Consider the following 288,358-nt stretch of genomic DNA (forward strand, 5'->3'; position numbering starts at 1 on the left):
CTTGGTCTATCTTGCTCTCCTCGATCACCCTACAACTTTTTCCTGGCCTGCCCATCCAGCTCTTCTGAACAGAAACCATGGAGACACACACACGTCTCATCTTGCCAAAGGCTGGGAACTTATCCAGACACAGGGGCTGGGAAAGCAATGTAAAATCATTAATAAAGGCATGACATAAATGTTAAACATAAATGGGGCACCACTAACACAAGCAATAGGTTATATGAACTCAAAATCCCATCAGAGAGCTTATCAAGTTTTTGTCAACTGGGAAACAAGTCTTTAATTATTTAAAACAAATGTTTGAAACCATGTGCAGATATGAATTTTTCTGTTGACTGTTCTAAAGGTAATAGGTCTTTAACCACTACAGCTAAATGGATTAAAATTTGTCCAGGAATCCTCTTGGGTATGTATTCATCAGCATTTTGCTTGCTTCTTTGCAAAAGTGTTAACAATGCTATTTTTTTAAATTTACATATCAAGGGGATGATTTTTTAAGATTAATTATGCACTGAAAAAACCCACAAACCTTTCAAAGCTTTTTTTTTCAGTGAAAATTTTGAGGGTGATCACTATTAAGCCTACAGAAGTTGCTATGAATTTTGGTATTAGCTCCAACTGGCTACAGAAATAGTCTTCTCAAGGTCTCCAGATGGATTATAATTTCTTCCAAATGGCTTATAATTTCTGAGAAAAAAACTGGGCTTCTGTATTGTAGAAACAAACATTTCAAGTACATAAGCTAACACTTAACAGAGCTATGAAACCTAATGCAACAGTAGTAGAAAACAACTAGAATTTTTTTTTTTCTTTTTGTAAAAAAGACCCCTTCCACACTATACTCTAGATATAAATACAGGAATTTATACAATGACTAAAGATTTTATATTGATAATTACCAAATGATGCTTTATCAATTCTGCTGATGCTACCATTCATCTCTGAAGAAGAAGCAGAGATATTTTAAGTCCTGTCCAAACTCCTCAGCTTCCTCAAGTCATCAAAAACTTGTTCCTTAAGACAGTGATACAGGCATGTATAGTTCTTGCAAACATTAAATCTTTGCAGTTAGAATAAGCAGCATCAGACCTTGATGATACGAAAATCATACCACAAAACATACAACCCATGAAAACGGAATCAAAAATACAGGACAGCCTGTGTTATAAATGTATACAGGATGCTGCAGTTGAGAGGTATTTAAGTTATTGGGGTGAAAAATAAATTTAAAATTATTTATTTAATTTTATTTTCTGTGGCTCTTTGCTTACTCATACAAGTGACAAGATGATTTCCTGGTTGTAAGCTAAGCAAATTGCTCCATCTCAGTTACCTTCAATGAGATACATTCCTTGTGACTTTGCCTTTCACGGAGACTTTTTACACTGCTAATTATTAATTACCAGAACTGTTGAACTCATATGCAAGAACTCAATATTTAGGGGCACGGAGAGAACACTGCAGAAACACCTGTAAACGCTATTAATGCAATCATTAACAGGAAGCATCAAGCAAAATGGAATCACCATAGGGGGTTTTGTCTTGCATGTACATTATTACAAATGTTTTTAAAGTAGGACTATGAAACATCCGTTCATATTTGCTTTATATATTAATTTTCCCTTACATGTGAAAAAGGTTTCTTGCCAGTCTTCCTGAAATGAAGACCAGATGCATTGAAAAACACATAATTTTACCCTTGAAGTAATGTTCATTATCAAGGCTTTATGAAATTTTCATTAATAGCATGAGCGAGTTCAATTAAAAAGTAAAATTATCTATTTCAGGTTATCTATTTCACTACAAAAAGCATAGGAAAATATAAAATGGACATTTGTGAAGAAAAAAAAATCAGTATCTCTCCTTTGAATTACAGTGATGCAGCATTGCAGTATTAATTACTTTGGGCAGGGATAGAGAGAGAAAGATCATTTCTATTTATTATTTACAGAACCAAGCATGTTAATTCCAGTCCCAAACCAAGAAATACTGGAATGAAATCGTCTGGGAAGGGTTTTGATCATATGCTTTACACTTTACTGTTCTTCCAAGTTCAAAGCATTTTTCTTTGAAAGAAAGAGACATTCAGGAGGAACAAATATTGGTTACAGGGAGAGACAAAAATGTATCAAAGAACATTTTCACTTGCCATCTTATAAAAAAATTGATTTTTGAACCCTTTTTTCTTTGAATTATTGCAAAACATCCCCAACACCTACAACCATGATGAGTTTGCTTGATTTCATTCAGTTTCTAAAAAGAAGGCATGAGGCTTTATAAAGGCAAAACTTGCATGGCCTAAATCAGAGCTTGCTACAGCAATCAAATACAGTGAACTGAGAAAATCCTATTTGAAAATGACAAAACAGCAACACATACTTAGCAACCTGCTGCTATTTTAAAACATGCAGCTCTTGAGTTCCTCTCTCTGAGGATGAGAGCTCTTCATCTATATGAATACCAGCCACTACAAAATAACACGTGCAGATTACTCTGCATTCCTTTTAGGCTTTAATGAATACTGGCCACAGAAATCACAAGTATTTGACTGAGGGAAATTAATCCAGTAAATTTTGTATAGGGATTGTTTTGATAAATCTAGCATCCTGAATCAGGCTCCAGAGGATCTTGTTTTCTAAAAAGCCAACTGCTTTTAGGCATGTGTTTACCTTAGTTTTGTTGAAATACAGAGATGTGTGCTTTGAAGCACTTTTTACAGCAGGATTAAATTAGGGAGAATACAGTTCATTAAAAAATATAACTATTTAGGTACTTAATTCTAGGAGCTGGGACTTTTACAGCAGTAAGGAAAAAGAACCTCAATACATAGAATAATCATGAGAGTGTAATACTGTGTTCAGGTCTTCAGAAACGCCACATCACTTAAACACAGTTACAACCCACAAATTCCACAGAGAACCCCTGTAAAAATATTTTGAGCCTCCTTGTCAGATGCATTTGCACTTCATAAGCCACCACTAGTCTAAGGCATAGAGTTGCATAAAATTTGCTCTCCTGGGCATCTAATACAGCATAAATGATACTTACAGTTTTGTTTTTTCCTACTCACATGCTTAAAAAAACTGCTTAGGACAATCAAAGTTAAATTCTTTGGTGGTCATTTAGAAAAATGATCATTGATCAGTTGCCCTATACTGAGGTAATTTGAGGAGTGCCTTAAGAAAGTTGTGTTAAAAGCAATATTTGCCCATTTTCCCTGCCCAAAAGCAGCTCCCATTTTTAATATACTCAGCACAGACCTCTACAGTGACTTGAAGAGATCTGGTTCCATAGCCCATCTTAATGCATTACATACAACAAGGCTGAAAGTTGTAAAGAGATTGTATCTTACAATCAGGAAAGCAAAGGAAGTTCTGCTATGTATTACGTCCTTGAATAGACGGAAGATTACCTGTGTCGTCTACGGCAACCCAAATATGCTAAAATGCTGCCACATGTTAAAATACAATGCAGGTTATGGAGAACCAAAGAGAAAAGAAAATAAAGCTTACAAAGACTTGTCAGATGTCACCTGAACATCATTAAAGGGGTGAATGTCAAGTACATTAAAATAAAACCAAAACCAACTTCCACTGTTTGCCTAACTTTCCATTTCTGCATATGCTTTTCATACAACAGGCTGTAAATAATATCATTTGGCAAAGGTATTTTTGTTTGTTTTTTACGCAAAACTTAATAGAAAATAGCTTTTTACTTTTGTTTGTTTACCAGAATAATCATTATGCCCACAGAACTCCCAGAGTGGTGCCTGTTAAACCTACAAAACCAAGAACTAAGAACACAAAGAACAATGAGATACAAATTAAGCCTGGTTTGTTTATTTAGATATATTTTTTCCTCCAATAAAACAATGAAGAGAATAGATTTTAATTTCCAAGGGATAAGTCCTATCTACTTGCCATGGAACAATTCCTGTCATATACATGAGAAATGGAGGGCAAAACAAGGATGCAGTACTTGACATTGGCCCCTTTATACAAGGAAATAAGTTTTGGTAAAAACCAAATGAAACCTTACTCTGCTGCCCATGAGGAAAACATAAATAGATGTTAAGATACTCTTTAACATGCAAGAAACATCAAAGCTACTTGATTAAGTGAAAGTCAAGTGTTCCTTGTGCTGCAATGACACATTGCTAGGAACAGCAAGGAGACAGCAATTCTGTGCAAGTTTTCTGGCAGGTGGTACAAAGTCATCTCATCTCAAATATTTAGGTAGGATTTTTTTTTTCCAGATATCTGAAATTTATTTTCTGACTAGATTAATACTTTTGTGAAAAGTTAACCAGGAAATTAAATTATGAACCTGTTTCATTTAAGTAAAGTGTAAATAACCTTAAAAATTATGGTCTTGAGCAATTTCTAAAAAAAGATGGTTTTAACTTTTTTAACCTGTTTACACTCATGGATTACTGTTTTGCACATGATTCATCTTAGCATGCATAGTCTAAAACCTTAGAGTCTGGGTTATTTTTAATTTTTATGGTCTACTAATGGCAGAGTGATGTGAAGAAACAAATTGATACCTTTTTAAAGAAATGGACACAGATGCATTTTAAAATTAATAGTTAATTAGCAACGAGTAAAAGTTTACCCCACAAAAATCAAATCAGCTGCTACATTTTAAATATCTTCTTATGTATGATAAATAAAATTAAATTTTCCTTTAAGTAAATTTCATTAATATTTAAACCTGCTTTTGAATAATAGAATAAATAAAACCCTTAGTGCCTACAAGTTCAAATATGCTACAGATTTTTAGGATAACTGAATAACTGCATTAAAATGCACCATGAGAAGATTCTTTATCATTTTCCATGCAGGAAGCCAATTGATGTTTTTGTGAGGTACCGGTCTTCCAAAAATTCTCATAAGTTAGTTACCTGATAAACCTTCTGTACATGATATATTTAAAAATCTAACTGTACAGTGTTTCAATCATATATAATCTGCTGAATATGGCACAAATGCTAAGTTTCCACATCCACACACCCTTTGCCATAGAACACGTCAGGCATAACACAACACTGAAGAATAGAAAAGTGCCTGAAATTGGAGGAAAAAAAAAAACAAAAACAGACAAAAACAAACCTCAAGTATCAATAAATTAAATCTCATCCAAACCGATAAAAAAGTTGTTCAAGTGTTTAAAGTATCAGATGTGTCATGCAACAGAACAACAGACAATTCAGGCAGGCACACCATGCATTATAGTTTGCATTTATGGTATCAGAAGGTATCTCTCCCCTCTTCTGCATGGCCAGCAAGTGCTGGATACCTGTGGCACTGCCAGGCTCATATGTTGAACCTTCCAAACTTCCTGGTCTTCCCGCACAGGAGGTTTTACAGAGCTACGCCTCGGAAGGATAACCAGATGACCTCATGCTGTACAGTGACATCTTGCTGCAGCATAAAGAGAGGCATACTGAGCTGCGTGTAAGCAAAGCAATCATTTCTTGATTATATTTTCCAGTCAATGTAATTCACCATCAACCAATCAATTTACCAAACTGGGCTTATCCAAACTGGCCAATTTGCACATCAAGAAAACATCTTCGCAGAACATATCAACTTTTCCTTTTTGTTTTGGCACAAATCCTTTCGTACTCTTGATGCAAGTTCTTCACCGCACAAGAATTCAGAGATGCTAGCCTGTACAAACACCAGTGCTTATTCTTCCACAGAGTAAACTACAACGACAGCCAAGTGCCTGCAACAGCTTTGCTTCTCCAGCAACTTTCTCTTCTCTTCTCTTCTCTCTTTAAGAAAAGCACCAGCGTAATTACACTTCAGACAAAGGGGTGTTCTTGCTGAGCTCTTTAATTCCCTGGAGAATTCGCTTCATATGACCCACTTTCGTTATCCCCAGGTCCTAGAGAAAATTTAAAAATAGAAAAAGAAAAGAAGAGAAGAAAAAGAAGGAAGTTTACTTATAAAAAGGGGAAAATAAACCCCATTGATTATGATCTATCCATGCAACAGATGTCGAGATATGTTCTCACTGCAATCAACACTAACCAGGAAGTGTTAGCAAGAGCTGCTTTACAAAAAGGCTGCTTAGAGCATACAGCGAATCCCTCTCTGTCTGGCAGACAAAAAATTCCTTACCTGCAATAGTGACAACTTGGGGCACTTCAATATATGTCAAAAGCATCTTTGGTTTGACTTCTAAATACAAACACCTTTCACGTTTTCTGGCAAAATAAAGAGAACAATCTCCCCCTCCTCTCTAGCACAGCAATCAAATGCTTGGTAGAATGTGATGGATTGGAACTTCTGTCCAGCAATGTCACTTGATCTGAGGCCCTGTGATGTCTGCCTTAATCAACAAACACACATACCCCCAGTTTCTCAAGGGAAAGTGGATGTAATGGCTACAGGAATGTAGGACAACTTCCCTTTAGAGAGCAATAGAAAGAGTAAGCATTTGTTTTTCATTCCAAAAAAGGTTACATCTCCTAGCATGGATGTTCCTGATTAAAGAGCTGGAAGAAAAATTCTCAGAAACATGACAGTCATATCCCAAAGGAAATGTGAAAAACACAAGAGTAAATCTCCTAGTAGCCACTAAATCATTCACATCAGCTGAAATGTTTCTATATTGGTTTCCAGACCAATCTCTGTACGCAACAACAGACAAGAACTTTTTGTAGTAAACTTCTTCCAGTATTAGCAATAGCTTTAGCAGCATCCTTTTTCAATTTTGGCTGGTCCAATGATCAGAGAAGCAGAATGGGATGCCCAGCTGTGCTAATGATCTCCCATGACACTAATGAATTTTCAGCTCAGTTTGATGGAAATCTGATTCCCTTATCTGTAAAACTCAGCTATGAAAAAGTCTTTAAAATCCATGTGTTAGTGGTGTTGAGCAATCAGCAGAGTCAAACACTAGTTATTGTAGAATAAACCTTATATAAATAGATTGTAGTTAAATAACTAAAAAAGTAGAAAAGTTTCAATTTTTTCTGAAATAGAAATAATTTCATTTTAATAGGAAGATTTTTTTCCATTACAAAGACATTAAAGAGAAGGGAGTGCAATTAGGAAGCTTGAAAAATTTTTCTGATGAAAAGTGGAAAATGAAACCATGTATGTTATTCTGTACATACTGTACAAAAGACTATATCTACATTTCTACAGCCACAGAGACCTCAGAAAATCAGTATCCTATATTACTTCAAAATGTGAGCATGCATTTAATTTTGGAAGAAAGGGGTGGTAAAATGGGCATGAATTAATTATTTTATTATAAAGGTAGCATAGCCAAGATTAAACAGATGGTTTAATTTTTAGAAAGTCAAGACTGAATTCTGGTTATGTTAGAGAGAAAAAATACTTGGTTGTTTCATCAGTTGAAAACTATCAGCACTATAAATAGATTGTCATCCTTCACAGGATTTTGGCACAAAGGTGTCAGCATTAAGGAGTTCAACATTTGCTCGTAAAAGTTCCCAAAGCAAGTGCTGTTCATAAACTACCTGAAAAAAACCTCCTGATTTTCTACATCACACAAATTTATATTTTATTTTTGCTAATATTCATCTCACTTATAAACAAATGTACTAATCTTTAAGTTAAGAGAGCTCATACAGGTAGTAGTCAAATTCATCCTAAAATGACAGTAATATTTATAATTCTACATTTCTGTAATATTGTCCTTTCTATGTTAAACTTAATTCTCAAGTACAATAAAAAAACACACATGAATTCCCAAGGAAAAAAACCAAAACACACGTGGCTATGAAGCTAATGAAACAGCCTAGCTGCTATGTGGAGGAAATTCTACATAAGGGAAAACCCATAAGGATACTTTCCAAACCACAACAAACCACACAATTTAAAGGTTAAGAACTTAAAAATTGTTCAGAACAAATATATTTTCATGAGCTGAGCTTCTGTTGGATAAGCAATATAGTGAGATGCTGCCAGAGTTCAAAATCAGAAGAAAGAAACATATTATGAAATTCCAAAAAAACTCAGCCAGTTCTCCCACCAACCTTTGTAAAGCATTTTACAACACCTTTTGGGTTTATTCCCATTTCAGCTGCAGTTGCTGTAATGCATACCAGAACAGCAAATCTCAAGAGCCTCATCAAAAATTTTGGGGACCCCTTTCTGCTACACTTCCAGGGGGGAAAAAACCCCAACCAGCAACTCAGATTTTTGATGCTTTCATAATAGTTTTTGGTTTGGTGGAAACTAGAATTTATACAGTCATGACACTAGATGCTACCTGATATTCTCACTTTACTGCTCATGCAGAAAAGTTTGGTGAAATTCTCTCATCTCATACTAAAAGAATCTGCCACATCGGCATATCATGCATCATTCAAAGAACAAGATCCTCAAACATCTCAGCATATTTGCGCATGTATGGCTACATAATCTGTTCACATCTAATTGATATCTAGTTAACAAAAATTTTATTTTACTAAACTACTAACTAGTTTTGGAGGGGAAACTCCAGCAGGAGTCTGAAGAAAAAAAAATAGCCCTTTTTTTTCCCCAGATATGGCCTTAGAACAACAGAATCACCTCTCCTCCTGCTCTCCCTAACCACTGTGCCATTTCCTGGACATTTTTTGGCCAAACGTACCAGCACTAGCAAGCAATTTATGTAAGAACTCCTTAATAATAACATCTTCCAAATGTGAAATCTACCCTACTTGTATCCCCAGTGTAAAAAGCCATTTAACATGTCTGAAATCTAACAAATCTTAAAAAACTTTTTTCATAAAATAACTTTTTTAAAATATGCTACTGCAAAACACAGGGATGATGTGTCACAGTCCTTGGCACAGATTTTAGTTTGCCTGGCACTGCTTATCAAGTTGATATGTGGTATGGAAAGTCTTTCTCCAAGGAAACCAACACTGCTGTGGAGCTTTAAGGAGACATCATCCCCTCGTTCTACCAAATGTAATGCAGTTCTGATTATGACTCAGTTCCATGCATAGGAACATGGTCATCAATGCTAAGAATGCCAATATTTATTTCAGAAAAATCAGTCAAGTTTTCAGTTAGCTTGCTTTTAAAATAAGGTTGAAAAAAAAAAAGGCCACAATAAGCCTTCTTTCTACAGTTCTCTGCAGAATAATTCACAATTTACTGCCCAGCCATTCATCAAGCAAAAGAAAATCATGTAAGTGCAAATTTCTAAGATCCCCCTAAATGAAATCAGGCATAAGAGGACTGGGTGGGGGTATTCTGGTTCCCCATTTGCCAATTGCCACACAGAGATCCCTGAGAATGGGATTCAAAAGCTATACAGAAATACAATTAGAGGTACCCTATTTTGTCAGCATGTAAATTCTGTTCCAGTGATCTGTGCAAAGGAAAAGTGTTTCATCAAATCCTTCTCCGTATTGCTTTTTATCTCTACTTTTGACCACAGAAAGATAGGTAGGCTCAGAGGATTCAATTAAAACATGCAGCAATTTTTCCTGCTGCAGACATGAAAGGGAATAGAGGTAAATGTATCACAGATGAGGTAGGAGCTCATGAATCAATGGTGATCTCGTTTAGCTTGTCAGGAAGACAAGCCTTGCAGTGGAGGAGAGGCTGTAGACATTATAGCTTGCAAGAGCACTGAAGGCTCATCTGCACATCTTGATAGCCAGAGGGAGGAAATATTCACAGGGCAGCTTGTGAGGTGTTCCTCATTTCCCAAGTACCACATTACACATCTTGACACCAATTCAGGTCACTGGCAGAAAACTGGAGGCTGCCTGAGCCATCCTTAATTGGCTCCCTGCAGAGACCATGCCCTGTAATCAGCAGGATGAACACTAAACTCTGCTATTTAAATTCAGTGCTGCTACACAGAGTGCAAGCCATGCCTGGCCAGAAAGCTTGGCCCAGTTTATGCATGACACTGATTTGGAAGCTCTCAGCACCTGCTAATGAGCACATGGGTCGATTCTGGAGCAAGATTTTGGTTAGCTCAGGACATGCTCTTGGCAACTTGAGTTGAGCAGCTCCTCATCCTGCATGTCTCCAGGCAGCACTGGGTAGAGGAGACAGGAGGCTCGCTATAGGACCTCTAAGACAAGCCTCTAGATATTTAATGACATAGACCTTTGTGAGGGGATTTTATTTATTCTGAACCAGCATGAGCTTAGCAACAGGGATAACAGGTTGATAATTACCCTGCTGCAGACATTTACTTGGTTTAAGTGCCAGCCCACTGGGCATGCAGTCAAATTGGTACCTATGAGAAATACGGCATAGACAGAAGCCATGTCCAGTTTAACAGTGATCTTGCCCACCATCATTTATTCCAAAAAGTTGGACTTTTTAAGTTTTCTTAACATTTTAGCAAACCTACGCATTGTGTGATGCTGAGTTTCTCAGTTGAATTTTAAGTTTGTTCAGTACCCATTCAGAACAGGGACTTGCAACATCCATCACTGGAACACTGTGGATTCCTTGGATAGTCTTCTACTTCTAAATTTTTGCAGGGAGGGACTGTCCTGAAACTGTCCCTCCCTGTCAGAAACTATCCTGAAAGAAAGGAATTTAACTTCCATGGTAAGAAGCTTAGGCAATCAAATACCAAAGAGTAAAATAATATGCAACAGCCAAACAGATTATGTCAAACACAACTATTTTCAGCAGGTGCTTTCTACTGCAACAGTAACACAATGCAAGCACTACCTTATAACACCAGGATTTCACACTATGTAAAAAACTTTACATACAGTAACACATTTGTATGAAAATATTGTCTCTACCTGGAAACTACTGCACTGTGGGTAGAACAATGACTTGCACTCTAAATGTAAATGTTTGCAATTTATACAATATCCTATTTCCTCCTCTCTTACGTGCTAAAAGCAGTTGCAAAACCCATTACCAAGAACTCATCACTACCGAGTTCCTGGAAAAAGTAATTTAATGAATCCCCAAAGATACAGCCGCTATTACATATAATGGTGCACTTAAGTGATTCCTGAAAAGGACCAGCAAGCTCAAATAACAACCTCAAACTGCTGGATAACATTTCTCCTGCCAAACTTATCTATCTGGCCTCAGAGGAAAAAGGTTTTACAATTTTGGAGTCGAAATAAAATACTCTTTTTCAAAATTCTATACAGCCAAAATCAGAGGTCGGTCACCAATGAGAAAACCTATTTTGACACTCAAGCACCAATGCCATGCAAGCCAAATACTGCAATTTATTAGGCTGCTTATCTCTCACAGACCCACTATATCCAATATACACACAATAAATCATGTGGAGCAGATCAGCCCCTGCAGGAGATGGACTTAAAATTATTGTGACTGCCATCAACTGATCCATACTGATCATGTTTAATGGAAACAGTGAACTCTTAAAGAAAACATTATATTACACAGATGCCAGTAAGATATCACATGTGCTTCTCCTATGCCTTTTGACATAAAACTGCAACACTATCATTGTACATCACGTTGGGGGAAAAAAATAAAAAGAAAAAGAGAAGGAAATTTTGGATAACACACGTATTCTCGGTTGTGAGTTCAAGTCAGCACTTCAGAAAGTCAGGCCCAAGGACAGCGCATATTAGTTTATTGCATATTTGCACAGTGTAAGCCAAGCTACAAGCAATGACAAGTGCAGGGAAAGAAGAAAAGTTGGTTGTTGTTTTGTCAAAGAAAATGGTCAATAGCAGAAAAGTAGCACAAAGGAAATACCTTAAGATCTCGCCTTTCCAGATGTAAAAGCTCAGAGCCTCGGATGTCATGGCTGATGAAGATTTCTTTGTACTCTCCCAAACTGAGCAGATCCAGCCAAGCAGCAACTTCATCTGTGCCCCATTTTTGAACTACCAAAGTTAAGAGCAAAACCCCCTTAATTTCTACATGCTCAAATGCATCACAAGCAAAGGTTAGGCCAAAGAGAGTGGAAAACAGAGTAGAATTGCCGTGCTAGCAAAGGGAAAGGTTAGAGGTGTCTTTTCCACAAAAACTGACAATTTCCTTTTTACATGCAGGTTACAGGTTAGCAGTTAACACAAGAAAGTATCTTAACAAAGTTGGGGTTCTTTGCTTTACAGCCATGCTTTCAGCTTTACTCCAGTTCCTTCAGTAAAGCCTTTAAAACCTTATGTCCCAACAAATTCACATTAAACCAGCTTAGGATCAGTGACGCAGTCTAATGGTGTTCTGCTTTATGCTATTAATTTATTAGTATTCATCCAGGGAGAGGAGAAGCCTTCAAAAACTAATTAATATGTAAAATTATAATAGCAACCATACCTCAAATATAGCAATGGCAGCAAGCAAGTCCAGTTTTGATTAACAGATTCTAGTATTCTTAATTAAGACAAAAAGTACTCTTTAAGCTACTGTGTTACACAGGCCATTAAGAAGCTCTCTGTAAAACATTGTTCTCTAAGGTTAGTTGCCCACATTAGTCCCATTAAGACCGCATATATTAGAAAGTTATGCTACTTATTGCTATAATTTTGCAAGTTCGTTCAATGCTGATAGCTTCACTTTATAATGAAGAGAAATCTGATGTCTAATCTGAAATTTAAATCTGATCAGCAACTGCAATATTTTGCAGATTGTGATCAACTCTTCATTTATTAAAAAAAAAAGACATAGAAACAGTTTTAGGACCATCTAATCACTGATTACATCCTGGACATAATCTTGAGGAAGTAAGTTCATGAATAAAAATGGGAAGAGAGGAGGGTGGAGTTTGTTCAACTTCTAATTAAAAAGTCAGTATTGACTATTATGATTTTTTGTGTGATCTGTCTCACTTACTAAACCTATAACCCACCCAAAATTTAAGAATAACTGGTTAATTAAACCAGTGGGATAAAAGTTATTTCACACCTAAAACTAACCTGAAAAACCTGAATTTGAGCTTCACAGGGAAACAATGTGTTTACCCATGGCTTGTATGGCTATGAGTAAATCAAATGTAACCACCAGCGAAGACAGAGATCCTGTTGCATGATAAAACTAAAAAGTATTTTTACAGTAGTTCTTTGGTTCACTTGGGAGTATTGGGGTCCTATTGAATGCTTTCTAAATGCACTGAAAGAAATATTTATCCTAATGAAGATGCCAGATGTCAGGTGCTTTCCACTTTGACTTTAGTCTTAGGTAAGTCATGTCACCTCTTACCAAAAAAAAAAAATATCCCACAAAATCACATTTACTGCAAATGCTACTATTTTTCTTGCAATTTCAAAACACATACCAGGCTGAGGGCTGGTCTTATGCTTCTGAATTTTTTCTTTTTTAAACTTTGGCACTATACGAAACACTGTACTTCTATTGTTTCTTTTAGCATAATCCAGAGGGGGATCCTGCATGAGAAAAGAGGCATAGTTACCTTTAAATAAGAGAAAACAACAATTAAGTTATATGCTTGTGATGGTGATTCATAATTAATCTCAAAAAGTAAGACCCAAATTTATTTCTGTAAACAATAATGTCAGGATTTAACTCCATACATGTTTGAATTTTTAAATATAAATTAAATATATACGTTTCATTTATTTATTTATCAATCAAAACCTTTACATTCACAAAATAGAACACACACAAAAAAAGCACTAATGTTAGAAGATTGTTCACAGCAGACAGAAATGATCCAGCATCACTACTGAAAGTGCCTCACAAGATCATGAGAAATTGTAATTTAATTTTCCCTATTGAAAGAAAATTAAGTTCAGTTAAAATCGGTACATATCAATCAAACTTACCTCATCATCATTTGGTTGAAAAACATAATAAAGCCAAGGAATCTCAGCAAGTTTTCTCAACTCTATTTCCACACTGTGCAAAGCATCAGACAACAGTTCTTCATGAGGAGCTTCTAACTGCTGTTTATAAACAGGCCAGAAAAATAGGACTTTCAGTTTCATAAGATTTAACATTTAAGTCTAGATATCTTGTTGCCACACACAAACAGATTACTATTTCATGGTGAGCGTCAACAAATGGTGAAGACAAATAATCTTCCAAAATCAGACTTTCCATCAGAGATGTGTGAGACCACCCTCACACTACTTGTAGTACGGTCCCAACCACAAAGGGATGACTGAGACAGCTGAGACTTTTGGCGCAGACCCGTTGGGCATAGTTGTCAATCACTTTCATCCTTCACTACACTCCTGAGCCTTTACAAAGCAAGAGTTATCTGGTAACACCTCGACAAGGACACACTAGAAATGGAAACTGCCAACAGAAGGAAGAGAAAACCTGGTGAGAAGAGCAAGTGGCTAAAAAAATCTTTGTACGAAAAGTGGTGTAAAAAAAATTGAGTAGATGGTAATAAGCCTCAGTTATTTTTTGCAAATGTGTTCAAATGGTAGATCACTCTCTCATGTTCAAGTAAGAAGAAATGGATCTTGCTGAAGATTTCCATTCCCAAAGGTCTTCCAGTGGTGATATGATACCTGCACTACCTGTGCTAAATAGGTGAGACAGACAGCAATAGGCACTGCTGCTGGCTGAGGGTGGAAAGAACTCCCTGGCAGGAGACAAAAAGACAAGGACATCAGTAAAGGCCAAAGGGAAAAAGAAAGTGGTGGCTGTGTAAAAACATTGGGACTTGGCAACACATGAGTTTGGCTCAAGGACTGTTTCATTTCAACTGAATAAAATATCTAAACTCACTGAAACAAAATATTTTCATATCAAAAATTTAAATAGAGAAGGAATTGAAAAATCCATTATTTTTATTTCTTCATTCATAGTGTGAATTTTTATCTTAGAAATAAGATTTTCCAAGATGCTGTAGGATGAGAATTTACCCTGAATTGCTGATTCTTTCTTTACCAGAATTATTATTTTGGATTTATTTCAGGAGCACCATCAGATGAACAGTTTTTTGTCCCCAGGCAAAATGTTTTCCTCTGAGAATCAAGCAATTACATAAGTACTTGTTGAGAAAGACAAAATTCTTTGCTTCATTTTTTATAGAAAATAGATTACTTGAGTAATTTCTCAGAAATGAAAACACAAGAAAAGTTGTAACTTCTTCAAAGAAAAGTGCCTCTTTTCTTGTGCTCCATATTAAGTGAACTCTTCAAATGGACAAAAAAAAAATCAGTTTAAAGAAATTCAAGTCAAGAATTCAAAGTCTGCTTATGGACACCGAATTCTCTGAGCTTTAGTGGAGAAAATAACACGATAGCAAAGGGAGCTTATATTTCCCGTATCATTGTACTAGACAGTAAGATCTTAACAAAGATGGTTTCTCCTTTGAAAGATGGGAACATATGCAGACTACTGAAGCAAAGGAAAGACATTTTTGTTAGGTAGGATAAATAAGTGGGGTTTGTAATTTATCACCAAACTCCAACAATGTCAAAATATTTTCCAGCACTAGAGATCCAAGATTTTCTTACAACATCACAACCTGCTGCAGAAAAGGTAATGTTTCAATTACCTTTCCATAAAGGCAAACCTTCCATGGGAAGGTTTCTGTAATAACATTATTTCCAAACTGTATCAATAAATTTCACCAGTCCTAATATGGCATCACCAATTTAAATATTTTCTTCTAATTACCTTTGTAAATTATTTTTTTTAAAAAATCTCTATTTTAATTCCTCACTAAATCTGAAATACATGGGATTAGCAATAGCAATTTAGATATAGAAAAAAAACAACAGATATTTTTTCTCTTTTCTTTGATAAAAACATCTAATGAAATAATTTTCCCTTTGAAAACACTGTAAAACAGAACATGTGAACTTCATATTCGACTATTTCTATAACTTAATTTTTAGCCTTTAGAGTACATTCACTTTTGGTTACTCTAAAGCAGACTCATACAATTTATCACTTGTTTAAAAAGGTATGTGAACCTGCAGTAAGTTTTACATTCTAACTCAGCTAAATTAAAACATTCCAATTAATATCCATTTTAAATTACAACACTTAAATAAATGAGTTAGTAATAGATCTGCTTTTGAATCTAAAGAAAATGTAATTGCTCCAACTGAGTACTTTCCTAATGTAAAACTAGACCAGCATAGAAAACCTGACATCTTTCTTCTCTTCACAGTGTCAATATACATCCAATTATACATCCAACTGAGATGTATACAGTTGTTGAGAAATCTTCATCATTTTAGGCACAAACACTTGCCAAAGAAGATGCAAAGTCTTCAAGTACCATTAGGGGTTTACTGAACACTTACTAGGTAAAGTTTATAAAATAACTCCTGATAGGTATGATAACAAGAGTGATATTAACTTGACCAGATTAGGTCTATAGAAGTTGATTGCATGAGTCGAAACAGCTCTCACCCCAGGCTCTCCTTAAACTCTGAAGACAGTCACATTATAGCTCTCCAGAAATTATCGTAAATGCTACATCTCCAGAAGATAAATCATCTTGTTCCATCATAGGCTTCCAAGACAGGTGGGTGTGAATCAGCCTCACAAGGATACCTACTTCTCTCCACTGACTATCAACAAGAAGAGCCCAAGCAATGATTCAGCTATTTGAAGTGAGGCAAGATGGATGCCAACCTAAGAAAAGATTTCAAAACTCATTCTGATCCCATCACAAACACAGTGTAATCTTCTATCAACCTTGCAAAGCTTCTTGCAGTGTGTCCTCACTGTGGCACCAATTTACAAAAATCAGCAAAGAACAAATCACAGATGATCTGAATGAAGGAATAACACCATGTGCCTTGTGACCTTACCAAAGGAACTCTTCCTACTAGCAGGGATTCTGTTTCGTTGTGTAAAGCCTTCACATTGACAGCTATTTCCATGGCAGTGTTTCTGGTAAGGCTCTGGGGAATAAGAAACATAAACATTCTTTGAAGTGATGCAAGTCAGACTGAGAGTAAGTACTTTGGCCTTACAGGACAGATCTTAAGTGCCTTCTCCTAAGAGAAATACATCAGTTTAGCTCTAAACTAACAATATCTTCAGTACTGGGAATAGAAACAAAAAAATGTATTTACTCTCTTTTCCTCAACTTCATTTAGTATGACATTAATACAATCCTGAAGATCATCAGGTGATCAGCCACTATATCAATCCAAACATGTCAAAGGCCAGCAGAAAAAATATGAATCTCATTTAACAATAACTACTGATTTCAATTTTTCACCTTATCCTCAGCAGAAGCAAGATCCTAACCATACTTCAAGAAGCAAAGGTCAACTAACATATTTGCCATGTGTCAATTTAGGTTAGATATGGACAGCCTCTACCTAATTAATAATTTCTGAGTCCAATCCATGAAAACACCCAGATTATCTAGTGTGAAGAGAGAAACCAGGAAACTCATTTTCCCTCAGCCCCTTTGCCTTCTCTGTATAGCACTTGGATAGCAATTAAGCATGAAAATTTCTGTGAAAGCATCCACAGAAATTGACCTTTATGTAGCAACAGATCTGGTTCAGCCTTTGTCATGCCTCCACCCTCTCTGAGGATATGCCTGCAACAGTCCCAGGTGGGGAGGACACTGGTGAATGCCTAAACTGCATCTTCTGCTTTCTCATCCAACTTGTTTTCAAGTGGAGAAAATACAGCCCCCATGCCACAAGCTTGTGCACCCAGTTGTTAACAGCTTATTTACATAAATCTCTGGTCTTCTTTTTACCTCAGGGAACCTTGGGTTGGCTTTATTTAATGCATGTGAACATGCATTAACAGCATGAGCAAGCTCCTGCTCCAAGAGGCCATGTACTTTTGCTGCTTCACAGATCCTACAAAAACATTTCAAAAGGAGAATATTTCTTAATTTCTTTAAAGAATAACTCTTGAGTACACAATTTAATCAGATGAGAAAATACACAAGAATGTTTTTCACAAAACACTCAGAAAGTTATAGTCCTTTATGACAAAAATTGAAAGGCAAGTATCTCTTCAAGCAATATAGCACCTCCTAGAAATTGTATCCATCACACAGATTATTTATGATGCTACAAAATCCTGAGATACATTTATTTGTCTTAGAAAACTAATGCTATACAAAAAAAAAGGACAAAAATGTTGGTCCTATTATTTCAAGTGAACTACAGAGGAAAACTAGCATATTGCAATAAGTTACTTAAAATTATCTTAAAACCCCTTACACCTATTTCACAAGGCATATCCTTTGGATGTGACATGAAAATTGGCTGCAATCATCTAAGATTATGGAAGGTCTAGCTGTAACTACAACCTCCATACCATCTTTGGAACAGTAAAGTTTTTAAGATGACTTGGCTAAACTTCACTTTGGGTAATTGATAAACTAAACTATTTGTCTATGACTGCAGTATAAGAAGAGTATGTAGACCTTCCTTTCTTATATTATTGGTAATTTTGATGCTGAAGATAATCAGTTGCTATGATAAAATGAATAGCATTTTATAAAATGTTCTGATTTAAAAAAAAGCTTTTCTTTATCTCAGTCTATATGAATGACTGAAGTGTCCATCCTGCTGACTTCTAAAGGGTTTTTTTCCAATGCCTCCCTATTATATTTTTGCTTTGTCATAAAAAGAGAAGCTTCAATTTTTGCAAAGAAGCTTTCCAGTTTTCTATTTCTGTTGCTACTTCAGAAAGTTGGTTTTTACAAGAAAAAAAAACCACAAAAACACATAAATAAAATTTTGAAAAACACATAGGAAAAGCACACAAAAAGAAGTTGAGCCTTAAAATAAAATTTTTAAATTAGAAGAAAAAATATTGATATTATGGCAATAAAACTTTAATCAAAAACCAGGGAAAATGTACACCTCTAAGTCTCTATGAATTTGCATTAATAATTCAGTCTTGGTGTCTATGTTGCCAATCCAACTTATTAATTTGACTGTACCTGGTAATAAGTTCTTCCGCAGCCTGTGAGCACAACTGGATCTGTGCAACTTCTTCCTCTGTAGCCAGCTCAACAGCTTGCTGAGGGTACAAGGGAGATCTAATGACAGGTTTGCAGGAATCATACTTCTGTTTGTCCTCCCAAGACTTCAGGGTGTTTTCAAAGGCCTAATCAAAATTAATTATACATTCAATTCACAACACTTGGGAGTATTCTTACTCATTAAAAAATTACATTTTACATAAATTTGAATGATATATTATTCTAGTTAAAATGAATTTAACAAATAAACAAGTACTTGATTTAATTTTATAGAAATAATACTACCTGATTAAATAATATTTTTACACCTGAAGTTTTTAAAACTTAGTATAGAGAGTAAGTAACTTTTGAAAGCTTCTTCTCTGTCTCCTCCCCATGATCTTCAAAATGTGTATTCCAAACCAAAAAGAACACAAAGATAGTGATAATGGTTGGACTCAATGATCTTAGGGATATTTTCCAATCTAAATAATTCTAGAATTTTGTGATTCTCTAAGCACATTTGGTGTGGATAGCAAGATTGAAATTCAAAACTGATACAGAACTCAAACATTTAAAAAGGTGGGAAAAAAACCCCAAATTTACTAAAATAGAGTTCAAATTTCACCTTAACTCCACCCTAAATTCAGGATCCAGCTAGTGGATGGAGAACTGAGGGGTAGTTGTACCTTTCACACAAGAATCCTAGACAAGCATGAACTCTCCAGTGGCTGTATGACTAGGTTTTACTTGTGTCTCTCCTGTCTAAGAATGGCTCATGGTGGAGAAGGAGGATTGGTAGGACAGAGAGGGAAATCTGCAGAAAGCTGTTCTGGAAGATGGGACAGTATGGAACTTTGCTATTTATGTAACTGTGCTAAAATTTCCAGTATGTGACTGGTATAACATACCTAAAGAAAAAGAAAGAAGCAGTAGAAGGGGAGGGAGGAAGGAATAGATAAAATGTTAACCATTCTTACTATATATTAATCAGAATATAGGAATAGCACTAATACAACAGAAGTTAACAAAGCTTTGCCACTTATACAAAATAATAATTCTCTATCCAGCTCATTAAAGAAATTATATCACTGTAAGTAACTGTATGAATTATATAAATAGTTATAAAACATTTTTATAAGTACTATTTGTTCACGCTATAACAGAAACCAATGTTAGCACTGGTAGCTCCTTCTGCAACATACTCTGTCTCGTGTTAGCATCTGAGCTCTGTTTTTATGTATGATCTTAATAACTCCTGGGGGCTGGATCCATGCCTCTCCATCAACTTGCACTGGAACCCCTTCATCACCAAGTATGGTGATCTTTACTGACCGACACTGGAAAAGAACAAACACATTATTTTACAGGGCAATAAATATTGGTGAGACTGACAGGCCACCTGTAATCTGTTGATTGCAAGGAGCTGTGGCTTCCCTCCAGAACTGTCTCAGGAATTAGGCTCTCCTATACTTCATTCATCATTGAAGACAATTTGTTACCCACTAAAAGCAAAACAATGTCAGTGCTTTATAAATGTATAGAGTAGTGGTCATCAAGAGTCCTGCTACTTGCCAGAACCCCATACTGCTGCCAACCATTCTGCGTGCTTGCAAGTAAGCAACAAACCTGAGCTATCCTGTGGTGCTGCAGTTTGATGACTCTGGACACTGCCATCTGCATGCTGCCAAATACAGCAACAACTTCTAAGATTTTATCATCAAATGATGGAGCTCCAAATATCTGTGAGGAAAAGAAAGTATTCCATTTTTGATGGCAAATCCAGTGCTTAGATTGCAGTGAAACACAGATTCATTTACAAATTTGCTTTCAACATTTAAATGCTCTAACTTCTTTACTGTAGAATAACCACAGTTTCTCCAAAGTCATAGGAGTAAGATACCACAGACAACAGGCAAATAGCATTTAAAACAGCAATGCTGATACCATTTGAAATACCTGAATGACAAGGAAGGATGTCATTTAGATATGACATTATATATAGGAAGGACGGCGTGTTTCAGCATGCAGATTAAAAAATGTTTTTCAAGGCAAGATGAAAGGCCAGTTGAAATCTCTGCTTGATTAATGTTCTTAATATCTAAGCTTTCCTTTTCTTCTCAGAAGTGCTTATCAGTTTGAGATTCCAGAGAATTCTGAATTCTCTGGAAACCAACATCCAAGTCCATGCTCTGCTTTGTTTAACACAGCTTTGATACTGAAGACAATCTTGTTTGTGCTGTGTATAATTATCCACTGTAAACAGGAAAACCACTTCTGTGTGGAACAAATGTCCTTCTGTGCAGCCAAGGTGCTGAATTTCCACATGCACATACAAAGCACAGGAATTCTTGCTACCTGGTGCGCTGCCGGGGAATTCAACCACAGGACAGATCTCAGGCTGGATTTCAGCTGGGTCTGGTGGGTGCTACCACACTAAAGCCACTTGAAGCTTGGCCGTTTCATCTTGATATGCAATAAGGAGCAATGAGGGAGAAAAATCAGCAAGAAATCACTCCAGTAAGAGTTTAATGGGTAGAGAGATCGGCTCTCTGGGCAGTACTTGGACTCCTTCAGTTGGCACCTTAGGCAGAGTAAACTGCATCAGTAACACCTGAGACCAGACTGGAGAAAATCCCAATTTCTTCATCTGACTTTTTTTCCTATTTTCCATGGAATTTTTTTCCATTTTTCAAAGGAATATATGAACATCTTTAAAAGAACCAAGATGGTCACTCTGCTGTTCCACAAGAAAAAGCATGGAGAGTTCTTGATCCAGTAACTGACATTTACAGGGCTAGTTCTGGCATGTGTTAAGAAAAAGTAGTTGTAAAATTTAATTTATTTTGTGTTGCAATTTCAGGAAAAGGAAAGGAAAAACTCAGCCCAGTCTTCTGCTGTAACTCTCCACCAGTAATATCTGTACTGAAAAGCCATCTCTTTTTCTTTTTCATTTTTTTCTTTTAAAGGCAAACCAATCTCTGTGGATCAACATTCAAATTGACTCCTTTGCTGTTGCAGGTCATGGGTCCAGCCTGTCTTCTGGACACCAAAATAACATGCCTTAACAAGGCATGCTCAAGCCAGTCAGGGTGCAAATGCTCTGTTTGGCTCACTGCTAATCTTTCAGCAATAGTCAGAGCTGTCAAGGTAACATCTTTCATCTGTCCAGACAAGCAGAATCAGCAGCACTTCAGACCCACCACCACCACCTCTTGATGAAGAGTCATTCAAGACTGCACTAAAGCAGTGAATTATGCTCCTAACTTTGTCCAGAAAAAGCATGTCACTCTGCTGGCACATCTGCTCATTAGAAGACTAATAATATCAGTAAAACTACTCCAGGACACACACATTTTCTGTATACCAGTATGAAAGCTGGGACAGATCTCTCTCACTGAAGAAGTCCAGGGAGAAACAAAACTCCTGAACAGAGGCTGAGCAGACATTAGAACAGCTTTCAAGTTCTGACTATGAACATGCAATATACAGAAAAGCTTTAGATATCCATTGCCAAATACAAACAGAATTTCCATCCTCTGACTTATACCAAAATTAAGAAAAGGACACTAAAACATGTCTGAATTTTTTTTTCACTTTTATAGATGTATATATATATATATATATACATATATATACACATATATACACATATATACATATGTATTATATAAACACGCAATTATATATAGTAGATATTATATTAAGTTACAGATGTTATATATAGGTATGCTTGTATATACATATTAGAAAATGAAAGGATAATAACTCACAAGAAACCTAAAACTTTTTGGCAAAAAAGTCCTGAATTGTCTACATCAAAATCACAAGCCAGTTTGCAACTACAGCTTTAGGTGATTCAGACATCACACACGAAATCAGGGCAGCAGATTAGGATAATCTGCTAGTAAGCACAGTTGGTACACTGTGAGTGAAGTGGATAGCAGCCATAACACTGTGCCAGGTTGTAAGGCATGTAGGGATTCATGTGGTGAGATGTTTCTTAGGAGTTGAAAGGAAGAAGCGGGAAATGGTACCTTAAAGGATTTTAAAGGTTCATGGAAAGTAATATTCAAAAACCAGTGTACCACCCCCACTAAATTATCAGTCATTAAATGCATCAGTCTTCGTTTTCTGAATTACCATCCCTCACAGCAAAGCTATTTGAAGAACAGGAGGAAAATTAAGGTATAAACTTTGAGTGATTATCCTCTCTACCTTGCTTGCTGTTAGACTATAGCAAACAGAGGAATCTATGCTTTGAGAAACCTTATTTACATCTGTAAAACAATATAGAGAGAAATTACTTGTGCTTCTGTTTATAAAATAAGTTTCTAAAAATACTTAGAGACCCATTTAAAAAAGCAAAATCATTACGCTTTATTATGAACATTTTGCTGGAACGGACATGACAGAAGACAATGGACAGTAAAAAAATAATGGAATATATTTTCAATTAAAAAAAAATCCAGCCAGACAATACAGTTTGAACAGAAACAGCCTCCTTAAATAAGAGCTGTTATCCAAACAATATGCTACTACTATTAAAATCAAGTGAGAAGAGCAGTTCATTACATTTATTGCTGGTTTTGCCCAGAAGGTTAAGTCTATTTAATGCTACTTACATCATCCTCTTTGGTTCCACCCCAGAAATTAGTCCCACCAGCATAGCTGGGAATATTCAGCACAGCTATGCCCTGCAGGCTTGGAAGGGGGATGTACTGTCCATCACACTGCAATGGATAAAAGCTCCTTCAGTACATAAATAATATGATAAAAGTAATCAGTAAAGAGTAATTTTTAGCACATGAAGCTTCAACAGAGCTGGCAGGGGAGGACAGAGTCATTAAGAGGTCTGGCACAAGACTACTCCCTCCATGAAATAAAGTACCTCTGAAACAAACCTCTTCTTTCCAATCTTAGCACTGACTTTTGCAGAGGTGAAAAATATGTAGATCTACATGCTGTAGTATCTACAACAGTGGTGCTCCATAGGTCTTGAAACAAAATTTCCACATCCTTTATTATGAAATTTCTCATGCACTTAGACCATGGTCTGTCCATCAAGAATTAAAAATCTTTTTGCACTAAGAAAACCAATCTCCCTAAGCAAACACAGTAAGATTGCCAAGGACATTATTAAAAGATTAATTTATATATTCACTAACTAGTCTTCCATCCTATATCAGCATTCCCAAAATTGCAACAGACTTGTTATTTAGTGAAATTCATTTAAGCCAGGGGCAGGGGGGAGGTTGTATTAAGAATATCCAAGAATATGTCTGGCATAGCCACAAACAAGTTGTTAGCTGTCAGTGTTTGCATGTATTGTTGGCTTCCTGTAAAAATAACTTCATTCTCCTCCCAAAAGACAGATCCAGGGCTGACCCAATGGGTGTCACCCTGGTTGTAGATGGGAGTTGTTGATGTTGTTGATTCTGCAGGTAATGCAAAACTCTTATGGCCAACCATCCAGTCCTTCTTCGTACTGCTTTACCTCCCAAAACACATAAGCAACTCCATGTCCTGCTCAACACAATCAACAACATCAATCTCACTTTTGGCCAAGGGTAAATTTACAGGCATCAGTGACATCACTCCTGACTTACAGCAGTACAGCTGCCTGCAGGGGAGAACCCAGTGTCCTCAAACCATTCCACTGGGAGTCAAAAGTGCAGTCCTGCAGCAGTGCCGCAGGCATTTGGAATTGAAGCAAGTTAGAAACACAAGGTTGTACGTGCTGGACCTGGGTGTCACTTTATGGACCATGAAGTAGCCAATCAAGGTGCCTTTACTCAGTATTGCTAGATGACTGCACATTACCAGTCCACAGAAGGATCTTAAAATTATACGAATGAAAAAGAATCTAAAGAAATAAGGAGAAAATCTGTAGCATCTTTTTCAGGAGGAGAAAGAGATGCAAATTATTTCCAGAATGTGCCTAGTGCTCTCTTTTTGAGATTTAATTTTAGCAGCAAGACAGAATGTAACATTTTAATCAAGATGTGACAGTATCCAAAATACAGTGTGATATTAATAGATGCTGCACAGCCATTTTTATTACAGTAGAAGTCTGCCTCTAATGCCTGAATGTGCAGGCATAATATATTTAATATTATGCAAGACAACAGTAAATGTGAAATTTTTACTTGCTGATTTACTTACAGGAATATTAAAAAAAAATAATTATGGAAAGGCCAGCCATATTATTGAATCTTATTTGAATCCAATTCAAAAGATCCTTACAATCTAATTCTATCTGCAGTATACATAACGTTCTCTCCTGTCATTATATTTGCTAACTACTGCATAATTCCTTGATAATTACTCAGTCCTTGGCTAACAGCAATCTGCTGCTACCAGAAAAAATCCTCCTAAATCTCAGGATGAGAAAGAGCTCCAGCAACTTAAAATTATTCTTTCAACTTAAAAAGTTACCCACATATAAATATCATAAACTTCTATACAAAATAGTTAGCATGGATTAAGAGGAGAAATTATTTATGTTCTATGTCAAAATCCACCTTAGATATTCTTTGGGTGAAAAGAACAGTAACCATCCTATAGTCTTCTTCTGCATTTGGGAATCGTTTGTATCTCCTTTAAGTTCCCAGTACCACGTGGAAGACTTAGATTTTAAGTTAGAACTTAAAAGCAAAAAAATAGCTATGTTTAAAAATGGAATTTGTTGTTGCTTTGATAATATATATCTTGCTTTTTTGTGTGTGACTACTAGAGAAAGTCTGTACTGGTGTAGCTGGGCTTCTTGTGGTGCATAGTCAGAATCTCCTCTCTTCTGTCAGGAATTTTTTACTATTTACATGCTCTTCCTATATGTGTAGTTTTCAGATACTTTAAATTGAACCTGAAGGATTAAGACTCCTTATCTTCTTTCTTCTCTTTATTTTATGGTCATTTCTGTGGTTGCCTTTAAAACCTGGTCTGTCTTTGATACAGTGAACATTAAGAAATATATCCTACCTACAAAAATTATTATCTTTTTCAATAATTGCAGTAATTGCAAGAAACATAATACTGGGTATTTTGTGATCTTAAAGTACTCAAAAACATGACTTGGAGAACCACCTTTTCTATAGCACATCTTTACACAGTGCCCTTGAGATCAGGTTGGGCTGACATGAGAACAATTAACAGGCTTCAAAATTAAGAACTAATTCTTCACTACACATTGTGCAAGCAACCCTCACCATAAATAAAATTTACCTCAAGTTGAACTTTTTGTTCTAAGTTCTTGTAAGTTCTCTGCAATAGCTCTTTTGTGCCAAGAACTCCATACCACATCATGTTTTTCGTCCGACTTCTGAAACCAGGCAAAATAAGATTCACATATTGACATACACACATTATTGTGTCTTGTATTTGTAAAAAATAAATTTAAAAATTCAAATAAAGGAGTAAAGAAAAGAAAAGAATGGAAACATCTTGGCTCTGTTACTGACAGAGTAAATATATTACCTGCATTTTTCAGGGTGCTCTTCTCGCTTGTTATTAAATTCTAGCGAAATTTTTGCATCTAACCCAATTCCAAAGTAGTTGTTCATGACACATTTTTCTGAATATCCCTCCCTGTTAGAGGAAAAGAGAAAATCAGGTGTACATTTGTACGGAACCTGGACACGCACACATATTTGACCAAGAGTGTGACTGGTCACAGGACAGAATATGAACTAAGATACTTCAAGAGATCCTTCCTCTGAATCTTCCTGAGTAAACTGGTTTGGGCTGAAAAACCCAGCTCTGAAAGACTACTGTCCTCCTTCTCTTCCTCCAGGTGATCAAGGGATAAGTGAGCAGATGTCTCCCATTATTTTCAGTTGCTGCAAAAAAATTTGCACTACTCCTAACTAACCCAGTACAATCCAGCTTGTTTTCAGACATTGATGTCTGCTGCCAAATGATGGCAAACAAGAACTTCATAATGTAAAAAAAATAAGAGACTACAAAAATGTAAGAAGGATGCCCTTAAGGAAAGCAAAACAGTATATTTAGAAACAAAAAATTTCTTACAAGGAATCTGGATCCGGGTCAATAAACGGCGTAGCACCAAATGGATCGATGTTTGCTAGCAACATTTTGCTAATTATTGAACTTCCTGCAATGGAAGCAGCTAGACCAGCCCTTAAACCTGATTAAAAAAGAAAAGAACAAAACAAAACAAAACAAAACAGAAAGAAAATAATAAAAAAAAATTTGTATTTGATAAATAGACAAACATATAAGCCACATACTGGGAAACAAAAATCATTAAATCTGTACAGGGAAAGATGGTGATTCTACCTCAATTTTTACCAAAATTGGTTATCTTGTCAGGTCTCTGACTCCCTTAAGCAGAAAGGCAGCTATGCTGCGTTGTGGTGGCTATCTTCAGATACCAGCATTGAGAAAGAAAAAACAAGGAAAATTTAGGGTTTCTGGCCAACACTCACTGGCTGGTATAGTAACCAAATGGGTGACCTAACATCCAAAATGACTGCTACAGCTTTTCATTCAGTTTAATCTTCTTCTCCTAACTGTCCATGATTTTCCTTTTGTCCTATCCTTCAGAAGCATACATAAGGAATATTCTTACCATTTTTACAACTGGCAGAGCCATAGTTTAATTTGTGGGAAGATCACAGCCTCAACATGCCCACTTTGAGTAATATCAATTTCACTCTACAAAATACTCTGTAATGCATGTAAACAAAGTAAAATACTAACAGTTTTTACTTAAATTTGTCTAAAGAAAAAACGTAAGCTTGGTTTCACTGTATTTTAGCTATACTAATAAAGTTAATTAAAACAGAGTTTTACTTGTGTTCTCTAGTATTAATTGCATTTGGAGCAGAACAGGTATTTTTTCATCTGTCAGTTGCATTTGGGTAAGAACAGATTTCTTTTTCCAACTGTTTAACAGAGCAGGTTTGTGTGGTTTCAGTTATCTACTTCCAGAGAGATATCCACAGACAGCTCTTACTCAGAGGGTTGAACTTTACACAGCTTTGCCCTCGGCCTCTTCATCCCAATCCATAGATTAGGATAAATTATAGAAGGATTTGAGGGTACCTGTGGATGAAAAATTGGATGTGACCCGGCACCATGAGCTTGCGGCCCAGAAAGCCAAACATGTCCTGAGCTGCATCCAAAGCAGCGTGGCCAGCAGGGTGAGGGAGGGGATTCTGTTCCTCTGCTCTGCTCTGCTCTGGTGAGACCCCACCTGCAGGGCTGCATCCAGCTCTGGGCTCCCCAACATGAGAAGGACATGGACCTGCTGGAACAAGTCCACAGAGGGCCCTAAAGACAGTCAGAGCTGGAGCACCTTTCCTGTGAAGACAGGCTGAGAGAGACAGGGTTTTTCAGCCTGGAGAGGAGAAGGCTCCAGGGAGAATTTATTGTGCCCTTTCAAAACATAAAGCAGGTTTATCATAAAGATTGAGAGACTTTTTACCAGGGCCTGCAGTGACAGGAGAAAGGGCAGTGGTTTTAAACTCAAATAGGCTAGGTTTAGATCGGACAAAAGGGGGAAAATATTTGGGATGAGAGTAATGAGACATGGGAAGAAGCTGCCCAGAGAAGCTGAACAAACCCCACCCCTGGAAGTGTCCAAGCTCAGGCTGAATGCTTTTCTGAGCAACCTGACCCAGTAAAATATGTCAATGCCCATGACAGAGGGCTGTACTAATCGTCTTTAGAGATCTATTCCCACCCAAGGCACTCTGCAATTCTATGATCCTGAATTTTACTTTTTACCCACTGGAATAAAATGCAACACTTCTGCTACTTGTGGTGTTGTGCCAAACAATCAGACATATTCTACACTATGATGCATTTCCTCCTATACAATACAACACAAAGATGTGTATGCTCAGTTCAAACAAATTCAGGGCATGAAAAAAAAGTCATTATTTGACAGCAAGCAGGAGACTGGAAGACAATATTAAAGTACAGTAGGAACAGCAGATTTCAAAATCATAATTACCTGGGCAGATAATCCTTGTGTTAAGTACTGGAAGGTTTTCCTTGCTTGCTGCCAAAGCTGGAGCAGAGAAAGAACCTGTCTGAGAATGGATACCTCGGCTTGTACGTCTATCAGGAGATCTTGGTGCAGTTTTACCTATGCATAAAAAACAGAAATAAGAACACTAATTAGACCTATTATGACATTGCCTACACATAGTTTTTACAGCCCTGAAAATACATCAGAAGCATTAAGTTAATCTGTTACCACTCCATGACAAAAGTCCTTCCCCCTTGCATCAGTTTTTCCTCTAAATACAGTAAAAAAACACAGTAAAAAAAAGAAACAGATCAAGTGATGAACACAAATTAAAATGAGCAGGTGTGCATGGCACTCAACATGATGAGTTCCCAACTTATACTTCAAGCTACCAGCAATAGTATTACATGTATTATGTTCATAAAATGTATTATATCCACCTTAAAATGCAACAGTATTTAACACTGCAGTAAGCCTCTGAAAAACATATTACTGAAATAATTAAACTTGAATTTCATCCATGTTTACTTATAAATATACACATACTACACAGTATATTATCATCTACAACAATAGGTAGTTCCATGACCTGTAGGTTAGACTATCTATCTCATCAACAGCTACACTATTCTCTTCAACCAGCTAAAATGGGACCATGCCTCCATCAGATTCTGAAAAGAAAAAAAAAAAAAAAAGAAAAAAAAAATCAGAGAAAACTCTGACATCTTTATTTACAGCCAAACCGAAAACTGCAAGGGGAACAAAAAGCCATGTTCACCTTTGTCTTGGCATTTAAACGGATTGTGGGGGGGGAATCAGTTTTCTATCATCTTTTTTTTTTTCACAGAAAACCTCAGAAAACAAACAAACCAGCAATTTCCCAAATAATTAACTTATTTACTAAAATTCTCTGGAAGATGGATCAGTGAAACCTTGACAGATGCTAATGTTTAGTAGCTGATGTAACTATTATTGAAAAAGGCTCAGGGAAAGGAAAGGGAAGAAAATCAAGGGGAAAGAGAAGATATTCACAAAGAGTAACTAATAGCTCAGTGAGGACAGTTGTCCTTTGGCTGCCTTTGGAGGTGATGAAGAAGGATCAGCTTTGCAGAGGGCTGATCTCGGGTGCTGTAATTTACTTTCCTGGCAGAACTTGTTTCATGCAGCCTGAGAGAATATGCCAGTGCCTGCTTCAGCCTGGTGAAAATCTTTGTGCAATTCAGCCCCATCAGGCATACCCAGAAACCGGTGCCCCAAGGAAAAAAGTTTGGGTATTACCAAACGCTTTGTTATAGCATTTCCATGTGCATGTAGAAAACTCTTGCACAACAGATGGCCACAGACAGACACTTCTTGGCTATCTCTGCTCCAAATTATCTCACATGTTAAAACTACTTCAGCTTAGGACAACTTCAAACTTGACCATCTAAAGAAGCTCAGAACAAAAAAAAAGAAATTATTTCAGGATAATCTGATTTTTCCTCTCAAAACATGAAAACTAGTTGAGCAAAAAAAGAATTAGTAGGACTAGCACCAAAGACAGCAGCAGGGGAACAGCACCAGGAATGTGGTGGGAAGGACAGAATGCACCCTTTTCAGTGGCTGCCAGTGGGTCAAATCAGGTCATGTCAATCATAACTTAGCATGAGAGGGTACTCTATGAAGATACTAATGGAAAGAAAATATTGAGTGGGGAAATCTAGAGACAAAATGAGTAACTAGAACAAGGGTTTAGACATTGTGTTCACTTCAGGCCAGGATTTGCCCAGCCACAGCTCTTTTTATGTGATGATAATCTAACACAGAACTGTAAATGGAATGGCAAAGTGTTCACTGTCTTGTATCCCTGAAGCAAGATTACACACCTTTCTGGATGACTTGCTGAAGTCAAACAAATTATTATACACAGGACAAAGAAAAGTGGGTGAATTTTTCTGGATTGTTTTATTCGAAAGGACCGACCAAAGGAGTAACAGCTTCTCCTGACTTTAACACCTGCATAACAGCCATAGCAGTTATCACAAAATGCTACACCATTGCATGGTAGCAATACAACACTGATTTGTATCCATGCATGACAAAACATTGTAATAATGTCAAAAAATAGAAAAGAATAGAAATGGCAAGTGATATCTAACAAATGTCATTAAACATTAAGATGAAAGTTTTAACGTGTGGTAAAACATTATCTTCATCAAATGACCAGGAAGATCCTCACAGGGTAAAATATAATACCCAGAACAAAACTAACAATTATTTCTCATAATACTACTGAAAAATTCACTACACTGTTTCACAGTCTATTCTCTCTGTTCTTGCAAACAAAGCAGTTGTATTAAATACGAAAATCAGCAGAGCAGCTGCTCTTTATTTGACAGATGAGACTCACGGCAATAACTGCAATAAAGATAAACTTTTGCTGTGAATGCTCTGATAAAAACAACAGAGCCCCAATGAGTAAAACTGATGTTTCAATGCAGATAATTGAATTCATGTTTCATGTTTTGTCTCTAAACATCTGTCATCCAGTGACAGCATTATTATGCACTCTATTCCACACACATAAGAATAATACAGCTCCCCATTAGATGCAGAAATTATAACATCAAGAAACAAGGAGTTCAATCAATTTCTACACCTGTATATCTTTATTATACACTCAGGGCAGTAGGATTCAGTCATCTGTAGGGCCAGCATCCTCTATGAGCTACTATTGAAAAGGGACTACCAACCTGCATTGATTCCTATAACCAAGAGAAAAGAAAAGGGACCAGTGAAGAGACAGTCACTGGAGAAAGCCTGGTGTGTTTCTGGAGTAAACATGAGATCCTGGGTCAACAGAAATCCAAACAGCACTATGTCTTATTTCCAAAGTAGAAGCTAGAAAAACATAGGCACCAGCTTCAGAGCAGAGCCTTGTGAGGACAACTTTTCAGCATTTTAGTGTGGGTTAGGGTAAAAAACAGGAGATGCAAATCCCTAAATATTTTTTTTTCATTTTGCCCCAAGAAGTTGCTCACCAAGTATCTAGTGTTTGGTCTTTGCTGCCTACCAGCTACCACTGCTTCTCTGGGACTCACAGATCATCTAGTGACCTCAACAGGAGTGCATCACTGTCCATTTTGATAATATGGAAAAAACTGAAATTTCCATTGCTAAGAAGCAGCTTTCCTAAAATGTCTATGTAGCTTGAGAATCTCAGTCTACAACTGAGACATAATATTGCCACCATCACCTAGGCTCTAGTCTTTGCTCAGGTTCATATAGAAAGGTGAGTGTAAACACTGGATTAAATTCAGGCACTTCTCTCCCCAACAAGTGTCTTCTCAGCTTTGTAAATACATTCCAAAAGACTGTTCATGTACTATTTTCCTAATTTTTTCCCTTAATTTTTATTTATTCAAATCTGTTAGAATTGTGAATAGTTTCCAGTCAAACAGGATGCTAGTATTTTTAATTATGGAATCAATTATGCTCAAAATACAACTATTAGGAGATGAACTATTTCTATTTGATTCGTAATTTACTCACTTGATGGAGACTCAAGTTCCTTTGTATCTTCCTCTTTCTCCTCTTCTTTGGATTCATGCAATTCTTTGCTGTATTCTACTGAAGACTGGTTCACTTGTTCTTCACTGTGAGCATTTTGCTCATCCACAACTGTTATGAAGAGAAAACACAAAGTTTCAAGGATTCTAAAGAAAAACTGCATACATCAAAATAAGCACTTTTTTGGTAGCTTTTGGTTTTAAAATATCAACAAAAGTGTTCTACTGTCAATTCAGTAAAAGAGTCAGTCAATTCTTTACCAGTCCATAAAGATTTGCTGTCAGAAATGTTCATTTTGTGGAGGTTAATAGTTAAAATAAATGCTCCTCTTTCCTTGCAGCTTGTAGTAAGCACATAATTATATCTATGTAAGAATATAGAAATATAATTTTATAATGAAAACTTATTCCAGTTAGACAAACAAACAAAGAAACAAACATCATTATCCTATCCTGTTCTACCAGTCTGGATCAAAATGTTGCACCTTTTTCTGCTTGTTCAATGATCTGCCTCACAGCCTTCTTCAAACTGTTTGCTCGGAGCATTAACTGTTCCCTTGGTTTGAAGAGCTTCTGGGAAGACTTTGAGACACATTCTGATAATTGCTCTTTACTTTCAGACAAAGATTCTTCACTTGAGAACTCCTCTGGTTCTTCTTCCACAATGGGGGGAGCAATGCCTGGGAGAATGGGAGCAGCCTGGGCTTCTGTGTGGAGAGCCTGGAGCAATAGGTCCAGCTTTTCATTTAACTCTGAGCACTAAGACAAAGTGGGAAAGACACACACACACACATTAAAAAAAAATCAACAGCGAACATATGAATACTTTCAGGAAATACAGTACCAGATCATATTTCAAACTGTAGGTGTCTTTAGTGTCTGTGTAATCCCTTATGTAAAATGCAAACCGGGGTTCGACGTTTTGGAATATCAGATTATGAGTAGGTCTGCACAGGCTTTTTGCAGACCCTGTGACACTCAACCAGATCAGAGCAATTATAATACATATCCCCTACACTTAGATTCAAATACCACTCCATGCTAAACTCAGCCTGTCCCATAACTGTATGGATTACATCCTACCCTTCTCCCAATGACTTGCAGCACAGAAAACCACCAGAGGTTTGTCCGTGGGTGTTCAGTACCGCAATTTTGAGAGGCATCTGTCCGCTGTTAGACTGAGACACGTGGGGTGTTTTTTGAAGCACAGCTGTATATTTAGGCAAGTGAGTTCTCACAGAGCAAGTGGCTCAAGCCAGAATCAGACACTGTCAAATGCTTCTCCCCAACACTAAGTAATTGTTCTTTCTAGGTTCACAGGAAAAGAAAGGATTTTCTGTGCCTAAGAGAAAGAAAATGCTCTCTGGCCTTGGAACAGTTAAAAACTAATTTTCTGAAATGCACACTGGTTAGAAACGCGAACCACAAATCGCCACTTAGAAATTACGTTTTAAGACTCTGGGATTGTCAAGGATTTTGTTTCCTTCTTTTCAACTCATGTAAATTTTGTGCTGCATTTTGTGTTGCACCAAAACCCTCTGTTGTTTTCTTTCCCAATGTCTTTGCAACATGATCTCTATATTTTTCAGTGTCAACCACTATTTTTAACATTGTGGTCTGCCTTCCCTTCATTCTCGAAGCATACTTATCATTATCCCATTTTCCTCTAGCTAACTTAATCCCTAGATGTATAACTAATGCAAAAAGAAAATCCTTTTATCTCTATGTATATTACCATGAACTTTGTCCTTTATGAAGAAAGAAAGTATAAACAGTTAAAAGAGATCTCAGAGTGTAAAGATGGCTTGGAAATAATTAACTCTCTGCAATAAGAAGAGAAGAATTATGAAGTCACTGGTTGAAATGAAAGCCCAGCTGGGCATTCTAGAGCAATGTAAAAATTAAACATCCATGAGCTATAAACTTTAAGAACCCAACAACTTTAAACCTGAACATAGTCATAGTCTTACTTTAATGGCCATGGCATCAGCTTCCTCTGCATTTTCCATTGGTTTTTCGTAAGTCTTCCCTATTTTGGCAACAAAGTCCTTTACAGTTTCACATAATATTCTTCAGATAAAAAAAGGAGAGGGAAGAAATCAAATGAAATAAAATATATATGTTTTGAATGTTAAATTCTTATGGCAATTTATTTATATGTACACTGCTGTAAATCCTTCTTATTGGAAACTGAATCAGTGATCATACTTGCAAATCAGATGACACTTTTTCCATAGCTTCCAAAATTGAATTGATAAGCTTTAAAACAAAAACTCTTTCACTTAAGCCTTGGCATACATTGTATCTCAGCCTCTGATCTGAAATAAACATGACTGATATTATCCACTCCCTTGCTTTTGCACCTTCCCTTATGAGAAGACTTAGCAAACTTGCATTCACTTTGGTAACTTCAAACACAGTCATGCAAATTCCCATGCAAAGCTACAGCTTAAAAACCATGGAGAAAACCTACTGATTTTAGCGGGGGGCACTTCTTAGATGAACCACACATCCCACTGCACAGCTCGTGCTTTTGAACCAACCCTGAATCTTATCTGTGCAAACTACAGTGGTTGCAAAGATCGTTCACTGTGTAAATCAGAAAAACACTTGGTTCTTGTTACCTGCACTGCAGACAGACAGCAAACTTACTAATGATGGGAGGATAATTGCTTAGTCATGTTCACTTGGTTGACATTTTTCTGACAGAAATTAAACAGATTTAACAAGGAACAGAACCAATTTAGAATCTGGAGTTAACAATAGCCTTCAGTTTAACCGTCTACATGTGCTATGTATAGCTTAAAAATGAAAATTTTTAAACTTGCTTTTACAATAAAAAAATGTAATGATATTCAGATATATTTTTTAAAATTCTATGACTGGTCTTTTGCATATTGCAAAACATAAGATTTTTTTTCATAGAGAAGGTATATGCAGATTCCAGATGATGTCCATGATTTGCCAGATTTCTCTAATTTCGAAACGTTTCAGTCTGGGGAAAAGGTTCCATTAATGTTGCAGATCACTATTGATTGAACTGATATAGGCAGGGCTACAATTTAGCTATGTAAGCTAAAGTTCTGCTTCACAGTGGTGAAATTGTTTGTTCTGTAAATATATGCTTTACAAAAAAAAAAAAAAAAAAAAACAGCCAGAAGAAATGCAGTGTGAAGTAGATCAAATCTTTGCATTAGTAACAGTAAGTTTCATATTTAAGCCATGCACTGATTTGGAATGATTTAACATCATTTTATATAGATCTTGTGTGATTATTTTTTAAAATTCAGTATTAAGCCATCCATTACAACTGTATCATCTAAAAATTTTGCAGAAAAGAACATCCACTCTAAAAGATAAATCAAGATATATTAAGCCAAGCCAGTTGGCCATCCCTAAGAAAATCAGGCTTAGACAGAATGCTATTATGGTGATGATGTTACACAGCGAATTTATCCCCCACATTGTGCATAAAACTGATTGACTCACTTGGCAGATGATATGACAACTGCATGCTGATCAGAATTGAGAATTTTTGCAAGATGAGCAGCAACTGAATCTTCATAAGCGGATATCTGAAAGCCAAGAGAAAAGAGACTCCAATTTCCACACATTCAAGCAGTTTAACACCAAGTAGTGAGTTTAAACACCTCAAAAATAGCAGGATTTCCATTTGAGATCTAATACAAGGCCAAGTGTCTGGCAACTAAAATTCTATGTGCATATTGCATTTTATGTACTAGATTTTTAATATTTGAAGTTAGACTGTATCTGAGAACTTGATCCACACTTCTTTTCCTCCTGTAGAGAAAAGGGTAAGTTATTTCTAGGCTAAAATCAGTCTGTGAGGCAGAAAAGACTTCTTAGGTTTATAACAACTTGCAGTATTATACTCTAATATCTTTTACTTCTAAAATAAGCAAAGCTTTCCTCAAAAAAAAAATGCTTAAAAAGAATAAAATGCTTGCAGCTATAATCTGGAATTTTCACTTTACTGTCAGGTGGGCTCTCACTTCCCAAGAACTACAACTGACAAAAGCTGCCAAACTGGTATCATGTTACCAAAACCAATCCTCAAGGAGCAAACCATTTATGGCCTAGTCTTTACAAGAACATTAAAAATTACATGTTACAAACTACTCAGGAAAATATTTGGAGTGTTTCAAAGATGCTTCCTCACACACCATATGCTATCTTAAAATAGCTCTGGATTCAGACCTCAATTTTAAAAGAAAATTCTAACAAAATTTCAAATCCAAAGCTAAAAATAAATGCAGTTCTCACAGCTCCCTTTAAGAATCAACCGAAATCTCTTAGCATGCTTTTGTCTTTGATTTTGATGAGGCAGATATACCACTTCAGATTTTTCTCCTAAAACCCAGCCTTCATTGTAGGACTCTGACATTGAATCAGTTTTCATTTAACAAAACATAAACATCTGACCTGTAAGAATGAACTACAGTTTTTCAAACATCAGTACAAGATTTGTGGAAATAAAGTGGAATTAATCTTCTAAAACTGCAGGAGGTAGGAGGAGGAAAAATAATCAAATATGGACTTACATTTGCTTTTCAAACTGGGGCATAAACCAACACCTACTACAAGGTAATTATTATTTTTTCTGAAATAGCCTCAGTAAACAATGTAAAAAAACCCCATTAAAAAAGAGATTGAATAGGGTACTCAAAAGCAAATGGCTGTCCAATTCAAGTAATGACAGGTAATGTAGTCTAAAGAATACATTTTCTAAAAGAGTTTTATATGAGCAAGCAGTTCCTTCCATTTTCAGAAAAGGCTAAAATAAAAGTTTCAAGACCAGAAATAGCTAGAAGAAAATTATGATGAAGACACACTTGAATATTTTAACTGTCTTGAAAAATTAGAGGTGATAAAGCCTTGATCTTCATTGCTGACAGCAGAAACAGAGCTGTGTGCAAAGCAACCCCCTTAAAATCCCAGCCTTTTTGCATCTCTATATCCAGCAATCCATCAAAGGTTATAACCTCCTTGCCAATTAAAAGAGCCTGAATGATTAAATTGTTCAAGAGATTGCTGATTAATTATGGCTTCTCAAGTACTTTTGAGCTACAGTTGATATGCATTAACTTCCTTGGGAATATATTATTTTCTTATTTTCATGACTTTTCATGCCAATTAATTTGATTAAAGCATCTCCCTCTCTCAAAATTGAAACCTCATCAGCTAGTACAAGCACAAATCTAGCCTGGAAAACAGACTAAGCTTTTCTTTGATGATGCCTAGAATTTTTGAGCTCTCTCAAAGAACAAAGAGAAAGGTTAGTGATATCACCTGATATAACCCCAGCTGCAAAACACTTCTGTCTTTCTTTTGGAATACTACCCTTGCCTCCATAATGCTGAGGACTTTTTTTCAATGTTTAATCCAAACTTGACATAGCATTTGCTTTTATATATTAAATATATATATATATTTTTATATTATCTTAGTGTATATATATTATTATACATTAATATAGCACTAAATTATACAAATATATACAAAATTGTATACAATATATACTCATATATAAGAATTATCTAAAATATATTATATTCTTATATTATATAATAATATGACACTAGATTACATTCTTGTCTAACATGTTATATAAATGTACTTTCTAATACATATTAAAATATGCATATATATTCAGGAAGAAATTTTTCAGACAGCTTTGCTGGAGACTCCTTACCTTCATTCCTTCTAGGTAAATAATATAGAACTGGAAACCTTACTTACTTGGGATTCACAGCAAGAAAAGTCCTTAATTCAGTTCAGTTGGCAGACCATAAAACATCTGTTTTTCACACAAATGCTGCAGTTATGGCTACTGTAATCCCAGAATCTCCAAGTTAAGTACATGAAACAACAAAACAAAAGCAAAAGTAAAAGTGCACCTGGCACTCCTCTGACTCTTCTGCAGTCACAGGAAGAATAGAAGGCTTTGCTGGTAATTTCAGTTCATATGACATTATACTCCACCTGAAAGTAAAATAAGTTTCCAGACTGTTAGTTTTACACTCTCTCTTCTATATTAACAAAAAGAAAATTCATTGTCACACCACAGAATAGCTATGTATGTAAAAAAAAAAAGCAGCTTAATTTGTAGTTGTAAACTATATGGATGAAATAACTGAGATTAAAGGTAATAATTTGTTTTATTGCTCAGATTACTTTTTAGTGTTTTAATTATCAGTCTCATTTGTGAAAAAAATCATGGGACATTCAATACAGACAAAAAAGATTTTCTGGACAAGAACATTCACATTATAAAAGAATTTGTGCAAACACACTGCAGAAGTCAAAGGAAACTAGACACCTTCCTAAAGAAAAATCTTTAAGGTGACATTAGCTTTCCATCTCAACTAGAGGAGGCAGGCATGAAAGCAAAGCAAGTGATGAAGTGTCTTCCTTGACGTATATATTTTTTTTGTCTGGTACAGGACAGCACTTGACAGCATAGAGAGTATGAAACCACTAATAGCAACAACATCCCTCAAAGCCAGCTGAAAAGAACAAGTAATCACTGCAGATGAGCCTTGGGAGCAAGTCTACTGAAATTAGACCAAAAAATGAAACAGAGAATTTTTTCACTACAGAAAAAGGAAAACATGATTTAATCTACAAATTTTGCAGAATCTGAGGACCAGTAATAAGCATTTCTCTACATACTTTGCTGTAAAGCAATCAAATATTCTGCAGAAAACCATAACATAAAAAAGGCTTTTTTCTCTATTTCATAAAAATAACCTAAAGTAAAATCCCTTATGATGACATTAGAGTGTTTTTAATAGAGCAAAAAAAAGAAACACTCATGAGAGAAAGGAAGAGCCTAAGAAAAACTCCTCTCAGAATCTTCCAGTGCTAGATTGGAACAGCATGACCGTTGTCTTTTTTTTTTTTTTTTTAAATGGGGATTGCTGCTTTCCTTTATGGATGAAAATTACAAGAAACAAGGAGTGGGAAGATCTCGGTTGTTTGACAAAGAAAATGCCTCAAACAGAAATATTGGTTATGGATCCAATTAACCCAGCATCTGATTAGATGATGCCTCTAGAAACAGCTGACGCCTCTGGAAAGGATGAAAGCACACAAGGTGAGTTTTCCCCACATCCAAGGACAGAGAGCTCAGGTGTTTTCTAAATAAAGATGCTACCATTAACGGTGTTTAATAAGCATGTATAGAGTCCCTAAAATTGCTCAAATCAGTTTTGAATCTACACAATATCTTAATGCTCACAGCTTCTTGTAACAGGCAGTTATGTGGCTCCTTCAGCCATGCAAGAAGCTGTCAACTTTTCAACATGTTTGAAAAGCACACTTCCCATTTCCATCAACCACTCATCCCTCTGACTCTTTAGTTTAAAAAGCAGGCTAAAGAGCTGTCCCCATTACAACTGCAATTTCCTTCATGATTAAGACCTTAAAAAACAAACCCACTGAACACCAAGACTCCAAGATGGATTTTAGGCCATCAGAAACACAAATAAATATAATTTACATCTCATGGTAAGTGATGTATAGACACATTTAGGTTTACCTGTCTAGCATTTTCGTGCTGGCTCGTTCTAGTTTTTCTAAAATCTGAGGAAGTTGTGTATCATCATCACAGGATCCTCCCCAGCCAAGGACACGAGCAAGGTCATTTCCAGTACCAAGGGGTAACACTCCTAACTGACACTGAAACACAATACAGCAACAAATCTACTACTGAAAACTAGAAAGAAAATACAAGTGGTTACAAATGCTTGTTATTTCAATCAACAAATGTTAATTTCATAGCTGATGTCTAAAGCCTATAAGTTAAATTGTGCTATTCTGCTACAACCAGTACTGTTTATAACAGAGAAAATTTTCATTAAACAGTAACTACTGAGTTTGCCCCGTACAGAGAGATATAACAAAAAAACAAGTCAAGGAAAAGGTAAGCACACAAAATCAAGCCTAGCCACTCTAGGCAAGGACAGGAAATATGCACACTTGCCTGCTTGTGCAAGCTGAGCTTATCAATTTCTGACAAGACCCAACCCACGCTTCCATCTCCACCACACACAAGAATCCTGAAGTTGTCAAACTTCTGAAATAACCGCAAACTGCAGAGAAAATGGAGAGCTAGTTACATCCATTAGCAAGAGAGCAGTGACATACATTATCAATTGTTACAAGAAAATATGGTCCACAGCATTTTTATGGTACTTTTATTGTTGTGGGGTATGGGGATACAACCATTGACTTAATTTACCTATCTGCAGCCCATCTGTTGCTGTATATTCCACTTATACTGGCATTTCTGATAAATAACATGCCAAGTTATTATTTAAAAGAATCCCTTGATATTGTTTTCAGGATTTTATAAGTCTGATTTTATTAATATTTAAAAAAGAATAAATTTAAGTGATAAAACTGCAACTGCTCCATGCTTCTCACTTCAGCCAGAAGCATACTGCAGCACAGGGGATTTTTCACAAGAAGAGGTTAAGACACAATGACAGGATATGCTCCACAACACGAGTGGGCTTTTGTCAGTTACCTTAACTAAATGTAAGGACCTTTGAGAGCAATTCTCAAACACAAGGTGATCACAACGATATGACACAAATAATACAAGTATTTCATATTATATCCTTAAGGCCATATGCTGCTTTCACTTCCAATTGCTCTTCCTCCTGTTCTCTGACTTTTAACACCTCCAGAATACAACACTTGGATAGTATAGAAAAGGAGGACAAGAGAGACAGAAAATGCAGAAAGGTGAGACACAGAAGAAAAGGGGAATGAGATGAGAAGAAACAGCCAAGAGGCCAAGAGGTAAAAACAACAGGGACTTGAACAAAACAAAACAAACAAAACAAAACAAAAAAACCAAACCAAACCAACAAAAGAGGAAAATTTTAAATTCTTAAAATACTAACAACAAATATATTTATTTTTAATGCATGTTATTTTCCAGAATATGTGCATTTTCTGAACCATTTTTAAAAAGCAACATAACGAGATCAAAACTTTTTGAAGCATTTTTATTTTTTTCTAGAGAAAATAATGTCACTTGAATATGAGGGGCACATAGCTACTCAGAACAAAAGAGGAGGATATTTAAGGGGAAAAAATGTTGATACCAGAGCGATTTATCCTATCCTAATAAAAGGAGAAAACCCCTAGAAATTCACTGTCTCATAGAATGTACCTCTGCTTTTTAGATCAACTAGAAAAAAAAGAAGATATCAATGCAACCTGATGGAATAACTGCTAAGGACTTCTCCTTGGAAACTGTTTGGGAGAAGGACTTAAAAGGACCCAACATGAACTGCAATTTCTGTGAAGCATCAAAGTGAGCTGCCTCAGCCACGGTAGAGCTATATGAAGGAAGAGAACTTGCAAACATATTTTCCAGACTGTCTCCTTTCAAAGACTATCCAATCAATTAAGACAAATGTCATATGTCATTATAATTACATGTACAAAATGCTAGCTAAAAATTACTTAGATTCAGCTCCAGTTATCAGGGTTATAATGAAAAGAATATCACAACTCAAAGAGTTAACATGACATGTCCATAACAAAGTACTAAATATTATAATCTACACCTGCAATAAATTATATTTCTACTATTTATGCACTGTTTGAATTGAATTTTGTGGATTTGCTTAATCTACCTTTTATTATTAAGTGTAATTCTGCATCTTTAGGAGTACAAAAATTAGTGCTTCCAGTTGCTATAACTGACACTATTAGGCCATTTAACCACATCACTGTATCTGAGTGGAATTGACTTATGCAACAGAAATATGGGCACAAATTTAATCATCAGAAATGTGCAAACGTGCTTGAGTTGTGGCCACCCCTACGCAAATTTCATCGCTATCTCTCCAACAATCAACCCTTAGATTTTGGGGAGAAGTGCCTGATAGTTTTAATTTTGTTCTTGCTCCAAATTCTGTGGGATGGTCATTTTCTTGACTATTTGCATATGTTGCAAATAAACTGTATTTTGGATATACTTTTCCGATGAAAAATTTTTCATGTACTTTTAAATTACCCACTACAGATCCCCCCTGCTGACATTTGTGTTCAGAACTTTAAAAGATACAGAGCACATTCAGACAACAGTTTTATTCCATAACTACACACAAAAAGGTCAGGAATATCAGAATTATGCATGTGAAATTGAAGCAAAGCACCTGGGCAACTGTGCAGAAAGGCAAAATCAAAGTTCCAGTGATACAGGAAAACATCTGAACATTTTTAACAGTTTTGAGCCTTACCAGTTAACAGAAGTCAAAGCTAGCCAAGAGGTTTCGGTTTGAATTTTCGAGCTTTTCTAGAAGGAAAATGTTATCCTACAATCCCTTCACGTACCACAATTTATCTTGAAATCCTGCTGTCTCTTAGATTTTAATTAGGAAGTCAGAGTAGATATTGGTGATAGAATTATAGCAACATGGGGATATAACACTATAAAACAAGGGGAACACAACACTATGCTTTGCACCTAATTCCCTTGTGCAAAGGCTTGCTCAAGATTTCCAAGGTCATTACCCTAAGTGAGGTCCTCCATTCATTAAATCGAAGACCTGAGCTGGATTTAACGACTGTTTGAATCGACGAAGAAACTTTACTCCCTGATTGTCTCCACTCTTTGAGTTAACAAAAACTAAAAGAGGACTGGCACAGGATGGCGGGCATGTGGCTTTCCAGAAACCTGTAAACATAGTTAGAAAGAATGAAATAAATAAGGTTTCCTAATATGAACAACACAAAAAGAAATCATGGGAGAGAGGAAAATAGGGATGAAGGACAAGAGGAGTACATTTTATCATGTATAATGTAAATAAACTGACTATTAGTCCTACAAGGAAAACATAATTGCACAAGATTTACCAGTTCTTTTGTTTGTTTGTTTCTGGTATTTTCAGTACCTAGATTTAGTAAAATCCTGAAGACAATAGCATTATTGTTTTTCAGCTGCTATTAACCTTTTAGAATACTTCTTAAGTCTCATCTTCACAGATTATTATCACATAATTGAATATATCTTTAAGTTACAAGTGTTTGGTTTTCAATCTTATTTTGCTTTAACTTTACTGGGTTGAACTGGATCATTCATGTCTGTATGAGTTTTTTAAGAGTACTCACAGATTTTAAAAGTTACTTGTACTCGGTTCCTCCCAGGTGAGACTTGGCATAAGAGCCTTGTTTTAAGACTGAGGTTATATATTAAGTATAACAGAATCACTGAACAACAGAAGACCTTCAGCTGTGATTCAAAACTTATTAAAGCCAGTGCAGGTCTTAACTAATTACAGCAGGCTCTCTATAAGGTCCTTAGTCAGAAGCACTAATGGGCACTGTTGTCGCTAACATGACCGGTCCATGGAGGTAATGGTTTCCCAGCAACACTTCAGAATCAGACATCACATGTATAGGTTTTGACATTTGTCTCCGGCAGTATTAAAATGATTATGTTGTTTTCAATTACTAAAAAAATACTAAAGCTACAAATAAAAAATTTCATTAAGGGATGCTAATTTGATTCCACATTATCATAATGTCTAAATTCAAATAAGGGTTGATTAATTAATTTAAATGCCAAGAAACTAATTTCACATATTGAACAATCTTCCTGGCATGAGTAATAAATGACAGCATGATGTCTAACACACCACAAAGCAAATAAATAGAGTGAATCTATACAGCATACACAATCACTTTTACAAACTTCATGCAGCAAAGTTCATTGAATTGCATCCAAGTTGTTGGTCTACTTCACCATCAACACAAACTATAAAATTAAAGCAGTTAAGATTTTGTGATACTTCTTTTTTAAATCCACTCTCTGCCCTGAAGTGCACATCTCACTGTTGATGTGTCTCTATCCTGAACCATGAAAAACCATCTCTGGCTTTTTTGAGTTTTGAGCATTTGCTGGGTTTTTATCTGTGCATTGCAGGACCTTTACACTGCCTATATTTTTAAAAAAATAAATTAGAGAAGCTATGGAAGCAATTCCTCTCTTAAGCCTGATAAAGTAGTTTTTTGATCTGAGCTGTTCAGCTAGCTTATCTCTGCATAACGCAAAATTATCCAAAATTTGAGAACTCTCAGAAGGAGTGGTGTATGCCAGGCAGGCAGCAGCTCAGTTCATCTGAGGACTCTGATAATTCACTTGAAATGTTTCTAAGGGTCATAAGTAAAATGGAAGAAAATTTCTGCTGGGGCAACTTTAGAAGAACATGACAGTTGAATAATTCTCTAAAAACCTACACACAAAATTACACTTCTCTCTAAACTTGCAGACTGCATGCACCTGCTCAGCAGAAGGATTTTAGCCCTGTTTATGAGCATGGACCTCAACAGGCACTGGAAGACCAGAGGTAGCACTGAACACACTACAGGACTACGTACCATCAGAGTCTATACTGTTTAGTGCTGTTGGAGGGATGATCGATACCTTACATTGGCCAAGTGGACATTTACGAGGGTACAGATCTTTACAGGCTGTGTGAACCTACAAAAGAAACAAAAAACTATTTTCTTTCAGTGGAATTTCAAGGTGAAAATACAACTGATACTATGCTATCTATGTAACAAAAATGTACTCGTATATAACATTTAGGTGTAAAGGGAAAATGAATGAGACTAGGAAAAAACCCCGAAAGTTCAACCACAGAGCCTTGTAACTAATTCAACAAAACATTATTTTGGAGAACTTTAGCTACTCCTACAGCAGATAAGAAACATTCTTGCTAGGGAGTCACTTGCTCCCACCAGCACGGAAGGAAGAAGCAAACTTCCAGCATCCGTGCTGATGGCAGCAGGCAAAACAATAGCTCTTGTACTTGCCTGGTCCACTGGGGCCATTTGGAAGACATATCTGCATTAAAGTCAGCACACCTACCAAGCCAGACCCATCTTCCAAAGTTGGCTCCCATAAACTCCATATTGTAAAGGTCCCTTCCACAGATATCAGAAAGAGAGGCACATGCAGAGGTGGCTGCATTTCACCTAAATTTCAAGTCACCTCTGGAGATGCCAATCATTTCCTACTGTTCACACACAGAGCCTTGGACACCTATATGCCAGAAGCTTCAACAATAAATAAACTGCTGACTTGCATAAGAAACACATCTTTTTAGACAAGTTTATAAATTTAAGAGAAAACCATATATTGGGGAAACAGCAGTAGTGAGTTAGAGAGTTTCAATCAGCAACCTATAGATTGCCCTGAAGAAGAAAAAGTCCATATTTTGCAGTAATAAACATGTCAATACATTAATATTAATGAATATTAATATAACATATTACTAAAATATTAATAGAGCAATAGCTACAATAAAAAATACAAGTAACATATTATTATTAGGCATAAGGAACAGGCACCTGAACATTCATTTAACAGCTAGAAGAAAGCAGAGGAAACACAATGGATGATAACATCTGTGAGTAAAATGAAAATTAACTGTGCAAGTAGGACAGTCACCAGAAATTCTGAATGCTGGAGAGACCCAAGTTTGCAGAAGCTGCCTGCTCCTACTTAATCCGAAAGCAGCTTGTGAAATGACAAAACAAAAAATAATGGCAAGCAATGAAGCTGTCAAACCACGAGATGCTTGGCTGTGGTTCAGTGCACCTACCATAGCTTTACACCAAAGGCACTTCCAGTCCTGCAGGCGTAGAACACTGCCACAAGTCTTGTCACAGACTGCGCATTTGGCACTGACGGGCAGGTTTCCCTCTAACCACTGGTGAGGCATAGCTATCTGTGGAGAAGGAGTCATTAGAGTTAAATACCCAGAAAGAGAAATTAAAGGCTTTTGTCTCTCAAATATAGGTGGATTCAAACTATTTCTCACAGCTGCACCCTTTCAGTAAAGAAGCAGGTACGCTGGTCAGCCAGGATAAGGAACACTGATGCTCAGAAGGCAACAGCAATGAATGGTGTTCCACGTGCTAGGCAGAAAACATGACACCTGAAGGAGGGAGACACGTCTCACTCATGGCAGCTAACCATAACACAACGGAGCAGTTAAGTCCAGAGATTCTGTCATAAAAACAAGTTCCCACTCGGTTATCTTGGCTACATGACACAAACCAATTTAAAATACCTAAAATTCATAAAAGACAGGACAGCAGAATTCCTCCGTCACTTCATTTACCCACTCACCATGTCTGATAAGTCACAGCTCTATAAAGCAGTCCCAAATGCAGTGCAAAGCTTTACTCAGTGCACTCTTTGTCCCATTAATACCATGGGCAATTCAAGACACTCAGGTGTTCAACTTAGTACCAGCCTTCTAGGAAGAAGCTTCACACCAGTTGTTCATACACAGTTGTGTTTGTAAAAATAGTCCATTTATCACAATTAACCTCTCAAAAGCTTTTGTTGTTTCTCCTGCTAATTTTGAAATTCCTGCTTTCATCACCTCCCAATTCAGTAAAATCCAAACAGGCCTCCTGGGGAAGAGCTCAAGGTAAAGAGGACAAAAAATAGATTGACAAAATAGCACAGTAACAGAGTAAAATACCACCTTTGCTTAGGAGAAGTAGGAACTTCTGGGAGCAATTCTCCAGCTGCAGAATTTCTCTGCATGTGACCTTCAAAACCTTGTAATATATCTGCAATCTAGTGCCCACAGTTGCTAGACTTGCCTTGTGAGATAGGAATATAACTTCTGTTCTAAATACCATGATAATCTTTGAAGAGTGTTCAGGAAAAGAGCCACCTACCATTAGCTTCAATGGGTCACATAGCAATATTTCTGGGCTTTTTTTTTTCCCCCTAAAGAAGAAACACATTTGGAAAATACTGTAAATATGAACAGTACTTACACCATCTTCATCTTCAATGATGTCTTTTCCAATTGAGGCTAATGTAGTCCATTTGCAGTTATTTGTTGCTCGGACAGCACATCTTTTATGTGCTTTAAACTTACACACTGCAAGACACAAATAAACATATATAACCTGTGTTATGTGCTGTATTTCAATTATACACACCTTTTTAAAAAATTAAACACAGATCTCCCATAAAATAGCCAAGTACATGTCACTTAGTGTTGCACACATGACACAAAACAACTAAAAGAGAATTCAGTTCATAATCACTCCAGCTTTAACTCTCTAAACCAGATTTAACTGCTTAGCTGTAGCTCATGCTAAGTGTGCCCTGAAATTCACATTGGTCCCCATTTTTTCAGGCGCAAGGTACAATATGTCTTTAACTATGGGTTTGCCTTTTCCTTCCTCCAGTAACATGACTCAGATATCTGACTTAAATCTGCAGTAAGTCATGGGAGAGTGTTTTACAAAAGTATTTTGATTCAGGAGGTCTGTTTCTTTGCTCAAAAGATGCCTTTGGGGCACCATGCTGGGCCTATTTTTCTCAGAACATGAGAAAGCGAAGGGTTTATGTGGTGATATTTTTATTAAGGATACTGGGGATTACAAATTTTCCCAAGAGCCTATATCAAATCAGGAAGAATCTTGCTTTTTACTGCATTCTTTATTAAAAGTCTGCTAATTGGAATATCCAGCACAAGTGTGTAGTTAGGCAGACATTCTGACAACCTAATAATTATTTGAATTTTGTTCAGCTCAATTAATATGCCTAGCTAATGATATCATCTTAGACCAAACAGACCGACGCACCCAAACTGTGGCTATTTCTTCTACTGGAAGAGCATGATGCAATTCTATTTAGAGTGCATTAAATAAATTATTTTGGCAAAGACCATTAAAGGTTTATGAGAACTAGCCAGCAGATCAGAAGTAGTAGACTCTTTTCAAACAAATATTTGACAGGAAATTATCAAGGCTTTGGCCCATCGCTTATCTACCATTTAAAAACATTAAGCCATGGTACAAAATGTCTTGTGAATAATAAATTTCCCATTTTAATTCCACTGATCCATTGCCAGATCAATTTAAAAAGTGAATTGAGACTATGTAAGCAACATCTGAGTTTGAGAGCAATCGTCACTGTTCTGGGAGATGTGTGAAAGTAAGCGCTCAGCTCTCACTTTCTTACTTTCTAGAAAGGAAGAGAGGAAAGAAAAAAAAGAAGTTTGCTTTTACAGTAACTCACCCAGTCATTTAAAAAAGCAGCATTCATATAATCATAGAATTATTTGGGTTGAAAGAGACATTTAGAGATCATTTAGTTCCACCCCCCTGCTGTGGACTGGGACATCTTTTACTAGACCAGGTTTCTCAGAGCTCCATCCAGCCTGGCCTTGAACACTTCCAGGATGGAGTGCTCACAGCTTCTCTGGGAAACTAGTCTCTCACTATCATCACAGTAAAGGATTTTTCCCTGCTGTCTAATCTCAACCTACTCTCAGTTTGAAGCCATCTCCCCCTGTCCTGTCCCTACATGTCACTGTAAAAAGTCTCTCTCCATATTTCTTGCAGGCTCCCTCCAGGTACTGGTGGGCTGCAATTACATCACCCCAAAGCCTTCTTTTTTCCAGGCTGAACAGTCCCAACTCTCTCAGCCTTTCCTCACTGGAGAGGTGCTCCAGCCCTCTGATCATCTCCATGGTACTCCCATGGACTCCCTCAAATAGGTCAATGGTCCCCAAGCCAAGAGAGGCACAGGCCTGTTGGAGCAAATCAACACAGACTCAAAGTGTGCAAATATCCCATGACAGGGTAGACTCGCTTTTTCTAAAGAGCTCAGCATCACATTGTGTGTTTGACAGCCTAAGCTGGTTCCAAGCACTAATGAAGCCAGGTCTCACAGAAGCACAGAAGTAAAGGCTGTATTTTCAAGTGATGGACCATGAACAGTTTTCAGCATTTGAATATTTCAGAGAAGATATGCCACTGAATTCAGCTCCCTACTCATAAATTATAAGCACTTGCTCTGCCACACAGATCAAAATACAACAAATCAGGGTTGAGGAGGAATAGAAAATTACAAATTACAAAGTAATAGAATGTTCAAACCCTACTGAGCTATGATTGAACTTGTTCTTAGGAACCCTGTATTTAGCCTCTTTTTCAACAAGGCAAGGACAAAATCAATCCCAGGCTCTGAAGAGTTGCAGCAAGCCACTCTATATATGGCAAGTGACAGGTAATGTTTGCTTTGTAAGTACTATAAATAAGCTACCAACCAAATCTCAGATCAGACTCTTTGGGCCACCACCCTGCAACCTCAGTATCATGAAACAATAACTTATGTTAGTCTGAACATTAAATATTAACAACAACAATAACCTTAAGACAGAGATATAACTTGCAAGCAAAGAAAGGAGAACTTTAAATCAAACCTCAGTATTAGTTACCCCTATGACCTAACTTCTTTTGTCTCAGATTACACTGAATCCCATTCATAAATCAGTCTGATACCTGAAATCTTTTGGACAACATGCAGACATAGGGCTAGACATCAACTGAGGTTACCTCAACAATGAAAGCTAAAATATGAGAAAAGTTACTCAGGCAACTTAACATTGCAATATAGTTTCTGAATGCAGGTGTGCAGTTGTTGATTGTATGACCATACACTTTTAGACAGCAGGACCCTCAGCCACTGCATGTAATGGATGGCTCTCAGTAAGTATGCAGTTGTGCCATACTCTGCTTCATAATAATTTCCAACGGGTATTGCCTTACTGACTGAAAACTAATGTGATACTGGTTTTTAGGCATCAATAATAATTTCTTCCCAGCCTTCTAAAATTAGTATTATTATTGTTGTTGTTGTTGTTGTTGTTATGCCCAGAAATAGTACTCCTACAATCAGGACATTTTTTCAATATTATGTATCTTTAAAGCATCAGGGACTTCAGAACAGCTTCAACTGATTTTTGCAGCTATAGAAAACAGCATATCTGTGATACAGGTTGCAGCTTATAAACAATGAACAACTACTGATTTGATCAAAAATCTTATTTAAACATTTTCCCCAACATCACAGAATGGTACATGTGATATAAAGTCACAGAACAGTTTTCTACTACTCCTTCATTCTTTAACAACAAACATCCCTTCTCTTTCTCGCTGCTTCATTCAATATTCACTCTCCAGACTGTGCAGAAAATGTGGCAGAAGTATCAGAGACAATGACTGTGCAAGTAGTGCCTCTACAATTCCCTGGGCAATGGGTAAGAACAACAGGGTTTTGTGGGCAAAACCCCACAATCATAATGGAAAAAGACAAAGTGCACAGAGTGCATTTGCAGAGGTAATTTAATCACAGTATTTTCTTACTGATTGATCTTGTCATCCTAAAGTGTTGTTACAACATTGTTTGTGTAATTCATGACAGGAGAATGCAGTTTAAGAGAGAGGTTTCTCCCACTTATTAGCTATACTTGATATTCAACAAAGGTTCTGTCATGATAAACAAAATGCTACATGAAAAAAATTTTCTGAGAATAATCATAAAGACAGTGCAAATAATGCACATAACATTGCCATAACTGGCAATGACATAGAAATGCAGTATTGATACTGAGTAACTGAGGTTACAGAGTTCTGAAAGAGTTTCTGTAGATAATATATTTTTCTTCAAGCTTCTTTGCCTAAACATTCCATATTGAAGCTAAACTCCGAGGAGCATAAAAACCAAAACCCTTTCTTGATTCAGCTAGTTTGGAATAATTTCTGAAGCAAGGCACAGAGATCATAATTACTCTGTCCTAGTAAAGACTGGATGAACATTACAGAGATCAATCCTTTAGCAAGAGTAACACAACACACAGATAACACTGGAAAAGTAGATTATCTTTTGAGAAGACACAAAAGAAAGAACCTGTGGGAAGAACAGCATTGCATCTCAAAGGAGAGTCTGATCAATTTTTTTTAGAAGTCAATTGTTGAGCAGTAGCAAGAATGAACCCTGGTTTGTTGTAACTTACATCTTTAGATTGATATACATATCAATTCTTTGACTTCTAAAAAAGGTGCAAGTTCACACAAGTCACTAGGTAATGCCTAGCAAAGGCATTAACCTACCATCTTTTTCTACACTGGTTTCCACAAAACTTAGAGTATCCTCAGGGTGGCCTGCAATTAATTTGGCCAACCTTTGCCAAAGGCTGCTGGGATGGAAGGTGCCCTGAAGAAAAAAGTCACCCATCATCTCCAAAAGAAATGTGGTTTGATTTGTGGCCAGACTTAAAAAAAACAGTTGTGCAGGGCTGCTGGAAAACAGCAATTTTAAGAGAATAAAATATTACAGTACTACTAAACCACCAAAAGCTGCAAGATATCAGCAGTGGGGTTTATTTTTACCTATAGTTAAGAGTCAAGAATCAGACAACAAAGACTATAAGCTACTGTCAAGACAACTTGGTGTGCCAGCAACCCAAACCTTTAACAGGAGGAAGAGCTCAATTACCTCTGGAAAGAGCCTCTCATGCTTTTCAATACAAGGCATAATAGAGTAACCTGGGATCAATGACCACAAAAATAATTGAATTTAGTATAGCTATAAATGGGTTCCCAGTATAAAGCAGTGCTGGAGGTTTCAGAAGCCAGGCATGAATATTTAAACAGGTTTTTTAAATTATGTAATGGGGAAAAACAGCACAGAACAAGTCTGGGGAATTTTAAGACTCCAAATTTCCCAGACTGTCTTCTCAAGCCATATAGACTGCTAATAAAGGTAAGCTAAAGAAAACAAATAGATTATTAAATGCATTGCAGAAGCAAGCGTCAAACAAAGATGCAGTTTTTAGATTAAGAAATTAAGAATGATGGGTTTTTACATATATATATAATTGCAGAGAAAATTGTACAGTAAAAGAGTCAAATTTCAAATTATTTAGATTAGTTATATAACTAAAGATCTTATTTTATTCAAAAAGGAAGAAGAAAATAGAGATAAAATACAAGCTAAGAAATAAGAGGAGGTAAACTTGCTAACAGACAAAAGAATATCACAATATCTACATATAAAACATTCCAGGTCATACATGATTATGAAACTGTGGAACAGTGAAAGGAAATCCTAGTCACTTTCACAAGCTGTTTGTAAAAACTGGCATCAGAAATGTGGATAAATGCATCATTAGCTTGTCATAAGTCATACAGAAAAGTGACAAGCTCCAAATCTGGAAATTATGGGAACTTCCCTGACGTAAAGTTAATGCCATACCCTGCATGTTAAAAACATACTTAGATGCAAAATTAGACACTGAAAAAACATTAAATGGTGAACTACAGACATTGACATTGATAATCTTACAGTAGTAATTCTTGCTAAACAGCCTTTTAAAATAGCTATTATATTAACTTGGGAATGGACAAATTCTTTATGAAAGTTTTTCCTTTCCTTTGCCTGAGCAAATATAACTCTATTTGTACACAGAGGCAATACAACTGCATTTTAGTTAAGCACATGATACTTCCATCTGCCAATATCAGGCATTGAGCATACCTTAATTGCCTTTAAATTATCCAGAGGACTTATGCACAGTGGAAAACATACACCAGAGAAGCTGGAAGTAACCATGATGCTTCTAATTTTTACAAAACGGGTTTTTCCTGTTCCTTGGCAACTGCACCATTAGCTACATTAAAAGCATGGACAATTCAGGACAGTGGGTTAATGTTTCCTTTGTAAGATTTCCTTAATACATATCATTATCCTCAAGTATTATAACATCAATAACAGAAATGCATTTGCAGTTGGGTTACATATATCCAAAGAAATCAAATTATGAATGGTGCAAATGTAACTCTTTTCTGGGCAGTCAGCTCTTTTAGTAATTAAATATCTCTACATTTTATATATCTCTTAAGATCACAGAGATGCTTTATTTTCTTCTGGCTCCTAACACAAGCAGGCTTGTTATCACTTTTCCGCAGAACTTGCAGGAAAAAATAAATAAGCTGTTTCAGGCATATTATAATTATTTGTTCATTAAATAAAATTTCTAGCTAAATGCTGAAGTCTTAGACACACTTTTTTTTCTTCGTGCTGGATTTCCCCTGTCCAAGCATCAAATGCAGTCATCTACGTCTCTACTCCTCACAGCATGAGAGAATTTTTAATGCAGTAAATCAGTGTGTACTGCAAGATCAGGCAGCAACGACAGAGCAAACAAGAATTGGAGGGGAAGGGTCGTAACACTTTGTTCAATGTTAAGAATGTTTTTAGACTTGGGGCAGAAAATACTGTCATGATTTTTTTTTCTGAGAAATGCTGATTCTGCAAACCAGTAAGACTAATTTGTTCCACATTTTTGATGTGCAAATCAAATAAATCCTATCTTTTCATGCAAACCCTCCATCCTGTACACTCCAAACTCGTTGCTGCAGTAGAAAGAAGTATTCCATTGAAAAAGGCACCTGGAGCAACAAGAAGGTGAGGCAGATCATTAGCAGTTCCTCTGCCCAGAGAAGGGTCACTCTCAGGTAGAGGTTTTACCCTTCAGGTTCTTTTGTTACTCATTATTTTCAGGGTTATTACTCATACTGAACTTGAAGCCATCTGTCTACACACATAGCATGATAACCACGGGGAAGCAAGCATTATTTTACCTTCACAAGACAGGCCATGAGAAGTGACTCCAGAGAGGCTCTCTCTGCACACGTTGCAGAAGGTAGGTCGGGCGTGGGAGCAGGCGTACCAGTTATGCATCCCTGAGAAATGTTCCACATTAAACTGTGCGGTCTAGTAAAGGAGAAGTTAAGACAAATTTGCAAGTACAGAACACAGCTATGGTGACTGACATTACGCAGGGTTCCATATTACAGGGGAACGACAGTGAAATGCTCACCAAAAGGATTTTCCAAAGGGTATTTAGCCTGCTCTCCCTCCAAAATTCTAAACCAAAGTGTGATAAGAAGCTCTCATTTTGCTAGCAAAGTTCTTTACGTGAAGCTTCACTCTTACATTAGACACACTTTTCACACTAAGGAGGGTGAATACTCAGTTGAATACTCAGTTCTGTGTCCTGTAACTTGATCTGTTAAGCTAGAACAGGTTGTACCAAAAGGGATGTCAGCTTACCTCATAGTGTTCTCTGGACTGAACGGACTTCAGAGAGCTTATCCAGTCCTCCATTTCTTTTCTGTTCTCAGCACACAATATTAGCCTCCTAAATGGAGTGATTATCTGAAAAAAGTAACACATCCTGATCAATCCAGGTAAAAAAATTATGATAGATTATGATATTTAATGTTATCTTCCCTGTGAGATGCAAAACGCTGACTTGCCCTACTCGCCTACAAGGCAAGACACTAAAAACTTAAAAATATTTTCATTAACGCACTACCAACAACAACAGAGTTTGCTTTTCCTTGCACGGTTCGCAAGATTCAAATCAAGATTCGTTACAGGTCTCTGAAATCTACATTGATCATTACCCCTTCTCAGCTCTTTGTCTATGCACTGAGATTTAAATGCTCAAATGGCAGGCACTGAAATGGTAAAACAACCATTCTGGAAATTACTAATTGACTAAGACTGCAATCCTATTTCATAACAGCATCATAGCAACTGCAAGGTCCATTCCAATTACTAGAGACAAAAACATATCAAAATCAAAAGCCTGTAAGTCTTAAACAACCCCAAAAGCTGTCATCATATTTCACTATCTTGTATACTGACAATATATTTACACAAATTCATACACTGAAAAATTTAAAACAGTACTTTTTATATCCAACTATATCAACTCAGTATAAGAAATTTTTATAAAAAGACACAGAGAACAAAAGCAAACAGTTGAAAACATATCCTACTAGGACAAGTGAATGAATTCCTGGAACAAGTTGATGCTGGCAATTTTTCAGTGGTCTGCAGTTGGATTCTAGAAATCTGAAATTACTGTACCAAGGAGGATCAGAGTACAAGCTGCTCTCCCCTCTCCCTAAACAGTAGAAAAATAATCAAACAGGAAGGCAGCAGAAACTATCAGCTAACTCCCACCGAAATTATTTTGAGCACTGCATTAAAATAGACAAAGCAGTTACTTACATGGCAAAGAATTAAAAATAAGTACAAAAAAAAAGGAAAATTATTAGTTTTGTTGTAGAAAGTCTGAAAAACAAAATTAAATCCTTTATCACTATTATGCATTAATCTATGGCATAGTAACATCAACACTTGCAAATTACTTAAAAAAAACAGAGAAAGGACCACCAGAAATGGTAATTCTGAGTATTCTTTTAAATGCTACAAGCTAGACATTACAACATTTGCACAATATTAGTAAACACTTATCTACAGCTGCAGTTACTTACCCAATCCCTGCCGTAAATTGTCTCTAGCCTTGATTTGTCCTATCCACTCCTTCATTAAACTGAGCTGCACTTTAACATATCTCAGAGGCGACGTAACTGAAGTGCAGCAAGCTGCAAGTCACATGGAGGGGAGGTAAAAACCCTTTGGGCTTGCCTTTTTTTTTTTAAATGCACTCACTTCACACGAAAGGGAATAGTTTCTTTGTTTTCTGTTTCCTCCAATCTTGCTTAAGCTACTTAATATGTTTTATTAGTAGCTCTCCATGGCTTTTCCTAAAGAACAGTTTATGCAAAGAGCAATGCTCCTCTCATTAGTTTAGAGCCAAACAGATGCTTTATTACTTCAAAATGGTTTTTTTAGGCCAGGTCATCCAATGAAGCCAAGAAAAGTCATTAAATCATAATATAACCCTGGCTACAGCATTCTGCTGAAATTTCCAGGTTTCAGTGGACACAGTAATTTTATTTGGGCAAATACAAGCCACATATTATTTCCTATTATATAGCACGAGATTATTATATAGATTCAATAATGATAAATCCACCCAAGACTCGGCACATTACGTCCATCCTTTTACCACAGTTATTACTGACTCTAACTGGTAACCAGACATCATGAAATGCCATTAAGCAACAACAGCTGCATTTATTGCTGAAAACTCCTGACTAATCTTGATCTTTTCAAGTAATATTTATTTATATTACTCCTGTCTTCAACACTACTGGTCACAGAAGTCCACTGTGCATCCTTCCACCTTCCCCCCTGATATTAAGGCCCTGGTTCAGTTGTTCACACCTAGCTGCCTAGTGGCAGTGAAGACACCCTTTGGTGTCCAAAATTTTGGCAGGGGAGGGGTAAGTATGACAAAGGACCAGAATAGTAGCTATAAATAACCAAAGTGGGACACCAAACCTCATCTCAAAATGCACTGCACACCCATTTCTTGGCAAACAAATCTCATCATCAAACACTGCTAACCAATGCACGTAAACATACCAGAAATTCATATATTCCAGCTTCTTACTAAAATCAGAGCACAAAAAACTTAATAAACTACACAGCATTGCAACAGTCTAACAACTCAGTAGGATACTGTCAATCACATGAATATAGGATCAATTATTATTAGTGCTACAAAAAAAGTGAGAGTTGGAAGACATACATATTTGTAAATACAATTAAACTACATATTCTCTTTGATTTACATATTTGCAACAGCAAACTTCAAGAAGGTAACCGGTAACATGAAAAAGACAAAATGCATTATATGCAAGAAGTATCAACAATGCTTGAATTTTTCAAATCAAATCAAACCAGAACTAAAAAGCCTGTTTAGCTTCTCATCTATTTCAGTCAAAATCACAAAGAAAATATCCTCTTATTAATTTTTAGATATTTCATGTAACATAAGAGCTCAGGGAACCAAGGAAACTGTTAGCAAACAACAAGAAATGTTTTTCCCTAAATGCAAAGCATTCTTTAGACTTGAAAAGTATTCCCATAGGATGCTGAGGAGAAGAAAAGTAAAAATGCCCAAAAAGGTGCTTGAAAAATTCATCACAAATAAATGCATTATATACTATAAAAGACAATATCTGAAAACTTCAACTTATCAGGTCCTCAAAAATCCAACAAGGAGTCAATGTTGGGAAGCTGCACAAGGGTAAGAATCACTGTATATGCTCTGCTCTTTCTACTTCATTCTTTAATATCTGCTACTATTATAATTATACTATGATTCAACTTGGGTTTATGAGCTTTAACTAACTCAGTATAGCTTTTCTTGTTTATCCCAAATTGAGATTGACTTCCTAAGCCTTCTTATTTGCATTTATACAGATGGCATGCTTTCTTCTTAATGCTTACACAATGCCATGATTAACTAAGTGGGATGTTTGAAGTTTTTTCACTAAAGACAGCCAAACCTGTATGCAGACATAATCAAAATTAAATGGATGTAATTGACCTCAAAAAAATTTTCCTGTCATGTAAATTTGAATTTAACAAGTAATCTTATCTCATTGCATGTATTCATATTCAGAGTCCTGTATATTCTCTTCTATTGACCCAAGTCAGCATCTTTTTTTCAATTACATATTACCTTTTTGATCTTCACTGCTCCAAATATTACTATTACTGCTCCAAATATTACTATTTGTATATCACTCTGAATATGCTAAGAAAGAAAGAAAGAAAGAAAGAAAGAAAGAAAGAAAGAAAGAAAGAAAGAAAGAAAGAAAAAAAGAAGCCCTATAACAAAATGCAAAGGAAGTATTACAGGAACCACTGGAAGACCACTGTGTCAACATAATAATAAGAAAACTCTTAAGTCTTGAGGGAACTCAGGTGCCAACAGTTCACATGCTGACAAAGCAGGAGACAAATCACAAAAGATGAAGACAGTCAAAAGGTCCTAAAAAATAAATAAGATTACATTCCTTTGAAAATTTTCACCATTGTCAAGTAGCCAAGAAGTCATTGCTGATTTCGGAAAAGAGACTTACCAAGAGCAGATACTGCAGTATATTGGAAAGTAATATTAAAGCAGTAGGCATTTGGAAAGAGTGAGCATATGCAGTCTTAAAAGTTGAAGACTACCAACACAACCCTAAAAAATCCCAGGAAATAAAGAATGTCTGAATGGGAAGTAAAACTACCCATTACTGCAATAACGTTCCTGTTCTGTTCAGAAAAGAAGAGGGATTTTTTGAGTGGGGAATGAGGGAGAAGATGAGAGATCACTGTTCACTTTGCTACCACATAGGGCTTGGCTTAAATTGGGCTTTTCACACAAACACCACAATAATTTGGCTTCTAAGAATATACATATACTTATATATATATGTACAAATATGTCTTGAAATTACTTGGATGACATTTCTACAGTCAAGTTGGGGGCCACTACTGCAACCTTTCTTTCAGACAAACTTATTAGGAACAAGCTTTATATCTTGAAAGGAAATAAAATTGTCATCAAATTCTGAGTAAATCTGAAAGTCCTTTCTTCTTTCAGTGGGAATAACCTAACCACTAACAGCCTTCAGCCCAGTGAGTTTAGACTTACAATCTATAAAATGAAATCACAGAGAGTTTGATTAAAGCCTTTTTAATCAATTTTTTTTTTACTATCAGCAATATATAAGAAAATACAGTTCCCAAAGCTTGATGGCTCCATTTCTGGGTCCTTTTACTAATTCAAAATGCAGACACAGTGTTTGCTAATCAAGAGAATAGTGCTCTATACCTAAGTAGCAACAAAGCAGATATTGTAAAGCACACTGTTTCCTGCAACATGATATTTGCATTAAGGCACCTTCTGCCACTCAGAACTATTATCAGGCATTACACTAATAGCACTTTGTATGGCTGATCTTGAATTAAATTACTAACGTTGAAATATCACTTAGAATCCGAAAGGGGTGGGGAAATGGTTTTCCTGTTCTCTAGACAGATACTTTTAAAATATCTTTCTGGAAATAATGAAGAGAGGATGCTACAGAAAGAGCACCCCAACTCTCTTCCTGGGGACCACATTCAATGCCTGGGGCAGAAGTGTAACATTAAATGCTTCCTAACTTCTCTGTGCTTCTAGATGTTACCAAGTGAGTATGAGCAAATACCGGGATAACATGCTCTGCCTCCCTTGCTTTTTTTTCCGCCCCTCCATTCCTCTGTCCTTGTGCAGGTGGGTCTCTATGAGTGTGGCAGGTGAATGCACCTCCATCAATGGTGGAAGTAGACTGCTGGGGTCACTGATACTCCCACACCTCCCAGAACTTGTCTGCAAAAATCACAGTGCTAACAGTTGGACATCTTTCTAGAGTATTCATAATTTCTTGGTTTCTGGATACCAAATAAATTATAACGGTACTGTCACTGTCAAAGGTGCAGTTAGTTGGTACTTTATGGTGAATCATCACTGTTATTTTTCATGATGAGTCAAGCCAGGCAAAAGTAAAAATTACAAAGCCAGGGAAGGAGTTAAAAGCAAGGTGGGTAATAAATGGTTATTATATTTGCCTGAGTACAATACAGAATTTATAATCAGAACAATTAGCTCTGTCTTCTCCACTAAAATGTTGCCTCCCTCTTTTTCCTGGCCTTCTCCTGTTTCACTGCTCCCCAGCTCACAAATTGATGTAATATGTGGGTTTGGCTCCTACAGTAAAAACGCTTAGAAGGAAAAAGAAAAGGGTTAGTCCAACACAGCACCTCCACCAGTACAACATCAGAATAAGTGAGCTTAGCTAAAAGACAGGCCAAAAAATGGTTACATTGTTGAAAAAGGTAAAGGGACTTCAGTCTGCACTAGAATCCAGCTGGGTAATTTAGGTACCTTATTTTACACCACATTGAGCAAAAATGAAGGAGCATCGCCCAGCATACAATCAGGCATATGGACAAGAAAGCAGCTAGAAAGAGTCAGCATGGATTCATTCACCAAGGGGAAGCCGTGTTTGATCAACCTGTGATGAAACAACTGGCCTGGTAAATGAGGAGACAAAGGTGGATATCATTCACCTTGCCTTCAGTAAAGCTTTCAGCACTATCCCTTAAGATCCTCCTAGCGAAGCTGACGAAGTATAGGCTGGATGAACAGACTGTGAGGTGTGTTGAAAACTGGTTGCGTGGCCAGGCCCAAAGGGTGGCGATCAGCAGCACAGAGCATGGCTGAAGGCCAGTAATTAGCAGTGTACCTCATGGGACAACGCTGTGTCCAGGCCTATTTAACATCTTCATTAGTAATGATCTGGATGATGTGGTAGAGTATATCCTCTGCAGGTTTACTGGGAAGGAGTGGCTGGTAGAGAAAACTGGGAAGGAGTGGCTGGTACACCCAAGGGTCACACTGCCATCCAGAGGGTCTTCAACATGCTAGAGAAATCAGCTGGCTGTAACTCATCGCGTTCAACAAGAAGTCCTAAGTCCTGCACCTGGGACAGAATCAGGTATCAGTGTACCCTGGGTGCCACCCAGGTGGAAAACAACTTGGCAGAAGAGGACCTGGGGTATTGTTGCACAACAGATGGAGCATACGCCAGCTACAAGCCCTTGTAGCAAAACAGGTCAGTGGTATCCTAAGCTGCAGGTTCAGAGAGTGAGCCCTTCTACTCAGCCCTGGAGAGGCCTCACCTGGAGTGCTGTGTCCTGTTCTGGGCTGCTCGGTACAAGAGATACAAGGACATACCGCAGACATTCCAGTAAAGGGACTGGAGTGTGTGGTATGCAAGGAGAGCCTGAGGGACCTAAAACTGTTTAGCCTGGAGAAGGCTCAGGGGCATCTTATATATGTAATTCCTGGAAAGGAGGATGCAAAGATGACAGAGCCAGGTTCTTTCCAGTGGTGCCCAGTGAAAAGTTAGGAGGTAATGGGCACAAGCTGAAACAGGAGAGGCTCTCTGTGAATATCAGGAAACAGTATTTTATAGTGAGGGTGACTGAACACTGGCACTGGTTTGCTCACAGCACTTGTGAAGTCTCCACCCTTGGAGATACTAAAAAGCCACCTAGACATGGTGCTGGGCAGCCTGGACCCAGTGGCCCTGCTTCAGCAAAGGGGGTGGACCAGATGACATTCAGAGGCCACTTCCAACCCCCAAATCATTCCATGATTCTGTGAAAAGAGAATCCGGGTTAATCAAGTCATCCAGTTACGTGTCCAGCCTTGAACTGCAAAAGTATGCAGCAAAGATCACTTTGTCAGAAATCCAGTTCCTCAAATTGACCTCATGTATTCAACGTCAACCAACTGCTAAAAGAGCAAAAACATTTTTCCTACAGAAGTATAACTTGTATAAAGAGACAGTTACAAAAAGCAGGGTAGGAAAGTTCCATGAATTTGGACCAAAGAATTAGAAATTCATTTTATATCAGGATTTAAATGCAGCAAAACCAATAAACCATTCTTGTAAATGTAAACTGGGAACTGCTATATATAGCTAAAAGCCTGCATGTTTCTTTAAAGATACATAAAGATCTGTTAAGCACGTCAACTTTGCACTGCTGTGCCCTTAGCTCTGGTTTCACCAACTCACTATACATCTATCAGATGGGATGGCTTCTCTGCTTTAAGGAAAACATGTAGTTATACATGTAATGGCACTAGATGCAAATTTGGACAAAACAAACCAGCAAAGGACTATTTTTTTTTCTGTCTGTAATAACAGATTCCTGTTTAAACATAATTCAGCTGCCTGAAGCCAGGGATCCTTGTTCTCTAGAAACAGGAAATTTTTTAAAGTTTAAACCATTGACTTTATTTATAAAATTATTTGGTAAACAGGAACTGCAGTGAGGGATACTTTCTGAGGTTTATCCAGGTATTTTAACCACTTTTAAAGCATGAAGAGAAAGAAACGTCAGAGAATAGTTTAAGTGTAGAAGTGCAGGAAGAATGAAATCTGGCAACCCTCAGTGCTTATTTTCCACACATCCCAAATGCTTCAACAATGGAAAAGGGAAATTTTCTGCAAGCTATTTTTGAAAAAAATTCTGCCAAGCATGAAATGTGTGGAAAACAATATCCAGACAAATGGAAAAATCAAAATGTACAATATAGACCAGAAAGGTCACATTTTTAAGTATCCCCTTTTTTTCTCTCTCAAAAGTGTTCAGCTTCCTTGTAACAGACCAATCTCAAGCATCTTATCTATGGATTTTTAGCATTACAGCTGAAATGCTTTATTGCTTTTTCATAACGAAATTTATAGCTTCAACATCTCCAGATGGTCTCAGGAAAGGGACAGTGCATCAAGTCAGAGATAAAGAGCTTAAAAATTTGGAAGTCCTACCCAAAGAGCTCTCAGCTTCAATACATTTTTTTGTCACTGTCAGAGAATGGCAGGGGAGGGGGAGGGGAAATGAGCAAGTGCTAAGTGGAAGAAAAAGCCCTAAATGCATCACAAGTGCACACTAATAGCTTTTGTCTAATTTTTCTTTTCCTAAGCATATTAATTTGCTATTTCAATTTTTGTCTTACTTCTAAACTGCCTGAATATAGGAAAAAAAAATAAAAATCCCAACCCTGAGTCGAAAATTGAACAAAATGGAATCCAAAGCACTTCTCCTGTCTTTCTGTGGTTTGGGTGTCGCTCAGACTGGGAGCATCAAAAAGCCTTCATCACTTAGAGGCCAGTCACCATCTGTATGAAACAGCAGATAGTTCAAACCAGGGGAGAACTAAAACCATTCCAAGAGTTAGCTACTCATGCAAAGCTGAGTCATGCTGGTGAAGCCAGCAGAGGAACTTGAACATTTACAGTCATGTTCTACCTCCTGGAGACAAGAAGAGGCCCCAGCACCTTTGCAGATGTTACTGCAGAACCTGTCAGCCCTGCTCCACACTGCAAACAGGGCATGGGGAACATCTGGATATGCCATTACCCACCTTTAAACAGTGCCATGCACTGACTCTTCTGATAACCCCAAGGGCAAAATTTAGAATACAATTCCTCCGAGACTGGGCTTCAGCTCACCAGAGGACAGTACTTAAAGTAAACTTTCACAATGTATCTGAACTCCCAGCATCATCAGTATATACTGACAACATCAACACGCAACTGGAATGTACAGGAAATTTCAAAACATACCCAAATCCAGGAGATTATTGCAGATCTAAAGGATAAAAAAGAGAAACATGTTTCCAAGCACAAACCAATTCTTTTCAGGTCCCTGTGGTTTATTAAAGGGAGAAGTCAAGCAAGAGTATCTCCCTTCAAGGGAACATCAACAAGCTAGACATAGACATTTACTCAAAATAGATTTTTACAAAGAAAAAAAATCATGGATTGCAGTGCTCCAGATTATTCTCACATAGCAAACCAGAAAGATTAATCAATCTAGTATATAAATAAGACAATGTTTGCTTAGCAATAGCTGAAATCAAGGGAATCTACCTAAAGTTTGGAACTTCGAGGGTAGTTGCTGATCCCATGATCCTAGGAGCCAACACAGGAGTAGCAAGATGACTACACCAAACTAAAGAAGGAAGAAAGACAGTGAAAGAAAAGCAGCAGAAAGACCAGAGAAGGTCTGTGTAACCTTCAGGTGAGCAGGCCTTTGAAAAAAACCAAACCAGATTGAGGTAGAAGAGTATCTGAAAGAGGCTTGAGGCTTATCAGTAAAGAAACCACCTCCTGATGTCCACTGAGATGGAACTGCAATAAATTGGATTTCATAGATATGCAGGACAGCAGCAGAGAAATGCCTCCATTAGAAACCATAAGCTTTCTGCATGTAAATAAAGCTCAAGAGCCTGAACTTTGGGCAAATAAAGAGTCAGTAATAAAACTGATGTTAGCTTATTTAAATGGAAAAAAAAAAAAAAGAAGTTTTAGGGTAATTATTCCCAGCTTTAGGAATATATCTCTTTGTCTCTAATATTTAAAAAGGCAGAATGGAGTGCCCAAACCCAAAGATGAAAGGTTTTAAACTCCTTGGGAAAAGGCTCTTCTTATTTCTTCCTGACGTGGCTTGGGGGAGGTTAAGCAGTTCTCACATTCCCTGAAGTTTTTGTAATCCCTGAAGAAAAGTCTCAAAAACAACTCTGAAAAAATCTCAGTGGCGAGAAAGAAGCAATGTCCAAGTCCAGAGAAATTAACATTCTCTCTGAAATATACTGTAAAATTCTAGCAATGCATTCTGTCTCCCAAGCCTAGAGTGAATATTAAAAGTTAGTTCTCTAAAATCAATTTGAAGCAGCTAATCTCCATGATGTAAACAGATCTGACTGATATCAGAAGCAACAGGACTGAAATAAAGTGCTATAAGTAATATGCCTTTCAGGACTGGTTGCAATATTCAACTTGAATTCCTGACAAATCACAAGAATGGTGCTTCAAGTACAACTGGGCCACCTCCCATTGAAAACAGCAGCTGTACAAGAGGATTCAAAGATGAAAATAATTACTTTATCCTTTAAGCTGGTTCCACATAAGTGATATGCCAATAAACTTTACATCCCCAACCAAGACATAGGATATGCTACCTTCAGAAATATGGATAGGAAATAAGGTAGTCACAAGTCTGTACAAAAACAATAGAAACCAGAAGACAAAAAAAATTTTAATCACACTTGAAGCACATTTGTTCCAATAGAATATTTGGTTTCAAAAACCTATAGAAAACTCCTAATCTTCTAAAAATAATATATCCAAGGAAAATCAGTATATATAAATATTTTGGTTTTCAAAAGCAATCCAAATTTACAGAACACCAAGAAAAACATAGGCAGCTGCATATAGAATTTTTTTTGTTGCTGTTGTTTAAAACATACTATGCCAAATTCCCTACTTTTCAGTCCAAGTGAACTGGTATGTCTGACCAAAAAGAGTAGAAATCAGAGAATAAAAAAAAATTTTTTTTTGTAACAAAGTTACACTCAGGGACTATCTTTATTGAAATGCCATTCATGATTTTTTTTTTTTTGTTCTTTTTTTAAAAAAATATTAAAAAATACATTAAAAATTAACCTGTAAAGGGATTAATGAATTAAAGGGACTAGTTAAACTAAGAACTTCTGTTCAGAGTCTGAAGTTAAAACATCAGGCTGATCCATAATAATGTTTAATTCATACATTGAACTGAAAAGACAAATTATTTTATTCACCATCATGCAATGAGATGAAAAGCTAAGGGATGTAAAAAGTAAGAAGGAATAAGAAGAATTTTTAACATGGAAAAAGATCAATAGATAATAAGCAGCTTATTATTCTCCAACAAAATTTTGTGATATGATTCTTAAACTGGGAAGAGAAGTGCAAAGTAGCAATACTGGAATATTTGCAGACAGCACAAAATTCTGATTACTTAGTTACCCCTCTTGATCTCCAAGGCACTTCAAAGTGAGCCAAGTAATGTATTAAGTAAAAGAGTACAGTGACTTGAAAAATTTCAGCCTTAGTAAAAACAAAGAAATACACAGAAGTACAGATTAAATATTTATGAACTTCAGACAACTCCAAATTAACAGGAGAAGGATCTTAGTATCAATATAGGGGACACAAAAATGCACACTATGCCACTGCAGAAAACAGGCAAAACTTGGGATCCATAAGGAATGTAAATGAGCATTAATTTATAAAATAATCCCCAATGTCTGTGACTTGGGCTTCCCTGAGTGTCAAGCATGTAACTTTACTTACAAGATAATGCTGCAGAACAACAATGAGGAGAACAGCAAGAATATGTAAGAGTATAGAAGAAGGTTGACAAAGATTATTTACCTTGGAAAACAGTCAAATGAAATGGAGGTAATAAAAAAAATTAAAATCTGAGATAGTTTATAAGTTTCTACTGCCTTTGCTTCATAACACTAGGTGAGAAAACTTTATTAAAGCCCAACACTTTAAAGTTCTCCAAGGAAGTATTTTTTTCACAGAATAAATTTTTAGGACTCTAAGGCCTATATGGTCTAAAGTACTGCTAAAATCAATAAATCAAGAAAAATGTACTATGTTAGACATTTCTGCAAGCATTTCCAGAATCCCAGTAATCAGTGTTATTAGCTGGAACATAAAGTCTCCTTTCCAGCCAGTTCCTAATTACTAAAAATCACAGTAGGCTTTCCAGGACAACAGATTTGCCTACTGCAGCTTCCTCCCCCTCAAGATGACAACTTCCAGAAGACACATATTCAACAAAAAGCACTTGATTCAGCACCTGATTCAGAAAGCTGAAAGCAAGGGCCTTCATTTTAGATGCCCTGGATGACAAAGCTGCTATTGTAGCTAAGGAAGAATCAGTTAATAAATCATTAGAGTTTAAACTGAATTGAGCAATTACAGAAATCTGCTTTAAAGACCTATTAATCTTCTTTCAGATACTTAAATTCAGGGGCCTATAAACCCATCATCAAGTCCCACCCAGAAGTTAGGACAAGCTGAAACCCATCCTGAGTATCATATAATGTTAACTCTCATATTCCTGGAGGGTACCTTCCAGAATGACAGAGAAATTTTCCTCTGTTCCTCTTAGATGCAATTATATTATATATTTATATATTTTATAATGCCAGCTATACAAAGTAGTGCCTCAAAATCAGTACTTTACCATAATATTATTATTTTCCATCACATTTACCATCAAAAAACTCATAACTGAATTAAAGGTTTCAAACAAAAGTTTGGATGGATTAAAATACAGGTGCTGCCACATGAAGCCTGTGCATAACACGAGACTCTAGCACAGATTTATAGTAATCCAGAGCATTTTATGCCACCATGTAGCTCAGCTACTGAGGGGCAGTGTGCTTAACATCTACAGATATTTTTCCTCAGCAATGTGCCTCAGTTCTTCAGCATCAAAAGCAAGGCAGAGGTAGAAACTTAAGCCCAAAGTTCATCTATGATAATTTCCTTTTAAATCACAATCCATAATCACATTTGTTGCCTTGAGGAACTTCATTATCTGAATATGCCTGTTCAAGAATCCTTTTAGTATTTAAAAGTCCCATTCCTTACACCTGTTGGAACAAAAGCACACCACCATTGCTCTACAAGCCCATGCTTGCACACCAGAGAGCACTCTCCAGCCTCATTTGGTCTCGAGTCTCATTCTGAGAACAATTAAGAGGGTTTTTCTAAATTCACTTGAGGTATCTACAAGCCAAGTTCCATCCCTACGACCCAAAACACTCAAGGAATTACAACTCTCAGCAGAACTGATCACTAACCCATCTGCTTCTGTGCAATAAGGGTGGGAGACTGATTCATCCCCCAGAAGCCTCCCCAAAGAGGTAACATGCTGAGCAACTCCACTCCTCTGGCTGTGCTGAGACAACACAAATCACCCTCTGAGGCAGAAGCAAAGTTCTGGGGAAATACATGTTCTGCAGAGTACCCAATATCGTTAGGAGGACTTGGAACTCAGCCATGCCACTGAACTGAGCATGGGCTGGGCAAAATCCCTGCTGAGTTCCTGATGTGGCTGATGGAGAGGGTGATGCAAACTCTCACGGGCTGAATTGGCTGCTTGAACCTCTCCTCTCTCTTCCCATAGACTTGGGACACTGGTGCCTAACAAGGCAGTAGGAAGAATCCAGCCTTGAGTGTCTTATGTAAAGGTTCTGAAGTCAAAGGACACCTTTCTTTCTAGCTTACGTATTAACCTCTAAGTAAGGATGCTCAGAACTACGAAACACCTATAAAATCTTAAAAGGCAAGGTTGTGCACTAGAAACTAATTGCTAGAAGTGAGTTGATCATTCACTGAAAGGTAATATCATCAGCAATAAGGAAAAAAATTAAATGAGCTGCTTTATCAGCTCTGCATTTTAATCAGCAGATATGTACCTCAACTTTCCCTTTAACCTCAACTTGTTTGCAGAAAGATAGCAAAAGTAATTCCAGTGAACAAACAGCAGTATTTAGTTACATAAAATATTCTGCAAGCTTGTGCATTACAAATAAACCCAACCTTAAATCTGTGTGTTGTGACTAATTTTAGGACATGAGTTTTAGCCAAAAAAAGAGCATGGAAAAATTTGACACACACACCTCTGCCTTCAAACAGACAAACTAGAAAGGGCAAAAGAAGGCAAAACAGTAACTTCTAGAAGCTGGGGGTGGGAAATTGAAGGGAGAGGGTAGGATTTAAGTGAAATGACAAAAATATTTTTAAACAAAAAAAATAAATAAAAATCATTTTTTTAATACAAATTTTTAAAGGTGTGATTTCCTGCAAAAATTGTCATTTGGTGGATATTCCATCTACATCAGTTGTGTTAAAAATATTATCTACGCTGACAAAGAAACAAGAGGAGTGCATTAAGTAGAGAAGGCTAAAGTTAAGGATTTAATTTTTGCTTTTTTAACACAGAGAATGCTAACAGATCACTTAGAACATAATAAAAATACCTGTCATTTTAAGAAAGGCTGAATTATCTTTTTAAGATGGCAGAAAATAAAAAGGCAAAATGAAAAGTTTCTTTTTATTTATAAGGAGTATTGCTGGAGAGCTAACCACCCACTCCACCCGAAGCCCCCGAGTCCAACGCAGTGCAGGCGAGGTCAGAGATGTCTCACTTCACAGAGCTGTGTTGCTGGGAGACTGGGTTAGGCAAACACAAAGAAGGAAGCCAAAAGATTAAGCAAGATGACGACTATTACCATATTTCACAGTCAAATCAGATGACTCTTCAATCCAGGAGAGCTTTACATACAAATAATTTTTCAAAATGAATTTGAGGACTCCTTAGAGAAAACACTGCTTGCCCTAAAGTACCCAGGACATGAAAATAAACAGTGTCTCTGAAGCTGTTAAAGCTGTAGCCAGAGATTTCTTTTTTCGCTACTGTCTTCCCCAGAAGCCTCGACACTAGAAGCAAAACATGCTTTTGGTGAAGAACAGGATGCTGAATGGGCCTAAAGGATTACAAAGGATACCAAAACACCAACTATTGAACAAGGGAAAAAAAATTAAACGCCCAAGCATCCCACTTTTGTGAAGAAGCAGAACTTCTAGGCAACAGAAAGAACCTTTCCAAAAGACAGGCTAGTACACAGCCTTACACAGCCACCACCTCATCTCATTGAGACCTTCCATCAAAGTAGTCTTTTAAATTGCATTCTTAGTCAGTAAAGCAGCTTAGAGTGACACAACACACTGGGCTGTCAAGGCCAACACAAGCATGTCTTTGAAGTGCTCTGACTGCCTCAGCAGCTGCCTGGGAGGTACCACAGCAAGGAAAAATTGAACCTCCCATGAGGCTGGCATCCGACTGCTTTAGAGAAGAAAAACCAAGGCTAGTAATAGGAACTAATATGGATCACCTGGGGAATTACAAACATCAGGAAAATGAAAAATCAACATTTTAATAGAGAATAAAGGGACATGCAGTTAAGGAAAATGATGCCATTACAGTCAGTGGGACATCTCCAGATGTCCTTCAAAAGGATAATTTCACCAATGATATTCCTCATAACTAGCTCATGTTCAAGATCTTCTTTGTCCAGAGGTTAAGAATCAGCAGAGGAACTATGTCAGATATTATCACTTTGTTCTAACAGACAGTTGAACAACAAATGAAGGATCATTTGTACAAAAAACAGCTGTGAACTTACAGAAATGGGGATTTATGAACTGCTCTATGTTTCTTACAGCAGCATCAGAATCAAGGTGTCACTGTAGGGACAGCTTTTCCATGTGACTTGGAAACATATAAGGGTATGATTGGCAGTGAAAAAAATAAATACATTTCAATATGGGAAGAAATCAAATATGTTATGTCAAGAAAATTTTAACAAAAGCACAACTACATTTGATTTAATTCATCATGTTATCTCAAAGAGAAACTACAGCACAAACCCATAATAAATACTAAGTACTAATACTGAGTGTTGTTGTATTTTTAAGGCCTTCCATTATCATCTTTTGAAACAACTGTCATCTGACATTTCTGCTCACTGAAACATAATGTTCTATAGATGACATGGTATTGTTCTTATACATTAAACCATTTTCAAAAAAAGTAATTTCATTTCCAAACAGAGAAAATAAGCAATTGAGAGGATTCTTGATTTTCTTATTAACAGTCTACCCACAGCCCTCAAAAACAGTGTTAATATTGTTCCATACCGTGAAGCTGTTGTTGACATTTTTTGTGCTTGATTCAGCTACACTGGCATCTGATAGGTCAACTTCATCAAATATTAGAGACTGTGAAGGGAAAGGAACATAGAAGCATTAAATTAAGTCTGAGTCCACTTTCAGGTATGCTTACAAAATGTGCTTAAATTTCATTGTGTCTATTTCAATCAGAAAATAGAAATAGAAAATAAAAGTAGTGAAAAAAATAGAACACACTTATGATGTGATAAAATTTCATAGCTGGCCCCTAAATATAGTCCTACTTGCTACCTAAGTGGTAGATGATAGCATAAAAAAAGGGCTCAATAATTATATTGCTTTAAAATCTCTTTTAGAAGAAGGGGGTGTTCTTACATAGATGAAGCTTTAGAGTATCTACTGTGTAGCATAAATGTGGTATCAGAGGAAAGAGATTCACACACAGTAAAATGTAAATTAATTATTTAGTTTTAGGATGGAACTCTAAAGTAACGTATAGGAAGCTGTGATACAGTATCCATTTGAGAAGATGTACCTCAAAGGGCTGAAGAGATCCCCTCCACTTCTTTGTCTGATGTTCCAACAAAAGAAATATATGTCTACTCTAAACACTCCAGCCTCTGGCAAAGGATCAATTAGATTCTGTTATGCTCATTATGGGGTTGTAGCACAGAAGAACAGTCCAACAAACATGCCTATTTGTTTAGCCCTACCATGTCTTTCCTCTTCCATGCCACAGGGGGGAGAATCGATATTGGTGGAGTTTCAGCATGTCTGGATTCAGCATTAAAATACTGGCATAATTGCTTATTCATAACACCTTCTTTTCTCATCTTTATCACAGAATCACAGAATGGTTTTAGTTGGAAAGGACCTTGAAGATCATGTACCTCCAAACCCCCTGCCATGGTCCAGATTGCTCAAAGCCCCATCCAACCTGGCCTTGAATATTTCCAGGGATGGGGCATCCACAGCTTCCCTGAGCAGGCTCTGCCAGCATCTCACCACCATCACAGTAAAGAGTATCTTCCTACCTAATATCCAAATCTCTCCTCTTTCAGCCTAAACTCATTCCCCCCTGTCCTATGACCATATGCCCTTGTAAAAAGCCCCTCTCCAGCTCCCTTGTTTGCCCTTCTAGCTACTAGAAGGCTGCTATGACATCCCAGGTCTTCATAAGAGGTGCTCCAGCCCTCTGCTCATCTTTGTGTCCCTCCTCTGGACATGCTACAACAGCTCCATGGCTCCCAAGATAGCAAGGGCACAGACCTGTTGGAGTGAGACCAACAGAGACCCAAAAGATCCCATATTCCTCATCTAACAGGGTAGGCTCACATTTTCAAAACGTCTCAGCATGATACTGTGATTTGAGGTTGCCCTTCTCAGAGTTCCTATCTGCCGTGCTTATCCTTTCTATAAACTGCTCATGGTTGTACCAAGTTCTGAGAGGTTTGACTGCAGTACTAGGCTCCCTGGAGAAATGGTGCTTTCCTTGATTCATGATAGCCATGCAACTGCACCATGCAGCTGCAGTCCTATAGTCCCACGAGGAGTGATCTCAGCGCCTCTACTAAGAGTTTGGTGAGAAAACAAGGCTATAGAAGATGATGGAGACCTGAAGTATCTCACCTACTGCTCCTGTGAGATGCTGCAACCCCACAGGGTAAAGGAGAGCAACACCCACAGCTATGAAATAGCACAATCTCAGTCAGCCCAAATGCTCTTGGCCCCAGCCTTGGGAGGGAGGAAAGAAATGCCTTACAAAGAGAAGATAAGTATTCCCCTCTGCCCACCCCCAATTCTCCCACCAAAAAAAAAATAAAATTCAATAGATGGGAAACAGCTTATATATAAGTTCTGGCAGAAAATCAGCATATCTTGATTTCACATGACTATTTCTATGGGTATCAGAGCAGAAGAGTTTTAATAGAACACAACCTTAGTGATAACTTCTAAGCATTATCCAGGTTTTACTTTTTTTTGACTGAGAGCCACAAAAAAACCCACAACTCCTTAAAATGACTTCATTATTTGTCTGAATAGCCGAAAAGGTTAAAACAACTGTGATAAACTTCATTTTTAAACAATCAAGAGAAATTACCAATCTTCCTTAAAGTTAATTTAACACATTACATCCTATATACAGCAGTACTTACATAAAACAACCATTAATAATTAAATTATTATTAAATTTATTAAATGTTAAATTAAATTAAACTTACAAACCTACACAAAACTGAAGTCACAAGTAAATAGCATTAGACACTAATAGCACAGAATTACCTTTGAATCCTTAGCATAGTAAAGGGTACGACCTCGAAGTTTGAAATAACGCTTTTTCCACCTCTGAAAAGAGCTGGTTTGCTTCAGTAGTAATCCTTCTTTTATACTCGTCTGAAAAATATTAAAATACAGAAACCAAGGTAAATAAAAACATGTAGAAACAGCTGCATATATAGATTAAAGTTATGCTTTTTAAAATGTATGTTACACCTCATATGATTGTCGATTTAAACTTTATTTATTCACATTAAATAGAGACTAATTCTTTAGACCAGCAGATTTTGCATTGTTATTTTTAAAATAATGACAATGTTGGCAAATTGCTAATTTTACATGTAAACTGAAAAGGCAGTTAAGAGGCATATAATTATTCTGAAGATACACAGAAAATAATTCAATCGTCTGGATAGCTGCAAAGCCACAAATATTAAAGTGAGCAACAAGTGATGGTGGCACAACTTGGGAAAAAAACACAAAAGCCATCAACAGAAGGTAATTTCTAGTTCCAAAATTGATTATGTTGAGGAGAAAAATAATTTCCACACAGATACTAATTCAACAGGGTACTTAAACGTGTCTGATTCAAGCATGTTAATTACTTTCAAAAAAGAAGGAATTATCCAGTTCCATGCAAATCATGCAAAACTTTGAGTGTGTTGCTGAACTGAAGCCTTCAGCGTGAAATCAGCTAACCATTAGAGATAATTATTATGTGGTAAGTGTGAGAACAGTAACAGATAGGGATATTTTTACCATCCAAATATTTTTAGGCAAAAAATGACTCGTTAATCCAAACTTTTCCATTGCATACTGAATCCTGTCTATATAAAGCCCATTTTTTTAAATGAATAAGGGACAAATTAGTATATTTTAAAGTGTGCATGCTGTTTGCACCAATATGTGTGGGATTCATCCGATTAGAGAAATTCTACACTTAATCAGACAAAACAACATGAACACAGCATACTAATCACAGAAGTCTCAAATTTTCCTCAGTGTTGAAGTAACAAGAGGTATGAGAAAAAGCCAGTATGTTTGGATATTATATAGCAAAATTACTATTTTCAGAACATTTCCAATTTGTAATGCAATAACGTGATAAGAATCTCATAATACAATTTCTAGACAATGTGGTGGGACAAGCATCATTTGAAGTTATTCTACAGCTCCTGGAAACTTAACCAAGACTTGACCTGAAGTTCATATGCATCTTCTATTATCAGATGTGAAATTCCCCTGAAGTTTAATGCAAGTAATAAAAACACAGAAAAAGCAGAAAGCACTTTACTGTTCCTAACATTTCCTTGAAATGAGAAACATTGCTGCTATGTACAGAGATCCTACCCTTCACTTAGATTGTCCTAACGTCACAAGCCAAAAATGCAGTCCAACGATCACAAAGCAATTGAATTAATGCTCTCAAAAAAGCAACTCTCTCCCGTCAAACATTGAAAGTTTAGATTTGTCACAGTTTACTTCACATGCCAACAGCCTGGACCAGTGGATTCAGTCTCAGCCCTCCTGCTCTAGCTAAGGGGTAGCAATTCTCAGTGGAAAGGGTCTGCTCACCACACAACATTTTAAGACACTTCATAATTTTCTGATCAGACCCCAAGGTAAGTTAGTTTTCTATGAAATAAATAGATTTAATCAGTCAGCAAATACAAGCACTTCTTCAAAACTGTCTGTTATAGCCATGCAGCACCTGTGCTTCATATTGCACTCTGAGATTTTGGAAGCTCATCACAAGGACGGGAGTAGATGACTTGTGTATTTATAAAGAGTCAGAAGATGTTAAGACTAGAGAAATTCACTTCCAAGGAAATGGTACTCCACATTCACTGACTTACTGGGAAAATTTCCAAAATAGAAGGAAATCCACACTCCCTGAAGTGCACTTAGGTATACTAGGAGACACTAGGAGAACATGTATTATGCTCAATACTTCTGGGAATTTTAAACTCTGTTAAAAAAAAAAACAAAAACAAAAACATAAAAGCTCCTTAAACTTTGATGTATTACTCACTAAAGAATTAGTTAACTCTTTCTTGTCATTTCTTATGCCTACTAAACCACTGTCTCCTATTTCTACTAACTCCTTAAACAACAATATCTCTAATATCAAACCAATACCTTCAAAATTAAATTTTGCAAGTCAGCCATTTGAAATTAGCTTCCTAAATCTGGCAGTAAATAACCTTGCAGGCTCTACAGAATTTATTTTTGCAACAATATTTTTAAAAAAATCTGGTAAACATTTACCTAAGAAGTAGAAGCACTTAATGAAGTGCACACATGAAATTTATATTTTTCCACAAATAACTATATTGGGCTGAGGTTTGACATCTTAAATAGAAAAATCTATGGCTGCAGGCATCAAAAAACTGAGCACAAAGGTTTAGCCCAATACCCTTAATTAACTTAATTTAGACTCTAAAATGTTTAAAATTCCATCTGCCAATTGAATCACTAAGTAATCTGCTAATAATGCTTTCCTGAGTCTGTACCAAGTTAGAGCATTTCCAGCACGAGAATGGAAGGGACCTCCCAGGTTGTTCAGTTTGGGTCCTTATTATTGCCTACACACAAGTCATGTTAAGTTTTTCAAAAGCAATTATCAGGCTATAACTATACCTTAAGAAAATAGTTCTTTTTCTTCTCCCCATGGCAATTAAGACAGTGCTCTGAGATCTCACTGTTCTCAGAAGCCTTTTTATAATTAATCTCAGCTGGACATTGAATCTAAAGCATAAGCAATAATCACTCCAATTATATTAACTCCTACTGTAATTTAAGAGAAACAAGAAGTACAGATCCCACAGTTCTATACTGCTTCTCACTTTTACAGAACTACCTGTCATCAGCTTCCCAAAAGCTCTAAACTTCCTCATCCTTCATCTCATGTTATCTAGTAATACAATGTCCCTCCGAAAGTATGGGACTATAATTAGAATGGAATAGAATAGAACCCCTAGTAATCTTTACTATTTTAGCCATTAGTAAAGAAAATAACTGACAATATTACAATCACAACACCACAGTGTTCCACTGTGGTCTATTTTCCAGAAGAAATCTAATTATAAAAACCACAGACCTTTTTTCATAAAATTAAGGAGTACGTATATGTTCCGTTATCCAAGAATGTCAAATGCAACTCTGCATCTCCAAAATCTCAATGGCAAAAAAAAAAAAAATGGATTTGTGGGCATTCAGATCACTAAAAATGAGAAACATCCTCTTTTCTATCAGCAGATTTTAAAATGTACAGTATACAATACCTGAAAAATCAAGCTAACAGTTTTTATTTCAAAGGAAACCAACTACACTGCCTTACTTCTGATTCACTCACTTTGTAAAGCCCCACATTTCTGGAAAGGTAAATTTTTTACATCTGCTGCTGCCAGAAAGACAGAAAGAAAGGAATAAATATTCTGAACTTAAAAAATATAAACTTAATGTGGACCCTATTGGCAACCATGAACTAAAACACTAAATGATTAAAGATAAAAGTCAACTGCTACTTCTTTTCATGTAAACAAGTGGACATGCTGCTCAAAATGTGTCAGGAGAGAGAATAACAGAACATGAGAAAATTTCTGAAAGTGAGGAGGATGAAAATGAGAACAGGAAAAGCCATAAAACAGGGCAGTCAAGTGCAAACAGGAAATTAAGAGCATGAAGAAGAATTTTAAGATAACCTTGCAACAGACGCTCATGCTGAGACTAAAACGTTCATAAAACTTTGAAAGATGAAACACAGCTAGCAGGTTGGCAGGATCATTTTCTAACAGAAATATGGAAATGGTACTCAAGGATAAGAAGGTCACAGGAAAGAAGCTCATCAGATTTGCAGCATCTGACTTTAGCAACGAAGATGATGAGATGGTATGTCACACAGCATGTTCTCCACAACATCCGAACAGCTGCATCGACGTGGAGGGCATATATGGAGAAGTACTAGACCAGCCAAATCACTAAGTCATGTGGGCCAGGTGGCATTGACCTGGGAGACTTGAAGGTCCCAAAAGGACCACTGACACTAATATCCACTCCTAGTAGGACAATAGAGTCCATACAAAAGAACATTGCTGAGCCCATACATATCCAACCAGAAAAAGTCAACAGAGCTTTTGTAAAATAAATACTGTCCTGCTACCTACCATGTGCTCAGGAGGTCCAGGAAAGGAAGTAGAAAAATTAAGACGCCACAATAGACCTGGATTTCAGAATGTCTTTGACAAGGTTTCCCACCAAAAAATGCTTAAGAAATGTTATTAGAACTAAATTGGGAAGAGGGGGATGTTATGAACTGAGTTTTTTCAAGGAAAAATCTAAACCTCATTAACATTCTCACATCAACTTTGAGTAAAGAAGAGATTTGTGAGTCACAGCTCACAGTTCTCTAAGCCCAACCACAGCCAGAAATGCCACAGAATTTTGCCCATCACTAAGAAAAGCAGCAAACCCAAGACAGAATATAATTTTGTTGCCCTATAAACACTATTGTCTCATGCAGTTCTGCTCCCTCAGACTCAAGAAATGGGGTTAAGAGAAGGTGCAGAGAAGGGCAACACAAATGATTCACAGAACAGGACCTGCCTCACAACAAGAGATTAAAGAGCAGAAGACAAAAGGGATGATGTGAACAATGTTTGAAAAAGCATTAAGTACGGTGACTGCAGAACTATAGCTCACCACAGCCCACAACATTATAACAAGGAGGAGTGTGGCAAAACTATATTGAGATCAGTTTAACAAAGGTAAAAAGTAGCACATCCTTACATAGCAGGTAGTGATTTTATGAAGCTTGCTGTCACAAGAGATTGGACCGGCAGACAGCATCAGCAAGCACAAAAATAAAGAACAGGTAAATTCAAGAAAAGTGTAGGAATGTGGTCCCTTTAATTTGCATGAGGAAGTACCATGGTAATGGACAACCACCAGACTCACATGCTGCTCCTGAATAGCATTTTCTATTCCACTGATGAAAGTGGATCATTGTGCAACCAAGCAAAAAATTTCACAGGTTGAATTTCTCCTGCTATGTAGACAGCATCTCTTTTACTTTCAAGTCTGATGTTTGTATTTGCAAGTGGGCCTAGACCCTCATTTACCAAACAATTATTTTCTAAGGATTCCTGATGGACCAGGCAATTAAAGAAAAGAAAATAAAGGGGAGAGAGATGGTATGATTATACTCTCTGATATTAATTCTCTCCTGTAATACTTTCTATTTCTGTGACTTTGCCAAGCTGAATATTGAAATAAAACCAACCCTCTTCTTTTCAGCATTGGAAAGTTTTCACCATCTGCACAGGTATGGCTTTAGGCAGACAGTGCCTTCATTACTTTACAAGGTAAAATCTCACAGTTCATATTAACTCAGAACTCCCTAAAATATTCCATGTGTTCAGTGAATTGAAAATTATTTTTATTATTAAAAATGTGACAATCAAACACTTGATTTATATTAAAATTATGACTCGGGAACTCCAAGCCTGTGATTTTCTTGACTATCTCTGTATAGTACCTTCCATTACTGTCACTTAGGCTGACAGATTTTTCATTACTTATGTCAAAATAAAAATAGATTTTATCTATCAAGAATAAAAATTTCAGCAGCAGCTTACTGCAAGGCTACATTTTTATTGAAGATTCCTTTTCACAGTGAAGGGAGCCTAACATTTGAAAATTAAAACCAAACAAAGAATCTATAAATTCATACAGCTAAAAAACATAAAAATAAATTTGAAAATCAGTATGTTGACTAAGCAACATTGTTTTAATATCAAGAATATCTAAACAAAACAAGTACCACCAAGAACTGGTAGCTCAGCAGAGCAAGTGGAGCTGTATCATGGGGTGCCTAAAGCACAACACTTGCCTCATCTGAGATGCCCCAGGCTGCTGCTGCTAACACATCCTCCAGGTTACACCAGTGACAGAAATCACAAAATGCAGCAAGTTGCACATGCTCGGTCTGTCACTGTTGATGACAGTTATCCCTGTCCTACTAAAGAAAAAAAAACTGTGAGAAAACAGCTTTCCAAAATCTCAGAATGAAAGCCAGCCACACACCCCACCAAAACACTTACTTGTGATTAAGCACCCATTTCTGTGTAATAATAAATACAATGTTTCTTCAAAGTTAATCTTATACTCCATATTTTGGGGTAATTTATGTGGATGGACTCTAGCCTAAGTGAAACTGTAATATAAATAAATGTAATTATACAGTTATGCAGTGCCCTTCTTCCTCAACCTCGTTTTCCCTTCATGATCCCTTCCAGCCTATGCTAAGGAAACAGATTTTTGCACTACTACTGTCAAAATAAATAATGATGTTTTTAAGTTTTCCGCTTCCTCTGATTGGAACATAAGGTAATGCAGCAAGACATGAAGTAAATAAGAAATTACAGAGAAATTGCCATAATAAAAATATCTTAGTAGCAATGTGAAATGCAATTAGCAGACTGACTTAAAAATAGAGGTTGTAGCACATAACAAATATGAGTAAGATATTGCCATATTAGGATAAAACATTACACTTGGAATTAAAAAAAAAATAAACAAATACCCTATTTCAGATATAAAGTTGATACTAGATTGAGAATGGAGAAAAAATTTATCTGCAGTTCAAGTATTTAAACTCCTAATTTCTACTCATGTACAGCATGTTCTCTGTTCTCATTAATCAGCACATGAAACAGCTGCAATCCACTGAAAAAGGATAACACACTTCATAGGACTGTGACTTGGTGCCAAAGATGTAAGAGTTTTGGTGCTGTAACACAACTCAGCTAGCTTTGAGCAGTATTTCACAGCTACCATTTAGAGCTTCAGTGGTTGCTCCTTTTAAACTACATGTGCTCTGAGCAGAGAGATTTAAACCAACTAAGTCTAACTGGTTTTGAGACAGAAGAATGTAGGTGGTACGTATTTCAGGAATAAAAAATATAAAAATAAAACTCATAATAGAGTCAAAGCATTCAGTGGAAAAGATTTTTTTCCTTTACCATAATACTCTAGACTCTCTCTCAGTTGCAGTGCCCAACACACTTGCCAATCAGTAAAGTATACGCAATGTAAGTCCAAAAGAAACCATTTTGCCACCTCACACAGCAACATACAGAAAAAAACATCCCAATACACTTCCACAGAAAAGATCAAACTTCCTCCAGTTCTGCCCAGTGATAATATGCAAATATCAGTTGATTAATTACTTGAAGAAAATTACAAAAGCATCATATAATTTAAAAACCTAAACACCACTACAAACTTTTTAATGATGCCTTCTTGAAAACAAACCCCAACTTAAGCTTGTAAGTTAACCTTCTGTATTTTAATTCTTGCAGGTTTCACTTTTGCCATTTTGGTAATATTCAAGCAAATTCCAGTTATGCTGTCAGACTTCCTAGGAGCTACACTCAGTAGAGAGGAGCCTACACAGAGTCACTTAGAGCTTGTGGCTCTTCAGGGAAAGCTGGAGAACAACTCATTTCCTTCTTGACTTTTGCTGCTCAAGCTGGGAAAAATAAAAAGCTTTTAGCAACAGAAATCCCACAAGGCCAAGAGGAGATGTAGAATAGAATAGAGCTGTCCAGTTGGAAGGGACCTGGAGGCTTTATTTATCCCAAAACACACAAATTGTAAAGATACAATTTCAAGAAATTTCAGTTTCACAAAATGTGGTTTTAAGAAGTTCTTAGCATTTTTATCACTTCTTTGAAGAGATGAAAAATGAAACAATGCCATCCTACCCATTCACTCTTTAAACTTTGCTAAAATACCAGTCATTGTTATACAGTGGTTGGTCACTGCTGTTGCTATCTTGCTCAATACTCAAGCCCACAAAGACAAGGCACCAGTTTCACAGATGCTGTAGCCCTGTGATCTACAAAATCCTGTTATGTCTAGAATAAGAAAAAGAAAAGTTTATTAACTGAATAGCCAAGCACTCATGAATTTTTACAGTGTTTCTGATATCCACAGATGCAGAGACTATATACTTTAATTCAGCGGCTGCATTCCATTGGAAGTCTATACTGGCCCTAATTTTGATTTACTATGTGGCAGATACATGGCCAATCTATGGCAGATACATAATCATGTTTTGATTTACATTTTCTAGTATTCTCCCAATCACAAGTCTTAACACTCTATTTCTAGAACAGCTTAGTCAACAAAACCATTAATTCCATAACAACACAAATGTAAGGTTCTCTCACTTACCTGTATACATAGAGACAAATACTAATACACTTCCCACTATCAAAAAATCCATCCTTAAGTAAGAAAGCTGGAAATCTAATTTGAGTGATGAAAGTAAAATGATACTGGTGAAATGTGCCACATGGAAAAGACTGATAATGTCCAGCAACAAGCACTTAAAAGAGCTAATTTATTGCAGATAGTAAAAAATATTTTTGATTGTCATAAAAAAATATTTAGAGAAAGCAGAAGTACAGGATAGCCACTCCAGAGACTGGAAATCTATTCCCAGTTTGACTATAGATTTTATGTGTGACCTAAGGCAAATTAGTTACTGTGAGCTCTATGATCTCCACACTGAAAAAAATACCTTCTTTGTTCTTCTCCACATGAGTCTTGTTGTGATTTCTTACCATTTTATTAAGCATCTCACTAGAGGTGGCATTTCATTTTAATAAAAAATTTTCATAAATGGCTTTCTTAAAGATACAGACTTCACAAGTAATAGAAGTGAAACTATAAAGTCATTAACAATTACTATTCTTATAAATAAGAATTAAAAGAAAGAATGTTGAAAAATACAGACTTGTAAACAAAGCAGCAGGACAAAAAAACTTCGAGACATGATGTAGCACAGAACTTTTAAAATACTTGTACTCTGTAATTCTGGTACTTTATGTTCAGGTTCAATATATTTATAATTAAGAAGCATAACTGTTGTAGAATCACAGAACAGGTGAGGTTGTAAAGGATCTTTGGAGATCCATATAGTCCATCCCACCTCACAAAGCAGCCATCTGGAGCAGTTCACCCAAGGATATCTATCTTCTCATATATATCTGAGTATCTCCAAGAACAGAGATTCCACAACTTTCCTGGGCAAATGTTCAATCTGAGTGCTCAATCACCCTCAAAAGAGGGAGGGTAAAAAGCCAGGCAATTTTTTTTTTTTCTTGTGTTTAAATGTTGTGATTTCTGTATTTCAATCTGTGCCCATTGCCTCTTGTCCTGTCTCTGGGTACCACTGAGTTTGACAGTTTTCCTTACGTTCCTATACAATATTCGTATACATTCATATGATCCCTTTCAGCCTTCTCTTCTTCAGGATAAGAAGTCACAGATCTCTCAGCCTCTTGTCATATCAAAGAAGCTCCAGCCTCTTAAACATTGTTATGGCCTGCCACTGGACTCACTCCAGCATGTCCATGTCTGACTTGTACAGAGCAGCCCAGAACTGGGCACAGCACTCAGTGTGTATCATCACTAGGGATGAGTAGAAGATCACCTCCCTTGATCTGCTGGCAGTTCTGCCAAACACAGCCCAGCATCCTGTCGGTCTTCATTCAGTCCCCAGCCTGTCCACTGCTACAGTGGGATAGGATTCTTCCTCCTCAGCTGCAAGATATTGCCCTTGTTGAACTTCATGAGGTTTCTGTTGGCCCATTCCTGCAGCATGTCCCTCTCTGAATGGAAGCACAGCCATCTGGCACATCAGACATTTCTCCTCACTTTGTATTGTCCATACACTCTGCAGATACACTCTGCATTATCATCCATTAATGGAGATGCCACACAGCATTGACCCCAGTAGCAACCCCAAGGATAAACCAGTAGTGACTGACCTCTAACTGCACTTTGTGCCACTGATCACCACACAGATTGCTCCATCACTTCCACAGAGTAGAGATGAGGCAGCTGGTCTGTGCTTCCACAGATCCTTCTTCTTCCTTTTCTTGAATATGAGTGACATTTGCTTTTTTCCAGTCATCAGGAACTTCCCCTAGTGGCTACAATCTTGGAAATGCAATGGAGAATGGCCCTGCAATGCCATCAAGCAGCTCCCTCAGCACTGGGATATGTAGCCTAGAAGGACCAGTGGACTTGTGTTCATGCAGTTTAAGTGCTCCCAAAACTTGCTGTTCCTTCACCTTCCACCACTTTCCAACTGGTCACGGGCACCTGGGATTGCAGAGGGGTGGTGTGAAGAGTAAAGACCACAGTAAAGAATTTGAGCACTGAGTATCTTGGCTTCTTTCATGTCTTCTATCACCTGCTCCTGTGCCTTGTTCAGCAAAAGCCATGAGTTTGCCCCACTCTTCCTCCTTCTACTGATGTAGACATTCTCATTGGCCCTCACATCCCTTGCTATATCCTACTGCAGGTGGGCTTTGGCATTCCTAATCCCATCCCTACATGACTGTTTCTCTAACTGTCTCCTGGATCACTTGCCATTGATTCCAGGTTTTGTATGCTTCCTTTTTACGTATGTTTTTTCATAAGTGTCCTGTTCACCCATGCAGTTCACTGCTCTTAAGGCTGCAGGACTATGACAAACTCATTCTCTCTGTCTTTAATTTCGGTTCTAAATGTGAAAAACCTTGCAGCAAAACTGACCTTTTTTTCAAAGATTGTTTTTCCTAGAACTCCTTAGAAATATTACTGAGGAACGTACACCTTGCACAATTTTTTTCTTTTTTTTGAACACAGATTTACTTCTATGAAAATCTAGCAGCTCCAGACAATGTCTGGAGGCCAAATTGGCACCAGAAATTCCAGTCCCAATTATTGTATTCTAATTCTTCAGGAGTTATTAAATTTAGTAGGTAAGTATTTTATAGCTTGGTATATTCTGGAGAAAATTAAAGTTTGTGATGTAGTACTAAGCAGCAAACAGATCTGAAGTTTACTTCCAGGCCACTAACAGCCTTCTGTAACCAGAGACATTATGCTGATACATTCACTTGTTTATGCAGCTACTATTAACATTACACATGTACCTACTGAACCATTATGTATTTAGGAAACAGCTTATTACCTGTGCTGATGAGTTTCAGTACTTAAAGGGAGCTTATGAAAGACAGACTTTTTACAAGGGCATGAAATTTCAGGACATGGCAGACAAGAGGGAATGGCTTGAAACTGAAACAGGGTAGATTTAGATTGGATAAAAAGAAGATACTCTTTACTGGGAGGGTCTGAGACACTGGAACACGTTGTCCAAAGAAGTTGTAGATTCCCCATCCCTTGCAGTGTTCAAGGCCAAGTTGCATGGGGCTCTGAGCAACCTGGTCTGGTGAAATGTGTCCCTGCCCATGGCAGGGCAGTGGAACCAGAAGATCTTTAAGGTCCCTTTGAACACACAACATTCTACGATTCCATGCAATAGTAACTGGAGAGCACAGAAGTGACACAGCTGGACACAGCGTCTCATAAGCCGGCATCCATTGCTTCTGTAAAGATAATCTTCACATGTTCAGTTTCCAATTACGGAATCCCTAGATAGAATAATGGGGGCTATAAAATCTGAGTTTTCACGTGATCTGTCATTATAAAAATACACCATCCTTCTTTTCTTTCTATTTGAATGAAGTCGTCATCCGTCTTTACCAGCTATCCTTGAACTATTCCCAGAAGACATTTTCCTAAGATGTTCGTAAAGCCCTCAGTTACAGAGACTCTTTACCACTAAAATGGATTCCCTTTTGTAAACTTTTCTTGTTGCACTTTAAACTCATAAAGTGCTTTGGTAGGACAATGATTCAGATTTAAAACATCAATAAATTAACTCAAAGGCTGTTACTAACTCACAGTACTTTTTAATAACAAAGCACTCAATAGGACAATTGTTATGGTCCTTTACTTGGTACACTTCAACTTCCTTTTGTTAAAATCACACTAACTTTTGAGCATGAGAAAATAATATGAACACACAGCTATTAAATTAGTAAAAACATGCTGCTTTTTGAAGAAAGTAATTCATAATCAATGCCCAAACCAAATTTATATCTAGAAGTATTTTTAAACAGTACAAAGATGGAAAATTGCTTTCCACAGAGGATAGATGTTATGGAAGTTTTCTATCTTGTTATGGACTAAGATTAAGCTTAAAATTCAGCCCTGGAGGTGAACATGATTATGTTCTGAAACTTCTCAATGAAATTTCTCACATCATCTTCAACAGCATTTATGAGTGAGAAGCTCTAGTCTCCTCTGGAATGTGGGTCAAGTGTCCTATTTATTTTACTGGCCTTTCACATAAATGTGAAAAGCATGGAAAGTATTTTTAAAAATAGATATGGTTAATCAGATTTCCTCTAAGATTTCCTGATGATGTTTCTTTGGCATCTCCTCTATTCTGCATAAAATACTTTTATCCTCATAATTGCTTACTTGTGTTTAATACAGGTACAATAAACTTCTGAGATTCATCCCATTTCTAAGCACCAAATACTTAAGGAATATCTGGAGCTGCTGTCTTTTCCCCGTGACAAGAGCTGGAGGACTTTGTGAGATATACCCTAGAAAATCTTGCTGTCTCCTATGCTGTGATAGTCATGGAAGGGAGGGTGCAGCCACTGTGGAGTGTTTCATGTCAAGCAGCCAGCAGTAGCTAAGTCCGAGCTGAGACAATACATTTTGATGCTGCAATGATTGATGCACAACATGCATGCTGTGGGAGCAGTAATTTGGAGCAGAAAGGCAGAGCAAGGTCTCCCGAGCACTAAACCCTCCAAAACTTCTGAGCCAGAGCATCCCATTATCTTTGCACTGCAGGCTGAGATACATTAGAACTTTCTCCAAAGGCATAGAAAACCAGCTAAAAATAATTAAAAATATATTAGTCAGATCTGAGATGTATGAGAAAAATTTTAAAACTACACGATGATCTTCATTCTTCTTTAAATTAGGCTCCAAAGACTAGGCTAGGTAATTGTGATCTTATGACCTCATAATTCCAAGAAAAATAATTCCAGCTACTTTCTATAACACTTTTCTTGTTAGAAAACCCCTTTAAGTGGAATATTTTGAGAAAAAAAGACCAGTTGAAAATGTCCTTTGCACAGAGGTACTGTGAGTTTATTAATTGGTTTCAGACAGTAGACAGAGGTGCTGATCACAATGACATGGAAGAGACATGACAACAAAGTCAAAGCACCCATATCAAGAGTCAATTTCTGAGTCACCTGAACTTATAATTAAATTCTTCCAACCAGATTCCTGATATGGTCTTATACCAGCAAGAAGTCTGGGAATAAATGTGATTAATACTCCTTCCCCGCCCCCCCCTTTACCTTTTTTATTCATCTCACCAAAGAGATGCTTCTCAAACAATTAAGCCATCTGTACACTTCATAACTTGCTAATTAGGCTGGTTATTGTTTCAATTTTTACAGTTACGATACAGACAATTTTAAAAATTGTTATTACTTATAATCCTCTATTAAAGACTCAGCTTTAATTGGGTGATAGGTTAATGAAAAACATAATTAAAAATTAATATTCTGATACATAAAGCACAGTGACTGAGGCAGGGAACTGTTTTCTTTGCGTGTTAGAAACTTTTTAAAAGAATATAGTAGTTTTACTTTCTGCTGCTTTAAACACCAAGTATGAAGGCAAGATGCTTCAGCTGTGACTTGGAGCATCCTTTTGATTCCATTTATATTGGACCAAAAATGGGCTGAATCTGGTCCAGGGCACAAAACAAGGAATGACCGCCCCAAAGATCAGCTTTAAACAATCCAGATATGAAAAGGATTTATTAAAACTCCCTGAGGAAAGAATATGTCAGTTTTAAACTAAGGCTCAGGAAAGTTATATTACTGTTTCAATGCCAAAAGTAGACACAGACAGTTAAATGGAGAAAGAAAGGTGGTGTGATATGAGTGAAATGAGAAAGAGACTCTTAAGGCAGAACTGGCACAGAAGAAGGGCAAGGAATAAAAAGATTATTAAGTTGAGCATCATTGATAATGAAGGGAAAAGTCACACACAGATCGACAAGGGTCTCTTGCAGCGTGAGACTACATCCTCCAATTCACAGCAGCCATTCAGACATGCAATAAATAATCAAGAGCTATTCATATGAACAGTATTCATTATGAATAATCAATGATTGAGGAAAACTGTACTTTGGAGTCTCTGCATGAATTTGTTATTGGATACATTGTGTCCCTGAAACCATACAATTCAGTTGAGCTGCTTAACTCACCTACCTAGAAACATTTTCAATAAGCAAACAGGATCAACACTGAACCACAGAGAGAATGTGCACTATGAAGAGTAGGGACTTCCTTCTGGATAAGCAAGCCCCACTAGTACTGAACAGGAGACTGCTTACCAGTAGTGAGGAGATGTACTTTACATCAAAGTAGAACATTTCTGTTCTAAGGCTACCTTGAAGCTGGTTCTAAGCAGCTGTCTGAAGAAGTTCCACAAAAAAAGTAAAATTACAACCAATTTTAAAATTCCACTAACATTCCTCTAGTATGAAAAATAAGAACCTATGAGCCGAGTCCAATTAGAGCATAAATGGATATATGAACAGTAAAACATGGGGAAAAAATTAAAACATAGAAAGCACAATTTATTTCAGAACAATTGCTGGATAACATTAATACAGATATTTTTCACACCTCTTAAGAATGATTCATGTATTCTTATCTACAAATCAGGATTTGAATAAGAAATTATGACCGCTGACCACCTTTTTGTATTTAATAAAGATCGAGACAGGTTTTTTGAAACTGACAGAAGAAAAAATCCCTCTCCACAAACTGCCCTGGCACAGTACACAGTACTAATTTCTACATGAAAAATTCAGCAGATTCAGTCCAGGTCTCAATGGTTAGCAAAGACTATAATTAATCCTAGAAAGTACTCTCTATAATTGCACTAATAGTGAGGGTGGAGATAGCATGGAAGCAGTATATAGGAAGGAACAAAATATCACCTTTCCATGGGACCCACATATAGGTGAGAACACACACTCCCAATAACCAAATGAGTTTGCTTACAATGCAAGACACAAAGACAGCTCCACTACCAAAATCAGCACTACTTGTAAGGAATTTTGGTAAGACTTAAATTTAGATATGACAGTGATGATTTGGACTTAAAAGGAACATCAATATGCACAAAAATTATTTAATATTTTGCAAGTTCTAAAATACATCATTATGAAGCAACAAATCACTGCAAAGCAAAGGTTTTCTGCAGTATTTCAAAAATACATTGTAATTATTTCAAAATTTATCACACATTGTGACAGCAAGAAATTTCTAGGAAACTATGAACATTTTTGAAGTCTCTTTCTGAGTACTCTTGTTCTTTACTCCACTCTTTTACATAGCAGAATGTCATGGATACTTCCAAAGAATGCACTGTTTCTGCACATAAAAACTACTTTGAGAATAAATACTGTGCCTAGTACTTTAATACAGAATGGCTGATACCAATGAAATTTCATGTCAATGTTGTTTGTATACATTCTGATTTATGTTTAACAGCTTATTAAAATTACTTTAGAATCTATGCCTGAAATTTCCAGATGTTGTCTCTCTAATGAAGTGATAAAAACTGTTGGAAAAGGTAGTTCTAGCAACTTCCTAAGCAATATTTTGTCACACTTATTATGTGAAAAGGAGAACACATGCTGAGTTTTGCAGTTTCCCAATACACTCCATCTAAATATTAAGATAAAACACAAAACACAGTGTCCCACTTAAAATTATCCCTGCATTTTAAGTTAAAGTAATCGACAAGAACTTTCATTTTTCACAAAAACTGTTCTATATCAAATGACCACGCGGGGGTAGTAGTGTGATGCAGTGCTCAAGTGCAGCCCAGCAGCACACAGCAATGCAAGCACTCAGGCTGGGTGAAATAAGTGCATTTCTGCAGTAGGTTCCTAGTCTTTATAGCATAAAGACTTTAACTACAGAACGTACATACACAGCGTGGACAACTGCAGCATCAAAACCTGAAATTTTTTGAGACTCAAGGAAGAAATGTTTTAAGTTACCCTTCCATTCTACACAGGTTTTGTTGTAGAAAACCAGAACAGCCTCAAATTAACGTTTAGTGAGTACATACATAGAAGAGCTTTGGCTGTCATTTACTGAAAGTTGACATTTTCAATTGCTAAATTACAGAAGTGTGAAGATTTTTGCTCAGGTAAGTTGCTAAGTTGTATGTGGTTAAGAGCTTCTGCTCTTATATATTTTGAATTCTGCTCTTTTGATTTTTCTATACATGAAAGAGGACGCTCAGGCTTTACTAATATTAAAAGATATTTCCTAATTTTTTTAGTGTAAAATATGGTCAATCTTTTTTTTCCCTAGTTACATCAGCCAGTATCATAAATAACTCAAAAAAACCTGGCCTTGTGAAAGTCACTTGTCTTTTTTAAGGTAATATAAATATTTATTAGATTTGTACGGTACACAACATAATAGAGGAGAAAAAAAGGTGAACGTGGTTCTTTGCTGTTTAAGTAGCTCCAAGTACATAGAAGATACAGCTCAGCTAAGCATTATAACAAACTGGCTGTGCCACATCTTTTGTTGTTATTCAGCTACATTGATTCACAGACTTTCTATTGTTTTACTCTCATATATTCTATTTTTGATCTATAATCGAATATATTGCAAATATGTAACATTTTTACACATACAGGGGCCCCAAATGCATTTGATAGTACTGTTATACAGTCGGAGCTTGCCAAGAGAATACAGCCAGGAAAAGAAAGGAGTCTTGAAGTTGCCAAGCCAAGAAGAACTATAGCCACTGAACACTGACTTGCTCCTCTCCAACCATTTTTCCCCTCAGTGCTTTCACAAGCAATATGCTACTAAGTCAAACTGCTGCCTTCCTACAATCTCTGAACAGTACTAAAACCAACAGAAGTATTGTTAAGGGCTTGCCCAGACTTGAAAGTTGGTGTGCATAATGGGAGTGTTTGACACAAAAGCGTAACAGCCGAGTAGTAACCCATAATGTGCAGTCACTCTTACCCCCAAGCAAAAGCATCACATTCCTGCTTGCCTTAATCCCCAGCTAACAAACTTCTTTGCTGTCAGGATGATTCATTAAATCAACACTGGAAGGAACAAAAAAAGCTCAGAATGGGGCAAGGTATCTCATGCCAAAAAATGATGGAGCAGATAAATGAGGGTAGCAGCAGCAGTTACCAACAAAATTCAAGAGAACAAAGCTTATTTGCCACATTAACTCTCTCTGAAAAAGGAGGCATTTTAAATCAGGAATTTAAACTACCTGGTTAAATACAATGCTATCTCACTTTATCTGAATTATTTTACCTCTTTTAATAATAAAATACTAATTAATACTAAATAATATATTATCATTTAGGAACTAATTTGTTAGTATGCTCCCCTTATGCCAGAGGAGGCTGAGCAGTTTTTTCTGGCACAAATAACATGGTAACTAAAATGCTGATGTTAAACATTATCAAAGGGGATTAGAAAAGCTATTCATGTTTGTAGTTCGTGTGTTTGCTAATTATTTTTCTAAACAGTTGCTTTAACTTAAAATAAGGCAAAGTGACAATTCTTTCCCTTATAAAACTCCCCACAATGCAGCAGAGAAAGACATTGAAAAACAGTAATAAAACAGGAAAATGCAATTTAGAGAAACTAGAGAGTGTTATAAGAATAAGCTTCAAAATTTTCTTATTTTTTTTTTATTCTTGCCCTTTCATTTGCAACAGTGGACACTTGCAAGCAAAGGTGAGAGGAATAGCATATTTTTAGGCTGAGTTACTGATATGCAGAAAACTTTACTGACTTGCGTAAGGTCACAGTGAGTCAGCTCCAAGAGAACAGTCGATCGAAATCCTAATCCCATTCTCAAACTACTGAATTGACTCACTTCCCATATCCAGTTACTCTGCTTGTATTTTATGCAATAACCCACTCAAATCATGAAGCTGCTTCTGTAAGTGGAATTTTTCATGTTACAGCCCACTTTTGTAAATCAACCAAGGAGACATTTCATTACTTTTTAATGAACCTCTGTGATCTCACTTCCCATGTCATATTGGATATCCTTGCTTAATGCTAGATAAATAAGTCAAGTTGGGCATTCCTGATGACTGATATGAAATAGTTTTAATGAATCTTCATAGGAATATATTTCTACAAAAAAGACCCTGATCACAAAATACATAAGCTGAAACGTCAACATTACATCTGTAAATTTTGTTTAAAAAAATAACTAATCCTTTTTTTTTTTCCATACAAAATGACCATTCCAAATCCCAAAAGATCCCAGTAAATTATACTACAGATCCTGCTCATTCTCCCAGCTTCATGAGAGGGCTCTTGTGGGGGGGAAAAAAAAAAAGGCACTTAAATTCAGAAAAAGAAACTATCTTGGCCTGAATCTCATCACTGAAAGCTCCAGTATTATCTGCTGAAAGTAGGGTAGTGCCTTACTCTGCCTCGAACTGTTATAGACAACTCAGATCAACATAGTACAATGCCAAGGGCTTCCCCTCTCCACTATCTAAATCTGTCAACCTTCATGCTTCAAACCTCACTGAGAGTGGTAAGAGTTGCCTCCCTGGGGTGTCATAAATGCAGCAAAGCCATCTCTGCACAGCAGAAACCATGCAGGTGTTAGGGCTGGGAGAAGGCAACTGTTTGGTTGGTAGGTAACCAAGGACATGGCAGCCAGCTCAAGAAAGAATCCAAAGCTTGACTCTTAAGGGCACTAGGGAGTCACATAGCCTTTTCTGGCATTGCCTTAAGCGCAGGCATTTGCCAACCTTGCTCCAATTGCAAAATTCTCTTTCATGTCTTTATTTACAAATGAACCAAAAGGAAAGGGCTAAATACTCAGTTGTTAATATATTAAACTGCTGCATGTGGGAAACTGTTGAATTTCTTATCTTTCTGTTGCAATTTCCTTGCACCTCCCAAGGCTACAGCAGCACAGACTATCAGTCACATTATGAGAAGTGGGAAAGATGTGAAACTCTGCCTGGAAACAGTCATCACACAAAGGCTTCTTAAGCCATATGTTACATTACTAGAGCAAAAATCAAAGGCATGATACCCCTGGCTGCGCTAAGCACTCTGGAGACTATGAAATGGTTAGTGTACTGTTTAAAGAACATCCTCATGAGTGTGAAGTGCTCCTAAAGTATCTGAAAGACTATAATAATTAATAGATATATTTACATATTTTAAAATATTTTAAACAAACATAGTATGTGAGGAAATTAAGATTTATAAAACCAAGGAAAGGTAAAGATAACAAAACTCAGAACAATAGAGAACATACAGTGGTTATGGGACCACATCACCTCTTCACTCTTCTAAAGACACCAGTGTGAAACTTTCTGTTACCAATTGCACAAGAGCTGAAAATTAGCTGCCAGCTGGGAGCACATGAGGGCTGTGAACTTTTAAGTGCTATAGCAGGAAACATTCAAAACACAGAAGAATAAAAAAGAGACAGAAGAAAAATCTACTGACAACTTCCCACAAGGTTTTTAAAACAGCACTTTTAAAACCACTCAACTTCAGCTGCACTGGAAAGAGGTAGAGGTGTCATGACACGTGTCTGTATGACAATAGACTTTCACAGATGCTGTGAAAGTCACACATATACTAGCAAACTGAATTTTTGCCAGTGTAAACTACATCAGTTGTCTGAAAAATTATAAACTGTACTAGGAAATAATTTTAACAAACTGTACTTGAAAGTTTTTAGTGGTTTTTGATAGTTTGTTTAGGTTCCTGATGAAAACATTAATCACACTCTGATTCCTTCCTCACAATGACAGAAGTTTCTCTTGGGCTTCACAGATCCCAAACCTCTGGGCAGATGTGCAGACACTGTCTGAATAATTCTCTAAGAGCACTTGTCTAACCCTATTCCTTCCCTTGAAGGAATCAAGTCCAAAATAGTTTTTTGAACAAATTTGACAAATTAAAGTCAAATTGATGGTAAAGAGTTATGAGACTGTATACTCCATTCACTTGATAATTATAAATAGCCAGAATGGTTTCAGTTACAAATATCCTGAAATGGATTCAATTAGTTTGAGCCAATATCCAATTTAAAGACCTTAACATTCCATTGCTGGGAGAACAACTCCAATATCAACTGTCTACGAATCTTTAGGAAACGCAATGCATTTAATGTGAGAACACTCAAGCCCATAAAATGCTAGTGCAGACTGTACTCTTCCACAAAAAATACTTCTGAATTAAAGATTACATTATTTAATATAGTGGTAAAAGCCATCTTCTTTGCTCAGAAATAGACCTGTTTTAAAAAATAAACTGCCTCAGAGCACAGTACCCTAGACCAGCAAACTGAGCATTTACATGATTATACTATTCATTGGTTGGGCACTCACAATTTTGAGACAAGTCTGAAAAAGTTCTGCCTTTCCAATTATGTATCTCAGTGTACAGAAATGTTGGGGTTTTTCTTTAGAAAACAACTACTGGGATCAACTTTCCAAAATCAAAAACCCTCTCCACTGATTCATTTAGTAATCCTGGAGTGCCTTTAACATCTTCCAGCACCCATGTTTCCTATGACATGTTTTGTAGACCTTAAGGAGAAGACAAAGCCTCCACCATCAGAGAAGGTAAGGAAGCCATTATTTAGCCTTTGTACACAGCCTTCGATCTCCTTGTGTTTACAGTGTGCCAGGTTATTTTCAATGCATCCTGCAATGGATATAAATCAAATTATCACAACTCATAGAGAAAGCACTACTTTTTGCTTCTTAGAAGACCCAGCTTTATAGTCATGATCTCCAAAATCAGACATATTATTCTTATACCTCCTTCTGTGTTTTTCTAATACAGAACACTACCAGGTATTTAAAAAGGAATGTTAAAAGACCCACAGTTTACCAAAATAAATGATTTTTCATTGCTGGCTTAAAATATTGTACGATCAATTGTTCTAGAAAAGGGACTATTCATGTCACGAGACAATCGTGTTTGACAAAGTCTAATGGAAGATAAATTTTGTAATAAAAAAAATCTGAAAACATTTTGAGAAATGTGTGGGGTTTGTAACAGAAATGTCAATTTCAGAAGGAAGTAGAGGTGTGATACAGTCATCAGTGTGTAATTTTAGTTCTTGTTTGCGCATAGTTTCCATATTCTGGGGCATCTAACAAAACTGGGGTTTGTGCAATTTTTCTGCTCTTGTTTCTCAGTTACCCCAATAACGTAGACTCCTGCAGTAGTCAATAAAAGCCTTCAACATGTAGAGAACAGGGTTTTTTCCATTGATACGTCATGTGTCTAACTGTGGAATAAAAAAAATCAGTATATTCTATTTACTGCCATCAGAAATTTGCATCTCTATCTGCACAGTAAAATTAGGAGTTTGACAGCTGCTTTGCTAAATCACTTCCTCATTTTCTGTTTAGTCCATAAAGGAGCTACCTTTCACAGCTGAAAGAATATATTCCTAGGTTATCCATATTCCCACTCTTCAAAAGGAAAGCTGATTCCAAGGGAAGGGCAGAAGACATCTCCAAGTACATCCCCTCTTGCAGAGGAGATTGCATGAAGTTTGCTGAAAGCATTACAGGAAAAAGAAAAATAGGATTGAACTACATTTAAAGAATTATTGCTTCCTCAAATTGCTACATTACTTGTAACAAAATGTGTGGAACAGCAGGTACCTAAAACTGCTTCTGCAAATTTCATAAAACTATGTGCCTATGGCACTACAGGAACCTAAAGACAGATATTACAGGCACCTATAAACGAAAGTCATGTTGCAGTTCTAAAGACACTAAATAACCTGATTCACTGAGCCTTCTCACCTTGCCTTAGAAGACAGAAATATAGATGCAAGTAGCTCCTCTCTTCATGCAAAAACTAACACAGAGCCACTCCCTGCTTTACAAACATTTTTTTTCTGATTAGTTCAGCCAGAGCACACCCAAACTGCAGCCACGCTCTCCCCGGCAGCATGACCTCTCACAACCTTCCTGGTAGGCTTATGCAACCAGGAAACCAATAGCAATTCTGTGTAACTTGGCTAATTTCAACCCATCAGGCCATTTTAAATTAAAAACAAATAACCAACCCCTAATTTAGAATCAGCATGAAGAAATTACTTGGAAAATGAGTACAAAAACTGAAGGCTCTAACATTTCTTCGTATCTTTGATCCAAAAATGCAAAAGTGTTTCACTTCAGTTAATTGCTCCTTTCCAATTGAGAATTAGAGCATATTAGAATTCAATAATCTTTTAAAATCTGGAAAAATTTAGATGTTATGCGTGCATTTCTGCCACAATTTCAAATGAAACTTTGACCCCATGGTTGCAATAGTCTTTATGACAGATTAGTACTTCAATAGATCTTCAGGTCTTCAGAAATTGTATTTAATTGGTTTTACTTCAACTCAACAATATCCTTCATCAGAAGACCATTTACAAATCAATTTAATAATAGCTTCCTAAGGAAATATAGCCTTTTTGAACATTTACATCCAGACGAAAAGTAAAATTCATACATGGTAAACATGGCAACAGTACTGCTGAATGATGGAAAAATAAGTTTTCCTATGGACACGAGTGTGAGATGGTGAGCACAAGTGATACACTTAATGCTTACAAAAATCCTCAATGCTGCAAGTGTGTGTCTGTACACAGCAAAGCCACATCTCCTCTGTAAGTGACATTGGGAGACTAGATGGGGTTTCTTTTCCAAAACAAAAGAATATCTTCTCCCTGTGGCACCTGTCTTCATCTGGGATCAGTAGGTTCAAACCACTCAACAAAAAATCCTATGTGGTAACTGGGACAAAAATCATCAACTGTAGACAACTTCATGGGAAGTTTGAGGAACTTCCTGGAAATTTGAATAAGTTATGGACAATTTCATGGCAAGTCTAAGGACCTACACACCACACACATCCTACTCCTGCAAAAGGTAGGGAAATTCTGTTTTTGTGAGGGGATGAGAGGATTAGACTGTTGAACAGGAGAGGACAAGGACTTTTCTGTACAGCATAAGAGGGGGAGCATGAAAAGAAAAAGAAAGACCACAATCTCATTTATTTCACCTAAGTGATCTTACACAGGAAGAGGTAGGATCTCTGTCAAACAGCTACATTTGATTATATTTTGCTAAAAACAGCAGCTCATCTGAAGCACTGGACAGCTGAAAATGAAAATACACTGTTCTTTTAAGTGGAGGTGACTGCAGTTTGGTTTACTTTCTGTCTCCATCTGCTGGTAAGTCACACTGAGAAGTTACATAATTCAGTATTTTAAAACTCTGATAAAATGTTTTTAAAATATAATAGGGTGGTATAATTTCCATTAACATCAGCAGAATTAGAGCTGAAGGTTTAGGGGGGAAAAGCCCATTAAAAGTTTTGCCTCTTCAACTTCATTCAACATTGCTTCGAATAGACCAGTCAATGGTGGATGCCTGGAGCTGAAACGAATATAGTCTCCAAATGGTTCATTTTTATCACATTCAAGTAATGATTTACTTTAGAAAGACTAATTAATGTTATTTCTTTTGGCCTTAAATAAAGCTTTCACTGTTGCCATAATTTTTAGTGTACTTTTACTTTCTCACATAGCTAGAAACAATTCAGAGAAAATCCTCAAGTTTATACACTGAATTATCAAATAATAACAAAACTGAAACTTCTATAGACACATACAAAGTAACTGGTTGAAGAATTACTATAAAGCACCACGGCTCACCGCTTTACTGTTACTTTAGTACTCAAGAGAAATAGAAATTACTGGCTGGTCCCCAAATTGCTCTGTATTCCTGCTCAAAATTTATAAGATAAAACCTATGTCATAAACCTGTTCATAAGCAAGCTCCTGATAATGTCAAACTGACCTTAGATTCATTGCATCTGAATTTATCAAGCACCTATTTTTGTCATGACCACATTTATAATAAGCATAGCAGGTTATGGGAGGATAATACAGCGGGGGAAAAAGGAAAAAAAATTAATAGACTAAACAGATACACATTAATGTAAGTAGCCACTGGAAGAGAGGCCAGCCTACTCAGAGCTTACAGTTGAAAAATTGATATTCATTTACAAGTCAGTCATTGAGCTTTGCATCAATCCAATTATTTCTCTTCAAAGTACTGAAAAACAATAATTATTTGGAAATGGATAGGAAGCTAGACAATTTGTGCTTAATATAGTAAAATAAAAATATTTATTGCAAATAAAAATTGTAATTTATCAAAATTTGCATGATCTATATTCAGCTTCTTGTCAGGTTGTATGGTTTGGTTCAAGCCAAAAAGAAGACTTCCAAGTAATTTCCAAAGATTCTCACAGGTAAACCCTGACAAATAAAAATTCATGACTATGCACATGGACTTAGCAAAATTAATTACTTTCCTTTTCAACCCATTAATCATCTGGTTTTCATTCTGGAGAAAGCTCAGAGTTTCATCTTCCTTTGTACTGCAACATTAAACCAAGAAATTTGCCACTGGCAAAATAAACATCATAATGCTTCATGTAAGGTTTCCAAGATTCTGGTGGGAGCTCTGTACAGAAGTATTTCTGTGCTCTGGGTTACGACATTCTGTTATTTAAATATTAATAAAAAAATGATGCAAACCACATTAGAAAAGAAAACAAATCTTTTCAATTAAGTTTATTTTTAGAACAAGTCCTAGGATTCTGAATACAGCAGCATTTTCTGAACACAGTGTTTTTCCCTTAAGATTTCTTGCTGGCAAGATTCCATAACCTACTCAAGTCAGTGGTGGGAGGTGAACTTTTGTAGAGAGAACAGGCACCTCAGAACAATTCTAAATGGCCAGGCAACACATTGAATAGCTGCTATAAATGTTTAACAATTAAAATAGCAACTGAAAGTAGAATTCTTTTTTTTTTTTTTCATGGCATGAAACACCAAGTTATGAAAGTACCAAAGGAGTACTTTGAAGAGCATTTTGTAAGTTAACCTCTGAGGTATACAACAAAAAAATATTAACTCACACTACAAGAAAAATGGGGCTAAGCAGTGCTATACCAAACCAAATTTATTCAGACAACATGCAATCTGGCCTCAACCAGATTGTATTATCACATCTCTGCACGGAAAAAAAAAATAAAAGTCAACAGCTGTTATTTTTAGGAGAAAAAAATATTTCTTTAAGGTTTCTGGATAATAGCCAGCAGCATAGGGCTATGTCAAGATGATGGAATAACTCAACCTTACATCTCTAAGCATCATGGTCACAGGAAACAGAGGCCAAGGCTAAAATGTGACCCACTGTGGGAGGATTTAGTTAAGCTCCAAGTTTATGTGGAGCAATTTCTTCCTCAAAAAAAGACCCCAAAACTAAACATCAGTAGTGAAGTGCATGGGTCATACTACATTTGTTGAGTATCCATAAAATATCCACTCCCAATCTCTGTCACACTTCCACAAGGGCGACAGTGTGCATGTCTCATGTATATGCTCCCTCAAGTGATCAGTCAGAAGTGAGATGAAGCATGGAACTTTGTTATTCAAGAAGAGCAAACGTCACCAAGAAAACATCGCTCTGTCCACAGTTGGGTGGCAAAGACTCTACCGTACATTTCTTAGAAGCAGGACTTTTTCATTCCCATGAAAAAACCCACTGCTGATGGACAGCTGGCATTTTAACAGCTGCATTAGTAATGCTTAAAGCTCAATAGCAAGCTTTTCAACAGAGGACCTGGAAGTGTTCACTTACACACATTTACAAATCCAATTAACACAGGACACAGGGAGCAAGACCCCCCCACACACACAGTTAGGAGTAAGAGCAGAGTTCAAGCCTAGCGTAGGGTTTAAGATGAAGGCAGGCAAGAACCAAAGGCAGCTGCCAAAACCTCCACGTCTCCACTTTACAAAAACCATTCCTCCTCTGCAGCCATGCCATTCCCACTGCCCAGTTAACCGAAGGTGCACGCGCGGATAAGCACGAACAGAACGTGGTTCCATAAAGGGAATCATAAATAATGTGCTCCCAAAGAATGCACAGCATGTGTAAATACTCCAAAACAAAAACTATCTGTCACTAGTGATACAGAGAGGTTCCCTGGTGGGCAAAATTCTGACACCGCTGAGTCAAACAGGCAAAATGCCAAAGGTAAAGTGAAAAAAGGCAAAATTAAAAAAATAATCTCCCCCTCAAATCCCTAAGTATGTGTCAAGTCTATTTAATGCTTATGGTTCACATAGTCATGTTTCTGAATACACTGATTTGCCAAGGTTTCCATTCTCAAGTGATAAACTAGAGAAGTTATTGATCCCTCTTACTCTGTCCTGGAAAATCCAAGCATGAAAAAATGTACAACAGGACCTATTGAAAAAATTCAGTGTTTGATATGGACCTTTTATTTTTACTGTCGTACCAATAAAAGTGAGGGCGGAAAAAAAGGGAGTTGAATTTTTGACATGAGTTACTTTAATAAAGAAATATACGGGGGGGGGAAAAAAAGTCGTATTTTACAAAACAGAGCTTAACAATCAGGTACATGACTGAGGAGGAGGAGACTTCTTCCAGAAATTCTAGCTGCCCCATACAGACATAACTGGAAACATTAGTTCAGTGAATAGCCACAGCATTTGAGAAGAAGCACAGTCCCATTCAGCAAAGATTGAAGATGGGGATAAATGTCAGAAATAAGCATAAGAAAAGCTAGCTTTTCTTCATGAGAAACTATGTATTAGCAGCAGTATACAAGCTACATACCTTACATGCTTATATCTCTCTAAGGGGAGGAAAATAGCAAGAGGCATGATACCGGATTTCATCATAGGTCTGGAAGGTAAGTGATCAACTAGAAAACATGGGGACATCGAAGAAAGAAGGAGAATTAATAACTTCTCAGAAAAAGGCCCTAAGGCAAAACAATGTTCATACAATCACATTACCAACAGTCCAAGCCTAGAACACATGTTAAGACAAACCCCATCTACGTATGCTTCCTAAATATGAAGCATTTGAGTAAAACTACTAACTTCCAGCCATGAACATAACTTCAAGACATCTTTGTAATAGTTCTACATGTAGTAAAACCACAGAAAATATAACCTAGAGAACCTAAATGTTATACAAGATTTCAACCTACATGCGAGTAACAGCCTGAACAAATATGTTATCAAAATTAAAATAGATAACACAGAAGGATGCAAATGTCTGCATTGCCACCCATCCCAATGACATCTGATTGTTCATCACAGCACCACAGCAATTAAAGGGAACAAGCAAAATCACGGGCTTCTTGACAAATTAAGGAACAGTGCTGGAAGTTATGTTCCAAAGTTTTTGTTTACTGCTTTCTTCTACAATGCTTTATGCTTCTACAGAAGCATAACAGTTAAGGGATCATTATCAATCACTGAAAGTATATCTGCTATTTTAACGTATCTCTTAAGTACCATGAATCAGATACTGTTTTTGCACTTTTGAAAGTACAACCACACCAATCAGCACTGAAGATAAATAAGGAGCACATCCTTATAACTTTCAAATCCTCTTATCCTGTGCACCAAACACTTCTAAAATCAATGTTCATTAAAACACATTGTCCAACACAAGTTTTAAGAAGGGTGTCCCCTCTGCTCTCCACATGTCCACCAAGCATTAAGGGGGAAATACAGAAGCAAAACTTTCTCACAGGCACTGTGCCTTTGGGTGAAAAAGTACCCAAGAAGTGAAATATTTTCTCTCAAGAAAACCAAAACCAAACCAGAGCATGATTCTGACAGCTAACAAACACCCTCCACAGACATTTCAGCTGATGGAATAAGAAGCTAATTTTTCTGGCTTGGAACAAAATAAGTTCTATTTAAGGTCCCAAAATATGACTGAATAAAACCCCTCACCATCTGGTTCTTCAGATTCCTCAGCTTCCAAATAGGAAAGTACTGTATAGGAGACTAAAGCTCCGAGTCTACAAGTGCCCACATTGGGCCACATCTGCTTGGTCCAGATGCACACATCGAAACAGGCTTGGGATTCCCATAATATCCCAGAAGTGTCTGATCTGGAAGGTGCTGTCAGCATAAATATGCACATAACCTACAACCATATGCCCAGAAAAGCACAGAAGAGCCATCACAACCACTTATATTGAGGGACATACAGAGGCACTGATGTCCAATAGGTCACAGTTTAATCTGTTGTCTCATGATGCAAGAAACCCATGATAGCACTCCACTCTTCAGCTGCAGGGAGCCCAAAGCTGCATGTCCCTTTTGAAGAAGCAGCTGCCTACAGCAAAGCTGAAGGTGCACCACTTGGCAAAAAAATACTTAGCCATATACAAAGGGCTTCTGAAAAGTCAGCATGACACTTTCCCAGAAAGCAGTCTATCAAAAAAAAAAAAAAAGGACAGTTTTACATCCAGAATTAAATAAAAATATAGTTTAATAGATGTATTTAGACCTCAAAACCTTGTGAATTAGCATACCAGCTTTACATCTGTACATTTTCAGTTTCCTGTCACTATTGTTCTTACACTGTCAACATGCCACTTACCTTAAAATAACCACCAGTACCCAAAAATAACTTCGTTTTGAATGTGTAATGCTATATTTGACATTCATTCATCAATTTTTGACATTCATTCATCAATTAATAATCTGGTTTTAGCAAATGAGTTTATGGCTTCTCAAGTCTCTTTTAATCTCTACAAGTACTTTGAATGCTGAAATTTTTCTTTATTTAAAATGAACTATGGCAAAAAAAACCCACAACCCCCTTTTACCAGTTTAGCACTCTTAATATCTAGGCTGCAGACAATCCCAAACAGATACTTCCCAGAGTAACTGAGCTATTTAATGCCAATGAGAGGATTAAACTGTTTAAGGCACAACAAAAGCACACGACACTCTGTGTTATACATCCGGATGCTACTGTCATGAACAGGGAATAAATTCTAAGTATAGCTGCCAAATTCCTCTTGTTTTTTTCAGCAGGAACTCCTAACTGGAAACACAGCTTCTTCCTTTTCTGCATTGATACAGCGCTCCCAAAGGCAGACACAGCAATCTGTTATGCCTAGATCTCATTCAAGGTCCTCTCCAAGTCAACAGCAAAAATTCCTTCTTTTTGATGGGAGGAGGAGGGCTGGGTTCCCACAGAATTCACAGTTCAGCTTTCCTTTTAAGTATGTTTCCATCCCAGGACACACACAGCTATTCACAGCATCCTATCTCTCCACATTCCTATTCTCAGCTCAAGTGTATGAACAGAAAAATCTCCATTTCTGCATACCCCCCTTAGATGCAAAACAGGGAGCACTCCAGAATTTCATGTTAACTCAGACACACATGAAGAATTAACCATCTGTGTTACTCAATCTGTTGCCTACTGTACTTTAGATTAGTACAGAACAAATTATCACATCTCACTTTCATGTGACCTCAACTCAGAATGATGGACCTTTTTGCTATAAAAAACAATGCAACAGACTAAAATCATATGGTTTTCTGGGTTAGTAACAGATGTTTCAGACAATGTTGCAAACAGATTTTCTTTGGCAAGTTACTGGTTGGCAAATCATGTTTGTTAAATTGTTTGTAGTCTGCAAGAACCAAAGAAAAAGGAAGTTTCACACAACAGACAAAAAAAAGAAACATAAAAGTAATTGAATTTCAAATAAACTCTTCTGTTTTAAATATTTCTTTAAATAGAGATGGAGATAATAAACTTACTACACTGCATATTTTATAGCAGCTTACTCTTAAGAATTAAAATAGTATCTATCTTCTGAAACATATTTCTCAAGCTTTCTTCTAAACGACAAGCAATCCAACCCAAAATGTCAACCATAAATCATTAGAAAACAAAATTACTGTTACATTTTTATTTCATTAACATTTCCATGAGTGATACCATTTAGGACTATGGCATCTTGGCTTCCACTTGTGTTGTGGATAATAAAATGCTCATGTATTTATGTAAAAGTTATTCTCAGTAGAATCAAATCTGATCCAAGAACATAAGAATGTCAAAAATTGTTGTTCTATGGCATTTGGTCTTAAGGAACAAAAATTTTAAAAGAGACTGTGCAAATAATTTCTATATTCTGCACCTGTTTTTCTTAGCTTGTCTTTATCACAATATTTCTAAAAATAACACCTCACATCTCTTCCAAATGCTCACATGTACATCTTTGATAACGTCATCTCACAAAAGAGGAACCTGAAACAAAGAGTGGATGGAAACTATTTATCCTTTGCCCAATCTTATGTCAAAACTGAAAGTAAATTAATAACTACAGACTTCTTATGGAGTATAAAAAGTACTGGAAAATTATGAAACTGTGTAAGAAGCCTGTAAAGATCAGTGTGGCAAAGGCATGACTTCAGATTTGGGAACAGGAACTCAGGTCCCATCTGCTATAGGCTTCTTGATGATTGCATTAAGTAACTTTTCACTTCTCTTTTATACCTTCATTTCAGAGTTAAAAATAGAAAAAACACTTTTCTATTCATAAAACAGGGAAAAGACAAATTCATTTATTTTGATGATTCATTCAGATACAATAGCCATGGGAGATAGTCTAATATCCAGAATGTAAGACAGGCAGATGTCATTGGCAGAAGCTTCACATAATTTCTATGCAACATAAATATATATTGCACTCTGTCAAATATTTAGAAGGGAACCACCTATATTTTTTAAAGAGCACTCACATCAGATGAGAAGTGAAAAGACTGCATGGCATGATAACTTTAACACAGCATTAAATAGTATCTTGAGCTATTAAATGTTTTTCATATATCTTCCTAAATAATTTAAGAAAGTTGTTTTATACTTCTGTGTTCTGGAAATCAGTTCAGTGCCTGCACATATTAAAACAGCTTCTTAATTTTCTACATGGCCTACCCATGTGGGAGTATTGCTTTACTTTAGACAAGAGAGAAAGTATAACTGTAATCAGAGACTTTCAAGAGTACTATACACAGTTTATTTCTAAATATACAACCTTTCTGTTCGTGTTTAAAAAAATTTACACAAAGCAGACAATTTTCACCTGAACTGTTTAGATGAAGAGCACAATTTTAGCTGCAGGACCCCCAGAAAGAATGTTTGAGACTGTTTTGATTAATACCTGCAAAGTTGTTCAAATCTCAACAGAAATTAAAAATTATAGCAAGGACAGAAAATCCAACATAGGTAGTATATGAAGCTAAGCTCAGATAGACAGAATCTCAGAGCAAAAAGAATTCAAGCAAAGCATCAAATCAAGTACCTGATTTAGGGTTGTTCCCCGTAGTACTTACATCTTAAATTAAAGGGTTATCAACACTTCAGAAGTGTAATCACTCAAGCTAACTTGCAATACAGTCATCTGAATTTACAGGGGTTTTACTATAAAATATTTGTATTTTTATACATTGCTATAATGATTTTGAAAATGCATTTTGGCACAGAAGTACCTTCACCAACAACTTCAGTAAAGCAAGTATTTATGTCTAACTGTTCTAAAGAAATGATTGGTTGTTTGTCAAGTCCTCCAACTATTAGTCTTGATGTTTTTCCGACTAGATGGACGGCCCAGCTTTTCACCTGAGTATTATAAAAGCTAGAGAATTTATGCACTGTATTAGGTCACCATGGACCAAATATTATCTCGAACTCTTCAGAAGAGAGGACTGAGAATGTGGGGGAAACAGCCCTGCAAACACACCCAGGTCAGTGAAGAATGAGGAGAAGGAGCTGCTCCAGGCACTGGAGCTGAGATTCCCTGGCATCCCCTGGTGCAGACCATGATGAGGCAGCTGTGCCCCTGCAGCCCATAGGGGTCCCGGGGCGGGGGGGGGGGGGGGGGGGGGAGATCCACCTGCAGCCCATGCAGGACCCCACACCTGAGCAGGTGGATGCCCTGCAATCCAGTGAGAAGCCCACACTGGTGCAGGCTCCAGGCAGGACCTGTGGCCTCAAGGACAGAGAAGCCCATGCTGGAGCAGGTTTGCTGGAAAACTCTGTGAGCCCATGGGAGACCTGTGCTGCAGCAGTTTCTTCCTAGAGGATTGTCTCCTGTGCAAGCCACCCAAGCTGGAGCAGGTCTGAAGAACTCTGTAAATTTCACATCAAGCTTTCTACCACTGCACAATGCACACACCAGCATAGGCAGTGTTGCCAATAAGGCTTCACACACAAGCAAAGCAAGATGTTTCTTGGCAAGCGATCCTAAGAAAGAGTCCCTCTCCTTGCTCTCAGAAAAATCTTAACAAAACAGAACAAAAATCCCAGAAGGCATAAAGGAAAAGGCTGATTAGAGCATGGCCATCAAATACCTTAGTTCACTTTTCAGTTTTGCAAATGCAAATTACATTCTAATTCCTCAGCTAAGCTGCAGCACCTTTCTCCCACCCATGTGACCTCACCAAAAGGCTACAGAGGCATAATTTTGTCACTACAAAGGAAATACTTTTGAAACCATTCAAAAATTTCACTTTGAGATTCCTTCCAGGAAAAGACATGCCAATGGTGTTGATAGAACTGGAAAGCTCAGCTTTAATATACTAACAGTTAAACTTTCCGTATGACACTCCAGCTTGTGACCAGGAAAGAAAAGTATGCTTTGATAACAATGCAGACTTCCTCAATACAGCAGCCCTGAATTTCCAACTATCAGCATTAACCAGGTCAGCTATTCATCAGAAGCACATGGAAAGTAAATTGGACATGTCAAGGTGAAAAGTTTCATGCTCCTTGTCTGCCTTAAAGCACTAATGGGTAGCCTGTTTCTGTATTTCTAAGGCACGACAAGGTTTCTGGGAAAGTGTTTCCTGTATCTGTGAAAGCCATCTCACATTTTCAGGACTAGCTACTTACTAGGAGTAGAAGAATTCCAAAGCAGCTGATGAACTGCAAGTTTTCTGCCAGTCCACTGCTGCTCTGGTTCTGAGTGCACAAGTCTCACAGCAGCCCAGTTAAAATTAGCACTGAGGAGAATAATTTCTGGCAACTTTTCAGCTCTGTTGGCTTTTTACCCACTCTAGATTCTTCCTCTATCAGCCCAACATATGCTACATTAATGTTTTGAGCATAGATTGAAACGTTTAAAAGGTAGTTTCATTTAAAGTGCAAAGTCAACCCTAATTTGGATCTTGACAAGGACACGTACTAGTTTAAAACACATACGTTCTGCTCAGACCAATGTTTTTACTAAGACAAAATATACTTAAAATAACCAAATTTAAACTTACTTGAGCACGGGATTGCTCAAGTTCAACCATACTGTTTTGAAATGCTGTTTTGTATTAATGTGTACAAGTTGTCTACAAGTCCAGACATCGGGACTTTAGACTTCTGTAATTTCATTTTCTTTTTTATTTGTTTGGTTTTTTTGTTTTATTTGAGCCCAAAACAAAAAAAAAAAAATAATGGGGGCCAGATTTAACTTTACTGAAGTTATACTGAAAAAAATATGGGACATGGAATAATGATTTTAAATTACAAAAGAGTAATTTAGATGAGAAATAAAGAAGGCATTTTTTACAATGAGGGGGATGAGACATTGCCACAGGTTTCCCAGGGGATCTGTGGATGTCCCATCCCTGTAAGTACTCAAGGTCAAGTTGGATGGGACCCTGAGCAACCTGCTCTAGTGAGAGGTGTCCCTGCTTTTGGCATGCAGTTGGAACCAGGTGATCTTTAGAAGGGCCCTTCCAATTGAAACCAAATCACTCTGTGGCTCTACAATTCTCCTGGTTCAAAACCTAACTAACTTGACACATAACCATGGAAGGTACAGACTACATACACAGAGATGAAGAGATCAATCAGAGTGAGAAAGGAAAGGTAAAATGATTGCATTTGAAAACCCATTCCAAAGGTCCCCAAGAAATATTTTGTAAAATGTTTCTGGATTCACTGGTTGTTTCAAAGACTGACGAAAAGCCCAAAATTGATATTTTCCTTTTAAAAGCATTGACAAATTTTCTTCAAAATCAATTAGAAAATTAAGCTATTTTTCAAGATTCCAAAGAATAAAACATTAATGCAAAAAACATAAGAATGTTTACCATTAGCTGTCAAATCTGTAAAATATCATATAAAAATCAATCAACTCAAGAAAGAGTGACTAAACTTTTCATACTACATTTTTATCAAAACACAAGGCTTATTTGCATTTGGACCATGGAGCATGCACTGGACATCACCACCCTTCTTACATACTCCAGATTGTCACATGAAATGTTTCAAGCATTATAAATCCACCAATATTAATGCAGAAGGAAGGAAGGAAGGATTCCAGGAAGGAAGGAAGGAAGGATTCCAGGAAGGAAGGAAGGAAGGAAGGATTCCAGGAAGGAAGGAAGGAAGGAAGGATTCCAGGAAGGAAGGATTCCAGGAAGGATTCCAGGAAGGAAGGATTCCAGGAAGGAAGGATTCCAGGAAGGAAGGATTCCAGGAAGGAAGGAAGGAAGGATTCAAGGAAGGATGGATTCCAGGAAGGAAGGATTCCAGGAAGGAAGGAAGGAAGGAAGGATTCCAGGAAGGATGGATTCCAGGAAGGAAGGAAGGAAGGATTCCAGGAAGGAAGGAAGGAAGGATTCCAGGAAGGATGGATTCCAGGAAGGATGGATTCCAGGAAGGATGGATTCCAGGAAGGATGGATTCCAGGAAGGAAGGAAGGAAGGATTCCAGGAAGGAAGGAAGGAAGGATTCCAGGAAGGAAGGAAGGAAGGATTCCAGGAAGGAAGGAAGGAAGGAAGGATTCCAGGAAGGAAGGAAGGATTCCAGGAAGGAAGGATTCCAGGAAGGAAGGAAGGAAGGAAGGATTCCAGGAAGGAAGGAAGGATTCCAGGAAGGATTCCAGGAAGGATTCCAGGAAGGAAGGAAGGAAGGATTCAAGGAAGGATGGATTCCAGGAAGGATTCCAGGATTCCAGGAAGGAAGGATTCCAGGAAGGAAGGATTCCAGGAAGGAAGGAAGGAAGGATTCAAGGAAGGATGGATTCCAGGAAGGATTCCAGGATTTCAGGAAGGATTCCAGGATTCCAGGAAGGAAGGATTCCAGGAAGGAAGGAAGGAAGGATTCAAGGAAGGATGGATTCCAGGAAGGAAGGAAGGAAGCATTCCAGGAAGGAAGGAAGGAAGGATTCCAGGAAGGAAGGAAGGAAGGAAGGATTCCAGGAAGGAAGGATTCCAGGAAGGAAGGAAGGAAGGATTCCAGGAAGGAAGGAAGGAAGGAAGGATTCCAGGAAGGAAGGAAGGATTCCAGGAAGGAAGGATTCCAGGAAGGAAGGAAGGAAGGAAGGATTCCAGGAAGGAAGGAAGGATTCCAGGAAGGATTCCAGGAAGGATTCCAGGAAGGATTCCAGGATTCCAGGAAGGAAGGATTCCAGGAAGGAAGGAAGGAAGGATTCAAGGAAGGATGGATTCCAGGAAGGAAGGATTCCAGGAAGGAAGGATTCCAGGAAGGAAGGATTCCAGGAAGGAAGGAAGGAAGGAAGGAAGGAAGGAAGGATTCCAGGATTCCAGGATTCCAGGATTCCAGGAAGGATTCCAGGATTCCAGGAAGGATTCCAGGATTCCAGGAAGGAAGGATTCCAGGAAGGAAGGAAGGAAGGATTCAAGGAAGGATGGATTCCAGGAAGGAAGGATTCCAGGAAGGAAGGATTCCAGGAAGGATGGATTCCAGGAAGAAAGGATTCCAGGAAGGAAGGAAGGAAGGAAGGAAGGAAGGAAGAAAGGATTCCAGGAAGGAAGGACTCCAGGAAGGAAGGATTCCAGGGAGGATGGATTCCAGGAAGGAAGGATTCCAGGAAGGATTCCAGGAAGGAAGGATTCCAGGAAGGAAGGATTCCAGGAAGGATGGATTCCAGGAAGGAAGGAAGGAAGGATTCCAGGAAGGAAGGAAGGAAGGATTCCAGGATTCCAGGAAGGATTCCAGGATTCCAGGATTCCAGGAAGGATTCCAGGAAGGAAGGAAGGAAGGATGTGGCTATGTGGTGAAGTTTTCACGTTGTAGACCAGGCATAGTCACCCCAGGTATATAAAAAAGGCATAAAAACCTTCCGGAACAATTCACATAGATCCCAGCTAGACAGGGATCAATTCTGTGTTGTGAGCCATTTCTTGACATGGGAAGGGCTTTCACATTCTTTCAGGGGTTCTTTCCCATTTCATGAGTTTTGATACAAAGACACTAGCAGAAGATGGACACAAAACCTTCACAGATTCTGGATGCCTAGAGAGAGCCATCACAGTGACTGATGTCTCAGAAGAAATCAAGCCCTTAAGAAGCGCAGCAAAATAAGTACTGATCCACAAAAGGGGAAAACAAAGAAGAAACAGGCATGACTAGTTAATCATAAAATCTGGTCTAGAACAATACTGGAAATTAACTGGGGCCTCTTTGTGTATGTTATTTTTCAAAACGTGAAAATTGCAGAACGTTGTTAGCATACACTAGCAGCCCTGATATACCAAACTTTCATTCCCAAACCTGCACCTAGTAAGGCAGCTATGACAAAGTGAGGCTTAAACTTTACTACCATGCAAGAGCAGACAAATGAAAAGGTCTATTGAAACTCCACACACTGATGCAATCAAGATCATTTTTGTGGTCGGCACTATCAAGGTAAAATCAATTAAGACATTCTATATATACACACACTAAGAGCTTGAAGTCCTTTGTTTCAAACTCAATTACACTACCAGTATCTCTCTTTTCAAATATTTGTCTTACATTGCCCTTTATTCATATTATTCTGAGGAAAAATCTCTTTTAGTTAATATTTATCCTGGCTAAAAATAAATGAGCACTTAATTCTCAGCTGTTTCAAGCTCTAATTAAAACCAGTTCCACAGCCAGACACAGACACTATGCTAAGAAGAAACAGCCTCAAGTAACACAATGTTCATTGTTAAATAAAGTGGTTCATAAGCAATTATATCTTGTCAGCTCTAACAGTTAATCTAACCTCTTCAATGACACCCAGTTATTTTCACACTCAACCTCCTGCCATGAACCAGTAATTACAGCCTGTACTTGCTACCTCTGCTGACACTGACTTGCAGACTACAGAGACATAGGCAAATGAGCTTATAACCTTAACATAACCAAAGGACACTAAAGAGGTTATTCTTTGCAACATGACATTTATTTCTGAAATTGTTTGGCCATTAAACAACGATCGTTTCATCATTTAATGTAATTCTAACCAAGACTCTGCTTCAAATGGAAAGCTTTTCCACTGGATTTTTTTTTCCTATTTGCAGCAAGTCATTTAAACAAAATTAATACATGATAAAAAAAACTGCAGTGAAGAAAAAAAATAACAAAAAAACAACCCTGTAGATCTTACTTTGTTCCAGGGAGAATAAGCTTTCTCATGCTGGAGAAGGGGGAGAAGGGAAAATTAAAGCTGGTAATTCAGTGGTGGCAGAAGACTCCAAATCCCTTCACTCACCTTCCCAAAAATAAGTGGGAAAAACATCAGTTCTTAACATTTGTTTGCACTGTGACACAATTCATGACAGAGCATCAGCAATAACCTTGAGAAGGGAGGGAAATACCCCTCAGGAAGACCAAGGAGAAAAACATCCTCCTTGTTGTTAAAAAGAGGGGTAAAGAAAGGGCCAAAGAATAATGGTCAAATTATTTTTCTTAGTAAAATACAGAAAAATACAATACCCATGGGTTCATAAAAGCAACATGTTCTAAAATATTTTGACAGTCCCTCATGACATGCTCATCACAAGACAAGAAGTTAGTCTTGCATGGTTGTAAAAGTGGCTGGGAAACTTTCCTTGGGAAAAATATAAACGGAAACATGACTTTTAAAAAGCAATATGGGCTACTTAGAGACTCTAAGAATTTGAAGGTCATGACTGAAAAATGGGCTCTCACAATAGCCACCATCAGCAGTTATCTGAACAGATTTTTCAATTAAATATTGAAATGCCAACAGTACATATAAGCAAAATACACTGTAGGAAGTATCGTTCTACAGATTTGCCTGAGAACACAACGTATAAACTGTGCCTGCAAAGACTGCAAAAGATTTTAAAGATTTTAAGCACTAAAAGAAGGAACTGAAGAGCTAGCATGATCCTCTTCAGCTGCTATGTAGTTGATTGTTAAGAGGCAGAGGCTTATTGTGTTACATTAACAAAATTTGGTACCTCATCTGTGATTAAAATTATTTTCCTTAGTCTTCTCCTATTGGTAGATGACAAGCAAAGCCACAATACAGCAGATTTTTGAATGAATGGTATTTCAAGTAGTAATTCAATTTAGAGTTAGAAGTAGTGTGACTTCGCACTTAATGCCTGGTCCTGCAATTTTTCCAGAGTAGGGTACATCTTTGGAAAGTTGTGCTTTAGTTTATTGACTAAAGTTTCCCATATGTATGTCATGTATAACCAATTTAACACATGTGACTGAGATATAAAGAAGTCCAAAGCCTGTACCCTGCACCACGTTAAGCACCAAAAGAATTTTCTGTTCTCATGAAGCTGACCTCTTTGGTCAGAAAAGCAAATAATTTTCTTCTAAAAGACCTGAGAAATTTGAATAAAGGCTACCCAATAGATTACAGCTACTTAAATGTTGCTGATTAAGCCATCTGTACAAAAGGGTCAAGAGTTTAAGGAAAGGAAAAAAATGCATAATATTGCTAAACAAAATTGAGCTTTAAGACATTGCCCTAATCCCAAACATATTTCATTAATATACTTTTCTTTCTTTTCTGTGGCTCAGTGATGCTATCAAAGGTTAGTTCCAAAGGACCAGTTCTCTTGTTCTCTACAAAATTTAAAACTTTTCTATTCCATCTTTCATTTTCCTTTCTCATGCCCACACTCTGTAGTTTGTCAATTACCCTTCAGTGCCCAAATTTCTACTGAAAGGAAGTTCTAACTTAGCCAAGAGAACTGAAAGAATTTGAATGCTTCACAAGTCATTATATGAAAACCATTACAGGGAGACATTAAATGCTCTCTCACTTTCTTTTATAACGAACAAGTCTTCCAATGTTCAGTTAGGGTGCCATAGACAAGGGCATATCTAAAGAATCAAATTCTATTTATTTATCCTCCCCATAAAATGGAGGGGGGAAAAAAGAGAAAGAGAAGAAAATTCACCAGGGAAGCAAAGAGACAAGAAGATAATGTTTTCCCCCCTTCTGCATCTTCAGGCAATGGAGTAATTAATGGAGTAATTCTTACTATATAGTAAGTAACCAAATTGTAACAAGAGGTTTATAAACAAATTTAGTCTAGTCAAACAATAAATGGTGGTTCAGCAGCTAAACAGGTTTGGATATCCATGTGCAGCTTGGACAACTGCCTCACAAAAAAATTCTTCAGAGTGTAATGTCCCAAGCACAGACATTTCACTGGAAGAAACTGATTAAATCAAAACATTACTCCAAGCATTTTTTATCTTTTCTCTTCCACAGAATTCTTCTTTTGCTAAGCAAGACTTCTTTTCTAAGAATTAACTAAATACAGAAAAGAGGTAGATCATACAGAGTACACTCTGGAAAATCCTGATTACCAGCCCCATTCTCCATGAAACAGAGTGAGAAGGTCATGAGTCTGTAACAGGAAGCTGCTCATCCCTATTAGGAGAAGACTGCCTTAGAACAGGTAATGTCTTCTCTGTAGAATAAGCAGAAGATAAAAAGTCTGTTTAAGGAAGACTTTGTTAGATGTATTTTCCCTTCACTCCTAGAGCTCTCTAGGAACTTAGCAACAACAAAAAAACCACCAAAACATCTGAGCAAAGAGAGCTAAGCTATAAATATATTTTTTTCCTACTAAAATGATTACTAGAATTTCTTGGTAAAGAGCTTTAGCTGAAAGAAGCCTGAGAGAAAGTTTGATACAATTCCCCTGCAGCCTGCAAAATATCCACTTCTAGCCAGACTTAATACAACACCAAAACCAAATAGAGAAGCTATCACCTGAAATAAGACAGGCCAGCAGAGACATTTAATTATACTTTGTAGCACTTTACTATTTGCACAAAACAATTAAAAAAAATCCACTCCCGCTTTTCTTACAGGAAATTAAAAGTGCTGATTATACAATCAGTAGTAGCAACATCAATGTTACTATTTGGACCATGAGAAGCATTGTACAATTATAAGGGAGAGAGAAGCAAAGTGTTTATACTGGCTCCATCTTTATTTCAAAATATTGTCACATTACATTCACTGAACAATTTTAAGTGACAAAGTCAAGCACTAAGAAACTAACTAAACCAGAATAGTTTGACTAAGCAGTTGTTATTTAGCTCTCTAAATGACAAAATATTTTTACAGATCTGCAATTACAAAATGATACACTCTTTCTTTCCACTGAAGCCTCAAGTCCAGGCAGGTGAGACAGTGAGAAGGATATAAGCTGCTAAGAGAGCAAGAAAATAATGTATTTCTTTTCATCCTGATCATTTGGGGATGCTACACTACCCAGTCTTCCTGTTGGCTTCAGAGCTGTTAATTTCCTTTTAAGAAGACACTTTTCATCATCACATCATTCAAGCATCAGTGCATGTTATCTTCTTATCTGCCCCGTGGAATAAAAACATAATTTCCCCCTTGTATAAATAAGGGCAGTGAATCATTGATGGAACTAGGGACAGAACTTCAGAACTTGTCTCCAGTCACAATTTTACAGACTGCTCATTCCTCTAATTCACAGATGGACTTATCATGTAATGTTCCCAGATACCTCAGGAGAAATTGTGAGTCCAATTTTGCCATAAATAACATCCAAAAGGCAGAGAACTTGCAATTTTAGTGGCCATCCATGCTAAAGTTGTTTTAGTTATTCTTTTAAAGAGGAAGCAAGGCTCATATACAGCCTCTTTTGTACATCCCTCATCTAATTCATACTATTAGCTTTCCTATTCTTGTAATCTCTGGCTTCCCTACACACATGGTGAGACATGGCATTTTCAAAATGCAGCCCCAGCATCTTGCCTTCACTCTTTTTGAGTCCTGTCCATCTGTTAACCATGTATTGTAAAATAAAATAAATTTTTAAAAGGCCCTGCCCTTCTTGGAGAAGTGATAGAACTTTCTTCTTCCAAGTGATACCATTTCCTTTGTGCTCCCCAGTAAAGCACGGTATGTTGCTGACAGAAGGTGTGGGACCAGATTTTGATAGGAATATTTGTGCTCAGGCAGTACTTTCACAAGCTGCCAAAATTCTGCAGACAACAAAAGCAACAAGAGAAAAAGAGTATCTGTTTTCTATCTTTTGTAACTTAGCTAAAAAAACACTCTAGGATTTCAAGCAACAAAGAAAAAGGACTTTTTTGGCTTTATCTCTGCTGATTTCCAAAGGCCTGCAGTAAATAATAGATTTAATGGAGCTACAATTTTTTTTTTTAATTAAAAGTGGTAGAAAACCTAGACAAGAATAAAAGGACATCAACGGCAGACTCTTGATGCACTTAAAAAAATAATTAAGTGTAGTTCATCAGACAGCAGCAGTCTGAATTCAAGCAGTAGCCATGGGACAGATAATGTACAAATCCCAAATTCAGCTCAGTGAAATGATACTTCCACATCTGTGCAATGTTGACCTCATTTCTTCCTTTCCCACCTCATACTGCTCTTGGTCTACCAACTACATGCAATTAAAATAAAATCGTCTGAGGCTGTATCATTTCTTGCATATAGTTCATTTTTCCCCCCTGCCCAAAGATAAGGCAGGAAAAGCAGAGGGAACCAGCTACAAGAGACAGACAATGTCTGAATTGGTAGCTACTAAAAGTGTACCCGCTGCCACTGAGAACCAGCAAAATTTTGATCCCAAGTGTTGAACTACAAAGAAAACTGCACAAAGACATCTCCATGGAGGTTTCTATGGAAAATATTTTACAATGCAGCTTCAAACAGCTTGGCAGGGGGAGCAGAGGGAGGGAGAAGGGGAAGGCAGGGAGGTGTCATGCAGTCAAAGTCTCCAAACTTTATGTAAAATGTGACACTGAAATCTCCTTGTTCTTGTGCCCAAAATATTAAATACAGTGAGAAAGCAACACCCCTTCTTCACCAGAAAATGTGGACTATGGAAGACGGTAATTGTTTCAAAAATGCATACAACTGTCTTTTCAGTAATCCTGTCAAATCATCCTCATAGCATTACAAAACACCACACAGAGCCATCTTTCTTCAAAACTTTCATTACTTAAATGTTTCCAACAGGTTTGATTTGGCTCTGAATTGTAGGAAATTCATTGCTCTGAAATGTCAATATACCATTAGACTGTCCTAAAAGAGACAGTATTGCTGCTAATGACTCAAGAGGGATTTGTGTTCCTCTACACATCTAGTCATATCGTGAGACAGGGACAAAATGCACATCTTTAGCCCAGAAACTCCTCTCGAAATTCAAGCTCTTTCCACCCGATGTCTGATTAGCTACTAGAATTAAACTTATTTTGCTAAGCATAGATAGAAGGCAGTCTCTGATACAGCTATGATTTTGTTTATTAAAGTCTTTGAGAACTGTGATCAAGGTCTCAGCTGTCCCCCCCAAAAAAAAAAAAATGGGGATGTTGAATCTCCAATTGAATAGGACAAGGGAGAATGGCTTTAAACAGAAAGCAAGTAAGTTGAGATTAGATATGAGGAAGATATTCTTTACTGGGAGGGTGGTGAGGCACTGGAACAGGTTGCCCAGAAATTCCCCATCCCTGGCAGTGTTCAAGGCCAGGTTGGATGGGGCTTCGAGCAACCTGGTCTAGTGAAATGTGTCCTTGCCCATGGCAGGGGGGTTGGAACAAGATCTATGAGGTCCCTTTGAACACACAACATTCCATGATTCCATGCAACAGGAAATGGAGAGCACAGAAGTGACACAGCTGGACACAGGCACAATGTAGATATGGAGAAATGCTATATAGCTGTTCCCCCTATGGCAATCAGTGGCTCACATGTAATGATGGGGACAATAAAAGGGGACTAGTATATCCATTATCCCTCTCATAAATATACCCCATATGGGGAATATTCCCATTATTATTCCCAATACGGGAAAGAAAATCTATCAAACGTTATGCAAGAGGAAATCACCTCCCATTCTTCACATCAAGCACAGAAATAATTTAGTCAATAGAATATACAGTCACAAAAAAGACACAGGCTCTTTATCTAGGCTAATACACCCAAGAAAAAAAAGTAGCTGATGTTTAACTGTGCTTTCAACATGTACTGAAGAGTACAGCTAAATCCTCTTTTGCAAGGATGGGATGAACTCTACTAACACGACAAAGATGGAAAATGTTATTTCACACACAGTCCTCAATTCATTAGACTTCTCCTTATTGCTGAAAGCCATATAACTTTTTCCTCTAATGAGTTTTATTTTGTGAGTCATTAGGCTGCTTCCTTTGCAATTCAGAATCCTACCCGTGATTGTACACAGGCCTGACTTGAAGCAGTATGATAAAGATCATAGACTGGAGTGGGTTGGAAGGGACCTTAAAGACCATTTAGTTCCAATCCCATTGCTATGGGCAGGGACACCTTCCACTAGATCAGGTTGCTCCAAGTCCCATCCTATCCGGCCTTGAATACTTATATGGATGGGGCATCCACAACTTTTCTGGGCAACCTGAACTAGTGCTTCACCACCCACATTTCTTTGTAACAACTAATCCAAACCTGGCCCCTTACCATTTAAAATCATCGCTTCTTGTCCTGTCACTCTTTGCCTCTATAAAAAGCCCATCTCTCTCCATTTTATAAGCCCCTTTAAGGTACTGTAAGGCTGTAATAAAGTCTCCCTGGAGCCTTCTCCATGCTGAACAACCCCAGCTCTCACAGCCTGCTCTGCTGTAGGGAAGGTTTTCCATCTTTGTGGCCCTCCTCTGGACCCACTATACAAGGTGCACAACTTTGTGCTGAGCACCCCAGAGTGGGATGCAGCTCTCCAGCTAGGGTCTCACCAGGGCAGAGGAGAAGGAGAATCACCACTCTTGACCTGCTGGCCATACTACTTTTGATGCAGTCCAGGATGTTGTTGGCCTTCTGGGCTGCAAGTGCACACTACTGGCTCATGTCCAGCTTGTCATCCACAAGAATCTCCAAGTCCTTCTCTGAAGAGCCACATCCAGTGACTTTCCCCAGTCTGTACTCATATCTGGGATTGGCCCCAGCACAGGTGCAGGACCTTGCACTTGGACTGTGTGGACAAAGCATCTCTCTTTTGTTCTCCTTGCAAAAACTGATGCAAGTAGGAGGCAGCACTGGGGAATCTGACTGAACCAACTCCCCCTAGCCTGACTGGGTAGACAGTGGAGAGAAGGTTAGAAAACCCTTTTTTTTGGACATATATATTCTTTGATATATTTATATAATAGAAATATTTGATGTGTATTATCCTGAAGTGTCTAAACCAGACCAGACATCACCTTAATGGTGCCCATTTCTCTCTGCTTACTATAAAGTAGAAGTGACTGGCTCAATATTGGGAAAGATGAATATTAGCTGTGACTGTCATTTTTGCTGGTCTAGACTCATTTCTGCTTAGCCTTTTTATTCTGTTTGCTTTTCTTTGCTAATTCTCTCTCTGAGTTACAAACTCCAATATCTGATACTCATGCTTACCAAATGTCAGTTGGATAGTCTGCATGAAAAATACCATATCTTAGTTAAATAAAATAAAGTAAGCAATCAATAAACAACCAAACACAAGCCACCCTCATCACCACCCCCAACCCAACTCACAAACACAAAAGCTAATTATAAATGTAACATTTAGATCGAGAGGTTAGGTTACAGTAAACGTCACGATTTATTTTGATCAAGGCACATGAAAGTCAGTCCTGACAGTGAAAATCCAAGCAGATGACTTGTTTTTGCAGCATTCTGTCTGCATACAAATTGCCAGAGAGATTGATGATGCACCCAATGCAGGGATTAGTGACTGCAAAACAGTGATAAATAAATAAAAATATCTAGGCTTTATTTATTACTACCCACTGTAGGTATTCATAATTATATTTCCAATTCATGGGATTTTTGCATGTACATTATACGTGTTAATTTCTCCTTTGCTCCTACATTGCCTGGCTACTTCCTCCCTTTGAAGATGAATAAGGAAAATGGTCCACAGGAAAGATCAGACTCAAACCATTTATTTCTTACATTCTTCCTCTTTAGCAAAGTGTATTAAGGCTGGGATTGAAGCAGCTGAAAAAAATTATTTGCAGGTATCTTAGTGGTCAGGCCTCAGCCGATTGCTAACAACAACTGTAAGTTGTTTTTATCTGAGGTCTCTACACTTTCAGAAGTGACTCTATCAATTCCCACATTTCATGGTTAAAGACAGTAAAAACTGGAAGGGGATAACATAATGGTCATCCACAAAAATAAATACAAAGAATTAACAGAACTACATTAGACCCCCCTGAAGAAAAAATATTTTATGTTGTTTTATATACGCTTCAGTGATTAACTCCAATTGTCTTGGTTTGAAAGATAGATGTCTGCTAAGGAAGTCAGGAGCCTCCCTTGGAATGGAAAATGTAAAGCCCTTCCCTCCAAATTATTATAATTTTGATGTTAAGGCGCTCTCAGGCAAAGATAGGAGAATAGGAATAAAAGTTCTTTTCTTAAATAAATTTAAAAAGAAAAATAACCCCCCCCCCAAAAAAAAAACCCCTCATAAAATCCCAACAGAAAAAGATCTGAAATATTTTTCAAGACAAAAAAACTGCTCTAAAAATCTCAATAACAATAATTCTGACGAGCTGGAAATCTAAGATTAACGTGGTTAAAAATACATTCTCTGATTTCTTGCACTTTCTCATCATCAGAAATATTACATGGCCCATCAGCAAATCAGCTGATGGATTGACTATTTAAAGCAATGTGATTTTAAACTCTTTTCAAAATGTAACATCATATGTCTAATAAAGCCAAGAATGTAAAGTACTCCTTCTGTTGGGGACAGACAACCTTTAATCTCATGCTTCAGATCTCTGCAGGCAAGCTTAAGAAATCTGCCAGCCTTCACACACCCTCACACACTGGAAATACAGCTGTATGCTCAAAAGGGAAGGTACATCCAGCATATGAGAGCAATAAAGAGACACACAGAGAAAAATCCCGGTCCCACTAACTTGGTAAAAGTTGCATCTAGCAGGATGTTTAAAAATGAAATGTTTGTTCCTTAAAGTAAACCACTGGAACATTAAAGCAGAGTTTTTAAAATAGCTTTTTCTAACATTCAAGAATTTACATTTTTATGTCATTCTGTATTTACAAGCAGCTTTTCTACCAAAACATCAATTTGACATTAAAAAAACATTCAGATCAAAGGAATGATGTGCAGAATGATCACTGAGCATCAGTGAGCAGAAATTAATTTTAAAAAGAAGTCTGTTTGAATATCCTAGCTATTTAAACATGTGTTTTTCTTAGAAAAAAGGTAACATTAATATTACATGGATGACTCCTCCAGATGCTACCAGTTGTTAGGTGAACGTATCTGCTGCTGTACACATATAACTGTAACACAGAAGACAAAATTAATACAGCAGGTAACAGAGAAACAGATCACTTACTAAATTTTTGTTTAATATCTCTGACTAATGCTAGAAGTGTACATACTGCCTTACAGTTCTTAATTCAGCAAACCAAAACAGGCAAAGATAAAACCAAGTTTTTAAAGGCTTGGGTTTTTTTCCCCCCTCATAGTTATCAAAGTAGATTAGAAGCAAAATAAATGAGCAAAATCAAGGTAGAATACAAGTAGTATTATTCAGTAAACTTTGAGCACAATAAAATTGTGATGATCAAAAATATACAAAACCAATTTTCTTCTCACACCACCCAGAATACACTGCAAAATGAGTTTAAAATTAAATCTGAACCAGAAATCAGACCACGGTCTATGTATCTTTTAACTCAGCATACAACTGGTTTTGAAAAGGATTGTGGGCTGGAGGCAAAGGTGTTTTAGATGGGAAGCAGGCACAATGCTAAACTATGAAGATTAGTACGGACTGTGAGGAACATTGCACTAATGACCTCACAAAAATACTGCACTAAAAACTTGTCTCAAAAACATATGTCTTAAAACTATTTGAGATAACCAGTCAAGTTGATACATGAAAAGGAAATTTCCATTTATCGGTCTGATAATCCTACTTAGCTGACTCCATCACTGGATCTCATATGGGTAGTCATCAGCAGTTTGTTTAAGAAAAGGCATTTGCCCTCAGACCCACCTTAATGGTTTTAATATATTCTTACAACAAACTGACAGGATCCCAGTTAATGCAGTAAGACCATTTAAAGCCATGATTGTGTTTACTCTCTCCCTTCCAGACTCAAAGGAAAAGTTAGCCTCAGTTCTCATTTGTAACTAGCTGTTCAGCCCCCAAAACAAATGGAAAATTGGTTGTTACTGAATAGTACCTAAGCAGATTCTTATTTATAAGATATATATACACATCTACAATGAAAAATTCAGTAACTAAGGGGTCAGTTATACCTCTAATAACTCAGTCTTAACCACACACACACACATACAAAAGGCTAATTAAATTAAAGGCAAGATACTGAAAATAGATAATTAGAAAACAACCATGATCCAGAAGATGCTGTCAACTTTCAGCTGTAGTGACTCACAGAATACTGACAGAAAGCAGTCAACCCCATCCACCAATTACACATCTGTTTAAAAACTGTAATGAAGACATGGCCTTTCTAACCAACATTAATGTCCAAACAATTTTCTCCTCTTTGAGATAAAGCAGGGATGACACTACATGTTGATTCATCTCAATTACCTTTTTTGGGGTGAAAAAGAAGAGTGGGGAAAATGGAGAAAAAAGAAATCCTCACACGCTCATCTGCCGGCAAAATAAGTCAAAAACCCCTAACACCCTAAATTCCCTAAAAATCTCTGTAATGCACACATTTAGCATGCACAGATATATACACACACAGACACACGTATGTACTCCTGTGCATAGTGTATATGTGTATAGAAGGCTCCATGTATGTGTATAAAGTTAAAAAAAAATATAAATACATTAAAAAAAATAATGTGCTGGTTTGGGCTGAGATAAAGTCAATGTTCTTCACAGTAGCTTGGAAGTTTTTTTTGCTGAAAACGGGTATGTTTTTATTAAAGTTGAGCAGTGCTGACACAGCATAAAGGCCTTTTCTGCTTCTCATGCCACCCCAAGAGAGAGTGAGCTGAGGGTGCACAAGGAGCTGGGAGGGGACACAACCTGGACAGATGACCCCAACTTGGCCAAAGGAACATCCCATAATATGAAACAAAATCACAGAAATATGCTGAGCTGGAAGAGACCCTCAAGGACCATTGAGTCCAGCTCCCAGCCCTGCACAGAACATCCCCAAGAGTCACAGCATGTGCCTGAGAGCATTGTTCAAACACTTCTTGAGGTGTGTCAGCCTTGGGGCTATGACCACTTCCCTGGGGAGCTGTACCACTGCCTGCTTCTCCCTCCTCTTCCCCTCACAAGGAAGTTTTAACTGCAATGAGGGCTCCCCTCAGTCTTGTCCAGGCTGAACAGGCCAAGTGACCTCAGCCATCTTTGTTGCCATTCTTTGGATGCTCTCTATAGTGTCACACTCAGCACAGAAACCTGGGGGGAAGAAGGAGGAAGGGAAGAAATTCAGAATTATGGTATTGAGTGACCATTACATGTAATGGAACCCTGCTTTCCTAGAGATGGCTGAAAACCTAAACTGTCCATGGAAAGTGGTGAATGAATTCCTTGTTCTGTTTCGTTCATGTGCATCTTTTGCTTTACGTACTAAAGTTTTTGTCTCAACCCATGAGTTTTCTCACATCTAGCCTTCTCCTTCTCTTCCCAGTTCCACTGGAGAGGAGTGAGCAAGAGGCTGCATGGTACTCAGCTGTTGCCTGGTGGTAAACCATGACAGTCACTGCAAAAAGCTGCCACTAATGAGCACTACACTCTAACAGGCCAGCAAGCCCCATGGCAAACATAGAAGCCTGCCAATTAACAGCTATAAATTCAATCTAGCACTCTGATCAAATGTGCTGTCATCTCAAACCCTTCAAGGCCCACAATGGGCATCAAAAAAACACTATCCCAGCCAAAAGCAGCACAGCTATGCTTATTTTATATATATTTCTGTATATGTGAATATGTATAAAAATGTATTTACATATATGCACACACAGACAAAATCTCAGTCACATCTCTTCCTCAAAATCTGCATCCCAAGAATAAGGTAAATTTTGGACGAAGAGAACCAGATAGTAAATAAATAAATAGGTACATAGTTAGATAAAATGCAATTAATTTAGTTTGGACAGTGGCCTGCTTCCACAGCAGAGCACATTAACCATTCTTATTTCTAGTCCTCTTCTTCACACTGCTGCTCAATACTGACAAGCATGGAAATGAGGAGAGCTACTACACTGTATTCCTGTCTCCAAAGTCCCCAAAAGCACTAATTAATTCATAAGCCATAGCTTAGCAATTTATGAAAGTGAATATCTGAAAGTTGATTGGAGCAAAGAAAAGAAAACTATACCTTTTTTACTTGTAGGGATTACTCCTGGCCTCTTTACATCTCTAACTCAATTGCTTTATTATTTTATTCAACTCTTAAATTTTTTAAAGCTTTCAAAACATATGAGAAAAAAGTAAAAAATGAAAATGTTTTCAAAACAAGGAACACCAGCTTTAACTGTTAGTTACATCTCAAAAAATTAATGTCACTGCTTGTCCCATACTTTTAAATTTAATTTTTCTTGACAGCATGTTGCTTTTTACTCCAAGTCAGGTGCTGACATCCTACTTTTCATCATGAAGTACCTCATCCACTGCAGAGAGTAGGTGAAGTATATGAGTCAAAGAACAGTATAAATAAACTATTTTTCAAATAAATGAAACCAAGCAGATTTGTGTGCAGTACTAATTTATCTCCAATTCACTGGACCATCCCATCTGATGTACTTGAGCTGTGCTCCCATTCTGTGGATAGATGGAAGGGTTATCATCATCATTTCACTGATGCAGAGTTTCATACAGCTGTCTAATGCACTAAGGGAAGTTGAGCAGAGTCTGGGGGCTTCATCTGACTCTTATCCAGGGTTTCCACTAACTGCACTGGGACTTTATTTACATAAGTTGAACCAAAATTTCACAACAGAACTGGAAAAACATAACAATGGATTTGTTCTCATCAACTCAACATCTGTTTTCTGAATTAACATGAGTTATAATTATTAAACCAGAGCATTCAGAACAAATAGCAAGAGCTGCCTGTCTCCAGAGTGATCGACTTTATTTCCTACAAGTTACTGTTTTTTGCTTGCATTCATCACTCTTTTTTCTACAAATTGTAAGCACTCAATTCTTTCTCAAGCAATTCATGTTTCATGCTTTTATTGATCAGCACAGTCAACTGTCTCAGTTCTGTGCATCAGAATTTCATTCACTGTAAAATGCCTCAGTGCGATATGAAGGTGCAGTTACTTTATGTATATTCCCATGCATGTAATTGTTGTCCTTTGGATGAATAAGGAAACATTCTTTGGTAAACTGGTTAGGATGGGCTTTTAATTTTTTTTAAAAATCATAGGAAATAAAACATCCCAGTCCTCAAACATCATCTACTTCATGCATAACAGTCATCTAATCTGCTTTTCTTTTCTCAATTAGAAAATATTTTTTTTTCTGCTTTATGTCCCATACAAGCAGAAATTGTTCCTCTGAATAAGTCAATATCCTATAAAAATGTACAAATGAAAACTTCCTCAAAAGCAGTTTTCTGGGAGGAAAAATAAAACACCAACAAACAAACAAAAAGAAAAAGCAAAGATACAAAGATACTAAAACTGTTGGCAAAAATTCTTCCCTTTGTTCATACTTCATCCAGGTCTGGGCTCCCCAGTACAGGACAGATATCAACCTGTTGGCCCTCCTCTGAACTCAGAGCAGCTGCTCAGTACTGCTGCACAGAGCAGCCATGGATGCCCCAACCCTGGAAGTGTTCAAGGCCAGGCTGGATGGAGCTCAGACCAACCTGGTCTAGCAGATCTAGTGGGAGGATCGGAACTGGATGATCTTTAATGCACCTTTCAATCCAAACCATTCTGTGGTTCTATGCTTCTTGCACCACAGAAACTGCTTGTATTTCTAAAAGCAGAACTGAACCTTGTGATGAAGACACATTACACTACCCAGAGGCCCAAAATAAGAAAGCGTGCTTATTAAACTGTGATTTAAATTAACAACACAATCCAAGTTAATGGAATCTACACTATTGCCAAGATACTACCTTATTTTGATTGAAATTATAACCTCATTCTTGCTCTAGTGATAGATCAGAATGGCAGTTAAACCAGGCCTTTGTACAAATTTCAACACTGGGGTTAAATGAAGCAGAAAGATTGGACTTTATTCGCCTTCCCACACAATTCATGCTCTACAAATAATTGGTCTTCACTTCCCTGTACACTGCAGGTCTGTTCCAACTTGCTTGGTTATAGCAACCAACACTGGTAGCACAGATCACGCCTTTCCCTTTTACTCATTCCTTCTAATCTTCCGCCTTTTCAACAAAATGTATTTACCTTTTTGCTAATATCTCTTTCCCCCATCTTATTTCAAAACAGATTGTTTCTCCTGTATGTGACTTTTTAAATTAGACTTAATAATCCAATAAAACATTTAACACCAGTGGGCAGAAAACGCTCCACCTAGATGAAAACATTTCCTTTGACAGAAAAAAGGATTAAAAAAACATGTGCCAAAAACATAAAAACCAGAATTAAAGTATTTGTTCTGATGGTGCAGTTGAAAGGCACCACAAAATCTCTAATTTATTTCCCAAATTCCAATCACTCAACTGGAGATACTCTGTTTAAGTTCACCACTGGGTTGACACGTCATGAAAACAATAGATATACAGACACACCCTAAGAGAACAACCCAATTTTCTTCTCACTTGGTTCTGCTTCCCAATTTTTTCCCCCAATTATTTTTGAGCCAGACCAAGTTCACCACACAGGCTGCACAAACCTCCCTTTTTCTTTCTCCATTTCCTTGCTAGTTTTAAACTAAGAGACTGGCGTAGCTCCCCTCCTCTGCTAAAAGGCTGTGTTTATCCCCAGTTTAACATATTTTTTTTTTGTAAAATAAATCTCTAGCATGCTCAACGGAAGTTTTCCACATGTTCTACTTGGATGAGAGTGCATTAGTTAGTGGGTCCTATTTTTAGCTGTTTTGCCTTACTTTACAGTTTATTTCCTTAAATAGCAATCTGTATATCAACATAGAGCACAGATGAAAAATAAAACATATTCCCTGTTTCACATATATTTAGGGACATGGAGTTATATATTTATAAATAGGAATATCTGAACTCAGGAGTGAAATTCAGCATCATAAGGTTAAAATAAAAATTATTATAATAACTTGGAAATTTAAATAGATTTTTTTTCACAGGAAATGAATCCACTTAATTTTAGACATTTTTAATGATGGAGCTGCAGCAGCCACTATGGAATTTACTGGTAATCTTAATTACACTAGAAGTTTTACTCTGAATCCCCTATAAACTTGAGGCACTTCAACTGATGTGGACAGGATCTCCCTCTGGAGGCCTTCAGAGGCAACTTCCTCTCTCTTTTGACAAGGTAGGAAACTTAACTTGGTTGCACAACAGGTTGGTTCCTGCATGCAAACTCAGCCTGAAGATGCTCACCCTCTCCTTCCCATTCAGCGTCACCCCTATACTGATCTGTATTCCACCCCTCTGTCAGCTATGGCGACTCAGCCTGGATCAGTGAAATAACAAAGTTTAAAAAAAAAAAGAATTCTTAAGTCATCTTCATCCCAGATCATGTCAACGGTCTCATTTAAAGAGAAAACCATAAAACTGCACCAGCATAATTAAGAGAAGCAAATGGCAGCATCAACATAAAATGAAATTTAAAGAAAACAAACCAAAAAAACATCAAAGCAAAGCACCATGGGAGGCATTAATTTGTGAGTCCCTTCCCACTCAGAATATTGTATGATTCTATGATTCATCTCTGAATGCAGATACCAATAATTAATAGAATCAGTATGGCTTAGCCATCCTGGTAGTTTGAGTGAAAAACGTTGCAAAGAAGACCCAAAAGAAAAAACTTGCAAAACCTCACTTGAAATCAGAGGAAAGTGCAATTCCTAATGATTTTGCAAAACTCTGCCCAAGACCAGGGGAAATGGTAAGATTTCTGATAAAATATGCTCTCCAGTGAAGCTGGGACAGGAAATGAACTGATGGAATTTTCAAAAATGTTAGCAAGTCATGCAACCTCATTAGTTAACTACACTGGAGTAACTTCTTTAGCAAGGCAGATATATCAAATGCACCAGGAAAAAAGCTCCATGGTATAATGGAACTTGATAGCTTTCATGGCTTTGATACAAGTTTGAATTAACCAAAATCTCCTGCAAACAATGCAATGCATTTACATGTGTACTTTTTTTATGGATTAGTTTAAGGTATTCCCTTTCATTCCTTTATCAAGCATTTTCACTCTACATCCTGGCAAATGGATCTTCCATAACCACAGAAGCATCACAGAGACAACCTATACGCTTAATCTGCCTTAATCTTTGGAAAATCTGTTCATCTCTATAGTACAAGATCTTATCATATCTTAATATGGTAATCTTTCCATTCTCCTGGAGGAATACTTCATTGATTCCAAATGGGCTTCCCTTTTTACAGTACTTCTTGCAGAATTTACATGGGAAACTTAGTCAAGACTGAGATGGGAAATTTTTTTCTTTGATTTAATTTTATGTTTAGTATTTTACAGCTTTTTACTAGAACTCTTTAATGAAATGAACAATTTAAAGAAGATATTTTTAATGATAACAATACTCAGAGGACATGCCTGCTTCATAGCAATGCAGACAGAACATGCATAATAACAGAAACGTCAATAAACCAAACTTATTTGATTGTTTAATTCTATACAATGCTAAGAATTGACATTTAATAGTAATTTAGGTAAAAGAAGAATGCAGCTGTGTGTTCAACAGGAAACTTATCTTGCTTCGTCTTGCTTTGAAAATAAAATATTCTAAACTACCAATTTATCTACTAGTACACATCAGTAAGTATTCAGCGACACAGTACAATACTCTCCTTGACAGGTTCTAAATACCTGTTCCAACAACATCAAGTACATAGTTATTTCAGTAAAGATTTAAAGTATCTGACTTTTGTGCAAAAAGACTCAAAAAAAAGCTGATGATCTAGCTGTTGCCAAAATGTATTTTTTTAAGTGACATAATAATTAAGAAAATTAGTATGAAGGCAGCCACAAACCATGGAGCATTTCTCTTGTAATAATTCATTATGCAATGTTTTACATTAAACATTCATTACTAATAATTTTCATCTTCATAAAATTTGGGATCAAAATAAAACTAGGATAATATTTTTGTACCTCCAGCAGCAACACAAAGACTTAGGTTTGATTCCTGTACAGCAATATTCTGGATCTTTGCTATTGTTGGTGAGTATGAAAAGTTTGAATAGAAAACACTGTTAGGAATAGGTAAAATAGTTTCAGGTAAGTGACATTTATATACCTCCAATTAAAGAAAACGCAAGAAGACAGGCGCTACACAAATAACAAAATATCCACTGCTTATTGCTAACATAAATCAGTTACAGATAATGACATGTATTACACAGAGAAAGACAGACAGCAGTAGATTAATACAAAAATATAATTAAAAATTACAATGAAACAAAAGATAAAGCATTAATACACATAAAACCAGAAGAGCTGAGAAATACTGAAATCAGTGTGATATCCTCCAACATACTGATGATTATAAAACACATCTGGTTTAGAAGAAATTATGCTCATTGCACAAGTTTACTGAACTTATATGTTACCGCTTATATTAGCTCAGTTAAAATCCATCACTGTACAACACATTTGCCTTTATAGAGAAATCTGGTTTTACAGATACACACCTAAGAGTTAACAACCTTAGTATTCTTACAATACTTACTGCTTCACTGATTCTCTAGAACTATGTCTTCAACAAAACCAAAAGTCTAGTCTAACTCTTATTTCCCAGGAGTTTTCCCACAAATCTGCAAAATAGAAGATTTCAAGTACGTACTGTGGTTATTCTGCCTCTCAAGGTTTTTATATGCCACTGCCCTCAGTCAGATTTATCACTCCCCACATAATCTAATATAGAAAGAATTCACCCGATTGGTTAAACTGCAGAGTGAAATGCTGCTATATAAAGCAATATTTTGAGCTTCCAGTTTGGGATGTTCCATGAGCACAACACTTTGAAGGAAAAGAGAATTTCCATCTACGAGTAAACAAAAAGCTACACTCCAAGTATTTTCAGCTATTTGAGATATTTTTAAACATCTTCATTTCTTATCAGTATTGGCATGATTCAAACTGGAGGGAAACACAAGACTGAACCATCCAGGAGTTTGAAGCAGGGAGCAGACACTCCTGCTCCTCCTCGCTGCCTGCCCAGGGGGTCAGGTAAGAGGTGGGGGTTATAAATAAAATAAATGAAACACAGAAAAGAAAGCATTTCTGCTCATCTCTCAGCACCTTTCATGTTCCCACAAAAGCCTCCTTGCAATGTATGACCTTTATCCCATGGGTAATTTAAGGACTGAAATATGAAAGGCACAAGTGACACAAGTGGGAACCCAAAATACAGAAAAGGGAGGATAATGACACACAAGAAAAAAGGAGGGTGGATGCAATGACACAAGTAACTGAAGTCCAAGTGCACTGGAGTGAAGGATGGTATGAAAACGCATGGAAGCAACACAAAGAAGTGAAAATACTGTAATATTTACTGAACAGAAGCCCTCTGCCTTCCCAGGTCACCTCAACCATTTAACATGACACCTTGACTTGTCTACACACCCTAAAGTTTCTATGAATATCTTTAACTATTGCTTGTATCTTTTTAAAAAATGTATATTTTCTTGTCTAAACCAGGAGTTGATTAAAGCAACCTTCTAATAAAGAAAAATCAGTTATTTATATTCCCACATCAAGGAATGGCACTTGCCTTTGTTCTCATTAAATGTCCTTCTTCTATGCATGTTATCTATTTACTTATACATAAGGAAAGTAAAATGGCTCAGATACATTTTCCCTGTTTTGAAAACAATTTTACTGCCTAATATACAGTGCTTGCCTCTGCAGAAGTCAGCTGAGCTCCTAAGTCTTATGTAAAATTCCATTCAGTGATATACTTAGTAAACGAAAATGCAATTCCCTTTCCCATGCTATTTTGATATATACCCTCCATGAAGATATTAACAAAATAAATTACAAAACACTTGACAGCGTACCTCCACACAGTAGTCTTAAACTGGTAGAACTACCCTATTAAAAGTCATTTTCATGTAGTGGGAAAGGGCATGAGAAAGATTAGATCTGTGAGATTTGCCTTGAACAGGGAGTGAAAACCTGACTGTGAGCATTCAGAAAGTTATTTGTGATTGAATTGCTCGTGCTATCCAAATACACAGCTACCTTGTTCAGGCTCTTATTTAACCAGCTCTTCTAAGGTAATTAATACATCAGTTTAGGAGGTGACCTAAATGCTAGGTAGGACTTGGTAACTCCCTTCCTAATGAGCACCAAACCTGTCACCTTTTTGGAAGCAGAATAGATCATCTCCAACTACTTGGAGCAGTTATGTACATTACAGCAGAAGAGAATGAATGGCTTGTACAAACCCAAACTAAATTACTGTGAAGAGGGATAAGGGAAGGAACAATATCCTACAGAAATCCCTGACATCCATCAGGCTCCATGTCAGCAAGTCCCATTACTGACTGAGAAAAAGTAAAATCTGCACAACTTTTATGTATAACAATTTGGTTAAGCAAAATAGCTTTTTAATTAATTTTTCATATAGCTTTACTGACAATTTATTTTCACCTCAAAAAGCACTACGGTTTTATATTCAGGCTGATAGTTAAAAGCATTTCAGATTACAGATATTAACTATATTTATTTGCATCATAAAGCAATTTCTTGAAGGCAAAGCTTTATAAAAAGTATGAATTCTCCAACAAAAGATGTATTAATATTTGCATTTATAAAGCAATTATTAAAAAAATCTTCTCTTAATAAATGTTGCATAGACATGATATGTGGACAGTGTGAATCTAAGTGGCAGAAGGCTTACCTGGAAAATTGTATTATTACCAAAAAATAGACTCCCTTTTTCTCAAAGAACACACACCCCCCCCCCCCCCCCCCCCAGAAAAACCCATAGTTTAGACTCTTTTCCACTGTTACACTGTTTGTTATCTGCAACAAAACAGATGATGATCTGTTTTGTTTATTATCACCATTATTACCAGACACCTTTCCAGATACATCTGTTGTACCTCAACTCTGAAGGTTATTAGTTCATTACTTTATTAGAGAAGCCTAGGAGTAACCAGGTAAAGAGAATGTAGTTCATTAGCAGCTCTGAACAGAATATATACTAATTCAGTGTTACAACATGTAAAGTGAATGGAATTAAGGAAAGCAATTTTAGATAATTAAATTTTAAATACTTTATATTCTATTAAGTTGCTTCCAGACTCCATTGGACAAAAGACAGACAGACAGAACCAGCTACAGAGTTAATTATCCCTCTTTCAGATCTTTCTAGTGAAATAGCCTGTTCTCTTGATAAACTGATCCACTGAAGTAATATTGAGGTTTGAAACTAAGAAGTTCATTGAACTGCTGAATTATGGCTCCATACAGTTTTTTCTCAGAAAACTTATGTTTCTGGCTTTGATAAATTTGTTATACAAAAAAGCTACTAAGTGGGGGATAAAAAATAAAAAACAATCAACAAAGTGGAGCGATCATTGAAAATACACCTATTTCAAGGTCATCCGAGTTTTTACTGCCATCCAGTCCCTGAAACCATTGACACGTTCACTGGGAAAAAATGCTGGGTGCTGCCAAGGTATATTGTTTATTGGCATAGAGACCAAGAACTCAAATGAGTAGTTCCATCAGGTATGCATTCAGCATAAACCAAACATCATTCGCAATGAAATGATGTAACAAATGTAGAAGCTAAAAGAAAGAGCAGCTGTGGAACAGAAGCAAGCACTGCGCTCCCAAGAGCAGGGATGGGAGGAGATTCCTAGGGCACTAATTCAGGGCACAGCAGTAAAATACTGACTGCAGAGTGTGCCACTATTCTTGAGTTGTTATTTCCTTTGACACTGTCAAAGGTTGGCTCCCGCTCCTGACAGGTGCAGGAATGCCAAGGCCAATGTCAATCCAACCCTGCTGACTCACTGTGGCAGGTGCTGCATGTCAGTTCCCCCCAGAAAAGGGAAGCTGACCCTTCCAACCATGCCACTCATAGCTGAGAAACAGAGAGGAACCTTAAATGCCTGGCAGATGCCCAGCCAACATGCTGTATCCAAAGGTCATTCTCAGGGGTCATCTCATTCAAAACTCATGGACACTTACTGGACATACATTTCTTCAGGTTAAACACTTCCAATAGAAGGTGTCTGTGGACACATAACCAGGGACATTTCACAAGTCCCACAGTAAGAAACTATTCGAGCAACTGCGACTTCAAAAAGAACAGCCCGTTCTTACCCTGCCACTTTTATTTGCAAAATCAATATTGAAGTTCTCTTAAAGGTATCTATGCTCATGCAACAGAAGTGATCTCTTTTTAATTGCTTTTCTGATTAACTGGTTTCCAAGGCTTTTTTCATTTCCTGCAAGAATAAGGTCATATTGTCCATCATACCCATGGATTTGCCAAGATTAGGAACTTCCATTTACTTCATTCACTAAAATTCACAAGAAGCTCTTCACTAGAAAAGATTAAATGTTTGGGGTTTGAATCACTGGGGCAGATCTACAGCAGTCTTTTGCTGGTAGTCTGTGAGCCCAAAACAAAACAGACAACATCCCAACATCTTTTCCAGCTAGAAGTCTTTCGATCTTCCTCTCATGGAACAGCTCAGAAGCTTCATAATGAGGTAGAAAAGACCTCTCTTTAATCCACTCCAAAACCCATGTAAATCTGGCTCTCTCTCCCCTTCCCAAGGGCTTCTATCTTGCCTCCAACTTCTCTCACAAATCATCAGATAAGCCAGGCTTTTGTATGCCCTGACAGGAAAACAGAAAGATTTTCCATATAATGGCTTTGTAACAGCTTCTCCAGACATACTGTTCTCTCTTTTGGGGAATGATTTCTCTCTAGAGGAGGAGCCAAGTTGTCCTTTGGGATTCCTGAGTTTGTCATAGCTGCCTCTTCTTCTTCTTCTTCTTCTTCTTCTTGCCTGGGAATGGAAAAGCTTTTGATGTTAACCTGAACAGTCATGAATTGAGGCTTGGTGGCATAACAGAACCATTAGCCAGACAGCCTCCACCTCCTTTTCCTCCAGGTAAGCATAGCAAAAGGCACAAAACAACTCTGAACCCTGGAAATAATACCTCATTATAATGCATAATACACCTATAAATAGTGAAAATTCAGAACTACCAAGCGTAATATTTAAAAGTTTGGCATGCAAGCCTCTCCCTAGCTACCTAAAAAGTGGTAAGGGTAAATCTTCTTGCACATTGTGAATTCACAGGCTTTCCTCAATTGAACATGTTCTTCAGAAGCCCTTCCATCTCCTTCCATCTTTTCCACTGCTTCCCTGTTCTCCTGAAGTTTACCAAAAAACTAAAGGTACCAATTCCCCTTCCCCTCCCCACTCCTCACCAGGAAGTAAGAGGCAGAAAACAGTAAGCAAGATGTCTTCTATCCTACTTCCCACACTCCCATTCATCTGAGGAAAAAAATAGTATTTGTACAGGTAACTATGAATAAATCAATTTAAATACTTCTACCATCTGTCATAGTGTTTCTTGTTTCCTAAAGCAATAAGTGATCTGAAAATCTGGTGTAAGTTGGCTCTTCTTGGAGGACCAGAAACTACTTGTGAGAACAGCTCACAAAGTACGCTGTTCTTTGACACTATGAAGAGGTGTTAAAATGGATGTTAAATCTCCCAAAGCAATAAGTCTTATACCTTCATTTTCACAGCAATCAAAATCTCATCTCCTAGGAAATTACTGCTTTTTTGGCAGCCCATATATTATTAGGGTAAAAATATTAGCCTTGTCCTTGAACTCAGGTTTCTGTTTAAGGTAAAATAAAGTTACTTGGTTTATTCTCCATCTTCTCCTCTGTTCATAATAACAGACTGCTTTAAACACTCCCAAATTTTCAAGAGCATTTAGCACCAACAAGTCCCATTTAGGCATGCAAATAAGTCACTTTGGATTTGCTGGATGCTGAGTGTTCTTGAAGAGTAGACCCCAACTACTACTTCTGTACGACTTTACATACTGCTCACTGGATTTAAAGATTACATTGACAGACGGAATACTACTCAGGAGCAACTTTGATTGTTAGGCACACAGGGAGAACAGTTCTGTTTTGGTACAAAAATGCCTTTTGAAATGATACACTCTTCTGCCTATCTCTGAACAGAAGTGTTTAAAGTACATACCTTGTGCAGTTTTCCATACTGAAAATAAAACAAACTTCCTGAGTACCCTCATTTTTCAAATACTTCCACGATTCCTCCTAGGTTATAGCAGGTCATGAAACAGACACTTGCTTTTCTCTCTGTACTTCTTGATACTAAAACACTCGGGAGTGGTCATTATCAAATGACTGAAGAGACAACGCCATTATTAAAATCGCACAGCTTGTGCTTCTGGGCCTTTCACTAGGAAGGTAAGAATTCACATTCTTCTGAAAACTAAAGGGGAGGCATGGGCCTTCCCAGTTGTTGTCATGGATACAGCTGCTGAGAAAAATGTCATTGTACCCCTGCAGATAAATGTATGTGACAACTACTTGGAATATGTGGTGGCAAAGCACCACATATGTTAAACATTCTCACATGGTCACCAGGTTAGTCTTGAAATGTACACCAAATCTTAAAATAAATTAAAGAAAAAGAAGAAAAAAAGCTATTTTTAAACATAAAGATTATAGCATGAAGGAAGGAAAGGCTAAGCAGTTAAAAAAATGTTGGCACTTTCATAGTTCATGATGTCATGGAGGAAAAAATATTATGGAACAATAGTGTGAGTAAAGGATCAAGTGTCAGCCCAACTTCGAGTTATCTGGATTTTGTCACTGTGTGTTATAACAGTATTGTTAGCTACAATAACTGTATTTCTTAGGTCAGTGGACAATTAAAAACAAAACAAACAAATATAAAAGGCAACAAACACACACTGGAAAATTCTGTACCAGGGAAGTTCTGATCCTGATTAGACCATCTCCAAGTACCAGTATTTCTCCTTGGACTAGGGCACTTTGAATCAACTTCTGCTTGAATTTTACACTAACTCTTTACTGGGGACACAGGTTACAAAGAAAATTACGAAGTTGAAAACAGAAGACAGTTCTTCATTGAATCACAGAGTCCTAGAACAACTTGGGATTATCTAGGTCCAACCCCCCTGCCCTGTTCCACTTCCACTGATCTCAGATCCTGAATGAAGTAAGATGATTACCAGGATGCTTCTGGAGTGTTGCTGCACATTGTTTAGGGGTACTTCACTGTACCATGCAGGCAGGAAAAGGCAGATACAGAATATGTTAAGATTTGGATTCTCCTCTCCTGGTCAAGTGAAAGTACACAATACCCTCTTGCCTCCTCATGTAATCTTTCAGTTACCACTCTCCAAAATAAGCACAGGGAGAAGGGAAGGCAGGCTACTCCTAGGGCAAACATTACTTTGAGTGAGGGAACAAAACACCATGGACTGGTTAGAATGCAGAAAGGTGAGTTTGGTTGTGACACAAATAAAGACAAACAGGAAAAAACAAGGAATAAAAAACAGGCCTGCAAGCAGTGTAGAAGAAATCCCCCCAAACTGAGGAGCTAATTCACCACTGTACAAAGACCAAAGAAATAAGGAAGCAGAACTGACCACCCTGTTATAAATCTCTCCTCCTAAGTATTTTGGGACTGGCCTAAACAATACATTGCCCTATTTTGCAGAGATATGTGAGCTATCGCTAAATGAAGCGCATTGGAACTGGAAGCAAGATAACTGCTGTAGCATGATGTAATACCCCAACTAATTAGTTCTGTTAGGAACAGAGCCCAAGAGGGATTCAGAAGGCAGTTCATTTAGGGCTAGTGAGGACACCTCACTGTAGCACTGCTCTCCTCCAGAAAGACACCTCCTTGACATTATCAGCTGAACTGGTAAAGCATGATACAATAAAAATAATCATCATTATCATCATCACCAGCACATGCACAGTTTTACTGTGGCAAAGTAGTTGTGAAGTACATGCTGCAAAAATTAAGTAGATGAAAGCACCCACTTACACCCCCAAAAGGCTGTTTGTTTCAAAGCTGGAAGAGAGCTCCTCCTTTTGATGAGCAGGCAGAGCACAGATCCTGCCCGAGCCCAGATTCATACACTGCTGCTTTCACCACAGGTCACGACATTCACCCCAGCCAAGAAAATAGCTGTTGGTCAGTGTTCTGCCATACCTGATCATCACTGTGGCCCAGCACCCTACCCTGGTGATCACTGCAACACAAGTCCTTCAAAGCTATCCAGTTGTTTTAGAAAAGAAAAGCCACAAGAACAGAAAACAGCTTCAAACAGTTTACTCATGGCAGATCCCACCAGCCTACTACACCCTTCCCTGTTTGTGTCACAAATTATTAGGGTAATAAATGTTTTAAAATCAAAATCTGATCTTATCCTCAAAACACATATAAAGCTTTGAACACCATTATGTCACTCCTGAAAGATGGAAAGAGGTAGCTGGATTTTTAAGATTATCGGTCACATTTCACTATTTGGCCTCCAACAGCAGCAATTAGAAATATACTAAATTCACGGAAGAGACCCACTTGAAGAAAACAAGGAAAACAAACAAGGAATGCCTCAGAAGCTACAGACTGCAGAAAAAGAATGAAAAAATTTCAGAGACCAAACAGTGTCCTCAAGGCAGTATTGTCCCTTTCAAGATCCACCCACAGAATAAAGCCTGTCCTGCAAGCACCTCTCTTCCAGGAGAAAAGCTGTCACAAAGCCATTACAATAGGCAATAGGTGATATGGAGCCGGACATGGAACTCCCACAGGTCATTTTCCTGAGCAAGCTGCCCCATGGTATTTCTAGGTACACATGTGCAGTGGCCAGAAAATCTACAGGCACTTAAATCCTGCTTCTTATTTGCTATAAAATTTTGCAGCGTGATCTGTTTACTATGAGTGCAGGCTAGGTGCATACTAAGAGCTCTGCACAAAGCACTAAAATCGCACTTCTCACTCTTACTTCTACTCCACACATACTCCTTATTTCTGTGTCTGGTTCTCTGTCTGAAGCAGGAGCTTACATACGAGTGGTTTAAGTACAACATCCTTCCTTGCTGACGCACTGAACACCCTCTCCCTTGCTAAGCTGCTGTTGGCTGTGATGACACGTGAACACACCCTTAGGAGCTGTAAGAACAGTCCTGCTCATTGGCAATATTATGCCCATGTAAGACTTGGAAGACTTAGAGGTCACTGAGACACAGTCAAGTTAAGCATTCACTGGGAGGTGTATGCCCCGGACTCCAAGACAGTGCCCCAAAAAATCTGAAATTACTTTCTTGTTTGCAAACAATCCTCTGCCTCTGCTTTGATCTACCTTCAAAAGGAAGCTGTTCCAGACATTAAATTCCATTTAAACTGCACTGATGAAATGTGCAGAGTGCCCTTTGCATCCTGCACTCTTTTACACTGAAGCTTTTAGAAACGTTAAGCATATCTACCCCCATTGTTCAAATCCCAGGATGCTGACATTTCAAATCAAACTCTCCTCTATGCAGCGTGTGAAAATAACAAAGATAACCTCCCACCAATGCTCAGGCAGCTGCTTGCCTATATGCAATGAACCCAGCACAGGTTGCCAAGAGACTGCAATGATGAGCAGCATTTATTCCTGAATACTCTCAAATGAGCTTTCACTATATGTTAACTCTGAGCAATAAAACATGCACAACCACGTTCTTGTTTCAGTTTGGAATTCATTTTATTGCTGATACATAAAAGGACATAATATTTTTATTGATTAAGAACATCAAGCATGTCCGTTAAAACTCAGAATAAGCAATTTTCAGATAGCACATATAGAAATCACCCCTGTAACCTCCATTCCCTAGAGTAAAAATAAAGTGCAGATTCAATGAAATTTGGAAGGCTCTAAAGAACAGAAAAATGAAGTATCTATTATAAGATACTGCTAGTGATTGTCAACCTTTCCATTTAAGAATCAGGCAATTTAGCAATTAAAACAAAAGCCACCATTAAACCTTAGGTGTCAGAACCTTTTTCCATATTTGTAACTATCAAGATGAATAACTTTATGCACTGCATACTACCTAAAGAACAAAAGATCTTTTAGATGTGTTTCTAATACAACATTGCATACATTCTTAGGCCCTAATCATTGATCAATTTTTTTCAAACAAAATTCAGTGCTATGAACTATCTTTTTTTTTCCTGTGGATACTGCATATTTTTGTCATATAGCTTACTATTAAATTTAGTTTTGTTTAAATTACACTACATATCTCTAATGAAAGGCAAACACAGAAGTGCTTTTCTGTAAATTACAAAATTCTGCATAAACCAAGAATCAGAGGTTTAGTATTGCTTAACTCCTTGGGGAGAAGAGCTGGGATCAGCATTTCTTCATCATCATATGCTGTGGTAAAACTGATGAGTGGTGTTAACAACAACTGACAAAGTTCATGTGGTCAAAGGTCAAATAAAATGAAAGATGAAGCTTGGGCTCAAACAAAAGCCATAGTCTAACAACTAAACTGCACAGCTTGAAAACTTGATAATCAATTCTGTGATAAACAATTTACCAGAGGGAAAGCATTAAAAGTATAACCAAAACATGAATGGCCAAGAAGTCAAGAAATCCACACTTTATCAAGTCCCAGTGCCACACATTTTGTTGCTGTATTTATTTGGGTCTTTTCCTGTACCACACTCATGACTTGTCATGACATGTTATGATTCAGGAAATGAAGATGACCAAATCCTAAGTCATCAACTGTGATACAAAATGACACCAGAAGCAAAAAAAAAAAAAAAAAAAAAAAAAAAAAAAAAAGGGGGGAATTATTTAAATTCTTGCAATTTCCTTTTTACAGTATATCCTACCTTCCCTGAGCCCCTCTTCAAAATCTAGCTTTCAAGTATTAACTAAATCAGCTCACACACAGTCTCACAGCAAATAAATCACAGTCATAGAAGGGAGACTTTTCAAAAAAAAGCAATCAGGACAGGGAGATTTAATTCAGAGAGAGGAGAAAGACTTTAGACCTTGATAAGGCATGACACAATTCCACACCACCATTGATCTGCAATCATATAGCTGTATCTGTAATGCAAACAACAAGTTATTTAGAATACTCCTAATTAGGTACAATAAGTGTACACTGGCACATTACTGAATCTATAAATAGACTGCAACCACATCATTTCACTCCTGCCCCATGTTATGATGTGTGGGAGGTGAGAAGAAAGGCACATTCTTTTTTTAATACCTTTCTTAAATTTTTTCGTTTTTTGTGGGGGAGAGGGGTGTTTATTGGATTTATTTTTTTTTTGCTCCTGAAAGTATTTAATCAGACCTCTAAATATTGACAAATCTTCCTCAGCAGACACAGGTTATCCTCAACAGCTGTGTAAAAGATAGAATACCTAATTTGTAATAAATCAGGAACCACATTCTATCAATCTGTAAGACATTCAGAGATACATGGCTCTGGGCAACCAAATGTCACCTTGAAAATGTCCCTGCCCTGAGCATGGGGGTTAGACAGATGACCTCCCAAAGTGTATTCCACCCCAGATTACTATTACAATCCCGTAATAACATTCATAAATATTTTTTCTATAAAAAGTCCCTCTCTATAACCTCTTACACCTACACACAGTAATTTACACGGTAGATCAGCTACAAATAACCTTGGGGTATATTTCAAAGAAAAGGTATAATCATCGGTAAGAAAATTCAACAGAAGCTCATATGCCTCTTGCCCTAGCTATGACTTATTTTTACTTATTTTTACTCAAAGAGAAAAATATAAGATTTCCCTGTCATTTCCAACACCTCACTGTGAGACAACTTCTCAGGGACACAGATTTATCAAAATCTCAAAGGGTAATATGAAATACGAGCTATTTGTAAAACTGTTGGCAGCAGATCCCTGGTTGATGAAAGAGTAGAATTTATGTTGTTAAGTCCTTTTATCTCCTCCTTAATGGTGCACAAGCAACCGGATGAAAATAAAAAAAATTCCTTTTTCACTGTAAACAGTGTAAGCCAAAGACATATAAAGTATTGGTTTACATGCACACACACACATGCATAGAACTATGGGGCTCTAAATACTGTTCTCTGTGCAAGAAGTAAGATCATCTGAAGCACACATATGACCACAACTGGAAATGTGGAAAAATGCAGTATCTTACAGAAGCTGGAATGAAAATTATGCATTCAACAACAACAAAAAAAAAAAAAAATAAAACCACCTATTCACTGCAGTTGCATTTACCTGGCAACAGCAGGTAACATGAGATAATATACAAAAGCACTGATAGGTCTTTAAACATACAGCTTGACATTGCCAGCACATTTAATAGCTTGTTTTTGACAGGAGCTCGTCAGAAGTTCTGTACTTACAAGTATCTTCAGTTCCTTTGAAACGCTGAAGAAGAAGCAGAACAGAGTCTTGCAATGCAGCATCAGCATCAGAGATATAAACCTAACAACCCTCTGAAGCCTGAAGAATTTTTTTTATGCCTTTTATAGAATTACAAAGTTGGGAGGTGGGCAAGGAAAAGACTTGTCATCTAGTAGAGAGGATAGTCATCTAGTAGAGAGGATACACACACAGACCCTAACTTGTGCAACGTCCCTTTAAATTTCTGAAAAATTATTTGCCAGTGGATCAGGGAGGGTTGGGGACCACCAGCCTAAGCAGCAAACCATCTCAGGCATAAATTTTATCTTACCTGCACATAGTTTTGAGGCATATTTTGGTCAGTGTTCTCTCTACAAAATGTTAACCGGTGGACTCTGTATAGGTGAAAGTCCTTTCTTTGCTTCCAGAAGCACCACAGAATCATGTTTATTAGCCCGACATCCATTCATAACCAAATTTTTAAAAACCAAACAACCAATAAACAAGCAAACAAACAAAAAAAAAATCCAAGATGCAGTCAACTGAGCTACACGAAGAGGTTTTCCAAAATCCTGGTTCTGAAAGTTATTCCTGGTTTTGTCTGTAATAAGAAGCTGTGCAAATGTGGAAAATATTTTTTATTCCCTTGAAAGTTCAGATTTAATCCAAAACATTGGTTCTTCATCTCACACCCATATCACTAGCTCCGCATTACAGATCTGCGTTCATCCCAGGCAGAATTCACATATAAATGTATAATTGTATACAATTAAAAAAAATACTTTTTACACCATAAACACCACCATATTCTTTCAAATCTTTGACTCACAAACCCCCTTTTACCCTTTGAGCTCTCTTTTATTCAATTTAATAGATCCCTGAGACTGAGGCCAATCAATGTTTGTCTAGAGAGTAACTCATGTGAAGCACCCTGACGCTTCAGGCAAAAATGACAATAGCTGAAAAAACAGTAAAGAGGGTGCATTAATTTTCAAGTCAATAGCTCCACAGTGAACCATCTGCTCCCAGGATTGATCAGTACCACTGAAGGAAGGGGCAGTGAAGGGTGAAACTATTAAAAAAAGCAAACTCATATCTGCATCCTCTCCAAGACTCCACACCCAACAAACTTCATAGTCTTTGGCAGTTACTCTCTTTGTGGGAACTACTGGGAGAAATCTTGCAGCGGCATATACTAAAAGGAAAAGGGATGTCATTCCTTTGCTGTTCAAATTCTTGAAGAAACTGTGACAGCAGCAGGCAGGAAAGGAGGGAGAGAACACAAAGCAAGATGTCTCTATGGGAGCTTTAAAACAAACACAGAAGTATGTGCCCATCCTCGGGGGCAACAGGGAGTGTGCACAGGGAGAGAAGAAGTCTCTGCCTGATGGGCACCCGGGCCTGCTGGATAGCCATGCTGATCCTTTCCAACATCAGCAGCTGAACCAGAGCAAGCCACCCTTCTTACAAGCAGAGAACCTTCCTCTCACTCCAGAGGATCACAGCAGCAGTAAGGCCTACCAGCAGTCAAGCTGAAGCCGTTCAAACTCAGTTACTAAATTTAAGCAACCACACAACAGGACATAACTGACCAGAGCAGCATGACAATCCTTTAGAACCACTTAAATCTCTGCAGGCATGAAAAACCTCAGCAGATCTTCCCAGCACGGAGCTATGCCAGAAGTGCAAAATGACACTGAGGGCACAGCCTTTTCTCCTTGGCGAGCACATCTAGGAAGACCCTGGTGAGCCTTGGGCACACATCCTCCCAGTGGCTGCACACAGAGGGGTTCCTCTTGCTTCCCACCCAGAAAATACATAGGGAGACTTGCCACCCACAAGCTACTACTCAGTTTCAAAACCCTATTCAGGTTGCTAAGTGACAATAAAGTAGTGCAATCTCACACAATTTGCAAACCCCAAGCGCTTAAAGGCAAGGAAATGAATTGTCCAGATCATAATAAATCTCATGCTGCCCATCTAATAAACAAATAAATTCTCATCAAATGTAAAAGCTTAGTGAATTCATTACAATAATGCTACCTCTCCCAAGAGTACAAGCTCAGGTTTTGTTAATGTGCTTTCAGTATCTAAGTGGTGAAATATTCCTAAACAGGGATATTATTCAAATAAAAAAACTTAGCTAGAAAAATTTTTTTTCTTCCCTTTCTTCATAATTATGCAATATATCATGGTAATTCCTACACGGTAACAGTTTTTTACGTCAACTATGATCTGACTTTATTTACAGAATTTTTATGACCCACATCTGATGAGCACTTAAGCATCAGCTTAACTTTAAGACGTAATTAGTCACATAAAAGTGTATAGGGTGACTGAAGTGTTTCAGTACATGCACAAATGGTGCACTAGACTAAATCTCTTAATTCATTTTAAATAGCATCTAATGTAGTGGACTTATTTTTAGCATACCAATGAAATAATGTTTATTTTGGATTAGCATTAAGCTTGTTTGCTGTGATAAATGCAATGTTTACATTAAGAAAGAATGAGGCTTCTTTTCAGTATGATATGGAGAACATAATTTACTGATGCCTCCAAGCCAGGCTTTTTTTTTCCTGACATTGCTAGTAAATTGAGTGTCATGGCTCGAACTTAGCATTATACAGCTATGGTTACTGCACGTATTTAGTAGCCTGCTCTTAGGTTTTTAAAAGACGATTTTGGAAAATGCAGCTGATTTTTTCAAGGCCAGAGGAGAAAGGATAAAACAGCAATGTAGAAAGGTGGCAAATACAAAGGTGAAAGAAAGAGATCTCTCTCTTAATAAAGTTCAGATACCAAAGTATCAGACTGAAAAAACACTGAACAAAACTAGCCATGCTGTCAATAACTTTAAGAAGTTGTTGACATCATTTTTCCCTACTTTACAAATAATAATAAAAAAATAATAATAAAAAAAATCTCAAAAATTTAATGCCCAACGAGAACAAAATGCTGGTCTTGTGGCTCCTTTAAAAGTAAGCTACTGAAGTATTCTCACAAGACATCAAACTATGTCTTAATTATCCCTGTCAGAGGAAAACAACCAAAACAGCATGACTACAGAGCATTTTTTATACCCAAGGCTCCATATTCTGAGCATCAATGAATCCACACATTACCTTCTTGCTTCGCTAAGATTTTGAGGTCTACAAACTATGTATGCTCTTCTGTAGAGCCCTCACCAGAAGCATGGCTGGTCAGAATTCACAGAAAATGAGAGTAACATAAAAAAAAAAAAAAATAGAAAAAAAATATAGCCTTTTGGAGTGTTCCAGAGCAACAACACTGGTCTAAGCTGCCTTTTATTGTCTTCAGCTAGTCAAGAGAATTTCAAGACCTCCCTTCAGAAAAAGGCTTTGTGAAAGCCAGACAGACTGTTCTTTTAAACACTACTTCAAATACAAACCCACTGTAATTCTAGGTATTTTGCTTTAGATATCCAAACTAATTTGGCTAGTCCAGCTAGTCATCCAGTAGTCATAAAGCAGTCATACAAGAGTCTTGCATCCTGCATTCTGACATAATTGCTGGAAACAATTCAAAATGATTGCAAATGATCTATATAGCCTTACATGGATAAAGACCCAGCTATAAAATAGTCCTTTCTTGAGCTCTGGCATGGCTGTTACGTGTCTCCAGGACTCTGCACATGAAGTTCACAAGATAAGGCATCTCAGAAAGGGATTCCCAGTCATCATTTATTCTTGAATGAGTCTCTTCTTTTGCTTCTTAAAAAACAGAAATTCTCCTTAAGTACAAAATAAACTCAAAGTGTTCCACCCGATCTTTTTCACAGAAAAGCATTCTCCAGCTCCTTGGAACAATACACAAAATAATCAAAATCCTGTATTGAAGACAAAAGTGTTATTATCTTTTTTCTACCTTCACAGCTCACCCAGCTGGCCAGGGGGTGGGGTGGAAGGGATAATTCATGACCTCACAGTACAAAATAGCATTAATACTTTAAAGATTCCAGGAAAGGAGAAAAAAACAAAAAAATACCCCCCCCCCAAAAAAAATACAGAAACAAGCACCAAAGAAAACCACCTCAAAAGCAACATTCTTTGACGACCTGCTTGCAAATACCTACTGAAAAATGTTACAAGCTCCTCCTTTCTGGTACTTAGCTAGCAATTTAAGCTTTGCCAATACATGCATCACTAAAATGCCTTAGCAGATTTCATTTCAGTTTTATACAAACATGTGTCAGAATTTGGAGTGGTAATGACCAATGTGCCCTAAATAGTGTAACTCTTTCCATTCTAACCCTGCTTACTTCTGCATAGTGTGTTCAGTCATTTTTAACTTCCCCAAACTATCATGACTTTGCCCGAAATTTTCCTTTAATAGACTCTATTTTGAAAGCTTATGTAGACACATGGCAATTATGAAAAGCAATAAATACTGCACACCATTTAATGCTAAAAACTGGTTTGCTTTGTCCAGGCATACTTTAGAACAGAATAATACATATATCCATATCAAAACTTAAACACAGTGCCCTTTACATTCATATGCACAATGCATGTGTCAGAAATACACATTAATGAATATTTCACTTTAAAAATAGGTTAATGTCCCCGGGATGTGGTAAAATTAAAAAAAATTGCCTGATTTTACAACCATTGTGGGGAAAAAAAAGTTATTGAGATATTTTTGAGGTATTTTACTAAGGATGGCTATACAGTACATCAATTTAATTGCAGAATGAAAATTATGGAAAATACGAATACTGAAGACAGATATCCTGCAGCACCCTTCAGTCTGCTCTGTGAACATTACTAGGTGTCAAGAACTTGAGGACAACTGCTGTGCACTTCCTCACTAGTGACACTATTCATGTTACTGCAGTTGCAAAATACATTACAAATTATAATGCATTTTGAGGCTGTGCAAGAAGTTACACAAACCTAATGCATATAAAGGATCTCCACTGGGGTAGACTTTGCTAACATGGCATTTTCCTGAGAACTTCTGGTGCATAAAAAAAATCATGTTTCATTAACCAGAAAGGCATGAACCACTACTTAGTTGAGTAAATTGGGAAGCATTAAAACAAGGAAAAGCAGATTACATTGCAAAGAATGATGCTCATGCATTTGTACACTGGTATCATTCACATCACTTTACATTTAGGTGAATTAACAAGCTATGGTAAACTGACAGAAATGTATACCAGAAACAAACAGGAAGTGACTGCTGGGACTTGGCACTGTCAAATATCACCATATGGAAAAGGTTAGAAACTTTTTGAAGGCTCAGTTCCTAAATGGCTGATGTTAAAGCAAATAAAACCACAGTGGAGAATTTAATTAATTTACTTTTATTACTCCATAATGATTTAAGATCTCAAAAAATATATATTAATAACTCAGATAAGAAAATTCAAGTAACAACTCTTGCCATTTAACTAAACAACACTATATTATCTCCACTAATTATAACACAGTCATGCTTCTGAATATCTCCCATGTTATAGCAATTTCATTACTAACAAAAACCACTGGGGATGAAGGAGAGGAAGAAAGCTTTGTCCCTCATACCTTACAAGTGTATTTATCTTACTCAGTACACCACATTTTCTTGCATTTCCTAAATTATACTTTCTGCTTTGGAATGTCTGCTTCATGCAAAAATAAACACAGGCAAGATATTCAATGCAGATTTGAGAGCAAAGCACATATCCAACAGAGCTTTTGCATTAACTGGACATGGACCCATTAAAATAGGAAGCCAGGTCAGTGATAAAAGTTCTACTCTTCATATCCAGTTTTTTCCAGAGTACTCAAGACAAGAGTGAGAACTGTAACTGCAGTCATCTGACAACTATACTTCCAAGTATCCAGGGATTGTTTCATTTATTAATCTTGTGCTGATCCTAAAGGTGAGAAGAATTCAAAGAGAAAAAGTGTGAGCTCTAATTTGAATGTTCCCTTCTCGACATGTTCCTGCTATAAAGAACTGAAGTAAGGCCATCTTTCTAAGGAATGTGCTTTGCACTACAGCAATTAACTTTAAAGTAACTAGAAGCCAGCTGATGACAGGCAGTTTTCGGGCTGTAGCCCCAAGAACTGAAGTCATCTGTTTAAGGAAGGCACTAACTCTGCCTGTCTTAACCAGCATCTTTACAAATGAAGAAGCCAAATTTAACACACACATGGAGAACTTTCCATTACTTCAATCTCCAATATAACCCTGTTTGTAACCCAGTATCATCATATATACTACTTCAAAACTGTCTGACTGCAGTTTTCCAAAGTTCTCATAAAACCAAAATGCATACTTTTTTTTTTCCCTACTGAGACACATTTTATGTACTAAAATGTGGGTCTCCCAAAATGAGGGGGAAAGATAAGTAGACATTACAAAACCAAGAGTTGTTTCCATTAAGGATTTTGGCTCAAAAGTGCTCAAACTTCACAGGGTGCCTGCCACCTATTTATTCACTAGTATTTCCTCCATGGAACACATACAAACTCCACAGATACAACAGCTTCCAGGATGATGTTTAAACATGTTGGCTTTAATCTCACAGTAGCCCTAATCAGTTTCGGTCCCGATTTTCCTAAAGGTACCTACTGCTACAGTGTCACTCCACAGCCAAGCATGGGGCTTTAGGAAATGGCTCCTAGTGACAAACAACATGTTGGCCTAAAGAATAGTCCTTTAGTCCTTTGCACAACTACTTGTTCCCTCCTCCTCAAGTTGGCAGACACCAGCACATGTTGATCTTCAAGTTTTCTGTTTGGGATAATTAACATATGTTGACACAGATATGCCTTTAAAGTATTCTAAAAATGTAAGAGATAGATATGCATAAACTGAAACTACACCCATAAGAGAAGTCACAATGATGTCCAGCCATATCACCAATCTGTTTCTCTTAGCAACTGACTGTAAAAGTAGTTCCACTGAAATCAAGTGAATAGTTTGCCAAGGAAGTTGATATCCAATGTGGGTAAGCTATGGCAAAACTGGACAAGTTTTCCAAATAGAACTGTGAGCCAATCATTAGCATATCACAAACAAGCAATAAGCTTGGGTGTAATTAGATCTGCCAATACAGTACTCTTGCCTTCCCTCTTCTCATTCTCCCCCTGTCCTCAGCTAAACAATTAATTGCTTTTATTTAGGAAGAAAAGAGCAAAAACTCCCTTTGAGAACTACAGATGTTAGAAGTTTTTAGGCCTCGGTTAGTGCTAGAGAAAGGGGTTTGTTCTTGCACATATATTTCCTATATCTTGTTATACACACATTAAAAAAATCCACTCCTGAGTGATTCTGTCTGCAAAGTATCACCATATGGTAGCTTTCACAAATGATCAACTGTACCAAAACATCTAAAAATAACATCTTCCTTAAGTAAAATAAAAACAATTACCAGCAGAGACTTTTGGGTATAGCTCTGAGCTGAGAAATCAATACCATGTCACTGAAATGCTTCAAGTAAGTAAATAAGCAACCTCTGGAGAAAAACAGCAGAGTTCTAAATGACCCACAAGCATCAATGATAAATGTAATATACATGCTTTCAGTTGTTTCAAGAGTCTATTCTTAGATGTAAGACAAACCCAATCCATTTAATTAAAACCTTAGCTTACAAACACATCCACCAAGTAAGTGAAGCTTAACAAATCTAATTTGAATGAAAGGGACTAGCTGGGTAAAAGAGCAGCTCCCTGATGTTCCTTGCTCTAGTGGTTTCATGTAACCACTGATCACCAACTACTACAACGGCAAACATACAACACCCTTAAACTAAATGGGAGTTGTCTGTCTAAATATAGCTACTTTTAAATAATGCATTGTGAGTTATAAAATGAAGTGCTACTGAATTATTTAACAGGGGTCTCATCTTTAACAATGATATATCACTTTTAATTAAATTGAAAGAAAGATGTTTATATTTGGAGTTGCATATTATTGTAAATTGCAACCAATAAAGCAATATTTTAACTCCAATTATGTCAGCAGTTTTTCCTATATATATCTGATTCACAGAAATAGAACTGGGACTCAAGCTAAGATAAGCAAAAGCAAGACTTGCAAAGCTGTCCTAGCTCTTCAGGCGATCCCATTTTAGCATTCATTCACAGCCTTCAGATACAGAATATCCCACCCGTCTGTAACAGTTGGCAAGAATTGGCTGGGATCTCAATCTCACAAACCTGTGTCAGTAACATTCATAATAGGCATGTCTTCCTTATGCAAGTATCAACCTCTGTGAAAGCAAACACTCAAATGCACTTAATACTACTATAGCTAATAAAGGCATCATGTTCTGTAACTTTTAAAACGTTCTGAAGACTGCCACACAGAAGGGTGTTGAAGCTGAAAGTTTGTGCAGGATTACATTTCCAACACAATGCAACAGTTGTGTATTATTTACGATAGTAACCTTTCAGCCAGACCTAACAACTGCAAATGCAGAATTAACGTTTAGCAATAAAATGGAATGACACATCTTGTTTAGGAGGTTTCAGGGAAAAACTGGTTTCCACCTCACACAACGAAGTAACATTACTGTTTAACAATCACGCTTTCTGTTTAAAGGTGGCTGCCTTTTGAACATAGCACACAGAGCAAAAGCCCAAGGGAAGAACAACCAGACAAAAACTTCACAAACTACTAACTTTAATGGGTGCTCTGTAGAGGAAACAACACCACATGACCTATTGTGTAGAAATCAAATCCTAAGTGTGATCAGTCCAGGCCTGCATGGAGTCACTTTGCCCCTCAAAACAGACACTTCCCAGAAAAACCCTGATCTTCATGTCATCGCATCAATAAGCTCTCCCCAAAGCGATTTTGTTCAGACCTCATCACCGACTGTGGACCATGCTTTGTAGAAAGTCATGGGATCCTTCTACACAGCAAGTGAGTCTGTTTCATTATTTTTATGCTTTCAAATGCCTGCTTGTTGATTTCACAGGGGAAAGAAGATAAATAAATACATCATCCATGAAAAGAAGTAATTCCACTGAGACAACTTCGGCAGTCCGAGACAGCCAAAAAACTGCATTAACCTAAAATTTTGACAGCTGCTTTACACATCCAGTGCCATGAGAGAAGATGTACAGAAGTTTACTTCTCTTTCCGCGAAGTGCCTTTCAAAGTGGAAGCCGCCTTTCCCTCCTTGGCAGTACTCTCGCTCCCGAAGGGGAGCCCGACGTGCCACCGCGGACTCGGTGCACGGCAGCGGCCCCCGGGACCGGGGCTGAACTAAAAAGGGTGGGTGGCGGGTATGGAAAACGGTGAGGAAGGGCTCGCTGAGCCAGCCCACCCGCGCCGCAGGATGGCAGGGCGGGATCCCCGCGGCAGCGGTGCCCGCCGCCGAGGAAGAGCCGGAGGGAAGGAGGGAAGGAGGGAGGCAGCCCGCCGCTTCCCCCACACCCAGGACGCCCGGCAGGGCAGGGCGGCTGCCGGGGTAGGCAGCTTCCCCTCCGGCCAAGCGGAGCCCCGCCGCCCCGGGGGGCTCTTCCTGCCAGCCGGGGACAGATGTGGACGCAACAGCTGGACGGGGAGGAGGGGAGAGGAAGGAAGAGGCACGGCAGTCTCACCCCCCCATATACAGCCCCCCCCGCCGCCGCTCCCGGGGATGCGGGCGGGATGCAGCGGCCGTCCCCGGCTCCGGGCTAGCCCCGCTTCGGGATGGGGATGGAGAAACCGGCCGTGAAAGCGGCGGGGCTGGCTGGCTCCTGCCCCCCTTACCTTGCTGCGGATCTGGCCCGAGGTGGACACTTTCCGGATGAGTTTCTGGGGGCCCTCGTGCTCCCCTTCGCTATCCGACGATTCGTCCGCCGGCCCCGTCGCCGCCGCCGGGGGTTGGGGCTGGGGCTGCAGCGGGATCCCGGCGCCGCTCATCCCCGACTCGGCCCCGGCCATCTTCCCGGACTCCTACCGAGAGAAAGCACACGAGCCCGGCTCAGCCAGGGCAGCCGCTGCCGCTCCCCTCCCCGGGGAGGAGGAGGCGGCGCGGGAGGGTGGGGAAAGAGGCGGAGCGGGGGGGCGGGGACGGGGGCGGTGGCGGCCGGGGCTCTGGCGGAGCGCAGCGGAGCGGAGCGGGGCCGTCCGCCCGCCCGCCCGGCCGCCATCTTCCGCCGCCCCTTCCCACGGGCAGGGGCCGCGGCCCGCGGGCAGCGCCGGCCGCCTCCGCCCGCTCCCAGGGCCCGGGGCACGGCCACCCGCCGGCGGGCGGAGCTCGGCGGACGGGCCCGGCCCCCTGCGCCCCTACCGACGGGGAGTGGCCCGGGGCGGCCGTCGGCTGCAGAGGGCGCCGGTGGCGGAGCCGGCCGGGCCGCCCGCGGCAGGAGGGTGCCCGCCCCACAGGTGAGCCCCGGGGCGAGTCCTAGGGCGGCGAAACGAGCGATGGAAAGCGGGGAGAGCGCCCGGCTCCCCCACACCTGCCAGGGCTTCCTCGGACGTCCCGGCCTGGCGGGGAGGGGGGACCCGGCACCGGAGCGAGCACCGCCCGGCCCCGCCGGGCACCCCCCGTGCGCGATGTGCCGCCCGGTGACCCGGAGGGCGGCGAAACCGGGCGGGTGCCGTGCCCAGTCCTTGCCCCGTCCGGGCCGAGGGCTGTGCCGCTCTCCCCTGGGAGCGCAGGATGTCTCTTCGGGACTTGGACGCACCTCAACTGATGAGACGGGCTCCTATCTGTCAACCCCGTGGTAACTATCCGTCAGCTCCAAAAGCCTCGGACAGTTTTAGTAAATGCATCTAATCTATCCAGTGATTTTTCTCCTAATGGCCTAATTTTTTTGTTCTATTAATTTTTGTCTTTGTGAAAGAGCGGCCCTTACTTCTGGGTAAGAAAGGGTCAGTTTTCCTTTTTCATCTCATATCTGGCAGCTTGCACGATCTCGAAATGTCACCACATGTTCTGAATTGTGGGACTCCGAAATTATTGTGGCTTGTATGTAGTCAGTGTTCAAAATAAGTGTTTAAATCACAGCAATACTAAATAAAACACACAACTTCTAGCTGCATGGACCGGATTAAACATAAGAAAGCAATCAACACTTGTGGCTTCTATATTCCCACAATTCTATTTATATTTCCAGAAAGGGAACTGACATCTCTTAACATACTAATGTAATGCCGCAGTACCTAAATACAAAGCATTTAATGAGGAAAAGTAAACACCTGTACAACCTATCCTACACTGCAGACTCCTTGTCACAGTCTGAATTTCAAATAGTCCAGAGTTTTTATAGTCCATCCCATTTCTTTCATTGGGTTTTTTATTTCTAGTAGTGTAGGGGAAAGCAAATATTTCCGTGAAGCCCTGGAGTTCTTGTGGCTTAGTTCTGTGCTACTGCACCAGATACTTCAAATGCAATTCTATACCCACTTCCACATAGGACCAGTTATGGAAGTTTTGGGTTTGTTTTTTTTAAATAGTAAAAGTAACATTTAAAAATCAAAATATCTATTAAGTTATATTTTAAATTAATTTACCCACCTGCTCTATTAAAATATTAATAAGGCCTAAATCCTGTCATTGATACCATATCTCAAAATGATTGTTGAAACTAAGGACTAATTTTGTATTATCTCACTCTTCACCTGAGAGGGAGTTCTCCATTTTTCAGAGGACTGGATCGGACTTGAGCAGGTGCAAGGATGCATTGCTCTCAGTAGTGTAATTTAGGGTACAGCTAGGAAGAAAGATAGTTAAAAGCAATGTTCATGGACACTGTGTCTTTCCACCCTCCTTTCTTCCCCCTCACCATCTTAATTTCAGGAATAGCAAGTTATGCCAGAACATTTCTCACTGTAATTCTTTAATTCTTTTGCATGTAAATGTCACTTGAATATTGCAAAGGGACAACAAGACATAGTTTCCTAATTAATGCTAATGTATTGCACATAATAGTAACTTTGATTTGAGAAACACTTGGTGCTAACAGAACACAAGCAAGACTGACTACATTTAATTCAACTGAATTAAATACTTCTGTCTGAACAATAGTGGTTACTGCTAGAATACATACAACTCTTCAACTTCTGTTCATTTTTAGATCTTAACAATGAGTACTAGTTGCTGCACACTTTCTGCACAATGCAGAGGGCACCATGCATCTCCACCTAGGCTACCCCAGTGTGCTCCCCCTCACTCCTGACTGTCCAAACACAAAATTGTGGTTACTAGGAAAGAAGGTGCTTGCTTTTCATTCCCAAGCAAGTCTCTTTCATCATATCTTGATAAACTTCAGAGTGCTATGAACAAAACAAAATGTTTTGAGAGAACATAGGAATGTTCTCTCAGGTTACTTAATATGAAGATTTTAGTAGCAATAACCTAAATCTGCAAATGTCCCACAAGAACAGTTCAATGAGAATATGAGAACATGGTTTCTGTGAAGTATGTAGTGCATTCTGTGAAATTACGGGTTCTTAAGTCTGCAGCTGTTTAATGTTTACGGAGTTTTCCAAAATGGAGAAACCAAGTGTTAAGCATTGTTGAAAATACACAAGTTACTCACTCATGTTCACATAGGAAGTTATTTCTACAAACATATACATTGCCCAGGCACAAAGACAGTTTTAAAGATACCACTATTGCCACTTGTTCTTCTTTTCAAAGTTATTAATAGATAATCAGGGTCCAGTTCCAGCTTTTACCCAGATTAAGCTGCCTAAGCTAGCCATGAAGATTGCCTCAGTAAGAACTTGCAACTTGACTTCCATCCCTTCCTCTCACAGCTGGATTTCTCCCAGGTGATCAGTATTAGACTCAATATGAGAAATATTGAATAGCACGTTTCAGCACAGTGACCACAGCTACAAATACTCCGGCACAAATGGTACCACTTGACTTGTGCAAGTTGGGCTCTTGAACAATGTGGGACTATATGCAGTCATTAAAAACACATACAATACTTGCACGTGCTGTGTATTTCACTTAACAGTTTCACACCTCTTAGTAATGACCTTAAATTTGCAAACTGAAGCAAGGGAGTAAAAAGCATAAAGAAAGATTGGCATTTAAAGGAAGATACTCAACTAATAAAAAACAGCTCTGCTATTTTTGTGCTACGGCAATTAGTATCAGCTGATTAATTGCCCTTTGTATACAATATATACTTATTTTCACTGTGATATTGTATACATTTAATATACATATATACACTGTGAGAACATTTTAAATCAACCACATTGAGTCCAAATAATAGGATATATGTCACTAAAATGAATATGAAGCGTAGAAGAAAAATCTAAACACACATGCACTCTAGCATTCAGTGCTGAAGGTTTTAGTTTATAATACTGATTACTACACTATTTTATTCCAACCCTAAAATTAATTTCCTTTGTAACAAGCGTTTTTACATCTCTTTTTTCCAAGTCACTTTGGCATCTATAAACTAAAGGGCAATACTTTTCCATCCTTCACCTCAGAAAGTTATTCCAAGGGAATTTGAATCAATAGTGTGTCAGATTAACAATGCATTATTCATCATATTTAAAAGATTTTGTTGAATCTTTCCTAACTTGGGTGATTAGTGATAGCTTTGGTTTTTTTACTGGGCTCCCTACTCTCAACAAGTTCATTTCAGATCTATCTGAACTCCCTCTGCAGATCAGATTACTGATATTATTCTTTCTTAACTTCCTTACTTAGCAAAGAGGAAGCCAAAATATAACAACATGTATCCATACCACTGTTCAAGAAAGTAACTACATCACTTGTGGCTGGTCTGGGATTAGCCAAGGGAATCCTGTGACCTGAAGGTTTCATTATTAAGGAAACTATTAAACTATGTTGTATGTTTCACAGTGAAAAGGTCCAAACCAGGGCAGGTAATAAAAGTACACAGATGCTTTGTGAATGTGTTAGGACTTCTGTATGCATTTCAAGAGTAAGGAAAGCCAAGACTCATGTCTCATATGAAATATGAAAATTGTGTATAGAGCTTTGTAAGTCATGTGTTATGCACATTTTTCCTGCAAAGCCACCAAACCTCCCTTGCAAGAGTGCAGGGTGAGCCTTACATTTTAAGTTACTTTTACTTAGCTTGGTCATGGGGTTTTACACAACTCCTACTGGATTAAGGAAGAGCTTTTCCATTTAAGAGTGTGCTGTGATTTAAGGAAAGGTCTGTGTAGAAATTTGAAGTAGTACACCACCAAGTCCAACCCTGAGTGGCAAAGAACTTGTGGCTGCATTTAATGTCCATCACTTATTTCTCAGAATAGCTGTAGGAGGAGCACTTCCCAATAATCTGACAATTTGCATGGATTATTAAATTGCACAGGTTCAAAACCTGCAAAAAAATAATTTTCCCTATCTTATTGCTCTTTGTTTTGTGTTTTAAGAGCAGGGGAAGAGAAGTTTGCGTACTATGTTTTCCCTTTCATCATTCACGTCTTCACCTAAATCACATCTTCATCCTTTGCCCCCATTATCATAAAAAGCCTGATTATGAGCAGATGGAAAGAACAATATGGGTCTTGCTACTAAGACCATGTATTTTACCAGCAGGTTACCAGGTAAAGGACTGGGTGGATCAGCTGAAATTAGTCTTGTAAAGGAAATCGGTACGGTGGTTAACTTTAAAACTGCATTCATGGATGTACTCTTTAACAAATGCAGCAATGAAATGATAAACATGACCCAAATCCTGGCCCTTATTGGGGGAGGGGGAAATGGAGGGGGGGGAAGTTCTCCTTGTTTATCTAAGCCGTGCACACAGAAGGAAACAGGCTTGGATGCTTCAGCCAGGACTCTGCATTTCCAAGCGGAGAGGGGCTGCAATCCATCTGCCTCCCGAGTTTCAGCTGAGTTTTGGATGACGGCAGCAATTTAAATGTCACTGTTTAATAGGAGAATGCATTCGCAGGAATTGACTTCGCTGCCTTCCTCCCACGATGTCTTCATCTCTACAGGCAAAAATCTCGGGTTTCCCTTGCCTGATCCTTTCAATGTCAGCTCCATGTTACCGGAACACACACACAGCTGTTTTCCCTATCACAGCTGCATCTCCGGCAACAGTTTCGGGGCTTGAGGACTGCAGAGGGCAGCGAAGGGGGATGTTCAACTTAACAACAAAAATTAGGACAATAAAAATATATTTGTGAGGGCTACAAATCCTAACAAGGAATGGAGTGAACTTAGTTCGTTGTCGTTATCTCCAGGGCTCGGCTGCTGCTTTCCTGAGGGTGCGCACACCAAGCCACGCAAAGAATGGGTCTCCCCCGTTTGCTCTTTAAAACTGGGTTTACAAGTAAAACCTGGACCAACCAAACGAGTTAGCAAAACATGGTACAGCCATCTAAAGGGGAGCTTGGCAATGGCACGGATCCATGTTTCATGCTGCCTCGCCAAGTTCAGGGCCAGAGGCAGCCCAGCCTTGACCTCTTAGATAGCCTGAAATCTCCCAAGCAGCTACCCAAAGCCTATTTTTAGCCATCCCCGCCTGATGTGTGTGTGTGTTTGCACAATGGAGAAAAGCCCAGGAGCGGGACCAGACTGCCCTGAAAAGGGAAATCTGATTTTATCGCCTGCTGAGGATGCCGGTGACATGATTTCCTTTGGTTGGAAGGAGGGTCTTCGAGTTGCTTAAACAAACCGCAAAGGCACCTCACCGCAGCTTTCCTCCGGGCCAGTTTGAGCACTCCCCTCCCTTCGTAGCGGTCCAAAGGCAGGCGCTTTCCCCACATCCCACAAGGCAGGATGACAGCAGAGTACCCCCAGCCCCATCCCGCTTTGCCGCTGCGATGGGAGCAATTCCCAGCCTAGAGCCAGAAGGGGGGGGGGGGGGGGGGGGAATGAAGTGTGTATCTCTGGAAACTGCCTCCCAAAGCTGCTTAGACACGTTGCTTTTGCTGTGCTAAGAGAAGGAGTTTAACGGTATCAACATCCAGCCCAGCCCACCCCCCTCGGCAAAGTTGAAGGCAAGGCTCTCGGTGCTAATCCCAGGCTTTCCACCCGGGCAGTGAAACTCAGAAAGGGCAATGAACTCCAAGTCTCCCAGAGGGACGAACTCATCAGCAAATGGCCAGATACGGCGGGGGCGAGAGGCTCCCACCCCCCTGCTCCCCGCGGGGAAGGGACGAGCGCCGGCGGCCGGGCTCTGGCGTGGAGCGGGGTCGGAAGAAGGGAAGGGGGGGCTGGAGGGTACAGATAAGGGCGATAGCCGAACTCCCCGGCTGAGCAATACAAGCAGGAAAAGGGGTAGGAAACGTCTGTGCAACGGCAAGGCACGCATGTACCTACCAGCTCCTCCCAGACGGGGCTGCGGGCGCTATAGGAAGGGTACCCATGCTCCTCCATCACCCCGCAGCAGGTCCCCAACCTTCGCGGGGAGAGCGCCGACGGGCAGCGGAGCTGGGTCCGCCGGGCTACGCTTCCCTCCCTCCGCCGCTCCGGCTGGCAGCGCTTCCCCGGCGCCGCTCGTCCTCCCCCCACCCCGGCTCCGCTCCTCCCTTTTCTCCCCCGGCTCTGTCCAGGCCCCCTCCTCCCTCCCCGCCCGGCTCCTTTCCCTCCCACGGCCACCGGGCTCAGCCCGGTTCCCGGGGGAGCCGGCCTGCAGCTGCCGCGCCGCTCACATCATCGCCTCCTCCCGCCCCCCGCACGCCCGCCCGCCGCGCTGTCCCGGGCGCCCCGCACGCCCGGCCCCCTCCCGCCCGGGCAGCCCAGCGGATCCCGGGCAAATCGCCTTGGGCATAAGCCGGTTTATGGCCGCTCCTGCTGTTGGCGGGGCCGGCGGGCGAGGATGCGCCCCGCGGCGAGGGGAGAAAGCCCCTCGGTGCGCCGGGAGCCGCTGCTGTCCCGCCGGGACACGCCGCCTCCCTTGGTCCCCAGGCTGGCCCCGCTGGCCTCGGTGCGCGGCCGGAGTGCGGGGTCTGAGGTCCCCAAGGGCCCGGCTGGGTTTTGCGACGGGCTCCGGAGGGAGCATCGCTGCTTCCCCATCACCCTGCCCCGAGCCGAGCCAGGAGGGGGCCAGGATCAAGGCCCTGGTGCTGGGACAGCCCTCTGGCCCCACTCCTCCCCGAAGGCCCCGAGAGCTGAGTACTGGGCTCTTGGCACCCTTTGGATGTTAAATTAAGTGTGAAACGGCACCTCGTTCCCCCACGGCCGCGCCGGCTGGTCCCACGGGCACGTTAAGACAAACTCCCGGGAGCTGGGATACGGCAAAGCCACTGTGGAACAGACGGCACGGATGCGTAGGCCATGTCTTGCAGAGGGGGGTTCTAATTTCCACAGCTACCACGCCACCCTTAGGGAGCAGCAGGATTTCTCTGCCCTCCGTTACACGTTTTAGTAATACAGCGTGTGTATACTTCAGCCTTCTCGGTTTACTAGATACCAGCATCCCCTTGAACACCAGCCAAAGCATTACAACTCTTCAAGTGGATATTGTTATCTCCTTTGAACTCAACACTTATTTGTTTCTCCCAGTGGTTGTAGAATAGCGGGATATGTGAAAAAGTAGGACTGGAGGAGATTTAAAAAAAAAATAAGCTTAGTGACCGTCCAAAATAGTGGTGTTCTTTGCTCCACTTTCAACCTGCCCATTTGAATTTGCAGCTGTAATCAACCATGTTTAATTACAACAAGTTATCCTCATATCATCTACTTGGTAAGTGGAAAAGAGGACAAGAAATTGTATTTCACAAGAAAAAAAATAAGGAATTTGTATTTGCAATAGTTTTTTAATATATATTTTCATTTTCTTTGGGTTTTAGAGCTTTTTCATACCACAAAAAAGCACACTGACATCTGAGCTTTAGCTTTCGCAAAATACGTCCATTTGCAAAGATGTGGGAGTACTATTGGTGCAAAAAGATTAATCTTATCTACTTATATAACTAAGGCTATAAAATACTCCTGTGAAGTTAAGATGGTGTGCTGCTAAGCCAGGCCCAAAGCATTGCCACAGCAGCTCAGCTCATTTGAGGAACTGAAATTGCTGCAGTTCTTCCAGATGTAGAAAAAGGAACTATTTATGTTGATAATAAGTTTATCAGCAGTGAGTTGATGAACTGCCTTGATGGTAAGAGTGTGACCTCAAAAGGAAGATAACAAGATTACTTAACAGCATTTTGGTTTTTGGAAGGTAGCTTTCTAAAACTAATGGCAAGCAACAGTTATTTGCCCAAAGATGTCTGGTCTCCTTCCCTTTGTTCCCTGAGTATGAGAGGCTGCTGAGGAATGTCATGTTATAAAGGGCTTTACACTAAGAAGGAGTGTCAGAGTAAGATTAGTCAGCATCCCTCCTTTCCTCATGATGCACAGGAGGATCTCACATGATGATTGTTTATACCTCTCGACATCTGGCCTCTTTAGCCTTGGTCATGCTGGAGCTTTGTGGCAAAAGTCACCTGCCATGAAATATGTGTCCTTTATAGTCTCTCACATTCCCTTGCTTGCTGAGCCACAAACACTGAGTCTCTTAAAACTCTAATAGTCTTGAAGTTCCTTCTTCTGTTCACACACTATACGTCCCCTTTTGCCCTGAAATACAGATTCTTGCTGTGCCTCTGGCCCCATTTTCTGTTTTGTCTGCCCTGAATCTTATACCTGTGACAAGATATGCAATTGTGTTCACCTCATTTCATCCCCTGGAGTTCAAACCTTTCCACTTTTCCATAAGTGGAACGCTAGTATAGGCCCCAGAAGATTATAACAACCTACTTAAACTGGAGGTGTATTTCAAGATCTTGTTGAATAAGGACAGTCATCAGTTGCTGCACAGATCCTGCTGGGTCTAATTGCAACCTATGCAATGCATTTCAGCTCAGCCCTGCCCTTTTGGGCTCCTGAATACCAAATCTGATTTTTCAGTTCTTTCTGTCAGTGTGACAGACTTTTGTTTTTGCTAAGGAGCCTTGCCCTGTGTGATTTCCCTCTGCTCACCCAGTCAAAGAGCACAGTTCCTGATGAGACTAGGATCTCCCTGCAGCTTGACTGAACTGGTTGAAAATCACAGGCCAAGGATTTTGCTGGAAAATGTAATTCTGTCAAAGCCAACAAAGAATTTAAAGACAGATGCCAGAATCACAGGATTATTGGGGTATTTTTGTTCATGGACACACTGCTGCATTTACAGAGGGCTCAGGGAACTGAAGTCAGGCCCAAGGCAAGGATGTGACAGCCCATCCTTATGCAGAAGAAAACACCTGAGGTATGTTAGTGAGGGGTAGAGAGGTATGTTTAGTGCCTGCTAAAGCAAGGACTGGCCAACAGTTTCCTTGGGAAGATGGGAAGTAGGACAGGGAGAACCCACTGGAGGCAGTTGGAGCAGGAGCACAAAGTGGTTCTCCTGTCAAGTCAACCAAACTGCATCAAAACATCTCCAACACAGCCTGGGGTTCGATTTAATTTTGTTCTGATTTTTTTTATTTTGTTACAAGTCATGTTGTTTGTTTGAATTATTTTGGGGTTTTTTTTGCCTTTTCCAATCTTTTCAACTCGGTCTAGTCTTTAGAGGTTAAATTTCTTGGTAGTAGTCTACCCTATCTACTGTGTTCGAAGATGCCTCATCTACCTCTGTCTCTTCTGTTCCCTGCCCTCAGTGACTCAGTGAAAACTTGAAAGACAAATCAAATGTTAATGTTCACATTATTGACATGTTTTTTTACATGAAGTGAATTGAAAATAGCCTACATTTTCTAAGCAAAATATTTTGGATATATTGGACATGCTTAAACATATGAACTTTTATTCCAATGCTGTGTTTGGACATTCACAAGAAGGTCCCCACCACTTTATGCATTTCCATTCTCTGGAGGGGGAAAAGGAGCTTTCAATTTTTTTTTCCTAAGCTGAGGTAGAAAGGCACTAAAAGAATGAGGGTTTTTTATATTTTTCTGCATATTTCCACCAGAATTGCATTTAGTGTATACAACATAGCAAGTATACACTAATTCTCATCAATTTATGCTAACATGAAACTTCCATCTTTACTTTGCATATAGTATCAAACCTAACTTGAATAAATTCTTCAACGAAATGTTGTTCTTCATTCTCTTCACTGTAAACATGCCAGTTGGCCTTTTATAAAAATAATTTTGCATAACATTTGAAGGTATGATTTTATCAACCTGGTAGTTGGGTAATTCCTGCCAGCCAGACAGGACAACATCCTTCAGTGGGACACTAAAATGAAGAAAATATATTAAAAGCAGAGCAAAATGTACATACCTCCCCGGTGATCCTTCAGGTAGAACTGAAGTAACAAATTGGGTCATTTAAAAAACAAAGATATATTTTTTCAGCAGCATCCTGATAATTGCCTTGAAATCCACTACTTTCTGCTTGTAAAAGCATCTAAACTATTGAACAAATTCTGCATTTGTCCCAGTTTACAGGGCCTTCTGCCTGGAGCTCACATTGGCACCTGAGAAATGTTTTTAGCCTACAGTTTTCTTTCATGGACTTCCTCCAACATGTTCATTCTTCTTCATTATTATTATTCCTCTCATTAACCTAACAACTGCTTTGGCAGTTGCTTACCTACCTGCAAGCAACAGGATGGTTTTAAACAATTCCCTTGATTTTTTGGGTTTTACAAGTGGGAAATTATTTGTGCAGCTGGAAGAATTATTTTCAAAATGAAGTGCTTTAGAAAGAAAGAAGTCACTGAGAGAAAAGTCTTGGGAAAATGTGTTTTACTGGAGCAGCAGCAGAGCCATGGAAGGACAATCCACCATCCACTTCATTCCCCTCCCAGCATTATTATTACCCCTTCTAAATTCCCCAACCCTGCTTGTTCTGCTGGCATGGAGAAACACCTCAACACCTCCTTCTGAGTGCCAACATCAGGGACTAATGTTGTTAAATAGTATTTTCCTTATAGACTTTATTCAGAGACATCTGGGGGGGGGGGGGGGGGGTGTGTTTTTGTCATCCCACCCCTTTGGCTGCTTTGACTTTGTGCTGCAGTAAACAGATACCCTGAAAGTCAGAAGAAAAATAACATGAAAGCACAGATGGCTGTACATGGTGCTTACTCAAACCACTACTAACCTTTGCTAACCACCTCTGCCAGTGCTCCTGGCTGAGGCCACATACTAATACATTTATTTAAGGATATTGGTGAACCAGGCTTAAGACATTCTAGCTTCCTTTCATAAAATCACCTTTGGCAAGAATAATTCACTCCAATCTGTTAGACCCCTGATGACCAGGACTTTAGATCCTTCCTGGAGGATGTAGTTAGTAAATGCCTTAAACCTGCAATCTGTATCTCACTCCCCATAATTATGTGGAAACCACTCCAGGCATCTTCACTAATAACTTTTGGTGGGTTTAGAAGTTGTTGCCACACACTTCTACTCTCAACCAACCGAATTTCATTCTCATCATTGACCTCTCAGCTCACACTTCAGAGATGTTGCTTGTGGCTTTTTTGAAATCCAGGGCCCCACTGGACATCATGCTCCAACACAGGCCTCACCTTGAATAACATCAGCCTGGGTTTGCCCAGGTGTGATGGACATACTCCTGGATTGATCATTCTGACCATCAATGAGGATATTCCGACATCCTTTCTGTTTGTGTGTAAAGCAGGACTTCCTCCTGGTAGGATCTCTTTAGATCTGTGAGCACCAAGGAATATTTCAGGTGAAACAGGGTTTTCTAGGAAAATATCACATCAGTGTTAAAAGCTTCCCATCCAAAGGCCTGGTTTGTTTGAAATTACTTGTCCTTGTAAAGCCTGTATTAGTTACATCCCTCCCTGTTATCATCTAAATAATTAGAAACATTTTATTTTTATTTTGTGAGGAATATAAGTTTATGTTATGGATCAGTAATTCCCAAGTTCCTTCTTTTGATCTTTTTTTAAAGTTTCACTTCATAATACAAGATCTGAAATGATTAAACACAGGATGTGTTCTAACCGCATTTTTACATATGAGCCAAACACCTCTGATGGAGCTTTGCATTTGTGGCTGCCCACTTTGGGATACCTGGCACAAACTTTTGTATCCTTTACTTTGAACTCATTCAGACTTTGCAGGTACAACTTTTTGACAATCATTTATTCTAAAAGAGAAAGATGAATGACTAGTAAAGTATGAAGGTTACCAATGTGATACTTTAAAATCACAGAAAAATTAAGAAATATATTACTTCTGAAATGCTCAGAACTTAAGTAGAGGTTTTAGTTAAACATTCTATAAAATAATAAAGAGAAACAGGAATGGGAGAAGGGAGTTTAACTCCTGACACTGAAAAAGGAAAAAACAGGTGGTAAAATTATTTGATTGGAAAAAGGAAAGAATTTAGCCCACCAAACAACTTAGCACTTACATGGAGCCATTTCTTTTATTGTGTTCTCTAATAAGAACACTACTGCTATCCAATTACAGCAAATCAGTATGTAAAGCTTCTACTTCGGTAATTTTTCTTTTCTAAGTCTATCAAGGTACATATTCTAATAAAAATTACAACAGATCTTTTTTTAGTCCAACTCACCTGCCTAATAGAGGAAGGAGACAGAATTTTCCCAATGGAGTTTTACTGCTTGCACAAGTGAAAGGAAGAGGCTACTGGATGAGTGGAAGTGGTGGGTAAGTACAAATGTATTAGTGTGGCCAATCTGAATAAGTAACATGATGGACTCACATCCATGGTCCTGGTCTTCTTTGGAGATGAGCTAGGGGATACTGAGACAAATATTGTTGTCCTAGCAGAAAAGAAAAAAAACCCCAGAAAACTAGTTTCTCCCCAGAGCTGGTGGATGTAGTGCTGTAAATCACAGTATTTCTTTGGCCAAGCCAGCAAGGTGTATGTTTACTTTTAAGGATGTGGTTTGTCCCATTTATTTCACTTCTAGCACATGCTGAAAGAACACAGTCTCAGTGGGGAACCTTGCAAATTGACAGATTTCAGAAGAGAAATATCTGCTGTATAAAGAAGGTATGGAAGGAAGGAAGGAAGGAAAGAAGGAAGGAAGGAAGGAAAGGAAGGAAAGGAAGGAAAGGAAGGACCTGTTTACTTTTGTAAGATGATACATTTTTCTGTATCATCAGAACAGTAACAGATAAAAGAAGTTAGTTACTCCACAAAGACCAATATGAAGTAAAAGGGATGCTTTTAGCAATTAAGTCAAGAATACCAAGATTAAAGTAATTCTTACTATAAATCCTGTAATTTAAATTCAATTATCTCAGAGACAAATTGATCCAGAAAGTTTTTCACAGATTCTATTAACTTAATGTGGAGTTGAAATTCTGACATTGCTCTAATAGTCTTCCCACATTACTTTCAAGGGATCCCATCAGATGGTTTGCATAGCTATTTTTACTTTCCAATAAAGAGAGGGTGTAACATGACTTACCAGAAAATAAAATAATTTTTTGTGTCTTTAGCCTTATTAAAGTTATAATTCTAATTTAAAGAAGTAATCTTAATCCATGAAACAGCCGTGGGGAACAGGAAAACTCCAAATTAACATTGGTTAAATGTAACCAAGCCTAGTTTAGATAAATGAAATACTAAACAAAAAGAACATTTCTCTATGTTTTAGATTAGAAAAGCTGAAATGTGCAGGGGTGAAGATTGATGTTAATAGGTCCTGAACACGGTCATAATTGTGTCATTTACCACAGAAGCTGCACATGAGTAATGTTTGTTTTAGGGAAAAATATTTTATTGTCTTACTGAAGATTTTCACAGTTAAAATTTTTATATTATTAATATTATTATGAGGTGCAATGAGCAAGTATGTATTACTCTTAGGGACTTGCGGCTTTAAGGAATTTATTAGTAGAATTTACCAATCTACATTATTGCTGCCATATAAAACCATACCCAGGTATGTATACTTCTACCCCCTCCTTGATATTTTAGGACCAACCATGTTCCCTAGAACCTAGTTGGTCCTAAAATCTTGCTTCACAGTGTGGTGAAATGAGACTAGTGAGATTTTTCCAACAGTTATGCAAATCTCTTGTCACTGGATGGAAGAACTGTGACTGCTGGTGGGTTCTGCCAGCCTAGTCCACAGAGGATATGGAGTGGTGGGAAAGGCAGGTTTGTCCATCCTTCTGGGATGCTATGCAGCATGAGAGACAGATCTGTTTGCTCAGGTCACTGTGAACAGATCTGCCAGGCTATGAAATACCTGAGGAGCTAAATCTTCCCTTGTGAGGAATGGTGGAGTGGGGCAATGGGGACTAGCAAATACACTTTTGACCAGGTGAATAGCAAAAGCGTAAATTAAGGATAAACTTTGACGATGCTTTATGCTTTATGTTTTTCTGTACTACTACAATGTCAGAACAGTGATACAATTTACAAGTAGCTTTTTTCCCGTGTGTTGTTTGTGAAACTTAGAGGGGGTGTCATGTCTGTGATGTGGTGGGTGAAATTATGCCAGGTGGAAATGTTTGTGATTTGGATAGAAAAGTACCAATCTGATGAACCTAGAAAAGACTGAGCAGCTCCTGGTCAGCCAGATATATTAGGCAACAGTTTCTAAGATTAAAGCATCTGAATCCCATGGAAACAAGCAGAGAAGGAGTTAGAGACAGGCAGGCTTCAAGTGGTAATATTTGTAGATGTCAGAAAACCAAGGGGATGACGAACCATGAAAATGGCAAATCATTGAAATAAGTTATTTGGACTGGTTGGTGAGATGAACATAAGCAAATATATTTCTAAAGAGAAAAGTGCAAAACTTTGCGCTGAAATAAAAATTTTGTAGGAAATCTATATAAGGGATTCCTTATGGCATCTATTTTGATAAGGTCGTAGGGCTCATGGTCATTAATCAGCTGTCTAAGTTCTAAAGCCAGAATAAAATGATAAATTTGATTTATGAGTAGAATTTCTGGTACTTTTGAGGAATATTGCCTGTGTACTTGGCACTGAGGTACACACAGCTGCAGCGTGGCCTCTGGTTCTGTGGTACACAGTCCAAGACAAATGATTACTGTTTAGGAAGTGTGCAGGGAAGAGTCTGCAAAGCACCTGAAAGACCACAAAACATTATTTGTAGTTAAAGACTCAGGAACTTTGTCCTGATTAATATGAGAAGTTGAGAGACTTAAGTGAAAGCTTGAAGGTCACAACACAGCAAAAAGAGCAAAGGGTTTGTTCACTCTATGTGTGAGCTATCAGAAACTCCACCTACTTTAAATTTAAAAGTAGCACCAGAAACAAGGAACAGATTTCAAACCAATAATAAAGCAGTCATTGGAATAACACACCAAGGTTTGAGTTAAAAATTTTTAATCAGAAGACTGTGCGTTGTTTAAAAAGAAGTTCTCATTCAAGTTCAGATGTATCTCAATGAGTTTGCCTATAGAGAATTAAATAATCAACTGCCACTTTTCTATGTATGTGTGTTGGGTTTGCATGGCCAGATTTTGGTAGTGAGGGGACTACACAGGTAGCTTGTGTGAGAAGGTGCCAGAAGCTTCTCCCATGTCCCACAGAGCCAAAGCCAGATGGCTCCAGGATGGACATGCTGCTGACCAAGCTGGGTCAATCTGAAATAGCGGTAATACCTCATTGATAACAGATTAAAGAAGGGAAAAAACTGTTATTGTGCAGAGTTAATTGAGGCCAGAGAAGAGCAAGGGGAGGATGTAGAAGAGGAACAGCCCTGCAGACACCAAGGTCAGTGGAGAAGGAGGGGCAGGAGGTGCTCCATGTGCCAGAGATGAGATTCCTCTGCAGTCCATGGTGAAGGCTGTGGTGAAGCTTCTGTCCCTCTGCAGTCCACAGAGGTCCACAGCGATGCAGAGATCCACCCACAGCCATTAGAGAAGCCCATGCTGGAGCAGGTTTGCTGGTAAGACTTGTGACCCTGAGGGGGATCCACACTGGAGCAGGCTGTGTCTGAAGAACTGCACCCTGTGGAAGAGTGACCCACATTTCAGCAGTTTGTGGAGAACTGTCGTTCATGGGATGGATTCACACTGGAGAAGTTTGTGGAGAGCTGTCTCCCATGGGAGGCACCCTGCACTGGAGCAGGGGAAGGACTCCTCTCCCGGAGCAGTAGCAGGAACAACATGATAAACTGCCCATAATCCCCACTCCCTGTCTCTTTGAGCCACTGGGAGAGGAGGTAGAGATGGAAAGGAGGGAGGGGTGGGGGTGTTTTTAAGGTTTATTTTACTTATTATCTAGCTCTGATTTTGCTAGTAATGAATTCAATTATTCAATATTCTCAATTCAAGTCTGTTTTGTCCCTGATGGTATTTGGTGAGCGATCTCTCCGTATTCTTATATCAAACCATGAAACTATTATGTTTTCTCTCCCTTGCCAAGCTGCAGAGGAGAGTGATAGAGTGGCTTTGGTGAGTGTCTGGCATCTAGCCAGACATGTGGGGGTCAACCCACCACAGCAAGTAAAATCTCCTGTAGCATATATGGTGTATAATCTTCTCTGACCAGATAATCAGCAGGGAGTCTTTTGAGTTTATAATCACAGAAATATATTTGCTCTAGGTCAGGAAAAAAATTCTGTTTTATTAGAGCAAATAAGGGCATACAAATATCCTTATCCTATCACAAAAGCAATATATTTTGTCATTAAAAGAGGTGTGGATCACAATAAAACCAGAGTACTAAGAATTCTACAGCTGAAGCACGTTTCCTGCATCTTCCATCTTATTCTCCCCATGATCTCCTAGATAGCAATGATTGAAGCTGTCTTTTTATTAGATATGACAGCTTCCACTGATGAGGGTGTTTGTAATTCTCAGTGAAGAGTAGATGTTAAGGTGAAATGTCTTCAGTTCTCTAACCACAGAGTTGTTTTTTTGGTAGACTACTCAGACAGTGGTTCTGTAATCATTAAATACTTGCTGCACACAGTTGCACATTATTTAGAAATACAAATTTGATAAAAATCAGGGAAGAGCATATGATTACTTTTCAGTTGGTTTAGCCAGAGCACACAGCAGTGTTTACATTCACTTTACAATTTTGTGTTGATTTTATGCTGACTTCAGGAAGACAGCATGAAGTTAAAGTTGCCTAGACAGAGAATTACTTGCTCCACATTAAATCTCCATTAATCTGCTAGGACAAAATTCTCTCTTCAATTTATTGTTAGCAAATCAGTGGAATGACTCTGCACCCATACAATGCATTCTTATGATTACAGTGGCTTTAAGATTTGACATTAAATTTTAAAAAAAGCTGATTCACTGTGTTGTTAAACCACAACTTGAGAGTCAAGTTGGACTGAGAGTATAAACAGAGATACCAATGAGTAATCTCATTGTGCCTTCTCTTCAACAACAAATGCCAAGCCCTGGGATACCTTTGAATTTGCCAGAAATTCCTGAAAAGACAAAAAAAAAAAAAAAAAAGGAAGGAAATTCTTCAGCCATAACAGGAACGCTTTCAGGAAAAGAGCTGGAGGTAAGGATGGTTTGCTTTGAACTTGTTCTTTCAAAGTCAAGTTGTGCGTCTTTAAATGTAGAGCATTATTTGGAATAGGTTAAATTCCCTCCAGTTCGACCTACATTGAGTTCTGCGGTTTGGGAGGGTGCCGTGTGAGCTGGGCACACCAATTAATTTTAAGGATGGTAGTAGTCTTAGTAAATGAATGATGTAAAAGAATGAATAATTTCTTTGTCAACTGGCTGAATAATTTTAGAAACCATAAAGGTGAGTTGATTGGAGGTGAGGTCACAGTGATTATACTATTATTAAAAACTTAAAGGAGCCGTGGTGACGAAGACCTGCTTTGAAATTAGCTTGGAAGGGTGTGTTTCTTAAAACCCAGGCAATACAAACATCAGTGTGGTCAGTGTAGGAATGGATTTTGGTAGACTGATTTTTAAGGAAGAATGCCTTGGCCAGTCTGAAATTACAGTATCAAAATTTATGATGTAGGAAACATAAGAAACAAGGACTTAAGACTGGACAGATAATGAGCACAATCTTTGTGGTGTAAATCTGGAATGAGATCACTTACCTTCATGGAGGCAGATGAATATATCTTTCACAGCCAGATCCGGTTCTATGTCATTGCTCTACATTCTGCAAATTCATTTTAAAAACCTGTTTCAGGGCATGGAATAGTCCAGAAAGGGGAGCTTCACCCCTGATCTGCTGAATTTCACACATCTTTTATTATGTGAATCCACAAATATTGATGTCTTTATGAAGAGTTATTAACCTCCAGGTAGATAGAACAGTAGCATGCCAACTCCTCAAAGCACAAAATGCAGTGCTACTAGGTAATCTTTGAAGACCCTTGAAAGCACCACTTAACAAAAATAAGCAGGAAGTCTGGTGGTCTTTTTCTTCTTTTACTTGGAGATTAAAGAACTCCATTCTCTTGTTTTGAATGCAGTGTCTCTCATAACCTCATACAGTACATAGGATAAATCTTGCCTGGTTTTCTTGGCTATTTTCATCCCACATTGAGAAAACACATAGCTAAAAATACTTTGAGATGCTTTCCAGGGAATACCATCCATGTGTCCCTCAAGAGACTCTTCTTTAATTTCCTTAACCCACATGGTATTCAACATTTCCTGTGACAGACTGTGACTCCACAAATAAGCTTCATAAGTTCCTAGTATGAGCTGTGTACTGCATATGGTAGAATAATTGCCTTAAAAGAATGTTGAGGCTACAGAACGTAACAGTCATAGAGGTAGGCAATGCCAAAATTAAGGCAGTCTGTGCTAACTCAATATGGTCCTGTTGTGCAAAAGCCTAGTCTGAGCCAGTGTCTTATCACGTTTTTATCTCCTGATTTCATTCCAGCTACAGGTACATCCAGCTATTCAGTGGATGAGAAGCCACTTGATATTTCTTTATATTCATCATTTGTGGTAACTCTTCTTAGTGGTTTGCTACCTTATATTTGCCATCCAAAAAAAAAGTCAGTCAGCATGAACCTAGCTCACTTGACAAAAAAAATTGACTCTGATCCTCTCTGCATTCCTTCATTCTGCTGCAGCAAAGCTGTGTTCAGATCATTTACACTTTCAGGAATTCCCCTGCTATGTTTTTAAACACCTCCCTTCAAACAACAACGTCCTGGTATCCCTTACAGTGGAAGGCATTTTGCAACCCAAGCTACAGATGCTGCCATCTATTTTTCTGCCTTACATAGTATGCCCTTCACAACTGCCATAGGAAGAACACTTGATCCTTACATCAGCAATATCTGTTCTAGAGCTATATACCTTAAACTACCGTGTGGACTTATTTCCTTGGGTGAAGCACAAAATCCTGCTTCTCAGTGCACCAAGGCTCTTCAGTGAATATCCCTCTTTCCATCATCCTTCTTGGCTTCAGACAGCCAAATCCTATAGCACGGGTCCCAGGGAGAAACAGACTTTCATCTAAATTCCAGGTCTGTGTTTTTTCTATGAGCCAGCAATTATCAGTACCAGGCTGCAGAAAAACATCCCAACATCCAAACCCTTTGAACAGGGCATAAAAGACATTCTGTTTGAGAAATCAATGGAAAAACAGATGCCTAAATGGGTGCAAAGTGGTGCTGCTGCTATTAGCAATGCAATGATTAATGAATTCAAGTATTTGGGATACAGTTAACCCTTTTCACAGACTCATCTAGGCATTTAAATAGAACTTGTATGATTTGACTTCTTCCTAAGCCACACAAATAGCCTATTATGCATTGGGTTACAACAGATTCAGGGACAAACACGGCACTGACATGCAGAACTTTGAAGAAACTCCCCTAGCATTAAAATAGGCAGAACATCCCTCCCCCCTCTCCCAAACCCATTAGGCTAATGGCAAAAAAAAAAAAAAATAGCACCACAGCTTGAGCAGCCGCAGACACTCTGCTCTGGTTGTTGCATTCTTTCTGTTTGGCCTCTGAAGGGGTGAAGTAGCCCTTTCCCATGTCTCCTGTGCAGGTGTGAAGAAGACAAGCCCTACCAGCCTATTTTAAGTCCAGTGTCTTTGAGAGAGAGGAGGCTTTCTGGAGTTGGGAAGGAGAGCTTCTGGCTTTGCCCTGAGCTGCTGTTTTCTACCTAATGTTATTGAATGGGTCTTCAAACAGGGCTGTACAGAAGCTGTAAGGTGGTTTCCCTCCCCACCACTATTTTCATAAGGTAGTTGTTTACTATGAGATCAAACATGTTGCTTATTTGTGTCATACTATCTCAGATATAACTCTTTTAAAGTGAAGTGGTTTACAAAGGTTATCCACAGTTGTCTGTAGCCTCCCGTTTCTTCAGGATCCTGAGTAATCTGCAGTTACCGGGATAAGACACCTGATAATTCTCCCTCCAAAAGGACAGGGTAAAAGCATGCAGAGCCTGCCTAGTGCTGATAGCAATTCTACTCATTGAATCGTTGAAGCTGAGGAAGCTACAGCTGCCAAAAAAAAACCAGAACATTTTTAAATTAAGACACCACACAGACCCAGGAAAATTCTCACTTAGCAAATGAAATGAGGACAAACAGCAAAAGAGAGCTGATTTTAGCAGCTAACTTTCCTTCAAGGGTGCATCAAGCTTCTTTTTTATTTTCTAATCGGCTCTCCTGGCGGGTGTAGAAGGGGGAGAAGTGCAAGACCTCAGTCATCCATTCAAATCTGGTTCACGCCGTAGGTGTGCATGGGAAGATCAGTACCATCACTCTGACCCTTGTTTTGCCATAAAAAGGCAAGACTTCAACACTCTTCACCTTCTGTACTCAGGCAGAGTGGCGTCTCCTTTCACATTTCCTCCTGCTTCCATGTAGCTGGTGCTTTTGAATTCTCCAGAGCACAGTGTATAACTGAGCTGCTGAGAGTTATCACAGGGGACTGGGACTACAGTGTAGAAGTGGCCGAGGCATGCAGTTATTCGTCTATATTTATCCTGACGGGAAGGGAAGTGGAAGTAAGAGGAGAGGTATGTTGGTGGAATTGAGCAGCAGGAAGGACATGACATTTCAAAGGAGGGAAAATGCAAATGAGAATTTACTGAAGGCTAGTTAAAGGGAAGGGAAGATGGAGCTGAACAGAGGAGCCTATGTATCCGGCAGAGAGAGTGCTGTGGTGTTGTGCTCTGTGCCTCTGCATAGCTTTCCCGTCAACAAAGAATTGAAAAGAGTATATAGGTTTCCTTTTCACATACAGCTTTCTAATTCACTCAACCATACCATTCCTTTCCCCACCTCAAGTAAGCAAGAGAGTACAAGAAGACTGAAATAAATGAGAAAGTAAGAAAGGCACACTCTTTCACACTCTTAGGAATGTCAGACTAAATGTATAATTTCTGCAGCTCCATAGAAGGCAGTGAAGCTGAAATTACTTCTTCATGTATGGATTACAGTATTGCATAGTGATTTTTAGGCATCCATAAAATGCAGTGTAAATAGTTTATGCTCAGTCCTGCGGGTGAGGTGCTTTGTTGGATTACTTCTATTAGATCATGGTTATTCTGCAAGCTTAAGGAAATATCTTATTGGAAGATTTAGTACAAATGAGGGAATTATTTTGACAAAAAATGTGGAAAATATTTGCAGATTGCTAAGATGAAAATTTGAAAGTACCTCCATTTGAAGAAAGCTAGAAAAATAGTTTAAAAATATACAGCAGAATTGTGCAAGCACAGGCAGCACAGGAAGAACAAATAAAGTTATTATACCCATTTTTTTTTTAAGACAGGAGAAAATCAGAGACACAAGAAAGGCAAAAGAGACACCATGCCAGACAACTTTCTGATAGATAATGGGCAATCCAAACCTGTTGTCTTGTGTCCTTTCTTAGCTTATGTCTGACAGCCATCTGCTAGGTTTTGGTGTAAATCACACCTACATGGACTCAGTTCTTGTATTTTCTTCCTGAAGGAATAAAAAAGTTCACTGGGGTGGAGGACAAATGGAAGTCAGTATTCTTTAATATGGAACAGATTCATATTCAGGTTGTTTCATACAAAGTAATCAAAGCAAAAAAAAATTTTGCAAGAAATCGGATTAGCAGGATAGAAACATAAACATTGAACACAATAATAATAGATTTAAATTAAACAGAAGTGCATAAGGAGGCTAAACTTTTCAGTCACAATCTGTTGTGTTAGTGTAGATCCACAGACTGGTAAATTCTGTGGTGTCTGGTTCTTAAGGAATAAATGTCACTTTGTGTCCTCTGATTGCATCTGAAGTCAATAAATCCATCTGCTGCCTTTCACGCATGTAGAATGCATTTTCATCCCCTCCGAGCCATGTTTGTTGGCCAGCTTGCTATAAATAAATGACCTGCACGACACATTCATATCCTTGAATTTCAGCCATTAATTTGAGTATGCATATTTCAGTCTCTCTCAGGTACAGGAAAAAAGGGGAGCATCAACAGCAATAGTTCTAAAGTGCTTTGCTTGCCATTATAGGCTGTCAAATGTGATTTTAAAATATTTGACAAATTATAAATAAAGACAACAGGTAATTTCAAAAAGAGCAGTCTATTTTAATTTCTTTTTTGTGATACATTCTCTCAGAGTCCCTGGTAGTGCCTCTGTAGACTGAGGGAAATATGGAGAATAACAAACATCTCCTTTCATTAAATGAATGCAACACCTTTATTTCATCATAATATGTTAACTTGTCAAAACTCATCATCTTCATGCTACACAATAAAACACTCTTTGATGCAATGCAGTACTGTTTTGATGCCCAGCTCACCTAGAAGAAAAATTCCACATAAACTATTTTGTATCCTTTGTTGCTTTGCCTTGCCAAATTTTCCCTTTAAAGATAATGACTGAGATGTTAATTGACATATTGTTTGGAAAAATTCTGAAGAAACCTCTTCCATTGAATCAGTCTTTACATACTATTTTTCATTCTTACATGTTTGTATTTTTCTTTTGATACAAATAATATTTTCTCCCTTTTCTTCTCTCAGAGAAACTTGAATTTTATTCCAATTTTGAAGAAATTCAAGCCAGTTGTCAATAAAGAGTGTCCTATCTTATTAAAGACCAAAACTAAACAGAATTAATGGTCTTTAATATTGCTCCCACATGTAGTAGGGCTGCTTTTCATCACTTGATGTGGGCATGATTTCTTTTTTAGAATAACACTATTGCTAAGACACCCACACAGCTGCCCTCTTGACTTGCTGAATTTCTAACTTATGTTTTATATCAGGTTGTTTGGCATAGAAGCAGACTGAAGAAAGAATATTTTTAAGGAAAAAAGTGCTCTTCTCAATCAGAAGTATAAGGACAGTCTGGTTCACTTGTGCCGCATGACTGAAGTTTCGTCTCTTTGCTCGCATTTTTGGTGAGAACTGAAATATCCTCCAAAAGAAATTGTGGATCTCGAGGGAGAATAGAAGGGTAGAGCCTGCAAGCTATTATTCACCAGGATGTTACGAAAATATCTTTCATGTGTCAAGTGGTACGATGTAGGTGGTGCAATTTAGCATTATCTTGCATCACTACTCGTCTATCACCATGCTTTTAAAAATTATCCCTGTCCTTGGCATGGTGTTCACACACAAAATGATTTCACTTTTAACTTTCCTGCAAAACAAATCCAGATTTCAAAACAATAGAAGCAGCCCAGGATAGGACTAACCAATCTTTACTAAAATTTGTATACTTATATATACATATAAAATAGGATTTTATTTTTTTTTAATTTCATAGGCACTGATAGAGAGAGAATATTCTATTTTAATAACCTAAAGAATGAGTTTGTAAATCTTTGCAGCAAGGATTTAAAGAAAACCCATGCAGTAATATGGAACTGAATTTGAAGTTTCAAATTAGATTATTTGCAGAATTGGCTATTTTACACCCTACTCCAGAAAGTAGTAGGCAAAAAGCTCTCATGGAACTTTGTCCTTCCGTGACTGATGTAGCAATATGGGCTGTGGTAACCCAGGCATCTGATCAACAACTTCACCTTGGCTGTAAATGAAATGTTGGGAAGAGATTTAAAAAAGGAAACAGGAAAGAGGAAGATAATTTCAATAGAAAAAGAATAATGCCTAGGATCATGAGCAGGCAAGTAGTTTTAGATTTTCATCAGTACAAGAAAAAAGATTCAATTCGTACAACATGACAGTATAAAGTGGCATATAAAGAGGTGCCAAGAGAGTTTCAAAGCCTTTACCTATTGAGTCCTACTGAAAATGCCAGATTCGAATTATATAGAGGATAAAGGGAATATTTTGTACAAAACAAAACATGCAGACATTATCCTCTCTGGCAGTAGGGAGGCTTTTAACCTGAGAATGTCTAGATTGGTTATCTGGGGCACAGCACACTGTTCTGAAAATACATAATATATATTTTAAAACTACTGGATAGCACTGGAGTAAAACCTAGGGGTTTTCAACCTTATTATAGTGACCCTCTGATTCAAAGAGACTGGATATATATTATACATTTACTTGAATATAATCAAATTTACAAAGATTAGGGATACAATTCTATTCTTGTTTTTGTTCTATATTGTCTCCTGTCCACAAAGTCTGGTTTGGCTTTTTTTAACCCTTTTACAGCAGTAAAGTCCATGGGAAACTGTTTTTTTATCTTGGACTGTAGAGATCCTTTCACCACTTGGGCAGAGAGATGTGATCCTCAGAAGATCTAGGTCAGTATGAATCCAAGTCTCCAACATTCTACACTTCTAAGTGTAAAATAAGAAATAAGACAGTAACTAAAACAGTGTGGGATGAAGCCTTTAACTAAAAGCTCACAAAGCAAGTGTGGAAACGTGTGCATATTCTATAAGGCATCTGATCCGGTACCTCTTGGCAAGGTAACTGAGAGTTTAGAACAATAAAAAATTAAGATAATAGTCAGTGGTTTAAAACTCCACTGATTGAAAGGTGCCTTGTCTTTAAAGGGTTGCTTCAGGTTCTAAAGGGATTTGCTGTTATTCTCCACTATCATCAGTAATTCCAAAGCAAGCAAGCATACTGTGTTACAACTGTTTCCAGATGATATAAATTTTGCAGGAATAGCAAGTACTGCAGAATACAGGTGACTGAGCCCTCTCAACTATTTGATAAGCTAACTGTGAAAGTTTTAGGGCAGTCATGTGCAAAACCATACTTTGAAGAAAAACAGAAAGCATCTGAGGTCATGGAAGCTAGAGACTGAGCATATGCTCTCAGCCTGATCCTCTTAGTAAGGGTGGGCACAATCTTTGCTGTATAATAGGAAACCGTATAATTTCTGACATTGGTGCAGCAGCCACTGTAATAGCAGCCAGCATTGATGCTGGCCTCAACACTGCGAATGTCCACTAGACTCATAAATAAAGAATCAAAAGGTTACAAAACAATCAGAATTATTTGTTCCACCATTGAAGTTAGCCTTAATTTCTGATCATTGGAATTCCTGGCATATTTCTCTGTAGAAAGAAAGACTCCTATCCAACTAAATCACTATTCCATGTACTGAGAATTAGAAATTGTGATCAAGAAATCAAACTTTTTGTTAGGCAACACTTTAAGGAGATTGAGCACACTGTATTGTTATCATTTTACAGCAATGCCTGTTTTTTACTCTCTTCACCAATACAGGCTCCTACTATATGCTCTTTTTTTCTTTCTTTCTTTCTTTTTCTTGTGGGAGGTAGAAGGGCAAAGGGGATCCTTTCTGATATTTGTGTTTTGGCTACAGTTAATGCAAAAGGACCTCCTTGTGTCCCCAGTGAGGAGGAAAGCTGTGACAAAAAGGTTGGGCCTGTTCCTGAAAATAGTGCTTATATGTTTCTTTCCATTTTTATTAATCCAATTATTTTAGTGTGTATGCTCACAGACACATAACCTCAGACTAAGGATTATCCTGCAAAGGTTTATGCACGAATTTGACTTGATGCACTGCAAGCTCAGAAACAAGGTGGTCCTACTGAGTATCACCAAGCAATTGTCAGTTCTTTGATCCCAAACTTCCCACTGTTTCTCTGTAGAACCTAGAATGCTGTTGCAAATACTGATATTAACATTAAAAAGCTTGCAATACTTCAAAGTTAGCCTTGTCCCTTCTGTTGAGATTAGTTCAGAAGTTTTCTTGTGGTTTTGGGGGTTTTATTTTCAAACTAAGCACTGAGGGCAAAATTCTCCTCCTTTGAGGAACCCAAAGCATGGAGCTGACTTCTGCAGATTGTCTGCTCTGAAAGTGAGGAAAACTCTGTGCACGGACACAAAGCATTGTCAGCTGAGAGCTCATTTGCTGGATCGTCTCTCCTTTTTAATTCTGCTTAATTCTATCACTGAAATAAGGACAACAAGGTCTATTTTGGGGTTTAAATGTAATTTATTATGTAATTGTTGCTCAGTTAATGAGTTTACGTGGGATACAATAATACAGAATTTCAATGGTACTTTAAGTCTGTCTTGCAAATCACTGCCATGTTTCTACTTGTTTAGGATCAGTGCTGTCAAATATTAACAATATACAGGAAATATGTCCTTCTTTTTCAGGAAATGCTTGTATCATTGAGTCAGTAAAACTGTTTCAGCTTAAGAGAATCAGATTTAAATACCACTTAGAGACATGCCTAACATTTATAAAAATAATAAATATTAGTGGTATATTAAGTATTTGCTTAAATTCAGAAGCTAACAGACTAACTACCTTTGTGTTACTCTTTTTCTTTCCATATACAACATTATATAACAGCTTGATGAAAGATTTGCTATTAAACATTTCTGAAAATATTTTCAGGACATGTATGTTCTGTACAATACAGCAATTTTGGGTCTTGTGCAATACTGCAAATAATATATCTCTATGTTCCATGTATATTATGAGTGTGTATTCCTTGATAGTTGGAGGGAGAAACAAACAAAAAAGGCTTCTGAGGACAGACAATATTATTTAATTTCACCATCAGAGATCATATTATTTGCTTTTAAATCATAAATAATTTTATTTAAAATTTACATTTATTTAAATTGAAAATATATGTGGTATCACCAAACTGGTGAAACTTCTGATAGTAACCCTGTAACTCAAATTTCCCCCTTTTCCTGCCTTGTAACTGGAGGCAAGTTATAAGGTTCAGGCTGGATTCTCTATTATAATTCAATTTTGCTGGAAGGAAGAGGCTGATGGGAATGCCACACTTTTAATTCCCATCACTAGGTCCACACCCTATTTACTCTAACTCCTTCTTTACTTTGTCCTTCTTACCATGGGCTAATGGATGATTCTGGTCCCACTTTCCACTGACAGTATTTAGTCCATTTATGCCTAGGAAACTATATGAACAAGAAATAAAGAATAACAATATCAGATCTATGGCAGCCAGTGAGCTTTATTCATTCTCCAGCCACAGATTGGTCATTGATGCAATTTATAGCTTCAGCAGATCTTTTCCAGATATAAAACAGAATATTTTGTGTCCTTGTCTTGCTTTTTAGAACCCCAACAATAATTTTCCAGACATTATTTCCCTCTTGTATTTTTCTGTCATTTTGCTTCTCTCTCCTCCAGATTATTTTGTGTCACATATTCTGACATAATCCAAGAAAACAACAGATGGCAACTTCATCCAAGTGGGTGTTATCCACTGCAAAACAGGAGCTTGTTTTCCAGTAATTTCCTGCCTTTCAGGTTAAAAGTTGCAGAACCTACTGCAGTGCTCTAATGTGAGTCTCAAATGGGGGTTAGGGTTGGGTTGTCTTAGGCAAAGTCTGCTGCTTTCAGTAAGATGAGATGGACCCCTCCTCTCAATCAAAATTTTGAATCCAACCTCACTGAGTAGATTTGGATGTGCGATTTCTAATGTGCAATGTGTGAGTAGCAGTGATAATGTAGTCCAGCAGAAGAAACAGAGATAGTATATTGAAAAGTAAAATGTTGAGAAGTTGTGTGGTTATGTGGGAAACAAACAGCTGGCAGATTAAAAGGCTTGGAAGAGAAGCAGTAAGAGGGAAAGGAATAAAGATCATACAAAGGAGAAAAGTGGTAAAGAGTGAAGGAAGGAAGGAGAGAAGGATGGATATAAAATATAGGAGGGCATATTTAACCATGCAATGGTGTCACTGAACTCCTCCTGAGCAGTTCCATTTCTTCAAAACTTTAGGGTTTCCAGTTGTGCCAAAAAACCCCAATGAAAATAAATGCTCTAAAATTTACTATGAGACATATTTTTATTTGATTTCTTTGGATAGAAGTGGGGCAGTATCTGTATTTTGCCCTGACAAACAGCAAAGGAAAATTTTCCTTCTGATCCTCAACGAAAAATATCCTTTTCATCAGCAAAGAGAGAGGAGTGCAGATACTTTGAGCTACACATGGTGATTAGCTATGAAATGGGGAAGTAAGCATAAAAACGTGAGAAAATCTAGCTTAGGTCACAGATAAATTTTCAGCTTTTTTCTTTTGCTGGGCCTTCTCAGACTACAGCTTAACCAGTACAGCAGGCTACAGCTAACATACATAATAACTGCTACTGAAGAAAGTGGTATGCATTATTAAAAATAGTGTCAGAACACAGGAAAAAATACTGAGAATATAAAAGCAAAAGTAGGGGATAACCTTTAATTCTAGGATAAAAGGGAACTAGAATATAGGGCATGTCTATTGTCACAACTGAAGAGATTTCAAAAGGCATACAAAAAAGAGCAATTCAAATCAGACAAAGATGTAAGTAGTTAATTGGCTTCACCTCACCTGCCTTTGGGTGTCTAAAGTAACCCATTTGACCTGAGCTGGTGAGGCCAAGCTCCCACTGGAAGGAAACAGGTGTTTCAAAATAACAATTCATCTGAACTGTACCTTCCTTAGGTTAAGAGGAAGTGTCCTTCCAGGCTGTCTCCTTTTTTCTCTCGAGTATAAGGTGGACCTTCTGCTGGTTGCTCAAACTTTGGTGACGTTTCTATTTGCTCAGGCTAGAGCAATACTAGGCAACCCAGGATATGCAGTGTCACCACAGAAAGCATCAATACCTTGTTGAGATGAGGGAGACTTTTGTACTGGGTCTGGGAGGACTGTGGTGAGTGAACCCCAGCCAACACCTGAACACCCACACAGCCACTCACTCATCCCTCTCTCCCATGAGACAGAGAATAAACAAGCATCTGTGTTGTATTGGCACTTGGCCAAGGTCAATCCACCACATAAAGTGGGACCAACCAACTTGATGTGTTGGTCAGTCTCATACTAAAATCCTTTATTTCACCTACTTGTCAGGAGGATTTTGTATGTTGATCAACCTGTTGAATTAAAAGATTCCTAAATAATTGTTTACAAACCCTGAGAGCTATAAAAGCAATCTGAAATACTGCTATCATTAAATATATTTTGCATACACATTTCTTCCATCAAGAAACATAAAGAATCTAAAGGATGGCTCTTTCCCATGGACTTGTTAATAATGAGACATCCTTACAGAACCAAGAAATAGGGTTTGTGAAATACATATGTCTTACTTGTAGTGGTAACTTTTTGCCCGAGTTAACACACTTGGCAAGAAATTAAAATCAAATTCCACATTTCCTGATATGGACAAGGATGTAAGAGAAGAAAAAAATTCTGATTTACTTACACACACATGCACAAAAAGAAGTTCACTACATTTAGTTGTCTAAACACTTTTCCTGTTTGTTCCACTTAAATTTTTGGTGATTTCAACTGCAATAGATTCTTCAGTTTGTCTCCCTCTAGTGGATCACCCCTTTTATACGTCAGCAGATATTTTATTTTCAGTTTCTTCCTTTTTCCATCACTGGCATTGTGTGGTCATAATGTTATTATAATAATTGAATAATCTATACACAGCAATTACTCTATTTCATTCCTGATGACTGCATCATTTAAATTTATATGTGTTCCTATTGCCCCAGGTATCAGCTGTCTGCGCTACAATTCATGGAAAGTATTATCAATCCTCTTGTCATTTGAAAATATTACAATTAAACTGCATTGCTTTTTGGTCATTCTTCTGTCTTCTACATGAGTTCATAGAGGCCTATGTAAGCAGCTTTTTAACTGGTCTTAATTAGGGCCTGGTAAAACAAAATAAAGCTAGGCACTGTTAAATCATGTCACAAATATGGAATGCCTTGTCTAAGCCTACAGCAAGTACAGTCTTTCAGCAACATAAATATATTCTGTTGCTTGATGAATATAAGACAATATAAGCCTGGTCTTATTTTTCAAAGGATCCGTATGTAATTTGGGGAAGGATATATTTAATTATAACCAATGTAGAATCTGTCTTAGGTTTATTTGTATCCTCTGCATTATGATCTTAGTGTTTCTGTGGTGAATAAGAGCTCTTCTGTGTTTAACATCTACAAACCACAGTAAAAAGGTCTATTTCTGCCTCAAAGATCTTGCTCTACAAAAGATAGGGCAGCTGAAAAAGTGGACTTGGCAAAGAGAAGGTGGGAATGGAAGAAGCAAATAAGAACTGATAGTTGAACTGTTGCTGAATATTATTAGTATTAGCACAGGCTGCCAAACATCTTTGTGACTGCTGTATTTTATAGGCAAAGAAAAGATTTCAGGCTTACAAACACAGATCTGAAGAAGGAAAATTTCATGACCACTGGTACTGTTATGTCTGAAGGGGCACAACTCTTCCAGAGCAGAAGTTTCTTCCTGTGAATACATCCAAACTATACTGTTGATTTTCTTCCCTTTTGTGCCCATCCCAGATAGCACTGCTATTCAAGTAGGACATAAAATAAATTCTGTTGTAATTAAGCAATTAGCTGCACTATTTAATCTGAGGTTAGATAAGTGGTGTGAGCTGCACTTCACAACTACTTGTGAAGTTACACCCAGGTTTATTTGTTCCCTGTCCACTGGACTTCCACCTTCCCTTCTTCAAATTCCTTCTAATACTTACGGGAATAATAATGAAGAACAATAGCAAAAAATTCTCACTGTCAAGCTCCTGTATACTGAGATACTAAGCCACCACACTTTTACTTGGGCCTATTCCCTCACATGGCAGAGTTGATTCATTTTGCATCAGCTTAGAGGGTGGAGAGAGAGGAGCTCATACCCATCCCCACTCCCCTTTTTCTGTCTACTTGGGAAGGGATTTCAGGGGTTGATCTGAATGGAAAAATTGTCTAAGAGGGCATTAGAACCTTCCCTTCCTTACCTACTGTACTCCCTGCTTCCATAGCAGGCAACATAGTGGTAATTAGATTGCCAGATGCTGTTTGTGCAGTAGAAAACACAGCCAAAGCACTCTCAAGTTTCAACAACAAAAAAATCCCCTCTTCTGTGAACTTGTGTAATTGTTCTCCTTGGATCGATTCTGCTAACGCCTACCCACTTGAATAACTGTATTCATTCTTTGAAATCAAAGTATGACTGACTAGCTGCATGCAAACTGGCTTAAGCCCTCAAATTCTAGGCTTTTGAAGACAAGACTGCATCTGACGTGCTTTGTGCTGCTCTTGAACTACTTCAGCACACTATAAAGCAAGGAAATAAAAGTAGAAATGGAGGCAAGGCTTTTAAGATGTCCTTAATCTGACCTTCAGAAAGAACCAACAATGAACACTGAGAGAAAATTTGTCAATGAAGAGGAATATTGTCCCAAGTGTAAACAAAAGCTCCACATTCCCATTTAAGCATTCTTAGAACATTAATCCATTTAAGATATTAGGACAGAAAAAGACCACTGCTGAGGACAGCAAGTGAAAGTTGAGATGGGTTGGGTTACTCTGTCCAACTCCATATTCAATTCTGAAAACACATTCAGAGGAATTGGAGGTATTTTCTTATTTAAGAGGCTCCATTGTGGACTTTAAAGGTGTCTATTTTACCAAAACAAAGGAAAAAAACCCACTTCCTAATGTATGAGCTAACCAGGTACTGGTAGTTTAATTCCTCCAAATTACCATTTTCACATTTCTTTCACTTGTCATAAAATTGAATCTTCCCAGACAGACTGTCTGATAAAATTACATAGCTAGCTACAGTGCATCAAAGAGAACAAGTGAAAGTAAGTTTCATACTCTCACACACTGGTTGACCTAAAAAGAGAGATATTGTATCTCCTGCCTCTTCTTTTAGAATCTATCCTTGGCTCATGCAACTAATGTCTCTAATTTTCAGTTTGAACTGTTTAATCTGAACATAATAGAAAAGTAAAACAAAGAGCTGAAACAACAATCAGTTTGTTAAAAGTTTGTCTTTGCCTATTGTGTAAAAGATAATGCTGCTGTATTAAAAACATTAAGAGAATTGTAGGGAAGTTGGAGTTCCCCTGGAGGACCTGTGTCAAATAGCCTTGTCCTGATAAAGTAAAGATCGTACTTCACTTCAGATATAGACTTTGAATGACAAACATTTTCAAGGTCTTTTCTTTTAGAAAAAAATGCTATCATGGCCTCATGACAGCTGGCTTGACTTTTTTTTTAATTCCTTACAATTTTTAGGCCATTCTTTAAAAACAGATTTAATCAATTTTCAGTTTAAAATTCCCAGGAAAAAAAAAGTAATCTCATTCATTCTAATTTATATTAAACACAAGAGACTATACTAATACAACTCTGTGGGATTTCAAATCTCAGCCCAGGTCAATTAGAGCTCTTTTAAATCTGCATTTCCGTACATGTATAGGTTGTGAAGGTTTTCATTCTGTGTTCATGTAATGCTCATGCAGCCATGACATGCAGGCCACACTGACTCTTCCCACAGATGACAGCACAGAAGGCACAATTTCATGTATTTTATTTACATTGACAAGGTCCAGGGGTCAGGCTGCTGACTGTGAACTCTTCTGTTAGATGGGCCCAGAACATATGCCAGCAGGGAATTCTCTGGCAGTTCCCTTAAAGCAAGGACTTAGGATATTAATGTCTAAACGGAGCAGCTGGGCGCTCACCTCAGCTTTCATTCTGGAGTAAATACTTCACTGTGTGCCACTCACAGCTCTGCCCTGTGGCCAGCCAGATGTGTTGACAATTTTACATAAAAGTGATGTCTACAGAGAGGTCAAAGGTTCAGGAATGAGGCAATAGGTGTTTTCAGTAAGTAATAAGTACTTTTGAGAATATGTAAGCCCCATAAAAGGCCTCAGGCTCTACTGCAGTAATGTTCTAAATTCTGCAGCTAGAGTATGGTGAAGATACATTCATTAACAGCAAACATGAGCTTGTGAGATTGCCTCACAGTTTATTGAAACTTAACCGTTGTGATACATGGAATTAGCCTGTGCTTCACAGGGATGACACTGAATTATAGGGGGGCAACATTATTCCTGTCTTCAGGAAATCTGCCATTTTACTGATGATGTTGGGTCAATGGCACATGCCACCAATGATACTTTGGAGGTTACTCTGTGCAATCTTCTGTAGACAGCAAAAGGCAGTCCATTGAGACATAATCATTAGGAAAAGCCAAGTTGTTTATAACTTAAGGAAAAAGTTAACCTACCATTTCAACATGGAAAGGGATTAAGATTTCAGGTAATCATTGATCAGATTTTGCTTAGCTCTTAATGTATTAACAGCTCTACTAACATTTTGTGACTGCCTTTGAGCTGTGGGCTGCATCTGGAAAAGCTTTAGAATGTAGGCACATAAAACTGGGATGGAACTAATGTATTTTACCCAGATACTACCTGTCAATTCTATTATCCACCTTTGTGCACAGTTGCATAATACTCCAGTTATAGAGTCAAACACTAAACACAAACCAGTGAAGTTTATTTAGGAGATATTTTATACCAGTGTTGAGGTAGGTGAAAAGGATACCAGATTTGTTTTAGAGGATCATGACAGCCATGAAGAACACAGGAAAGACACCAGTGCCAGTGAGCATATGTCTGATGCAAGTGCAGACAAATCAAGTAAAACACAAGTGAGCTGATACCCTACATTGATGACTAATGTGTATCAAAAAGAGTGTGGCCAGCAGGAACGGGGCAGTGATTGTCCCTTGTACTTTGCACTGGTGAGGTTGCACTTTGAATCCTGTGTTCAACTTTGGGTATCTCACTACAAGAAGGACATTGAGGTGCTGGAGCCTGTCCAGAGAAGGGCAACAAAGCTCATGAAAGGTCTGGAGCACATGTCTTACAAGGAGCAGCTGAGGAATATGGGGTTGTCCAGCCCAGAGCAAAGGAAGCTTAGGAGAGACCTTATTGCTGTCTAGAACTACCTGAGAGGAGGCTGCAGCCAAGTGGGAGTTGTACTCTTCTCCCAAGTAACCAGTGATAGGACAAGAGGAAATAGCCTCAGGTTGTGCCAGAGGAGGTTTAGTTTGAATATTAGAAAAAAAATTCTTCCAGAAAGAGCTGGCAAGCATTGGAACAAGCTGTCCAAGGAGGTAGAGATATTCAAAAGAGATGTAGGCGTGGTGCTTAAGGACATGGTTTAATGTTGGACTTGGCAGTGTTGGGTTAACAGATAGACTCAATCTAAAGATCTTTTCCAACCTAAAATAGTCTATAATTCTAAACATCCTTGAATTATTTAGATGGTTGTAGTCACTATCCAGCTACTGTCCTCTTCAGGAGGTCAGACAGCAGCAGGATCTCAATTTGTGGATTTTCTGTCTCTCTCTTCTTGAAGAGGTCATTGTCTTTGCTGAAGTGCTAACACCTGAAGTGTTAACACTATGCTAGGTAGTCCCAAAATCCATTAGCTCATACATGAGCATTGTCAATGCATGCTAGGTTTTATCAATCTGGGAATACCTGTAAAGCCAAAGAAATCCCAGTGTCTGGTCATCTTATTAATTCTGTAAGAAAATCTTCTATCAATAGTGATGGACAACAATATAGTTACATTTCACATATATTGTTACATATCGCCAATATTGTTGTAGTTCATGTAGCAATATCATTTTGATATTTAACTCCTGAACATTTGACTTCATGCAGTTCTGAAATCACTAAACTGCTATATTGGTTTATTGTAGCATTTTTAGTTTTTCTTGAGTTAAAAGCAATAATAATTACAGAAATCAAATAAAAACCACCCTTCTGCATCAAAGTCCAAGTAAGGAAGAGCAGAGATGCCCCATCAGACAAACAACATGAGTGAACCAGTTCAGTATATTTTTCAGTGGATTTCACAACTATTTTTGTCAACAGAAGAATACTGGGGGTTCCAGTGGTGCTCAGAAGATGTAAAACATAGTGGTCGTGGTCCTTTCAGCCTCTGTCTTAACCTCATCCCTTGTTACTATTGAAAAAACACCTGAAAAACAATGCAGTCATTGGTTACAGCCAGCACAGCTTCATGAGAGGAAAGTCCCATTTATCAGACCTAATTTCCTTTTATGACAAGGTAACTCACCTGATTGATCAAGGGAAGTCAGTAGATGTAATCTTTTTGGATTTCAGTAAAGCTTTTAATACAGTCTCTCATTGGATCCTTTTGGTTAAAATGTCCAGCTCTCATCTGGATAAACACATCATGCAATAGGTGAGCAACTGGCTCACAGGCTGGGCACAAAGGTTTGTAGTGAATGGGGTGACATCAGACTGGGGACATGTCACTATTGGGGTTCCACAGGGCTCCATCCTCGACCCTGTGCTCTTCAACATCTCCATAAATGACTTGGACACAGGACTGGAAGGGATATAGAGCACGTTCTCAAATGATACAAAATTGGAAGGAGCTGGGGGCTCCCTTGAGGACAGGGAGGCCTTGCAGGAAGACCTGGACAAATCAGAGGGCTGGGCAATCACCAACCCTATGACATTCAACAAGGGCAAGTGCTGGATTCTGCACCCGGGATGGGGCAGCCCTGGATATACAGACAGACTGGGGAATGAGAGGCTGGAGAGCAGTGCCATGGAAAGGGACCTGGCAGTCCTGGTCAATGGCAAGTTGAACATGGGCATGAAGTGCCCTGGCAGCCAGGAGGGACAGCCCTGTCCTGGGGTGCATCAGGCACAGCATCACAGCCGGGCAAGGGAGGGGATTGTCCTGCTCTGCTCTGAGCTGGGGCAACCTCACCTCCAGTGCTGGGGGCAGTTTGGGGTGCCACAATGTAAGAGAGACATTAAAGTGTTAGAGAGTGTCCAAAGGAGGGCAATGAGGATGGTGAAGGGCCTTGAGAGGAAGCTGTGTGAGGAGCAGCTGAGGTCCCTTGGTCTATCCAGCCTGAAGGAGACTGAGAGGAGACCCCATTGCAGTTACAACTTCCTTGTGAGGGGAAGAGGAAGGGCAGGCACTGATCTCTTCCCTCTCATGACCAGTGACAGGACCCAAAGGAATTGCCTGAAGCTGTACCAGGGGAAGTTTAGGTTGGATATCAGGAAAAGATTCTTCAGCCAGAAGGTGGTTGGGCACTGGAACAGGTTCCCCAGGGAAGTGATCATAGCCTGAGTTCAGTAAGTGTTTGGACAACACTCTCAGGCACATGGTGTGACACCTGGGGATGTCCTGTGCAGGGCAGGCAGTTGGACTTGATGGTCTTTGAGGGTCCTTTCCAACTCAGCTTATTTTCTGATTCTGTGATAACTTTTTACTCTCACCCAACATCCATGTAGCGTTTTCATACTACCCTACTCCCCTCCCCTTCGGGTTCCTTGTGCTTAATTCACAATTTTCTTAGGCTTGGCTCCTAATCCCTCTGCTCTGAAGAAGCACAGAAAATACATCAGAGAGTGTCTTAGCAGTGTTCTCTGGCCATGGAGGAGAAATAAGAGGGGGAAGTCTGCCTCAACCAGTGCAGTCTTCTTGTAGATCATCTTTCATACAAACAGAATATGTTGACCTAAGAGTTAAACTATTTTTATTTATTTACCAGTTAAACCCAGTTTTCAGCAGCTCATGATTCACACACACACACACACACACAAAAAAAGGGTGTCATCAAAAAGCACCTTTCTGAAACAAAAATGACTCTCTTAGTGCAACTCTACTTCTTGATCTAAAGCTCATGTATGGTGAAGTACCTAATTTTAGAACTATTTTCATGTGGGTAAAACCAGATGCAGATTTATCAGGCAGGACAAAGGTTTTAATCTTTATTCTACCCTCCATGCTCCAGGGAAAGCAGTAAGCATTTCCTTCATGAGATGTGGCTGCTCAGCCATGCAGCCTTCCCAGTCACACAGGGGTTATAGCTGCTCCTGAGTAAAACATTCTCTTCTCTTTTTTGAAAAGTGGCTAAGCTATTTTTGTTCAAGATTTCAAAAGTGTTCCGCCTGCGGCATAAATCCAGCATGAGAAATTTCTGCCCAAATTATTAAAGAATGGTGGAGTAACAAACAGATGGAGTTTGGCATAAGAAATTACAGATGCCATCACTCATGGCCTTTATACTCTCTAAGCATTTATATCGTAAGACGTATTCAAATGCACACTACCACTCAGCAGAGTTCTCATTTCACTTACCTTCTGTGTTCCTTAAAAAAAAACAAAACCAAAAACTGAATACAGGCTTTCTGGCTGTAATACTGATCTTCAAGAAATGTACTTCTAAGTAGCTAGAGGCTATTAGGTCAGTCTTCCACTTCACAATCAGGTGGCAAGAACCTCCTTACCTCAGTGTTATTATTTCTTACAAAAACCAGTAATTACTTTATCCTTACTCACTGGTTTAGTTCCATGTAACAGTGTAAACAGAAAAACTCTGAGACAGAGGGTCTGAGCAGATACCAAGAAAGCTAATAGAGTGGATTTTAATAGAGTGGGTTTTAATTTCTTGAAGGAAGTTTCCATACGAACAGGTAGCAAAAATCTTTCAATCCTTAACTAAAAAGGTAGTGATTATACATTCTGAGGTGGGATATCTATCATAAACACCATTTGTAGAATAAATTATAGCACTGACTCTTGCTTATATTATAAGAGTGCAGATGAAAGAGGTGGATATTGAAATAACCATTAGATACAGAGAAAGAGATAATGAGTGTCAGTCACTTTAGCAAGAACTAGGACATTACACACTTTACATTAGGACCTTCATATCTTACTGGTGGATCCATTTCTTTTTTATATCAACTTGGATTAAACTAGGGGACAAATTTAGGATTCAAGTCAGCAAAGAAACAGCTGTGCATTTCCATTTTTATTTAATTTATATTGTTACAAATCAATTTCATACAAGAGAAGCACCTTCTGGTATATCAAATACTCACTATAGTGAATTAGAGTGACTCCACAGAAATAATAGTTATATTTGTTCAAAATTGATACACAACAGAAGAAAACAAGTCTGGCTCCCTACATCTACTATCTAAAGCAAGACATCAGTGGTTACAGCTAATTTGGGAGAACAACTCTGTTTTAATCCAACGAAACTAATTTTGCCTAACTGAAAAGAAATGATACAGAAGTATCCCCTTGATCTCAGGAAAATTAAAGGTAAACCAGGCTTGACTTTCTCTGTTAGTATCACCAGATGGAACCCACACCACTAGGGAATTGTATGAATTCTAAGAGACTTCCCTTTTTTTGTTTCTTCACATTCTCTGCACATAGTTTCAAAGGAGTTTAGTTTTAGACCTACCCCCTAGACAAAGCTTTAACAGTAAATGAAGACTGACTTCCATTACTGCAGTCCAGCCAGACCATTTCAGTAAAAATTCAGGCCTCAGTGCATTCAGTGTGAGATTTCATTTGAAGTTCAGATGAAGCCAGAATTTCACCTCAGCTTCTCTTTTCTTGTGTAGGAGAACTGACTACAACTAGGCAGAGATGATGCATTGTTCTCTACAGTCTGCACCTGTGCCTAATTTAGTCTTGCAGCAAGAGCTACACAGCAAAGTACTTGACAGCTACCAGAGAGAATAGTCTGGAAACTGTCAACTCAGAGGGATGCTTTTAGAGCTCTCACTCTTTGGAGTAAGTTCTTTTCTGTTTAATCAAAGGAAAAGTATTTTTGTTAAGAAACTTGACATTCCAAATAAGAGTGCTGTTAAGTCAGGGAATGAAAATATGAAATTGCTGTTTGTTACCAGTGCTGTAAATCTTGCAGAAAACCCTCACATACACACCAGATGCAGACTGCTAAATCCTTCCGTTTCATGACAGCACTGAACCACTGACAGAATCACGCTTTCCACAGAGAGGACTGAGCAAGAATCAGATATGTAAGGCCTGTATGCATCAATTATGATTAGCAAGTGAGGCAGATGCCATACTCAAGTAACAATTTAATATTGTACAGCCAGGTAAAATTTCACATGTATACAAGAAAAAGCTTGATTCTATAAATTCACACTAGTACATTAAATCTTGAATGCTATCAGGACTGAGTGTATAGCCTAAGAACAGTGCAATATTCAAGTTGTGCATCTAAGGGTTTGTGTATATGTGTATACATGCAACAAAATTACCATATCCATAATTATGCACAGAGATAACAACGTTTCCATTATATCTTTCACAGCAACAGTTTGAAAACCAGTAAGTATAGTTTTCTTTTGCTGCAGATGGAAAGCTGGAGGCTGACTTTGAAGTTTCGGAAAAGTGGATTAATTCAGAATTTTAAGACAATGCTTTAAAAAGCAGAGCATTTTATAGATGCGTGACTCAAAGGGCTGAAATTTAAAGCATTTAACTTGACAGGTGCATATATATATACACACACACAGAGGTAAAAGGAGGTTTTGTACATTCACAGTGTGAAATTACTGTGAAAACACCATGAATAAGAACAAAACTAAAATTGTTTCCTTATTTCCAGCATAGCATAAACCTATTCAACATTCAGGTGATGCATTTAATCCCTTGCATATTGCTTGCTATTTATTTATATAGCTATGACAAAGAGGAAAAATGTAGTCTTCTAATTTAATATCTAAGATTGCTAAGATATATTCATAAACCATTCCACTGTTATTTTGCCTCACTGGCCTTCTAGTCTGTTCCAGCAGACCTTGTTACTTAGCTAGCCTATCTTTAGCCTCCAGCATTTGTGATCTTCAGCTTACAACAAATTAGGGCAATATCCATAAAAGGATGTTTCAATTTAGTTTATCCTGCCTTAGACCCAGAACACAGGTTCACAGACCTATATTAGGTACTAAGAATAGAAACTATACCTAACCAATACCCTAGCCAACAGGAAACGCTGAAGATCATGAAATCTCACCTCCCCTAAGTGTCTAACGCACCTAGCCGCACTGAGCTGCAGAAACGTCTGGGACGAGACCAGCATTCCTAGTTAGTAATATATTATGGGGGCTTAGAACTCTAGGTTGTCTATGTTTAAACTGCTGCTTAGCTTCCACTTTAATGACTTTCCTTTGGGATAATTGTTCAGTGCTGGAAACGTGCAGGAAATGGGAGGTTTATGGGAGCAAAATCCTCCTGGCTGAGTCAGTCAAAACCTGAAGTACAGCTGATAAAGGTGATGGCTTCACTCCGGCTTCTACTTCTACAAAGGTCCCTCACCGTCTTTCTACTGGTGCTGAGATCCAGGTCTCAACTGGATTTTCCTTGGAATTAGGCTTAGTTATCGTGAAAGCTTCAGCCTTCCACAAATTATTCTAAAAATTTACTCCTGAGCTTTTGCATAAATCCGAGAGCACTACCTTTAGCCGGAATAAGCCAGTTTTGAAGTCTATTTCTGCAACGTGACCTTTTACAAAAATCTCACATCTAAGCCAAACGTCACTCCGGAGTAACTCAAATTCCTGCTGAAGTACGAAATGCCGAATCCCGAGAAGGCAGGCGAGGGGCGGGGAGACCGGAGGTAGGAAATATCTTCGGCGCACGAACGCACCGCGGCCGCCGCTGCCCGCCTGGCCCTCCGGGATGCTTCAAACGTTTCCCGCTGCGGAGTTGAGCCCCCTCAGATAGAAAGAAAACACTCTGTCCTCGCAGCCGAGCCTCCACCCTCCCGAGGGGCGGCCCCGGGCTGTGTGGGGCCGCGGCCCCGCTCTGGCAGGTCCGCGCGCCCGCCCGGCCCTGGTTTCCGGCGGGACTTTGTGCGGCTGCGCTTCCCTTCCCTTGCCTTGCCTTCCCTTGCCGGGCCGCGGCGGCCCCGCTCTCCGTGTCCTGGCTGTGCCTGTCACCCCGCGGTCCCCATGCCGTCGCGGGTGCTGTGCCTGGGCGGCGGGGCCGGGGGTCCCGCTGCGCGCAGGGTCCGCCTGCTCCTGCGGCAGGTGGTGGGCGGCGGCGCGGCCGCGGCGCGGTACGGCCGCTCCGAGCTCAGGGCGCTGCACAGCTCAGGTAACCCACCCCGGCCCCCGCAGCCTCCCCCGGCTGCTCCCGCTCCGGGCACAGCCCCGGCGCTGCCGCCGGGCCGTGGGGATGCCGGCAGGCGGGTACCGCCTTTGTGGGCTGCGGGCTGGTCCAGGCTGTCCTGCCGCCCCTGTGTCTCATGCTCGTCAGTGCTGGGGGTCCGGAGAGGGGCAGCGGAGCTGGCGAAAGGTCTGGAGTGCAGGTCCCATAAGGAGCCGGGGTTGTTTAGCCTGCGGAAAAGGAGGCTCGGGGGTGACCTGAGCGCTCTCTACAACTCCCTGAAAGGAGGGTGTAGCCAGGTGGGGGTCGGTCTCTTCTCCCAGCTAACACCTGACAGGATAAGAGGGCATAGCCTCAAGCTGCGCCAGGGGTGGTTTAGGTTGGAGTTGACGAAGGGTTTCTTCACGGGGAGTGGGGGTGAGTACGTATTGTCATGGACTTCCCAGGAACGTGGTGGAGTCACCCTCCCTGGAGGTGTTTAAGGAACGACTTCACGTGGTACTTGGTGCCGTGTCTGGTTGGCATGGTGGTGTTCGGTCATAGGTTGGACTCGATGATCTCAGAGGTCTTTTTCAACGTGATTGATTCCAACCTGGCATGAAGGGAGAGGACAGAGTTCAGTCACAGGTTTGCAGGGACGCCTTACTTTGGCTCGTGATAGCTCCGGGTCCAAGTGCTTCGGCCAGGGTGAAGCAAGGGGCAGCCCCGCAGCTCCTGCCTGAGAGATCCACCCTGCCCTGCAGAGCGTCTGTCACATCTTGCCATGCTTTCTGTTCCTGCATCACATGGCTTCCTCTTTCAGCTGGGTACAGCCTCAGTGTTTGTCACTGGAGGCTGCCAAGGCTGGTGCGTGTCTGTGTGCTGGCAGCATATGGTAATGGGATGCAGGGTTGACCTTGAGCCTGCAGATGCCATGAAGGATGACCTGAACTGCCCTGGAATATCCTCTGGTGACCTTTGAAACAGATGATGGGCCTGTGCAGAATAGAAGTGGTGTCTGGAAAGGGTGACATATGCCTGTGGTAACTGACACTTCTCAGGATGAATGCCAAAAGCAACAAAGCTCCTAAGTACAGAGTGAGTGATGAGTAGTGATCTGCGAGTGATTCTGATGGAGGAGCTCAAGGTCTTAATTACACCCCTTTAATCCCATTTCTCTCAGTTTTAATATTTTTTTAAATCTGTTTATTAGTTGATCAGTTCATTTCTCTGTCTAGTTTCGGATAAATTATTCAAGAAGGAAGTCTTTGAGGAATTGATAGCCATAACATCCCTTCAAGAATTTGTGAGTAGTTAATATTTTATTTGTGAAAAGTACTAAAAAGACAATCGTTATTTATCATCAAACAAATTAGGGTGAAAGAAAACAAGTTAGCAATTTAGTGAGTCAAGTAAAACAAACACCTGAAGAAGGTAGCTCAGCAGTTTCCAGCCCTTGGTTGGGATGAGTAACCTTAAGAACAAAAATAAATTTAACAGTGTAAAATGGTAGCAAATGCAGCATTGCTTAGAATTTCATCACTTCAAGTATGCTGTGGAATGCAACTGTGTTTAACTCACTGATATTTGTGAATATACTCTGTATTTATGTGAACAGTAGGAATATTTCCAGTTACAGTCAATTATGGTAGGGGTTCTGGTATAAAGATTTAAATCTCAAAGCTCTAGAGTATCTTGTAGATAATAGTAGGGATATTTGCCCTCCTGACACCTGAGACATCTCATTCTTCATAGTGCTTCCCGCTTTTCTGTGAATTTGGGACCTTGATATTAAGAATACTGTTTTTTCCTGTTTTGTTTTGTGGGTGTTTTTGAAATCAATTTTTAAAGTGTTTGCATGTCCTCTTGCAGACCCTAGCATTTCTTTGGGGATACTGAAGTTACAAAGGATGATCTGAAATTATTTGTGCCCTGTGTTTTTTTGCTATTTCTCTGCAGGTGCTGTAGTTACCATTCTGGTTGTGAGCGGTGTTCGGGTTGCATGTCTCTTGCATAAATAAACAAAATGTGTCTTAAAAGGCTGGAAACTGTTAAGAGTAAGCTAAACAGCCAGTTGTTGTGTACCCAGTAATTTGGATGTGACATCCCTGCCAGGTTGGCTTTACTGTCTGTCTTGATGCCTTTTGAGGGTAAGGGAGGAATTGTTGCCTGATGTTGTGCTGTCACACGTGAAGAAACCATCCTTCTTAACTTTTCAGCCTAGTCTTTGTGAAGTAAATGTGGGTTGATGGCTTGATGCAGAGGAATCCTAAAACTATCAAGTGGTAAAGCTCAAGGGAAGTCTCAAAGTGAAAGAGACTGCCTGACAAAAGGGTAATGGGAATATCTAGGAAGGGTTTGGGGTTGCACAACTTAATTAATGAGGGAAACAATTTATAGTAGCAAATGTTGTAGAAGACTGACTGTCAGAATAATTTTTAATGCAGGTGTCATGCTTCCTTCTAGAAGACTAAAAAGTAACAAATTTTTGTAGACTGTAGAGTTACTTGTGTTGAACTAGTTCAAATGCACTACCTGCTGAATAAAGTGGAGCTTTACATAACTCAGTTCACTGTTATTTAATTATTTTAATCCGTATGTAATGGGAATATTTTTAAAAAGCTGACAGAATGCACAATATTGGAGTTGCTTTAAGGGGTTAGACAGAACAAATGTGGAATTTGATGTAAACTGAAGAGCTGGAAAAATAAAAACCATTGCCAGTCAATACAAGTAAAGGAAGGTCTCTCATGTGCTTTGCTGCTCAGTGTGCATAAAATACCTTATGCTTTGTCACTTGTGTTGACTGGAATATAACGGCTGCATTTGCTGTTCTCTGCAGCGCTGCCTTTCCAGGTTGACTTCCTCTACTTTCCTTATTTGAAATTTTTGGTCAATTCCAGTTTCTAATCAAACTTGCGTTTAAAGCCTGAAAGAGATCTCGGTAGTACATACAAGTGTGTCTTCTGAGTAAAACAGTCACTTGTGAAAATTACATCACGCTCTAGAATGCTGTAATGTTCATCATCCTGTACAAGTTCTAAATTATTGTGGTAAAAATCCATAATCTGAAAGAAGATGATGAGTTTGACTGTGTGTTTATATAAATGTTTTTTTTTCCGGGTTTATCATTGTCCTAAGACTAGAGAACTGGTTGATGATGGGTGTAAATGCTTTCTAGCACATTGCCTTTTCCAGTTTTACCTGTGTCATTATCTTTGAAGTTCACATGTTGACAGCCGAGTGTGTGTTTCTGACAAAATTTCTTTTTGCTGGCAAAACGTATTTATAAAGAGACTTAATTCTTCTTTCTTAAGACATTCCTATAGTTGTTCATGGCCTCCGTAGTTGTACTTAGGGGGCTGCATTGTGGTGACTGAAATGATTCCAAGGACTTGATTTATGGTGAGCCTTGTGTACAGTTGTTGCATCAGCACAACTCGGAAGGCAGCAAATGGAGATGGGAATTTTCTAAGCCAGTTGTCTGAAAGTTTGCAGAGTTATGCCTGGGTTATTTCAAATTATTCTAACATTTAGAAAAGGTTCATGGTAAAAAAAAATATAGTGTATTTTATTAGACATGCTGATGTAACTGGAACACAGGGGTGAAATGTCAGGTCATCTTCTGAAGGACTTCACTTTTGGTATATAATTGGATGTCAGAAAATAGTTTCTGAGTGTTAATATTTGCCAGTTGTTTGAAAATTATTTTTTTTCTGTTAAAGGCCTGGTATGTGTTGATGTGTTCTACAAGTTGTACCTAGTTTAATGCATAAGATTGAAGTTGTAGCTGCCTGGCATACTCAGGGACTCAGGACAGTTGTAGACAATGTCACAGCTAATTTTAGAGTTGTTTTGTCAGCTTTGGATAGCATTTCAGTAAATGTGAAATTTCAAAAACATTTCTGTTGATTTTCAGTTGTAGATTCATTTTGGTTGAAATGCATTTTTGAAATGATAATAATGTACTTGTTATCTAAGCTCAGTTTAAAATAGATAGTCTGTTTTTTCTTCTCTGAGCAAACAGAATGTACTTCAGAAATCTTTGTACAGTTTTAACACACTCTGAGCTAATTTTTCACAGAAGTAGCACTGGCTGCAAAAGATCTGAAGGGTGATGCCATGGGTGTCTGTTACCGTGTGACTAAGAGGAGCTGGTGGATATGGCTTTCTACAGACAGCTATCAGTAACCTCCCACTCATGAGCTTTTGTGCTCATGGGGGATTTCAGCCATGCAGACATCAGCCAGGAGGGCAATCTGGCGTTGTGTGTGCACTCTTGGCACTTCCTGTTCTTAAAAATTTTGTAACTCAGATGCCAGAGTCAGAGTTAACTCTTCACTTTGTCTGCTCCTTTAAAGTAGGGAAGAGCTGTGACCAGTTTGGCCATAGATGGATCTCAGTGACTGGAGCATGACTTGAGTTGCACATCTGAAGGAAGCCTGGGAAGGTGAGCAGCAGAATTAGGATCCTGGACTTGAGGACTGCAAGCTTTCACTTATTCAGGAGATTGGTAGGTAGAATCCTTTGGATAACAACTGTGAAGATGGAAGTTGCCCAGGAGAGCTCGAAAGTTTTCAGAGAAAATTTAATGGCAGCTCAAGAATGAACCATTCAGCAGTAGCAGAAGGCCTGTTTGGCCAAGCAGGGAACTTCTCAATGATCTAAAACACAAAAGGGGAATATACAAAAGTGCAAGTAAGGACAGACAGCAGGAGTGTAAAAGTGCAATTTAATATGCGGGGAAAAAATCCCTACCATCTTGTGAGAGTGCAGACATTTAGTCCAGAAGGACCCTGATGAACATGAGAACTGGGACAACAGAAACCTCGGAAAGTTTAAGAAGTATGAAGATCTGCTAGTGGACTAAAGTGTTCCCGGGAAGGGACTGGCTGAGTAACAGCTTTGGTGAAAAGGTTGTGGGATTGCAGTGATGTCTGGTTGAATAAAGCAGGGGAAGAGATTGGCTAGACTGGCTGTGGAACATCCATCCTGGAAGGTTTTTGAGATTCAATCAGACAGAGCCACAGCTCATCAGATCTCATCTTGGTGGTAAACTGATGCTGAGGTTGAAGATGACCAATGTTTTGATATTTGATGAAATGGGCAGCTTAACACCTCTCACATGGTAAATGTATTACAGGGAGATATTCTGGAATTTATCAAATCTGTGGAAGATCATCGTGGTAGTAAACATTTTCACCTCATAAGACTTTTTAAATTGAGCATTATCAGACTCCCTACTTTCAGGGTATTGGCCCAAACATATAATAGCTCTTGCTAAGTAAACATTGTATGCATCCTGCATGGCTGGATCATAGAATCACGGAACATGCTGAGTTGGAAGGGACCCCTAAGGTTCATTGAATCTAACTCCTGGTCCTCTGCAGGTCACCCCAAAGCACCCACCATGTGCCTGAAAGCATTGTCCAAATGCTTCTTGAGCTCTTTCACTCTTGGTGCTATGACCACTTCCCTGTCAAGCCTGTTCCAGGATTCAACCACCCTCTGGGTGAAAAGCCTTTTCCTAATATCTAGCCTAAATCTCCCCTGACACAGCTTCAGGCTATTTCCCCAAGTCTTATCACTGGTCACCAGGGAGCAGAGATCAATGTCAGATAAGATTCTGAGTTCATGTTGTTGGTCTTCTACTAATGCAGAAAAATGAATGAAAATGGTACCTTTCTGTAAATACCAAGATTTTGGGCTCATGATGCCTTGGACTGTAACCCAGTAAAGACAACCATTAGCCAGCCCAAAATAGACAATTGGAAAGTCTAGTGTTAGCTTCAAACTTGAAAACAAAAAAAATAGGTCTAAAAAGAATGTTGAATAGAGATTAAGTAATACTCAAATTTTATGTTTGAAGCAATTGTTTTGTTTTTTTAGAGGGAAACACTTCCTTTTGCCCATAAAACCCCAGAACTTTAGTGGTTTTTTTTGCTTAGCTTGGAGGTAAGTTTTGTCATGTAAACATTCATCTATTTCAGTCAGTAGGAGCTGTCAGACTGCAGCATCCTGTTGACAGGAGCTGAGCTCCACTTCATCTATAGGTGTGAAGGCACTGGTGGTCAAGGAAAAAAACCTAAACCTTGTGAGTGCAGGGAATAGGTTTCTGTCCCTCTTATTCATGTATTTGGGAGGTTTCCAATACTGATATGAGGTGCAGAATAGGTAACAGTGTTGCTCAATGAATGTAATATTTGCAGCCATAAAGATGGCCAATAAGAGCTGCTGTGAAATGTAAAAAGAAGTAAGTTGCAGGGCTGCTTTTTTTCCCCCTCCCCTGAACAGTGTATTTCGTAAAGTTGAGGAACCTGGAAGGTATAATTTCTGTTTCTTCCAAATAAGTCAGCTCTTCAAGGATTAATGAGAGCTGACACTCTTGCCTGTTTCTTTATGGAAGTGTGCTGGATAAATACCAGTTCAAAGCATAATTTTTTCCTACTCCTTCACATTAGAATGAAATTAAGACCTGGAAATATACATTTGAATATAATACAGATTTCAGACTTTCCTTTAACAGGTGTGATTTTATCCAATAGAAATTATTATTAGTGGAGCTTAGCACCTTTATAGTTTTAATATTCTCTTGCTGTTGCAGGCTCTTGAAACAAGATGGGTGGTCTGTGTATAAGTGAACGTATAATATACTAAGGAGAGTGTGTTAATCTCACCTATTTTCAGGACTAAAGAGGCCAGGAGACAGTAAATTCAGCAACCTAAAAACATTATGTTCCTGAAACTTCATTGTAGTGTCTTACAAAAACACAGATAATACAATTATGATTTACACATGAGATTGGAAATATATGTGTTGTGTGTTCAAAAACCTAAATACATGTATGGATCCCTTCAGGTTTTTTTTCTTTTACAATAGGATTTATTTATTTTAAAATAGCATTTTCAAATGTATTTATTTTATTATTTTTATTGTGTTACTTTACCAGAAAAATGTCAAGTAGAATAAAATTTCTTTCTACTTTTTAAGTTCTTAATCTGTAGTTGATATACAGTCTGTTTATCTTTATATGTGACCAGTGTTGCTGTAAATAATTTAAACAGTAGTGCCTTTTTCTTTTCAGCATACAGGAATAAAGAGGAGGATTAGGGAATAGTCTCTTCTCGGGAGGAGGAGACATGAAGAGGGGATAGTTGATGTCAAACCTTTAAGATTAAATGTGTCAAGTGCACAGTGAGACTGCATGTTCAGGAAGCTTTCTCACTGAGATTGTAACATCACATCATCCACAGTGGGTCAGAACAAAGGTCCATCAAACCTACTGTTCCATATTGGTCAACACTGAGTAGGAGATGCTGGGGGAGAATAAAAGCACAGGGTGTTAATGCAGGGGTGCCCTGCCAAAGTGCCTTCCCAGCCTCCAGCTGCTTCCTCTGCAGCTCAGGGGCTTGGAGCTGGAGGTGCTGCCTTTCTGTTCAGACTGAGTAGAAGAATTAGGCCTGCTTATCCAAAGAGCTCTTCTCAGTTACTGTAAAAGCAGATACAGACAATAATACTCTTTTGGTCTGAAATATAGGTCTAAAGAAGAGAGTGTATCATTCAGTGCTCTGCAATTACTGGGTAGCTATTTGTCCATGTGTAAATTTCCATACTGCCTGAGATGCAATTCACACCATTTTCAGGTGCAGTAGAAAGAGCCCATTGCATGTATTGAGGCTATATATATATTTATTTTTTTTTTCCCCAGAAAGTATCTTTAGGATCCTGTTACTGGTTTCAGTCTTTAAGTGCTGCCAGTTTTGACCCCTGTTGCATACACTCTCAAAAGACCTCCTGTGTCTGTATCCTGGCTGCCCTGTGAATGCGATGTCCCCTTTACCTATTGGGATCTGACCAGTGTGGCTCTTGTTTTGTTTCAGCATCCATGTTGCTTTGTGTACATTGTGCCCTGCTTGTATCCCACCAAGGTTACTGTTTTCTCTGTAGGAGACAAAAAGCAGAAGCACATCTTCACTGCTTGCCCAAGCAAACCTGATACAGCCTACAAATTCTCCATCACAAAATCCTGTGGATATAGCTCTTGTCTACCATAGTGTGCTAGTAGCTTGTGGAATGGCTTGGAATATACGTGGGCTGTTCCATAGTTTGCCACGTAGCTGAACAGTTTGGGATACATGTGCTCAAATTACGGGTGTTGTTGATTTTACACCACCATTTTACCAAGCAGTCTGTTATCAGTTCCTTGCCAGCTGGTGAAACACTAGAAAGAGCCTGTCCAGAATGACATTTCTGTTCAAAGGGCTTGGAAATGGAGTAACCAAACATGAGTTTTTAAACAAGTACAGAAGAAACAAATTGAGACAAGAAAATACTGCCCAGGTGAAAGTGTGTGATAAGATTAGTGGGCTAATCCTCCCTATGCTCATTTAACTAGGAAAAGGGACTCTGCTGTCTTGGTTTATTATTGCTTAAGGTTCTATTAAACACTGCTAATATTTTTGATTTTTAGACAGGTGAAGCTGAAGGCAACATTTGTCTCCAGGCAGCAACAAACAATTAAAAGCTGAATACCCTGACTGTGCTCAGCTCTCACCACATCTTACATATAGTTGTCTTCCAATCCATTTTTCATGAAAGCTTGTAGGGTCCATTGATGTCTGAAATACTTGTGGGATTTTTGAACATGACATGATTGGATGTGTTGGATCAAGAGTTAGTGTGATTATGGACTGACATAAATGCTACCAGAAGTAATGCATTTTTAATTTTTCACCTAGGCGGAACTCAGTTTTGGGAATTTCTTTTTAAAGGAGTATAGGAAATCAACTAAGGCTTTTCAGTGCCATGCTAATAAACTAGGTAACTGGAATTCTATTCTGTAGATGATATCTATGATATTTGAAAGACTGTGTATGCATAAAATAGTATTTTTAGTATTTATAGCTGAAATAGGTGATTTCAGATGGGAGCCAATTAACCATGTCTCATTGCATGTTGGGTGGGAAATTCTGAGAAAGTAAACTGTCACTACCATTCTAAAAAGAGCAGGTTGCCTTACATGTCCTGAAGAAAGTAAAGTTCAAGGATGAGCTAGCGAGAGAGATGTCAACTTTTGCAGAAAGCAGTGAGCTCCTAGGGTGTTTTCCTCAACTTGGAGCTATTTTCATAGAAGCATAGATTAATAGAATATCCTGAGCTGAAAGGAACCCACAAGGATCATCAACTCCTGGCCCTGCACAGGAATTTGCCCCAAGAACCCCCCCATGTGCTTGAGACCCATCCAAACACTTCCTGAGTCCTGTCAGGCTGTGGGAGCCTGTTCCAATGCCCAGCCATACTCTGGGTTGAAGAGCCTTTTCCTAAATCTCTCCTGACAACTTCACGCCTCCCTGGCCACCAGAGGTAAGAGATCAGTTCTTGCCCCTGCCCTTCCCCTCATGAGGAAGCTGCAGACTGCAATGAGGTATCTTCTCAATCTCCTTCAGGCTGAACGAGCCATGTGACCTCAGCCACTCTTCATATGGCTTCCCCTCATCCCATCACCATGGGTAGCCCAGATTAAAAAGGTGTGGTGGCAGAAATGTTTGTGCCCTGCCACGATCCTTATTAGCTGTTCCCTAGTGAGAAAGAGTGAGCCTGGAACTGCAGTAGAACAAAGGGAAAGGGAGATGATGCTTAGTCAGTAAAAGTTTTTCATACTATGAAGCTTTTTAAAAACTTAAGTTTTTAAAACTCAAAGAAACGGGCAAAACACTGGGATAGCCAAAGACTAGATTTTAGTCCCCGCAGTGCTTTTGTCTGTTGTTCAGTGACTTTAATTTATGTAAGAGTTCCCAGAGTCAGGACTAGGGCTCTAAGTTATTGCAGGACTTCCTTTTGGACTGTGTTTCAAGGCTTCAGGCTGGAGAGGGCACAGTATCCTTTGCTGCATTTGAAATGAAAATTCAGCAAGGGCCAGAAAAGGGAGCTAAAGCTCTAGACAGCTGCCTAATTCTTAGCTTAGCCCAGCTCTGTTTAGAACCATTCTAGGATCGTGCACAATCAAAGAAGGGTGCTTAGTTCTAGCATGGTGAGTGGGAACTGCTTGGCTCTGCTTTCTCTGAGAGCCAGGGATAAATCATTTTCTGCCTTTTATATGGCAGTACTGCTGTTTCCTGTGTCCCACTTTCTGGCAAGCTATTGGAGCTCAGTATTGCTCCAACTGTATTGTTGCATAAAATGTATTATACTGTGTTGCATAAAATGTGGGAACAATCACCAGCTTACTACTTTTTGCCATTATTTTAGGGAAAAATGGAAGGCTAATTATTTATATTTCAGATGCAATGTAAAGAACCATGTGCAGGCATGTATGTCAGGCTGTGAATCCCAGTCTCTGCATTCTAGTTAAGCCCTTTAATTTAGCAGGAAATCAGCTATAATCCTTTCTTCACTGCTTCCTCTTTGTTACTGTAGATGATTCTACTCTGGCTATTATAAATCTAGCTCTTCCATGAATTGTATGAGCCATGTCTGAACCTGGGGATTCTCAGTCCTGTGAGATGAGCAGTAACATCTGGATATGCTGGAATAGTACTGCATTTAAGTGCAAAAATAAGAGTCATGGCTGACTGAAAGGGGAACTACTGCATGGGAAGAGTTTTAATTGCCTCTTAATTTGGTCAAGCTGCTTTTCCAGCATCTCTCTTTCTGGTTCCACCACTGGTCTTCCAAACTGTTTGGCTTCTTTGGTGCTGGAGCTAGGCAACTGTAGATTGGGTCCTCTTGGATGGAAGGGCAGATCTATAAGAGGATTGGACCTTGTTTGATCTTGTCTATGGGCTCTGTACTTTCTACATCTCACTTCTGAGAAAAGCATCAATATATGAGACCGTTCCAAAACTTGGCCTCAGTTCATGGAAAGGAGGTGTAATCAGTGCTGTGGCAAAACTATACCCCTTGTGCAGCAGTCTTACTCCAGCAATCCTCTCCAACCTCACACATGGACTACAATGCAGTGGAGGTGGTATTATCTTTAGCAACAGTAATGGGAAAAATGTCATTTTGCTAGAGTCATCTTAGTTTCACGGTCTTAATACTTGTTAATTCATTTGTAGGGCCCAAACCCTTGAAAGAAAATAAACTTTGGTGTTCTTACTAGTCCAAACCTAATTTTCTTGGATTTTGGGTGTTGTGCTGTTTTTCAGTGTGATTACTGCTGTGTTGGTGCTTGCCCATTTCTGTACTGCAAACTAGATTTCACTTTTAATTTCCGTGAGAAAGTGCACAGGGCATGCCCTGCAATTTAATTCCAGCCTCTGTTGCAGAAAGGTAGATAAGACAGGCAGGTCCTAGTGAAGAGACCATTAAATAAAATGGCCAGATGCTTTAGGTTTGTTGAAACCCAGAGCAAGAAGTGCTTGAGACCACTCAAACTTTGGAAAGGTTCCAGGTTCTGCAGCCATTTAGTCAGGGAGTGCAGGAAGGGCCTACTGGCATGAGTATGTAATTTTGTACCTCTAACAGATACTGTTCCAGACTGCTTGAAAACTCAGGAAGATCACCTCTACAAGTGTCTGTTGCTGATAACTCTACAGGCAAACATGCTAAAGTTTTAATTTCAGTAAGTCAACAATTGTAGCTGGAATTGTGTTCTACAGTGGGCTTGATGTCCATAGTTCCCAACAGCTTAAGGGTCTAAGAACAGTAATAAAAGAAAAACAGGAGGAAGTAATATTAATTAAATGTAAATTGTCCTGATCTTCTGAAAAGCAGCAGAGCCTGTTTAGTAAGCACAAACACATTAGAGGCTGCTTTGTGAAAGCATAGTCAGCCTCACCACAGCAGGCATATGATTTAAATTTTAAGGACTTTAAATAGTTAAAAGTATCTAAGTATGAAAGAACTAAAAGACTTATTTTCTTTGTTTTAGGTGATACTGTCACTATTGGAGATGTGTCTTTTAAACTCAAAACACCGAAGAACCCAGAACTTGTTCCACAGAACTACAGTAAGGACCTGCTTTCTCTTTGAAGGAGTTTCAAAGCTTTATTAAAAAAAATTCTCCTTACTCAATCACCTCACTGACTTTACTGAAATGATCTAAGAAATCTATTTTGAATAAGCATGCAATTTTGGGGAGGCTGTCTTTGTGTAGATCATTACTATATCATTACTCTGGTTCAGCTGGTTGTTTAGGAATCTTAACATTGAATATAACTCGTCCCATTGGTCAGTGGGACAGTAAGAGAATAGTATGTGTATGTTCAGAAGGGTTCTTATCCAGGCATTACTTCTAGAAATCATCTCAAGTTGTTTGGTCATAAAACTGTGGCCATTTAGAATTATCATTCAATTGCAATATGATTATATGTTATAGGAGTTTGCAGATGTATGGCGTTTTTCTACTGTGATATTTAGTATTCCCAAATTATCACATAATTGTTGTCAGCAAACATACAGATCTTTGTGATCCATCAAGTTAATGAAAGTCAGTTGCATAGTCATGAAAGATGCTGTTGAATGGAAAATAAACAGCCAATTATGCATGTTAACAATGCACACAAATGTACCTAAAATTGATTCACATTTATTACAGACATCACTGGTTTGCAGCCATCCTTATTTCCTGACTGTTCATGGAGAACACATGCTTCTTGAGCTTTTCCTTTTGCACCATGGATCACAAGTGAATAATGTTTGTGTTGTGGCTTTTCACAGTACATGGGTTGGATGTTTCCTGAGGGTCCAAAATGATCAGCTACCGTTTGTTCAGTACTTTCACATGCAGGTTGCTGGATATTCTGAATGCAAGTTAAAGAACATCCCCTAACACCTGATTTTTCCACTCAGATAAATTTGCAGACCAAAACCAAGCACGTGTGGCGTTCTAAAAAGGTTTGCAAGCCTTATGCTATTGTGTACACAGGGACAAGCACTGAGAATTCCCAGTGCCTGTCATTGTGCAGTTCTACAGGTGGAAAGTGGGTGTAATCATTGACTTCAAGTGGATTTACTTTCTTCATTCCATGGCATTTTGAATCAAGAAAACTCCTGGGGTACTGGTCTTTTTGTTTCTTTTATTTTTTTAGAAGCACGGCATTGATAATATCAATGATAGACTTGCCACTGCACAGCTGACAATATAAAAAGTTTACACTGTTTTCTTAGGCAATAGTGCTGTAGTTCATGAGGCAGGTTTACGTGGTTCTACTTGAGCAGGAAGGTTGGACAAGGTGGCATCAAGAGATCCTTCCAACCTCAACCATTCTGTGTTTCTATGATTCCTGGTTTTACAATAACTGGGATAGTAGACTGTTAATATTGGCATGTTTAGATAATTATTTCTTACCTCTGTTTTGTCACACAACATTTAGTCTGAAATATTTTCCCTTGGAGAGGTGTAGCAGAAATGCAGAATTGTAGAATAGTTTTGGTTGGAAGGGGACCTTTAAAGGTCATTTAGTCCAACCTCCTCCGCAAACAGCAGTGACATCTTCAGCTGGATCAAGTTGTTGAAGGGATAATATTAAAAGGAAGACTTTGTTTGCTTTGACTATTTGACTGTGTGAAATCTGCCAGTAGTCTGGTTGCCCAGATCACTGATTTGCATCTGGACTTTGTGGGCTGCTGAAGTCTCATAACTCAGTAAGCATCATACTTTCTCTTTCATACCAGGTGATCTGATCTAAGGTACCAAAAAGTTCCAGTGCCCTGTGCCAACCTTTGTTGCAGGGTAGCCCATGAGGAAAAGGTTTCTGTTTTAGACAGCAATGACACTTCCCATTCCTCATGAGTTCCCTGGGAATGCAGCCAAACAGTTGAGAAATGTTGCACATCGTTATTACTTTTTACAGCTCCTTAAATAATACATTTTTGCTTTTCACCCTGTATTTTGTATGCTTATTTTCTTATTTTGATCATCAAGGACATCAGTTGTCTATGCTAATTAATTTCACTTATTTGGAATTCTGTTAGATTGATTTGCTTTCTCATTTTCTGTGCTGTATCCAATGTGTTAATTATAACAATGCTTTACCATTAAGTATGACATATTTTGTTCAACTTGCACTCTTCACCAAGTTAAATGTTAGCTCTAAGTTACTCTAACATAATCTCTTTTCAGTTCTTTGGACTGAGAATGTAAGAGAATTATGAAAGCTTTTGGTAGAATCAAAGGAGAGATTTTTCTATTTAATGACTATAAGAAGGAAAAAGTGGTTGAAAACTGATAATGAAAATTATTAAACATGGAACTGTATGGAATGACATCTTAGTGAAAATCTGATACCACATAATAATATTATTGTTACTAACGTTAAGTCTGATACCAAGTAACAGTAACATTTATTAGAACACATGTAATAGTAGTTTCTCTCTTTTTAAATTTTTAATAATCATGACTGAAGGAAGCCTGTGTCATGCTTGGGTTACTGTTGTTCATCAGTAGTCATACTGAAAGTGGGCTTACTTAAGGTACAAAATTTTGCTTGTAAACCTAAGTATCAAATGAGTTAAAATTAAGTAAGATAGGATATTAATGTATTTCATAGCAGAAAATCTATTTCAAATACTTGAGTGCAGTTTCTTTGTATATTTAGACTTAGGAATTTTTTTTAACCCAAGTTCTTTGATTATCTTACTATGGAGAACAAAGATATATTCCTGTAGTGGAGTTAAGTAGATTTTATTGACTTCATGTTGATTATCATCTTGTGAGATATTTGGAGATGTGCATTACTTAACAAATTTTTTTTCTTCTTTTAAGAGTACTTGTCTTTTTGCTGGGTGAATGGCCGCTGTAGATACAAGCTGTTTTGGTGTAAATCAAATGGAAGTAATAACATGTTGATACTAATTTATAGACTAAAAAATCATATATTTTGAAAAATTATTTTAGTAAAGAATACTAAATTCAAGTGAAAAATGTGCTTTCCTGATTTCTTTTAAACAAAGACTAGAAATAATTAGATTATTTGCTTAAGTGGGAAGTATCTCTGAGAAGGTCTCTGACATGGTAATGTTTGTAGTAGAGTAAGAACTAGCAGGAGGGAATTGAAGCAATTGCAGCTAATTTACTAGTATTGCATATGATATTGTTTTCCAGCTCTTTGTGTAAAGTAGAATGTTTTTGCTCTTGTTCTTCTGCCAGATAAAAGCCATGTTAAAATGTGTTGTTGAAAGTTTATATCTGTAATTTGCAGCAAATTTTAGGCATATTATAACACAGTCTAAACTCAGCATTGTTATAGGCTTAAAAATAGCCTTAAAAATCTGAAAAAATCGTAACACAGTAAAGAATGTAAATGTATTACGTACCTACAAAACTTTACATTTGTCATTTTGTCACATAATTGATACCAAAATATTTCTTTGTGGTACCAATCTAGATTGATTTTAACTCCTTTATTGCACCTTACTACAGTGGATAGGATAGATATTGCTGCTTGCCCTATGTTTCCATGTCTTTGCTTTTCAGGTTTTTTGCTAGGTCCCTGGCAAGTTCTCTATTAAATGCTCCATTCTGTGTGTTAATGTGAAATATTAAATTTGTTTTGCTGTTGTTGGCAAACGGCTTTTTCTTGGAAGACGATAATTGAAAGTACATCAAATCTGAGTTCTTTTTGTAAGTGACAAGTGAAAATGAGTCATACACAAGGGAATTTTATTAATGGAATTTCTGTCACAACTGTGTCTGACACGTTCTAGAAAGAGGGCACTTATTTTTGCATAGTTTGTTCTCTTATCAGTAAAAATTAGCATTACATTTTAGTCTCACCATGTCTGAAAGCACGATTGTTTCTGTTATTATACTTTGGAGAAACTTTATGTGATGGCAATTTCTCATTAGGGCAAGAAAAGAGATGTTGTTTTGCAACAGGGCTTTGCTGCTTTGTGAAGGTGCAAGTGCATTTGAGAGAGTTTAGATGCAACTGCATTGAATCGTGGAAGATTAATTTGAAAGAGTGTCATTTTTGCCAGATGTCCTTGATCTAAGCACCCCCCCCCAGTGTGCCATCAGAAGTGCTGTGTGTAACAAGGGCTTAAGTGATAAATTTTGTTAGTTTTTTTCAGTTGAATGATATGAAACAGTAATTATTGTGAGGAATTCAAACAATGTTTATGCATGTAATAATCTGTATGTCCTCACATGTGGTATGTGCCACATAGTGAAGCTGGGACTGGTGTGTGTTCAGTTTTTGCTCTAAGTAGGCTCAGATTTTCACTGGAATATGTGCTTGTTCTTTTTTGTATTAATTTTATATCTGAGTGTAAGGAGTCCAATACTTTCTAGACAGGTTGTGTTGCAGGATGACTGTAATTTCATGCTAACAAACACTTCAGTCATTACATTTCTTCATTCCTAGCCTCAGGGAAGGTGTCTGCTGTCAGAGATGATGATTATTTCAACAGTTTGAGTTTTCACTTAGGCTTCCAACTGTTCTGTTATTTGGGTGTTACCTCCTCATCCAGAATCTGAAATAGTGGGCTTTTTGTCAGTTGAGCTCTGGACATTTTATGTCATTATCCCTGTTTTTTCTGTACTGAGAGTGAGGCACAGGTATACATGGGGTTATGGAAACCTTCAGAGAAGGTCTGGATGGAGCTCAAGTTGTCTGCACTGTTCCTTGTGCTTCAAAGCAAGATCAGCTGGATCCAAACTACTCCTGAGAGATGTTTGTTCTCCTTGTCCTTAAAATGTGCCTGTGAGATAGATATCAGAGCTTCTCCACACACTTTGCACAAGTAATTTAGGATTCGTTTGTGACAAAAGCTTGTTGTAATGCTTCATTTAAGTTTTTTGGGCATATGTTTAGTTGCCAGGGGTTTATTCTATCTAGCATAACCTTGAAGCAGAGAACTTTTTCCCTCCTGGTGGTTCTGTGTCGCGTATTTGACGCGGGCCACCAGAGCCCGGGCTAGCTCTCTATAGACACACCAGCACTGTGCCAGCTGTGGGGAACTGCCCCAGAGTAGGGATTTCTGGAGGCAGAACCTCTACAGCTAGTTGCTCTTCAGTGTGGTTGGTGTCTAGGGTTGGGCAAAGGAATTGAGGGAGGCTCTCAGCTTCTGAGGTTCCAAAGTATTTATCAGGGTGGGAGGGTTCAAAGGCAAAGAGCCCCAAACAGTACTGTTCTTGGGATTAAATATGGGGGCAGATCAGGAGGTGTGTACAAACAATTGACCAGTGAGGGATCCTTAGGGAGGGAGTGGAGGGGAGGGTTTTACAGAGCTGGAACCCATGAGGGGAGCAGGGGGACCAGAAAGGGACAGATGGGCCAATGGGACATCCAGTAACAGGGGATTTCCAAAGGGGTGGGACAACCTGGGATTAGCCCAGGGTAGGACTGACAAGGAACTGGAACAAGGAGCAGGGTTACAATGAAGGACAGGGAAGGTACTGGAACAAGGGACAGGGTTAAAAATGATTGACAAGGAAGGGACTGGAACAAGGGTCAGGGTTACAGTGATGGACAGGGAAGGGACTGGAACAAGGGACAGGGTTACAATGATGGACAGGGAAGGGACTGGAACAAGGGACAGGGTTACAATGATGGACAGGGAAGGGACTGGAACAAGGGACAGGGTTACAGTGATGGACAGGGAAGGGACTGGAACAAGGGACAGGGTTACAGTGATGGACAGGGAAGGGACTGGAACAAAGGGCAGGGTTACAGTGATGGACAGGGAAGGGACTGGAACAAGGGGCAGGGTTACAGTGATGGACAGGGAAGGGGCTGGAACAAGGGACAGGGTTACAGTGATGGACAGGGAAGGGACTGGAACAAGGGACAGGGTTACAATGATGGACAGGGAAGGGACTGGAACAAGGGACAGGGTTACAATGATGGACAGGGAAGGGACTGGAACAAGGGACAGGGTTACAATGATGGACAGGGAAGGGACTGGAACAAGGGACAGGGTTACAATGATGGACAGGGAAGGGACTGGAACAAGGGACAGGGTTACAATGATGGACAGGGAAGGGACTGGAACAAGGGACAGGGTTACAATGATGGACAGGGAAGGGACTGGAACAAGGGACAGGGTTACAGTGATGGACAGGGAAGGGACTGGAACAAGGGTCAGGGTTACAATGATGGACTGGAACAAAGGGCGGGGTTACAGTGATGGACAAAGGGCAGGGAATGCCAAACAAGCTAGTTTAAGGGGTGGATGCAACTTGGGGACCAACCAGCTGTGGAAAACATAGGGGTACATAGGAACAACCCATTATAACAATAAACTGGATAAAATAAACATGCCCTGCAACACATATTGGAAAACAGTTATTTCTTTTCTAGACTCAATTCAGATATCTTAGGATAATTTTTCTTGTTTTTATCATAGGTTCTCTCATACTTTCTGGCGCTGGCCTAAGCTGTTGTGCTCAAGAGCAGACACACTGTGTCCCTCCAGTTGGAGTCTGAGCTATGGATAACTGTTCTGATTGTGTGTTTTTCTGTGTAGTACATTCAGCTAGGAATGGTTTCACTTATCCCATGTTTGTGTCACAGGGAGAAACTTAGTCTTCAGAATCCTATTCAGGGTTTCTTCCAGAAAGCAATTTGGTTTTACATGTTTCCTTTGTATTGTATTTTAATTTTTACTCATATTGAGAGATATGATTTATCTATGTAGAATTAACACCTTCCTGTGAAGTAATCAACTCAGAGGAATTGGTAAATGAGTTTATGGTCTCATCCAAGAAGTAACTTCCCCCTTTCTAAGCCCTTGCAAAAACTTGCAGCTTGTTTCTTTAACACCAAAAGCAAAACCAAAAATTTTTTGAATGAAGAGTGTTCCCATGAAAAAATTATGAGGAAAAATAGAATTCCAGTGAAAACTGTCTGTGATGTAACCACGTTATGAGACTGAAAACTCTTTGGGTTCTGTGCATCAGCATAAAATGGGAAGAACAGCAATTTTTTTATTTGCTAAATGGCAGCAGCTGAATGCAGACCACCATAGGAGCACCTTGGCTATGCTGCCTCCTTCACCCTGTCCTGGCCACCTCACTCTCTTTCCTCATTGTCCCCCAGCTTGAACAAACTGTGAAGTAAGTCTCAGTGACCTCATTTAAAAAGTAAAATAAAAATTCCCTTTTTGAAATATATTTATGTTTTTAGTCAAAGACCTCCTTCCTTGTCCCTCCTCCCTTAGCTGTGTTTTACAGCTGCTGCTCCCAGTGTTGGATGTACTGCACACAGCCATGGACAGCTACAGGATCCCTCAGTATTCAAATGTATCTTGTTCCTGTCATTAACTTTTAGCCCTCCTGAAACAAGGAGTCGTTTTCAGACTCTGAGCATGCTGTCTAGTGAAGGTCCAGGGTATGCAGACGTTTTGTTTTTTTCTGCTGAAATTATGTATATTGATGTCTTCTGAGTGCCTGTTGGTTATTATGTGATTGACCACAGTCATACAGGCACAGATGTTCTGCTGTATTTTGTACTGCATGTGGAATAGGTATTCTTGGGAATCAATCTACCTAACTGTCTGAACAGTGGTAAGAGTTACACGTCTCCTTCATTTATGGGATTTCTTATGTAGGTGGAACACAAGGACTTGCCAGGAGATACTGTCTGGTATCTCCAATGAATCTTACGGCTTCAGTGAGTGTGCCAAGAATTCAAGTATGAATGAACTTGAATATTTCTGAGGCTAGCATAGCCATTTCAGTCTTGGCTTTATCAAAAGCTGATTTGTGGATCAAACGAGCAGCTGCTGCATTTGCTTCAAAATCTGTCTAAAACATTTTCTACTTTTCTTATTTGGGGATTTCTTTGTTCAGCTTCAGCTGCTCACTTTACAGAACGTTTGTGCGGATTCTGCTAGGTGCTGTTGTACTTACCACTTATTACGAATCAATAGAATGCAATTTCTTTTGCTGTTAGTCCTTGGTACACAGGAATAGCAAATTATAGCACCAACTACTCTCCTGCATGTGCCAGATGGTGTCTTAGAGAATACACTGCAGAGGCTTGCTATGCACCATCCTGCAGATTAGGAATATAGGGCCTTCTATTTAACTGCTGCAAATCAGCAGAGTGCCACTAAACAGATTGTGCAATCCCAGTTTGTATTAGATGCTATCTGACTCATCAGGTAATTAATAAAAATTGCTGTAATATACTTGCTGATGCTTTCCTCAGTGAATTTGCTCTGTCTTCTAAATGTCATAGAACATTATTAAAAGCCTTGCAATGCAAAGAACACAGTACAAGTAGTCTAAAATTATATAAATGATATGCAACATACTGAGTATGTGCATCTGAGATTGCCTTTGAAAAGCATACTGTGCTTTGAAAACTCTGCTGCACAGATTGTGTGTACAAGAAAATGTTACATTCTAATTTTAAAAAGACAACTGGGCAGGTCAAGTGGGTTTAGTATCTGAACAATGTACAGATTTTACATGTTAGTACTGAAGGAACTGACAAGTGGAAGCTGTTCTCTTGGCAGTTCACCTGAGGGAATGTTAGCTTGGAATTGCTGGCATCATTTGTAACAGGCTTCCTTTGAGTGAATTTTCAGATATCAATCTGTTACTTTGTGATTGAAAGCATGTATTATAATTGATCTACCTGTCATCTGTTTGTGAGGAGAAAGATGTGAATGAGGAAGCAAGGACACCTTTTTCTACAAAATTTATCAATAAGGAATTGTCTTTTGTGACCTTTTCTCAAAAAAAGCAGGAAATTCTCAGACAGTAAGTTTCATTTTTTTGCAATATTGCTATTGCAGAGTACATTTGGACTGTTTAAACACAATGATGATAAGGGTCCTTAAATTCCTTAAGGTTTTCATGGGGATCACATTCTAAGATTTTACTTTTTTTGAATGCTGTACACTAGTGTTCCTTTACATGATAGTTTTTCTTGCAGATTCTGCTGAACATTCTAAAGTCCTGTTGCTATTTGTGGTACTGCTTTGAAGTGTGAGACACGTTTTTTTCTTGAGACCATCCTAAAAATTAAAAAGATAGCTACACATATTAATGAGAATTGTTCCAGAGGCATCTGTAGTCAGGCTATGTCAAAGCTGGTTTTGCTGTGCTTCTAGTGCATGAATTTTGACATGAAAGAGTTCCAAGCTTATTTTTCCACTGCAAGCTAAGTACTTTTCTTCTTTTGGGAACAGCTGTTGTAGAAATACGCTAGAGGTAGGCATATTAGCTTAATCCAGGTAGTAGTAATAATGAATGTGAGATCTGCCCTAAATTTTTTGTTGTACCTTTAAGATAATACTTCTTCTTTATGTGGTGCTTTTCAAATTTCCATAGCTCTCTGGTAGCAAAGTTTGGACACAGCAGTTGGTGTGATGTTTTACCCTTTATTTCCCAAAGAATATATCTAATAGGAATGTCCCTAATTTCCTTGAAAATCTTGTAGTAAGGAGCATGTTATTCCCTGTGAGGAATTGATTTGCACTTGGCCAGCTCTGTGTGGTACAATATGCATTGCTTTTGAACTACAGTACTTCAGCAAGGAAGAAGAAAATGTTTTAAATTCATATGATCTCACTGCACTATATATGATAGCTAATCCTGGAAGCACTAATGACAGTTGTTCAGAAAACAAAGCTAGACAATAAGGCATACTTGAAATGCTTGTTTACAATAAATCTGACAATCCTAATGTATAGATTGCTCACCTGCATGTCTATGCTGTTTCTGTTCACATTGGTAGTAAGGGTATTGTAAATTTCTCTCAAAGTTGGTGATTTCAAATGGATTTCCTGATTGTCAGACCAAAGACCAAAACCTTCACTTAGTTTTTGTTAAAATTTTCCTTAATGTCCGTTATGCTTGAAAAATCTTCCTTGATTCTCACACAGGCATTTAATGCTGTTTCTATGGTTTTACAAAAATGGATTTTAATTCTTGTTTGCAAAGAAGATTCAGCAGTGAACTGAACCCCTTCAGAACTGAGTGGCACTATTGCCTGCTGTCCTTAACTGTGCCCTGCACACACTGGTTCCTCTGTATCAGATGTAACACCAGGGCTTGTTTTTGTAAATGTTGGCTTCTAATTGCACCCAGTAACCCCACTGTAAAAAAGGTAAATAACCAAGTATTAGTTTGGAGATTTCATGGCCTCTTGCTCCTTTCTTGCTTGCACTTCAGCATCCCAGTCACAGCCCTTGAGCCTCCAGCTTCAAACCTCATCGTTGGTCTTGTCAGACTCTTCTGATAGCAACCATACACATACATGCATCCATAAATTTCCCTTCTGATTTGCTTATGTTTGCCTTCTCCTGCACAAGTGCTTTTTGTTTGTGGCTGAGAAAGAGCCAGGTTTTGCAGGGGGATGATGTGGAGGACTTTTCTGGGGTTTGGGCAATGTGTGGCAATGAGTGTGATGTATGGCTCCAACAGTGCTATTTCTGCATGATGCTTTCCAGCGCTGCCAGCATTTGTATACGAATGGTAAAAGTTCTAGTTTAATTATCATCAGGTTATTGCATTTTAAATTAATGCGTATGTTATTGCTTAATAGAATAGATCTGCTTTGGTTTGTTTTTTATTGTGATTTGAGAAGCTGTATAGTATAAATGTAGTGATAGGCCAAAGTTTCTATTTCCTTGATAATTTAATTCTGTGGTTTATTGTGTCAAAACAGGAACAAGAGTTGTCTTTTAAAAAAGTAATAAATTAAGTTTGTCCCGGAACACTAGTCTTAGTCTGGTGCAATCAGAGTTTTCTGGGGTTTATTTGAGCTTCACAGTTCGCAGAAGCATTGGGATACAGGCTGGATAAATATTATACAAATTACATTTTGTAAATATATTACGTAAATGTATAATATATTTATATTATATTAACTGATGCTGGGGAGTCCACTCAACATTGAGTAGTAAAATCCAGTCTTCATGTTGATCAGTTTAATGTGAAATACAAATCTGCAACTTTTTTTTCTGGTTTATATTGGTTGGTTTTTTTTTTTTTGAAGGATGAAGTTGTGCAGAGAAAAAAGCAATGGGTAAGACAAATGTATAAACTTTTATATGTAAGTTAAGTGGTCTAATATAAACTCTGTGTGGAATTCTCTGATTTTCAGCTGCCCAGATTACAGCAATACATCTTTGTGTATTTTAATTTTGGAGATAAGCTCAAAGAAAGTGTTGAATGGCCAGGTATTGTAACAGTTTTCAATATTTAATAACTTATCTTTGTGTTTCAAAGTGACAGAGACTCTGGCCCAGTCTGTAGTCCACCATTTAAGATGGATAATGCAGAAAGATCTTCTTGGCCAAGATGTCTTTCTTATTGGGCCTCCTGGGCCTCTCCGGCGATCTATTGCCATGCAGTATCTGGTGAGTATATTGGTTTAAGTGTGTTGGAGACATGGTTACTAATGTCAGTCGTTCTAGACAAATGACATACTAGACAAATGGGAAAAGGTAGCCCTAGAAAGTCTTACAGCAAACTACTTAGGAAGTAAATACGTTTTTTCATAAATGTGCTATCCAAAGGTCAGTTTTTGTTATTGACAAATAGGAAGTACAGACATTTTAATAGGTGTTTTTCTGCTTAAACTCCAGGGGGAAAAAAAGAGTTGGAAAACTGTTACCATATGCTATCACAAATGGAGAAACAGTTTGTTCTCGGCATTATGTATGTTAGAAGATTAAGATATCTGCCTAGTGCTACAGACAACAAATCGTTTTTGCTTCATTACATAAAAAAAAGAGATGAAGGAAAGGATTTGGGAGAGAAGTGTTCTGACTAACATTTGGGAACAGTTATTCTGAGTGTTTAGGAAGAGTAGATGCGTGTATGATCCTCTCTTGTAATGTGGGAAGGACGTGCCCACAGCCATCTGCATGAACCATGGCAGCACCATGTACAAAATTTCACATTTAGAAAGTCAATGCCCTTAAATGATCAGGAGGGGGGGGGATGTCTGCCCCAAAAAATGATGTGAATAGGACTTGGTCTGCCATGAGCTCTATCTGGAATCTGATTGAACAGAGGGATCACAAATGGAAGCGTATAAACAGTTGTCATAAAGGTCAGACATTCCTTTGAAAATCAAAAGATACTAATTCAAAGGATAGCTCTCTGAGGTAAAGCATAGAGGAGAAAGCTGCAAGAACTTTGTAAAGCAGAGAAAGGGTTTTTTATTTCAGCAAACCAGATGTGTTACTTGGCAGTTTGATGCATTCCTTAACATAAATGATAAGAGTTTGGTGTAACCTAAAAAGAGGACCTGGGAAAACACCTGATATCTAGGCATAGGCTATAGAAAGTGCCTTGTTATTTATGCCACAGACTGTATGCAGTTGAGACCTATTAGAAAGTTTGCATCTTACTGATTCAGTGCCATGCCAAGAAATTATGTGAAGGCTGGTCTTTCCACGTGAGCTGATATATACATGCTGTGGTGCCTTTAGTGAAAAAATACATAAGCCTGGAAAACTTTTATTTGCTGTTGCTGAAAGCTACTATGCATTCCTACACAGAGCTAATTGTTGAAAAACACTCTTCTTCCCCCTTTAATGAAAAGAAAGTGCAACTATATCTGCCTGCAACATAAAGGAATTGGTGGCTTTGTAACCCAATAGATACTGCAAAAGTGGAAAGGAAATAGTTTTAAATGGGCTTTATATATTTGCTTTATTTTTTTCATGCAACTGTAGTTGAAAGCTGCCTGTTGAGAGGTCTGTTAAATGAATGAAATCTTTAATTGAGGAGTAAGGCTAAGAGTATTTATTTATGAATGTGTTTCCTAAGCAGAATGCATAATAAACCAGGTATGGAAGTATCAGAAATATCTCCTATAAATACATGGGGGGATTGTTTTTGTTCCTTTAAGTTAGCAAATTCTAAGTATATCTCATATTGAAACGAAATAAGGAAAACAATAACCTGAGGGTTCTTCTTTTTTAAATAGTCTATGGTTATACAGATGCAGAGTGCATCTCATGACAGCCAAGGAAGAGAAGACAAGTATAATATAGTTCATCAGTGGCAGAGCATGTGCAGGTGATAATCACAGCTGCATCACAGTATAAGTGTTACTGAACTGTGAGAGTTGAACGTTTCAATCTTTTACAGAAAAATTCTGTTTTTTATTTGTGATTTGTAGATGCCAGCTGTTTTCGAGAGTCTGGAACCAGAAGATTAACCTACAGGATGTTATGGATGTTCAGTGGAAAGAGTATAGCTGGTTATTAAGTTTTTAGAATAGGTTTGGGGAAAATAAATTCAAGCCATTTTGTTTGAGACTGAACACACTGTTAACATTTTAAAAATGAGAGATATTAAATTTTGTTCAGAGTTATTTCAGATCACTGTGCTGCTTCCTAGAGCTTTCTTTGTACAATTATACCATTAGGTGTATTGTTAAAGTTCAGCCACTCGGGTTATAGTGTTATTTTTGTAATAACTTTAGACTGTTGTCCACAGGAGCTGACAAAGCGGGAGGTTGAATATATTGCACTGTCGAGGGACACCACAGAAACTGACCTCAAACAGCGACGAGAAATCAGAGATGGCAGTGCTTTTTATCTTGACCAGGCAAGTTGCAGTCACACACCACCTAGTCATTGCTCGCAAGTAGTTTGAAGGAAGTCATGGCTTATATTATGAAAAATCAAGAAATGGACTGACATGTTTCTAATCCAAGCAGAAAGTCTCTTGCACAATGATCTCATTATTATCATAAATGTTGTCTTTACCCAAATCTAAGATTACTCTGTCTCTTTAAGAGTACTACACAGTAAGTGTTGATTTAGACAGACCTTTTTTGATGAGTCAAATCCATTCTGTGCAAGTTAGATAAGCTGCCCTTGCTATGTCTCTTCCTCAGCACTTGCAGTACATTAGATGTATTCCTAAAATGAATCTTCTGATCTACTTTAATTGTAAAAGCATCTAGTTCATGTGTTTTATGACTGCTCTGTGTTGTGAAACCCAAGCACAGTAAAGGGAGACAATTGGGAGATTTAATTTGAAACCTCACTGCTGATCTGGAATGAAATACTGATTTACATGCTTCTGCCATCCATATTGCCCCAGACCAGTAGCTTATTTAGCACAGCCATAGAGTGACTTGGGTTAGGTAAGATTTCTCTTCACAAGTTGTCAGTGTCATGTTTCCTTTCTGGTTAAGCAGATAAAATACACACTTCATGTGAAATATCTATTTTCCTAGATACCTACAAGTTTTACATAAGTTAGGTTTCTAGTTAGATAGGATGGGTGAATTCCTGTGATGTAGTATGAACTTAAAGGAGTTATCTAAAAGAGATATCAGCTGGTGATGCTATAGATGTTAATTGTATCACCGTCACACAGGTGTTTAGTGAGAGAAAACCAGAAACCTTTGGTTTTTTAAATAAACATTTTTCATTTCTTTTTTCCCCTTAAATTCCCAATGATCTCTTTTTCAGCTTCCAAACCTTTAAATAGATTTTCTTGAAACCACAGTAAATGGCTTTGAGCAGTGGAAAATCCTCAGAATGAAGAATTAACAGTTAATCTAAAGATATATTATTTTAGTTACTTCTAGGACTTCAAATTATTTCATGCTTACCTGGAAATGCAAGGATTGCACCAATTCTGAGGTAATTTGAAGCACTGTACTGTGTATTAGGGCTGTAAATGGCTTTTACCATTTACCAGAGGATAAGAGCATTTGTGTAGGTTGTGGGATTAACTCATGGACTAATGTCAGCTCTGCACCTGTCTGCTGTTATGGACAATCTTATCTTCACGCTAGCTACAGGATAGTCAAGGTAACTGACCCATGGTGTAAGAGCATTAGTTAACTAACATTTGTATCAAGGACTGTAAGAAGCTCACCAAGATGTGAGATGGTCTGTTAGCTCTGTATTTGTCTGTAGGCTTTGATCCCAGTGTAACATGAGAAAGCTTCACTTTGTGCAATCTATTTCGAGTCATCTCCCTCCAGCATGAACACTCTGGGAAGATTTGCTTCTTAAGATCAAGGTCTAAGATGACCAACTTCCTCAGTGAGTTAGAAATTTTCAGTTGAAAGGTTTTTGCCAAACTCCAGCACAGCAGTACTTCAGACCAAGTCTTTCCTTTAGCAAGATACCCAAGTACTAAAATCGGTCAGAGGCATTGCATATTTCCTGAGCTCATGTTTTACTTGTTGTATTTATAACCAATGTATGTTTAAGCTCTGAATGGAACTTAGGAAAATAAATACTTGGTATTTTGATGAACACTTTTAAAATACTGGAAACATAAATCATGAAACATGAGTAGATAGTGATGTTCCAGCTGAAGTTTTCTCATCCTGCATTTTAAAGATGCATAAAATATGGTACATAGTTATATTTAGAACCATCATAGATCTAATTATTCCATTCTGTTATAGAGTTATAAAGTTTTATGGATTACACTGGTGCCTGAATTTCAGTGAGTTCATTTAATGATTTTTAGATTTGCAGATGCTGTACTAATTCAGAGCACTACAGAAGCCAGACACTACTCTTCTTTAAACTACAAACCATTGACTGAGAAAGGTGTCAGTATGAAGCTTTAGCGAAATAGTCCCTAAAGAGCTTGGATTGCTACAGCAGGTATAGCTGTAGAGAAGGTGAATTCACATGATGGACTGAAGACAGTAGACTTCTTTTTAGATTTTTGTGCCATTTCCTTTCGTGTAGAATCTCATGCTTGCTCTTTGTGTCACCCAAGAGAAGACAGCAGAGCTTGAAAGTCTGGTTTCCAGAACATCCTGCATCTGAATTGTTCGAGTTCAATAAACTTACCTGTTGTTTAAGATATAGGAGGCTCTTTGTAAGCAAGTCATAATATAATAATGTAGGTATTTTACACTTTGAATGATAATATGCTGTAACAAAACCTGGCATCTTGTGACCAGAAAGAACTTTAATTTAGTGGATCATTGGGTTTGCAGAATGATTTGCACACAGAAAGATTTGCTAAGTTGTCTCTGAGTGACTGTTAAGATGTTGTAGTTGTTTATAGTTCCACATTTAATTGTGACAGATTAAATGCTATAAATTATTATCTCAGATGTTTCAAAACAGCTGCTATATTTTAGTATGAAGTTATGGAATATGATTGCAGTTAATTAAAATATATTTGAGAGGTGATGATTTGGAAGCAATTGTTGAAATTCCATATTGAAATATATATTGAAGTGCCAGCATATCAAATATTCTTGTATATCAGCATTTCTTAGTACTAGAGTGAATCAAGTGGCAGAGTTGGAATTAGGTAGTTAGAAGAGAGATCTGATGAAGGCTGAAAAAAGGGGTTTATTTACCTCAGAAATAGGATCATTAAAATAAAGGTAAACATTGAATTGTCAAAATTCATTGCCAATTAAAAAGATGTAAAATAAAGAACTTATGAGGTAATGGTGAATTATTTGTTTTTATTTATGTACTGCCAACAGAAAATTTTTTTTTCTTGTCTTTACTTCAGGCCATTAATTTTGCTTTTCAGCTGTTAATTCACTGTTAAAATCCACAAAAATGTCATTATTGCTGTTACTGAGCTAATTAGGTAACCTCTTGGTTTCATTCTCTAATTTATTGCATGGGTTAATTATATTGTATATCAAGTAATCAGTTAGAATTACTTTATATTGCATAAGTATTAAAATGGCACCTTCAGATTTTACTTTTAACTGACAGTTAAGCTGTCAACTTCATTGAACCAGTAAGAAGATTCTAATAGCGTATTGTGTTTCCTAAAATTAGGGAATTAGATTTGATTTTTTCTTTTTTTGTCTTTTTCCTCCCATTTCTGATGTCGTTTTACTTTATTTTGTGTGTACAACTTTGTAAGTCACACCCCTGATTTAAACTCATTACTACAGCCTCTTACATTAATAATTATTACATCTAAGGAAATCCTACATAATTTAATGTAGCAGGTGAATTTGGGAGAGCAGCTAAGCCAGTTTGTTGGTGCTTGAGATGTATTGCTCCAGGATTGTATTGCATTGTCCAGAATGCCCATTTTTGTTTACGCTTTATCTCCTAGCATGTACATTAAATGAAGGAAGCTCCCCAAACACAAACCATGTAATAAAGTGTATGGTCTTTTCTGCTCAAGACAAATTAACTGAGGCTGGAATAAGTAGAAAGATGTCATATGCTTATGTGCTGAAAAATTGAAAATATGATGTCATGTTTTTGAAGATTTGCTGATTAAGCTGCATCCAGTGAGTGTCCATATATGTATATCCCTGTCATTTCTGTCTGTACAAAATTAGACTCCGTTTTGCAGTGTCTTTGAACTATGTGAACATACTCATTTTAATACAATACTTTTACATCCCTAACTGCATCAGCATCATCAGTTATACAGTAGTAGAATATGAAATTTATTGTCAAGATACCAGAAGAATAATCTTCTGACGTGGCTTGAAACACTTCATGTAGTAAACAATCAAACACCCAGAGTGACAGAAATGACAGCTTAAACTATCCTGTCTGTAAAATGAACATAACGTGAAATCCCCTGCAGTAGCACTACCCAGGCTTGAGTTTGGCTTCTTTTAATCAAAGCAGATTAGAAAGGGGATTATAAAATAAAACATGAGGTTTATTGAATGAAATTATATTGGAGAGTGAGATTATAGTATTTGAGAGAGTGTGTGTATACACGTATGTATATATGCTTGCGCATAAAAATACAAAGCTTTCTGTATCTTCCTAAAGAGAGGTGTAATAATGATTCAGCTTTTAACAGAAATTAACCACTGAGTGGAAATGTGTGATTCATTGATTTTTTGTTTGTTTGATTGATTCTTTGATCTCCTACTGCCTTAGAGGTGACAGTGGGTTTTTGATGTTAGTAAGTTAGCCACAGCCACATTCTCACAAACTATAACTTCATGGACTGACTAACACTGCAGTGTCTTTGTACCTAGAACAAGAAATATGATAGTGTAGTCTGTAGAAAGAAGATACAAACAATTCACTCCAAAAGTGTGGATGTTCCTATTAATTTTCTTATTTTCTCCAACATTGGAGACGAAGAAGGAAATATTAGGTAGAAATGAACAGTATTTGGATGAAATTCATCTTTGATGTTGACATAATATATCTTTTATCTAAGCAAAAATATGCATGTTGAGGACCCCTATATGGTAGCTTCTTACCCTGTAGAAGTGATTTTGGTATAATCATTTGCAATACTTAATTCCTGCTTCTTAAAGTGTCAGCATTTAAATGCATTTGTTAGGCTAGCAGCTCAGACTCTGATGTCTTGTTTTGATATACAAGGCATATAGATGAGTGTCTGTGATGTAATGTGAAGAATATTAGGATCATGTATTTATAATTCCTCATAAAAAGTGTGAGATTCTTTTTTCTGTTACATGTATTTTTCACCTCTTTTTCAGCTGTTATTACCTACTCTGGGGAAAGGAGCAATACTTTGTAATGTGTGGGATCATAATATCCATAGGCAATATGGATTTGATGGATGGTACTCTGAGTCAAAGTGATTTAAGAGTGATAACTAACTTAATAATTTTTAGATATGTCAAGTATTTAATTTTATTTTGCTACTTACTGGGAAGAAAAAATTTAAATTGCCCTTCTCCCTTATTCCTGTATGGAAGATAAACCTTGCCTGGGTTTATTTCTTTGTAGGTGTTTTTACTAATAAATCTGTTAAGACCCTCAGTTTGCTTTCTGCTGGGCCTGTTTTCTGGCTATGAGGCAAAATGTTTCATGCATCTGATATAACTGTGCTCTCATACTAAGATACTTGTTGTAAAGCAGCTAAAATGGCTGGACCCTGCCAAGGTTGGGACATAATTTCTTGTAAATACAGTTTGCAGGCACTGTTGCAAAGACACCTGACTGTCATGTTAGGGTAAGGGGTAATGGAAAGAAAAACAGATCACTTGATGTGTGGTACTTCAAAAATGGAAAATAAAGTTGTGTGGAGGACAGTGAAATCAGTGACTGGGAAAGCAAAAATCAGTGACTGAAATGAAGGACTGTTCCAGTTCTTGTCACATTTACATATTTATGCTCTCATCATATCTTGATTCACTTCCTAGGGTAAATTTTTCTAGCCAAGTTTTCTGATTTGAAACTCAAATAAATTCAGGACTTTGTTTCTTTTGCTGCTTTTCATTCTGTGCCATGATAAAACATCATGAAATACATGCTCACCAGTTCAGACCATTCATGCTCACTGAAATGCTAACTACTGCAGACAGCTGGATTCCCTCTTTGGATACTATCTAGCCTGGCTGACAGTACTCTGGTGTACTGCAATTTTTCTGTCTTTTGTGGGATTTTAAATTAAAAAAGGAGTGGATAACAGTATCTGCTCTGTAATTTTGCTGAATGCACAGGAGAAAAATAGCTATAAAAGCTACCCAGAAAACACTTGATTAACTCAGTGGGGAGGTAGGCTAAATAGCAAAGATGTAGCCCCCTGCTCCGTTACAGAGGGAGAATAAGGTTGAATTAGTTCTTAAGTTACCTTTGTGATTTGACTAATCATATTAGTTACTATTACATTGATTTTTCATTAAATATGAACATCACATTTGGAATATGTGTAACTTAGTATATTTGTGGCCTAAGTTGAAAAATGCAGAGCAGTAGCTTTTTTACGAAGTGAAAAATTTAGTAACAAGATAGAATATGCATTTTTGGTGAATGGGAGGCCCTGTTTGTCATCTCGTCTTAGAATGGCATTATGCATTCATAACTTTTTATTAAATGCATTTTATTTTAAATGACTAGCATAAGATTTAAAAATATTTAAGGAAAAAAATAACATTAAGCTTTCATTAAACTGTGACATTTTAGCTTTTAAAGTGGCTGAATGTGGCATTAGTAGGACTTTTTCTTACCACGCAGTTTTTGCTGATACTTTTTATTTTGGAGAAAGCCTGTTCTCATATTCAGTCCTTTACTGGCAATTGTGGAAGTCCCAGATGACTGGAAATTGGCAGATGTGACACCTATCTCTAAGAACAGTTAGAGCAGATTTGTGATTGTAGGATTCTATTACTTCAGTCCAGTAAGTAGTTGTCTATCTTAGTGTGGCTTAACTGGTTTCTAGTTTGCTCAACTCATAAGGGAAAACAATAGCTAGGGAATTAAGAGGCCTTTAAGCTGAATAAATACCTTGAAATATAGTCTTTGGTAGAGACATACCATTAGTCATGACTTTTACACGTATCTTGAAAATCTAGAAATAGTTTGCCCAGTAGGAGACAGTAAATGCTCCTAATATTCCATTCTGCTTCTCTGTCATTTCTTTTCCTGTTATCTTTTACTTGTTGGGTATCTTTAACAATTTAAATTTTAAAGGTTTGATTAATTGTATTGGACTCATGGAAACGAATTTAGAAGATATCAATTTCCTCTGAGTTATGTGGTGTTTGCTAGCATGGTAGGTTACAGGGACTCAGGTCTCTCTGTCGAAGATAGACTGTACAGTGTATTTAATAGTTCAAGTTTTGTCAGCCTGCTACAGCCAGTCAGCATTGTGTTAACTCAAAACCAGCACAAGTTTTGTGTTGTCTTTACCAGATGGTTGTTCAGGATCTCTTTTCATCATAAGTGACATCTGGACATTACATTGTTAACGATGTTTATGAGATACTGAAATGAGTGGAAAGAACTGGGTGGATGAGTTTGTGGGGATATTGTGCGAGGGGTGGGAACAAGATATTGCATTGGAAGGGACATCTGGAATGTGGGCTGCAGATGAAGAGAATCCTTACCTCGTTAGTTCTCATGCTCACTGAGTTGCTTGTACTGTTGTTTTTCTGTGTTCTTGTGGCTGCTGTGCTTGAGCTGTCATGGTAAGGATCCAGTTTTCAGAGCAGTGTCAAGTCATCATCCAAAAACCACAAAAATGTACCTTGAGGTAACTCCTATAAAAGACACAGTTATTGATTACTGTTGAGCAATTTCTAGCCTTTTAATTATAAAACAGTTGTGAAATGTAGCCTGTCCATCGTATTCTGAATGATTCCCAGATTAGAAAAAAGTCCATTGGAATTCCCCAAGAACCTTCCTCATGGATTTCAGGACAACCAGAATTTTCTGGTATGCAATAAGCATTTTCCTGAGAGAAAAGAACTACTACTTCAGTTCTGGTATATGAAAACTATACTGTTAACATTTTTGTGGTTTTACAAAGTATTTTGGTAAGCTGTATAAAAATGTCTTCTTTCTCCAATGTTTTTGCACTTCAGTGTGTGCATTGTGGTGAGCTTCTTTTTGTCCTTCTTCCTGTTCTGACACTATATAACTTCATCCATATGCTTATACACTGTGATTTATGTCAAAATTGGGGTTTAGAGCTACCTGCTTTGTCATAGTTTGCACTGCTCACCATGGTTCAGCTACAGGGAAGTCAATGAAAGGCTGCCTAGGGTTGTCTTGTTCCTAAGGTGTTTTTGCCTTTAAAGATAAAATTTATATTTTTTTTTAGGTGCAGTGTGAAACCGTTGTAATTATTCTGTGTAATGTATGTTTGTTGCATAAAGCCACTACAATGAAAGCAGAGCTGTGGGAAGTGTTTCTGCTCCCAGCCTCTAGTAGCTGCAGGTATTCCCTGGAGCAGGTATCCAGGTTACCATCCTTCCAGAGCTCTGGGAGCACAGGTGGGAGGCAGCAGCATCTGTCCTCTGATGAGCAAAATAGTCCCCTTGCTTTAGGGACAATAAATCTGAAAGTAAACATTTAACAAATCCTTCTTGGCCTTTTAACAAGAATTAGTATGTTTCATCTCAGATTTAGTGACAAGGTTACATGATATAAACCCCCCTGTCAAATTTGTGGTTTATGTTAGACATTTAGAGTGAACAAAACTAATGAGAGAGGAGACTGATGCAACTCTCTCTAGGTTCTCATTATAGAATTATGAAGATTTGTTTCTTTGAAGCAGTTTTAAAAATTATTTTCAGTGACAGATTGCAAACTTTCTTTCCTTTGTCTGATTTTTAAAATGCATTTTAGCTTCCATACCAATCCATCAATATACAGATGAAACTGATGTTTTCAGAGGATGCCCCGCAGTATGCCTAGCTTATTGGAAAAACTCAATACTCATTACCAAGCAGAATGCAGAAATAGCATAATTGAGCATGAGATACATCAGCTGTTCTGGTCTTAAGAGCAGACTTTATGCTACTTAATACAAGAACTTTAGAGGCAGACGAAGTGTGCACTTACTTCATTGTGTTCTAGAGAACAATTTCCAGTATTCAGGTATGCTTTGAAGACAGAAGAAAGCACATCAGAGTAAGTTAGTGCCCAGGGGGTGGTGGTGGTATCATTGTTATATGTGGTGTCTTTGATTAGGACATAAAAAACATGGTTGTATATTCAACGTTTCTGGAATCTGATTGTAAAAGGTCCATATAGGTAGGCAAAGAGCATTTGAAATTTTATTTTCTTGAGAAATAGAGAAACTTCAAACAGTTTCCAAGTTCTGTGCTTTTAAAATTTTGGTCCTGTAAGCTGACAACCAGCAGTCAGCACAATGTATGTAGTAAGCAGCTTCTCAGGTTTGCATTGCTAATGGAGAGCATTCTCTTTCTCAAAATTAATGATTGTTATACACTTCCTAATATTTGCTGTCTACCCCTACAGCAGATTTTCTTCATATACCAGCTCAAGAGAGAGGTTTTTGTTAGTACTGGAAGCCTGTTACTTCAGCACATCCATAGTGTGTGTGTGTCTCAACGTGAGTCAACAAGATTCTATGGATACTCAAAATATTTTGAAACCATATGAACAGAATGTGTATTTTCCTCTGGCTAGTAAAAATCAGTCATAAAGTCTTCATAGACTTATAATATGCAGAATCCAACCAGCTTGGCAAATAAATTGTTTGTTAAAGCAAATTCTGGCTGTGTCTCCAAGCTGCATTTAGACAAAATAGCATTTTGTTCATGCCAGGTATTGGACTGTCTGCTGGAGACTCAGGTTTTCTATTCAAGCAGGTTGGAGCAGATTTTTGACATGACCAATGACCTTCCTATGGAAGAATGTTAGTAGAAAATTTGTTCTTTGTACACATTTTATGGGAAGAGGAGGGAGGTGTTTCATGTTGCGTGTTAGGTAGTGTATGTTGTCCTGAATGAAGAAAAAAGTTCATTGCTTTTTTAAAAGAATTAGTGGTTTAGTGGAAGAGAAATAATTTGAGGTTTATTCCTTGTTTAATGGGCTTATTCCAGATTCCTCTGGTACTGATTATATTACCTATTTTTATTAGGTATAAAAGTGTCTTTTTAAGAAGGGAACTTGATCTAGCAATCTGTACCAGGATTTACAAGTGCTTTTTCCAGTAATGTTTGCCTGAGTTCATATTAGATGCATTAGTAATTAGGAATTGTTTCCATCTTAATAGTGATGTGAAAAGTTTACTCTGTGGCTAATTTGCCAGTTGTTAGTTATGCTTCTAAATTGCACAGAAGCATCTTAATTAGTCTTATTGTTTAATGTTGTGGTGGTATAACACCAGCCATTAAACTGCGAAAAAGCCTCTCCCATTCCCTCCTTCCCCCTCGGGTGAGAGACGAACGAAGTCCAAGATATGGATTGAGATAGCAATTTACTGAAAGCAAACAACAGTGGCGTAAGAAATGCACAGTAAAAGCAGCAATATTAACAACAGAAGTACACACACACAAAAAAGTGCTTTACACACAAAAGGTGTTCACCATCTCAGCTTAGTTCTGCCTTCCCCAGACAAAGACAAGATGGGAGGTGCTCCCACAGTCAGTGCTTCCCATCACTAGCTCCGAGAAAATGAAAAGCAAAGATGGACAACCCCCTGAAAACCAGGTCACATTGTGCCATGCCACCTGCTTCTGGACAGCTCTGCTGGGACTCTGTTCCATGTGGCACTGCTGCTTTTGACCAGTCCATGCCTCTGGGGCTTGGTTTGGCCTGAGCTCCTCTCATCCTGGTTTTGCTGCCACTTCATTCCCTGCAGCCACTTCCCATGCTGGCACCGTGCTGCGCTGGCTCTGCTGAGGTTGGGCTCTGGGCTGGCTCCACTTCCAGACTACTTTGCCACGCTCCACTGGGCTCAGTTGTTTTCTTCACCAAGAGCTGCACTCTTCTGAGGGATGGGAAGGGATGGGCAGGTGGCAGGGAGGGCAGGGTGCACATGGCAACCTGTCAACCTCTCCCAGAGAGACAGAGTGGAGACAGTGTCCCACCTGTGGTGTGTGCTCTCCCTTTGCTTCCCCTGAAGCCATGCCCTGCGATGACCCGTGTGGTGTAGAACAGCAGCCTGGCCATGCCCATGTGGCTCTGAGCTCTGACCCCTCTCCGTGTCTTCTGTGTCTCCTCAGATGGGTGTCTGAGTCAGTTGTGTGCTTTAAACCCTTCCAGCAATTAATTTGTTGTGCTGAATTCACCTTTGTTTTGACTTTATCTGTATGCATTTGTCTTTCATATGTCTGCTTTCATATGTAATTTCTGGTGGGTTATTTTTGTATTCTGGTGCTTCTTCACTATTATTTTTCATATCTTCTTTCTTTCTGACCTATTTTTTGGCATCTATTGTATTAATCAGAGATTTCCATCTAGCATTATATGACAGGTTCTTCTGTAGGGGTTTATAGGAGACATGGTGGGAAAATATTTGATTTGTTCTCCCTTTGCAACTGTGCTTGTGTCTAAAATTGTGTTTAAATGTGATAGTAATACAAAGAAAGACTCTGGTACCTCTAAATGTTGCCTGTGCCCAAACCTTCCACATTATTATCAGCTTAAACTTCTGCAAATCAGAAGAAGACAAGAATGCATTGTATTTTAAAGTTGTTTACTGGGCAGCAATTATGAATATTAGCTATCCAATGTACTTAATGTATTTGAGTTAATGTCATTGTAACAAAGTTGCACAGAACTGTCAGCACCAGAGGTTAGTTTTAGGTTTTGGTTCCATGTTAAGGAGCAGCCATATGCAACCAACCAGAAAAGTAGAAAAGAAAACATTTTCTAACCCTGATTTTCAAAGGATTATCAAATTAATGGCTGCATTTTTATTCTGGTTTTGTAGAAGACCATATTTAGTCAGTGAGCATAATTTTAAATTAAATTAATGCTTTTAATTTTATCTCTCTTTTAACAATCTGATTGTTTGTGGCACTATTTTGCTTTCATCATCCATGTTTGGTTTCAACAGACTTACATTCTAATCAAACTAAAGTGATGTACTAAGGATGAATTATGCTGGTGCATATTCAGAAAAATATAAAGGAATACTGGACTTTTTTCTAAACATCTTAATATAATTCTAAATAGGTAAATCCCCCTTGATTGTATGTTTTCTATTAAAAATGCTATCCCAGAATTGTTTGGTGGTGTTAAAATACTCAAGAATGCAGAATGTTATGTCACATGAAAAAGAAAGGATGCCACATATAAAAAAAAAGATGTCAGTCTAAAATTCTGTAAGGTTTTATATCTTATTCTGTTTGTACAAAATAGTGGAACTTATTTCTGTCAGTGCCCGTAATAGTTAGGTAGTAAAACTGCAGCTCATGAATGTGCAGCACTGTTAAAGGTGGTCAGGTATCACCCTTCCTGATCACTACTGACATGAGTCATGTTGATTCTTACAGAAATAAATGTTGCTTTGGGAGAGTTCTTGGAAGAAGTAGGAGGTTCTTTTTCAACAGGACTGAATTAATTATGCAAAGTTTATTTCTATTAAAATGTTGTGGGGCTTTATTTATTTTTTTTTTTAAGTGTGCAGTTCGTGCAGCTACTGAAGGCAGAATCCTTGTTCTGGAAGGCTTGGAGAAGGCTGAGCGGAATGTCCTGCCAGTGTTAAATAATTTGCTGGAGAATAGGGAAATGCAGCTTGAAGATGGTCGTTTTCTCATGTCTGCAGATCGTTATGACAAACTTTTGCAGGTATGGAAGAGCTATTTGAATTTTCTTTTCTTTCTTTTTTTTTTTTTCCCCTTCTCGGTAGTGCTGGAATATTACTGTGAAGGAGAGAGTACTTAGGAGTCAAATGGGGGAATTCTCACCTAGGCTTCAGTGGTTTTTGTTTTTTGATGTTGTCTACTTATGAAAAAGGGCAGTCCATGTCAACCTTGCATGAAGCCTGTATGTTTCTAAAATGTGAAAGCCACAGTGTGAGAATAACTAAAATGTCCTTGTGAAAAGATATTTAAGTTGAAATTGTTTCCATGAAGTTCAGATAATGCTTCATGGTGGTAGCCTTGTTGCTAAGCTTTTTAAATATTAGGATACCTAAGGAATGAGGTCAAGATGAGTATCATTGTATTCGGTCACTATATTAGTGCTGTTTTGCCTTTAATTTAGAAAAGTATATGTAAACAGCAGTCTGAGCTATAGAAAATGGTTAGAGGCTTTTCCTTTGATAGGAAATGGGATTTCAGTGTCTGCTGTCATTACTGCTTTAAACCATTTTCATTTCTTTGGGTTTTGAGTCTCACTGCTTGGGTGGATACTCTTCAGGCTTCCTTTTTCTGCAGTACTTTTTGGTAGTACTTTACATCTTAGTTCCATGTTTTCCATCCATGTTCCGTGTAGTTTCCGGTCACGTACCTGTCAGTCTGACACCTGCTCCCTCAACTGCTTGCTCATGTTTCTGTCACATCTGTGCTTAGGTGTATGTTTCAAACCCATGTGGCAAAGCAAGGACATTTGCAATAAGTCTTCAGTCACTGATCTTGATTGTATGAAGTTGCCAGCCCTGCTGAAATAGCATAATTAATGTCTGAAAATATATGATTATTTCTTATACCTTTCACCTGTGGTTAAAATGCCTCTGATCCATGCCTATTTTTAAAAAATAATGTAATATTTAATTAGTAGGTGCAGTTACTGGATGCATTATTGTTATTATTATTGTTATTATTATTATTATTATTATTTTCAAAATCAAGCTTTTAAAATGTAATTGTATTTATAGAATGAAAATGAGAATTCAAACTTAGATTTGGTTGTAAAACCACTCTCTTCCTTTTAAACCCTTTTCTAATGATTAAATGTTTCAAAACGTGTGCCTCAGGTGCACTGGTAATAGTATATGAATTAAATAAACCTCTTGCTACAATACTAAATCTAATATTGTTGTTTTGTTGTTTGGGGACTATTGTATTATATAAACTAATGTTCGCTTCTCCTGTGTGAATAATTGCTGAGCATTTTGGACTGAAGGAAATGTATTTATGTACAGTTTCAGGGAGGACTTAACTGTGATGTGGATAGATAAAGAGAATTTTTGTATGCAAAGAATCCTTTGCTTGACATAATAGAACATATACTATCCTCATGAAGGAGATTAGTTCTGTATTATTTCATACAATAAAGTACAATTTGTGAATATAGCTTCTAAAATGGAGATTTTTATTTGCCTTTACACTTGCAAGAGAGGGCAAGAAAGAAAAACAACTTGTTCATTTTAACACACTTCTAGTGTTTTAGAATAAAATATATTTTGTGGTCAGTTTATTTTCTGTTCTTTGTAAAAAGAATGGTGTATTTGTACATTTTCACAAGATGTAATGTAAGGTAACATCACAACAGATGCCATCATCTCTAGGGTTTTTAATCAGAATGCTACAAATCTGAAAGCTATACCTAATTAATAATTTTTTCTCTGTTCATTTTGGAGAAACTTGTTTTTATCATCCATAGATTTGACCAGTCCAAGTCTTTCTAGTCACTCTGTGTGAAAGACGAGAACATTTGAGAACATTACCCCATTTAAGCTGGAGGACTGGGGCTTTTAGTTCAGCTGAAGCTTAGTCATCATAAGTTTTTAATGGCACAATGTGGGTTTTTTTCTTCTTGTTGCTTTAATTTACTTAGGAGCATACAAAATCAGAGTTAGATGCATGGAAGATTGTTCGGGTTAGTGAAGATTTTCGAGTGATAGCCTTGGGCCTGCCAGTACCTAAATACTCTGGTAACCCTTTGGATCCACCCCTTCGCTCTCGATTTCAAGCTAGAGATGTTTATCATCTGCCCTTTAAGGTGAGTGTGGTAGCAGAAGTCTTTATCATTTGCATTGAGTAGAGATGTTATGTTTTACTTACCTCACTTCTGAAAAGAATTCTTGATAACAATTTGTCTTAAAGTGCATTTTTCATATTTTCCTATTGAACAATAGATTCCTGACATGCAGTCTTAGAGTTCCCATGGAGCACTGCAGCAGGAAAGTAACTTCCATAACCCAGCCCTAAAAGAAAGAATTAGATCTTTTTTTTGTTCTTAAATAAAATTAATTCTCTGTCAAGGAGTTAGTAGAATCCTCATGTCTAAATTAGAGGAAGAGGTAGAAAATGCTTCATATCATGACCTGTGACCCACAGTATGATGCCAAAATTAAATTGCTCTGTGATTTTATATTCTATTTCCAGGACCATCTTCAGCTATTATATTCAATTGGATCAAACATTTCCACAGACAGGTAATTTTTCATAATTTAAAAAAAAATTGAATTAAGAAGCTATGTCCTTTCAGGATTCCATGCTAATTTTGTGTCTCTGTCATTGCATAGGGACCAGAAGTGAAGAAATTTTTAATACGTGTGGGCATATGCTCACACAGCTTTTTGCATGCAGCCTTCATATAGTGAATCCTTAGTGCTTTAGAACTTTGGCCACATCTTACTTGTGTGCACTCAGAAGTAGTTTCAGCATCTTTTACTATATTTAGCTTTTTTTGCTTTAGTATTTTAAATACAGATAGCTTGTATAAAACTCTGTAATTACTTTTTCATATGCAGAATTTCTCAGCTTCTGTCTTTTGCTACAACTCTCTGCTCTCAAGAATCTTCTACACTGGGACTTCCAGATTTTCCTTTAGACAGCTTATCGGCTGCAGTTCAGATTTTGGTATGTACATACACACGCTGCAAAACTGTATGGGTTTAAAATTTCACAGAATTAGATCTGGTTTATTCATTTTGTTAGAAGAAGATTTACATGAATATTTAAAAAGAACATGAGAAAACTAAGAATAGTCTGAGGGAGGAAAGTCTCAGTTAGATATCTCTGGATAATACTTTAATCAAACATATAGCACAATACTGAAGAACAAAGTATGGTATGACATAAGATTTGTATTTTTATTAAATGTATCTTAGTGCTCAAGTTATTTCTCACGCCTCTGGTAAATCACCTTACCTGACTTCAGGGCATCTACAGTGTATCTGATGGCAATGAGATAGCAAAGGAGAAATAAAAACCACGACCTAAAAGTGTTTTGGATTTAATGTTACACATGAAAATCAGATTGATTGCATTACAAAAACACCTGTTGCTCTCCACTGACACCTTAAAGGACTCAAAACAAATGTGGGCATAGGAAACAGTTACATTGTATGAGATCAAGGCTACATTTAGGTCTTTGGGCTGACAGGTGGGTTTAGAATTAACAGAAATGGAGGATTATGTGAATATACAGGCTGTGCACACTCAAAGGTGCAGTGCTTCCTGACAACTAATTCCAGAGGGAAATAGGAATTGTAAGTTTGCAGAGTTCACAGTGGCTGGTCAGGCAGATCAGGACTAAAGCTGTATCAGTTTTTCTGCTTTCCTGATAGCCTTTGTCCCTTGGACTTTATAATTATGTGGCAAAAAGTCAAAGACAACATGAAAGGTGCCTCCTGATGGAAGTCAGGCACATGAAATCTGTGTAAAGAAAGAGGGGTTGGTGCCCTTTTGCATGCAGGAAGGTATGGTCAGCCCAGGAGGGAAAAGTGCCAGGAGAATTTCTCAGACCCACTCTCCAAGGCACAGGTGTCTGTAGAAGGAACTCTGGATAGTTCTCTGTTGTCTCATGTGCAGCTATTTTACCTATGGTACTGCTCAGCAGCACATCACTTCCTACGTATTTTATTGGATTGTATACATTAAAGCATATCAATTACTTGCATTACTCTGGTGCTCAATCCCCTCAGTTGTGCTGGATACTTACAGACAGAATTTGTTTTCTGAATTAGGGATCCTACATTAGGATTCAGAAGTGATGAAAATTCAAGTTCTTTGAAATGAAGTAGGATTTGAGGTCTTTGGGAAAAAATTACTGTTGGATTTTGGAATAAATTTCAACTTTTTATACTTTGAGCCGCAACATGAAAAATTATTGTTAAATTAATGCCAGATGGCTTTCAGAGTAACAGAAAGAAAATGAGCTCTAAGCTATTATCTAAACTATGGAGTGAAGGAAGTATTTTATTTTACATTAGGGAATATGAAGTGTTATCATTGTATGACGGTGTCTTTTTAGGTAAATGGAAACTGTTTATTTTAGAGTTAGTTTTAATCACTTGGATTTCTAAGCTGTGCTCAGTGATTTCAAGCTACATCATTTTTCCGCTGTGTGCTGGGTCAGTGCCATACTCTGCTTCTAGTTTAGTCTAAGTGTTTAAGAGTGTGAAGAGAGTGCATTGTGATGACTAGTTTCTTATCTTCTGTCATAGAGTCACACAGGTCCAAAACATAATTTCTTAGTTTGAGAACTCCTTCATGACAAAAGGGAATTTTTTTGGTAGGGTCTTGTTCTGAAGAGGCTTATTTTATATATTCCATTGTAATTATTACTAATTTGAGATAATGTGAAAAATTACATGGTATGTCTTTATATATAGACGGAGGGCTTTTAAAATACAATAAAGGGCTCTCTGATCCTTGAAGTTGTATATTTATTATAGTGCAATAAATGGTTTATTTCTACTGGTTTTCTTTTTTAATGTGGAACATTAGAAATAGTGTTACTGCTTATAAATTGAATTACACATTTCATAAAATATGTGTCTCCTGGGTTCATTCCCAAGCAACTCTTCTTTCAGTTGTGTGCTTATGTAAGTCCAAGTATGTAACTGAAAATCAGTTAATTTCATTTGAATTGTGGTATTTGCTTTGATAAAGTCTTAAAAAAATAGTGCTAGTCAAATAACTATTTTCCGCTAGTGTTACACACAAGTAGTCCTTAAAAATTTGCAAGTAATTTTTTAAGCAAGCAATCAATACTTAATGAAGTTAGAGGGTTTGAAATGCTTTTTTTTGTTGTTTTTTACCAGGAAAGGCTTTATGCATAGTGTTTTCAGTAGTCATAAATACATTTCACTTTCTTTATTGCTGCTGCAAGATAGTCAAATACTTTTCTAGTTCTGACAGCCATTGACAAAAGAGTTAGTGCTTAAATCTAACAAGGAGATAGTAAAGAAAATGTTTGGGTTTTTTTTTTCTGTAGGAAGTGCAAACATACTTAGCGCTTCTTTTCAAAACAAAACAGTTATAATCAAACTGTTCAGAAATTTCTGTGAACTGATTTGTTAAGTAGAATTGGTACAATATAATAGAATCAAAATTAAATACTCTAAATTGCTGTGGGTGTTTAGATCATTGTTGGAATATAGATGTCTCATCATATGGTTTCTTTTGTACTAGTACTGTGAAACTCATTTACCTGTGGTGGGATTTGTCTCTCTTTGTCATATTTGTCTTTAGGTATCTGAGCCAGTCACTATAGTTTTCATTTATGCACAAGAATGAAAATAATTTTTAGGACATAGTTCTTCTAATCTACTTTGGATATTTAAATCATAATGAATTACACCTGAGAAGTGCCTGTTTCAACATCTAGTCAAATACTGCTTGTAGTGGTCCTTTGTGTATTGCCCTTACAGTCTTAAGTCCAAAACTCTGCAGAATTTTGGATTAATGCCTAATGACAGAATGAGCCAATAATTTTTTCTATTTTTTTTTTTAAATTTTAATTAGGATTCCTTTCCTATGATGTCAGTCCAGCATGTTATTGACCGGCTTTACCCCTATAATCTTTTCCTTGGAAAGGAAGGTAGGACTGCAGTCAAAGACATGCTAAAAGTAAGTATTGAACAATATATTTGTATAATAATTCTAGGGAGTGATGGATTATGACAGTAGTTCTCCTGACTAATGGTATGACCTGGCTTAGGGCAAATTCTGGGAGGAAACTTTGGAAGTGGTCTTTTCTAGAAAGCAAATTCAAGTGGCCCCTCCTCCAACTGGTTTGGGAGGTAAATCTCCTTTGAGAAAAGTGGAAAAAACTGTTTATTTAACAAGAAAAGTACTCAAAAACATGGGAAAATGAATAATATTAAACAATAAAACCTCTCGCTGTCCTGAAGAGACAACAAATTCAGAAAGTCCTTTTTGTGGGGTGCAGCTTGACTCACTCAGTCTCTTATCAATCCCTCCTTTGCTGGGAAATGCCACGTCCCAGCCCCAGTGGGACAAGGTGTGAGCTCCTGGTGTTCTTCTGGGTTTTCAGACCAGAGCAGGGCTGATCAGTTCCAAGAGAAAGAAAATAAAAAAGCCACAGTCCGAGGAACTTCTCTGCCAGAGCTAGCTAAAAACTAAAAGCAGAGGGGAGCTCTCTCCGCTGTCTGTGCTGCAGACAGCACGCACTGAGAGTGAGGAGTGCAGGAGAGTGAAAATGAAGTTTCTGCACACACAAACTGCATGCCACTGCTTCCCCCTCCACTCTTGGATCTGGTTTTAAAGGAGCAGAACTTATTTCTGGGCTAAACAGACGAGTGGGGATACAATTCAGCATCATAAAGTCACCCCAGGACATGCTTCATTACTTCTGTGTAAAAGCAGAAATCTTAGGTAAATTAAATGGCTACATTTTTGCTGATGCTTAAAACTTTCATGACAGTATTTTAAAAAACCATCATAAACTAGTTGATTTCATTATAGTGAAAGTGAAACCTCTAGGATCTTTGGAATATTTAGACTTTTCTGTTAAAGACTGAGGAATAGTCCTCATTATATAATAAGTGGTTAATTAATTTGAAAGTAATTACTTCTATGGTTAAGTTAGTCAAATGCTTAAAAAGTACCTCTGGCATTTGACATTTAATAGGACATTTTAAAAAGACTGTAGATATCACATGCACAAAGTACATTCACTATTGCATGATTATAGATTGTATTGGTCTCTGGATTTGGTTTGTTATTTTTTGTTGCTTGTTGGTCAGATCTGTTTTGTCAGTTTGTCCATGTTTAATACTATTTTACAAAGCCTGTAATTCTGATGGGTTATTTAATTTATCTTTTAAAACTAAAGTGCAGTCTCAGCTTTCTTTAACTTTTTAATATGTTGTAGGAGTTACATATGTTGCTGGAAATTAGCATAAAAGCATTTTAACCAGCTCTTTTGGTCCTGAAAATTAGATTTCTATTTCTATGTTCATATTTGGAAATAACCAACTTTGTAGCTGAATGGTAGTGAATATTTGGTTTCCCTAAAAATAAGTTTGTGTCAGGGAAATGTTTGCAGCCTATGCCTGCTGACACATTCTTTCCCCCTTTCACCCCTCTCCTGTTTGCATTGGATTTCAGTTCTGTATTCCGTATGTAACTGGGCTGCTCTTCTACTTGTCTTCCTCAGTTTTGGGATGGACAGTCCTTGCATTTGGTTAGAAGGCTGTCCTGAATGACTTGCTAGCTTTTCTGAACCATCAAAGCTGACTCCTGTGGGGTCCTACCTACCACTTCTCTGAATAAGCCAATGTAGCCTGAAGTGCAGGACCTGAAGTCACTTGTCACTTGCTTTCAACTGTTGCATAGGAACTTCCACTGAATATGAGGAAGAACTTATTTACTGTGTGGGATACCCATCATGGGAACAGATTGCCCCAGAGAGATTGTGGAGTATCCCTCACTGGAGATATTCAAGAACCATATGGACACAGTCCTTTGCCACATGCTCTAGGATGACCCTGCTTGAGCAGAAGAGGTTGGACCAGATGACCCTCTGTGGTCCCTTCCAGCCTGACCCATTTGGTGGTTCTGTGTCATGCTTTCCTTCCACCACAGTTTGAGAAGTTGCCTATAAGAACAATCATCCATGTGGAAATAGACTTTTATCTGTTAACAGAGCAGTAACAGTCACTTCTATTTTAATATGCCTTTATTTTAAATACTTTGTCATTTTGTTTATTCCTTCAATTACAATGGTGAATGTCCTTGTATTCAATACCATCAGCTTCATTTTCTTTGCTTTAACTTTGTATTGTACATACTTTTACTTCTTGTATAAGACAGATTGATTCGGCTTGTAAAATTTTCCTTCTCAATAATAATCTACTTTTAAATACCTCATTAATAGATTTTTCTGTGTTAATTTTCCTCTTTTTGAAAAAAATCTTTCTCATCACTACCTTCACAAACTTACTGTGTGAACAAGTACACATAGTCATATTTGGAATTTTATTCTATTTGCACACCACCAATCTTGTTAAGCAGTGAATCTTAAGAAATAGAGAAAATAACTGGTTGTATTGAGGAACATCTGTTTATAATGATGTTATAATAATAGCAGCTCCAGAACTGTCTAAATTTTAATAATATTTTTTACATTCTTTAAGAAGGGTGGGGTAGAAGAATCTAGCAGCAGCAAGACTTTTCTATGGGTTTCCTAAGAGTGTCCAGGTAATAACTGCCACTGAATACTTCTTTCCATGTAAAAGGAAATGCTAATCTTAAGTGGGTGGTAACAAGAGATTAAAAAAAACAAAATACTGGAAGTATGTTGGCATTGATGGATTAATTTGTGTATTCAGTCATTTCTTGACATCAGCTAACATTTAAAGAAAAAAACTCCCAAATTTCAGGTAATGGCATGTAAAGTTTAGGTGTCAGACTCAAGAGGCAGATATGGAGATGTATGTAGTAATAGAGCTGATAACATACCCTAATTTCAGGATATCTTCCCTTCCAGTCAGCTGTTGGAGCTGAGAAGTGAGATAGCCAGTGGTTATTCCAAACAGGTAGTTTGGGCAGCTATTAGACACTGCATGTTTCCTGAAGTGATCATATTCATAAAACACTGTCTTCCAAATGTTATTTTCAACTTGGAGAAATCCTTTCCTTATACACCTTGCTTACTGAAGCTGCACCAAGATCTAGGCATTACTTGTAATTCTCAGTAATGAAATAGTGTCATGTTGTCTTATTCCTTCCCTGGGACTTAAGGTAGTTTCTTGGGGATGTCTGTGGATGAGAAACTTGGCATGACCCAGCAACGTAAGCTTTGAGCCCAGAAAGCCAGCTGTACCCTGGGCTGCATCAAAAGCAGATTGGCCAGCAGGTTGAGAGAGGGGATTCTACCCCTCCATTTCTCTGGTGAGAGCCCACCTGGAATAACGTTGAAGAAAAAAAGATGTCTATCAACCAACTTTTTAATTTGATACGAATGTAACTCCTTGTTTCAAACTAGTTAGCATAATAGAGGGTATTTAAGGATTGCGCATTAATCCAGCATCAGCAGTGGTCTTTAGAGGTGCTTAGCATGCAAAAACATTTGTACAAGCGCTACAGTTTGCAGCATTCGTTAGTTCACTAGCTCGCAGGAGATAGACAGGACAAAAGTACCAAAATAAACTTTTCTATGAAAGTGAACGCTCTGATGTGCCTTTGTATACCCTTCTTCAGAGTTTCTGCACTTTGGCAACTGTATCAATTTGTATTCTGATTCTTAAAGATGATCCTTAACTCAAAAGGTCTGACAAAGGAAAATAGGAGTTGGTTGGAATTTTGCCCTTCAAAATTATTCTGTACTTTCACGAAATACTGGCATGACAAATTATTTTGACTGACAGATGAACATTTGAAATATAATTGTAAAATTTAAGTAAAAAAGTATTTGTTTTTCTCTGCAAGACTGAGATATGGAGAAATCACTGATTTCAAGAAAAACAGCTTCCAGTTAAACATTGTCAAACAATAAGCTTGAAGCACGTATGATGTGTTTCCTATAGCACTGGAGTTTTCTCCAGTATGCAACTGAGAGGCTTTTATAAAACTGATTGGCTTCATTTTGGCTGTGCATTGTGGTGAGTAAGAGGCTCCACATTTTCTATACTTATTTCTTCATTGTCCCTTAAACTTTTAGCATTTTACTCCAGATTCACTGGATGCTTGGAGTTTGCTCATTTAATTTTCACGTACCTTTTGTGTGCCTTTTTTCACAGTATTGAAAACACCCACTGTTTGGATTTTTTTACCTTCTAATCAGGAGAATCATTCAATGAGATTTTAGAAAAATACATACAGAACAGATTTGTCTTAATAAATGAGTGACTTTTAACCTGTATCCCTTTTTAGCTTCACTCTGAAGCCCTAGATTTTTTTTCTTCTTTTTTTTTTATGCTTTGATGAATTCTGTGTTTACTGTCTTGATCTAATATCAAATAAACGGGGTTTCCTTTACTCATTTTGTATTACTTGCATATCCACTTTAATTTTACCTGACCTCCTCATTGAAAACTGTTTCCCTGCCTCACAGTACATAGGAACGTTTGTAATTGTGTTTCATGTCTAGACAAGAAAGAATTCTTCAGGATTCTTTTCTCTCTGAGATATTTCTGTTGCAAATTTTGTTCTAAGGAAGAATTTGTCTCTCTCTTACTCCTTCCAAAGTATTTTATAATCTTTGGGGTTTTGCATTGATAGATGTTCTCAGTGCCAATACATACCATTGTAGTGGAATCTGTCAGACTTCATGTATCAATCCATCCCATCTTGCATTTGTAGTTCCTGTTTTGCTCCTTGTGAAGCACTTCAGTCCTCTGGTACTGTGGAAAATTCTTTCTTTCCCATGCAGAATCTTCCAGCCTTTGGATGCCTCTTTAGAATAGCCTAGCTGCCTTGTGGGTTCAGCTGAGTGGTCATCTGCAGCTATGGCTCATTTAAGCTCTCTGTTCCTTTGACCAGCTGAATTACTGGTGTGTTCTTTGCATTTTCCATTTTGAGATATTGCCAATCATTAGATGCTTCCAAGTGGTCCGAATTCCTCTTCCTTTCCCCCCTAACTTTTACAGTTCGCCTTTTCTCACATGTTCATAGGCATGCAGAATGTGGCCTGATGATTATGACCTGCCAAACCACTTCTCTGGTGACTGGTCTATTATTTTTGCTTTCCTCTGAGTCAATGAGGCTGCCTGCTTCTGGCTCTCCAAGTGTCTCTTAAACTTTCTGATACTGAATGCGCTTGGTAGGTGTTCTCTCAAACCACAAGTATTTTTTCCTTTCCAGCTATCAGCTTGTACATTTTATTGAGGAAGTTGTTTCTGGCTCAGCAGAAGTGTTTAATGTATTATACATACATTTTTATGTCACTCTGAATCCATTTCTGCCTATCATAATTCTAAATGAATAACTGCATCAAAGAGACCTGTCTTGGTCTGAAAACCATGGGCAGTTTTGTTTGCTGCTTCTGTTCAGGTGTCAGTGTGCTATTTACTGGAGGTGTTAGGTTGTTTAATTACTAGAGTATTCAGTTCAGCAATATCATCTGTGTAAGTACATGTGATAAATTCGAATTCCGTTAGATTAATTTAAGTTGTGTAAATTCAGTAACAATTTGCACATAGACATTCCTCTTTCACTGTCCTGGCTTAATGTCTGAGATGCTACAGAACCCTCAACAACAACAAAGAACAGCAAAGAAAACCCCACCAAAACAACAGCAACAACAATAAAAAACCCAAAAAACAAAACAAACAAAAACCAAAGCAAAACAAAACAAAAACCAAAACAAAATAACCATCAACCTATAAAAAAAAAAATACCTTAGAAATTTTAAACTCCCAAGACCTTAGTGTGCAAGTTCTGCTTTTCCTGTCTCTAAATCCTTGTTACCCAGTATCCGGTGTCTGCTGGTGCAGGTAATATTGCTCACTCACAGTTTTTTTCTCTTGTTGATAAGGGATTTTGTGAACAAGCAGTTGGCAGTTTTGTATATAAGCACCCTTGACTCTATACAAAATGCCAATAACTTTGTAAGAATATTGCAATTTATTAATGAAGGTAAGACTGAGAACATTTGGGAGTTGCTTTCACAGAATTCTAGTTAGAGTTTCTTAGAATCATACTTGGAGATAGTACTCGGTAGGCATTCCTGTCCTCTCTTGTTTAAGAATTTAATGGAACTGAAGTAGACTTGGCTGTTACAATAAGAATATAATTTGGTGCAGCCCTTTACTAAAGCACATTTATCTTAAATACATGTTTAAACATAGTATTTTTGTTGGCTTTTGCTCCAGAATGGGAATTTACAAAGTGATGAAGAGAAAAAGCTTTTATAAAAGTCCATCCCAGTTTTCTTTGGAAACTTAAATAGGCAATGCTATGAATCGTAGTAGTAATAATACTATATGCCTTTTAAGAGTGATTTTACTTTAATGACTTTGGTTTAAAAAACTGTTTTCTGAGAATTCTAAGGAGTTGGACAGTACTACTTTTTCTCTTGTTTACTCAACTTTCACTGTCTTGAATAAAATGGCTCTATGAATTCAGTAGTTCCAGTTATTAGCTTTTTGTGCATAAAGTTCTCAGTATGACTCTCCTTACAGAACATTTTAAAAATGGTTTTTGTGCCTTTTATGTACAGCAAAAATTAAGAGTATAATGCTCAAAAGAGGATTGAGAAAAGATATGTCCTGTTTTCTGTCCTTGATATATCCAGAATATGCTGAACGTTTAATTTGCACAGGTTGTCCTCAATTTTCATTGTATAATGCAGCTAGGAAACTAAGTAAATGCAATGTTTGCTGGTTATTTTTATTAGTAAATCAGATGTTTAAATCTACAATTGGGTATAATGAGCTGCAGAGATAGGTGATCAATTATTACACGTGCTAAAGGCTATGGTTCATTTCTAGTGTTATTTTAGAATGTCAGGCTAAGAATTTGACTAAGTCACCATGTGACATTTTCACTTTACATCTGTCCCTACAGCCTCAATAAGTATACAATCTCTCTGCTTTGGTTTTAAATGTAAAATATATTTGCCATTAAGAATGTGAACACAGGTATCTGCAGTAAAAGTTGAAGTAAATGGATTTAGGACTTCACAAGCTATTAATCATTAATTGCTTCTGGCATTATTTTAGAGGGAACAGTTTTAAAAATCAAAAAGTTGTATTTAATAAATAATTTCCTTACCCCTGAATTTTACAGCGCTTTGAGCTTCAAGATTCAGAAAAACTCTTGTTTCCCAGGAAGATTACTAGAGTAGAAAGTGTACATGGAAACAAACCCTTTAAAGCTGATGTAACTGTCCAAATTGGTGAAAAGGAAGTGACATTCCAGGTAGGAATTTGTGTATTCATCAAACTATTATACACTTTTTAAAATCACTAACTTGTTTTTGTCTTTTCAAGAATTTGACACTCTTGATACTAAGAGTCATTTGCACTGAACATTTTTTTTTTTTTGGTAGAATAACACATGGTATTTATCAGAGACTGATAAATAGAATATAGATACTGGAATATTAGTTTATGGATATGCATTATTTTATCTCTAGGTAAACTCGTAGTTTCATCCATGTGAATCATTGCAGTTTGGATGAAAAATAGCCTTTAATATTTTTTGTGGGGTTTTTTGTTTGTTTTGTTTTAGTTTTTTGTTTGTTTGTTTGTTTGGTTTTTGTTTTACTGTATTAGAACAGTGGAGAGCACTAATGGTGCTCTTAATGCTGCTCTCCCTTTTTCTTTTTGTAAAAACAATAGTCTGTCTTTGTTTACACTTGAAATAAAATCTAATGAGTGCTTTGTAATGTTCTGACACAGGATGTTGAGAAAATGGAACAAAGTAATCACATCCAATATGATTAGTTTGAGTTTCTTCCAGTTAAGTTTATGACCTGCTAGGTGGTGAAATAAGTTCTTACTCAGGAAACAGATGCTGATCTGAGAATTTGAAGTTAATGTTGAATTTGGAGAGTCTAGAGAGTCTGTAAAGAAGGTGAATTAGTGGGAGTCAGAGATTATAATAACATTAGTGAGGAATATCCTAAGAGAATTTGTACAGTGACAAAATGAAGAAGGAAATAACAGCAAATGGGAATTTTTCAGGAAGAGTTGAGTCTGTAGGAACGTGATTCAATTCTTTTCTGAAGCAAAGATTTTTGTTTTCATTTGACATGTAGGTGATATGGTCTAAAGGTACTTCTGCAGAATGTCTCTCTTATGCTCTCTGAACAGGAGGACATAAGAAGTTTGCACATGAAACTGTTTCCACACTAGAGCAGTAAGTGGAAATGTAGAGCAAGTACCTTAATGTGGTGAACAATTGAAACTCTCCAAAGTTTGGGTCAAAGTTCCTTCTTCAGATTTTCACCATAATAATTGCTCTATCTCTTACATGTTTCTCTGATGAGCAGTGAATACTGGTGACTTTTTATTTCTCTCTTTCATGAACAGCCTGAAGTTCTTTGCATACCCCAATGCTGTAATTGTATTGATACACATTTTAATTTTTTTTTTTTCAGGAAGAGTGGGTGAAGGAGTTTGTCTGTTAGAAAGTAGGTGGTTTAATTTTGTGGCAGTGACAGTTTCAAGTCTGATGGATGACAATTATCAGCAAAGTATTAGAGTAGTTTTGGACAAGCATAACCTAGTTCATACAAAGCTTAGAGTTATTACAGTATAGCTTATTTAGCATTTTGATTTACTTTTTTTTTTCTTATAGGTTCCAGCTGGAACTGGAATGTTAAAAAACCATTCTCGATCAGATACTTTCATAAGGACTTCCAGCCATAATCAACTGTTGGCAGAAATGATGCAGTCCCATATGGTTAAAGATATGTGTTTAATCGGAGGAAAAGTAAGAATTTAAATTTCTGTTCTCCTTTCTTTCCCCTGATCTTTAAAGTGTAATCTAATTAATATTTTTTAACTTTTTAGGGCTGTGGCAAAACAGTTATTGCGAAAGAGTTTGCTGATATACTGGGATACAGCATAGAACCTATCATGCTATACCAGGTAAGGAAATTATCTGGTGATGATCATGCTTTAGGTATGATCTCAAGTAGAGACTTTCTCGCAGCACTAAAGGTGATAGGTGTTTTTGCAAGCCCGAAGCTCTGTCAAGCTTAAAAGCAATGTCATAGCCAGTGGTCACTCAGTACCAGTCACTCTTTGTTTGGAAAGAATTGTCTGTCTTAGGTTGTAGTACACTCTAACCTCATGGCATAAGATGAAAATTTACAAAATTTAAAAGTAGAACTAATTAATTTGCTAGCTTTTCACACAGATATCACATGTGTAAGGTTTTCTCCATAATCCTGAGGGATGAAAGTGCTTAAATAAAATATGAAGTCAGGGGTCTCCTGTGACCTTATGAGTCAAAATACACCAAATATAACAGGATTTACAGTTCTAAGTGAAACAGGATTTACAGTTCTAAGTGATAATTGGCAATGCTGCAGGAAAATATTAGCATCTGATTTAATGCAATATACTGCTCTCTTTCTTCGATCGCTTTTCTGCTTTAATTTTTTCCCAGATAGAATGGAGACCTCCAAAGGAAGAAATGGCAGTGGCATCTGATTTGAATGTATACTGGCATGTGGGGAGAAACACTGACAGAGATGGGTGGTGAGGTTGAAGGGTTGAAAAAGTGAAAGAGAAAGAAAGAGGGAAAAAAAAAAGAGAGAAAAGAGAAATACTGAGGATGATGAAAATAGACAGTCCATTTTGTGTTTCCCTGCACTGTTGAGAACCTCCCCAGACAGGATCCCACTGCTTTTCCTTCTCCCTCTGTGTGGCTTCAGCTGATCAGGGTGAAGGTTTTGAAACGCTATCTGCATAACTGGAGTCAGACAGATGACTTCTGCCCCTTTGTTATACTTTAACGTGGCCGAGTGTGAGCACGTCTGGGTTCCAGGGCTACGTATCTTCATCAGTGTTATGTCATGTTCATAGTAATATACCAGTATATTATCCAGATATTAATATCCAGTAATATACCTGGATTCCCAGTCGTGCCTACTGTCATTTGTATGGTGGTCTATTAAAATAGGTGTATAGTTTCTGAGCCAGAGCGGTGTGTCCAGCTACTCTGCGTACTTCTCTCTGTACTTGTCACTGTAAACATAGTTTTAAATCATCCCAGAAAAATAAGTTCTGCAACTTGACAAACCTGCTGAATGGCGAGCACACTCTAACCCTTGTATTGTTGCACACAATACAATATTTGGTATTCACCAGCAAAATTAATTAATTATTTGCTTAAAAACACGGCCACTTTTTCTCAACTTCCTACATTTAATTAGTATGGCTTCAATTAATATGAGCAGAAGGCTTCATTTTTGGAGTGACATGAGCAGAGCTGACAATAGAACTATTTATTTAGTAAACATCTTTTCTTGAAAGGGATCTGTAATTCCTATAAAAATCTAGGTAAGGATTTGAGGTATTTCCCAGTGAAGTGAACCTATCCTTTGGTTTCACCAGCTGATCAAGCTCAGAGGGCAAAGGGGTTTTATAGAAAGGCTTTTGGTGATCTCAAAATGGTATCAATAAAGCAAATGAATGACTGAGAGCTGCTTGTTCACTGTAAATTCCTGTGTAGTCAAGCCAAGGTAAGATCCTATACATATGTATGTATAGGTATAAATGTTTCCTAATGTATGATGTGTTATGTAAATGCAGAAATTTTTACAAAAAGCAGTGTATAAAAATAGTATTGAATATAGCTGAGGAATTTCAGAATGCATATGTTTTTCTTAAAATGTATAGCCTATCAGGGGCTTTGTATAGCAAAGTAATAGAATAATTTATTGATGGAACAAATGTTAAATTCATACACTAATTCAGCAGTGAAGATAATGAAAAGTTTGATAATGCTGTAAATTTAGCACTTTTTTTCTACTTTTGTTCAAAAAAGCATCTGGGATTTTTTCAGAGAGACATACTATCCTGAATCCATGTCTAAACTTAAGGAGGCTTTTCTTTTTCTGTATTTCTTATTTACTTTCTGATAATTTTTGCAGGCACAAAAATGAGCAGAGGGACATTTACCTTTGGTCTGTAGCAATAGCACTGTTTCTCCTCAGGCTGACTGAAGTAATTAATTTTGGAAATTTTTAAATATGTGTATGTGCATATATATGTGTGTGTGTGTGTGTGTATGTATGTAGTCCTTTTAATATTTACTTCATTGTTCTTTGCAACTGAAGTTGATTTAAGGACTTCATTGTTCTTTGCAACTGAAGTTGATTTAAGGACTTCAATAGTGTGAAAAGATGTAGCTCTATTGATTTCACAGCAAAAACAACTCTAAAAGCTTTTATGCTGTGAAGTGAGAATCAAATTTACCTGAAGCAAACCTTTTCAAACATAGATCATCTCTTGTACTAACAGTTGGCTGAGAGAGCAGTTCCTGTCTCATTTGTGATAACTGACATCATTATATGGATTTCTCATTATATGCAGCTCTATGTAAGTGAATTGCTGAGAAAGGAAACTCATCCTGATTAGAAAAGGTTTGTTTTTAAGTTGTCTTTTAATGCAGTTAAGCAACAGAAAATGAGAAGTAGTAGCCAACTAGTGCTTTGTGGACTGTAGCTAGGGAACTTTTAGTCCAAATTGCTTAAAATAAAATATTTTCTCCCCCCAGAATTTCAGAGGGGAAAAAAAGTAACAGTCAAAGTGAAGTTATAACTGTTTTTCCAGCAACTTGCTCCTTTTCTTCCCTAGAAAAAACAGTATTGTAAGCACATCACTAGTGTTTGTGTACTGTGATGTTTTTGTTTCTAGGACTTTTTTTTTTTTTGCCTGACCTCATAATTTTGCTTTACCAAATCCTTCCAGTTTTTTGTTTGAGAAATACTAACGAATGATGAGTCCAAATTGGCATGAAAAGCAGGAAACAGATTCTTAACACATAATTGCCAAGAACACGATTAGTACTACAGGCCATGAAAAATGGCTAGGTTGGAGCTTGTGCTGGTATAGCTGCTAGAGGGAGTGCAACAGAAGTTATCCTACTTGGTTTTTGTCCTAAACGTATTTTTTTTCCTGTATGCAAACTGCTCTAGAAAATAAACAATGAAATGTAAAACGCGTAAGTTATAATGACTGTTACAAATTAAAATAAACTTTTTGTTTCACAAGGCAATGTATTGTTGCCATTGCTTTGTCCAGAATAAGTGGAATAATTTATTATTATGCTTCAGTTATCTCCCTTCCAAAGGGAGGCCTTTTTAGTGTTAGAGAATTGTAAGATTAGTTTTAATATCATATATAAAGTAATTTGAATAAAATTTAATAAAGATTGGGTTAGCATAAATAAATAAATAAAAACAATAAATCTCTGGGTAGGTACTTAAAAAAAATAAGTTCCTTACAAAAGATGTGCAGGTGTTAGTAATGGTATTCCTTTTTAATAATTCCTTAACTAAATCTCAGTCAGCCGTTTAAATCACAATGTTATATTCACATTATAGTTCAGAAAATATTTTGCACAAAATACTCTTCTGAGTTTATCTGCAGAAAATTAATGCATGGTTCTCATTGTTGGAATTAGAGTTGAGCATGCTGTATAGCATACCAGGCTCCCAGTCAATTCATACTGTATATTGTTTCATTTCTCTAGAGGTGAATTATCCAAAGGTGTGCTAGTTAAATATTCGTTACAGCATTTACTAGATGCTGAATGCACAGTTCTTAAGCAAGTCCTAAACACACATTTTTCTCTTTTTTTTTTATAAAAATGTTTCATGTCTAATTCATTAATAAAATAGGATAGAGTGACCACAGCAGTAAAACAATAGAAATAAAACAAAAAAACATACGGTATGGTTTTGTGGATTTGTATGTGAGATTTTAAATTAGATAAATGTGGAAGCACTGAAGGAACCAGTCCTGTTATTTTAGGGCTTTTAAGGAAATGTAGAAAAAGTAAATGATTCAGACCATATGACATAATGTATTCTATTTTTATTCTTTAAAGTTCAAAGGGTTTATAGTTGTGAAAAAGACATATGCAAAAGCTACAATTACATTAGAAAATATATTTTTATCTGATTTTGGATTGTGTTCACAGCACAGCCTGAGGAAGGAATTTAGTCTTCCAGGTCACAAAATTACTATTGTCTTTGTTTCTCTAGTGCTGTAATGGAACTGTTTCTCTACCTGTTGTAATGGAACACCTAAAGTATGTGTGCTGGAGGACCTCCTAGATTTTGTCTTTAGTTTTATTGCTTGAGCATTATTTTGTGATAGGCTATGTACTTTTGATAAGTTCTGTGTTACGAGTTCCTTTCTTGCCCTGTTCATTATTGTCTGATGCTTCCAGTGCATTTTCCTGCTGAGAGGTGGAATCTCATGCTGGTTCTTTCGGGTGGCTTCCATATGAAAGAAATTATTCTTGTTGCTCCAGGTGTAAATTGCTGCCCCCTTCTGTACACAGGGCCGTGTACAAGTTGACATATACTCGTGTTTTGTCAAAGGGGCAGGGGGGAGAAAGGCTTTTGTTCTTGTTTCAAACAGGTGATATTGGCAAGTCTGGAACTTCCAAAGACTATTTAGCATTTTGAGTAGATTTGTGTGTAGATTTGTGTGTGTATTTCTAATACTCTTTGGAAAAGTAATTGAAGATTTCCTGCTAATCTTCTTATATTCTTGGGAAGAACAGAATGCAGTTTCTTAAGAAGAAAGCGTGTGCTCATAAATGAAGAGTATAGATCATAAATATATTCTTCTGATGGACTGATACTTGCAGGATATGACAGCTAGAGATTTGCTACAGCAAAGGTACACTCTTCCGAATGGAGACACTGCTTGGAGACCGTCACCACTTGTCACTGCAGCTCTGGAAGGAAAGCTTGTTCTTCTTGACGGCATTCATCGAATTAACCCTGGCACTCTAGCTGTGCTCCAAAGGTCAGGATGTGAGCTTGGATAAGTTGGGTGCACGTGATGTGTGTATTGAGTGCATGCATACTGAGATCTTAAGTTCCTGCTGGTGGATATGGCTTTGGAACTTCAGGAATAATGTAAAGATCAAGCTGAGCACTGAAGTTTCATAGAATATGTCGTGCTTGTTGTTTTACTTAAGATCAGAAGCAATTCTTTAATTTTTTTGTAAGCCTAAAATAACACAGGAAATTTCAGCCTGTTGTAAATATAGAGTGTAAGTCTGAATTTTGGGACGAGCTAGGTTTTATTCTAGGATAATGAAATCTAAAAATTAATGATATTTGTGCAACAATTTTAAAATGCAAGATGCTAGAAAACATTTGAAACATTTTGAGTGCATTCTGCTTCTAAACAAGCATGTTATAGTATGTGTTACACAGAATACTTTATATTGTTTGCAAAGATCTATTTCTAAACATTATTTCATAACCCAATAAAAAAATTAAACTTAGCAGAACACAGTAATAACAAATACTATGTTAACAATTATTTATACTGTCAGGGCAAATTTTATGCCATTTCATATGCATGCATCATATGCTGCCTTTTGCAAATCAAAGGACATTGTGAGCTTTAAAAAGCAGGTTGTAGCAAAAGCATTTACTTCTTTCACTATATATATATTTATATATGTATATGCAGAAGGACAGAATAGAGATTTATAGTTGCCTGTGTTTTTACTTTTTCATCTGTTTAGTGTTCCTTTCTGTTTTTTAGTTCTGACATGCGTGCATTACAGCTAATCAACTTCTGCATATCACAAAATAAAAGCTGGGTCTGTGTGTATGTTGATCAAGAAATAAAATTATATTACTTTGTACAAGCATAACAAAAAAGCAGTTTCATGCCATTTATGCATGCTCCACTGGTAAAAAAGGTTATTTTATTTTTCATATTCTTACCTTATGGATTTAAACCAAGTTGACTGACTATGCTCTAAAATTTATATATGTTATTTTACTTCCATGCCTGGATGCATCCTGAGTTGGTATCATTTTTTCTTTTTACTGAGGTGTATGTTAACCAAGATAGCTTTTTAAAAATGCCCTTAGTTGTTATATGCATTATAAAAATTAATCAAAGGCAAGATAGAGCTTATTCTTTATTTTCAGACTAATACATGACAGAGAACTGACACTCTATGATGGCACCAGGTTGTTAAGGGAAGACAGATACCAAAACTTAAAAGAAGAATTGCAGCTCTCTGATGAGAAACTACAGGAAAGGTAAAGTATCAGCTATGACTATAGAATGCAAACAAAATTTCAATTTTATATTTTTTTGTCCAATTAAAAAAAACCTGGAAAATGCTTTTCTCTTAAAATTATTCCATCTAATTGCTAAGGGAGAAATCTTTTAAATATCAGGCTCCTCCTGAGTTCGTTTCTTTTTGTGGTATGGCAAAATTATATCCTGTTGAGAGTGCTTAAACTAAAAGGAAAACATTCAATGTCCTTTAAGAGAAGGAGTTAGAAATTGAAGAGAAATTCTGAGTAGGTACAAAAATAGCTATAAAGCTATATAGTACTTAATTTTGGAACATTTTAATAAAAAGTCTTGGGAAAATAAAGCTAAATTGAGGTTAAAAACTACTTTTGCCTCATAAGCTGGAAAGCTGGTGTTTAATTTACAGCTAATATGGGCCAGGAAATCCTAAGGATGGGCTGGGACCCATTATGCTTATTCTTTCTGTTCCTTTACTTCCACTTGTCTGCTAGAAACATTCCTCAGATACAAATGTTTTGTAGTCGTCTGAGGCCATACTTGATACATGATCAAACACTGCTGACTGATTTCAGCTGAAGGGAGGGATATTGCTGGTTGTGTGTCAGAACAAATGCAATCTAACATTCAGTAATATATAAGGAGCTACACATACTGTGATTCTGAAATGGATCTATCCTCTGAAATGACAGTTGAAATTTTATGTTAGACATCCATGCTCATATTAATGCTGCAGGGTGTCCAAACTTTGAAGAGACCTGATGGTTTTATAGCAGGGGTACATTAATGATGTGCCACATGTTTTCTCTCAATTGTCTTGCTGAATCTGATTTTTTTTGTTTGACCTCCATTGTCCACGTTTTAGAAAAGCTGCTTTTTCTTTTACTTCCTAGTTGTTTCTGAATTTTTGGCTCCCTTTTTGATAAAACAAAACAAAACAAACTATATTAAAAAAAAGAACTATATATGAGGGAAGTGTTCTGTTTATCAGGATTTTAAGCACAGACTTTGAAAAGAGCAGCCCATCCAAGGCCCATCTGAGATGGTGTCCCTACTTTGCAACGGACTTTGTACTCCAAAATGTATCTGTTGTGCCAGCTTCTCCCTGCTCTGTGTTCATGGTCTTGTCCAAGGTGCTTTCAGGTAGAATGGAAGTGGCTGTACTGTTTTACCTAGTACCCTTCAGTTTATTGCCAATATTCTCCAAAAACCTGAACAGTTCATCACACATTCACCTTCAGAGCTGCCGCTCCTAGCAGATCAAATCTCTCTCACAAGAATAGAGATTTACATCTGGAGTCTGTGTGTCCTTTTTTGTTCTAGGAATGGCTGTTTTGACAGTGGGCTCCCTTTAATATTCATTATTTGTTAGGCCATGAGCACTGTCCAAGCTGTCTTCTTTAATGATTGTTCTGGAGACCCTTCTCCTTTGTGTTACCTCTGTATCTACTTTCCTTCTTTTCAGCCTCATTGAGTAACCTTTTGGTTCAGCTGTTCAGTGGTAATTGTGCATTGTTTTGGCTACTTTGGAGGCTCCAAAAGTTGGGGGGTTTTTTTGCTTTCCTTGAAATGCTGTCTCTATTTCCTTCAGATTCAATGTACTGTTTTTATCTAACCACCTCAGTATTTTGTAATATAGTATTTCTGAGTTGCTAAGCTCTTACTTATCTGTTTGACTGATGGTAAGCTTTCACTCTCTAATCCATAAGTGAAGAGTGTCTGTTGTACTAGACAAGAATGCATTTCTGACTCGTACTTAGCTTTAGAAACAAATAGATACCCCATTGTGTAGACATTCTTATATCTGGACGCTCAGTGTGACCGTTTAGCACCATGTTGGATGCAGATGAAAATTCTTGCTCCTGAATTATCTGAAGTCCATTTTGCTGAGAATCCTCCCCTCCTAGATGAAGTGTTCAATTTGCCCTTTTTTTCTGTAATGACTTAGTTTTAAAAGCTAGGTTAAAGTAATGCAAACATGTAACTGCTTCTTTAGTTTTGGCTTTGGGCTTCTTTGGCATCACTGGACAACTCTTCTATAGAGAGGGTACTGTTCTCATCACCCCTTGATGACTGAAGGTGTTCCAGGACCTCATCCTGGCTTTGGTGCCTTCCATATTCTGCAAATATCACTGCCTTTTAACTGACTCCATGATGCAATGTCAATAACTGCTGTTTGATTACAGGACTGCATTTGTCCTTGCTGCTCATCCTTTTCAGCAGTAGTTACCAGTCACTGCAAATTTCAGTACCTTCCAGTGTTGCAGAATCCATCAGAATTAATCCATCAAATGATATCTGAGGTACTGACAGCTGATTTAATCACAAATTTTAATCACAAGAGTGCTCACCATCCCTCCTTTGCCTGCAATATGTTGTCTTTGGAGAAGCTACATAGGGTATGTTGTAATACGTATTTATTAGCAGATTGGTTGGGCAAATTCATACCTAAATCACAGCTGGGAGATGTTTTCCATATCAGTGAGAAAAATCTCTCTTGCTGCATACCAATAACCATGACTAGTGACCTTAGCTGGATTTTTGAAGATAAAAGACAGCTTTACTGATCCTGATTTGCTGGATTTGACTAAATTTCAGTGAGCCTGCTTTTTGCCAGGCCTGTAGAATAAATGGTGTCATTCTCAGTTTTGTTGGGACTGAATCTGCAATGTTTGAGTGACACATTGTTTACCTAATTTTCCTATAAGGGAATATTAATATGTTCCTGCAGTTTTAGTGCCTTTAATCTTTAGTGCTTCAATAGTCAGAATACTCATATGTGTAGTAGAAGAGAAAGAAGAAGCGGATCAAGAGGCTTGCTTGGGTTTTTTTACTAAAGGGATGGTATTTCGGAGTCACGCTGTGATCTAGAGAAATCACCTGCCTCTATGTACAAATGCAAACAGTATTACAGTAGAGAGCGTGAATGTGCTTAAACCATGATGAGGTACTGGGCAAAGAGGAAAGTATGGTTTGGTTTTGAGACGGTTTTCAGTTTTTGCAGATTAGAGCACTATTATTCAAAAGCTATATTTTTGACAACATTTCAAAGTTTTATTACTTTTGTAAGAGCTAATAAAGTATATTCTGATTTTAAATGAGGTTAATTACTGTCGTTGAGTAATTTGTTGACTATTATTTCATTACATTTCTAAATATGTAGAACAATTTGCATTTTTCTAAGAAGAGCCTCAGGTTGGTGGGTACAATAGCTCTCTGAGGAGTGACAAGTGCAAACAGTGCATTGCCCTTGGGACATTTTGGGATACTCCTTGGCCGGCTGAAAGCCTCTAAGCTACAAAGTAACTAGTGGGCCACAGAGTCCTTTTTCCTATATTCTTTACTATGCCAGTTTGTCTGTGAAGTTAAGTTAGCAAATGGTCATAGAACACATTTGGTCATAGAACACATTTACTCCTCTGAGGAAACTAAGTATTCATGTTTATGAGTTTAAGGAGAAGAAAGCTACCCTTGAGAAAGTGACAGATGGTCCTTAAAGATATTTTACATAGAATTAAATTATAGCTGCTGATACCTTATTAATTTAATGATTTCGTGATTAATTTCCCCTGAAAAAGCTCAGAGAGTAAGAGAAAGTTTGTCCAAGTAGTGTGCATATCCAAGATTTCTACAGAGAATTTATTGCATAATCATGAATTACTTCTTGGAGATGGATACTGTAGAGGTAGCACGCAGCCTTACAAATCAAGGAGCAAAGTGTTTGTCTCAGGATGCAGTATTTAACCTGTTTGTGTGAGTATACCCCCTCAACACACACAGATGCTAAGTTCTTGCTGTGGTGAGCAGAAAGGCAGCTATTACAGGAAAATCTAGGAGTAGGTACATAATAGGATAGTTAAAAAACTAAAAGAGGTGTCTCATAATGCATGGGTGGTTTTAATGCCTTGCAGACAGTGGACTATTCTCTGTGTGGTTAGGTTGAAAGGGAATGAACAGTAGATAAGACAAATACGTGAATTTAACAAGCAATATAATTTTTAATTGCTTACATTTTTTAGCTCTTACTTAATTTGTTGTTTAGGGGTTTGGCCTTTTTCCAGTTTAGTGAAATTTAAGATTAAGTAATCTGTTAATGTTAGACTGTGGTGAAATTTAAAAGCAACAGCAAGAAAATGACAATAGGTAATTTTGGTCCTAGTGTTACAGTAATTCTCAACTTACAAAATTTGATAGAAAATGAGACATTTTTTAAAATCATGTTACAGGAAGAGATTACCAAAAATAGTTGATCTTACAAAAAGTGGCATTAGAAGTGCTGTTCTTCACTTTATTTTATTTTATTCTGTTTTTTTTTTATTAGAAGCTTCAGTTGTTTAAAACCGTGGTCAAGAAGATCTTTTCCTAAAATCACCCTGATCAATGTGTGTGATTTTTATTGTAAGAGAAATGGTGGTAATCCTTGGTTGAAATTAAACGGTGATGTCAAAAGAGGTACTCTCATTTTATTTGGAGAGTGCCTTGCTGCCTGTACTGTCAGTAAATGTTTATTAGAGAGAAGGATAGAGACTCTTTGCATGAATCAGTTAACATCAAATCTTCCTACTGTGTTTGAGGCTCATTAATTTAAAATGTGACAAGTTTTTAACAAGACACACTTACTTCATCTTCATCTGTAAAACCCACAAGATTTCTTATCGTGCCAAAGATTTATTTTCTATGAAGTACAGCTCCATGGAGGAGCTCCTCCATATTGTATTCTTTTTGAGACTTGATCTGGAATGTGATGGAACAACTTTGAAGCTCTTCAGTTGTGCTGTGGAAGATAGGAACTTATAGAGCACTGAAGAACTGAGTCATTAATAATACACTTAGCCTGATATTTTCAGCATTGCAAACATCACGCCAAACAATAGGCTTTTGAAGTAGCCAAATAGTTCTATTCATGTTTGCAGCCTGGAAATCTACAGCAGTGATTTTGTCCAAGTCTAGAGAGTATGCCAGTGAATTGGACTGGTATCACCAAGTTAGCTTGCCCTGACTTTGTGTCTCCTCCCACTTCTTTCCATGCCCTCCTCAGCTGTCCCCGCCAAGCCCTTTGAGGGCAGTGACTAGGAGGTGATATAAAAGAAATGTGATTCCTTCACCTGAAAAGTTGTCTCCTTGTGTTCTCTCATGGTATTGCAGAAGGGCCAGAATTTGGTTGATGTCTAGAGGAGGGTTAACTTTTTCCTTAGTAATGTTAGGGAAGGAAAGTCTGAAAGTGTATTTATCCTATGTAAGAAATGTTTTCTTCTATAATAAAGTTGGCTAATGTTCCCAAACCTTATTTTATGCTTAGTGACGGTAACATTCCCATTGGTTCCTCTTTCATGTGATGTTTTCAGACATGTATTTCTATTTTTATCAAGCAGGGAGCAGCTTCCAGGCTTATGACTTTCAGCTGAGAATAACTCATACCACTGCCTTTGTCTGCTTTGATACAAGAGACTGCTTTAATTGCCCTGTTGTATCACAGGTTTATTGTTGTGATGTACAGATGAGCCAGCTATGCTCAGTAGGTTTGTCAATTTGTGTCTTCAGTAATTTGTATGAAAAATGACATGGTAACAGCAATATAAACTGCCTAATCAAATTTCACTTGTTTTTTCCAAATGAACATCCCCTATTTTAATAAGAGCACTGTAAAATTAATTTATGAAAACAGGCCCTTCTTGCACAAAATTGCACTGGCTTTTGTATCTGATGTGTTACTCCATTGTTTCTGCTGCTTCTGGAAAACATCTCAGTTGGTCAAAGCATGGTGCTAATAACACCAGTGTCACAGGTCTGATCTCTGTATGGGTCGTTCACTTAAGAGCTGGACTTGATGATCCTTCTGGGTTGCTTTCAGCTCAGACCACTCACTGATTCTGTGTGATGCTGTGATCTTGCAGGTGTGCTGATTAATGAGTACCAATGAGTGCCCAGTCAGAGGAGGTGAAAATACTACAGAGATTAGGGATACAAAAGATGTAAAGAAGGCAAAGATACCAAAATCCAGGGCAGTAGTCTTTTAGTGCCCTAACATACATTTAAAAGTTGTACATTTAAGTTTGTGTTGCAAGTTCCCATTATCTTCAGTGGAGTCAAGACTTTTAGTTACCAAATCCTCAAGTGAGAACTGGGAAACACTGACTTAAGCTAGGAGGTCAGTTCCATAAATATTTGAAAAACAATAATAGTACCTTTTACAGCCAGGAACAGTGTGTGTTTTTTCACAGGAAGCTGTGGAGGCAGATAGGATGAAGAAGGGAAGTTCAGAACAGTGTTAGAAAAAAATTTTGGATTTTTTCCAAAAAGAAAAATTAAAGCAAATAAAGATCTATCCTGTGATGGTTTTGAAGATATCATTGGGGGTGCTGAAAGAATATGAGAGGGACAGAGTACTGGTTGTGGCTAGACTCTTGTGCTTGGTTTATTTAAGGAGCCAGGATGGTAATTCTGAAGTTCTTGTAAATCTTAATCTTCCACTGGAGATACCTGTCTCCTCATGCTGACTCTAAAATGAGCCAGAGGTGAAGAGATTAATTTGGTCTTTAAAGCATAATTTTCAGGAGTGTTATGAAATTAGACATATTAATCAAAGGACCACAAAGAGCATCTGTAAGGGAATGTTCCTAAACTGTTACTAAATTCACCTCTTCACAGTGTCTAGGCAAATCTCTACAGTGTCATCCTTTCTCTCAGTCTAATTCAGTAAAAGAAGTTACTCAATACTGCAGCTCTGGTAGGTCTTATTTTTTTTCTCTGCATTGCCCATGAGACACCCTGTTCTAGGTAAAGCACATGTAAAAGTCCATGAAATGAGAGAGATGTACCCATTTCAGACATAGTAGTAGACTATGTCTACTATGTACCCCTTTCAGAGATAGACAGCACAGTAGACTGTAGCTTAGTTGGTGATATTTGTCCATCTTGAGGTGTGCAGGTCCTATTGTAGATGAAGAGACTTGGGTGGACTTCTGAGCATTAAAAAATATGTGCAAATTAAAAAAAAATTCAAGTTGCTTTATGCAACCTGTGTCTTTTTTAAAAAAATAAAGTTTCATTGCAAATGATCTGAATATACTATATGTTTCAGTACAATAATTTCTCTTGTTTTCATGTATTGCAAAAATTGAATCTGATATTCATTCCTTCAGCCAGGTAATGCATTTTTAAACTCTTTTTTGCAGGTCAATCTTTCCTATCCATCCTTCTTTCAGATTAGTGGTCATGGCAGAACCTCCTGTCATTGGAAGTAGTACCCAACAATGGCTGGGTCCGGAGTTTTTGACACTCTTTCTTTTTCATAATGTTCAACCTTTAAGCAAGAGTGAAGAAATTGAAGTTATTAAACAAATGGTAAGTACAATCAATACTTTTATATATATATAATACATAATATAAAATATTATATATATTATATATATATAATATAAAATATATTGCTATTTCAGTGTAGCATAAAGGGGCTGATTTTTGAATCTTAGCAATATTCCTGCTTATCTTTTAATGGCATAATTATTATTTTAATATTAAATGCTGCTGTTATAAAAATTACTCATTTGTCATAAAGCAACTGTGGCAACTCTATGCTTATTGCATATGTGGAACTTGGGTATGTTGCAGTAAGAGTAATACTGTTTTTCTTTCAATCAGATTCCAAATGTACCCAATGTTGCTGTGGAAAAGTTGTTGTCAGTAACACACAAGCTTCGGGAGACAAATGATGCCACCGTGAGCCCCCACTTTTTTTTTTTTTTTACTCTTTGAATTTACTATGTCTTGCTATGACTGTCTTAACAAAGGCTAGGTGAAACGTGCTAAGATATACTGTTAAGCTATTGTGTTATTTCAAAGGCTGCCTGATTGGAAAACCGGCCCCAGAAAACCGGCCCCAGAAAGCAGTTGTTGGCAATTGCTGCGCTGTGTACTATAAACTTCTTTGATTTATGATGTATGTATTTGGAATCTCCATAAGTTTTAGGAATTTGCACAAATCCTGGAGAATCAAGAATAGAACACATGTTGTCAGAGATTTTAGGTGCGTGGCTCACAGTGGAACATGCTTTTGAATGTGTATGGGTATAATCACGTATGTTCAGGTATTTTTTTATTACTTTGCTTTAGTAATCGGAAAATTGATGGCTGAAGTTATTGGGGCTTTTTGGGCAATGGGAGCTATGTAGTCATAAAATAACGATGGGCAGCAGCAGGGATTCAGAAAATAGAAAGCTCCAGAACTCCTGGCTGTATTGCTGCTATAGGCTATTCTATTAAAGAAATAATGTCAAGAAAAATAAGTTCTGCTGACAGAGTGACCACAGAATTCTTTAAAAAAACATAGTTAAATCATGGTGAAAAGAAAAATAAATTATTGCTATGGAGGCTAAAACCAGCATTCCTTTGATCTAAGTAAAATGTAAAACATTTTTAGTGGAATCAAGCAGCACCAGCTTAACTGGTAAACAAATTTAATCCTTGTCCTTATTATCCTTATTTTTCATTATTTTAATATGGATAATAGTTTTTATAGTTTTACTATTTAAGAAGCTGAGAGAGACTGTTATGTTCTTTTGATCTTAAAAACGTAAGTAAAAAATTGACTTCTAGGTACATTGTTGGGACAGTTGTTACAATTATCAAGTGAGCTTCCTGTATCTAATGTATAAATATATTGGTTTTGACGTACTTGGAGACATACCATGCTTGAATAGAGCATCACAAAAATCTTTTCCAAATATGTGGATATCTTCAGAATTGTGAAATATCTAAATGAATTAGGTGATACTGAATGTGAAGTGAGACACAGTATGGTTTGAGAGAGGATTCTTGTAGATCAGTGTTGACATGAGACATGTTGGGAATAGCACACCTGTGCAGAGAGATTAAATGTGTGCCTCATGTACATTAGGCTATTTATAGAGTTGTCGAAGTAAATAAGTCTCTGCCAGAGATTGCCCTGAAATACTAACTGTTGTTTAAAGTGAATTTGTTAACAATAGAATACCTGTAGACTGCTCACTCTGTGGGCGTTGTCTGCGTCATTGTAATTGTTTGCTTGATTTACAATAGAATCTGGAGACCAAAATCAAGATCCTGTTGAATTAGATGCCTTACAGATAGATATTTTTTAAAAATTGTCACTAACACGGTTTTGAGTTTATGGTTATTAAATATAAAAAAACCCAAACAAATCGAGAGAAGGAAATTTTATTTACAATACTTTCAACCTCCAGTTGGAAATACTCAGAGGATGTGATATAACTTTTCCTCAATGGTCCTATCCTCTATGGATAGTAAAGATAGAACATTTACCCTTGTCCCTTGCCCTTGCTTCAGGCATGGCTTAGTAGGTCTTGAAGTAACACATGAAATGCCACCATTTACACTGTAGTATCCACAGCACTGGGTTGTAAACTATGGTTGTTCAGAAGGTGCATCACAATCTTCTGTCAGTGAAAGCAGGAGGAGCAGGGGTAGTAATCTTTGCATTTAACCCAATCTAAATAATTCTTGTTCATTGCTCAGAGGTATGCTAAAAAATATTATTCTTTCCTCTCTCATAATTTGAGAGAAATTTTGTGTGATTTCATAGAATTGATTTTTTTTTAATTTAAATGCCTTTTTGTTGAAACTGCTGTTTTTTGGGGGAAGGAATTGGTGTGAAGTAATTTCTCATGCTTAAAAATTAATAAAGGGGAAAAACGGCTTGGAAATTCATTGTGTTGCTTTTCTCTATTTTGTCCCCTGGATTTCAAATGTAAAGATTTTTTCTTCCAACTGAAACAGCATCATATATTAAGACAATTTTAATGCAGTTATAAATCTTAAATAAACTTTTATAAACCCAAACAAAACATTTTGAAATTACCTCATTAAAATATTTCACTTGACCCAGGCAAAACATGGTGTGACTTATCAGATCACTGTCATTGTTGTGTGTTTCCTGCTAAAATAAGGAACCTATTTGTATTAGATACCTTCATCCGGTAGATATAATTATAGAATGATTTCTTTCTCAGTCTTTGGGTCTTTCTTTAAATACATGGTTGTTTGCTTTGTGGTTCTGTTTGTTTGCTTTTTTAAAAATTTTGCTGTGTTTGTTTGAGGTCTGCCTTCCATAGCATTGAATAATTTCTGTAAATCTTTTGCTGAATCATGTCCAGTTTTTAACATTTGTTTTAACATGTAGACAACAGCAAAGGACACAATGTTCCAGTAATGGCCTGCCCAGAAGGCGTGCACAGAGGTGATACAATCTCCCTACTGCTGCCCAGTGTTGTCTTGTTTTTGTGTCTAAAATCCTGCCAGACCTTTTTGCCAGTGTTACATGTGGAGCTTATGTTCAGTCTGTGAAGAGCAGATGAGTTTTTAGCACACTGATCCTTTCACAGTAGCTAACCTGCTTTTTATTGCTGGTATTAATGTTAGAGTTTATATTGCACATGAAATTCAGTTCACAGCACATTTTTCTTCCTGATGCTTGTCATGATATTTTAAGGCTAATCTTTTGATGACATAATGATTTCCATGATAGTGACTTACTGCAAAAAATACAGAATTGCAGGCCTGCCTATTAAATTGCACGAATTGCTGTGGAAGGTGCAAAGAATCTATGAATCAGGAGAAAAGTTGAAATTATTCCTTTTGGATTACGTTTTTCCCCTGACTTGTTCACTCTGAATCCCTCACACAGATTAAATAATTAAACTACCCTGTATTTTTTGACAGGCACAGTCGCTGGCCTCGTTTTTATCTACTCGACAGCTGTTGCGAATTTGTCGCCGACTGTCACAGCATCCAGATGAAAGCCTTTATGATGCTGTTAATAAAGCCTGCCTTTCCAGGTAGAACTGCTAGTTTTGGTGGAAGTTCAAGAGCTTCTTGGTCAGTTGCCAACATGCAAGATAGCTTTTAATGTGTTTTAGTAAATTCTTGCTCCTTGAAGTTGGTAATTTATTATGAAATATTTCTGTGGTATTCTCAAACCTAGAAAGTAAGTAGAAGGGGCTTGTTATGCTTTTCCCATCTTTATGAAGATAAGTCATTCATCATTACATTATATAAACTAGGTCACCATTATCAGCATTGCTGCACTGTCTAAAAACACTCAAAGCAGAGCCATATTAATGTCTAATTTGACCTATGTTTCATTGAAACTTAGTTTCACTTGTAAAAGCTGTATCTAGAAAAGTTGTAAGGGCTTTGTTTGCTTTGGGATTTTGTTTGCGTGTTTTGGTTTGTTTGGGCTTTTGTAGTTTGTGGATTTATTGGGGTTTTATCCTCTTTTCAAAAGAAAGCAAGTTATTAACAAAAGGTTTGGAAATCTGAAAGGGACTAGTTCTAGACACCTCAGAGCTTACTCTTTCTCTCCGGAATCTGAGATCCAAGTGAATTGAGTAATGAGAAAAGGTATTTCCAAAAAGCAATGGTTTCTGTTTTGGCTTTTATTTGCAATAGAATGACATTACATGCCACCCTACATTACAACCCTATTGCAATAGTTGATTACACTGAAGACTTTTAAAAAGAGTGCACCACCACAAGTGTAGTTCATTGCCTAAGGAAGAAACTCAATTCCTCTCCTTGGGGAGAGGTGAAATGTGGAAGGCTTTTTGTGAAAGGAATAGACATTCAGGGTTTGGAGGTGCAAGTGAATCTTCATTTTAGATTTTAGATTACAGATACATTAGATTTAGATTTTAGATTACAGAAAATACTGAAAACTTCAAAAAGAAAAACCCTTAAAATACAACCTCTCTATTATTCTCCTTCTTTTAGATTTTTACCAAACCTCGCCAGATCAGCTTTACATAAAAATCTGCAGGATTCTGGTATTGAAACAATTCCAGAGGACACAGAGAAACTAGAGGGAAAAGATTACACATGTAAGCTTCTGCTACTTTTTTTTTCCTGCTCTGCATGAATGTCATGCAGTTTGCTGGACATATAAAGGTGTATTAGTTATCCTCAAAATTAAATGTAATTTGCTTCAGTTATGTCTCTGACTTTGTTCTATCAGAATGTGTTGCTGCTCTCAGTATGTTTTATTGTCTGCTGTTCCCTGCTCATGGAATTTTATTTTCCATCATGTTTAAGCGTTTCTCAGTCTATAAGATCAATGGTCTCAGGCTTTTAGTGCTGCTTTTTCATTTCTTTTCATCACTGATCGCTAGTCCTCTGTACAGTTACAGCCTTGGTTTGATCTTAACATTTCTCTGTTCTGTTTTTTTACCATTTCTTCTTTCTCTCCCATGTTAAAATCACTTTTTTTTTTTTTTAGATTCTTGTAGAAGTTTTGTGCTATCATTTGCTTTCATTCTGGCATACATTCTTTGTTATTCTCTTTATTCTCTTTAAATTGCTGTAGTAGTTGCATGTCACCTTTATCGAACAGGTCTTTTTTCTTTGTCTTATCCAGCTTATACTCATTTGTAGTGGCCTTCAGGGTTGTGCATATATTTCTGCTTCTGCCATTTTTTTCACTTCTTTCTCATTCCTGTATGACCCCCTTCATGCTACCTATATATCTTTCCATATCATCTTTCAGGCAGCATACTGTGAGCAATTTGCCATTTTCCATTCACTACGTTTTTCCTTTTCTCCGACTCACCAGTGATATCTCTGCGCTTGTTCTTCTGTACCTTTGTTACCAGTTTTGAGATGTATTAGATTTCTGAATTTTTACTGTTAGATCTTTGCAGTGGTAAACGCATCTTTGGTTTTAATTCATGTGGATTCTATTCTTATGGATTTATTTATTTGTGTGTATATAGAAGTACATATGTAGATACCAATATATTAATGGGTATATAGTTTCTATTATATGCAGATTAATATGTGTATATAACTATATACAAATATCTGTGCAGTCATACATATATACATATATATCTATGTATTATCATATCTCTTATTCACATTTTATATATATATGAAAAACTATGTATGCAAAATAATTTGAACTCTTGCCAGTTATGTGATGCTACCTGCTTATTTTTTTTTTTTGGTCTGGATACATCCCTTGAATTTTGTTTCATGCCATAAAGGCAAACAGCTAAAAACATCTGTCTAGAATATTTTCAGTTTTAGACTATGCCACATTCAGAAATTAGTAGCAAAAAAAAGATTATTTTTATTGCATATGTTATTATTTACACTTATTTTTTATTTTCCTAAGTACTGAATTTATGTTATTTTTATCTAAGAAATATTTTAATGTACTTTTTCTCTCAGAGCTGTAGTTGAGGGATATTTCAACTATGCAGTGCTGAAAGGGAGAATCAGCAATGGCTCTGTACTGTTGGGGTGGGTATGCTCCCCCTCTCAGCTGAGCACCCACACAGCTGCGTGTCACCTCACCTTTGCGCCTCACTCCACAGTGGGGCAGTGACAGGACAACAGAAGAATGGAAGTGTGAAATCTTGTGGGTTGAGAAAATGTAGCCTTAAAAGTACTGGTGATGTTCCAGTAATACATGAGAGTGTGAAATTAGACCAAGGCAGTGGTGGCAATTTCTGATGTTTCTTATGGTCCTTTTCCTGTAAGATCACCTTTTGATCACTTATTGTAATACACTTCTTTACAGTTTTAAAGAGAATTCAAATTCATGATAATTCAACCTTTTGTAAATTGATACTCTTCCAAGTGTTCTCTTTCTTTAGAAATAAGTTACTACAAACCACAGTCTTGTTAAAATTGATAAATCATTACTGGCAAATGTTGGGTATTGATTGCATGCCTGCTTAGAACATGTTGTAAGAAATACATTTGCTTGTTTCCTGAAAAATGACTAGGTGAAATAAAAAACGGGATTCTGAAGATAGGGTCTGTGACCATGCCAATTTATAACCCATCAGAGAAAATGAAAGTGCCAGATGTTTTGTTTTATGAAAATGCACAAGTAAGTACAAATATCTTGACTTCTGAGTTACAAAAGTTTGTTGAATGTGTACTAATGGGTATGCTCATGTGTAGTAAATAATGTACTAACTAAATTTTAAGGATATATTTCTGAACTAGTTTCTTCAGTCTTAAATTTTTCTCATAGCTTTTGGTGGTCAATTCAGACGTGTTCATCCCCATTTGAAGAGATTATAACAATTCTGTTGAACATTTTATTTATGTTTATTGCTGCTGGACTGGTCCTTAGGGCTGGATTGTAGATTGCTTCCTGAGACTGTGTTTTACAGGCCTGTTGCATAAAGTTGTACCTCCCTGGGGTGGGTTGACCTTGGCTAAACTCCAGGTGCTCACCAAGCCCCTCTATCATTCCCCCTTCCCAGCTGGACAGGGGGAGAAAAAGTAAACTGGAAAGCAACTCATAGGTTGAGATAAGGCAGTTTATTAAGTAAAAGCAAAAGTTTGTGTGTGCACAATCAAAAAGAAAAACGTACAATTTAATTCTCTACTTCCCAGCAGCAAGTGATGTTCAGCTACTTCCCAGGAAGCAGAGCTTCAGCACATGTGGTGATTGCTTAGGAAGGAAAACACTGTAAATAACAAATGCCCCCACTCCTACTCCTCTTCTTAGCTTTTGTATCTGAGTTGATGTCATATGGTATGGAATATACCTGTGGGCCAGCTTGCCTAGCTCTTTCCCCTCTCAGGATCTTGCCCACCCCAGACTACTGATGGGGTGGAAATGCTGGGGAGACAGTGCTGATGCCGTGCCAGCCCTGCTCAGCAGGAGCCAAAGGTGTGTTATCAGCACCTCTCCAGCTACAGTGCAAGGCACAGCACTGAGGGCTGCTAGGGGAAAATGAACTCATAGTATCATAGAATACGCTGAATTAAAGGGGCTCAGAAAGATCATTGAGCCCAACTCCTGGCCCGGCATAGGACCATTCCCAAGAATAACATATATCAGAGAGCATTGCCCAAACACTTCTTGAACTCTGTCAGGCTGGTGCTGTGACCACTTCTTTGGGAAGTCTGTTTCAGTGCCCAGCCATCTTCCAGAACCTTTTCCTGATATCCAACCTAAACCTCCCCTGACAACTTCAGGCCATTCCCTTGGGTCCTGTCACTGGTCATGAGAGGGAAGAGATCAGTGCCTGCCCTTCCTCTTCCCCTCACAGGGAAGTTGTAACTGCAATGGGGTCTCCTCTCAGTCTCCTCCCAGGCTGAACAGACCAAGGGACCTCAGCTGCTCCTCACACAGCTTCCCCTCAAGGCCTTTCACCATCCTCTTTGCCCTCCTCTGGGCACTCTCTAACACTTTAATGTCTCTCTTACATTGTGGCACCCCAAACTGCCCCCAGCACTGGAGGTGAGGTTGCCCCAGCTCAGAGCAGAGCAGGACAATCCCCTCCCTTGCCCGGCTGTGATGCTGTGCCTGATGCACCCCAGGACAGGGCTGGCCCTCCTGGCTGCCAGGGCACTTCATGCCCATGTTCAACTTGCCATTGACCAGGACTGCCAGGTCCCTTTCCATGGCACTGCTCTCCAGACTCTCATTCCCCAGTCTGTCTGTATATCCAGGGCTGCCCCATCCCGGGTGCAGAATCCAGCACTTGCCCTTGTTGAATGTCATAGGGTTGGTGATTGCCCAGCCCTCTGATTTGTCCAGGTCTCTCTACAGGGCATCCCTGACCTCAAGGGAGTCAACAACTCCTCCCGGTTTTGTATCATCTGCAAACTTGCTTATTATGCCTTCCTGCACTTTAGTGTCTCTTCCAGGTCATTTATGAAGATGCTGAAGAGCACAAGGCTGAAGTTGGAGCCCTGTGGACCCCCACTACTGACTAATGTCCCCCCATTGAATATAACCCTTCATGCCCAACCCCTGAAACAGCTCTTTCTCAGCCAGGCACAATACTCATTAGAATTAATAATGCATGTTTGAATAGCAAGGAGAAAAAGAACTTAATAAATTAAATATTATAGTTATTATTTCTTTTAAGCAGTTTCACTTATTAATTAGACCTTAGCATCAATTAGTTCATAGTAGTAGTAAAGAGTTAGTGAATACAAGGGGAAAGAAGAGCTTTGTGACTGTGGGATTTTTGATTTCTGTTTCTCCGGCACCCCTTTTGTAGAGCAGCTTTCATCTCTATCTAACGTGGAAGCCTCAAAACTGTCAGCCAAAGGTGACATCTCTTAGGAAGAGATTTACTCTCTTGGTAACTTTTAGAATATTCTTCTACTGAAAGGCAACTAATACCGTGATCTTGTGAAATACTTTGCTTTTAGGGGCCTGGAATGGGTTTCCATACTTTCCTAGTTTTTTTTCATACCTCACAATTTTGCCCCAGAAAGACTACGGTACATGGGTATCACTTAATTAAAGGTAATGACAAGTGATGCAAGGGGAACAGATGATGGAGTTCTTAATCTTCCCTACTAATATTTCATGTTAGATTTTGTTCTGTGCTGCCATTTTCATAAAGCACATAATTTGTGTCTGTTGGAAATGAAATCCTGAGTTCTCCTAGCACTTAACACCTGCATTTATTTTTCTACCTTCTTGCTTATATATTCAGAAAACTGTAGACAAGTGTTCAGATTTTATTAAGGGAACCTCTGTTAAATCTGTTGCAGAGAATGATCTGCTCTGTATCTCTCCTTGAATAGTTATGCTTGCTAAATGCTGAAGGAAACAGCAACCAAATACCAGTCAGGATAGGTGTTCGACTTTGTAAATGAGTTCTACTCTTATCTTTTGTATTGCTACTTTTTAGTTTGTGCTGTAATGATCATTTAACAAAACCTGCTGGATAACAAATTCGATTTGAGTTTAGTGCAGAGCTTCATTACCTAAAAGCTACAGAAATAAACTGAAAACAGAGAAAAAGATATGTTCTCAGCCCTTTTCAGTGCTGCACAGTGTAATGAAACATAGATTTTTGTCATTGTATGTTCGGTCTTGAAACAATTCACATTAGAATGAAATTTAATATTGCCATGGAACATTGCTGTTGGTCCACAACAGGCGGCATAGGGATGAGAATAATTTTTTTTAGGTAACATGCCAAATGCCATTTTTAAACAAGGCACTGGGGAACATGGTTTAATAAAAGTGACAAATGTGTCTACTTACAAGTCCTTTGCATCAATAGCTAATATTAAATGTCTGCATGCATCAACATACAATGCTAATTTAAGTCCTGGTGCAAAAAAAGAACCAGCAAAAGAAGTATCAATACATAGTATTTCTTATGGGTAATCTGCTTTGCAGGGGAGACAAAATGTATGCATATTTGTTCAATTTCAGATAAAAAAAGTCATCAAAAGGATGTATTTCTGCCTTTGCAGTAAAATTTTAAAATGTAATCTGTGTGTGTGGTAAACTGACTTCCTAGAATTTCTTCTGTATCTGGTCACATTTATTCTCAGTTATAAATTTCTAGTGTATACGCATGCAAAAAATAGAATATTTTGCCTTGAAGTGCTCTCCTTAAATTGTGTGTTGAGTATCCAATAGTCTTTTGAAATGCCTGGTTAGGATTTCAGGGTATTATGCTGTCTTTACATGAATTTCTTTCCCCACCCCCAGCCTGTTCTTGAGAGATTTGGAAATTTAAACTATCCTTCACATAAAAACTGAAGGTTTCTGTGCTCAGAAATTAGAAACAAGCTCCTAATTTTTAATTTTTATTTTAATCAAGTACTAGAGATGAGATGTTAAAATGTTTATTTAAAGGCAATCATTCATTTCTCTAAGTAGGTTGGCTGACCTACTTACGGATGACCTATTTTTACTAGATACAGTGGAGAAATATACACGACTTTATTGCGAGTAAAGTAGTCTGCATTGCCACATTATCCTGAAATCCTTTCTATCCTTTTAAACAAATCATTTGTGAGAAGTGAGATAAGGTTAAATTATATACAGTCTGTGTTAGCTTTTATGATATTGGATACATGTAAAAATATACCTCCAGCATTTTGGCTTCAATTAGGCACATATGAACTAATAATTAATAAAAATTGTACAGTTATGCACATATTGTAAGACACATGTAAACACTTTTAGATTTGAGCATGCATTTTCCTATATTTGTTTTTCTTGAAAATAAACTTTAAATAGAACAGGAAAAATATATTTGTTATTAAGTTAGACCCAGTGTTTACTGTTTAATAAAATATACGTGTATAATTAACGTATGTCTTTTATTCACTCTTTGGTTTATGTAATGTTCTGCTATTGTAATCTTTCTGTAATGTTCTGCTACTAATATTGCTGGAAAATTGGCACAAACTGAAAGAAAGTTCTTACACTCTGGGTGACAAGCATTCAACTAGGCTAAAAGGAAGTATACAAGGAATGATTACAGAGAATTAAAAATATTTAGGGAAATCAGGTGCCCACAATGAGTTTGAGCAGAGGATGTAAATGCTTCTTTGTTCTAGTCACTGAATATATTGGCTGAGAGGCTATTGCTATGAAATAAGTAGCTGTAAATATAAAGTTCAAAAATATTTGGCCACAAATCCTTGAAGTTACATTCCTGTTGTACCACTGTCATTAGTGAATGCATATACTTGAGAGCATAAAATCAAGTGAAAATTGTGGTTCTGTTTCTGTAGCATATGATGGTAATGGAAGATATGCTCAAGGACTTCCTGCTGGGAGAACATCTTCTTTTAGTTGGCAACCAGGTGAGTTAAATATTTCTTGCAATGCATGGAACAAACTCATTATTCAATAATGAAATTAAATCTGTTTTGCTGCTTTGTAATTGCATTCATTTCTGCTACTGAGATATTTGGCCTGTTTTTCAATTCCTTATTTAACAGTGTCCAGGGCTTTTATGGGCACACATTTGTGGAAAATGTAAACGCCGTAAATGTGTTTTATGTCTGTCAGAGTAAAAAGCCAAGGCATTAATCATAGAATAATCTGAGTTGCAATGGACCCACAAGGATTATCAAAGTACAACTCCTGGTCCTGCAAAGGACCATCCTCAGGAATCACATGCTGTGCCTCAGAGTGTTGACCAAATGCTTCTGGAACTCTGTCAGGCCTTACCACTTCCTTGGAAAGCGTGTTCCAGTGCCCAAACACCCTCTGGGTGAAAAACCTTCTTCTGATATCCAATCTAAACCTCTCCTGACACAGTAATAGCTATATGTAACATCATTATCATTAAAATCTTCAATTAATGGCTTTGGTTATCCTTCTTGACTATGTATGAAACCTTTCCTTTAAAATCACCAGGGGTAGGTAAGAGGTGTAGACTTCAGTTTTACTTAAATCTTATTGATAGCTAAATATTTTTTTTCTCTAAAAGAGTAACAGACTTGTATAGTTCTTTGGCTAGTATCTTTGCTGATCAATATTTTATTGGTGAGGTTGTTTTTTTCCCCAAAAAAGTAATCTCCCCTTTAGTTTAGCTGTCCCTTAGCAAGGATACAATAATTTTTTAGTAGATGTTTCTCTTTTTGTTTTGTGTTAGTCTTTAGCAATGTCTTTAGCAATCTAACCAACATGGCAATGAGCATAGAGTGCTAATTATTATTAATGTGCGTATATTGAGGTATAGTCTCATCTGTTGAGCATCCTTGTTGTCAACTAGAATTTATAAAGATGGTGTATTTGAAACCTCTGTAGACTTTTGATGTATAATGCCATTTTCTCCAAAAGGTTAAATCTTTTCATAAATGGAAATTGATCTATTTCATAAATGGAACAAGATCTATTTATTCAATTTCATAAACAATGCTGTCTCTGCCTGCTTCCAAGCTGATGTTGAAAATGTTACGTAGTACGGATTGCCTGCAGTACCTGCTGTCAAGGAATAGCAGGGCTGGGCTGAACCACAGGAAACTGGAGGCAGGGACAGAGTCCTTAATGAAAACTTTTGCAGTCCCTCAGTGCCAAAGCAAGAGCAGCAGGTCTGGGAACAGCAGCCATGGTTACCCAAGTGCTCAGTGCCTGCCAGACTGGTCCATGGTGAATGAGGCAAGTCTGAGATCGAGCTGGAAAGTCAAGTCAGCAGGTCCAGGCTGGGATCAGCAAGGTACAGGGCCAAGCACAGCATTGCCTCAGTGTGGGTTGGGAAGGAACCAAGGAAAGGGCTTGAGTGTAAATGCAGCTCCCAGGGCATGGGGGATAGATGGAACCCTGGCAAGGCAGGAAAAACAAGTCAGAGCTGACCTTCAATACCAGCAAGTAAAACCCTAGGTGTGGGGAAAGAGCTTATGTAGACCAGTGGTGCAATCAGAGCTCTGACACATGCCTCATTTGGCAGAAAAGTTTTGAAGACTATGCAAGTACAGTTACTAGAATATAGGGTGTTTTTCCAGCAGTTACATTCTCATCTCTAATAATTTCATGTATGTCACATTTTCTCCCATCTTTTGAGTCTGTAATGGAAGACAGCATTAAAAGATTTGACTGGATTGAAATATTGGAACATATTGCTTTGATTCCAGACATCAGCTCAGCTGTACCATTAAGCTGGAAAACTATTTGGTTTGCTGAGCTTTCCCTTTGGCAAATCAGCAGTACAGTTGTTTTTTTAATTGCAAACATATTTTTGAGTACTTCCAGGTTTACTGTTTACGAACTTGTTCCACAGTTTTTATGTGTGACTAAGAGAAAGCCAACAGACCTTTTCCTTTCCAAATACTGTTTTTTTTTAAGTTTGGAGCACTGTATTTTCCATTCTGCAGTCTTACAGAGCCATAGCAATAATTCTTCATTTCTTGGGAATGTTCACTAACCATTTAGAAATTCCTTGGCTAATTCCTAAAATATTTTACTGTAAATTTTTGTAGCTTCTGATGAATCATGTTCAAGTACTTTAAAAGCAACTATATTACATCAATTGTACTTTCTTGTAGTATATGCAGCTACCTCATTGAAGATACTAGACTTTCCATCTATTTTTTGTAAAGAAAATTATTTTTAAAAATAATTCTGTTTTTTTCTTTTCAGTTACTTTTAACAGTTCAGTCTGCATAAGAAGCTAGGGTTTTGTGATTTCTTGATATATCCATCAGTGTGTACCTGTGTTTCCCATTTGGAAGAAATAGATAATGATTGTGAGAAGATAGAAAGTACTATTTTGATTTCCTTTCTATTAAACTTCTTGTTAGTGAATGAGTGAATCATGGAAATTCAATGTAATAACTGAAAATTCAAATTCTCTGAATGTGGGTATTTCAAAACATAGGAGTAACATCCCTTTGAATGCTTGTGCTATTTCCTAAATTTTTAATGGAGTTGGCAGTTACCTTAAGACATAATTTGGTCTTTCAAAATGATGACTGTGTGAGTATCTCCATTCAGCTGTGATTTAATGTGTAAGGCTTGACCTGCAGTTTGTCTTTTAGAGTCTGGATTTGGTTTTGGTTGATTGACTAAATGTAATTATCCACCTTTGCCTCTTTTGTTTGTGCAACACATGTACATGCACAAAATTCTTGTTAGCTTAAGGCCCCTGTCTTTTCAAAGTCTGTAAATGTGATTTCTTCTATAAATCTAAGAGCTGACTGATGAGAGCCCTTTCACCAAGATTATTTTCAAGATAAAAACTCTGATGATTAGTATCAGTAAATTATAATTAAATTGTGTTGGTGGATGTTAGGAACTGGCTTTCTTAATGAAACTGAGGAGAGTTTGAGGACAAATGTTAGATGCCAACAGACATTTTTAGAAGTACTCGGCTTCTGGAGTAAACTACTTTACAACGCTTTGTTCATGTTTGTTCCCTGGGGCTTATATGGCCCAGGATTTCACAGCATAAATGTATTACATTAAATATAAATGTTTGCAGTAGTTGATGGTTTCCTTTGGATGTTAACTGGAATGTCTTTCAATTCCATATACAAACAAACAGGTTTCTTTTAGTTCTGTGGATAGATACGAATTTTCAGCTATGAAATAGCTTCCAAGTAAAGGACATGCCAGTGCCTTACATATGGGTCCCGATATTGCTTCCTGAATGACCCTGTAGTCTGAGTGTGAGTGAGACTGTCTATGACCATCTACAGTTTTTCAAATCACCTGCACAGCATCTTCTTCTTTGTCTGGGAGTAAGAAGCTGCATATTGCTCTCACACCAGCAGGCAAAGAACAGCAAGAGCCCCCAGTTATTTCAAATGTTGCAGTGACTGTTTGCACACTCAGTAAATACAGGTCCTGCAGTGGCTTTTAAGCTTCATGAGACAGATTGAAGTAGTGATTCTTACTGCCTTGGAAAATTTTTAAGCTGTGTTTTTGTGATATTTTTCCTGATGGACAATGTGCAATTCATGGATTGGCTATCTTTTGGCTTGGCTACTGTGGATCACCTCCCGCTAGTTGCTATCTTTTACTGTCTCCTTGGATTTTTCTTTGGCAAATGCGAGAGAAACTGTGTTAATAAATAGAATTTGTTTATGTGGAAAGCCTTGGAAAATAGCATTGGTTAAAATGATTTTGTCTCACAATTTTAAATGTTAAATATAACATTTCCCAAATTGTTGCATTTAGAGGTTATGTAAAGAAATGTGTTGAATGCTTTCACCTTTATTAGTCAAAGGTGAGGTCTTGGCAACCATCAGCTGTCTTTGAAAATACCAAACATAATATTTATAGTTACATAGGATCTGTGGCTTTCTGGATAGACAAGGCTTGCAACCCTTGCACTTCTGAATTGCTTTATTGCCATGAAATTCTAAAACACCCAACAGCACATTAAGCAAAATTGAAGTTATTTTATTTGGCATCACTCTGTTGCCATGATTTATTGAGTGAGCTGTTCAGAAGTAGAATGAAGAATTCTTTGAAGGTCCTAAATGTTGTAAATAATCTGAAAGAAACTCTGGCAGCGCTTGTTAAAAGTGTTGATGTGAACCCACAGTGAGTAGACTACCAGAAATACATGAATTATGAGTAGTATTGTGTCCAGCCTAAGAAGGTGATGAGTGGATTGGGCATTTCTCTTATGAGGAAGGGCTGGGGGAGTAGGGCCTGTTTAGCTTGGAGAAGGGGGTCTTGTCAATGTGTACCAGTACTTTAAGGGTGGATGTCAAGACAATGGGGCCCAATTCTTTTCAGTGGTGCTCAGCAATAAGACAAGGGCAATGGCCAGAAATTAAAACACAGGAAATTCCATCTGAATATGAAGAAAAACTTCTTTAGTGTGAAATTTAAAGAGCATTGGAGCATGCTGCCCAGAGAGGCCATGAAGTCTCCTTCCCTGGAGGTTCTCAAAACCCTTCTGAATGCAATCCTGTGCAACCTGATGTAGGTGAACCTGCTTTAGTAGGGCAGTTGGACTAGATGATCTGCAGAGGTCTCTTCCAACCCCAACCAACCTGTGATTAAATGAACTTAGAAATGTAATGGCATTCTGGTGCATTTGCTAATATATTTCCCTGACTGAAGAATGCAATTTCATCCTTTCTGCTGCCTTTCTTTAACTGGGAGATCAACTTACATGAATTCTTGGGCTCACACTAGGAATTTATTTTATTCTTGAAGAATTTAGTAGGACAAATGATTAAGTCTTTCTTAAAGATATATAAAATTACATGCTTGATTAGATATTTTTTTCTAGTATAATATTTTTATTCCTAACTCATTGTGAAATTGAATTAAGGACAAGCTGGGAGTGTAATAATATCAGTCATCAAAAAAACTTCAAATAGCAAATGCTTGGCATTTCAACTTTTCTAGAAATAAATCTTGTTTTCCTGCTTAAACTTGTTTAAAAATAGACAGTTTCCTCTGCAAGTCAAGAATGTACTATCCTAAACCAATTTCCAATTTATTACTATTATTATTATTATTATTATTATTATTATTATTATTATTATTATGAGCATGAAGAAACTGAGCTCCAAATGAGCTAAATTGGGCCAAATGCTATGATATTTCTTGTCTAGGGAATTAGGTATGACAGTTGTGGAAAACTCAGAAAATATTTCTCTTTAACTTGGTACAGTCAGTGTGTACACATATGAGAGTAGGCATGCTTTTTAAATGTGTCTCTGCTTACAGTATTGCTTTCTGCCTTTACACATTAAACTGAAGAACCAGAATTTTAAAAGAAACAGTGAATTGATTTTTCTTTTGGATATTTCTTCTCAGAGATTCTTTCCACCATAAACTTTTCATATGCTTCTCTCCACTGGACCACAGTTGTCTTACCTCACTGGAAATGTAATGACTGTATTTAGCCTGATAGGGCTCTGGGTCAAAGGGCTCTGGTTGTACTTAAAAGTCAGAAAAAGGCATAAATTCCACAAGCTTATCTAGAACTGCAGTCAGAGATGTATCCAAAGTATTCCATTCATGATTCCTATTGGGAATTAAGTTGATTTTTACAGTGAAAATTTCTTCTTTTGCTGTCACTATAATTTTTGTGTGCCCCAGATGATAAACTTTTTAAAAAATGATATACTAAACCACAAAACACTTACTTTTGTAACTGATAAATCTGTAGATTGCAGAGTTAAAATCACCACTGCTTTTTCACAACTATTTACATTTGTTGCTAACATTCAAGCAAGATAGCCATGATAGGGTTAATTGCAGTGGTCTTCTGGTAGCAATGTCTAGTCTCTGCTGGTGGCCCACCTTCTGCAGTTATTAAAATGCATTATTCACATTTGTTCCAAGCAAGGCTTCTCAACACCTGGAGTGTGTGAAATAATTCTGAGTAGGTACTGCAAGTTGCTTTGTTGATAATAGTGCAGGGTTTTTTTGAAAACCAGAGATACATTCTCTGATGTAAAAATCATGGCCTCAGCTAAAATACCTGCATTGCAAATATCTTTGTTGACAGAAACGTGCACACACTGTGGCCATGAAGGGTGGTTTGGTGCCAGACCCTGTGTTAGAAAAGGCACATTATCAAAAGTGTTTTCATTTTCTTTATATTCATTGTTCAGCAAAAAGTTTCTGTGATAATGATAATACAATGATGATACTTTCTATGGCATTAGAAACTGAGAACTCTGATGTGAAGGTTCTGTGTACTAAAATTGTTAAATTTGTCTTTCATTCTCTAATAACGCAATTTTAAAAATAATTATAAAATGAAACTTCTTAAGGTGAGAAGGTGATAAACTGCCTTTTTTACCAGTTTCAAAATTTGTTTCATTCTTTAGTAACGAAACAGGTGCTCTGATATGGTGAAGGTGTAATTGCAGTGTTTCAGCTGAAGGGCAGCACTGAAGAGCACAACATGACAACCTCTTTAGCCGCTTCAGTATGACCTGCAAATCATTTAAAAGAAAACAAAAATGAGGCAGCATGGTTTAAGGGATTTTTTTTGTTGTTGTTGCTTTTTGTTTTTTGGGTTTTTTTTGCTAAGAGGCAGACTGTTAATTTTAAAAAAACTTGGTCCAGTTCCTTTGGACAATAATTTTATTGTCTTTATTTATGCAGGGGATAAGTTTGTCCCACTACTGTCAAATCTGCATCCTGAATTGCAAAATGCCTCCTGGGACTTACAACAACCTTGTTTATATTTGAAACTGCAGCTTCTGCTAGGAAATTAAGCAGTTTTATCCTTGGTAGCAAGTGTTTACAGTGTCAGTTAGAAGGATTTTTAACTAAGGGATTATTTTGCCTTCTAATTGCATAATTTCTTGTTTGTTATTCATTAGTACAGATATTTACTTCCCATTTTTCTATTTCAGTTGTCCCATATGTCTGATGGAGTAAAAATCATCTAATATTTGCTTTCTGAAGTTTTTTTATTCTGTTCAGCTGAAACACCAACACAGATGTTCTTTTCTCTCTAATTAGCATATGTTTATATTGCTGTTAAATTAAGTAACTGCAATAGTCTGTATATAAATAGCACATAGCAAGTGTTAAATGGCAAACTGGCTTGTCCTCTGAATGTTACCTTAGGCTGCAATAATTGCAAAATTATGTGAGATTATGTTCTGAATCCAATCCAGGTTCAGCTCAGTCTTTTAGAATGTTCATATGAAAGGTAGTTCAGGTTATTCCTGTTTAAGTGATTTTACTGCTAGCTGTGGGAGTGTCCAGAAGTTCCAGCTTGATCTTTGGCAGTCAGGGCAAAGGAGGGTGACTTTCTTGCCGTTTTTGTGATTTCTTGTTTCTTAAGTGCCTGTAACTAGAGGAGTTGGTTTGGTTGGTTTGTTTGTTTTGTTTTTGTTTTGTTTTGTTTTGGTTTTGGTTTTTTTGTTGTTTTTCTTTTTTTTGTTTGGTTTGGTTTGGGTTTTTTTTTTGTTGTTGTTGTTGTCTTTTTTTTTTCCAAAATGTGTTAGCATTTTCCACATTTCTTGTTCACCTGAAGAAGACTACTACACATATTCTTTATCCCGTGGAGGTCAGTTGAATTTGTAACAAACCTGCCCTTTCTGGCCTTACACTAATGCATAGTACTTAAGGAACTAACTCATCCAAGCTCTTGTTTTTTGCAGTTTATTAATGGTGCTAAAGGGCCTTCTGAATATCTTTGGTCTATTCCTTCCTTTCTATTATATTGTGACTTCTCAGTGAAGTAGCTGAGACCAAGAGGAGTGGTAACTTGTCATGAAGTAGGAATGTAGAGGGATGGGATCAAAAAGCTTTGACGTGAACTTTGTTCCAGCTACTGTTGCCAACCAAAGATTTTATGTGGTACACCACAGCCTCTGTGAAGGCACACAATGTACCCTCTGAAGCAGTTCAGTCTAGAAACTGGGCAATGTTAACTTGTTTATAATAGCAAAAACCTGGTGGGAATGCCTTTTAGCTTTTAAATACTGCATGCACCTTTTAAAAAATGTATGATGTTCTGAAATTGAAGTATACTTAAATAAAAGGAGATAATGCAAAGAGTGTGGTGAGGTGCACACATAAAAATGAAGAAAGGTTGCGATGTGGTCACAGCTCAGCTCCCATTGACTTCACAGGGTTACTTTGGCAAATGTACTTTTTTTTTTTAATTACAGTAACCACTTTGTTTAGTATTAAGTATGTTTTACATTGATTCAGTATGTTGATCTATTTCATCATCTTTGTACTTGCCACAGCTGGCTGGAGTCCCACTCTGCACTGAAACAAGATATTCAGTATGCTTGGGATCAGACAGAAGCTCTGTGTAGACATATGCCCAGCCATCTTTAGCTCTCCTAGGAAAGGAAGCTGCTTTCAGCATGGGTGTTTTGTGCTTGACATTAGAAATATTCCTGTTTATTCACCCATTTATGAGCTGACTGCAAGTAGCAGGAAACATATGTGAATAAAACTGTCTGCGTGCCCCACTAGGGGATTCCTAGCCTGTTTCTGGTTACTTTTAATGTCACTGATAGAATTTCTCAACTTACATATTTCCCCTCAATTGGGTATGTCCTATAAGTTCCTGCAAGAGCCTGTGAGCACAATTTCATCCCCTTTCACAGCAGTGGAGAACTGTTTCAGGTGACAGTTTTCAGAAACTACTGTGAAAGGTGTTAAGTGTGATGCAGCTTCTTACTACACTTATATAAAGCTGTAGATTCTTCTGAAGAATCAGATGGAAGATTTGTGAGGAGGCGTGTGGCAGGGCACTAACAGAGTTGGCTCTTCTGTGTGGGAGTCAAGTCTGCAGTAGAATATAGGTAGTTCTATTTTTGTCTCCTCTGCAGTATTTTTTCCTCTGTTCTCATGGTGAGAACTCTCCTTCTGTGAATTCATTATACATATGTGTGTGATTCTCTATTCTTACAAATGTAGTCAGAGGAGAGACTGTGGTCCCATTTTAAGAAACTTCGACAGTTTGCAGCACTGCAGCTGGCAGTTACCATCACTCAGCTAGAACTTACAGTCATAAATGTCATAACTTGCAGCTCTGAAAGCTCCTATTCTGTTTCAATGCCAAGTGAAATAGATTAGTGAATCTCAAATTGGTTTAATCTAATCTCTTTAATCTTTCTTTGGGTTATATTTATCTTCTTTACACTGGTGTGGACTAGTAGATACATTCATGCACTCAGAGTGAGAATCTCAGCCAAGGGATAGTGTCTTGTCAAACAGCTTTTGGCTGGTCTATAATTGAACTTTATTTCTGCTGTTTCCTTTTTCTCTGCAACCTGTAGCACTCTTACTGGCATTCTGAGCTTCCAAGTCTGCAGCCACCTCCTTGCAGGAGGGATAAGAATTTCTGCATGTGAGCATGCATCTTGGTCTGCATCTACATTAGCATTTCAAACCAGATGTAGAATGTATTTTGGAAGGGAATCTCCTTGGGATGAGAGTGAAGTGGAGGATGTTCCCCAGCAGCTCACCTGATTCTTGCTCTTTGGTAATTCCTTCCCTGGGAGCAAGTTAGACCTGGGCTGAAGTACCAGTTGCTAAAATGTTTTTATAGGGCACACCTAATTCATTCTCATAATTTTTCACAGCTTGCTAATGCAGACATCTTTTAATAGAGTTATAGATCAGTTTTATCTCTGGAATTCTGATTCCATCTAGGTCTCTTTTTGTAATGCCAATGGAATGGGATCAGCAACTATTACCAAGGCTGTGCCCAAATTCCATTTGACACTTACAGGATGTTTCTTATGACCACCAAAAATTAACTTTGCCTATTAAGTACAAGACAACTTCCTAGCATTAACATTGCAATACCTTTGTGAAATAAAAAGGCTGGAAAAACTTGTGTTAAAGGATGCACAGCATGTGTGACATATCTCTCAGGACACAATCCTATTTCTGGTTATTTCTGGTAAGACAGATAAGTATTTTGTGAATATGTATATAAAATAAAATGCATGTGGTCAACTTGTGTTCAGAATTTTCTGAAACAGACAGAAGTTGTATTTACTTCTGAAGCAGTATGGAGAGTATTTTAACCATTTGGCAAGTTATCTTTTCTGTCTTTATAATGCTTAAATATGTACATCTGTATTATGTCTTAATATTATATTTGTTTACTGCAGGGTGTTGGGAAAAACAAGGTTGTTGACAGATTCCTTCACCTTTTAAACAGGCCCAGAGAGTATTTACAGCTGCATAGGTAAGAATGTGTCAGATTTCCATACTTTTTGTTTTTAGTCGTATTTCTCACGTTATTAAAACTCATTTTTCTGAAGTTTAATGTGTTCTTACTGTTTGAAGGAAGACCCCCTAAGTGGCACACAGACCACAGGAATGTGTCTGGCAGAGGCAATAATGTGACAGGTTGAGGAGTGGGTACAAGAATGTGATGCAATCACTTTGTTTGATACATGAGGAAGTAGAAATCAAAGTGTGCTGGTGCTAAACTTTGTTCATAAAACTAGTTATATTTTGCTGTCAATTCTGGAAAGTTTTCCCTAAGCATGAGGTATTGTGTGAGGGAGTGGGTGTTTGAATATATCACTCAGACAAGAAACATTTTACATAGTAAAGGCTTTTTTGCTTTTTTCCTTTGGCACTCCTGCTAAGTGCATGCATTTCTTTCTCACCCACAGAAGTTTGGATTAGAAAATTACATCATAAGCTAAAAACAGACTTCAAGACAATAAACCAACTGAAAACGATTCAAAGGCTGAAATAATAGGAAATTATCTTCCTTCTTTTTATGACATGAATTTGAAACTAATAAATGGAAATAAAGAATAAATATGTCTAGAAGACTCATTTTCAATTGAACTGAATCCCATTTTAGCTTCATTCCTAATCTTTATTTCTTTGTCTTGGACTTCCTAGCTTTGTCACCCTGTCTCTTTCCATAATCACTGTTTTTTAAACAGTGCTAATAAAATTGTCGGTCTTTGGTATTTTGCCCATTAACAGCACAGTCTCTATAACACTTCCACTTTCTCACCCAGAGTTTTGTCTTCAAGTGTCTTGTACTTGTATTCCTGGTACTTAGATAGCTCTATCTCATTACTTTTCTACTGGTGTTTTCCTTTGTGCTACCTATTCTAGACTTCCACCACTTCTATATGAAATACTGCTTTTGAGACTTCCTACTTTTAGCTTTGTATTAACTTTCCTGCTTGGAACAGCCACCTACTTTGTCCAGATAAAATACACTGATTTTTGCAAATTACAGTTATGTCACAAAGTACTACAGTATTTCTGTTCTTTTCTGTGTTCTTCAATGATAAGTGATGAAGCAGAACAGTCTTTAATATGAATTCATATAGCTCAGGAGAACATTGTATAAGCAGCATGTTTGGGGTTTCTATGCGGCTGTAGAACGTATAAATTGCACCATGCTAGTTGAGACATCAATAGGAATAAAAATGTGCATTTATTTTCTTGCCAATACAGTGTTCTATAGATTCTGTAAGGTACTGCTTATGATTACAGGGTGTAAGAGATAGGTTGAAGTAGAAAATGAAGCAGAAAATGATAAGCAGTCCTATACAGTTTTACAAAAGTATTTTGCAAATATGGAAAAATCAGAAATCTCTACTTCCTGGGTAGCATTTTGAAATGCTATGTGAAGAACTCAGTCCATATAATATTTTGGTTATACTTTACAGGGTGTTTACAAAAAACTCAAACCGTTTCTTAGTAAGCTTTTGCATATTTTGTGGGGGACATTCAGTTGGTAGCTTATGGCAGAGATGTACTTTATTAGAAAATATTCTAGAATGTGCACTTCATCTTTGATAGCCCTTTGTGTTTCTTCAGATTTCCTAACTAGATGCCATAAATACCTTTAAGAATGACATGGAAAGTATTTCTAAATATAATGCTTTTAATGGTTGCTCATATACCTGAATTACAGATCTTGACGAATTCATTAGGGTAGTTTTTTTTGTTGGTTTGGGTTTTTTTTACTGTCTTGATGAAAGAGCGTAAGGAGTTCTGCTGTTCCAACTCTACATATGTTCAATGACATTCAAGCAGGGAGTATTTACCTTAAAGGCAATAAGCTATTACCAAGAGTAATTTTAAAATCTCACATTTTTTGTCTTGTACTTCAAGAGGATGAGAGGAGATAAAAGACAGAAAAAGGAATGTCTGTATTTACTTGCTCTACAACTGATTTACATGGGGTCAGCCTGACCTAAAGGTTTTGATTGCTCATGGAGGTTATAAATCCTTTCTCTTAATCTTTCATGCAGCATCTCATTGAAAAGTTTTGTATTCTTGAAATTTGTAAGTCCTATAAATCATTTTGGTACCGTAAAGCAAACAATCTGGAAGGAATTAATTAATGGAAGGAAGCTGCAAGTAGATTCAATAATGGTAGAAGTTAAGAAAAATGTGTGCTTATGAATTATTCAAAAAGTTGGCTGCTTTCTCTTGCATACTTCCTAATATTAGCAGCTGATTTGAGTTGACCAGCTTTCTCATTGCATTAATTGTGGGGTTATGGAAACAGGTAATAGGACACAGGCTCAGCACAGCCTTTTCCTAGGACTGCACATATTAAGCATTTTGCTACTTTTCTGTGTTAAGGAAAAACTTTAATCTGCCAGGATTTCCCTGTCACTCCTTTCCTACAAGAGTAAGTTTCAGCAGAGAAATCCCAAATTTTGATTACCCTCCTGCTATGGTTATCTCCATTTTGTTCACCCAGGACATCGGCTACATGGTGCAGAATAAACAAGAGCTTTACCTTGTCTAATATTAAAAAAACTTTAAGGAGTTCTTAATAGAAATTAAACATGTACTGGTTTTACAGCCAAGAAAACTGTCTGTAAAAGAAAATTTTATATTCTCCAAGCTAACATAACAGAGTTAAGTATTTGTGTTGCTCCTAAATTAGTGAACTCTGGAAAGCCTCATTATTTTATTAACCTTTCTGTTATTACTTGTGCTATTCTCCTGTGTTGAAATAGTTTTCCAGTGGTTCTACACAAAAATCAGTTTAAATTTGGTGGACTAAATTGGTATTTTACTAAATCAGGGAAAAAATTTTCATGGAAACTGATAATCATAGAATCATAGAATGTGCTGAGTTAGAAGGGAACTACTAGGATCATCAAAGTCCAGCTGCTGGCCCTGCGCTGGACCAAGAGTCACACTGTGTGCCCAAGAGCATTGACCAAATGCTTCTTGAACTCAGACATGCTATGACCACTTTCCTGGGGAAGATGTTCCAGTGCCCTATCTCCCTCTGGCTGAAGAACCTTTCTCTAGTATCAAAACTAAACCTCTCCTGACATAACTTCAAGCCATTCCCTGGGGCCCTGTCACTGGTCACCAAAGAGAGGAGTTCAGTGCATCCCCTCATAAAGATACCTTGCTTTATTATTCTTTATTGTATATTCATAATTAATTATATCTTGCTTTTTTCATTCCCTTGTGATATCTTGCTTTGAATTATAAAGTCTCTAAACCCAAGAAGATTCCACAGAAAGAAGAAAAAAGATTAAAACAATTATAGAGCAGAGTGAGGCAAGAACATATGCCCTGTTAAGACTGTAAAATCCTTCCTAGCACTGATGAGAGCAATAGATAAGTATAAAACTGTAAGCTCCCAGCTCTCCTACATAAAAATGTCAGAAGTATCATGGACTTTTAAATAGTTGTCTCCTTTGATATGATCATAGCAAAAAAGATTAATTTTACTTCTCTTATCATCAAATTACTAATTAATTTCACACAAAGAATTTTTTTTCTGGAGTAAGATATATTTTATCTGTCATTTAAACATTTAAGTTTGCATCTGTTTGGTATTAAGTCATACTTTCAAGCTGTTTTTTATATTTCAATTAGAATTATTTCTCCTCCTTGCAGTTACTATTTTTGTGATGACTGTATGTACAGAACTACAGCATTTATCCTTTTGTTTTCAGTGCAAGCTTGACTTATTGTTCCAGTTTGGGGATTTTGGAAGGATTTTTTTTATTGTGTTTTGTTTCGGTTTTTTTTGTTTTGTTTTGTGGGGATTTTGGGGATTGTGAAGAGACTTCTGATAGAAAGTTTCCTAAAAGCCTAGGTTCTGACTAGGAAGATGTAAACTTCAGTGACATAATTTGTATGGTAATTTCTGGTGGTATAAATGAGGTGCTAAATGTGTAGGCATGTGGATTAATATTTATGCATCAAGTTTTTCGAGTTGTATGTTGTTTACTGATCTCAGCTTTCATCAAAATACACTGCTACACTTAATACAAATGCATAAAAAATAAAAGAAATATTTATGTATAGTTTATTCTGATATACTATGTCATGTCAAGACCTGTGAAAGCTGTCACTTCTGTTCAGCTGGTGTTGGATTTGCTTCCAGTCATGTAGCAAAAAAGAGCTACTACTGGTAACATGATGTCTCTGAAATTATCATTTGTCATCATGAATTGTGCTCTTAATTGCTCTGATAGCATACAAGGACCTCTCTGTTTTGGTGCCTTTACAAAAACTTAACTGCAGAACATCTGGGTTCATGAAGGCATGAAGTTCATTTTTCTAAGTCAAAACCTTTTCTTTAAAGTTTGTTGTGCATTGTTCTCCTTGATTTTTTTTTTTTTTTGAGATATTAAAAATCTGGACCCTGGACACTGTCTTGAGTACCTTAACTCCATGTGGCCATCTCTAGCAGGGTGGTTGGACTAGATGGCATCCAAGGGTGCCTGCCAACCTTAAGCACTCTGATTCTGTGATTTAGCATTTCCTGCAAGGTAGCAGATCTTGTTCAAGTTATGTTGTGGTAATGTTGTAATCTTCCAAAAAAAAAAAAAAAGATAAAATTATCTTCATAAAATTACATAATGCAGCAGTGGTTGTTGCTTGGGGGAGACCATTTGCACTTTCTTTAGCTGATGCTCAAATGTATTAGTAGAACAGTAGTTAAAGTTGTGAGGATTAAGAAACAGCTTCAGACTCAACATTGTTTTCAGAAAACAGAGTGTTAATGCGATTAAATGTTATAACTTCTAGATCATTTATTTGTTGTTATGATATGCATGTCAAGAATGATTGTTAAGCAGAAGTGTCTCAGATATGTTTCTAGCTTCATGCTGTGTCAGCAACAGTTTAGCTATAGCAAATGCAAAATTTGGAGCCCACACTCCTCTGCAGACTGTCTATCACAGACAATCCTCTGTACAACAAAAATGATCAGGAATAAAAAGTGCTGATCCTTTTCTGTAGTGATGGGAACTTGGTTGCTCTTAGCTAGTGGGAGAACTGGATCCCTCCTCTGAGCTACTACAGATAGTCGACTTCAACTCTGATGTTTTCAGTGTATAGATCTGCATAAGAACATCGTCATCACTTGCAGAAATAGAAGCTTTTGATGTGAAGACTGCAGTGAAATCTACATCAATAATTTATTGATGGCTATGAATGGATTTTCTGCTGCTCAAAACCTCAGTGAATCCGCAGAAAATGTGAAATTATTAGTTCCATTCCATTGTTCTTCTGAGTATCAAGAAAATAATCTTATAGGAAATTATTGTGAAAAAAGATAATACAAATCCTCATAGAGTCATATGGCAAAAAGAGGGAATTTTTTTAGTGTATGAAGGTTGTTCTCTATGAAGTCAAATATGTTAGAACAGCTTGTAAATAAGATGTGATGCCTTTCCATGAAAATAGAATGTAGGAAGTTTTCTTCTTTAGCTTTTGATAAAACAGGTTTTACCCCTAAATTAGCCATGTTTAGTCTTAGTTCTCCATGTGATGTCTTTTTTCTTACAAGTTTAGATAACTTATTTTTCTAAGCATTTACATATACACTACAGCAATTTATCTTTGTTGTAAATGTTTGTAAATCTTTGTTGTGATGTTTGACCCTGTCAGTGGAATAGTAACTGCTACTGAAATTCTATTTTGTATCTGTTGATCTTACTATTCTCTTTCAAGATATTATACTGCCTTGTTCTATGTCCCCCAATACATTTCCTTCAAATAATTTGCTTATCACATCTTTATTTGATATCACATCTTCCTGTGAGAGTTACTGTATTTATTCTAGTGACTGACGATTGGAAAGTGTGGTACTGGGTTAAAAATCTACTGCATTTTGTGTTCTTTCCTAGTTCCCTAACACATTACAGTAATCTGATGATCTTTTTTCCAAAACTTACCTGAGTTTGCATATGTTATCCTTTTCAAAAGAAATGTAATTTTGCTGTGATCTTTAATAATGAAATTAATGGGGCGTTTGGGGTAAGAAAATGAGCTTATGGTGTCCCTACAAACACTACTTACTACAAACTGTGCATTAGTCTTTAGATCTTAATTTTCCTTCCTTCTTTTTCAGCACATGTAATAAGTATAAAATCTAATTATCTGTTTCCCCTATTGAGATAATTTTAAACTACCCTTTCAGCTTCCTTAAGATTTTTAAAATTGTAATTTAAAAAGCTGTTTCAGGAGAAACAGGTTGCTTTACCCAAGACACAGGTGGACACTGGAATCATAGTGTACCTGTTCTCAGAATTGCATGTGATTGTTATCTCTTGAAAGAATATAGGACCACATGAAATAATTTAAATGCTGATATAGCAGTGCAGGTCTTTGTTTTTATAAATGAGCAATACAGAAAAGCTATCTCCATAGTGAGCTGTTGAAGGAAGTGTTCTATAGCTGCATTGGTTTATTTCAGTCGAACACAGGAAAGATCGGAGGAGGTGTTATGTTGTGGTTTTGTTTGTTGGCAGCCACAAAGAAAAGTCTAGGCAATTTTTGCTCCTGATTCATGAGCCATGAATGTTTAGATTATTTTCTTTTAATATTGTACTTTATAGTATGTGCTTTATTCTTTATGTAGCTCATGTTGGGAAATAAGCAATAAGAGGACACATTTTTGTCATGAAGACTTATTTTGTGAAGCACTGAATGCATCAGTTATATAATAGGTGTCTTTATGGGTTTTTTACTTGTTTTTTGCCTATTTTCTTAAATACATTTTCAGGCAATACAGAGTTGCAATGCAAAGCTTCCAAGATTTCATGCCAGCCAATGGTCCCTGTTTCCAGTGGTAACTTTTCATAAGCTGGCTGACTAGCTCTGCTATTGTCAGATTCCAGGTGTTAGAAAGCTACTTCATTAGTCTTTTTTGTAGGAATTGAATTCAGCTTTAATATCCTGTTGCATGGCTGTTATGGAGAAATAGCTCAGGTTAGAAGACCCTGTTGTTTCATTTTGCTCTAAAGCTGAAGTAAGAGTTTCTCACTGTTTCCTCAATTAAATGTATTCTTACAAGCAATAAGGGAAGCTACAGGGTTTCATGTTTCCCCATTTATGGATTTTACAATTAGGGTGAGTGAATTTTGCATTTTGTTTTGGCAGATGGATCACATACAAGTAATTGTGTAACTTCAGATTTAAGCATATAACATGAATTAAACATAATTCCCTTTGACCTGTCTTCTGCCACCTGCAGTCCTACTGAGTAATGAGTACCTTTATAGTAAAAATATTTTCTTGCATTTTAAACAAACTTATGTCCTGCTGAGTAGCAGTAACAGCCTTGCAGGAATAAAAAAAAAAAAAAGGTGGATTTAATTATCAGAGCATACAGATAAGTCAAAAAGCCTTTACAGGGTCATTTTTAACAAAGCAATGAGACATCTGGTTGGATTTTCTGATATTTCAGAATTTCCTGAACATGGCAGTCAGATCATGCAATGCAATGACTCTGTGCTGGGTTGGCTAAAAAAATTAATTTGTAAATGTCAAAATCATGCAGATTTATTTTTTGTGTTGGGATTGCCTGCTTTTCATCAGGATAATCCATGAGGGGATTAACTGACCAATTAACAGCTTCAAATGGCCTTTGGACTAATTATTCTTCAAATACTCTTTAAAATTAGGTCACAGCAGATGGGTATATTCATGTCTGATTGACATGTAAATGAGAAGAAGTACATATCTATGTACATAGGTATTTAGATAATAGATGCCTCACAGAAATGAAGAATTTCTAGAGCATACATTCTCCATCTCTGATTTTTCCTTTCAACTACCATAAAGGTTTGTGTGGTGAAGCAGAAGAAGGCCAAACCCGAGCTTGGTTTATGTAACCTTATTACCACGAGCAGGGACCCCTACAACACAAAGTTGCTTTGCACAAATGATCTCTTACCCTTGTAGCCTCAATGTAAGTACATACAGAAGCTAGGACTGTATTCTTCAGCACTTGTTGAGATGGAGTAATTCCAGGGAACGTGAGTGTTTGTGATGTTATTTGGGGCCCTGACACTGTGTCCTGTATTTGGGCTTAAGCCTTCCTGGGGACTCAAACCTTAAATTAAAGCCCTGGAACACCTTTTGTTAGAGAATAACATCTAACTCTCTGAGGTTGATGGAAATTTCTCCTGGCAGAGTTCATAGTTCTTCTCCAGAAGGAAGGCATTGCTGTCAGTGAAACAGAAACTGTCACAGTTTGAGTCATTCTGCAGACCTCAGAAACAGCTGCCTTTAGGGTAGATAATGCAGCAGTAGCAAAAAATAAATAAAAGACAGTGATATGAGCTAATAAAAAACACGAGAAGAATTCACATAAGTCCTACTACGAATTGAGTGGTCCTGTCAGAAGACTTGCTTTCAGTATTTCAGTAGTAAGTATATTTTTCTTTCTGTTTTCTTCCTTTTTTTTTCTTTTTAAATGGAAGACTTGTGAGAATGGCTTTCTAGATGAAAGTAAAAGTATATTCTTAGGAAAGACATTAGTGAGCTTTTCATACATTTCTTTTACAATCAGGTAAAGACAAAATTAGTTCAGTTGAGTAAGGTGACACATTTTTTCTCACTCACTTCTACGTTCCTACAGTCTTGTGTCTTTGTGTCAGACCTATTTTCATCTTGGGTGCTAAATGTGATGAAATTAGGAGGTTTTGGTATTCATGTCTTTGTTAGGGCCTGTTAGTTATTATTAAGGTGCTAATATTTCTAAGTGAAAGTGAATTGGAGTTTTTAGTTCCTTTCCTGTGGGGAATTTTGAGTGCCAGACGTATTTTACTAAATGCTGCTTGCCGTGTTGTTCAAAACTGTTTCAGACTTAGTGTGTTTTTATCTTTCTATATTTCAGTGCCTTTATATTTACATAATTCATTACAAAGTGGAAATTTAAGAAAAAAACCCTAAGGAGACAGTTTATTTTTAGCCATTCTTTACTGTGTTGGAGTCATGGTAGGTTTCTGAAGAACAGAAATTAATGATATATAAGTGTATAGCATATCATTCTGAAAGGAAAGTAGCATTAATCTGTAATAGCCCTTGTAAAATCATTCTTCTATACATGTCTGAATGTAATAGCCTATGCAAATACAGGAGTTTCACATACACTTATCAAGCCAATAGAATTAATGCCTGACTTATATTTCACTTACATTTAACTTCTGTAGTACATTGCAAATCCCCCAACCTATTTCCTTAAATATTAAGGCCGACTATCAACAAAGCAGAAGAAAGCTAAAATAAGAAAAAAAAATTAGAAGATAGATTCAGGATGTCAATTTTTATTTTAGTTTGATACCTTCTGTATTTTTTCTGATTGTACTACTTTTGTAATAGCACTTAAATGAACAGTAAACTCTTGTAGTGTTTATTTTCCAAAAAAATATGTCAATTTTGTCTTCTCTGAAGAATGAGATCATCCTAAGGATTTGTGTGGGCTGCTGATTATTATGGAACACTAAGCACAATTTAGTATTCCATATTAGGGGGTTGTAATAACCTCTGCAGAACCAGAAGATTAACTTGGTCAGCAAAAGTTAATTACTGTTTCATGTTACAGTAAAACACCATTTAACATTTTCGTCTTTTCTTGTGTCATCACCTGTGACCGTCCACAGCATCACTAGACATCTTCATTTCCTGATGTGTTCTGTTCACTTTATTGGTTTTCATGCATTATGTCCTATGTGCAAATTTATGATCTGTAAAGCATCCTGTAATGCATCTGCCTTACATTATTCTTGGCCTATGCTATCCTCAGGTCCTCTCATTTTCTCACCTTTCTACTACTTTAAAGAGATCACAGTTCAAATTTGACAAATTCTTCCCCTTTTTACCTTGCATTAATTCCTCAGAACGTTTTTCCTTGAGTTATTTCTGACTAATTAGTACCAGTGACTGTGACTTTCATATACTCTAGCATTTGGTTTACACATTTTAAAATTCTTCTGCATCTGCAAATGTATAGACTTGAACCAGAAATGTTAACAGATAGTGGAGGTAGGATGATACATACAATCTGAGAATTTAGTCCCTAAATAATGTGTGTTCAAGAAACAAAAATCATTGATTTGTTTTTATTTTTGGATCTGTTATTGATTTCTCTGCCCAGCATATAAATTGGTTAGACTCACAGGATGACAGTAGAAGCTTTGTTTTTGTGTCCACAGTGGGATTTCTAAGATAATAGATTAGTACTACTGCTTATTTTAGTGATTTAAAAATTATATGTTGCAACTGAATACAATGTAAATACAACTATTTGAGGCAGGGTTGCCTATTTTTGACAGGGTTAAATGAAGGTGGTCCCATATTTGTAACCTTTCCCGTTCTGGACTGAAGTTCAGATCAAGCAGCTAAACATTAGAAGTCTCTC

General features: G+C 37.8%; 2 protein-coding genes across 4 annotated transcripts in view; one reads left to right on the top strand and one right to left on the bottom strand.

Annotated features, from left to right (window-relative positions):
* Window positions 1-5,805: 5,805 nt before the first annotated feature.
* DGKH (diacylglycerol kinase eta) lies at window positions 5,806-155,489 on the bottom strand. 3 transcript variants are annotated; one of them, XM_062514777.1, is made up of 31 exons: window positions 155,433-155,489; window positions 148,922-149,107; window positions 72,439-72,549; window positions 70,165-70,245; window positions 54,356-54,460; window positions 53,884-54,016; window positions 47,218-47,324; window positions 46,023-46,148; window positions 44,794-44,896; window positions 42,928-43,090; window positions 40,376-40,484; window positions 39,932-40,071; window positions 38,289-38,373; window positions 35,860-35,945; window positions 34,341-34,440; window positions 32,856-33,129; window positions 32,354-32,482; window positions 28,805-28,939; window positions 26,854-26,971; window positions 26,302-26,412; window positions 26,050-26,146; window positions 23,451-23,558; window positions 20,455-20,568; window positions 20,031-20,165; window positions 18,805-18,971; window positions 17,602-17,707; window positions 16,691-16,783; window positions 13,730-13,849; window positions 13,222-13,330; window positions 11,700-11,830; window positions 5,806-5,895 (listed from the first exon to the last, which is right to left on the bottom strand). In XM_062514777.1, exons 1-31 carry the CDS (start codon window positions 155,487-155,489, stop codon window positions 5,806-5,808), a joined length of 3,729 nt encoding a protein of 1,242 aa, XP_062370761.1. The 3 variants fall into 3 exon arrangements, with proteins under 3 accessions (XP_062370761.1, XP_062370762.1, XP_062370763.1); XM_062514778.1 differs by lacking the exons at window positions 11,700-11,830; window positions 155,433-155,489 and having other exon boundaries at window positions 5,826-5,895; window positions 148,922-149,074; XM_062514779.1 differs by lacking the exons at window positions 11,700-11,830; window positions 46,023-46,148; window positions 47,218-47,324; ... (3 more) ...; window positions 148,922-149,107; window positions 155,433-155,489 and having other exon boundaries at window positions 5,826-5,895; window positions 53,884-54,003.
* Window positions 155,490-202,062: 46,573 nt separating this feature from the next.
* The window catches only part of VWA8 (von Willebrand factor A domain containing 8), a 100,203-nt gene continuing 13,907 nt past the window's right edge, over window positions 202,063-288,358 (top strand). Inside the window, exons 1-20 of the mRNA XM_062514780.1 lie at window positions 202,063-202,124; window positions 213,303-213,433; window positions 215,529-215,639; window positions 227,825-227,992; window positions 229,925-230,089; window positions 230,476-230,525; window positions 230,844-230,952; window positions 233,845-233,949; window positions 241,075-241,206; window positions 242,590-242,724; window positions 242,805-242,882; window positions 247,627-247,787; window positions 248,936-249,049; window positions 256,223-256,391; window positions 256,689-256,766; window positions 259,764-259,879; window positions 260,814-260,920; window positions 262,829-262,935; window positions 267,564-267,635; window positions 277,851-277,927. Of these exons, the coding sequence (XP_062370764.1) occupies window position 202,124; window positions 213,303-213,433; window positions 215,529-215,639; window positions 227,825-227,992; window positions 229,925-230,089; window positions 230,476-230,525; window positions 230,844-230,952; window positions 233,845-233,949; window positions 241,075-241,206; window positions 242,590-242,724; window positions 242,805-242,882; window positions 247,627-247,787; window positions 248,936-249,049; window positions 256,223-256,391; window positions 256,689-256,766; window positions 259,764-259,879; window positions 260,814-260,920; window positions 262,829-262,935; window positions 267,564-267,635; window positions 277,851-277,927 (2,186 nt within the window). The 5' untranslated portion in view covers window positions 202,063-202,123. The remainder of the gene's footprint in view (window positions 202,125-213,302; window positions 213,434-215,528; window positions 215,640-227,824; window positions 227,993-229,924; window positions 230,090-230,475; window positions 230,526-230,843; window positions 230,953-233,844; window positions 233,950-241,074; window positions 241,207-242,589; window positions 242,725-242,804; window positions 242,883-247,626; window positions 247,788-248,935; window positions 249,050-256,222; window positions 256,392-256,688; window positions 256,767-259,763; window positions 259,880-260,813; window positions 260,921-262,828; window positions 262,936-267,563; window positions 267,636-277,850; window positions 277,928-288,358) is intronic.

This window comes from Cinclus cinclus, chromosome 2 (genome assembly GCF_963662255.1).
Source record: "Cinclus cinclus chromosome 2, bCinCin1.1, whole genome shotgun sequence".
NCBI lineage: Eukaryota > Metazoa > Chordata > Aves > Passeriformes > Cinclidae > Cinclus > Cinclus cinclus.

Coding starts and splice junctions, on each gene's coding strand:
- DGKH (XM_062514777.1), bottom strand. CDS start 155,489: ATGGAGGAGCATGGGTACCCTTCCTATAGCGCCCGCAGCCCCGTCTGG. Junction 54,017..54,355: donor AGTCCAGAGAACACTATGAG/GTAAGCTGACAT, acceptor CTCCTTTACTAG/ACCGCACAGTTTAATGTGGA. Junction 33,130..34,340: donor CTGATGCCATGGCCATTAAA/GTAAGACTATGA, acceptor ACTTTGTCTTAG/TGCTCAGAGTTAAATGAAAA.